Source organism: Typopeltis vanoorti, chromosome 14 (assembly GCF_054136105.1).
Source record: "Typopeltis vanoorti isolate ZY-2024b chromosome 14, IOZ_Tvanoo_1.0, whole genome shotgun sequence".
Taxonomy (NCBI): Eukaryota; Metazoa; Arthropoda; class Arachnida; order Uropygi; family Thelyphonidae; genus Typopeltis; species Typopeltis vanoorti.
In genome coordinates this window covers 34123976-34378103 of record NC_143562.1, presented here as the reverse complement: position 1 = coordinate 34378103, position 254128 = coordinate 34123976, and the positions used below count along the sequence as shown (strand labels likewise).

Below are 254128 nucleotides of genomic sequence, written 5' to 3'. Positions count from 1 at the left end.
ATGCTTCTATGTTCATATTGAGTGGAAGCAGTTGCTAACTATCAGTCAGAACTATAATAACAAGTCCTTTCCCAAACAGATTTCTCATCTCCTCTACCTCCTTTAAAGTTTCCCCACCAAGTGTATACTTTGCATCCCATTGTTGCTTACCAACAATGGGATGCAAAGTGCAAAACCTTACACTTTGCAACATTGAACTGACAGTTCCACTTACCTGCCCATTCATGCAATCTATTTAAGTCCTCCTGTAATGCTTAAATATGTTTCTTGCATGGAGAAGCATATTGGTCTTCCTGTGTTGAATTTTTTTTTTTTTTTTTGAGAATTGAGGAGAGCCAGTATCTATCATTTGTTCTTCATCAGGAAAGATATCCAAGACATTTTTAAGAATTATTTTATTTTACTGAATTATTTTATCTTCTTCAGGAGGAATGGGGTAAGCATGCTATCTGATGACGGTCCATCTATTACATGGTCTCAAGGTATGTCACTGACCCTGCACATGTTCACTTATCTTTTTTTTTATTAGTGGATTGTCATGTAGTACGACCATCTTTGTCATCCTCAGGAGTGAGTCCATATCAATTTGTCTCCTTGATTTGCTCTAAGGAGATGGTGAGCAAGCCATATCTTTCAGAGATGTTGTAATTGTGAAAAGGCAATATTGACATGGGCTTGGATTGCTGTTAACACTTTCTTTACAACTGCCTTTATGGATCAAAGAGGGTTTACCAGATTACTTTGCCTCCTGATAAGTGATTGCTCTGTTTTTATTTTTTGGATCTCCTTATCCTTCCAACCTTTGCCATGCTTGGGAGTATACTGAATGGTCTCTCTCACAATCTCGTCATTTTGTTCTTGCAATTTTTGCTCTTTACTACCACATTGGGCACAGATGTTACAGTTATGATAGGCAGTTTGGAGTGACCATACTGCTAACATTTAAAGCAGAGGAAAGGGTTCAGGATGTAGAGCCTTACTAGGCAATTGAGATAGCCTGCTTTGAAAGATGTTGGTGGTTTGGGTGTTGAAGGTAAGGACAGTATCTACAGTATCTATTCTGTAGAATATTTCCTAATATCTATAGATATTAGGAAATATTTCTCACAGAAATCTTCCACTCAGTCCTTGATTGACACCTGGCTTTCAGCTTTGTAGTAAAGCACCTGTCCAATTTTTTATATTGTCTATCCAGTTTATTCTAGGTCTACCTCTTTTACAAGTTACTGGAATAAGTCCTTCAAGAACTTGATACTCTTTGGTAGAACATTAGTAGACCATTTGATCTTGCTGATGTGACCAAGCTACATAAGTTATTTCTTTCAAATCTTAGTTATGATGTTATCTCTTGGACCAACGAAAGACCCGATTGTTTGTCTTATTTCAAACTTTATGATATAATCAGTGTACGGTTTCTTTAGGAGTCATCTACACCTGGCTTTCAGCTTTGTAAGTAAAGCACCTGTCCAATTTTTTATATTGTCTATCCAGTTTCTAGGTCTACCTCTTTTGCAAGTTACTGGAATAAGTCCTTCAAGAACTTGATACTCTTTGGTAGAACATTACTAGACCATTTGATCTTGCTGATATGACCAAGCTACATAAGTTATTTCTTTCAAATCTTAGTTATGATGTTATCTTTTGGACCAACGAAAGACCCGATTCTTTGTCTTATTTCAAACTTTATGATATAATCAGTGTACGGTTTCTTTAGGAGTCATCTACAGTACCTCATTTCAAATGCCAGCAACCTCTTTACATTTTCTTTTAGAAAGGTGCAAGTATTAAATTAACTAGAGTGTCAACAAGGCATAATCTATTTGTAATTTAAGATTATTATCTGATCATAGTGGTACTAGTTTTTGGAGTGCTGTTGTTGCTTGTGCAATTTCTGTTCTAATATCCCGTCTTGACCTTCCATCTTTATTAAAGATATTGCCTAGGTATTTAAACTGATCAACTTCTTCTATGGGGGATTCTCCTCATAGCTATCACTCCTGATCCTTCATTTTGGAGCAGATCCTTTCATCTGATACATCAAGTAAATCCCACACTGATATTATGCCGCTGGAAAAGTTTCGAGTTTTGCCTGGGGGGGGGCATAATTGGTATTCTCCCGATGGATTTTTCATGAAGTAACTTTACTGATTGTGTCTTAGTTGACGCTTTAATAAGTATATCTCATTTAACAAGTATATTCATTCTCATGAGGAGTTTAGTTTGCCATTAGAGTTCCCACCTACCATGAAGTCACAAGTGGATGTCCACTCTTCGGCAAGCAATGACTGTACTGGGGAGTGGAAGACCAGGGCTACCATGAGATGCTATACGGGCACCACAGCAAACCTTTGTTTCTATCCCTGCCATGTTGTAGGAGATTATTGAAACACTTCTGATCCTTGCAAGCAAATCCACTAGCTGACTGATCCTGGCCAAATCATCCACAACCACCCATCCCACTGAAGCTGAGGCAAAAGAAACTCTCCCCCTACTAGAGTTAGTTTTTCAAAATCTTCCATGAAAAATTTTACTGTCTATCTGTTTGTAAACTTTCTTCTTCCAAGAGAAATATCTGGAATGGGTCGAAAAAAGAAGAGAGAGAGATCTGATATCATTGGGGGGGGGGGGGGGTGGGGGGGGGGGGGGGTGGGGGGGGGGGGGGGTGGGGGGGGGGGGGGGTGGGGGGGGGGGGGGGTGGGGGGGGGGGGGGGTGGGGGGGGGGGGGGGTGGGGGGGGGGGGGGGTGGGGGGGGGGGGGGGTGGGGGGGGGGGGGGGTGGGGGGGGGGGGGGGTGGGGGGGGGGGGGGGTGGGGGGGGGGGGGGGTGGGGGGGGGGGGGGGTGGGGGGGGGGGGGGGTGGGGGGGGGGGGGGGTGGGGGGGGGGGGGGGTGGGGGGGGGGGGGGGTGGGGGGGGGGGGGGGTGGGGGGGGGGGGGGGTGGGGGGGGGGGGGGGTGGGGGGGGGGGGGGGTGGGGGGGGGGGGGGGTGGGGGGGGGGGGGGGTGGGGGGGGGGGGGGGTGGGGGGGGGGGGGGGTGGGGGGGGGGGGGGGTGGGGGGGGGGGGGGGTGGGGGGGGGGGGGGGTGGGGGGGGGGGGGGGTGGGGGGGGGGGGGGGTGGGAATGAGGATGAAACACCCTTAGAAATTAATCACTGAATACCTGAACAATATCTTCTGCAGCAGTTACCATTCTACTATTTTCATCCATTAACATGATCTTACCATAATAATTCTTCCATCTACTTGCCACATATCTAAAAAACTATCTAGGGTTTTTCTTTGCCTGTTTTGCCAATTTCTGGTCATACCACACTTTTGTTTTCCTTACTGAGTCACTCTCCTGGCTTGTACCTTATCCTCTTCATGTAACTGATAATTGCCATTATTCATCTTGAACTGCCCTCAAAGTACCTTCTTCTTCTTCCAGATTTCATGCTTAAGCCCTTCATTCATCCATTTTACACCTACCTTATTCAGCCTTTTGGCCTTCGGAATACATTCACACATTGATGCTGTGAATGTATTTCTTTTTTTATTTCCTTACTGCTCAACTTCTCATTCCATGCTATAGCTCCAAGCTGTCCCCTAAGCATGTCATAATCACCAGCCTTATAATTCCACATATATCCTTTCCTCACAGAAGTCTGCATATTGCTAGCTAAAACCCATGTGACCACTTCATGATCACTCTCACCAACTGGAGGAAAGTGTGAAATCCCACTTGCAATTACATCCTCTGATGAAATGATCAGATCTAGAACTCTCAATCCTTGTGTGTCCTCCTTCACATGCTGCCTAAGATATGTCTTCCTATCAATCTCCACTTCACACCATGCTGCCTCATACCCATTGCCAATATTTCCCTCTTTCATGTCTATCTTATGTTGACATAATTTCCCTACTATCATCAGCAGCACTCAACCTCCTTCTTGTCTTCTCTATGCTTGTAAAAAATACTGTATCATTCCATTTCTATTCCGATTAGGATATCATCTTCGTTTAACCATGTTTCACTTATTCCAACAATTTTGGGACAAATAAACTCAATCAGTGAAACCATTTCATCTCCCTTATTTCTGATACTTCTGGCATTTGTAAATAAACACAGCAGTTTGCTTTTAGGTCTATAACCAGTCCTACCTGAGCCACTTGTTGGTTGTGATTTCCCCACTACACGCCCTTGCATAATCACCTTTATCACCAAATACCACATATATCTGCTCAGTCTCAACTTCCTCACTCACATTGCAATCTATTCCATTTCCATGCTGATCATCCCCATACAAACATTCACTGCTACTTCCAACATCGATTCTCCCTATGCCATGTCTCTCTGTTCACCTGGGCTCCCTCCTGTTTCCTGTTCCTCATTCCCTTTCTCTCTCTCTCTCTTCATCTCTCACACTGCTACTGTTTCCATTGCCAAGCACTTCTGTCTCTTCAATACCACTCTCCTGATCTTTCACTTCATCTCTTACTTCTGATCTCTTGCTTGCATCATACATTACCCTTCCATAGCAACACTTTCTCCAGTGCACTCACTCTAAAGACATTCAAATGCAATCCATCACATCTGTGTAATTCCATTCTTCTCTCAAACACATGCCATACATCCACAAACAGTGCTCCCTTCTCCTCACACAGCTCTGCTAGCATGCATTCATGATTTTGGCTCTCTGTCACAACTCATCATTGTCATACCTCGGCAACACACAGACAAGCTTTCTCACTCTTCTCTTTAACCTCCTGATATTTGCCCTTACATTCTCCTTATGTCCATTTAAATCATTTGTCCCCACAACCACCACTAATTTTCTTGCTCGTTTCCTACTCATGTCCAAAGCATGAATTATCTTGCTCATTCTCCCTCCTGGATAGCAGACCTTATGCTATCCAGGAGGGATAGCATAAGGTTTGCTAAAGTCTTATGGACTCTCTCAATAACTAATCCTCTAACAATGGAATCTACATACACTGCTATTCTCAAATCACTTGTCACCTCTTTTACCCTTTTTTCATTCATTCCATTCTTTTGCACACTCATTTGTTTTCACTAAATATCTAATATCAGTCTGCATATTCCTCATTTTATTTTTCATTCAAATAACTGTTTTATGAAATGTTGCATTCCGACAATTTTAGTCTCTGTCACTCCCATAGTCTTGCTACCTCTCGTTCTGCCACACCTCACTTCTGTTTCCTCATGTACACTTCTTTTTGATCCCTTATCACTTCTACATTCTTGCATTTTTCACTCCCTCAGTCTCACTTGCTTTTGTTACATTTCCATTTCTTTCATTTCTTCAATCTATTTTACATTTGTTTACTTGTAATCTAATAAGATATTGCAATTCCTACAAATCCATACTTTCTCCTGTTCGGTCTCTCCACAAGCACATCGCTCACATTTTGCCATGAATACATATTACACTCACAACATTGAATCATTTTTGAAATATCTATGTTGTTAATGGCACTTCAGTTTCACAGTGCTCGCCTAGTCACATCGGTCAATGCGTGTGACCTTGTGTGTACCGCTATTGTGTTCTGTTTAAAGAAGGCAAGATTCAAAATTTCAATTAATAAAATCAATAATAATTCCTGAAAGCCAAAAATCACATAGATATACTAAGTTATCAAAAATAAACAATACTATACTAAAATTCAAGCAATATCACCAATAATTACTGAAATAATTCTGGAGCTCTTTTCTATCACTACACACACTTCAGTCCTCTAGTAGTAATGTTTATTTTTTAGACAAAGAGATATGCTGGCAATTTGTAGTTTTCCAGATCAAAAGATGAAAGAGGAGATCCAATCAGCTGGCTTTCCAATTCTCCAAATATATAAATTATACACCAATGATAATGAATTAAAACTGCTGTGAGAATTATTTCCTCAAGGGCTCTCTGGTGAGTACAGGAGTACAAACTTGAGGTACCTGATGATGGACTTTGCCTTACTTCATGAAATATACATCTGTAATATTATCTATAGAGTGGTCCCTACACCCTCTTTCTTTCTTTTCTTCTTGTTCCTTCCCCCCCCCCCCCCTAACCCAATGCAATTAGAGTATTCAAGGGCTAGGGTTGAATCTTTCCTATTTCATTTTAAAAATTTTATGGAATTTACAACCGTGTTAAAAAACTTTTTTTATTATATCCTTGAGCATACATAATAAAATTTTTTTGTATGCTCAAGATCATCATCTGGAGCATACATAAGTATACAGAACAAGCTGAGTTACATCATTAACTGTAAGCTAGAGAAACAATGATTTGATCACATGTTATTCTACTGGCGTGACCTCTGGTGAAAAAAAAAATAAAAAAATAAAAATAAAAATAAATAAATAAAAATAAAAATAAAAAAATAAAAAAAAAATTTGTATGGCAAAACGCCTTCTACTTACAAAAAGAAGGCACAGCCATGGGCTCGCCATTATCCTCCCCCCCCATTGCTAACTTTTACATGGAACATTTTGAGCAACTTGCCCTAGATTCCTCCCCTCTAAAACCCAAAGTATGGCTTAGATACTTTGACGATGTTTTCACGATCTGGTCCCATGGCCGCCAGACATTAGACACATTCCTTAGCCATCTAAACAAACAACACAAATGCATACAGTTCACAACTGAAATTGAAAAACACAACACACCTCCGTTTCTAGATACACTTGTCACACGTCTTCCCTCGGGCAATCTTTCCTTCACTGTTTACCGAAAACCGACACATACGGGACAATATATACACATAAACTCCTACCACCACCACCCAACACAAAAACTAGGTGTCATCAACATGCTAAAAAACAGAGCTCAGACGATTTGTTACAGTGAACAGGCACTGAAAGACGAGTTTAAAATTATCAGTAATAACCTACAAAAAAACGGATACAGCCAAAATACTATAAACAAAATTCTCTACAAAACCACAATAAAAAACAAAGACAAACCAGACTACAGTAAAACTATAACCATTCCCTACATTAAAGGAATATCAGACAAAATAAACAGAGTACTACAAAAGTACAACCTCAAAGCCACCTTTAAACCTCCTGCAAAATTAAAAAACTTATTCAACTCATCCAAAGACCCACTCTCTCCACTAGCTCACCCTGGAGTATACCGGATTTATTGTACTTGCAACATACCATATATAGGAGAAACAGGATGCACTATTCCTATTAGACAAAAAGAACATAAACGACACATTAAATATAATAATTATGGTGAAGCTGGCCTTTCTGATCATGCCCTGAATACCTTACGCAGAATTGACTGGAAAACCACCAGCTGTCTACATCACACTAGAACATGGTATGAACGGAAATTCAAGGAAGCCTGTGAGATTATCAGCAACCACCCCAATCTGAACAACGATGGTTTAAAAATCCCAAACATATGGAAGGTATATATTCGACCTTCCTCACCAAAAACAACTATAAACAGGACTGTAGAAAATCCAGTATTGTAAATCAAAAATAAGAATTGTAATATTAAAAATAGGACACCAATTGTTTCTGAAAGAAAACCATCTAAAAGAATATTTATTCCTGTCATAAAAATAGAATTTAGCTTGATGTAAAAATTTATTTTTTATTTTATTTTATTTTTATTTTTATTTTTTTATTTTTTTTTTCACCAGAGGTCACACCAGTAGAATAACATGTGATCAAATCATTGTTTCTCTAGCTTACAGTTAATGATGTAACTCAGCTTATTCTGTATACTTATGTATGCTCCAGATGATGATCTTGATGTGAAGATCGAAACGTCGGGATAATAAAAAAAGTTTTTTAACACGGTTGTAAATTCCATAAAATTTTTAAAATGAATGCTGATCACCGTGTAACCCTAAAAGAAAAGAATCTTTCCTATTTCTTTTTGTCATATATATCACAAGTCTGCCTGCTCTCCCAGGTATTTGCTTCACCTAGTAGGTCAAAGTCCTAACCCACTTGGCTCCAATGTGAGATGAACCGAGATCAAATTCCCCCAGATATGTGGAAAAGGCCTCTGTAACCCTACCACTTTTTTTTTCTTGCAGGGACTTTACTCCAAAATCCTAATATGGTTGTGCTTTATAATACAGCTTATGTATTATATCATGAGAAGCAGTTTGTTCCCCAGTTTGTTTAGAATGTACTGTGTAGTACTAAATAGTGTGTTAGAGTTGTGTAAACACAGAATGTGATTATTTTAATTGTGTAATGAAATTGCAAGAGTTAGCAGTGCTGGGAGAAACAGTTATTCCCCACTATTTGTCTAGTTTATAACATCAAGTTTTTAGTTAAAATAAAATGCTTTGTTTCAACAACAATTTGATCTGATCATTGCCAATGTAAAAAAATTTTGGACCTGTGTGTGTTGATCAGATATCGCCATGACTTGCTATATGGTTAATTTCTTTTTTTTTAATTTCTTTCTTTAATTTCTTAGTCTTTAATAATCTGCCTGCCAGGCAGATTATTAAAGTTGTAAATCAAATAAATTTCTCAGGCAGAAGAGCATGAGAAAATGAATATACCGCAATCATATAGCTGGTGATAGCCAGAATCAGTCTGCTTTAGTGCAGTAGGAACAAAGTGCAAGGGCAGAAAAAAGAGGGGGAACAAAATTTAAGATAGAGAAGCTTAGAGAACAAAACAAAAGAGAATTTATAAATGGCTCAATTCAATGAGTGACTTATAATTTTACTAATGGCGTAGTCAATAGGATTTTAATAATTTAATAATAAAAGACACAAAATTTTACAGATAAATGGATGGGTGCTAGAAAGGATCGATACAATTTTAAGGATACTGACAGAAGAAAGTTTAAATACTTTGGACACATTAAAGGATAGAATTGAGGACTTCTCTAAACAGTTTTTTATTTTTTTATTTCATATGATGATAAATGGCCCCGAGCCCCTTTAACGCGGAGGTATGGTACCCTCTGAATCCCCCTAATTTTATCTGGGATCGGGACTGGGATCGCTTATGAATCAGGCCTATGGCTGGGTCTTAAGTATTCCTGACTGTAATCTATGTGTGTGTTTAATAGGCTGGTTTGCCTGTTCTGAGGGACAAAAAACCCGAGTTTCTGGGTGAAAAAAACCCTACCTCAGTATAAGACTGGCTAACTCACCTTTTGCAGAAAGAGATCAGATAAAGGTTCTTCACTTAACGAATGGGAATTGAACCAAGGTCTTTCTGACCAAATGGCTTCGTCTATACCAACTGAGCTACAGAGGCTTTCTTTCTAAACAGTAATAGAAGGCGAAGTTCCTGGAAAAAGAGAAAGTAGTAGATTCTCAATGAGATGGATGGTGGGTCTTGAGTAAGATCAGGGAGCTGAAGACTCCAGGAAAGCATACAACAGGACTACCTGATAAGGATTAGTGTGGCACATCACGAAGGAATGGAGTGACCATACAGAATGTGATGATGCCTGATGAATCAATGGATGGATGAGATTTATAACAAAAAACATTTAAAGTATACCAGTATATAAAGTATATATATTCAACCCTACACAAAAAAAAAGAGATAAAAGTAAGCCAGCAAACAATCATCCTACTAAAATCTAGTTGTTCAAAGTGAACAACTAGTTTCCTCTCTTCAAATATCCAGACCAATGCTAGGATACCCTAAAGCTCTATACTTTTGGGCATGCTATTCCTCCTCTACAAAAATGACCTTCTTTTACTAATCTCAGACATATCCATAGCCTATTCTTGAGCATACAAATCTCGATGCCTTATGCACAAATTTCCTTGCCATTCTTCAATGGAAAATAGCTTTGCAAACCTCAAGGTACACTAAGCAAGCTTCCAAAACACATCACCTTATTTCTCAGAAGAATGATCATATTTCACTTCCCATTACCTCTGATAATACTAATATCTGCATAAAGATGATTTCTCTCTTTTTCTTACACCAACTTATATCTCTTCTCTGACAAGCACATGACTTCACAACTCTTCAAGTCTAAGCTGGTTTAGTGAGTGAGTTGGCCTTACAAGAAATCATCGTCATCATCAAATTCCTGACATGTACCCTCAAGGGGTGTACAGGATATGATAGTACTACATTACATCATTACTAACTTCCTATCTACAATTTTCCTCCAAATCAGTCCGTTATCTGTCAAGACTCCAACATTATCAGATCTTATATTTCTATCTTCTAAGACACTTTTTACAGTATCAATCCACCTATATCTTGGTCTTCCTTGGAGTTTTTTTCCTGCCAACCTGGCAATAAACATTTGTTTTGCTAATCTTTTCTCTCTCTCATTCTGTTTAAGTGACCATACCACTTGAGATTAGCTCTGGTAACGCATTTCTGGATGCTAACAATGTCAAGTTCTTACCTAATATCCTCATTTTTAATATGATATTGCCATTGATGCCATCTATTCATGTGCCTACTCTTTCTCAGGACTCTCATATCTGCAATCTATAGTCTTTGGTCAAGTGTTTTACTTCTGACCCAACTCTCAGATCCATAAGTAAAAATTGGCTTGAACACTGTCTTCCATACAGCTAATTTACTTTTGACTAATTTCTCTCTTATTCCATATAAACTTATTGAGTAGACTTCCTACCATAACAGCTTTGTTGATTCTGTTGTCTATTTCCATATTTAATTTACCATCTTCACTAAAAATCGTGCCTAGTAGCTGAAATGTTTTACTTGTTCTATAGCTTCTTCATTCACAATGCAGTTGATATTTTCAATGTTTCTGGTTATTTTCATTGTCTTTGTCTTGTTATTGCTGATCTTCATATCATACCTATTACAGGTTATTCAATTTAGTCAGGGAATCTTGCAAACTTGTAGCAGATTTATTTAGAAGTATAACATCATGGCATAAAGCAAAGAGCTGAGATTAACATCTCCAATTTTGATATCAGGTTTAATTCCACTTTCCTTCATAATGTGATCCATATAGATAATGAATAACAGACGGAATAATGTACATTCTTGTCCAACATCAGATTTAACATTAAATCATCTTCCTGTACTTCCTTCTATTCTAACTGCTGACATGTAACCCAAATAAAGACAAAATATTGCTTGATATAATGCCCGATTGACAGAGGGGATAATGTACATTATCCCACCATACAACTGTAGCGTTTTGAATAGCTTCTCTCTTGGCACCTTGTCATATGCCTTTTCCAGATCTACAAAACTTAAATACAGATCCTTGTTATATTCCCATGATTTCTCCACTAGTGCCGGCAAAGGTTGGTCGATTGGTAGCGCCTCTGCTACTAATGGCTCAGTTAAGTAAGTTTGAGCGCGGTTAGTAGTTGGAAGGGGACAATCGTTCAATGCTGTTGGCACACTCTCCCTCGATGAGTCTTTGGACTCCCTGGAGGTGTCAAATAATAATAATAATAATAATAATTTGTCATAATGCAAAAATCTGATCCTCACAGTCTCTATTTGGCCTGAATCCAGCTTGTTCTTCACCAAGCAGCTTTTCTTCCACAATCCTTCTCAACTGTTTCTCAAGTACACTTGCGTAAATCTTACAAGGAACACTCAGTAGAGAAATACCTCTGTAATTATCACATTCAGTTTTATTTCCCTTTTTATCTATGGGTACTATGGGAGCTCTATTCCAATCATCTGGAATTTGTCCTTCTGTCCAGGCCTTCTGAACTATGCAGTGCAGCCACTGTAAGACTTTTATACCTTCATATTTGAGCATTTCTGGTCGAATATCATCTACTCCAGCTGTCCTTCCACATTTCAGGTTTTTGATGGCTTTTCAACTTCAAGTATGGATATGTATTCCTGAATGCATCCCTTTTAAGTGTTTTTTTCATAAAATAATCTCATTTCATCAATTTTTCAAAGTAATTACTCCATACTAGAAGAATATCTTTTTCTCCAGTTTTCATGCCACCTTTATCATCTCTAATTCCTTTTACAGCACTCTTTCCTCTATTTCTGAGAGTTTCTTTTACCACGTCAAGAATATCTTGCCATCTTCTTGATATTTTACTTCTTGATATGTTATTACCAAAATATTTCCATGATTTTTGTAAAGCTAGTTTTACACAGTGCTTAGCTTTCTTACATTTGTCTCTGTCATTTGTCAACCTCACCACATGCCTCTCTGGTTGAATCAATCAATGTTTTCTTCAGGACTTGCCGCTGAATCTCCAAGGTTTGATTCCTGTTCTCAAACCCTTTCATTTTTTCTTGAATAATGTTTGTGTATTTTAGTCTACAGTTCACATCTGAGAGCTGCTCAACTTTTATTCACTTCAAAACTTTCTTATATGTTCTTCTTTTCAATATGAAATTCAATTTTATTCTGCTCAAGAATAAATGGTGATCACTTCCAATTTCAAATCCTCTGTACACTCCAGTGTCCTGCACCAGGGAGAAAACATCACTATCAACAATAACATAGTCAATGAGATTTTAGTAAAGATAAAAAACCAAAAGGTTAGTTTTCTGGCACCTTAATATAGAAAATAAGGGGATATAACATCCTTTGTTGTTTTATAGCCAGTAAACGAAACTAAAGATCGATAACTACGATCTATATAAGTTTCATGCCGAAAAACTATCGGCGAAGGCAATTTGGAGTAAAGGTGGAGCAAGCTCCCTCACTATTCTTGATATTTTCTCATAATGTAAAACACAGCTCCTAGGAGATGTATTACTGTTTTACATTATGAGGAGAGGTCACTACTTTATAGCCAGTAAACGAAACTATCTTTAGTTTCGTTTACTGGCTATAAAACAACAAAGGATGTTATATCCCCTTATTTTCTATAGTCAATGAGACTTTTCTTATTTTTCTTATTCCTACCTCTTCTTTCCATGTGAATTTGTGCACAATTTTATGTTGGAACGTGGCGTTAGTAATAACCAGTCCATGTTCTGAGCAGAAATCCAACAGGTATTTGCCTTTGCTCTTTTCTCCAAATTTTCCCAAAATATTTTTGTATGTCTGACAATCATTTCCTACTTGTTTCATTTAGAAATTTTTCAAAGCAATTACTCCATACTCCAAGGATATCTTTTTCTCCAGTTTTCATGCCACCTTTGTCATCTCTAATTCCTTTTACAGCACTCTTTCCTCCATTTCTGAGCTTCCACAAGCTCAGAAATGGAGCTTGATCAAAATAATGATACCAATAAACTTGGTATCGTTATCTACTCTATTATGCTTCTTAGATGCACAAATGCTAACACTACCTAAATCTCAAATTCACCTACTACTGTTCTCACATCTGGATGGTGCACCAAAAACTCCAAAGATGCTTCATGCTGCCCAGAAGTCTGATTAATGGATGCCCTCTCTCTCTCTCTCTCTCTCTCTCTCTCTCACAAGCTCATTCTGATCACTTTCTCATGGAAATTATGTTTCTGTCCTGTGCTTTGTCTGCATGTTTTTTTTTTTTTTTTATGAGTACTGTTCTGCTGAACTGGGTACTATCATTCCTCCACTTTCTTTTGTGGCTGTAAACACAAGCAGCTGTTGGCTGATAACCATACAGGTACATCTTGAAGCTTACCAAACAAAATTCTTGTCCTTCTCTTTCATTTCCATCTAACTCTATTCTGTGGAACACCTTCCTCATCTTCTTTCCTTCAAGGAGTATGATCTCCAGCTATTATTAAAACATATCAACAGTTTCCTTTTTCTACTTATTTGCCAATACACTCTGTATTAATATAGGTTTTTGCAATGTTTCATATGCAGGGTTAATAAAAAAAAATTATGGGATTGAAGGAAATATGTGATAAAGGTATAGTCTATGGAGTATGTGGGCAACATTTGGCAGCTAAATGCCTATTATCCATAATTTTTTTTTTTTGCAACAAGTCTCTCATTTCATCAAAATTATGAAGTTAGAACCTATCATAAAACTATTCCTGAAAGAAGATGACGGAATCTGTAACTATTGATGAGTTTGTTTGATCAAGCACTTGTTTAACCATTTGATACCAAGATAAACTTAGCGTGTCGCATTCCCTGAAGTAATAAGATTTGAGGATCACGGGGAGTGAGTGCAATGAACCAAGGTTTTAACAAAACCATATTGTTGACATAGTTTATGGTGAAACTGTGCATTGATGTGCTGTGTATGTTTCTTTCTTTCTTTCTTCTACAAGACTTAATGCCTCTAACTGGCTGACAATGAATCAGGAGATCTAACAAAAAAAAAAAAGGCAAACAGAGGTTTTCTCCATTTCTTAAGTGAAGTGCAACCTTCAACGGACAGTATTAATCTTTGTAATTAACATATGGAGTTGTGATGTAGAAATGGTCCCGAGAGGAAAGATATTAAATGCTTGATCAAAAACCACTGGTCTAGGAAGAATATCATGGAGGAGACAATGCTAAAAATGCTCCATAAAATAATTAGCAAGCATTGGGGAAAAAGAACTTTCCACAGCCTTATTTGCTAATAAAACTTACCTTTCAAGTAAAACAGTTAGAATGAATGAATGATAAAATCAACGAGATGGATGATGATGGCTCTTGTTACATATGCAACAAGATAAATCTGCACAATTTTTCATTGTTACTTATTTCTTCCAAGTGACCAATGTGTAGCAAAATATATTTTGTATCATGTTATGTAGGAATAAGGAATAATGTTATATAGTAATGAGCTTACACTGGTAATTCAATTACATATGTGATAATTAGAGTAAAAATGTTTTTCATAATGTTTTAAAGTGAGGTACAATGTGTCTGCTATAGTGAGAATCAACTGTATTAAAAAATAGACATTTTTTAAAACTTTCTGTTATTATGCAAACACATGCAATGTTCTTTTATTATGTGTATAATAAATGAGAATTGTGTAATTATGTTTCATTACACAATTCAAACAAAGACAGATATCATTATTTAGTCTAGGTTCAAACAACTAAGGAGCAAATAGCATTTGTGATTATGCTATAAAAAATCAGTGCTCGTTAATTTCATAAACAAAGAAAATTTGTTTATGAAATTTGTTCTCTTGGGTTGACCAAGAAAAAAAAACTTACTTTTTTTTTATTTTTAAATGTTACAAGGCTAATTTCTTGGTAATGTTACTGTGGGAGATTCTGTTCCCTGAGGACATAGCTAGCAGGGATGAATGAAGAAAGTTAGCACGATCCAACTGAAGATGAATTAAAAATCAATGCTGACTAATTAATTAATGAGCAGTATGACATATCCATAGAATAAACAACATAAAAAAAAAAGAAAAATTGGTTCATATTACAAATCTAAACAGCAGAATAGAAAAAGGAACTCGAATCATTTCATATTCTGGATATGTTTTGGGATTGGAGAAAAAGACAAATAATAGGTTGTAATAAAAACCACATTGTACAATAGTGATGTGCACATAAACTCACTTGAAACACAAGAAAAGGTAAAGTCAATTTTAGACATGATATAATCATCTAGTTTTGAGTAGCATTAAAATGAATAACAAACCATAATTAAATGAAAGAAGTTTTTAAAAAAAATAAAAATAAAATATCTTTCAGGTAAGAAAGAAATCAAAATGTTAGAAGCTGAAATGAGGATGTTGGCGCTAGTGTCCTTGGTAAATGTGGCGGTCGAGTTTAGCTAGTCTAGAAAACGTGTTTTTAAAGTTAAATATAGTGTGGCTTTTTGTCACAAATTGTGCTGCAATTGTGTATCGGTTAGAAACAAGTGTCCTTCAGTGGTATTATTGTTTAGAACTGTGTTGTATATATTGTGTTTTCACTGCCGTTTGTTTCACTATATCAACGTGTAAAGATGGCGTCCAACAAGAAACGTACGTCAGCGGCGCGCAGGACTTCTACTACTACAAGAAAGGCCGGCTCAGCGTTGGATTTTTCGCAATGGATGCGTTGCGGAAACTGCTATATGTATGCACCGAAAAATGTGAAGGATCTGTGGTCGGTCTGGCAAAATGAAAAGAACGAAAATGTCGACGTATGTGAGAAGTGTCGGGATAGGCTGGAGCGTTTAGGAATGGAAGCTGACATCGGGACCGTAGCGGAAGAACTTCGGCGGGAGTTTATGAAAATGAAAAATGACCTTCATCTTCTTCATGAGGAAGTGGAAGTGATCGGTAAGGAGATACTGGAAGTTAAAGCGGAGTTTAATGTGTTAAACAGAGAAATTAGGACTATAGAGATTACTTTAGCTGAAGTAACTAGAACAGGATTACATATGGGTGAGTCTTTGGTGAATGATTCAGTAATAAATAGTATGGGAGTGATTGTGAGTCAATATAATAAAACCACAAGTGGCCTAGAAGAAATGAGATGTAGTGAGAGTGGGGGGGTAAGTAATAGAGAGTTGAGTAATGAAGCTGGGAGAGTCATGCTGAATAGTGTAGAGAATGAGTCCATGAGTGTGGACTTGAATAAAGTTAAGAGTAGTAAAATATATGGTGATTCTATGATTAAGGGTATGGAGAGTGGTATGCATGAGGAGTGCTTGGCTGATGGGACAATAGAAAGAGTGGCTTTAGCAATAAAGAGAGGGCATGAAGCAGACAAGATGATAGTTATGGTGGGTACGAATGACCTGAGAGGTAGTATAAATCGGGTAGGAAAAGATTTAAGAACATTATTAGATATTGTGAAGAGGAAAAGTGTCAATGGGAGAATAGTGTGTGTGCTGCCTCGTTTTGACAATTACGAGTTAAGTAGACGAGCAATGATAATGAATGATATGATTGCAAGAATGTGCAGAAAAAGAGGTCTGGAGTTTGTTGATGTTTGGAGTGTGTTTGAAGGAAAAAGGCAGTTGTATGCTAGAGATGGACTGCATCTTAACATGGAAGGACATAAGCGATTGAAGAAGTTATTGTTTTCTGAACAGGTTAAAGTTATTGGGCAGGGAAACTAATATTGAAAAGGTTGAGTGTAAGAGAGAGAAACTTTAGCACTGATTGTGTATTTATTGATCCTTATAGGCTGAATAAATTGCAGAAGAGAGGGGATAAAAATCGGCATAGGACTACGGTAGTTAATGACTTATATATCAGTTCTAAAGCCGGTACAAGATCTAGAGGGAATCTGCAATTTTTGTATACCAATGCTAGAAGCATTCGAAATAAGAGAGAAGAATTTTTGGCATTAGTCAGTGAAATCTCACCAAAAGTTGTAGGCATTAGTGAAACTTGGCTGTCAGCAGAAGATGTGGTCACTGGAATTGAATGTGATGGGTACACTATTTTCAGGGAGGATAGAGAAGATAGAACAGGGGGAGGAGTACTGTTGATGATAGCTGATGTGTTGCAGCCAAAGAAAGTAGTATATCATGATGATAGACATGTGAATAAGAGTTCATTTGAGGCAGTCTGGTGCGAAATAGCGACCAACGCAACCAAATATACAGTTGGATGCTGCTATAGGCCAGGGAGTACGGGGGGAGATATTGAATTCATGCATCAGCAACTTAGTGCAATGAGTGAAGGCTTGGTGATTATTATGGGGAATTTTAATTACGGTGATATCAATTGGAAGGAGGAAATATCACGTAGCAAAAAGGAAATGGAATTCATACATCTTCTACGAGATAATTACTTGAAACAGCACGTAACTGAAGGGACACGTGGTGTGAGAGTGTTGGACCTGGTTATTGGTTCAGAGGTTATATGCATAAGTAAGGTGTCCTCGTTACCTCCAGTTGGTGAAAGCGATCATGTGGTATTGACTTGGGAGGTTGCAAAATCTGTGGATTTTTCTATTAAGAAGGGGTATGTACGGAACTACAGGTTAGGCAATTATAACAAGCTTCGGAGTGAGCTTGCAGCCATCCCATGGCAGAACATATTGCAAGGGAAAGATGTTAGCAGTGCTTGGGATAAAATCAGCGGGTATCTGAGGAAAGCAATATCAGATTGTGTCCCCATGGTTAGGAGGTCAAACAAGGCAGGCATTAGATGGATGAGCAGTAGTATCAAGCTTGAACTGCAAAAAAAGAAAATGTTATGGAGAATTTACAAGGAGAAAGGCGATCAGGACACCCATGAGCAGTACAAGGCTCAAGCTAGGAAAGTTACCAGCATAGTAAGAAAAGCTAAATCAGATTATGAGAAGACCTTAGCCAAAGAGATCAAGGGTAATCCCAAAGAGTTCTTCCGCTATGTGGCAAGTAAGAGGAAGAATGACTTCGGAAGGATAACCTTAGTGGGTGCTGATGGTATTGAGGTGACAAAATCAGATGTAATAGTCGAGTTACTGAGTGATCACTTTTCAAAAGTCTATCACCCAAGTGAGGATATCTCTATACCTACAGCAATACCTAATGTGAGAATTGAAGCTAAAGAATCAGAGGTATTAAATATATTGCAAAACTTAAATGCAAACACTGCGGTAGGCTTAGATGGAATATCAGCTCGGGTGTTGCGTGAATGTGCAAATGAATTGTCAACCCCTCTCACCTGGATATTTAACTTAAGTTTGAACTCTGGTATGGTCCCTAGGGAGTGGAAGTTAGGCAAAGTGGTTCCTTTGCATAAGGGTGGCTCTAAAACTGCGGTATTGAATTGCAGACCAATCACCATCTCAGGAGTAGTGGTAAAAGTATTGGAAAAGTTGGTTAAAGACAAAATTCAAGAATGGGTGGATCAGGATATGATACTCTATAGAGGCCAACATGGTTTTGTTAAAGGTAGATCCTGCCTTAGCAATCTATTAACTATTCATAATAGAATAACATCTGAGTTGGACAAAGGAACTGGCTACACAGTGGTACTTCTGGATTTTGCTAAGGCTTTTGACAGGATACCCCATAGAACACTGTTACGCAAATTGGAGCAGATGGGAATGGATATTAAATGGGTGATATGGATAGGAGAATGGCTCAGGGAGAGATACCATAAGGTGGTGTATGGAGGAGCCGAGTCCAGAATGAGGCAGGTGACCAGTGGTGTGCCTCAAGGCTCTGTGCTTGGGCCAATGTTGTTTAATTTGTATATAAATGATATAGGAAACGGCTTAAAGGGAGATATTCAGTTGTTTGCTGATGATGCAAAGTTGTGTAGTGCAATAAAAAATCAAGCTGATGTTGAAAGTTTGCAGGAGGATTTAAATAAGCTGGTAAAATGGGCAAAAGAAAATGGATGTCAGTTCAATGTGGAAAAGTGTAAAGTCATGCATTTTGGGATTAAAAGATTAGCAGCTGTGTACTACATCGATGGAAAGGTACTCCAAGAGATTGATGAGGCTAGGGACTTAGGGGTATTGGTAGATAGGGAGATGAAGTTCAGAGGACACATTGCTAAGGTGTCCAAGATTGCACATAGGATTACTTGGTTGTTGAGGAACACACTGACATCCAGAGATAAAGAGGTTATTATTCCCCTTTATAAAGCATTGATACTTCCACATTTGGATTACTGTGCTCAGGTCTGGTCACCTGGATTCCTTGGAGATGAGGAGGCTGTGGAGAGGGTTCAGAGAAGAGTGACCAAGTTGGTGAGTGATATAAAAAATGTTCCCTACATTGATAGATTGAGAGCTTGTGGATTGCAGAGATTGGTTGATAGGCGAAGAAGAGGGGATATGATAGAAACATTCAAATTACTAAAAGGTTTTTATAGGATTGATGCAGGGGAAATGTTTCAGCTGTGTGAAAGTGATGGAAGAACAAGAGGTCATCTCTGGAAATTAAAGAAGAGTGTGGTTAACAAAGGTGTCAGAACAAGGTTTTTTGCCTGGAGGGTGGTGAATGAGTGGAATTCATTGCCTGACTTAGTTGTGAGCTCTTCATCTGTAAATGAATTCAAGAAGAGATATGACAGATATTGTTTTGCTAGTATGGGTCTCCCGCGATGAGTCTACAGACTCCATGGAGATACCCGTAATAATAATAAATAATAATAATAAATAATAAAAACATGGTTCTTAAGCCAATCCCATAGATTTTGTGAAGTATGGTGGAGCTACCTGCAAAGCAAATAAAAAAAGGTGCAAGGAATTTGGTATAAACATAAAAACTATGAAAAATATCCAGTAAATCTCTAGAAGAAGTAACATATTTTTGATACTCAGATGGAAAGAGACAAAATTAGACACCTCCATAAGGTGATAGTGATAACTTCCTTTAGTTAGAAAGACTGCATTTAAATCCCGTCATCATAAGTGCTTTATGGAAATTTTTAATAATGCAATCTGGAATGCAATATAATAAAACAAAAATGATACAACTGATATATTACTTACTTTTACTTCATTTCTTTCTATAAGAAGCTTCTGCTGCAAATTCTTACTAGTTTCTTGTAAAACAATTACTTCTTGTTGTAGTTCCTTTATGAAAGACTATAAAAAAAAGAAATTTAAAAACTAACATACCATTTTAATCTCAAAGTAAACATATTATTTACTGGTTATAACTAGTTGTAATATTTAATTTTACATGTCATTTGCTGTTCTTCATTCTAAACCAGCAGTCCTGAGAGAAAAAATAAAAAATACAGATACATGAACAAATAAAATATTAACAATGTTAATATTCATTTTGTTTCTAATTAACATTAAGAAATATGACAGAAAATGGAACTTATTACTTGCTTTGATAAAAAAGTTTTACATATTTTACCTGCACTTAATATGGTCTTAAAATTATGCAGTTAGTTATTCTTTTTTCATTCCTTTCCAGCATAGCTGATTAGCAGAAAATTAACTAACTCACTCACTCACTCCCCCCACACACACACTGCATATGTCCACTATGTACAAATGCAGTGTTTGCAGCATATAAAACAAGATAAGTTACTTAAACCAAGTACCTTACTTAAAAAGAATTGGATGTGAAACCTTTTTTTTTCTTTCTTTCTGACTAATGCTTATTTATAAGCTAATGCAATGCACCTCACCAGGGCATCATGGTGAACTTATTTTTGTGTATTATTTTTGCAAACAGGTACTAAGTTTTTAGGATCCCAATATTTATTAAGTAGTTTGGACCTATCTTCTTAATAAAAAAAACTGTTAGGTATTTCTTTTTCCTAGGGACACTGTGAATTGAGAAAGTCTGGGAACCACTAAGCTAATGCATTTGTTCACTAACAGTATGACATCAACATAGCTACAGTAACAGAAACATACAAAAGTAGCCCTTTATGCAAAACATAGTTGGTTCATCAGTATATCCGAAAACAATCAATTCCTGTTATGTAAAAAACAATATTATTATTATTAATTATTATTATAATATTAGTCCCCACAGAGTCAAAAGAGTCATCACAGAAGGTCTCTATCCCTACTGTTGCACAAAATCTAATTAAACATATTCACTGTTCCTACACTTGCCACACTATCACGCAATGCATTTCACTCACAACAACTCCCCATGCAAAGAACTTTCTCCTCACTCCTCATTCACAACCTCTATACAGCTTCCAGGAATGCCTCTTTCTACCCTTGTCACATTAACCTGATAACAGCCCCTTCACTAACATGCCTCAGTCATATACCCTCCCTCTTTTTCGCAAAGCTTTGCAAATGGTACTTCCTCAATCTGCCTTGATGTTCCAAAAACAAGAAACTGCTTCAGTGAACCATCTCTGGAATTATTCTAATATATCCTTATCTCCTTGAAAACCAGATGGCCAAATCTATACTCAATAATCCATATGCAGTCTGATCAAGACCTTATGCAAGAATCATAACCTCTTTACTTCTACATATCAAAATCCTTCTCATCATTACCATAATCCAATGTGATGTCTTCACAATTTTAGCATTCTGATCTCTAAACTCAAGTCTCTGTACCACCACTCACAGATCTCTTATCTCGTCTACCTCCTTCAAAATTTCTTCATTAACTGTATACTTTGTATTCCATCTTTACATACCAAATTTCAACCTCACACTCTGCAGCAGTGGACTAGCAGTCTTCGCTTGCTCACTTAAACAGTCTATTCAAATCTTCCTATAAGGATCATAACATCTGCTCTACTCTTCACGGTTCTTCCCAGATTTGCAATATCTTCCAAGAATTGCATAATTGCAGTTAAACCAGTCCTGATATCATTAATGTATAAGTTAAACAATAATGGCTCTAAAAGATCCCTGCAGAATATAAATAGCAACTTTTATTTTGAAGAAAAATGTAATATACATGAGAACACAGTGGAAAAATATTTAATTAACTGCAATTAATTATACCAATATTTCAGTAGATACATGGAGAATGGTATCTTTTTCTTGGGCAATTACAAGAGAGCCAAGTTAATATAATACTATTAGAATCTGAAATAGGTGTGCTAGTATGTGCAACTATATTTAAAAAAAAAAAAAAAAAAAAAAAAAAAATATATATATATATATATATATATATATATACACACACATTTACTGATAACAATTTCCTGAATTTTGGGCATAAAAAAATCTGTCACTGAGTGAAGAACGATCTCAGCACTTTCTTTAAAAGATGTTTGAATATGTGGTAGCAACTGTGCAATAATTTAGCATCATCTCAAAGGATCCTCTGGCTAGTATTAATAATTGCATGATTAGCAAGACTAAATTTGGGATATGTTTTTGGATACAATATAGGATTGGCATTCGGAAATGCATTTAGTAATGGATTGGTCTGTTTAACCAAAGTAAATTAACTTGCAATTACATGGAAATGAATAGACTCTAGGTACTGTAGCTGGCAAAACAAAGAATTGATTTGATTAATTAACAGGTTCAAATGTAGTTGAAACATGAAATTTCCTAAGGATATGAGAAATTTCAGAAGCAAAGAAGCTTTCATCACAGAATCAAAAGACATTATCCTCTTCTCTGTGTTTACCTTAGAAACAGAATCAAATGGAACTGTCTCCTTTCTCAATGTCTTTTTAAAAAGATTAATGGATGGTTCTGTATCCACTTCAGTCTATTGCAAAGAGTTCTTTGGCTGATATATTCATCACCCACTGGCCATCACTCCTCACAGAAATTTGGTATTATTAAATGGCTACTACTAAGAGCCCATGTTGTCTGTTCTTCATCCTATTCTTATATTTTGATCTGGAGTCCTGACAGATAAAAGACTAATTTGGAAGAAAACTGTCTATAAGAAGTTAGTAATAATGTAAACTTTTCATGCAGTATATTATACTATCCTTCACATCTGTCGAGGAAATATTTCAAGAATTTGATAATGATGACACACTGGACTTAAATTCTTTTTTTATTTTTATTTTAAAATCACACAAGGAATCAATTCCTGAAGTTTGGTAGATTCCTTCTGTGAAACCCTATATGTATGTGTACACACATACATATGCTAAGATAGAGAGATATTAAAAGCCTTATGATGAGTTATGTTAAAGTTGGACAAAAGTTTTTGTTAATTTACTAAAATAAGGAGCCAAAATGGCTTCATTTCGGTGATGCAAAATTATATAAATTAAGTGGATATTAAATCCAATATCATTTCAACGCCGAATACAGAAACTATAAAAGTTTCATGTGAAAATTGCTCCGAGAGCTTAGGGGAATACACCACCGCCATACTACGAGTTTCCCTAGCTGAACCTTATAGGAAGTGACGAACACTCAAAGCACCCGTATATTCGGCTCCTATTGGTTCATTTTGATAAGGTTTCACTAGTCTGACAGCTGTTTCAAACACACTGGTTTTTGTCAGCGACTAGGTAGAAACCTAAGAGAGCAAGAACTCTCAGTACTAAGGAAAGTCCTTATAAGGACTGGCTTAAAGGGGCGAAGCAAGAATGCTTTTCATCTTCCCCATTATCTGTAAAGGACAGTGTAGGGATAAGGTGTTATTGAGCTATTAAAGCTCTGATCATGGCAGGAGGGTAACAGCAATAGCCGAGCCTCAGTTAGAACTTCATTGCTACAGCATTGCCATCCATTACCCTCCAAGGGTATTAATCACCGCATCTCACGGTCGATTCCTACCAGTACTAAGGAACTTGAAGCGTCAGAGAGGTGTATTTTCTGTAAAGCGAACTCTCGGCCGGTGCATAAAGTATTTACTAAAATAAAGGGCCAAAAAGGCTTCATTTCGGCGATGCAAAATTATATAAATTAAGTGGGTATTAAATCCACTTAATTTATATAATTTTGCATCGCTGAAACGAAGTTTCCTTTTTTTCCTTAGTAAACCCATGCTAGAGAAGATACCACTCCAGTGGTATCTTCTCAGCACAGAGAAGATACCACTGGAGTGGAAAGAATGTATAATAATACCAGTACAAAGATGATTATCAACCTATCACTATCCCTAGAGTGGAGGTGAAGATCTTGAAAAAGTTGGTAACAGATTGTTGACAGAGAATCTATACTTTGTCAACAATCTGTTACCAACTTTTTCAAGATCTTCACCTCCACTCTAGGGATAGTGATAGGTTGATAATCATCTTTGTACTGGTATTATTATACATTCTTTCCACTCCAGTGGTATCTTCTCTGTGCTGAGACTCAAATTATACAGCCAGGTAAAAGGAATAGCCAGTTCAGTTGAACACTCTTTTAACATCCATGCTAATATTTCATCAGTCTTTACTTCCAAATTCATATTCAGTTCATGCATCAGATCTTCTCCTTATACACCTGCTGAATTTCTTCTCCATTTGGAGGTAGCAATGAGCTCTACACTGCATGTGCCAGGTTGATGGCATTTAGCAAAATTGGCACTTATTAGTTGAACAATCTCTTCTATGTCTGCTACCTGCATACCATCCATAATGACAAGAGTCATTCTTTCACATTCATCCTTTCTTTTACTCGCAAGATAATAACAATATTCTTTTGGATTATCTTTAGTTTGCATAGCCAATCCCCCCCCTTCCCCACACCAATACCCACACTTTGCTTTCCATAAGTTTCCATAAGTAACTCTTCTAGCCTGTGCCTTATAATTTTCATAACTGACATTATCCTTATACATATCATATTCCATCTACATAATTTTTTCCTTAATAATCTCTTGTTTAATAAAACTGCACATCCATTTCACTCCAACTCTACTTACTTTTGAACTCTAGGAACACATTTCAGTATTGCACAATGATGCATTTTTTAAAATTCTTCCAGTGCACTGCTGATATCCCTCCCATCTGCAACTGATACCATGGAATCAAACTTATTATTCTCCTCATTTGGTCATAATTTATTGTTTTGTAACTCAGTATGTAACCTTTACTGAATGGAATATCCATATACTTAGTAGCAAACAAATTAATCCAAACAAACCAAATTTTCTTAAAGTTTTTGGTTTAGTTTTTGTTTCAGATTACAATAATTTTGGTTTTGGTTTACTATTTGTGGTTTTGGTTTTAGTTCACTATTTTGGTTGAGTGTTGCATGTTTAAGTGTCTCTATGATGTTTATTAATAGTGTTGTGTGTTTTTAATAGTGTAAACAAGTTGACATTTGTAGTATTTTATTCATTTTGTGTAGCTATAAAATGGATAAATCTCCAAGAAAACATTCAAAAATATGTACTCTTTCTCAACACACACACACACACACACACACATCCATGACTCAAAGACAAATTGCCAATCAGTGTGGTGTTGGTTTGGGTACTGTTAATGCAATTTTAAAGAAGTTTAGAGAGACAGGTACCTTTTCTCCTGACAGAAAAAGAAAATATTGGCAAAAAAGGAAAACTACACTTACTCAAGATCATACACTAGTTAGGGAAAGTAAAATCAATCCAAGATTGTCTGCTGTAGACTTAGACTTGGCAGCTAATGGGATTAATGTTTCTGACATGACAGTCCATCGAAGATTGCTGAAAGCAGGGAGAATTGCAAACAGACCAAAAAAAAAGAAACAACTTGATGAAGGTTATGTAGAAAAAGAGGCTCCAGTGGGCAAAAGTGTACAAAGATTGGACCGTTGAGAAATTGAAGGTCATATTCTCAGATGAGAGCCATTCCTTTGTCCAAGGAGAGCGAGTACCCTATGTTTGCAAATCAGCAGCTGAGAAGACTTCTCCTGCCTATCTTCAACAAGCTCCTAAACACCCAAATAAAAAGATGTTTTGGAGTTGTTTTACACATGATGGTCCAGCATCACTTGCCTGTTGATGGTATGATGAAAAGTGACCAATACATAAGAATATTGGAGAAAGGAGTGGTCCTACAGATCTAGAAAGACAAAGGACTCATCTTCCAACAGGATCTTGCTCCATGTCACACTTCAAAAAAAGTGAAGGAGTTCCTCAAAAATCACCGCATCAATTGATTCAGTGGCCAAGTAAATCTCATGACAACTCAATGGAAAATTTGTGGGCCACAGTGAAAAAGAGACTTGGAAAATTAAATTGTGATACAAAGGATAATTTAATACAATCCATTCTAAAAGTATAGTTTCGAGATAAAGAAATAAGAAAAATGTGTTCTATGTTGGTAGAGAATTAATGAACTTATTAGGAACAGAGGAGCATACATAAATTATTAGGTAAATTTGGAGTTTAATTTTTATACTTATTTTTTTGTGAAATTAAAATTTTTCTTTAAAATGTGAGTGAATGGATTAATTTTTTCACTAACTGTAGCTACTTCCAAATCAATACAGTATGATCACTATATCACTAATCAAAGGCAGAATAGTCATGTTGTTAACTGAACTCCCCCCACCCCCAAACAATATAGTCAGGTCTAATACTATTTGACCTCAAGTTCCTTCTCTCACAAGCTGCTTGAAGTCGTCTTGCAACATCTCAATAAATTTGCTTCATTCTTCTCATGAGATTGAAGCTTCTTTAGCATCACCTCCTCATCTTCTCCTCTTCTATCTTGTCTATCCTTCTTAAAAATACTGTACCTTTTACACCTGATACTAGTTAGTACATCTGCCTGTGGAAGCCAGGTCTCACTAAGCTACCAATAATCTGGGGCCACAATGTATCCAAGGCAACAAAACTCAACCCTTTTGTTCCTGATACTCCTGGCATTTGTTATAGACATAACAAGGTATCTCCATGGAAAAACTTTTATTGGGATTATATTGATCAAGTGTATATAATAAACAACTAAGTTATACCAACTAGTTTCACCAACTAAGTCTGTTGGCATCTTCAGGGTACATAACTGATATAAGGCACTAAAAAGTAAAAAACTGTTACAAACTAAAATCAACTAAAATTTTTTTAACAAGGTATCTCCATGCCTTTTTTTTGTATACTCACCTCTGCAGGATGATCCATTTGGATGCCCTGCAGACTTCATTTTGCATCTAACTCCTCACTTATACAGATATCCTTGCACAAACTTAATAAGGCACTGGACTGCACACAATCATCCTTTCATCATACCTCTGTGATTATGCACATTTGTATCATGAACAGTTTGCATAACTTACAGAAATACATTTTTATTGAGTCCTGAAAGCTAACTGTTGAACACAGGTTTTTCCTTTCTCACAAGAGAACAGCAGAGTTTCTTCCCTTTAGAGATGTAACCAGTCTCCAAAAATTTGCAAGATTCAAAATTATATTAGAATATAATTTTAATTATATTAAAAATATAATTTATTGGAAAATTTAATTGAACTTGCATAACTCAGTTGTTTTTGTGTATAGATGCTTCAGAGATGCTTAGGGGTCAAGGCTGGATAACTGGGAGGAGACCTCCTTATGGCCTTTTCAGGAATACAGAGAACCGACCAGGGCTTCTGAACCTGATGTCCAATCCTCACCTCCTCATGGTGCACCCTGTTGTGTATCCACATGGATACCGAATGAATAAGGATAGGCTGGCAATTTGGGATTTAGCCGACCAAACTGTATTCTTATTTGCTTAAACCATAACTCAAAATGATGGGATGTCATGCTGGCTGGGGCATCACTGGGTTAAACAAGGATACCCCCCCCCCTGTTTTCACCAAAAACCAGGACGAACAGCAAAAAGTCAGCTACTCTAACAAACTCCAACTCAACACCAGCAGAGATGGTGACAGTCTTGAACTAAAGATTGGCACCATCAACATAAGAAGCATCAACAGAAAAGAAATGAAACTAGCAGAAGAATTGGATAAGTACCAGATCGACATAATAGGTATTACCAAAACAAAGAAGACAAAAACAGGTCAGATCTTTTTAAGCACCAGATACAAGATGTTATATTCAAGAAATAACAATCAGAGAAAAGAAGTAATAGCTATAATATTAAACACAAAATATGAGGATAATCTTCTTGAATGGCAGGTAATATCAAGTAGAGTGATGTGGGCTAATACCAGAATGGAAAGCTGGACAATGAAACTTATTTATGCTTATGGCACCACAGAAGGTTCTAATAAGGAGGTTATATGCAGGTGGGGGGTTCTAACAAACACCTTGAACAATAATGATATTAAAGCAACTGATACAACCACAAGAAAGAACAAAGTAGTAGCATAGTTATGAAAGTAACTTATGTTCTTATATCCTCATATGTTCTTCCTTGTGGTTATATTAGTTATTTTAATATAACTTTTGTTCTAGGTGTTTAGAACTTTCCATTCCCCCCCTTGTACTCCTAAAAAAATCCAGGCTTGTCCTGCAGGATTCTTTGACCAAATTGAATAAATACTGTAACAAATTTGATGTGAAAATCAGCATTAAAAAGACAAAGACAATGAAAACAGACAGAAACACTGAAAACATCAACTGCATTCTGAATGGAGAACCTGTAGAACAAGTACAACATTTCTGCTTAATTTTAGGCACAATTTTTATTGAAGATGACAAATTAAGTTTGGAAATAGACAGCAGAATTAGCAAAGCTGGTATGGTAGGAAGTCAAATGAACAAATTTATATGGAATAATAGAGAGATTAGTCATCATCATCATCAAATTCCTGATATGTACCTTGAAGGGGTGCACAGGATATTACAGTACTTCATGAAAAATGTACATCATTACTAGCTTCCTATCTACAATTTTCCTCCAATTCAATCTGTTACCTGTCAAGATTAACATTATCAGATCTTATATTTCTATCTTTTAAGGTACTTTTTAGCATATCAATCCACTATATCTTGGTCTTCCTCTGGATCTTTTCTCTTCCAACCTGGCAGAGAACACTTGTTTTCCTAATCTTTCCTCTCCCATTCTGTTTAATTGACCATACCACTTGAGATTAGCTCTGCTAAAACATACCTGGATGCTAATAATGCCAAATTCTTTCCTAATATCCTCATTTTTAATATGATATTGCCATTGATGCCATCTGTTCAAGCCCCCTACTCTTTCTCAGGACTTTCATATCTGCAGTCTCTAGTCTTTGGTCAAGTGTTTTACTTCTAACCCAGCTCTCAGATCGATAAGTTAAAATTGGTTTGAACACTGTCTTCCATACAACTAATTTACTGTTTTGACAAATTTCTCAAATTTGTCAAAACAGTTTTGGTGGTTCAAATATGGAAATAGACAACTGAATCAACAGCTTTGTTGATTCAGTTGTCTATTTCCATATTTAATTTACCATCTTCACTAAAAATCGTGCCTAAGTAGCTGAAATGTTTTACTTGCTCTATAGGTTATCATTCATGATGCAGTTAATATTTTCAATGCTTCTGCCTATTTTATATTCCATTGTCTTTCTCTTATTATTTCTAGCCTTCATACAAAATCTATTACAAGTTATTCAATTTAGTCAGAGAATCTTGCAGATGTGTAACAGATTTCTTTAGAAGTATAACATCATCGGCATAAAGCAAAGAGGTGAGATTAACATCTCTAATTTTAATATCAGGTTTAATTCCACTTTCCTTCATAATGTGATCCATATTAATAATGAATAACAGAGGGGATAATGTACATCCTTGTATGACACCAAATTTAATATTAAACCATCTTCCTGTATTTCCTTCAATTCCAATTCAAATAAAGACTAAGTATTGCTTGATATAATGCCCCATCGACACCATACAGCTGTAGTGGTTTGAATAGCTTCTCTCTCTTGGCACACCTTGTCATATGCCTTTTCTAGATCTATAAAACTTAAATACAGATCTTTGTAATATTCCCATGATTTCTCAACTATTTGTTGTAAAGTGAAAATCTGATCCTGACAGCTTGTATTTTGGCCTGAATTCAGCTTGTTCTTCACCAAGCTTCTCTTCCACAATCCTTCTCAACCGTTTTGCAAGTATACTTGCAAGAGGTGTATGGAGTTGAGTAAACTAGGTGTTAATAAGGCTGTGGGACTTGATAATATATCACCACATATTCTGAAGGAATGTGCCAGGGAGTTGACGCCAGCTTTGACATATTTTTTTAATACGAGTCTTGCACTCGGTCAAGTCCCCCCTAAAGAGTGGAAGGAGGGCAAGATTGTGCCACTTCATAAAGGAGGTGATCGAACTCAAGCATCGAACTATAGGCCTATCTGTGTGTCAGGTGTTTTGGTTAAGTTGTTGGAGAAGCTTGTGAGAACTAGGAAATCAGAGTTGGGTTGACAATAATGGTATTATCTTTGATGGACAGCATGGATTTGTTAAAGGGAGGTCATGTTTTAGTAATCTACTTACTTATTACAATAAAGTGACTGCTTCCTTGGACAGAGGAGAAGGATACACAGTAATATACTTAGATTTCGTAAAGGCTTTTGATAGAGTACCTCATGATAAATTGATAGTCAAACTAGAGCAGATGGGGTTGGATATTAGATTAGTGCATTGGATTGCAGATTGGCTATCTGATAGGTATCAACAATGTGTATGGGAGAGCGATATCCAGGAAAACGAAAGCCACTAGTGGAGTGCTTCAGGGGTCTATTTTGAGGACATTACTGTTTAACTTGTATATTAACGATATAGGTGAAGATTTGGATGGAGATATTCAGTTGTTTGCAGATGATGCAAAGTTGGGACGAACCATAAAGAGTAGTGAAGATGTTGTGGCCTTACAAGAAGATTTGAATAAATTGAGTGATTGGGCAAGCAAATGGGGATGTGAATTCAATGTTGCAAAATGTAAGGTTTTAAAATTTGGAAAACAAAGATGGGATGCAGAATTTATGCTTGGTGAGAATATATTGTTGGAGGTGGAAGAAATAAATGATCTGGGGGTGATAGTGGATAAAGATCTGAAATTTAGGGGACACATAGCCAAAATTGTGAAGACAACACAAAGGCTTCTGGGAATGATGCGGAGGACACTGACTTGTAGAAGTAGGGAGATTCTTGTTCTGTTGTATAAGGCTTTGATTAGGCCACACATGGACTATTGTGCTCAGATTTGTCACCTGGTTTTCAGAAGGATGAAGAGATATTGGAAAGGGTCTAAAGGTGATTGACTAATATAGTTTCAGACCTCTGGAATGTCGAGTATGAGGAAAGATTGAGAAGATGTAATTTGCAGAGTCTGGTGGACAGGAGGAAGAGGGGAGATATGATAGAGACCTACAAGTTGGTAAGGGGTTGTTACAGGATCAATGCTGGAGAAGTTCTACAGAAAATAGTGGGAGATCGGGAGAGAACGAGGTCATTCCTGGAAACTTTATAAAGAAGGTGTGAGTAGAGGAGTGAGAGGCAGGCTTTTTTCGTGCAGAGTTGTAAATGATTGGAATGCCTTGCCCTAGAGTGTGGTGTCTGCAGTAGTTGGAATGTGTTCAAGGCACGGTATGATGAGCTGTGTGTGTGTGTGTGTGTGTGTGTGTGTGTGTGTGTGTGTGAGATAAAAAGACCTCCAAGATGAGTCTTTGACTGCATGAGGTCTTGGGGTAATAATAATAATAATAATACTTGCATAAATCTTACCAGAAACACCAGTAGAGAAATACCTCTGTAATTCTCACATGCTGTAATTCGTCCCTCTGTCAAGGCCTTCTGAATTATGCAGTGCAGCCACTGAAAGACTTTTATACCTCCATACTTGAACATTTCTGGTCGAATATCATCTACTCCAGCTGTCTTTCCACATTTCAGGCTTTTGATGGCTTTTTCTACTTCAAGTATGGTTATTATTCCTGATTGCATGCCTGGAGTGTTTTTTTACCACTGTCCTGTCACTGATTGTTTCATTTAACAATTATTCAAAGTAATTACTCCATACATTAAGGATATCTTTTTCTCCAGTTTTCACCCACTCTGACATACCTTGCCAGAGAGCACCCAACCCAGACTCACCCAACTTTGACCTTCTTTGGTTGAAAATATCCCTTCCCCACTCAGTCAAATTCATTTGCTGTCTCTATCATTCCTGCAACACAACCAACCACTCTGAGCTCTTTAATTTCCTCTCCTTAAAAATTGACTTTCTCCAATCCCACTTTCCCAACAGCGAAATTATCCTCCTAGGAGATTTTTAATGCCCACAACACTAGTTTGCTCCTCCAGCTGTACAGATCTCACAGGCAGAGATGCTAAAACATTTGCCATCACCAACGACCTTACACAACTTGTTCAGATGCCAACCAGAATACCAGATAACCCAAACCACTCCCAAACACCCTAGATCTCTTCCTCACTAATGATTCCTCCAAATACACAGTGAAGGTAGTGAGCACCTGGGCAATTCTGACCACAATCTAGTGCTCATCTCCTTAGTTGGACCATTGCTTCCGGCCTTCCAACCCAAACATATGCACCGAACTTATTACCAAAGTAATCCTTACCGGCATGGAAACATACATTCCAAACAGTACTCTGAAATGCCATTCCCTAATGAAACCCTGGTTCTCCAAAAGATGTGCCAAGGCTGTACAGATGAAACACCAGACATACCATAACTGGCTGAAATCAAGAACTTCATCCTCCTTTAGAGCTTATACAGAAACCCAAAATAGATGCAAAAAAAAAAAAAAAAAAAACAATCAATGCTTCCAAAACAGAGTTTGAAAGAGCAAAAAGCAGAAAACTAGCACCTGTCCAAACGGCAGTGGAGCCTTTTGGTCTCTCGCCAAAGCAACTGGCCGTAACTTCTGCCCAACATTATTCCTGTCATTATCATATCCATATGGCTCTATTGCATCATCACCCACAGAAAAAGCCAATCTTCTGACTTCACACTTTGCTTCCAATGCATGCATAACTGATGATGGTAAATGTCCCCCCAACCATTCTAGACACCCAACATACAATGCCCCTATATCCTTTTGCCAGGATGAGATCAGAAAAATACTGTCCAAATTAGACACAAAAAAGTCTCCTGGCCCTGATGGCATTCTCTCAGTTGCCCTGAAAGTTTGCATACCAGAACTGACTCCTATCCCATTTCACCTATATATACTCTCTTACTCCACTGGAATCTATCCCACAAACTGGAAATTGGCCTGTATTCAGCCCATTCCCAAGAAGGGTGACAAGTCACTGCCATCCAATTACTGCCCTATCTCGCTTACCTCAGTAATTGGATGGCAGTAATGGAAAAAATCATCAATTTCCAACTATACTAACCTTGAAGACACCCACCTAATAAACGACTGCCAGTATGGATTCCATTGCTGCCAATCAACAGGAGATCTGCTCACATATGTCACCCATCTCTGGACAAATAACATGGAAAAGTTAGGCAAATCTCAAGTGGTTGCACTTGATATCTCCAAAGCCTTTGACCAGATCTGGCACAAAGGCTTATTAAGCAAACTACCATCATTCGGTCTGACCCAGGGCTTCTGTAGTTGAATTGCCAGCTTTCTGTCTAGATGCATACTGTGTGATGGTGGATGGCTCCCTATCCTCTCACCATTCAATTAATGCTGGGGTTCCACAAGGTTCTGTCCTCTCACCAACCCTCTTCCTGCTTTATATCAATGACCTACTTCAGTTGACCTCCAACCCGATACACAGTTTTGCAGACAACAGCACACTATGCTCCTTGCTTGCATTTGACCACCCTTACCCTACAAAACTCACCTCAACCTACAGAACATCAACCACCACCACCCTCAATTCCGATCTCCAAGTCATTCTATAATGGGGTTCGGATAACCTCATCAATTTCAATGCTAATAAAACCCAGTTCTGTACTATTTCCTATAAAAAAGAACCATTTTTTCCCAGTATCCTTTTTAATGATACCCAAATTTCCAGACAGTTTGAGATCTCTCTTCTTGGAATTACCCTCACATCAAACCTCTCCTGGCATAAATACACCACAACCATTGCATTCTCAGCTTCAAAAAAAACTAGGATTTCTCTTTTGCTTAAGAGGTTACTTCACCCCTAAACAGCTGTTAACATTATACAAATCACAAATCCACCCAGCTATTGAATACTGCTCCCACATATGGGGGTGGGCCCCTAAAAGCTCTCTCTCAAATTGCTTGACTCAATATAAAGAAGAGCAATTAGACTTATTAATGACCCATCTCTTACCAACTCTCTCCCCCCACTTTCGCACAGACGTATGGTTTCTGCAGTATGTATATTCTACAAATATTTCCATGGGAAATGCTCATCTGAAATAACATCAATAATTCCTCCACTTAATACTAAGCTGCTTGTTGGAACACATGTGGCTGCTGCTCAACATCCCTTCACAGTACACCTAGAAACAAACAGAACAAGTTTCTTTTCCTCCTCCTTCATCCCTGCAACTGCTGCACTGTGGTACAGTCTCCCACCTGTTGTGTTTCCCAAGGAATACAATTTATAATCATTTAAATCAAACGTAAACAAGTTCCTCCTTTCCCAACTCACTACTCATACATGGTACTAATGTACTATAGGTTGATCAACTAACCTCTTGTGTATGGGCACAAGATAAAAAAAAAAAAAGATATAACAGGTTAATTTGGAGGAAAATTGTTGATTGGAAGTTAGTAATGATGTAACTTTTCATGTAGTACTATCATAAGATCTTGTACACCCCCTCCTCCGATGGTATATTTCAGGAATTTGATAATGATGATGATATTTCATCACACTCCTGATATCAGAAGCACTGTGCAGGCCTCTTAATATAAATCCATTCTTCTTTCAAACTTGCTCCACACATTCAAAAGCTCTATTTCATCCATTTTACACGGTCTTATTATGGTTATATTTCTGCATTCCCTTTTAATATCATGGAATTAGCCTAAAAATGTAGGAACCCAACTTGAACATAATATTGACTTCTTACTCTGGTGCATATAATATAAATTATATATAAGTATTTAACCAAGAGGTGATGCTACAAACCATTAACTCAAACTATAATAAATTTAGTTTAATCCTTTATCCAAGTGTGTGCAAACAAAGTTTGCACCTGAGAGTATCTTCAGGACTGAGGCAACTTGTAGTAAAGGTGGGCCAAGCTCTCATCACTCCTTGTCTCAGTATCTCCCATAATGCAAAGCACATTTCCTTGCAGATATGTATAATACTATGCATTAAGGGAAGAGCCACTACCGAGACCGGTTTCGACCTTTATTGAGGTCTCGTCAATCATGAGATGACCTTGCTAATGCTTCTGTCTAGTATCTCCACTTGGACCTGGCTCCCACTGAAGAGACCTCAATAAAGGTTGAAACTAATCAGGGTAGTGGCCCTTCCCTTAATGCATAACATTATACATATCAGCAAGGAGATGTGTTTTGCATTGTGGGAGATACTGAGATAGGAGAGTTGGTAGCTTGCTCCACCTTTGCAAGGAGTTGCCTGGTGTTGTACCACTTTACCCCAGTTCTGAAGGTACTTTCAGGCACAAACTTGTTTGCACACACTTGGATAAAGGATTAAACTAAATTTATTAGTCTGGCCAAGTGAAAAATAAACTTTCAACATCAAAAAAATTAACTCAAACATAATTTCAAATTACATACAGGGTAGCTTAGAATGATGTGAGCAATTAGAAACATTTATTGAGAAAAAATATATAATGCACAAAAATACAAAACTTGCACTATTCAAAACAGCATTCAAATAACTTAATTATCATGCTTATGAAAGTTGAATGTGTATACCATGTGTTACCCTAAATCTGTCAAAATGATAATACATTTCCTACCAAATAGATAATAATATTTGAGACTTAACTGTTGCAACATCCTTGTGTGTGTGCAATTTTTTCAGTCATCCACATTTTGTGGTAGTTGCAGTACATACACAATGTCCTTTATGTAACCACAGAAGGGAAAAGTCAAGAAGAGCTAGATCCAGTGACTGTGTGTGCCAGACTATAAGCCCATCTCATTAGCTAGGCAACTACTTCTAGAGGGCTATCACAGCATGATAGATATGACAGAGATGCTCCATCTTATTAGAAGACAGCATTGGGCATGTCTTCAAGGAGCTGCAGCAGTAACCATACATCTAGCATAATGCAGTACACACTCCCATTACCTACTTCAAAAAAAAAGAATGGTATGCAATCTTTATCAAAGCACAAAAAAAATAAAAAAAAGTAAACTTTTGGATTGTTCCTTGTTGCCTTTTGCAAGTTGAGTGTCAAACACAATTGTTTCCTCTCTCACAAGAGGTCAAATGTGATTCTTCCCTTTAGAGATGTAATCAATCTCCCAAAATTCATTTAAACAGAGTCAACAGAATTTGTGGAATGAAATTCCAAGACACAAAACATGGTCCCGTTCACTTCCCATTCTTCTCTGCACTAAACCATAAAACCATAAAAATTCCAAGACACAAAACATGGTCCCGTTCACTTCCCATTCTTCTCTGCACTAAACCATAAAACTGAAGTACTTTGTGCACCCTAGCAGTAATTGCCAGAAACTGATTCTTATGCCTACATAGACAAAGACTAAGAATTCCTATTTCAAATTATGCATGCATAATTTGAAATAGGAATTTCTTGCCACTAATTATTTCTTCGTAAAACATTTCAGAAATCACTCACATCATTTTGACTCATCTTGTAGAAATTTAAAAGATATAAGTTCTTCAAACCAATTAAACAACAATAAAAAAAAAAATTACCTCTTTATCCACATAACTACCAGAAGGGTCCATATGTTCACTGTCTTCATTTAATAAACCACTACCCACACCAACATTCAGTTTAAATGAACTTGCTCGTTCTTTCAAGTGCAACTGTTCCCTAAAGATTCAAATTGAAAATATATAGTAAAGAATAAGAAAAGTTCTTCCAAATAAAACAATCCCATTAGTTTAATTTTTCTTCTATTATTAAATTTTTATAATATATTAATGGAAATACTACAAGTAATCTCGTATGTGTAATATTTTCAATGTAGGAAAAAGTGCAAGTAATCTTGTAAACTCTGCATTTCTTAAGTGGTGGGTACTCATGTCTGTCTCTCTCTCTGTCTTTCTCTCTCATGAATGTATAGTGATCTAAATTTCTGATGAATTTTCATCAGAAAATCATAAATTTTGTTGAGGACTGTGCAAGGATGTGTTGCCTGATCATATTCCTCGTAATTCTGAAAATGCAAATATTTCATGATGAAGCTGAATTGTTTTTTAGTCATAACATCATGAAACATTGGCATGTTCAGAAGACCAATACATTTTAAGAGTGGGATTTATTTATTTTTCTCACAATACTTTGGGCAATCAAAAACACTATAAATGTAAGTAGCATTTTAATATCAATTGGGCTCCAAAGTGTACTGGAATGCGAACTGTACTCAACTTGCTGATGTTGAGTTGTTGATGATGTTGCTTTATGCAAACATAAAAGTAAGTTTGTTCCAATTTGAAAGAAAGAATATCATCATCTAGAAACAGATGGAAGAAGCCTAAAATGTTGGTGTGTCAAAGTTTTCAGTAATTCCTGGCTTACCTATGAATGGAAACTGTAGACAAACTGGTGTGCATTTAGTGACAATCACCCATCTTCTGCATGAAGACATGTCTAAAATACAGGCAAAATCGCTATCTTCAGAGCTAGTAAAATTTCTCTCATCATCATCATCAGTAGCATAAGAGTTTCTTGAAAGGCGAAGGCTTCAACTTTTTTTTTTGCATCTCATGAACTTCTCTTTTTTTATCCCATACTTTGCTTTTCTTATGGGAATATACTGCTTATATTTCAATCTACCTCTGAATGGCATAAGGTGCAGCATGCACTTATACATGCTTTGAATGATGAACGATAGGGCAAGTGTCACCACTTCAAAACTGACACTACTGCTGCTGCTGCTACTTGACATCTTACAAATGAATTGTGTCTCTTAGATATACTTGCTAACATTCCTTTCTGCTCAAGGAACAGGCTGTAAGCTAACAAAGATTACTGAGAAAGAAAGAAAAGAACACCTCCAGTAGACACATATAAAGCCTCAAGCAATAGCTGAATATATACAGAAATTTGTTATTTTGTTTTTCAGCAATCATTGATTAGAAGATATTCAAACATTTTATTCTGATATTGCTTTTGTAGGATGACATTGTTTTTTAAACATCAAAATTTCCTCAAAATCACATAATTTAATGATTTATAATAATCAGGAAGTAATATAAATGAGAAAATATACAAAATTTGCTAATTTATAGTAATCACAATTTAATTTTGGTATTGTATTATTAAAAGTCATCCGGTACAATTACTTTGAAAAAAAATAACAAATTCAAACAAAAAGAAAGTGCACATATGTTATCTAGTAATATTTTTTTTGTGTGTGTGTGTGTGTGTGTGTAATAATTTGGGGCAGGAGGTTAGCCATCAAAGGCAAAATACAATATTAATTCTATTATGAAAATTTTGGAAATGAAACTTCACTTTTGGTGCATGCACCTTATAGATGTTTTGAATGATAAACTTCGGGAAAGTATCGCTACCACAAAACTGCCACATAATATCTAAACTAGCAGAAAATGTGTACATAACTGTTTACTTCATAACAGTGATTTTTTTCAATTTGTAATGAGCGATTGGGGAAACCAAGAAAGTTGAAGTGCAAAGAACCACTGATTACATTATAAAGATTATACGTTATGCGATATGATTCAAGATTTATGTATAGTTCTCTATAAAGCAAAATTGTAAAATTGCAAACCTTCACATAATCTGTGAACTAATCTTCGAACTAAGATTATGAATAAAAAATAAACCTCAATTTGGAAGAGATAGGAGTTTTATTTTTTTAAGATTTGGATTTTCATTAATATATAAAACAACTGTTTGATAAAAATAATTATCTTAATCAAGTTCACAATATTAAGTGAAGAAAGTATGAAAGGATCTCTTATTTTGCACTGGCATTAAAAAACTATAATTATAAGATAAAACAACTAGAAAAAATAAATACCACTTGTAGGTATTTACCCTAATATAACTAAGATACTAGTTTCCAAGCAAATGACAAGTGACTGCATTTCTTCCTATAGGTAACTGAAAGTAGCTACGTATGCGAGGCAATCTATTTAATTGTTCTCTTCAGTGTGAAGGATTATTGCACCTTGTAATGGACATCATAGCCAAATTGCACTTCTTATCCATGTTCTTTCAACAGGGAGATATGAATTGTATCCAGGTTTTGCTGGACATATATATATATGTCCTGGCTGGTAGGGAGATTAAAAATGTTGTAATTGAGTTAGACAAAAGAGAATAGATACACCATGATGATTTTTAACTTTGCTAAAGCTTTTGACAGTACAGGACAGAATGTTCAGATATAAATTGGGGGATATAGAATAGGAGTATAAACTATTAATTTAGATAAAAAAGATGGCTGACTAACAAATATCAGAAAGTAGAGTATGGGGACCATCAGTCTGCAAAATTTAAGCTGCCCAGCACTACAAGGATCAGTTCCTTGGTCCATTGTTACTCAATCGTTACGTTAATGACATTGGGAAGATTTAACAAGAGACATACAGCTTGGCTATAATTATGCAAAGATAGGGAGGGTAATCAGAAATACAACTGACATGCAGCACTTGAAGAATGATTTGAATAAGATGGAATTGTAAGTGAAAATGGTTATTAGTTCAGCATTAATAAAATAATGAATGGAAACTGTAGACAAACTGGTGTGCATTTAGTGACAATCACCCATCTTCTGCATGAAGACATGTCTAAAATACAGGCAAAATCGCTATCTTCAGAGCTAGTAAAATTTCTCTCATCATCATCATCAGTAGCATAAGAGTTTCTTGAAAGGCGAAGGCTCCAACTTTTTTTTTCTTTGGTGTAATGAAATATCCAATGTTATGTTATCCAATGTTATGTTATATTGTGATTAGAAGAAAAGACAAGGTTAGGGATCTTGTAATTTAGGGATCTCGTAATGAGTAGATAGGAAATTGAAGTTCGAGGACCATACAGCAATGATTGCAAATACAACTGAGAGGATAACTTCAATACTGAAATGAACACTGACATGTAAGAATAAGGAAGTTTTGCCTCTTTACAAGGCTTTGATATGACCTGATTTGTACTACTGTATGCAAAGGAGTATTAATTATTAAAGAGTATATCAGGATTGTGGAATCATAATTATGAAAGTATGAGTATTCACTACAGATGATAGCAAACATGAGAAGGGGGGGTGATATTATTGACCTATAATATTAGATGGAATTCTTCATTTTATAGAGGGCGAGGAGAGGACTTCCATGGATGCTGAGAATGAACATAGTCACAAAATAGGTAGCAGCTAGATTTTTCTTACAGAGAGAGTGGTGAGTGATTGAAAAGACCTGCCTTTAGAGGTCAGGAGTACAGATAGCAGGAATGAATTCAAGAAAAGGTATGGCATGGGGTGAGTGATATGTGGCCTCCCTTGATGAGTCCCTGATATGTCATCAATAAATAGCAAGTCTCGTTTATTTGATCTTGTCAGAAAATTTTTTAAATGTTATTTCACATCAAACAATGACTTGAAAAAAGATGCAATTACAATGGTATTGAGAACAGTCAATGCAGTTCTACTAAAAAAATTATCCATCAATTTGCAGATAGATTAACTACTGAATACTAATGGAGTCTATATAATATAAACAGCTGAAGATTTAAAAAAGCACATATGCTTAAGTGAAGAATTAAGAAATTGATTTGTTATCATCATAATTAAGTCACAACCAACCTTAATCTTGCAACTTCTCCAGTAAGATGTTCATTCTGAGCCTTTATTTTGCTCTCATTTTTCTTTGCTTGTTGCTGAACATGTTTCATTTCAGAATAAAGTTTCTCATTTTCATGCTGATAGCTCTGAAGAAGACGTTCTTGTTCCTGGATTTCCTTTTCAAAATGGCTAACTTGTTCTCTCAGGCTTATCACTTCTAATGAAATGGCTGTGTATTTCTGTGCAGATGCCTGTTCTGTTCCCAGTTCTTCTATCTGTATTAATTCAATAAAAATACATTAATAATGATGATCAAAATTAATAACTTTTAATATTTCTTTACCAATTTCCTTTCTTTCCTCAAAGAAAGGAAAAAAATAAAAGAAATTTGCTGAAAACAAAATAAAAGTGTTCTAAAGGAAAGTTCCACTTTTACCATTTCCAGAATTTTCAACGAAACCATTCAAACATTTTATATGAACAAGTTAACTTTCTCGGATTTAAAATAAATACTTTTTTTTGATAAGACAACAATGTGCTATTATCAAAATGTGACATATGATAATTGCAATCAACTTTTATATGTTGTATCCAATTGGAACTAATTTCCCTTATGAAGAAATCTATTTATTTGTGTTTTCTATTTATGTGTGAGGGTGGAGGTTGACAGGAAGAGATATTTAGTTGGATGTTGCTACTCATCGATCCATTTCTCATCTGTTCAAGATGAGTTGAGCCACCTGAATAGAGACTTTAGGTAATTTAATGCAGTTAGCTTGCCATTCCTCTGTTGAATCCCTCTAGGGGCAAGTATTTTATGTCAACAGAACTGTATGTTCATGGGACTGGTTTGTCTGTTCTGAGGGATGAGAAACTTGAGTTTCTGGGAGAAAACCCCCCTTCTAACTCTGTATGAGGTCAGCTAAACTCACTATTTGATTGAAAACACCTAATAAAGTTTCCTTATACCACAGAAGGAATTCAAACTTGGGTCTTTTCAACCAAAGGGCTTGTCTACACCAAATGAGCTATGGAGGCTTCTCCATGATATTGCTATAGACAAGGGAATGTGGAGGGTGATGATAAAGAAATGTATAAGCAACTGGATTAGTGAACAAGGGAAGAGTGATCATAATGGGTGATTTTAATCATGTAATATAGTCTGGAATAAAGAGGTGATCACCTGAGGAGAGAATATATCTGAAATTACAAGGCCAGTGATTAGGAAAAACTTAGAAGACAGCTTCCAGAGGAGTTAAGCAGTAAGGATATAAATACTACCTGGGCACTGACAGAGATATTTAACAACATTAATGTGTGAATGTATTCTGAAGATCAAAAGGCTGAATAAGATAGACATCGAATGGATGAATGAAGGGATTAAGCATCAAATATGGAAGAAGAAAAAGAAGATGGCACTGTGATGACAGCACAAGATAAATAATGGTACTAATCAATTGCACAAAGACTATAAAGAGCAGGCCATCCTTACCAACAACCTCAATTGGTAAAGATGGCAAAGTTAGTATGAGCAGAAACGAGCAAATCAGGCCAAGAAAAATCTAAGTTTTTTTGTTTTTGATATGTGGCAACTAGAAAGACGAATATGAAAGATTATGACCAGATGATGTTAATGGATGAAAATGGTAACTGCTGCAAAGGACATAGTTGAGTTAGTCAGTGAGAAATCAATTAGGGTATTTCATCCTCATCAGCGTGAAATCATGAGAAGCTCAAGTGTAGAAAAAATAGGAAAAGAGGAGTTAAGTAAGCTTGATGTCAATAGGGTAACACGACTTGATGGCATATCATCCTGTGTCAGCCATGAATAACAACAGAAGTATTCTCTGTGACTGTCAGCATGGGTTTGTTTAAGAGATGTCATGTTTTATCAACTTGCAAAATACTTTTAATACTTGCCAAAACCACATAAAAAAGTAAATCAAAAACCAACATATCACCTCTATAAATATCTATCCAATCTACTAGCACCACATGTAGCAAAAATGTCATCTTATATAAAAACCTAAGGATTTCATAAACAAAATAAAAAACATTAAACTTAATCTCAAAAACATACTGGCTACTTTGGATGTAAAAAGCTCATTTACCAACATTCCAAAAGAGACAATCTCAATTTTAGAGATTGAGACAATCTCAATTTTAGAGATTGAGACAACTTGAGACAATCTCAATTTTAGAGATTGAGACAACTTGAGACAATCTCGAGACCTTTTCCCACCTCACACTGTTAAACTTTTCAACATGCCTAGAAAACACTTTTCTTCAAATTCCAAAACTGCTATTTTGAACAATCCAAAGGCTTAGCAATGGATGCAGCAATTTCTCCACACCTAGTGAACGTATACATGGAAAAGTTTGAACAATCATCATCAAATTCCTAATATGTACTCTCAAGGAGGGGAGTGTGCAGGATAATTATGATCGTACTACATGAAAAAGTTACACCATTACTAACTTCCCATCAACAATTTTCTTCCAAATTAATCTGTTATCTGTCAAGACTCCAACATTATCAGATTTTATATTTCTGTCTTCTAAGGTGCTTTTTATTATATCAATCCATCTACATCTTGGTCTTCCTTTGCATCTTTTTCCTGCCAATCTGGCAAAGAACACTTGTTTGCTAATCTTCCTCTTTCATTCTGTTTAAGTGAACATGCCAACTTTACAGATGAGATATGTTGATGATATTAGGGTTTTTTTTTTTTTTTAAATCCCACACACAAAAGACAGAAGAGCCTAGAGCAAACAGATGCCATAGTCCTTTGGAAATGCAAATGTTTCATGAGAAGGAGACTGTTCCACAGAATTGAGGTAAAAGGAATGAAAGATGACTGGGAGTAGCAGGTTGGTGAGCATGCAGTTCAAATGCAAAAGGATGCTGAGCAGTTTTTTCCACCAGTTTATCTTGGCATGAATTCCTGATAGATCTGGCAGAAATAAGAGGCATAATGGATGCTAGTTCTGCTGAACAATGGCCATGGAAACATCTGTAGAAGAGACCAATGCAGAAACTGATCTTCTATGGGAAAGTGGCTGAAGAGAGAGAGTGCAGGAGAAGTGTCTTTTATCAACTGGAACTGCCCTTTTTAGAATGGAATCAAGAATTTTTAGGGGGAGTTTTAGGTGCACTATCCCATACATGAGAGCAGTATCCATCCCAATGTTGGTTGGATTTAGGATTTGTACAAAGTAAGTAACTGTTTGGCAGAGAAGTACCATCTTGATTGGAAAAGGATGTCAAGTTCTTTGGAAGCTGTTGATGCTATAGAAGTGATATGATTATGCCAGGAAAGATTTGGAGTGTAAGTCAGTCCGAGATGAGAGATTTGGTCTTGAATGTTGAGCTCAGCATTATCAAACGTAAGCAGAGAAGATCTGAGGTCTTCTTTATGGGAAAACAAACAAAACTGTGTTTTGGAAGCATAGAAGTTGACTAGGTTGCTTTCACCCCAATCATGGATACTGTGATCAGTGGTCAGGGAGAAGTATTCATTGGGATGAATACTGTTCACTTATTATAGATGATCTTGAAGCATGAGATGTTTGAGTGCTGCAAGGCCTTTCATATGAATAGGTTGAGTGGAATGTGCTATCATCAGCAAAACTATGAATAGTGTTTGCTGTGAATGAGAGCAGGTCATTCACATAAATCAGGAACAGGGCAGGCAAAATGACAGAGTCCTGAGGGACACCATCATTGATCGGAAAGTCCAAGGAAAGAACACCATCCACCATTACATGCGGGGATTGCTCTGAGAGAAAACTGGTAATCTATTTACACAAGGACGAAGGCAGTCCAAATGATGGTAATCATTTGGACTGCCTTCGAATCATTATTGTCATGAATATCGCCCTTACAGGATGCAGCAGAGGAGTGGCGAACTGGCTGCATTAATACGTAACCCATCCTAAGGAACAGATGAGAAGGATAGGATAGGATAGGAGGGTTGTATATGAGCTTTCTTTCATGCTGAAGGGTAAATGCCAGCTGAGTACAAATTAGTGTAGAGATCAAGTGTTAGTTCAGGAGCACATATCTTGAGCACAATGGTGGAATTTAGGACAGGCTGATTTTGCAGTATCCAAATTATTCAAGATTTTTTTATGTTTTTCTGGCAGAAAATAACAGGAGGTAATTTGCCATGGTCATCTATGTAGGAGTTGGAAGAGAAGAATAAAGCTAAGACATCTGCCTTGTCTTTAGGTGATACTTTAATGATACCATTAGGGTGAGTTAGAGGAGGAAGAACAGATCAACAAAATTTTCACCTGATGGCTTTGGCTAGAGATAAGAAGGCATGACTGTTGGTGGCACAAGCACTGAGTTATCTACATTTATCTTTGTTGAATTTAGACTTTGCCCTTTTGCTGGTGGTTTTACAAGTGTTGCAGGCAACTGTGTGGCCTGTGAATGAAGCTGGTGTTTTGGTCTCAAGCTACTTTTGTGAAGGCTGTTTGCTTTTCTTGGACAGCCCTAGCATACTTTTTTGGCAAATTATGAGTTAGATATGGGTTGGGGAATATGAACAGAGTGAGAAATGAAAGTTTCCATTCCAGTACGAACTATTTCTGTAACAAGATCACAAGGTATCTGGATCTGAAGAATGAAAACAGCAGTCTGATCATGGAAAAGAAGAGTAAAAGAAACTTGGCATTGTTGTGCCAGAATTGAATGGCTGAAAGAAGGATGTTCCACCAGAGACAAAACTTGGATAAAATTATGATTGGTTTGAATTGCCAAGAGGAGCAGTCACTTGAACAGAAAACAGAGTACTAGTTCTCCTGGAAGGAGAACTTAAGAAAAGATCTAGAGAGGTGAATTAGTGAAGAGGATTGTCAGGAATTCATGTGGGAGATAAATGTTCTGTTTTAAGTCATTGCTTATGGCAAAAATCTCTGCTTCTCTTCCAGCTTGTTCAGTGAAATTTGAAAAAGGGAACCAATTAAAATTATGAACATTGAAATCACAAAGAAGGATAACTTCACTGTTTGGAAATTTTGACTGTATGAAATCGAGTGTTAAAGATAGGAGTCTTTAAAGATCAGAATGATTTTCATAATTGGAAGAACGTTAGAAGCAGCAGATGAATAAAAATGTGGTAAAGAAATTTTAAGCTACAGGAGGTCAAAATGGTGAGATTCTAGGTTATGCATCCTTTGGCAAGGAATATCAAAACCAGTGGTGGCCGGCGAAAATTTTAAGTGGGGGATGCTGCATATACAAAATAAAAAAATAATAATTTTTTTTTTCTAATCAGTAACCAATTTATTAATAAATAAATTTACATATGAAAAAATTGCTTTATTAAAAATATTTCACCCTCACCACGAACACGCACCAATAATAAAAGTTTTGTATCTCACAGAAATAACACGTGCAAGCATATAATTTATCTGTAGCGACACTGCACGTAACAGTGTTAGATTCACTTGTTACGTGCAGCGACAAGTGCAAACGAATATCGGTGAGTCTAGCTGCAATTGGCCGAATGTGATAATTCTGACACTGCGTTAGATCGCAGTGCATTTGTTTCGTAATCTAAAGCGTTAATCAAACAATTCCAATTATTCACTATTCAATCAATGTTGAAACATAAGCTGTAACCTTCAGCATGTTGTATTGCATTTATATAATGTTGTAAGCATTGTTATTATTTATAAACACAAACAAAACTTAATTTTTTCATTTTTTCCTTCAGGGTGCTGCAGTGTCGCAGTGCTTATGTACAAGCGGCCACTGATCAGAACATACAAAAGCATAAGTATCTCCCTTATGGTGGAAGGAGCCATAAAAGGTGTAATTTGGACAGTTAAGATTGAGCTGTGGTTGATTCAGTAGAAATCTGAGGTTCAGTCAGAAACAGAACATCAAGTTTGGATGACTGAAGATGATGATGCATGTCATTTAAATTACAGTTGATGGCATGGATGTTAGTAATGGGAATATAAAGGATTTTTTTGTATGATATTTAAGTAAAAAAGTTTGGGGAGGAATTTTAGAGGAAACTGGTAATTAGTTTACGGAATTAACAACGCAAATGAAGTATATTAATTAAAGGTAACTTTAATGAATCACTTCTATATTTCGACAACGTCACATTGCCATCTTCAGGAACATAAAGATATGGTATGTGCACGCAGGCACTAACACAAAGCAAATGAGGAAGAAAGCAAGAAAAAATGAAAAAATGAAAAAAAATTGTCCTACTTCGGCCAAACAGGCAGAACAACTAATATCAGGATTTCAGAACACAAAGACTACATCCAGTTTCACCAGTACAGCTGCTCTGGGCTGGCAGACCATGCCTTAGATACCCACCATAAAATTCGTTGGAAGAAAACAAAAAATAATTCATCGCAGCAAGTTTAAATACGAAAGATTATTCAAAGAATCTTCAGCAGCTCTAAAAAACATTCCTAACCTCAACAAATTTGGATGCATGAAACTATCCCAAATTTGGGAGACTTACATTATGAGAATTTCAGCCCAACAGCCAAGACGACCAAATTAGCCCGCAAGAGGGCACCATTAGAACTTTAGGAACAATATTAGTTTCTTGCTTTCTTCCTCACTTGCTTTGTGTTAGTGCCTGCATGCACATACCATATCTTTATGTTCCTGAAGATGGCAATGTGACGTTGCCGAAATATAGAAGTGATTCATTAAAGTTACCTTTAATTAATATACTTCATTTGCGTTGTTAATTCCGTAAACTAATTACCAGTTATGTCTAACCAACATATAAGCCTTGCTACTAGAATTTTAGAGGAAGGGCTTTTTTTATTGAACCATAGAGACTCCATACCTATTTAGATTTAGTTTCATGTTTAAATATACTAAAATTGAAGAGAAAAAGGGAAGGTAAACGTGTAGTGGAAGAAAGTAGACCCTTGAATACATTGTCCATACAGAGAGTATCCAGTTTCCAACCACAATATGGCCTTAACAGTTCCCTTCTGCATATCATTACATGATTTCCTGCAGGCACAACCTGGTAGTGTAGATGGCAGCAAAAGTGTGTGCCATTTGATCAGGAAGCCCCCTAAAAGACATGTTACTATACGGTCCCATATTCTAACTGGTGACCAGCCTGATGTCAGAACTGCTTTACCCTTTAAAATGGAGGAGGTACTGGATCTCTGCAGTATGTTTGACATGTCCTTGAAGGGGTATCACTCATGCTCCATGTCAAAGTTTGGGAAGATGGGAGTAGAAGTAATAGATGGGAAGGAACTAAACACATTCATATTTGAAGATCATAGTAATCTTTTAATCTTTCAAGTACACAGAAAAATAGTTCAACATAGGTGGCTATCTGCATAATAATTCCCACCACCACCTGGTACAAAAATAAACTATCATTAAAACATTAAGAGAGAGAGAGAAAGATTATGTTATCAAGTGATGATAATAAAAGAAACCAAGGAAATACCTTCCATTAGAGACATTCTTCAAAAAAATAGACATCAAAACAATCAATAACATATTGAATAAACCATCAAAGCCCAAGAAAACAACCAAAAAGGCTACAAAGGCACGGTTATCAAGAATGTTACAGACAAAATAGCAAACGTCCTACAAGAAAAACATAGCTTAAAAGTTGCCTTTAGGCATCTATAAAAAATCTACATGATGATCTCCATCAAAAAAGAACACATCAGAGATGCAGAGAAAAAATGAGCATATAAGTGTGAATTGACTTTTCATACACCATCAACAAAAACTATCAAGTCAATTGGAAAATCACCACAATATCATACATAGAATTTAATACTTACGTATGCAAATTTAAAGAGGCTAGTGAGATGATACGATGTCTGATCCAGTGTAATGAAAACCAAGGCCAGATATTAAATCAACTCTGGGCAGCATACATAAGATATCTATATAATGATGAATTAAGCTAAGAGACAAAATATATTATATCCTGTAACAACGATCCACACTCATGATATGTTGTTCCTGCATTTAATGTCTGTTGCATGATGAATGAATTTAAAAAATGAAGTAATAACATGTTAGAAATCTCCATGTTATTACCTCTTTATATTTCTGTTTATTGTATGAATTTGAAGTACACAATAGTGATTGAAACTAGTCACTGATTTATTAAACTGTTTTACTTTTTTAAGTGTTTTTTTGCAAATATTACTTTAATAATTAAGGGAGGAAGCATATACGGTGGTATACTTAGATTCTGCAAAGGCTTTTGACAAACTGCCACACAAGTTGGTAACAAAATTGGAGCAGATGATATTAAATACTAGTTTAGTGAGCTGTTGCAAACACCAAGTTGTGTATGGGAATGTGGTATCCTAAAAGAGAAAATCCCTAGCAACATACTGCAGGAGTCTGTTTTGGGGTAATTGTGGTTTAACTTGTATATTAATGATATTAGGATGGGTATAACGGAGATATACAACTCTCTCTGCAGATGATGCAAACTTGGAAGAACAATGATGAATCGAGTAGATGTTGTGGCCTTACAGGAGGACTTGGAAAGACTGTGGTGAGCAAGTGAGTGGAACTATAAGCTCAATGTGGTTAAGTGTAAGGTTCTGAAATGTGGCAGACAACAATGGGATGCAAAGTATACACTTGGTGGGGAAATTTTGAAGAAGTAGAGAAGAATCTGGAAGTGGTGATGGTGGACAACTCCCTGAAGTTCAGGGGGTCACATTGCACAAGTTCTAAAGTCATCACATGGGATTATGGTAATGATGTGGAGGACCTTAACATAGAGAAATAAAGTGGTTCAAGTCCCATATAGATTATTGTACACAGATTTGATCACTCGGTTTTTGCATGGATGAGGATACATCAGAAAGGGTCCAGAAAAGACTGAATAAGGTGGTAACTGGTCTTTAGTATGCAAGATATCAAGAAAGATTGAGGAAATGCAATTTGCAAAGCCTCATGAATTTGAGGAGGAGAGAGGTGTGATTGAGATGTTTAAGATGGTAAGGGGTTGCTGCTGGGTTTAATGCGGAAGAAATTTTTCATAGAATGGGAGGGGTGGGTAGAACAAGGGGGTCATGCCTGAAAACTGTATAAAGGACACGGGAGTAAAGTGAAGGTTCTTTGCATGGAAGGTGGTTGGTGAGTGGATGCATTTTCCTGACAGTGTGGTAAATGCAGACACACACTAAATGAGTTTAACATAAGATTTGATTAGCTTTGCACAGTGTGTACCTCCCATGATGAATCTTTTGACTACATGAAGGTCTATTGTTAATAATAATAATTTCTGATATCTTCCATTACACTTTACCTGATTCTTTTGGAATTGTTCATAGTCTGTATCTCAGAAAACATTCATGTAGAATTTAATTTTTTCTCAATAAAGTTCACTTTCTTTAAATATTCAGTATTTCAAGCAGCATGACAGTTATTATTTTATTTACCATGTCTCACAGAACAATTTTAAAAGTGGAGAAGCTTCTTTGAATTCTGCAGATCATTTAAAATTATGGTTTTCCCCTTTCAAACTTTGCTTACTGGGTATATAAAATATATTACTCCAAGAGATTGACTGACTACCAGTTTAAGTTACTTTCCTAGTTCTGGGCATACTTAACAGCAACTCTGATGTTTCTACCCTTTTGTGTGTAAAACAATAAACAAACCTGGTTGTTATTCTTAAAAGTTCAAATAATGAGTGCTAAAAGATCTATCAACCTGGTGTATCATCAGAGCTGCAGTTAAGCATATCCAGCACCTCTTCATCCAGTAGTTTACCACTATACTGGATGAAGAAGTCCATAAGAAGGCAGTTCTAGAGCTGTTGCATAATCTGAATAAGAATTTTGCAATAGGGGAAGATGGAATATCAGCATGTATGCTAAAGGAATGTTCAGTGAAACTGGCTAGGTCACCGACATGGTTGTATAATTCGATTCTCAGCTCAGGAAAAGTCCCACAGGAATAGAAAGAATGCATGACAATCCCACTGCACAAGGATAGTGCAAAGACTGATGTGTCTAACTATCAACTTAACAGTATCTCTAAAGTGTTTGTCAAGATTTTAGAGAAAATGGTAAGAACTTGCATACAGAAATGAACTGACAGCCAAGCTATACTTTGCAAGGAGCAATATGGGTTTACTAAAGGAGCTGCAGTTAGGCATGTCCAGCACCTCTTCATCCAGTACAGTGTTACTACTATACTGGATGAAGAAGTCCATGAGCAGGCAGTTCTAAAGCTGTTGCATAATCTGAATAAGAATTTTGCAATAGGGGAAGGTGGAATATCAGCATGTATGCTAAAGAAATGTTCATGTATGAGCAATTGATTCATATTTTTTAATGATATAGAGGAGTTAGAAAAAAGGAATGGATATACTATGATACTGTTGGACTTTGCTAAGGCATTTGAGAGGATACCACAAAAAAAAAGAAAAGAAAAAAAAAAGGTGTTGCACAAATTGGAGGATATGAGATTGAAACATATACTATTGATTTGGTCAAGTGTGTGGCTAAAGAATAGGTATCAGAATGTGATATACAAGGAGCAAACCTGTTAGATTTAAGGTAATCACAGGTAGGACAAGTGGTGAGTGAATGTTCAGCCTGGTTCTACATGCATTGAAAACATATTATTTTCTTCGTATAATTTACACTTTTTTTTTTTCATTTTAAAACATCATCTCATTCGCAGGCAAGTTATTTGATCAGGGGAAGATGCCAACAAATTTATTACAGAAGTTCTACAATACTTTTAACCAGAAGAGATAGCATCTTATGTAATTATAGCAGAATTAATTTAGGCAGCACTAAATGTGACATCAGTTATTTCTAAGCATTAGTTAAGGAAATTGAAGACTCCAGTAGAATGAGGTTTCTTCTTCATTATGAGATATGCAGATAAAAAAAAATCAGAAACTTGTAAGAGGCATTAATTAATGTAATTATTCTGAAAAACGCAACAGCTGCAGGGTAATTTGATAGGATAATTTGATGATGCATCAGGAATGAAATGAACAAGTTATTCTTGTCAAGGAAGAACTTGTAATTGGTAAGTAGGCATTGGAATAGATAGAGCAGGTAACATGCTGATAAAAACATAATTGACTAGTGGTAAAATTAAAGAGAGGATATGCCAGATCAACAACACATTGTATTGCACATAATTTTAATCTGGTTGTTTTGAATTCTATTAAAGATGTTCCTTTTGTTGCTGAAATTGATACAGTAATAAAAAATAATATAGCTATTATCAGTCTTCCCCAAATAGACTGAAAGAATTTTGGAAAGGTAGCAGCCATTTTGCAAACAAAAATTATTTTAAATTCAAGCATCTGCATTCAGATAATACTTGACTCTTCAAAAAGTTTGGTAAAGACATATAATGGTATTCATATAATGCATGCAGAGAGCTATTTGAATGTTGAATGAAAAAAACCAAATATATGATATATGAATCAAATATATATTTTATCAAATATAATGTATTTGATAAAAAAAGGTTTTGTGAAAATAAATAATAAATTGCTAAAGTTGTCTCAGATTTACTTGGCTGAAGATATGCAAAATTTAGGGAAAGAAGAAATTAAGATTTTCAGTAGATATTTCAGCATTATTTTGATGACAAAGAAGAAACAGTTTCATTAACTTTGGTGAACAAGTAGTAATGAGTTCAGCGTTGTGAGGAAACATTTAAGCATACAAGACATTTAAGACTTTTTTGAAAGAATGAGTAATAAGAATAGATTTCAATTCTCTCAAAATTGTTTGAAATTGTAGCCAGCATGTACATCATCAGGTGAAAGAGGTTTTGGTCAAATTAATCTAATAAAAGGAAAATTGAGGTCATCAATGAATCCCTCTACCGTGAAAGATTTATGGTCCCTCTCTGGAGGACTTTATTCAAGAAAAGACACACTGGAGGACATATGAAGTTCTCATGTAAATAAACAGTAAGTGTAAGTGGTGTAATTTTAAACCCATATTGAAAGGAACATATATTTCTGTATAATTAAGTGTAATGTGTGGTAAGAATTAAATAAGGTATTACTTTATTTTGTCATAACAGTTACTAATAAATTTAGTTTAATCCTTTATCCAAGTGTGAGCAAACAAAGTTTGTGCCTGAAAGTATCTTCAGGACTGGGTTAAGGTGGTACAACACCAGGAAAACTCGTTGCAAAGGTGGAGCAAGCTACCAACACTCCTATCTCAGTATCTCCTATAATGCAAAACACATCTCCTTGCGGATATGTCTAATGTTATGCATTAAACCCAGACTAGTTTCAACCTTTATTGAGGTCTCTTCAGTGGGAGCCAGGCAGAAGCATTAGCAGGTCATCTCTACCTATGGAGTTGCCAATTGGTGTGCCACCCTTTTTTAATAAATTACTCTGGATTTAGAGAAAGATGTTGAAAGTTTATTTTTCACTTGGTCAGAGTATAATAAATTTAGTTTAATCCTTTATCCAAGTGTGAGCAAGTTTTTGTGAGCACCTTTTACATTACAAAGTTTTTGTAATGTAAAAGGTGAGCAGAAGACAAGGCAGCATCCATGGAAGTTAAGTTTGTGTGCAGTTAAGAAAGAAGTGAGAGCTAGATTTTTCTCTCACTGGTGAAGTGAGGAATGCCTCTAGTGTGAATGAGTTTAAGAAAAAAAATGCAGCTGGTCTATGTGATTCATAAAATAAATGTATAAAATAATAAAATAATTACAAATCGCAATGATAAAAAAAAATTAACATTTTTATTTCATTTTATATCACTAAATTAAATGAGAAAATGTAATGTCTAACACAGTAAAATGGAATTTAAAAAAAGCTTCGACATCCACGCTCCATGTGCCTCTGTTGTACTTAATGGTTCCTACACATTCGATATTTTTTTAGTGATGTATTGATTCATAATAAATACTTGTTGTGTTGTGTATTCATATTTGTATGTCCATCAAAACCCAGATAAAGCCACACTATTATATGGCGTAACTAGTAGTATTAAATCTTTATGACCAATAACCTAGTGTTTAGTTATTTTAATTACATTAGTTTTGTGGTTGAAAATAACATATTTAATAATAGAGGGCGCTAGTGGGTCAAGCGCTACAGACGTGTTTTGAAGAGCTCCTGATTCAGATAAGTTTTACTAGGAATAATTAAGTATATATGCATAATTGTTTAAGTAAGAGTGGCTGTAAACGTTGTACGCTAACGATATTATTAGTGTGGTTTTTTTTTTCTTGCTTAAACTAAATACGAAATCGTTAATATTAGACCTAGTAACCTGCAGAGAAAAAAAAAAAAAAAAAATGGCGGCGGCATTGTCATTCCATGATTTTAATTTGGATTTCAGTCGTTTCGTTAAGTGTGAGGTCTGTTATATGTATTCCTTCGATTACATAAATGATTTGTGGATGTTTAGTGCGGATGGAAGAAGGGTGTGTGCGAAATGTGACTTGAACGAGGAATTGATGAATGCCAATATGAAGTTGATGACAGAAAGTGCTAGTATCGATTGTGTCGTGAGTGCACGTTTGAAAGAGAAGGATGGTGTGAAAGACAGGCGAAAAAATGTTAAAAAATCAGGAAAAAAGAAAAAGAGCGATTTGACAACCGTAGCGGATGTTAAAAGGGACGAAAGTGAGGCGGAAAGAAACGAAATTGAGAGAACGAATGAAAGTAGAAATGGCGTGATGCAGAAATCGCAAGTAAAAAAAATCGAAAGAATGAATGATAGCGAAAAAAGAATGACTGATGGCGAAAGTTGGACGCATGTTAGTCCGAAAGTACGGAAACAAAGAAAGATATGTGAGAGTGAAAGTGAGAATAATGATAGTGAAAGTTGGACGTATGTTGGACCGAAAGTACGGAAACAAAGAAGGATGATGAGAGGGAAAGTGAGAAGAGGGGGTCGAGAGTTAGAAAGATTTAATGATAGAGAGAATGTGTCGTGAGGTTCGGAAGGTGAATTGGATTGGATGAAGCAAGAAATGAAATGGATGCGGAATGAAATTAAGAGAATTCAGGTCAAAACTATTAAAATAAATCATGATGGCATAAAAGAGTTAACAAAAGATGAGCGAGTGGCGTTGTATGGCGACTCCATTATTAAAGGTGTGCTAAAGGATAAAATGCACAAGGTATGTTTTCCAGGCAGTAAAATTAGTAGAGTGATTGAGGCATTGAATATGAGGCGGGAACGAGCAAAAGAGTTAATTGTATTAATTGGTACAAATGATTTGAGAGAGAACAAAGAGCATGTCAAAATGAATGTCAGGAGACTGCTTGGAAAGATAAAGGAGAATAGTGTGACAGGAAGGGTAGTCAGTGTGTTGCCTAGGTATGATTGTGGTGAAATGAGGCGGAGAGCAAGGATTATGAATGATATTCTGGCTGAAATGTGTGAGGAGATGGGAGTACAGTTTGTTAATGTGTGGAATGAGTTTGAGGGACGAAGTGAGCTGTATGGGAGCGATGGACTGCATTTGAGTGGTTATGGTGTGAGTCGCTTGGAGAGACTGCTGCTGGAAAGTGGAGAAGTGAATAGAGAGAATGAATCAGATCGAGAGGGGAGTGATGTGGAAGAGCAGGAGAGTAAGACAGGAGAGATTGAAGAAGTGGAAATGAATGGGGAAGTGAGTGGTATGAGTATAGAAAATGAGAGAATGGGTGTGCAAGAGGAGCAGGGAAATGGGGAGGCTCAGGGTGGACAGGGATACACAGCGTGAGAAAGGTGGATGCTCCAAGAGGAGGTGAGAGCATGTGTAGGCAGGAAAGTAATGGGATGATCAGGGATCAAAAGGAAACAGATAATATTGCAAAGGGTTCTAAAATGAAGAAGCAGAAAGGGAAATGGCCCCAGTCCAGCATGGAGAGATCACATCGAGTGAGTGGTATCAGTGGAACTAGCTGTAGATCCAGAAATGAGTTGTTGTGTTTGTATACCAATGCTAGAAGTATAAGAAACAAGGCAGATGAAATGGTTGCACTAATTGCGTCTGTGCACCCAGAGATTGTCGGAATAAGTGAGACATGGTTAGATGAGGATGACATCCTGACAGGAATAGGGATGGAAAGGTATGATGTGTTTCGTGAGGATAGAAGGGGTAAAAAGGGAGGGGGAGTGCTATTGATGATAGAGAAAGAGTTATGTCCATACAAGGTAGAGATGCAAGAGGGAAATGGGGCCAGTGGTTTTGAGGCAGTATGGTGTGAGATAGAGGTGAATAGAATCAAATACTTGGTGGGATGTTGTTATAGACCTCGTAATGTGGATGGTGGTGATAGTGAAATGTATAGTCAAATAAGCCAAGCAAATAAGAAAAGGGTGATCATTACGGGTGATTTTAATTATGGCAATATAGACTAGAATGAAGAGATAGCAACTGGAAGTAAAGAAAATGAGTTTCTTGAGTTTTTGAGGGATAACTACCTCAGACAGTATGTAACAGAGGGCAGAAGAGGATTAAGGGTCTTGGATTTGGTCATCTCATCGGAGGATGAGGTATCAAATCATTCACCAATTGGTGAAAGTGACCATGAGGTGATTACTTGGGTGGTTGCCAGCAGTGCAAGGACCCCTGTAAAAAAGGGTATATGTGGAACTACAAGGGGGGTGATTATGAAGAGCTCAGGAGACAGCTTGCTGGTGTAGCATGGAATGAGGAGTTAGCTGGAAAAGAGATCAATGCAGCTTGGGGATTTTCAAAAAATATTTAGTAGATGCAATGTCTAAATGTATACCATGGGTGAGAAGGTTAAATAAGGTAGGTGTGAGATGGATGAATAAAGAGATTAAGCATGCAATACAGAGAAAAGGGGCATTGTGGAGGCAGCATAAGAGAAGTGGAAGTAACCAATTTCATGAGTTCTACAAAGACCAGGCAAGGAGGGTGACTTGGTTGGTGAGAGTAGCTAAAGAGAGGTATGAACAGCAATTAGCTAATGAAGCTAAAAAGAATCCTAGGGAGTTCTTTCGATATGTAGCCAGCAAAAGAAAGAATGATTATGGGAGGATGACATTGATTGGAGGAAATGGTATAAAGACAGCTGTTGCAGAATGTGTGGTGGAGATACTTAATGAGCAGTTCATAAAGATCTTTCAATCTTGTGAATGTGACTTGATGGAGAGATTAAGAGCAGTTGATGATGGGGAGGAGAGACTGACTGTAAGTGAGCAAGAGGTGTTTGGGGAGTTGAGTAAACTAGATGTAAATAAGGCTGTGGGACTTGATAATATATCACCGCGTATCCTGAAGGAATGTGCCAGAGAGTTGACACCTGCCTTGACATATTTTTTTAATACGAGTCTTGCACTCGGTCAAGTCCCAAGAGAGTTGAAGGAGGGCAAGATTGTGCCACTTCATAAAGGAGGTGATCGAACTCAAGCATCAAACTATAGGCCTATCTGTGTGTCAGGTGTTGTGGTTAAGTTACTATTATACTATTATTACTATTATTACGGGCAACTCCAGGGAGTCATTAGACTCATCGAGGGAGGCCCCAAATCATATTCATCACAACTATTCGACATTCATACAGTATCTACAATACCTCGCCTTAAACTCATTCACTGTCACAGCATCCACTACAGACTCAGGGAGCGCATTCCACTCATTCACTACTCTAAAAGTAAAGAACCCAGCTCTAACACCTTTACTAACCACACTTTTGCCCAGTTTCCATGGATGTCCCCTAGTCCTTCCACAACCAGCCCTGTTCTCAAAAATATCTTCTGAATTAATTTTAATAGAAACCCTTCAGTAATTTAAATGTCTCAATCATATCTCCCCTCCTCCGCCTATCAACCAATTTTTGCAACCCACAAATCCTCAACCTGTTCTCATACGGTTCATTCCACAGACCTGCTATCATCTTGGTCACTCGCCTCTGGATCCTCTCCACCTCCTCCCCATCAAGAAGAAACCTAGGTGACCAAATCTGAGCACAGTAGTCGAGATGGGGTCTTATCAAGGCTCGATACAGAGGAACAATAACCTGCATGTCTCTGCTTGTCAACGTATTCTTCAGCAACCAAGTGATTTGATGAGCTGATTTGGCCACTTTTGCAATGTGTCCCCTAAATTTCAATTCCTTATCCACCAACACTCCTAAATCTCATGCCTCATCAATTTCCTGGAGCACGGTTCCACCAATGCAGAAAAACTGCCGCCAATCTTTTCACCCCAAAATGCATAACCTTACATTTTGCCACATTAAATTGACATCCATTCTCCTTAGCCCAGACCTCCAATCTATCCAAATCATCCTGCAAAATTTTGACGTCATCTGCATTCACTATTGCCCTACCCAACTTCGCATCATCCGCAAACAAATGAACTGTTCCTCTCAGATCCTTTCCTATATCATTTATGAACAAATTAAACAGCAGTGGTCCAAGAACAGATCCTTGTGGCACACCACTAGTCACAGGCCGTCTTGTGGACTCTACTCCTGAGTAAACCACTCTCTGATATCTCTCCGTCAACCACCCTCCTATCCATCTCACCAACCCTATGTCCATTCCCATATGCTGCAATTTACTGATTAGAATTCCATGTGGTATCCTGTCAAAGGCCTTAGCAAGGTCCAGTAGAATCACTGTAAACCCATTACCCTTATCCAGTTCAGCCGTCACTGTGTTATAATACGTGAGCAAGTTACTGAGGCATGACCTACCCTTCACAAAACCATGCTGTCCCCGATACAGTATCCCATTTTCTTCTATCCAATCTTGTATTTTCCTCTTGACTATTTTCTCTAAGACCTTGATAATGATTCCTGTTATGCTGATTGGGCAGAAATTTTCAACAGCAGCCTTGGAACTATTTTCCCCTCTTTCCACCCCCTTGGGACTGACCCAGTCCTGAGGCTCAAATTAAACAAAATGGTCAAGGGCACTGACAATTCTTTGGCCGCTTCACGTACGACACGAGCTGGTATACCATCCAATCCCACAGATGCATTGACATTGAGGTTCTGTAATAGACTAGTTACCTCTACTTCATTCATCACAATTCCAGTATAAGCTGTTGGTTCTTCCATTCCTGCAAAGTCACCACCTGGATGATATACTCTTGCAAAGTGCTCGCTCAGAAATTCCACAATATCGACTGATTCGGTTACCTCCCTACCCTCAGAATTTTTTAAGATCATTCTACCATGAGCATTTTTCCTTTTACTTGCAACATATTGAAAAAACTGTTTGGGATTCTCTTTAGCCTGCGTGGCCAATTTCCTTTCGTAATCTGCTTTTGCTTTTCTTACCACTCTTGTTACCATCCTGGCCTGAGCTTTATACTGTTCCTGCGCCTGATGGTCACCCCTTCTCCTTAAATTCCCTCCACAATTGTTTCTTTTTTTGCAGCTCAAGCTTAATAGTGTTATTCATCCATTTAACCCCTACTTGATTTATTATTCGGACTCTTGGTATACAGTCAACCATTGCCTCCTGCAAACAGTTCTTAACCACCTCCCATGCACTATCAACATCCAGCCCTTGCAGTTTTACATGCCATGGCATTGAGCCAAGCACACACCTAAGCTTGTCATACTTACCAGCCCGGTAATTCCACATGTACCCTGTCTTAATTGTAAAATGACTCCTTTAGCCACCTCCCAAGTCATGACCTTATGGTCATTCTCACCAATTGGTTTCAACATGGTCATGTTCGTTACAGCCACATTCTCAGTTGCAATTACTAGGTCCAGCACTCTCTGCCCCCTGGTATTTTCCAATACATGTTGCCGTAGATAGTTGTCCCTTAATAACCGCATAAAATCCAATTCCTTCCTCCCATGTGCCCTCTCCTCTTTCCAGTCAATGTTACCATAATTGAAATCACCCATAATAATTACCCTCCTTCCACTCATTTCTTCTATTTGCTTATGCATACCATCCCCACCATCCACTCCACATCCACTCCATCTATAGCAGCACCCAATTGTATATTTTGTTCTGCTAGATTCTATCTCACACCAAACAGCCTCAAATGTGCTTTTTTTCCCCATCCTGCAGTTCAACTTCTATACTCCTTGGCTGAAGCTCATCAGCTATCATCAATAACACTCCTCCCCCCTTTTTATTCACCCTGTCACTCCTGAACACGCTATACCCGTCGCATTCAATCCCACTAGCTTTATCATCTTCTGTCAGCCATGTTTCACTAATACCGACAACCTGTGGCATGGAAGTGCCAACCATGGCCAAAAACTCTTCCTTCTTGTTCCTAATACTCCTGGCATTAGTGTACATGAATCGCAGAAGCCCATTTGTCCCATCCCTACTTTGATGCCTTATACTAACTATCCCATTCTGATTTGTTGTCCGTCGTACTCGCTCGGGCATAATATACTCATTCATACACTTAACTACCCCCCTTAAAGTCTGCATATCTACTCCCCCCCCTCTTAATAAATCTAGTTTCCCTGAGTCTGTACATCCACTTCCACATCATTCATCAACACTCTTTCAAGTCTCCGTACACCAACTCCATTCAAATGTAACCCATCCATCTTATATAAGTCCTTTCGCCCATCGAACTCATTCCACACATCCACAAATTCCACACCACTCTCCATGCATAACCCACGCATAAAGTCATTGGCAATTATGGCCCTCCTTCTAAACACTTTGCTGTCATACCGCGGTAAGATACTCACCATCCTAACTCTCTCACTCTTCTCTGTTGCTACCTCAAACAACTCCCTCACATCCTCTATCATTTCCATTTTGTCCTCTTTCAAATCATTCGTTCCTGCCACGATTATCATCTCTTTCACCCTCTGTTTTTGCAGTCAAATAGATTCACTGACGTCCTTTATGTTCGCACCTGGCTGGTACGACTTCGTTAAACTCTCAATTATTACCGTTGTTGGAGAAGCTTGTGAGAACTAGGATCCAGAGTTGGGTTGACAACAATGGTATAATCTTTGATGGACAGCATGGATTTGCTAAAGGTAGGTCGTGTTTTAGTAATCTACTTATTTATTACAATAAAGTGACTGCTTCCTTGGACAGAGGAGAAGGATACACAGTAATATACTTGGATTTCGCAAAAGCTTTTGATAGAGTACCTCATGATAAGTTGACAGTCAAACTAGAGCAGATGGGGTTGGATATTAGATTAGTGCATTGGATTGGAGACTGGCCATCTGATAGGTATCAACAAGTTGTGTATGGGGGTGCAATATCCAGGAAAAGGAAAGTCACTAGTGGAGTGCCTCAGGGATCTGTTTTAGGGCCATTACTATTTAACTTGTATATTAATGATATTGGCGAAGATTTGGATGGAGATATTCAGTTGTTTGCAGATGATGCAAAGTTGGGACGAACCATAAAGAGTAGTGAAGATGTTGTGGTCTTGCAAGAAGACTTGAATAAATTGAGTGATTGGGCAAGCAAATGGGGATGTGAGTTCAATGTTGCAAAATGTAAGGTTTTAAAATTTGGAAAACAAAGATGGGATGCAGAATTTATGCTTGGTGAGAATATATTGTTGGAAGTAGAGGAAATAAGAGATCTGCGGGTGATAGTGGATAAGGATCTAAAATTTAGAGGGCACATAGTCAAAATTGTGAAGACAACACAAAGACTTCTGGGAATGATGCGGAGGACACTGACGTGTAGAAGTAGGGAGATTCTTGTTCCATTGTATAAGGCTTTGATTAGGCCACACATGGACTACTGTGCCCAGATTTGGTCACATGGTTTTCAGAAGGATGAAGAGATGTTGGAAAGGGTCCAAAGGCGACTGACTAAGGTAGTTTCTGACCTCTGGAATGTCGAGTATGTGGAAAGATTGAAAAGATGTAATTTGCAGAGTCTAGTGGAGAGAAGGAAGAGGGGAGATATGATAGAGACCTACAAGTTGGTAAGGGGTTGTTATAGGATCAATGGTGGAGAAGTTCTACAGATAGTGGGAGATCAGGGGAGAACCAGAGGTCATTCCTGGAAACTGTATAAAGAGGGTGTGAGTAGGGGAGTGAGAGGCAGGTTTTTTTCGTGCAGAGTTGTGAGTAATTGGAATGCCTTGCCTGAGAGTGTGGTGTCTGCAAGGAGTTTGAATGTGTTTAAGTCGCGGTATGATGAGATGTGTGTGAGATAAAAGGACCTCCTAGATGAGTCTTTGACTCCATGAGGTCTTGTTTAATAATAATAATAATAATAATAATAATAATAATAATAATAAATATCCCTTAATGCTTTATAGCAAGTATGTAGCCATTTATAGCCTGTTTCCAGGTTATAAATGTTTTGAAAGTGATTAAGAGACAGAGACACAAAAACAAACAACGTTTGCACGTGTGAAGTATTTTCACAACTGAGCTACTTGTATATAGAGGCTGATGACTTCCATAATTATACACATCCAAAAGGGGATGTGTGTGCTTTGCATTAGTATCCCATAATGTGAAGTTATCAGCCTCTATATATGAGTAGCTCAGTCATGAAGATACTTCACCCACAAAACTTTGTTTGCTAACATTTGGATCTCCATAATCTCCATATGAGAATTAGAAAACTTACCTTGTAAAGAAAAGTTTACAAAAACCTATCTAGAGTCACTTACACTTTAGATAAAATCTTGACTCATTTTTTCAAACAAAGCACATTGTAGGTGCGCTGGAAAACATTTAAAAAACATGCACTTGAAGCAAAATCTGGACAAGATCCAGAGAGGGGTGATGCATGAAGGGAATAATCATATATAAGACCTAACAAATAACAGAATAATTTGAAAGAAAACTGTTGATAAAAAGCTATCAATGAAGTGTTAATTGTACTTGATCATTGTTGACTTCCTGTATCCATTATCCATTGAGGATATTTGCAGGAAATGGTGACAAACAAGGTGGCAATTTCCTAAATTTAAGGTGGAAAAACTCCATCTGATGATAATTATTTTACAAAGTACTTTAACTCACCCGAGCTGCAAGAATTATTTTGTCTTGATTAAGCTTTAAGATCTGCTTTTTATGTTGTAAACACTGTTCTTCTAACTTCTGTGTCATTTCTTTCTCAATGGTTGTAAATTCCGCTACAATAAAAAGGTAATAATACAATCATCATAAAACAACCATCAAAGCTCAAGGCAAGCAGAAACAGAAAGCCATGGGAATGAACACTTTGAAAGTATGCATTGAACTAAACAATATCCTGATCATTAGATAAATGTTATTTTATTATGATAATCCTGTCCATGAAAATAAATTACACTTGACAAGATAGTATATTCTTATTTTATCAAAGTGCATGCAAAAAACGGTTTGCAGATGAAATATCCTCATAACTAGGTTACTTGTATATAGAGGGAGTTGATTTTTTAAAGAAGCTACTCTAGTATCTCATAATGCATACTCTCTTCATGGATGTGCATAATATGCATTATGGGAAGGGTCAATATCCAGAATAGTTTTTACCATTACTGAAGTTCATTAGCAGTAGCTAGATCCATGGAGATAGTGAGAACTACATAATGGAAGAAGTTATAATACAGGGGGTTCTCAACCTGGTTGTGATCACATTCGACATTGGGAAGAGAGTGCCAGGTGCCAATATTTTTTTCTATGAAAATTTATACTTGCTTATCATATCAAATGATAACAATTAATAAAATAATTAACTATAAAAGTAGGATAAATATACATGTAACATTTATTTTACAACTAAATTAAATCATTGCACAATAAGCAAAAACATTTCTCTTTACTCTGGATAAAACATAGTCTTCTTCCCAATCGCTGAATTTATAGGTTCATTGTTTTTTATTTGGATTACTAATTTTGGGAGAAAATTTTTAATGTGCATGCAAAATAGATCTGCGGGAGCATTTGCACCTGTGGCACAGCGTTGAGAACAGCTGTTATAATATATCCACATATAAGTAGCAAAATGGTGTGCCACCATAATATTAAGATTCTGCAGAATAATTGCAGCAAGTTTTTTGGTGAGAAGGAAAATAAATTATAACTGACCAGAAACTGGCCATGAATTTCCTCAAAATATTTCAAATGCAAACAAAATTTGCATGTGAAATATCTTCAGGAAATGCATTAGCCTTTCCATAATGCATAGCCTTATGCCTGAGAAGAGATTATAATGCATGTAGGATAACTAAGATAGCTTTATGTGAAGTCATTTGCCACCACAGATGGCCTAGTCATGAAAATATTTCATGACTAGGCCATCTCTGGTGCCTAGTCATGAAATATTATATTATGCTTAGACAAGACAATTTTCATGCTTAGACAAGAAAAGAATATATTTTCAAGTATAATTTACTTTCCTTCCCACATTATCAACTATGAAATGCTGAAAACCTATTTAGCAGATTAATACTGTGCAATGGCATCTGGATTAGGTGATCTAAAATCCCACTCAACAAATCGTGGAATTCCAGGCACTTCAGGCCTCAACAAAAGTTTGTGTGCAAAATAGTTTCAGGACAATGCATGGAAATGCTCTTCCCATAATGCATGACATTATATATGCATGTAACCTAGTCAGAAGATATTTCAAATGCAAACTTTTGTGTGCTCTTGCTTAGGTAAAATAAGGATGAAAACAAGAATATAATTTCTTGCCAAGTAAAATTTACTTTTCTTTTCAGCAAAAAAATGTTACTACTTGTGAAAGGTATCACAAGTAGTAACATTTTTACTACTTGTGACCCTTGTTTACTACTTGTGACACATTTTTACCACTATTAACCCATGATATTAATATACTATTGAGGTTGAAAACCTCAATAGTATATTAATATCATGGGTGAATAGGTATCAGAGTTAGATTAAATTAGATGATCTAAGAATCCTGCTCTGGAAATAAAATATTGTAATTCCAGCCACTTCAGGATTCTGATAAGAAGTAGAAAACTAGGTTATGAAAAATTTCTATCACTTAAAGATATTTCAAAACATCTATGTCAAACTGGAATTGGAACTTCACAAAATTGACTATTATCTCTACTTGTCTAACAAGATATCACTGATGCTAAAGACTTATTCCATCACCTGAAAATTAAACTTTTAAGTATTAAATTTTCAGCTTATACACTGATGTTAACATAATTTAAATGGGATAAGTTTCTAATTTTCTACTTTAATCACAGATAACTTGATCCTGAGAAGAAATGCAATATATATGGTGGCACTCAAAGGTTTATAACAAGTGAGTGAAGGAACTAACTATGAAACACAATTTGTCTGATTAATGGACAAATATGAGCTCACTAGTAATGGCTATATGAAAAACAGAAAAGGACATGAAGAGAATAACTAAGTTGCACAGAATTAACCCGAAACCATTTTTTATGCTGGTTCTCTTACAGCAATATTAAGTACATCAACTGCAATCTTAGCTGCAGTTTTAGTTCAAACAATGGAAAGGCTATTGTTTGAACTGTTCTGTGTGGAATTCTAGTCTTTTTTTTTCCCACTTGGATATATTTATGATGATTCTATTGCCAAAGATAAGTATATCAAGTAGAAAAAAAAGACTAGAATTTTGTACAGGGTCGCGGCAGTTTTTGTTAGAGAACCAAGGAGAAGAGTAAAAGGTCACTTATTAAGAATAATCTCAACATAAGTGAAGTTAGATTCGATTAAAGTTGGTAACAGGTATTGATGGAAAAGAAGTGAACTGCAAGGCATGGCAGAAATGCCATATCAACGTAATTCATGCCAATGGACTAAGAAAGGCTAAACAGTTGAAATTTGTCTAAATCGTATTAGACAATTCATCAACGATCAAGCATAGGAAAGAGTGACTATAGTATTCAACACAAACATGAAGAAAAATCTTCTTGAATTTTTTTAAAAATTTATGTTGCTCTCCCCCCCCCCCCCCCACTTATCTAAAAACCTACACTACATTTTTTGTACCGTGGGTTGGCTACGGATTTTGTTCTCTATTTTCATCAATTATACACATGTACAGGGCAATTGTACATAATAAAACTGATTAAGAATATGAAAGTGTAACTCAAAAATTTTTATTACCAATAGAATCAAGAATGCTAAATAACTTCAACATGCATGCCTCTCATGGCAAGTAAGATGCCCAAGCAATAACTAATTTCCCTCCAATTGTTCTCCATCATTTGTGGTGTAAGTGTTTCTATTGAAGCAATTTTATTCTGGTTCTTTCACAGGGGTCTGGTAAACAATGTCTATGTATCCCCACAGGAAGAAATCAAGTAGCATAATATCGGGAAAACATGGAGGTCATTTCATGGAATCAGTCCACCATGCCCAACCCAGTACCTAGGAAAATGCATGTCAAGAAATTCTTGACATGCATTTTCACCACATCTGGCTGATGATCTTCCAACTGGGGTAACAGATACAACTGTAGCATGTCCAGATAATTCACTGCTGTTAGTTTTTTCCGCAAAGGAAAAGGGCCCAAAACTTCCGAATATGACAAAGCACACCAGACATTTACTTTGAACTATATCTTTTGAATATTTGAATGGTGTGAGGGTTTTCTGATCCCCATAATCAGCAGTTATGATGATTTATCCTTCCTGATATACAAAATGTTGCTTTATAACTAAATATCCATCTCTGAAAGTAATTTTCATCAGCTTTGACTTTTGACAAAATGTATTGGGCAAATTAGAATTGGCAAGGTTTATCATCTGGCTGAAAAGCCCGCACAAGCTGCAGTTTGCAGGCATTGAGTTGAAGGCGGTTATGAACAACTCTCTCCAAACAGTTACTTGTGGTGTACCTAACTGCAAAAGAAGCTCATTTAGTTGCCTTTTGTGGGCTTTGATAAAATGCTTCATGGATTTGATCAACATCTTCCTGCAAAGTTCTCGGTCTTCCCACTCCTTTTTGGTGTGCTGAACACTACCAGTCTCCTGAAATTGCTTTAACCAATGTCATATAGCATTATCTGAAGGTGGATGTTTTCCGTACTCAGTTCTGTAATGATGTTGCATTGTGATAATAGACTTTATTTCAAAAAAACCAAAGTGCATGCATTTTCTCAAATATTTGCCATTCTGAAGTTTGACATCATATTATCTCCCAGATATCAATGCAGCAGGTACAGCATTGCCAAATATAACTTTTTGAACTACACTTTCATATTCTGTAACCAGTTTTAGTTGTTTCCGGTTTGAAAATTACAGGTCAGGGAAACCCCAATAATAATTTAGAATTACCCTGTGTGTGTGTGTGTGTGTGTGTGTGTGTGTGTGTGTGTGTGTGTGTGTGTGTGTGTGTGTGTATTTTTTTTTTCATCATTGTATTTTTCATTTATTTTTACATAATCTGGAAATCCTGATCTAGAGACAAAACATGGAACTTTTTCAAGCCATTTCAGCCTCCAGTAAGTAGGAAGTGGTCTCACACCAGATGATGACCTTCATTTCCTACCTAAAGACAATCACAAACATTCATATCCACTGGGCCAAGCAGGCCGGCATGAATGGAAGTAATTTCAATTTCAAATCGAGTGAAGTCGCTAATTATCAAAATGGAAATTAGATAATATAACATTTGTGACTATGGAACACAGAAGAATCTAGTTGGAAAGAAGAGGAAAATTTTTCGAAACAAAAAAAAAAAAAAGGTTCTTGCCAAAGATATACAGAGGAAAACAAGAAATTAATTGAGGACATATATAAATGTTTTAGAAATATTCATATATGTTAAAAAAGGAATAATAATGTTAACTGCAGGATTTCTGCTCAGAACACAGGCTTGTCACTAACATGTGTCCTAAGCAGAAATCTATCAGTGAATAGCATGGTTTAGTCATAAACCATGTTACAGCATAATAATGTACATAAATCCAAAATAAATGAACACACACAACACAAGAACATTTTTGCTGATTATGTTTTGATAGTAATGTCTTCAAAATTGGTCAAAGATATAAGAATTTACAGGTGATTTCAAACACAGTTGACTCTCACTATAGTGAATTAGCAGTAATCATAGGAACAGTTTGTTAGTCGAACGTTTGCCATAGCAAATTTCTCTTAGCATTGCCAAAAAAAGAAAAGAAAAAAAAAAACACAAATGCAAAAAAATAAATAAATAAAAAATAAATAAAAAACACATCATCATCATCAATATTGTCATATCTAATATTTCTTCTAAGATACTTCTGACTGCATCAATCTACCTAGACCTTGGTCTCCTCTGGGCCTTTTTCCTGCCATCTTGGCACCAAACAACTGCCTTGCTCACCTTTCTTCTTCCATTCTGCTTAAGTGACTATACCACATTGGATTGGTCCTGCTTGCACATTCTTGAATGCAAACAATGTCATGTTTTCTAACGTCTTCATTGTTAACATGATTCTGCCACTGATGCCATCTGTTCAAGCCCCTAATTTTTCCAAGAACTCTGATATCTGTGGTCTCCAATCTTTGATCAAGTGTTTTATTTCTAACCCAACTCTCCGATCCATTACTTAAAAGTGGTTTGAACACTGTTATGCATACTGCAAGTTTAGTATTTTGGCTAATTTCTCACTTACTCCATATAAATATATTCAACTGGCTCTCCAGCATACAGCTTTGTTGATTCAGTTGTCTATTTCCAAATTTAATTTGCCATCCTCACTAAAAAATATGTGCCTAAATAGCTGAAATATTTTACTTGTTCTATAGGTTCTGCATTGAGAATGCAGCTGAAGTGTTCTATGTTCCTGCCTATTTTCAGAGTTTTGATCTTATTGTATGGGGTGCTTAAGGGTGAAAGGTGTATAACTAGGAGGAGATTTCCATGTAGCCTTTTAAGGAATGTGGAGAAGTGACCATGCCTTCTGACCTAATGTAAAATCCTTACCTTCTTGTGGTGCACCCTGTTAAGTATCTACCTGGATACTGAACAAACGAGGATAAGCTCACAACTTGGGATTTAGCCAACCAAATTGTATTCTTATTGACTTAAACCACAATGTAAAATGATTGTACAACATGACAGAATTTCATGCCACCCAGTTAAACAAGGCCCCCCATTATTTTTGTCAGGGAACCAGGGCGAACAGCAAAAAGACAACTACTGGAACAAATACCAGAACACATCTCAACTCAACATTGGAAGAGTTCAAGATTAGTACTATCAACATAAGAAGCATTAATAGAAAAGAAATAGAACTAGCAGAAGAACCGGATAAGTACCAGATTGACATAATAGGCATAACTAAAACAAAGCCAAAAAAACAGATGAGATCTTTCTAAACAACAAATAAAAAATGTTATGTTCAGGCAATAATAATCAAGAAAAAGAGGGAGTAGCTATAGTATTCAACACTAAATATGAAGATTATATTCATCAATACCATGTAATATCAAGGGAATATTATTATATTATTATTATTACCCAAGACCCCATGGAGTCAATGACTCATCTAGGAGGTCCTTTTATCATACAAACAGCTCATCACATCATGCTTTAAACATACTCAAATTCTCTGCAGACACTACACTCTCAGGCAAGGCATTCCAATCATTCACAACTCTGCATGAAAAAATCCTGCTTCTCACTCCCCTACTCACACGCTCTTTATACAGTTTCCAGGGATGACCTCTGGTTCTCCCCCGATCTCCCACTATTTTCTGTAGAACCTCTCTAGCACTGATCCTATAACAACCCCTTACTAACTTATAGGTCTCTATCATATCTCCCCCTCTTCCTCTTGTCCACCAGACTTTGCAAGTTGCATCTTCTCGATCTTTCCTCATACTCGACATTCCAGAGGTTAGAAACTACCTTAGTCAGTCGCCTCTGGACCTTTTAAAACATCTATAATAAATTTAGTTTAATCCTTTATCCCAGTGAGAGCAAACAAAGTTTGGGCCTGAAAATATCTTCAGGACTGAATATAGTGTTGTACTATCTTACCTGGGTAAGTAGTACAACTCGTAGCAAAGGTGGAGCAAGCTACCAACAATCCTATCCCATTATCTCCCATAATGCAAAACACATCTCCTTGTGGATATGTATACTGTTATGTATTAAGAGATTGGTCACTACCCAGACTAGGTTCGACCTTTATTGAGGTCTCTTCAGTGGGAGCCAGGCCCAGAGTTGGAGATTGGAGATACCAGGCAGAAGAAGTAGCAAGGTCATCTTTACCTATAGGAGTTGCCAAAAGGTTTGCCACCTTTTTTTATTAAATTACTCTGGATTTAGAGAAAGATGTTGAAAGTTTATTTTTCACTAGGTTAGACTATAATAAATTTAGTTTAATCCTTTATCCCAGTGAGAGCAATTTGGCAACTCCTATAGGTAAAGATGACCTTGCTACTGCTTCTGCCTGGTATCTCCAACTCTGGGCCTGGCTCCCACTGAAGATATCTCAATAAAGGTCGAAACTAGTCTGGGTAGTGGCCAATCCCTTAATGCATAACAGTATACATATCCACAAGGAGATGTGTTTTGCATTATGGGAGATACTGGGATAGGAGTGTTGGTAGCTTGCTCCACCTTTGCTATGAGTTGTCTGGTGTTGTACTACTTACCCAGGTAAGATAATACAACACTATATATTCAATCCTGAAGATATTTTGCAGGTGCAAACTTTGTTTGCTCTCACTGGGATAAAGGATTAAACTAAATTTATTATAGTCTAACCAAGTGAAAAATAAACTTTTGAAACATCTCTTCATCCTTCTGAAAACCAAGTAATCAAATCTGGGCACAATAGTCGATGTGTGGCCTAATCAAAGCCTTATACAATGGAACAAGAATCTCCCTACTTCTACAAGTCAGTATCCTCTGCATCATTCCCAGAAGCCTTTGTGTTGTCTTCACAATTTTGGCTGTGTGTCCTCTAAATTTCAGATCCTTATCCACTATCACCCCCCAAATCTCTTATTTCCACCACCTCCGACAATATATACTCACCATGCATAAATTCTGCATCCCATTTTTGTTTTCCAAATTTTAAAACCTTACATTTTGCAACATTGAACTCACATCCCCATTCCCAATCATTCAATTTATTCAAGTCTTCTTGTAAGGCCACAACATCTTCACTACTCTTCATGGTTCGTTGCAACTTTGCATCATCTGCAAACAACTGAATATCTCCATCCAAATCTTCACCTATATCGTTAATATACAAGTTAAACAGTAATGGCCCCAAAATAGACCCCTGAGGCACTCCACTAGTGGCTTTCCTTTTCCTGGATATCGCTCCCCCATACACATTGTTGATACCTATCAGATAGCCAATCTGCAATCCAATGCACTAATCTAATATCCAACCCCATCTGCTCTAGTTTGACTATCAATTTATCATGAGGTACTCTATCAAAAGCCTTTACGAAAATCTAAGTATATTACTGTGTATCCTTCTCCTCTGTCCAAGGAAGCAATCACTTTATTGTAATAAGTAAATAGATTACTAAAACATGACCTCCCTTTTACAAATCAATGCTATCCATCAAAGATAATACCATTGTTGTCAACCCAATTCTGGATCCTAATTCTCACAACTTAACTGCAACACCTGACACACATATAGGCCTATAGTCTGATGCTTGAGTTCGATCACCTCCTTTATGAAGTGGCACAATCTTGTCCTCCTTCTACTCCTTAGGAACTTGACCGAGTGCAAGACTCGTATAAAAAAAATATGTCAAGGCCAGTGTCAACTATCTGGTACATTCCTTCAGAATACGTGGTGATATATTATCAAGTCCCACAGCTTTATTTACATCTAGTTTGCTCAACTCCCCATACACCTCTTGCTCACGTACAGTCAGTCTCTCTTCCCCATCATCAATTGCTCTCAATCTCTCCATGAAGTCACATTCACAAGATTGAAAGACCTTTATGAACTGCTCATTAAGTATCTCCACCACACCTTCTGCAACAGCTGTCTTTATACCATTTTCTTCAATCAATGTCATCCTTACATAATCATTCTTTCTATTGCTGACTACATGTCAAAAGAACTCCTTAGGATTCTTTTTGGCTTCATTAGCTAACTGCTGTTCATACCTCTCTTTAGCTACCCTTACTAACCAAGTCACCCACCTTGCCTGGTCTTTGTAGTACTCATGGAATTGGCTATTTCTACTTCTTTTATGCTGCCTCCATAATGCTCTTTTTCTCTGTATCACATGCTTAATCTCTTTATTCATCCATTTCACACTACCTTATTTAACCTTCTCACTCTTGGAATACATTTAGACATTGCATCTACTAGACAGTTTTTGAAAAAAACCCCAAGCTGCATTGATCTTTTTTCCAGCTAACTCCTCATTCCATGCTACACCCACAAGCTGTCTCCTGAGCTCTTCATAATCACCCCCCTTGTAGTTCCACATATACCCTTTTCTCACAGGGGTCCATGCACTGCTGGCAACCACCCAAATAATCACCTCATGGTCACTTTCACCAATTGGTGAATGATTTGATACCTCATTGATAGTTACATCCTCTGATGAGATGACCAAATCCAAGACCCTTAATCCTCTTGTGCCCTCTGTTACATACTGTCTGAGGTAGTTATCCCTGATACCACTTACTCGATGTGATCTCTCCATGCTCGACTGTGGCCATTTCCCTTTCTGCTTGTTCATTTTAGAACCCTTTTCAATTCCAACTGTTTCCTCTTGATCCCAGGTCATCCCATTCCTTTCCTATCTACACATGCTCTCACATCCTCTTGGAGCATCCACCTTTCTCACGCTGTGTATCTCTGTTCCACCCTGAGCCTTCCCATTTCCCTGTTCATCTTGCACACCTGCAATGTGGGAAAACGTCAAAATGGGGAACTGAACTATGAGACTTATTTGTGTTTATGGTCCCAAAGAAAATTCTACCAAGGAAGAAATGGAGAAATTTTTTGAGGCATTAGAAAAGGCAGCTGGCACAATGAAAAAGGAAAAGTTGGTCCTAGTTAGAGATCTAAACAGCAGAGTAAGAAATGATTAGTAGGAAATTCTCTGTCTGCAGAGAATTTGAGTGTGGTTAAGCTGGAGGTATGATGAGCTGAGTGTATGGTAAAAGTACCTCCTAGATGAGTCTTTGACTCCATGGGATCTTGGAGTAATAATAATAATAATAATTACTAGACATACAGAAATGTTTTTGGAAAAATTTGGAAAAAAGCTTTGCGCTTTTTTCCAAATAATGGTAAATGCCTGCTGGATTTATGTTCAAGCATGGATTAGTTTTTACTAACACCATGTTCCAACATAAAAATGTGCACAAATTCATATGGAGAGAAAATGCAAGAAATAAGAAAGTCTCGATGACTATGTTATAGTTAATAGCAATGTTTTCCCCTGATTCAGGACACAAGAGTATACAGAGGATTTGAAATAGGAAGTGATCTCAATTTAGTTTTGAGCAGCATAAAACTGAATTTTATTGCAAGAAAGTTTTAAAATGAATCAAAGTTGAGCAGTTTTCAGAGGTGAACTGTACACTACACTCAAATAAACAAACATCACTGAAGAAAAAATGAGAGTTAAAAACAAGAACCAAGCAATGGAGATTCAATGCAAACTCTGAAAAAAAAACTGATCAATGAAGCCAGAGAGGCATATGGTGAGGTTGTCTATAAGGATAGAAACATCAGAACTCCATTGTGGACTCAGGAAGAAAAAGAGGAAGTCAAGGAAGAGAAGAAAGCATATTGAAAGTTCCTCGCAAGTCAGCTTGTGTTCTTAGAGAATACAGAGAAACATGTAAGAATGTGAAGCAGTGTGTAAAACTAGCTAAACAATGATCATGGGAAAACTTTGGTAGAATGCAGAAAACAAATATCAAGAAGTTGGCAAAATATTGCAGAGGCTATTGTAAAAAGCTTATAAATGGAGGAAAAAGTATACCATAAAAGGAATCAGAGATGATAAAGGTGACATGAAAATTGAAGATAAAGATATTCTAGATATCTTGAGTAATTACTTTGAAAGATTGCTATATGACATAAGTAGTGTCAGCACCATGGTAGAAAACTCCCAAGAGGAATGCAATCAGGAATACATATCCATATTTGAAGTAGAAAAGTCATCAATGTGGAAAGTGTAGCTACATGGAGGAAATTTGACCAGAAATACTCAAATACGAGAGGTATAAAAGTGTTAGAGTGGCTGCATTACATAATTCAGAAGGCCTGGTCAAAAGGTCAAATTCTGGATGATTGGAGCAGAGCTCTCATAGTACCCATCCATAAAAAGGGAAATAAAACTGAATGTGAGAATTACAGAAGTATTTCACTGCTCAGTGTTCTTGGTAAGATTTATGCAAGCATACTTGAAAAATGGAGGAACAATGTTGGAAGGGAAGCTTGGTGAAGAACAAGCTGGATTCAGGCCAAATAGAGGTTGTCATGATCAGATTTTCAAATAAAAACAAACAGTTGAGAAATCTTGGACATAACAAGGATTGCATTTAAGTTTTGTTGATCTGGAAAAGGCATATGACAAGGTGCTAAGCTCTTCAAAATGCTACAGTTACCTGAGTGGCTCCATAAGTTTCCAGTTGGCTAACTTTTAGAGGTGATAGAAAGAAAACAACATAATTTCCCTTTACTTCAACACACTTTTCATATCTTTGAATTAATGTTTCTATGCCCTTGAAAAATTAGTCTGTACTTTTGTCTGCAAAATGGCTTAAAACTGCATCTTTTACCTCATTGTCATCTGCAAATTTTCTTCCTCGAAGGTCTTTCTTCAGTTTCGAGAAGAGGTAGCAGTCACTAGGTGCTAGATCTGGGCTGTAGGGTGGGGGTTCAATCTCCTGGAAGCCATAGTCCTTCACTTCCATAGTGAAGTTCACCTACTTCACGATAATGCACCAGTAGGCGAACACTATGACTCAGCATTCCTCATATTTTTCTCCTGTATGGCTTCATGCTGTCTGCGCAGGAGTGAAGCATAATATTCTGCATTCATGGTGGTATTCGTTTCCTTGAAGTCAATCAAGAGAATTCCCAGGCAAACCCAAAAGATTGTTAATCTTCTTGGTAGACTGAGTGACCTTAGCTTTTCTTGTTGGTGCTTTGCCTGGTTTGCATCACTCCATGGATTCCCTTTTGGAAAGAGGATCATAATAAAGGACCATGGTTTCATCCCCAGTGACAATGGATTCCAACACTTGTCTCTGATTCCCTTGGCAAAACTCTAAAAACATGTGAGAATAGGTCACATGATGCTCCTTCTGAATTAAAAAGAGAAGTCAGACCCACCCAACCTTGCTGAGATTTCTTTGAACTTCAGTCATCTGACATTGAGCAGTTCCTCCTCAACAAAAGACATTTTCCTCAGTCATCACTTCCGCTGATCATCACAAGGATCATTTTTGATGCTCTCTCTTCCTAAGTGAAACTGTTTAGCCCATTCTGTCATAGCAGAATATGAAGGAGAAGCATTCCCAAAACACCATCCACTCATTGCTTGATAGCACTTGGAGAAAGCCCTTCCTTGGTGAAAAACTTTATCACAGTGCAGTACTCAATTTTTAATATTATAGTCACTTAGCATGCCAAGTTAGTCAAATGAGTGCCTCCAATTGAATGATGCAAGTAGTGAGTTGAAACTGGTACACTAAGCTTCCCATAGATGGTGCTATCTGTCACACACGGAGTTTTAAAATCAGCATGAATTTTGTATGTCAGGCCGGAAACATTTGAAACCCACCTTATATATGGTGTAAATGGGACATTATATCAAGCAATACATAGTCTCTATTTAAGTATACGTCAGCAGTTAGAATTGAATTAGGTACAGGAAGATGATTTGATGTTAAATCAGGTGTGCAACAAGGGTGCACATTATCTCCACTGTTATTCATTATTTATATGGATCACATTAGGAACGAAAGTAGTATTAAAGCTGACATCAAAATTGGATATATTAATCTTAAGCTCCTTACTTTATGGAGATGTTACACTCCTAAATAAATCCAGTATAAGTCTGCAGTATACCCTAGCTAAACTAAATAACTGTTGTAATAATGTGGTATGAAAATCAGCAATAAAAAGACACAGACATTGAAAATAGGCAGAAACATTGAAGCATCAACTGCATCCTGAATGGTGAACCTATAGAACAAGTAAACATTTCAGCTATTTAGGAACAATTTTTAGTGAAGATGACAAATTAAATATGTAAATAGGCAGAATTAGTCAAATTGGTATCGTAGTAAATGAGCTGAATAAATTTATATGAAATAAGAAAGAAATTACTCAAAACACTAAATTAGCTTTATACAAGACAGTGTTCAAACGAAATTTAATTTATGGTTCTAAGAGCTGGGTTAAAATAAAACACTTGATCACAGACTGAAGACCTCTGATATGAGAGTTCTGAGAAAGATTAGTGGAGTGAACAGATGCCATCAGTGGCAGTATTTCATTAAACATGAAATAGCATTCAAGAATGCGTTAGTAGAGCTAATCTCAGGTAATAGAATAGAGAAAAGATTAGCAATGACCCCAGAGGAAGACCAAGATGTATATACAGTAATAATGAGACCATTATCTCTCATTATCAGATCTCATTATATGAGATCTGATAATGTTGGTAGTCTTGATAGATAACAGATTAATGGTGAAGGAAAATTGTTGATGGGAAGTTAGTAACAGTGCAACTTTTCATGTGGTGCTCTCATCATTATCTGTACATTACTGAGGGTACATATCCAGAATTTGATGATGATCTTATTGTTCATATCCATGCCAAATTTGTTACAGCTGTAATTCAATTTAGAAACTCTTGGAGATCTGTACTGGAAGTTTTACGAGGGTGGGTGGGTGCTGAAAAGTTGTGATAATCATCATGAAGAAATTCAGATAGAACCTGTAACTTACACATTATTCTCCAAATTCTCCACAGTGTTACACACTTGTTACAATGTTGCTGCATCATTTGCAATCCTCTGAGAAAAAGTATTTCCCTTGTTACACAAACCAGTCCTCAGCTGCAGATATTACTTCATTATCTGTGGTAAATTTTGTTCATTTCAAGTGTTTCTTTAAATATGGGAATAGAAAATAGCCAGATGGGGCCAGATGATGAGAAAATAGGGTGGGTGAGGCAGATATTGAAAGCCCAAGTTGTGTATTGTCTGTTGTGTTTCACAAGCAGTGTGAGCAGGTGCATTATACTGCAAAAGCAACACACCTCTGCTCAGTTTCCTGCAGCATTTTACCTTCAGTAACCTTCTTCAATTCCTTCAGAGCTGTTGAATAAACTGCTGTTTATTCAACAACTGCTGTAATAGCTTCACCTTTTTTTTTTTAGGTACTTCGTAAGGAATTACACCATCCATATCCCAAAAGACAATGATAAGAACCTTCCCTGCTGACTTTTGGGTTTGAAACTTCTTTGGCCATGGAGAACCTTTGTGTTGCCACTCCATTGACTGTTGTTTGGTCTCTAGGTCATGGTGATGAAGCCATGTTTCATCAATAGTCACAATACGAGCCAAAAATTTGCACTTGACTTCTCAAAATGACCCAAAATCCCTTGAGATGACAGCACATGTTCTCTCTTTTGGTCAGCATTCAAACATTTGGGAAGCCACTTTGCTGATAGCTTCTGCATGTCCAGATGTTGATGGATAATCACCCCAACTCATTCCCTTGATATCCCCATAGTCTTTGCAATGTTTTTGGCTGGTATTCATCTATCATCATTGTTCATATGAGACAGTCAATAAGGCTTTTGTTATTTCTTATGTCTTCTTTCCACTTGAACTTGTGAACATCTTTATTTTGAAACATGGTGTTAGTAATGACTAGTCCATATACTGAGCAGAAATCCAGCAGATATATTATTAGCCTTCCTCCTTTTTTTTCAAAATTTTCCAAACATTTCAGTGGCATCAAACCTGATATCAAAATTAGAAATATTCAACTTGACTTTTAACTTGATGATGTTGTACTACTACATAAATCCAATACAAGTCTTCAGAATTCTTAAACTAAATTGAATATTTGCTGTAGCAAATTTGGAGAATATATATGGATGATGTAAAAGATAAGCTAACCACTTGGCCAACCATGAAAAATGGATAATGTATCTAACCACCACAATATGAGTTTGAATCCCACTGTGTGCATGGTTGTTTCTGAACATCTTTAGATGGCAGATGAATTTCACCACCCAGTATGGGATCACGACCCTGCTTACTGAAGTCCTGAAGTGACTTAAAAGTGTTGTGTGATTGGTCCTTGGATGGACTAAGGATTTAATAATACTGATATTTATGGATAATTAAATATTTACTGATAGATATGGCTATCCAAGGGGTCGATAAATGTCTAGGGGTCAAAAGGGGAGGTCAATAAACACCTAAAACGATTTTGAGTAACACCTAATAAACATGCAACGCCAACTGGCTGATCGGCTGAGCCAACAAACACATCCTTCTCATTAGCCATTCCAAGTAAATCAATAAAATGTAAGCAAATTTTTAATGTTCTTTATAAATTTCATTAAATATTACTTATTGAGAAGCAGTAATGAAGTAAAAGGGTGAAGGAATTATTATTTTTAAATTGAGAAATTTATTATTGATAACATTTATTCATTTATTTAACATGATGGGGGTCGATGAGGGATCAAGGATTCCATGAAGGGATCAATAGTCTAAAACGTTTGCCGACTCCTGCTCTAGACTAACAACCTTTTATTTTCCACTTGGTAAGATTATAATAAATTTAGTTTAATCCTTTATCCAAGTGTCTGCAAACAAAGTTGCGCCTGAAATATCTTCAGGACTGAGGCAACTTGTAGTAAAGATGGACCAAGCTCTCATTACTCCTTGTCTCAGTATCTCCCATAATGCAAAGCACATTTCCTTGCAGGCATTTATAATGTCATAAATTAAGGAAAGGGCTACTACCCAGACTAGTTTTTCAAAATTTATTGAGGTCTCGTCAGTGGGAGGCAGACCCAGAAGTGGTGATACTAAGGCAATCCATCGCTTCTGCCTTAGTATCACCACTTCTGGGTCTGCCTCCGACTGACAAGACTTCAATAAAGGTTGAAACTGGTCTGGGTAGTGGCCCTTCCTTCCTGAAGATACGTCAGGAGCAAACTTTGTTTGCATACACTTGGATAAAGGATTAAACTAAATTTATTATAGGCTAACCAAATGGAAAATAACCTTCCAACATCTTTCTCTAAATCCAGAGTAATTTAATAATAAGGTGGTATACCTTTTGGCAACTCGTATAAGTAAATATGACCTCTCCATTGCTTCTGCCCTTAGTATCACCACTTCTGGGTCTGCCTCCGATTGACGAGACCTCAATAAAGGTCGAAACCGGTCTCGGTAGTGGCTCTTCCCTTAATGCATAGTATTATACATATCTGCAAGGAAATGTGCTTTGCATTATGGGAGATACTGAGACAAGGAGTGATGAGAGCTTAGCCCACCTTTACTACAAGTTGCCTCAGTCCTGAAGATACTTCAGGTGCAAACTTTGTTTGCATACACTTGGATAAAGGATTAAACTAAATTTATTACACTAACAACCTTTCATGGATGGAATTCACATTAAAAAAAGTGTCATCAAGCACCACAGGTAAATTATTTACAGAATGTTGAAAATTCTTATTAGGATTTGAGTGAAGCATATCAATATGATTTCAACTTCAAAATAGTACTTTTCTTTTCATTAATAGTTAAAAAATTAGAATAAGAAACACATACTTTTCAGCTTTCTGTTTCGTTGTTGCTCTTCCTTCCAATTCTTTTGACACTCATTAAGAGTTTGTAACAAGTCTTTATCCAGATCAACTTCTCCTAAATACAGAATATATTTTTTTTAATTTTAATTTATGGTTATAAAACATATTCATACTTCCAAGAGGAATCTAAATACTGGAATAAAGGTATTATGTTTAAATCCAGTCAGTAATTTTCTAGAAGCAGTAGCTTAACTGTATTAATCTAGAATCAAGTGGGGGAAAAAAAAAAAAAAAATCTCTAAAAATAATCATATCTGGAGTTGTGGTGAAGGTACAGGAGAGATTGGTGAGAAGTAGAATACAGAAATGGGTTGATAACAGCACTATTCTGTGTGGATAATATCAGCATGGTTTGTTAAGGGAGATCCTATTTTACTAACTTACTTATGTACTATAGTAATGTCTGCGTGGTTAGCCTAGTGGCTTTGCACTTCGCAACTATATGCCTGGGGAAGGAGTGTCCCGGGTTTGATTCCCGTCGCTGACGTGAGGAGCTTAAGGATCTTCCTCAGCCATAGCCAAGTTAGCTGGTCTTGGGCGTGGACAGCAGGGTTTTCTCCCCCAGTGTATCTGGGGTTTTTCATCTCGCAAGCAGGCAAACTGGCCCTGTGAATACACACGGATCTACAGCCATAAATACTTAACCCCCCCATGAGGGGGGCTCAACTCACCCCAATAGGGACGGGGGGAGAAAAGGGAGTAAACTCCATATGAATAAATAAATAACTAAACTATAATAATGTGACAAAGACCTTGGAAAGGGGAGATGCACATACAGTGGTGTACTTGGATTTTGGAAAAGCTTTTGATAGACTACCACACGACAAGCTGTTAAATAAATTGAAACATATGGGATTTGATAACAGATTTCTGATTTGGATCAGTGACTGGCTGTCAGATAGGTATCAGAAAATTATATATGGAGGAGTAGTATCCCAAAAGAGCAAGGTCACTAGTGATTTACTGCAGGGGATCAATGTTGTTCAATTTATATGTTAATGATATTAGGATGGGTTTAACTAGTGATATGCAGCTGTTTTCAGATGATGCAAAATTGGTGAGAGCAATGCAGAGTCAAGCAGATGGCCTTACAGGAAGACTTGAGTAGATTGCATGAATGGGCACGTAAGTGGAACTACCAGTTCAATGTTGCAAAGTGTAATGTTTGAGATTTGGTAAGCAATAATGAGATGCAAAATATACCCTTGGTAGAGAAACTTTAAAGGAAGTAGAGGAGATGAGAGATCTGGAAGTGATGATGGACAAGGATCTGAAATTCAGGGGCCACATTGCACAAGTTGTGAAGACGTCACATTGAATAATGGCAATGATGTGATGGACCCTGACATGCAGAAATAGAGAGGTTATGATGCCATTGTATAAGGCCATGATCAGCCTCATGTGAATTACTGTGCACAGATTTGATCACTAGGTTTTCATGGTGATGAGGATATCTTGGAAAGGGTCCAGAGAAGATTCACAAAGGTGGTGAGTGGTCTGGAATGTAGAGTACGAGAACAGATTGAAAGAATGTAAGTTGCAAAGCCTAATGAACAGGAGAGGGGGGGGGATATGATTGAGATATATAAGTTAGTCAGAGGTTATTATCAGGTTGATATGGAAGAGATTTTTTATAGAATGGGAGAAATGGGTAAAATAGGAGGCCATCACTTGAAACTGTATAAGGAGGATGTGAGCAGAGGAGTGAGGAGCAGGTTCTTTGCATGGAAAGTGGCTGGCGAGTGGAATGCAATGCCTGAGTGTGTTGTGAATGAAGACACATTGAATCAGTTTAAGACAGGGTTGGATGAGCACTGTGTGCAATAGTGTGTACCTCCTACGATGAGTCTCTGACTCCATGGAGGTCAGATGTTAATAATAATAATAATAAACATTCATTGCTCTTTCATAGCCTGGTAGATGAGGTTAACTTTCTGAAATTTTAAAAGTTTTGAAAATGAAGAAGAGTTGATATGAATATAAACCTTATAAAGTATATGAATTCTGCTCAAGGAGCCTATATATTTGTTTTTCAAAAATGAACCCAAAATACAGCAGTTAGAAGGGTCAATAATTTGGACTCTTTCTAAACAATATAAACACACATGCACATGCATTTATTTCAAGAAGTGTGGTACACTGAATTGCTAATCTAACCTATGTCGATCTTAGTAGAGGAACTGTTCTATCAGATAAAGGAAGTGGTTATTCAATTAATAGATGGTACAGACTGATAGATTAATTGACTTGAGCCTTCACTCCCTGTGTGGAAGTTATGTCCACAATCTTTAATTTCCACTGCATGCCCAGTTCCTTATTGAACCTCAATCGACATCCTCTCAACTATAATTCACCTCAACTATCCAAGAGAAGTACAATTGTTTGTTACCAATACTGATCTAATATAAATTGTTCCCAAACCTACCAGAATACCAGTTAATCTTCACCATTCTTCCAAACACTGAACCTTTTTTTTTTAAATTAGCTTAGTCTCTCTCCCTCCCAATAAACCGTAAATATAAGTTATTTTCTTTGTAACTCTGACAGTAACCTTGTCAATGATTCCTTTTTTTTTCCATAGATAAACATTTTTTTTTTTGAATCAATCAATCTCCACTTTCTGTCCTATGGCACTACAAGTGGGATGACCTCTGTGATTTCTACATCTCTTTCCAAAAGCCTGCTCACTGTTTCCACTCTTCCAATCCAAATACCTAGTGCAGCTAAATATCTGAAATGATTCTTGCTAGAATAAAGATCTTCATTCCAAACTCTACACAAAATGTGAGACTCCCCCATCCCAATCCTCCAATAAGTACGTGTGGATAGGCTTATGTGTTCGTCAGACATTTTGTAATAGATTTCACGGTTTGATATGAACACAGATGGATAAGAAAATAACTATTTATTAAATTAAAAGCTAATATTTCGCTGGTATTATATCCAGCATCTTCAGAGCACACAACACAAAGTTGGTTACAAATGCCAAACAACCACAATCCAGTGTAACAGTAGGGCTAGTAAAAGTAATTGCAGCGTGCAACACAAGACTAAAGTCCTAATATGGCGCCATCTAGGTTAAAAAAAAAAAGTGTATCAAATAAGTGTATCAAAGCAGTCCAAAATAGAAATTCAGCATACTGAAAAAAAAAAAAAAAAAAAAAACCATCAACAAATCCATAGCAGATTTTGTACGGACAAAATGCAAAAAAAAAGCTAACATTCTGTTCGAATGGTAGTGTCAAGCTTTCTGCTCTCTTACTGAGACTATGGACATACCTTATTTTCATCTTATGGCATATAGAAGGTACCATATCAAACCATGATAGCATCACTTAAAGATATGACAGACATCCTTTCTTCAGTCTATTCCTCCCACTATAAAAAATAGCCTACAGCATTTCTTCTCTCTCTCTCTCGGGGGGGGAGGATGAAACCCCTAGAGTGCGCATCCCTTGGGTGGCGGATAGGGGGAGCCCACCATGTGTGTGTGTGTGTGTGTGTGTGTGTGTGCATGCGTGCGTGGAGGGGTGGGGTGGTCCGAATACACTGAATAAGGACTCGTGGAACAACAGGGCCATAAGGGGCAATCATCTTGATTGTAAGGAAAGCGGTACTCCCATGGGCCCCTAGCTGGATCTATCCTCTTCTACTCTGAGAAAGATCCAATTACTTTAATCTTTCCTATAAGGCCTTATCAGCTAACTCATCTTATTTTATGACCCTTATGCTATTAGAGTACTCAAGGGCCATGGGGGTCTTTTCATTTCTGGCCTAACAACTATGCCCTCTCTATAAACCTTACTATAATTCTTCTATAATCTACTCTTTCCCCCTTCAATATACCCTATTCCTCCTATGGGTTTAAATTCAGAAGAAGACTAGTTCAGAAGCCTTAAGGTAGCAGACCTACCATTGAATTATTCCATCATCAGGCTAGTCCCCTGACATGGAGAACATTTTACTTGTAAGCTGACAGAAAAAGTTAATCAAATTAAATCTATGGGAAATGACCCTGGAATGGAAAAGGTAAAACAAAAATGGAAACGACAAAATATAATACACACAGCAAACTGGAATGTAAGAGGAATAGCATATAAAGAAATAGAATTAGACTAACTATTAAATGAAAGAAATTTTAAAATAGCAGTAATCACTGAAACAAAAAAAAAATTAAAAGGAACTATGAGAACCGAAAATTTTAATGTGATATACAGTAGAGTTGACAAAGACCAAAGAGCACAAGCAGGAGTCATATTTGGATTCATAACTCCCTTTCAAAACAGTTACAATATTATAAATTATGGAATGAAAGAATAATAGAAGCTAGAATAAAAATAGATAGAGGCTATTTAACAATAATTGGTTTATATGCCCCAGAAGAAGGAAGAGAACAGGATAATATTGATTTTTATAATCAGCCAAAAAACATATATAATAAAATAAATAAAAATGATTACGTAATTTTAGGAGGAGACTTAAATGCAAGAATTGGAAACATGAAAATTAATAATAATATAGGAATACATGGAGAACATACTCTAAACAGGAATGGTAAAAAATTGATTGACTTTGTAGTTTATAATAACCTAAAAATAATGAATTTCTTCTATAAACATAAAGACATACATAAATATACTTGGGCAGCAAGAGGATGGAAATCAATATTAGATTATTTTATATTAAATGAAAAGACATCAACATTTTCACTAGATGTTAGAGTTCACAGAGAATATGAAATAAGCAGTGACCACTTCCTTGTTAAAATAAAATTAAGATTACTACCTAAATGGCTACAAGTAACAAGAACAGAAAGAAAATTTTGAAACATTTTGAAATAAACATTTGAAACATTTGAAATAAAACTAGACTATTGAATGGGGGTGCTTAAGGGTCAAAGCTGTATAACTGAGAGGAGAACTCTACATAGCCTTTAAAGGAATGCGGAGAACCAACCAGGGCTTCTGACCGAATGTCCAATCCTCACCGTCTCGTGGTGCACCCTGCTGGGTATCTACTTGGATACTGAATGATCGAGGATGGGCTGGCAATTTGGGATTTAGCCGACCAAATTGTATTCTTATTGGTTAAACCAAAATAAAATATGATGGTACAACATGACAAAATTTCATGTCCGGTTAAACAAGGCCTCCGTTGTTTTCGCCAGGGAACCAGGGCGAACAGCGAAAAGTCAGCTACTGGAACAAAATCTGAAAACACATCCCAACTAAACATCACCAAAGTTAAAGATCGGTACTATCAACATAAGAAGCCTGAATGGCAAAGAAATGGAGCTAGCTTAGGAATTAGATAAGTACTAGATCGACATAATAGGGGTGACTGAAACAAAAAAGATCAAAACTGGTGAGATCTTTCTGAGCAATAAATATAAAATGTTATATTCAGGCAATGACAATCAAGGAAAAGAAGGAGTAGCCATAGTATTCAACACAAAATACGAGGCTAATCTTCTTGAATGGCAGTCAGTCTCAAGCAGAGTAAAGTGGGAATGGGGAACTGGACAATGAGACTTATTTGTGCCTATGGTCCCACAAAAGGTTCTACTAAGGTAGAAGTGGAGGAATTTTTTGAGGCTTTAGAAAAAGCAATTGACACAATGAAAAAGGAAAAGTTGGTCCTTGTTGGGGATCTAAATAGCAGAGTAAGAAATGATTGTGAGACATACAAAATATTTTGGGAATGGCAAATATCTGTTGGATTTCTGCTCAGGACATGGACTGGTTATTACTAACACCATGTTCCAACATAAAAATGTGCACAAATTCACATGAGGAGAAGAGGCAAGGAATAAGAAAAGTCTCATTGACTATGTCATTGTTGATAGTGATGTTTTCTCCATGGTGCAGGACACCAGAGTGTACAGAGTATTTGAAATTGGAAGTGATCACTATTAAGTCTTGAGCAGGATAAAATTGAATTTCATATCGAAAAGAGAAACATGTAAGAAAGTTTTAAAGCGAATAAAAGTTGAGCAGCTCTCAGATGTGAACTGTAGACTAAAATACACAAAGATTATTGAAGAAAAAATGAAAGAGTTTGAGAACAGGAATCAAACCTTGGAGATTCAGTGGCAAACTGAAGGAAACATTGATTGATTCTGCCAGAGAGGCATGTGGTGAGGTTGTCTGCAAGGATAAAAAAATCCAAAATCCCTGTTGGACACAGGAAGTTAAAGAGGCAGTGAAGGAAAAGAAAAAAGCATATCAAAAGTTCCTGTCAAATAAGTCAGCTTGTGCTCTTAGAGAATATAGAGACAAATGCAAGAATGCTAAACACTGTGTAAAACTAGCTAAACAAAAGTCATGGGAGGACTTTGGCAAGAATATAGAAAATAAATATCAAGAAGGTGGCAAAATATTTTGGAGGTTGTTGAAGAAGCTTAGGAATGGAGGAAAGATTGCTGTAAAAGGAGTTAGAGATGATAAAGGTGACATGAAAACGGGAGAAAAAGATATCCTTGAAGTATGGAGTAATTATGTGAAAAACTGCTAAATGAAACAAGCAGTGATGATAGCACAGTGGTAAAAAACACTGACCAGGCATGCAGTCAGGAATACATATCCATACTTGAAGTAGAAAAAGCCATCAAAGGATTGAAATGTGGAAAGGCAGCAGGAGTAGATGATATTCGACCAGAAATGCTGAAGTATGGTGGTATAAAAGTCTTACAGTGGCTGAACTGCATAGTTCAGAAAGCCTGGACAGAGGGATGAATTCCCGATGATTGGAGTAGAGCTCTAATAGTACACATATATAAAAAGGGAAATAAAACTGAATGTGAGAATTACAGAGATATTTCTCTACTGAGTGTTTCTGGCAAGATCTATGCATGTATACTTGAGAAACAGTTGAGAAGAATTGTGGAAGAAAAGCTCGGTGAAGAACAAGCTGGATTCAGGCCAAATAGAGGCTCTCAGGATCAGATCTTCACTTTACAACAAATAGTTAAGAAAGCATGGGAATATAACAAAGATCTGTATTTAAGTTTTGTCGATCTGGAAAAGGCATATGATAAGGTACCAAGAGAGAGAAGATATTCAATATGCTACAGTTATATGATGTCAATGGGGCATTATATCAAGCAATACTTAGTCTTCATTTGAGTTGTGAGTCAGCAGTAAGAATTGAAGGAGGTGCAGGAAGATGGTTTAATGTTAAATTTGGTGTGAGACAGGGATGTACATTGTCCCCTCTGTTATTCATTATCTATATGGATCACATTATGAAGGAAAGTGGTATTAAACATAATATCAGAATTGGAGATGTTAATGTCAGCTCTTTGCTTTATGCAGACGATGTTATACTTCTAAATAAATCTGCTACTAGTTTGCAAGATTCCCTGACTAAATTGAATAACTGTTGTAATAGATATGGTATGAAGGTCAGCAATGAAAAGACAAAGGCAATGAAAATAGGTAGAATTGTTGAAAATGTCAACTGTGTTGTGAACAGGGAACCTGTGGAACACGTAAAACATTTCAGCTACTTAGGCATGATTTTTACTGAAGATGGTAAATTAAATATGGAAATAGACAACAGAATCAACAAAGCTGGTATGGTATGCAGTCAATTGAATAAATTCATATGGAATAAGAGAGAAATTAGTCGGAACACTAAATTAGCTGTACACAAGACAGTGTTCAAACCAGTTTTAACTTATGGATCTGAGAGCTGGGTCAGAAGTAAAACACTTGACCAAAGACTAGAGATATGAGATGCAGATATGAGATTCATGAGAAAGATTAGAGGTGTGAACAGATGAAATCAATGGCAATATCATATTAAAAATGAGGATATTAGGAAAGAACTTGACATTGTCAGCATCCAGAAATGTGTTAGCAGAGCAAATCTCAGGTGGTATCACTTAAACAGAATAGGTGAGGAAAGATTAGCAAAACATGTGTTCTCTGCCAGGTTGGTAGGAAAACGACCCAGAGGAAGACCAAGATATAGGTGGATCGATAAGGTACAAAGTGGCTTAGACGACAGAAATATAAGATCTGGTAATGTTGGAGTCTTGACAAGTAACAGACTGATTTGGAGGAAGTAGATAGGAAGTTAGTAATGATGTAAATTTTTCATGTAGTACTATCATATCCTGTACACCCCTTGAGGGTACATGTCAGGAATTTGATGATGATGATGAGAATCTTATTTGTGTGCTTAGATTTCATTACAGAAGTCTGATAACACTTGCAAACTATTTTTACAATAGGCACACTAGACAAGATTTAATAGTTTAAAACTTATGTTGAATTTTTTCTTGACAATTATTCATAAGACTATTACACTTTTTTTATATAATCTTTGTCAAGTAGCTTTATTTTATCCTCCTACATGTTTCGCCAATCTTTTTCTATTGGCATCCTCAGGGAATACAAACTAGTAAGCTAAAATGAAGGTTATAGACTAGGTTATAACTGATGGTTCTAATTCATACAAAAAATTGGTATTGTGCGTGACAATGTGTGTGTCTCGTTAACGTGATTTATTCGTTATGGCTCATTACGTAATTGTTATGAAAGTTCATTTCTTTGATGTTTAATGATCTGATAAAAGTTTTCCAAATTTCTGGTAAAATTAGACCTTGATTCTTGTTTAGGTTTTCATTTTTACGGGCGACTGTAGCTGCTTCTTTAAAGGTTCTTGAATGGTAGTTATCTTCTATGTATGGCATAAGGCTCTTATCCCACTCAATGTGATGGTTAGTAGAGGCAAAGTGGCATGAAAGGCCTGAAATGTCTTGTCTGTTATTTCTGACATATCCTATATGTTCTTTCTTTCTCGTTTCAAAGCTTCTAGAGGTCTGACCTACGTAACTAATACCACATGAGCAAGGTATATTATATACTCCAGAGTACTTGTAGAATGGGTGAGGATCTTTCGGTGATCTTAAAAATTTCCGAATAGTGTTGATTGGTTTGAATGCCACTCTGATCTTATGTGGTTTTAAAAGGTTAGCTAATTTTTTGGAAAGGTTGCTGACAAAAGGAATCGTAATTGTACTGATGTATTGGACGTCATCACGTTGTCGATGTGGTATATCAGTAAATAGAATCTTGTTATAGAGTCTTTTTGGGTAACCATTTAAAGAAAGTTCTCTGGATATTGTGGTTAATTCCGTTAGTAGGTCATCCTTGTCTGTCGTATACTGTATAGCTCTTTTCTTGAGACTATGGATAATGCTAAGTTTCTGAGCTATGTGATGAGCTGAGTTGAAATGGAGGTAACATATTTGTAGGTTTTCTGTATACAGATAGGTTGATACTATTATTGGATTGTTTCTTTATTAAAATGTCAAGGAATGGCAGTTTTTTATCTTTTTCCATTTCTAATGTGAATTTGATGGTATTGTGGAAACTATTGATTTGGTTGAGGTAATTCATTAGTTCTTCTTTCGTATGATCCCAAATGATAAAGATGTCATCTACATATCTGTACCAAATTTTCGGTTTTGGAATGATCTGGGTTAAGATTTTTTTCTCTAGATCTTCCATGAATAAGTCAGCACAAGGAGGTGAGAGGGGGCAACCCATAGCTAATCCAGTGAGTTGTTTGTAGATCGTTTTTTGCCAAATAAAATAGAAGTTAAACAGTGATTGAACAAAGTAGTGATATTTCTTGGGAACAAGTTGTCTAAGATGTTGATGACTTCAACCACTGGAATGTTAGTAAACAGAGATGTAATGTCAAGGCTTGCTAGTATATCCTCTTCAAAAATAGGGATGTTTTTTATTTTATCCATAAAATGTTTTGAGTTTTTAATATAAGTATCCGAGACGTGAATGTGTTGTTGTAAAATCTTCGCAAGATACTTGGACAGTTGGTAAGTGGGAGAATAGATTCCATCAACTATTGGACGTAATGGTATACCTTCTTTATGAATTTTTGGAAGGCCATATAATCTAGGAGTAAGTGAGTGCATAGATTTTAGTTTTTTTATAATTTCTATAGGCCAGTTATTCATTCCACGTAATAATTCATTGGTGTCATTATTGGTGTCCATTCAGTTTAAGTGATCTTACCACCTTACTGTAAACATAGAGTACAGTACATCACATATAAGTCTCACATCTGTCTGACCACAGATGCACTATCCCTCGACACTTCTGCACATGGCAGAAGAAGGCAAATTCATTCCAATAATAGGTAATCAATGATCAGTGCTTATTATTATACATCAGAAAATTAGCTTTTCTTTTATGAAAATTCTAGTTTTTAAAGTGGTAATTATTTTGCTTGTACAACAATTGGAAAATTTTATGTAGAAAGTATGCGATTCCGTGTGTTGGTGACAAATTCATACACCACCTTATTCCTTTCTCCCCTTCAACATGAATTGACTCTTCTTGGCACTGTGCTAGCCAGGGTTCCCACATGTGTGGTCGGACAGTAGTGACATATTGGATCGGCTCATGGTTATATAATCTGGATACTGTTCTAAAGAACAAATACACAAAATTTTCAAGCCACTTGAGGGTTCCAATAGGCAGGGTGGTGGCTTCACAGTGGGCAATGAAATTCATCTATCTTTAGACATTCATAGACATCTAAGTCCACAAAAGTGGGATTTGAGCCACAGTCTCTGGTTAGAGAGAGCATATACACTATTACTTGGCCAACCAAGTCACCGAATTAATGACAAGAATGCTAATAAGGTTATCGTTCTTTCTGACAGTTTCATTTTTAATATGATTCTGCCATTGATACCCATGATTTTCCTCAAAACTCTCATATCTGATAAGCCATTAGTTTTCCAATAAACTGTTTTATTTTTAACTTTTCCATTCATAAGTCAAAATTGATTTTAACACTGTTTAGTACTGCTAGTTCAATGTTATGGCAAAACTTTCTCTTATTCCATATAAATTGATTCAATTTGTTTCCCACCATACCAGCTTTTCTTATTATATTATCTATTTCTATATTTAATTGCCATCTCTAGAATTCTGAAGCTTTAGGAGCATAACATCATCCACAAAAAAAAAAAGAGGTGATTTTAATATTTCTCATTTTCATATCAGGTTTAAAACCAAGTCTTTCCTTCATAATGTGCTCTGTAAATATGATGAATAACAGTGGGATTAGGATTCATTCTTATCTTACTTGATTTTACATCAAACAATCACATACATCCTTCAATTCTAATTGCTGAGTCACCTTATATACTGCTACATATAATATATCATTTAGACTATATGTATATCTGTAACATTTTAAAGATATTTAAAGCTTTTTTCACACCATATATGTGTAGGATTTTCAAGTTTTTCTCTTGGTAAAGTAAAGAGCTGATTTTTAATGCCTCATTTTGATATCAGGCTTAAAGCCACTTTCCTTTATGAGGGTGGTCTAAAAAGTTCTCGGCCTCAACCATAGATGCAACATTATCGGCAAGATTTTTTTTTTTCTAAGTTGGTACATCTGTCATAAGCATCCATGTGAAATTGCAAGTCATTCTATCAAGTAGTTTGTTTTATACAGCTGTCTGAAGCAAGAGTGTTGTCTGTATCCCTTGAAATGGATAAAATTGAGTATTGTGTGGTTATAAAATTCTTTATAAAAGAAGGTTTAATGGTAAAAGAAATTCATTCGAAGTTCATAAAAGTTTATGGGCACTCTCCTCCTTCATTTCCGACAATTAAGAAATGAGCTGCTGAGTTTAAACATGGCCTTACCAGCCTTGAAGATGATCTAGGTGAAGGACATCCAAAAAGTGTAATAACACCAGAAATCATTGATCAAGTGCACAATATGGTATTGGATGACCGGCGAGTCAAAGTGTGAAAATGCTGAGATTATAGGCATTTCAAAAACACATGTAGGATATATTTTGTATGAAGAATTGCATATGAAAAAACTTTGTGTAAGATGGGTGCTACGCTTGCTCACAGCAGATCAAAAATGCACTCCCATGAAAATCTCTGAACAGTGCTTGGAGCGTTTTCACAAGAGTAAAACTGATTATGTGCAACGATTTATTACTATGGAGGAGACTTGGATTCACTGTTACACACCAGAATCCAAACAGCAGTCAAAACAGTGGGCAGAAGCTGGTTGTTCAGTGCCAAAGAAGACAAAGTCAGATCTATCAGCAGGAAAGGTCATGGCATCTATGTTTTGGGATGCTAAAGTCATTTTGTTTATTAATTATCTTGAAAAGGGTAAAACAATAACCAGGGAATATTATTCCGATCTTTTAGCCAGACTAGATGAAAAAATTCGTGAGAAAAGAACCAGTTTGCAGAAGAAAAAAAATCATCTTTCATCAGGACAATGCACCCCCACAAAGGTGTTTTGGCAATGGGAAAATTAAGGGATCTGCAGTATGAATTGTTGGAACATCCACCCTATTCCCCAGATTTGGCTCCCTCTGACTTCTATCTCTTCCCAAAACTAAAACTCTTCCTCGCTGGTCAGCATTTTTCTTCGAATCAAGAGGTGATTGCAGCTATAGAGAGGAATTTTGCAGATCTTACTGAGAACCACTACAGGGATGGGATAATGGCACTGGAGCATCGCTGGAATAAATGTATTAGTCTTAAGGGAGATTACGTTGTAAAATAAAAATAATTTTGAAATTATAAATTCGTTTTTTCATTGTTAGGCAGAGAACTTTTCAGACCACCCCCATAATGTGTGCCACCCTTGTTGGAACTCTTAATTGGTGGTGAGTAATGCATGGTCATACCGCATGGACTCCGAAAGAATTACAATACAGATGCCCCAGAAGAAGGAAGAGAACAGGATAATATTGATTTTTATAATCAGCTACAAAACATATATAATAAAATAAATAAAAATGATTACATAATTTTAGCAGGAGACTTAAATGCAAGAATTGGAAACACGAAAATTAATAATAATATAGGAATACATGGAGAACACACTCTAAACAGAAATGGTAAAAAATTGATTGACTTTGTAGTTTATAATAATCTAAAAATAATGAATTCCTTCTATAAACATAAAGACATACATAAATATACTTGGGCAGCAAGAGGATGGAAATCAATATTAGATTACTCCATATTAAATGAAAAGACATCAAAATTTTCACTAGATGTTAGAGTTCACAGAGGATATGAAATAAGCAGTGACCACTTCCTTGTTAAAATAAAATTAAGATTACCACCTAAATGTCTACAAGTAACAAGAACAGAAAGAAAAATTGAAACATTTGTTTATAAAACTAGACTATTGAATGACACAAATGTTCAATGGCTATATGAACAAAGAATTAACCAGTATCTAGATAAAATAAAACAAAATGAAGAAATAGAAATAGAATGGTTTAATATAAAAACGATACTAAATGCAGCAGCAAATGAAAGCTTAGGAAAGACCAAAAAATTCAATAAAAGAAAAAAACTGAAGATCTGGGTTGATACAATCAAAGAAATAATCAAAAAGAAAAAAGAAGCCTATCAAAAATGGTTAAGCAGTAAAAGATTAGAAGATGAAATAGAATATAAAAGGATAAGAGCCATAGATAAAAGAGAAGTCAGAAAAAGACAGAGAATCATGGAATAAATTTGTTTCTAATTTAGAATGTGATTTATATAAAATAAGACCCAATGTATATAAGATTTTGAAACACCTAAATGCAGATACCAAAGAAAACATAAAATTCAACACTGAATTGAAATTAGAAGAATTTCTAAATTACTACACAGAACTGTGGACAGACAAATATTTCAAAAAAGACAACTGGCAAACAATTAACGAAAATGAAAAGGAAATAGGAAATAACTGAAGAAGAATTAGAAATCAGCCTGAAAGAAACAAGAAACGGAAAATCACCTGGAGAAGATAAGCTAGGTTCAGAACTATATAAATATGCAGGAACAAGATTCAAAGGAAGACTCTTATTATTTTTAAATAAAATTTACTCAACTGGTATCCCCCCAATAGAATGGAAAAAAGCAATTGTGATTCCTATCTTTAAGAAAGGTAATAGAGATGACCCTAAAAACTATAGAGGTATCAGTATACTAAATTCATGTTACAAAATATACAGCAGAATCTTAAATAACAAACTAATGAAATATTCCGAAAACTTTATTCTAGAGGTACAAAATGGATTTAGAAAAGGACAATCATGTATAGACCCAGCCTTCTGCCTAAAATTAATAATAGAGAAAAGAAGAGAATATAATTTAGAAACACATATTGCATTTATTGACTTTGAAAAAGCATTTGACAAAGTTAAAAGAAACATATTATTTAACATATTAAAAGAAAGACAAATACCAAATAATATCCTAAAAGCTGTCACAAGTATATATGAAAATAATCAAATACAAATAAGATTAAATCACGAGCTATCATATACAAGAGAGATAAACCAAGGGGTCCGACAGGGATGTCCCCTCTCAGCAACTCTTTTTAATATCTACTTAAATGAAATAATAATAAAATGGAGTAAAAATTTACATCAAGGAATTAAACTTTCACCTACAGTTAACTGAAACACTCTCCTCTTTGCAGACGACCAAATAATAATTACAAATTCTGAAGATAACTTACAGAAAGCTATTTTAAATCTAAATGAGATATCCAAAGATTATGGTATGATAATATCAACGGAAAAATCAAAAACTATGGCCTTTAAAGGACAAGATCCAGCAAGAACTAAAATAGTATTAGATAACAAGATCTTAGAACAGGTGAATTCATTTAACTACCTAGGATGTATGATCACTTATGAAAATGAAAAAGATATAAACATAAAAATTGCAAAATATTTAAAAATAACAGGAGTAATTAACTCTATATTTAAACCAAACCTAGTTCAAAAACAAACCAGGCTAAAAGTATACAATACATTAGCCCTACCGGTCTTAATGTATGGAAGCGAAATCTGGACAATAAAACAAAAAGACAAACAAAGATTAACAACAGCAGAAATGAAGTTTATGAGAAAAACTGCAAAGTATACCCTATTTGATCACAAAAGAAACGAAGATATTATGAAAAAATTAAACCAAGAACCAGTAATTGAAAAAATTAAAAAATATAAACACAGATGGATGGAACACGTTCAAAGAATGAAAACAGAAAGATTACCAAAACAAGCCTTAAAGTACAAGCCATTAGGAAAAAGAAAACCAGGACATCCTCTTAAACGATTCAACGATGACTTCTAAGGCCGGAACAGGCCATACTAGGCCTAAATCCTTGATACGTATGATGATGATGACCCTTGTTGGAACTCTTAATTGGTGGTGAGTAATGCATGGTCATACCGCATGGACTCAGAAAGAATTACAATACAGACATACCTACATACAGGCTATATTTACTTCACTTCTCATTGGTCATGATATACTGAGATAGAGAAATAGAGTACAGAGTTTTTGATTCGCTCGCACGCACGCACGCACGCTCGCACGTTCCTTATATATCTATATATAAGAAATAACACAAAATTAGCTTGTATCATTTAATATGGTATCTGTTTTGTATAAAGTTTTCTAAATGCTTTATTAAAACACTTAAGGAATAGAACAACGTAGTTAAGGATATAAATTAAATTAAACTTTAATAAATATTTTCTGATATTTTGGCAACGTCACATTGCCATTTTCTAAAGGAACTTACACAAAAAAGTTACGTGCACGTAGGCATTACAACACAGAAACTGGGAATGAAGAGATGAAGCTACTGTTCTCCTAACAGTCCTGATGGTGCCCTCTGATGATGTGTTCGCTATTTGGCCACATGGCTCTGAAACACTTCTCTCCTTCTTAACACACTTAAACAACCAACACCCCAGAATCAAATTCACTCTGGAAAAAGAGGAAAACAACAGCCTCCCTTTCCTAGACACACTAGTCACCCGCCAGCCTAATGGATCCTTGGTTTTCTCAGTTTACAGATAACCCACCCATACAGGCAGATACATTCACCAACAATCCCCCCCCCTCACAACAATATGGAGTAGTGAAAACACTATACAACAGGGCTAAACTAATCTGTTCAAACGACTTGGCCCTAAACACTGAATTAAATCACATCCTCAACACTTTCTCAGCCAATGGCTACCCCCCAAAAAAAATCCAAAAAATATTAGAACCTACAAACCACAGATCCCCCCCCCCCACCAACAAGGATTACTCTAAATCCATCACCATTCCCTACATCCGAGGCACCTCGGAAAAGATTACCAAAATCTTAAAAAAGCATGACCTGACCTCCTGTTACAAACCTTACAGAAAATTGGCATCCCTTATCCGCTCCACTAAAGAGCGACCACTTCCCCTAGACCTACCTGGTGTTTACCAGGTCCCTTGCAGTTGTAAACTGTCTTACTTTGGCCAAACAGGCAGGACAGCGAATATCAGAATTTCAGAACACAAGGACTACATCCGTTTTCACAAATACAGTCATTCTGGGTTTGCGGACCATGCTCTGGATACACGCCACAGAATACGGTGGAAGAAAGCTACAGTGATACACCGTAGCAAATACAAATTTGAAAGACTCTTTATGGAATCAGCCTCAGCCCTAAGAAATTCTCCAAACCTCAACAAATTTGGTTGTATGCGACTGCCCCAAATTTGGGAGGCCTACATCTGCAGACCTTCAGCCCAACGGCCAAGAACACCTACTTAGCCCGCTAGAGGGCACCATCAGGACTGTTAGGAGAACAATAGCTTCATCTCTTCATTCCCAGTTTCTGTGTTGCAATGCCTACGTGCACGTAACTTTTTTGTGTAAGTTCCTTTAGAAAATGGCAATGTGACGTTGCCAAAATATCGGAAAATATTTATTAAAGTTTAATTTAATTTATATCCTTAACTACGTTGTTCTATTCCTTAAGTGTTTTAATAATGCATAACCAACGTATAAGCCTTTCTAAATGCTATGGTACCATATATAATTCAGCACAAGATATTTTCTACTTCATTAAAATTAATTACCTTTAGTCAGAGAGGAAGAAGATGATAATAAATTTACACATTCTTTCACTGGAAGATGTTCAATCTTTTTTTCTAAAACTTGTGATGTTGGCTCATATTCCTTATGCTCTTTTTCCGGTAAACCTTGGGTTTCTTTGTGTTCTTCATTTTTATCATTTGCACCCTGTGTATCCAATTTATTCTCAAACTGCATCTGATGTTGATTTTGATCTACAGAATCAAGTACAAGAAATAAGCACATTTAGGGCACATAAAAATATTGGAGGGAGGTGGGGGGTAAAAGAAAAGTGAGACATATAGGACATAATTTCCAATAAAGTGATGCCTTCCTTAATCTACATGTTCCAGTAAACAGCATTAAAAAAAAAAAAATCAAAAAAAAAAAAAAATCAGATATTTTGAAATCCATTGAGAATCTATATTTTGGGCTCTACTATCTCTAGAGCCTCAAATTACAGAAAAGTAGAGCAATGCCATATTTCAGGTTATAAATATTGATTAGTGTTTTATTATTTCAAGTGCAATCAATATATACAGAGTGAGAAACAATACTCATATGTATAAAAAAGAGAGTCAAATATTTGTATTCAAGAATTTATTATTATTATTGTTTTTTTACAGGGGTGCTTAAGGGTCAAAGCTATATAACTGAGAGGAGACCTTAACATAGCCTTTAAAGGAATGCGGAGAACCGACCAGGGCTTCTGACTTAATGTCCAATCCTCACCTTCTCATGGTGCACCCTGTTGGGTATATACCTAGATACTGAACGAACGAGGATGGGCTGCCAATTTAATATTTAGCCGACCAAATTGTATTCCTATTGGTTAAACCAAAATACAAAATGATGGTACAACATGACAAAATTTCATGCGGGCTGGGGTGTCGCCCGGTTAAACAAGGCCCCCGTTGTTTTCGCCAGGGAACCAGGGCGAACAGCGAAAAGTCAGCTACTGGAACAAATCTGAAAACACATCCCAACTAAACATCACCAAAGTTAAAGATCGGTACTATCAACATAAGAAGCCAGAATGGCAAAGAAAAGGAGCTAGCTGAGGAATTAGATAAGTACCAGATCGACATAATAGGGGTGACTGAAACAAAAAAGACAAAAACTGGTGAGATCTTTCGGAGCAATAAATACAAAATGTTATATTCAGGCAATGACAATCAAGGAAAAAAAGGAGTAGCCATAGTATTCAACACAAAATACGAGGCTAATCTTCTTGAATGGCAGGCAGTCTCAAGTAGAGTAATGTGGGAAGATATGAGAATGGGGAACTGGACAATGAGACTTATTGCTTATGGTCCCACAAAAGGTTCTACTAAGGTAGAAGTGGAGGAATTTTTTGAGGCTTTAGAAAAAGCAATTGACACAATAAAAAGGGAAAAGTTGGTCCTTGTTGGGGATCTAAATAGCAGAGTAGGAAATGACTGTCAGATTAACAAAAATATTTTGGGAAAATTTGGAGAAAAGAGCAAAGCTAATAGTAATGGCAAATATCTGTTGGATTTCTGCTCAGGACATGGATTGGTTATTACTAACTCCATGTTCCAACATAAAAATGTGCACAAATTCACATGGAGAGAAGAGGCAAGGAATAAGAAAAGTCTCATTGACTATGTTATTGTTGATAGTGATGTTTTCTCCCTGGTGCAGGACACTAGAGTGTACAGAAGATTTGAAATTGGAAGTGATCACTATTTAGTCTTGAGCAGGATAAAATTGAATTTCATATTGAAAAGAATAACATGTAAGAAAGTTTTAAAGCAAATAAAAGTCGAGCAGCTCTCGAATGTTAAATGTAGACTAAAATACACAAAGATTATTGAAGAAAAACTGAAAGAGTTAGAGAACAGGAACCAAACCTTGGAGATTCAGTGCCAAACCTTGAAGAAAACCCTAATTGAGAGAGGCATGTGGTGAGGTTGTGTGCAAGGATAGAAAAATTAGAACTCATTGGTGGACACAGGAAGTTAAAGAGGCAATGAAGGAAAAGAAGAAAGCATATCAAAAGTTCCTGCCAAATAAGTCAGCTTGTGCTCTTAGAGAATACAGAGACAAATGTAAGAAAGCCAAACAGTGTGTAAAACTAGCTAAACAAAAGTCATGGAGGACTTTGGCAAGAACATAGAAAATAAATATCAAGAAGGTGGCAAAATATTCTAGAGGTTGTTGAAGAAGCTCAGGAATGGAGGAAAGAGTGCTGTAAATAGAGTGGCCTTCTTCCAGTGTATCCTGTGGTAAGTGTCCAACCCCCCCCCCTCCTCCCATCTGCTCAGTAGAGGTTGCTCCATAACACAGCTTTCCAAACTTCCATGTTCCACTGTACATACTCTTTGCACCACTGAAGATGATGCTGCATGTTGGTTCGGGTAATATGGGGACTTGCATATCGTAGTCCTACCATGTTGTGAGCCTCAGTTCTAAATATAGCATATTATCCTTCATGGCACCCTACAGATACGTCCATGCAGGTAGTACTTGCAGTTGACACTCTTTGCTTCCATCTCAGTATGGTATCACTGATTGTTGACCTGGGATGGCCCAATTTGTTAACAATTTGCTGAGTAGATAGGCTTGCAACATGGCATCCTATCACAATGCCTCTTTCAAACCCCATCAATTCCCTTCACAGAGCCATTTCGCCCAGACAGAGTTGCACTGACTTGGGAGCATGATATTCCTGCAATTTATTATTATTATTATTAACAGACTGCCATGGAGTGAAAGAGACGCATCATGGGAGGCCCTACTCTTGCATGTATAGCTCATCATAACTCAACTTAAATGTACTCACCACACTCTCAAGCATTACATTCCAATCACCCAGCACTCAACAAAAATGCAAAATGCAAAAATCAAATCAAAAACAAAAATCAATGCAAAAAATATACTCTTCACCTCCCTTGCTCATGCCCACCTTATACAGCTTCCAGGAATGGCCTCTCCTTCTCCCACTGTCTCCAGATATTCTATGAAAAATCTCATCCATGCTAATCTGGAAATTTCATCTTACCAATTTATAGATCTCAATGATGTCTCCCCCTCTTCCTTCTATCCACTAGGCTCTGTAATTTATATTATCTCAATCTGTGCTCATACTCTACATTTCAAAGATCAGAAACCAACTAAGTCAATCATCTCTCGACCCTCTCCAACATCTCATCCTTTTGAAAACCTGGTGACCAAATCTGTGCACAGTAATCCATATGTGGTCTGATTACTAGCTACAAATATATGACTTGTTACATGGCACAATGCACCTTGCCCATGGGGGATGTTGTTGACTTATTTTCAAGCAGTGTATAAGAGATTTGTATAACAGCATTATAACTTCTTTTCTCCTATAAGTGAATCTTCTTTTAATTAGGCATGCAACTCCTTAATTTTACTAGATGTCTTACTAATTTGATTCCTGAACTTAAATTTCCTATCCAACCAAAAGACCAAAGTAATTACATTTCATTTTCATGAATTTTTAATTAAAAATTCATTAAATTTTTCTAAAGCCTGTCCATTGCCTGTCCTTATTTACATCTAATTCTATATTCTTTTAAACCCCACTTTTCTCTTTGTTATAATATATTTAAAATCATATTAAAAGAACTTAGATCATCTGAATAACTGACTATTCTGTGTCTGCCCAGCTTTATGTCCAGAGGGAAATTTTATTTCTTGAATTTTACTCTTAATATATGGATCAATATATAATTTGCTACCTCTGTCTTGGAGCAATTTTTATGAAATGAAACTATCTTGTCCTCATTTCACTCATTGAAGACTCTGTTAGCACCAAGACTTAAATTAAGGTTGGTTAAATAGTAGCACTATTTAACTTTCTTGTAATATACAAGCTGACATTCAATCCAATCCAATGGCTGTTTTTAAAATGAGATTTCATAATATTCCAAGCATCACCAGTTCATATATCTCTATTGTCATCTAAGTTACTGCATTTTCTCTATGTGATTATACTCTCTTGCAAAGTGATCACTCAGTAATTCAACTATTTCTTCTGCTTTTATCATTTCCTTACTATGTTTATTCTTCTTTTTATTCAGTGCACAGAGTAACACAAAACTTTGGGATTTCTTTTGCTTTACTAATTTCTTCTTATAATCTGATTTTTCCTTCCTTACTATGCATATTGCACTATTTGCCTATGCAAAGCACAGGTAAGAAGGTTGTTACGATAACTGTCTTTAAATTCTTGATAAAACATTAGCTTTTTATTGTACCAACTGCTTGGTAATGCAACTCAACTTTTTTTAAATATAAATTATTAAAAAAAAGTTATATACTGACCCGAAGAGATTACCAAAAAAGCTTAAACTTGACATGAGTTTACCCTTACCCCTCCCCCCTTCCTCCAGCCTTAGCCAACCTGTTTATGGAAAATTTTGAAACTAATGCATTAAAAAAAAACTATCAGAAGAAACCAAAAATTTGGTCATGTTACATTGATGATATTTTTGTCATTTGGTTGGGACCAGTGGATGAGCTGAGACTGCTTTCAAAGATTATCTGAACAACTTGCATCCTAATATAAAATTCACTCTTGAACTAGAACAGCACAAAAAATTACCATTCCTTGATATCCTTGGTGAAGTAAATGAAGAGGAAAAAGGTTATCCTTTTCTGCATACAGAAAACCTACCAAAACGAGAAGATTTTTAAATGCTGCTTCACACCACAATCCATTGCCAAAGATAGGCATAATTAAAACTTTACAAGACAGGGCATACAATATATCAAACACATCAATGAAAAGGAATGAAGAACTGCACTACATGAAACAGAATCTCGCACTTAACGGTTTTTAACCCAAGATGATCAAAAAATTCTTAATACATCTCTTGCAACTCCCTTACTTAAACAAGATTTCAAGAATGCAATCACGCTGCCTTACATCAATACGTGTGAAGAGGCTTAAGTGCTGTGAGGACATCATGTTGGAGGCTTAATGGATTTTTTAACAACACTCAAAAAGAATTAAAATAGACTTTAATACTTCCTATATTTCGTCCTAGTCACTAGGACATCTACGGGGATTACAAAAAAATTAATGTAACATATGCACAAATAACAAACAATACTAAGCCCAACCACGTGGGTGACACTAAAGTCCTATCTAGGTAGAGCGCCCTCTAAGGGCAGTCGTAGGTGGCCTGGAATGTAAGGTGGGAACTCTGGTGAATGAGTGTTTCCCAAATCTTCAGAAGCTTAATGCACCCATATTTATTGAGATTTGGTTGGTTTTTGAGAGCTGCTGCTGCTTCTAAGAAAAGTCTCTCTTTCTTGAATTTGCTGTGGTGGAGCATGGTGGTTTTCTTCCATGATAATCTGTGGGTGGTGTCCAAATCTATGAAAATGAAGATCAATTTCCATTCTAAAAAAGCACTTCGTATATATAACCATGCAAGCCAGGCATTACTCCGTGAGCAAATCGCCTCTACACGTGCTACCCTCGCAGTGACGAACGCCGCCATTGGCTCCTTACACTCAGAGCTCTCCACCGTTCTTAACCCTGAACTTTGGTCGATTCTTTCTGGCATTTCGGAAACTTCCGCACAGAGAGAATTCCAAAAAATAAAAAATAAACACATCAAGAAATTTAGCAACCTTGTGAAAAACAAACCACAACCACAAATTCAACCTCTCCAGACAGTAATAAACCTCTCTTGCAAAAGGCTCAACGACGATGCCGTCAGCGCCCTTTGCCTCGGCCATAATTTTGCCGTCGCTCCGAAGGAAGTGCCGGTGCTTGACGTAATGGTGAACATCGAACGTGGAATCGGTCGCTTACCGTCGGAGATAGCTAACAACATCAGACTTGACGTAGCCAACATCCTCGCGCATTCTTCTCCGCCAAAAAGTAATTTATCATATGCCCAACGCACCGCTCTCCTGAAACTACGTAAAGAAAAAAGTATCGTCATCACCAGAGCGGATAAGGGTAATGCCACAGTCGTTCTTAATACCAGTGAATATAAGCGTAAAATGAACATTATCCTCCGCGATCGCGCTACCTACATCCCGCTAGAACACGACCCCACAAAAACACAAGTTAAGAAACTTAAAATTTTACTCAAAAAAGTATCTTCCTGGCCCCCAGATGTCACGAAAAAACTTAAACCTTTCCGTTCCCGTCCCCCCCGAATATACGGTTTACCAAAAATCCACAAACCCAATTCCCCACTCAGGCCTATAGTAGATGCTACCAATGCACCTTGCTATAGACTATCTAAACAGCTGGCCAACTCTCTGATCCCCCTCACCGGAAGGTCCCCTTCCTATATAAAAAACTCGACCCACTTTAAAGCCCTCACAGAAAATTTAACCTTGAAGAAGACAGACATATTGGTAAGCTTTGATATCTCATCTTTGTTTACCAATATTCCCTTAATCGACACCTTATCTCTCTTAGAAAAGGTTTTTCCCTCTGACATCTTAGATCTCTTTTCCTTTGCCATTAACTCTGGATATTTCTCGTGGAACAACAAAATCTACAAGCAGATAGAGGGAACTGCCATGGGTTCCCCCCCCTTGCCAATTTCTATATGGAAGATTTCAAAAAACGAGCCATAGACTCAGCCCCACTCAAACCTTCTATCTGGCTAAGATATGTAGATGATGTGTTCTCTATTTGGCCTCATGGCCCAGACACGTTAGACTCCTTCCTCAGTCATCTCAATAGTCTACATCCAAGAATCCAGTTCACTATGGAAAAGGAAAAGAATAATTGTTTGCCCTTCCTAGACACCTTAGTCACACGCCTGCCTAATGATACACTTACCTTCACCGTATACAGAAAACCCACACACACAGGCAGATACATTCACAAACTCTCCCACCACCACCCCTCTCAACAATATGGCATTATTAAAACTCTTACCAAGAGAGCCCACAATCTTTGTTCCAGTGGAACCGCCCTCACTAATGAGCTTAACCACATACACAGCACTTTCCTTTCCAATGGCTACAGCGATCACAGTATCAAAAAAATAATCAACTCCTCCCCCATTCCCCTTCCTTCTCGTCAACAAGATTTTAAAAATGCCATCACCATACCCTACATCCGTGGCACATCTGAAAAAATAGCCAAGATACTAAAACAATACAATCTACACACAGCATATAAGCCCCACCGCAAACTGGCTACCCTTATCCGTTCTACGAAAGATCAGCTCCCTCCTCTCTCTCTGCCTGGAGTTTACAAAGTACCCTGTTCCTGTAAGCTGGCGTACTTTGGACAGACAGGCAGATCAGCATCCATCCGTCTAGAGGAACACAAGTCTTACATCTTCAAACACAACTATGGCCATTCAGGCTTGGCTGACCATGTTTTGGACACCACCCAAAGAGTATCATGGAAGAAAACCACCATGCTTCACCACAGCAAATTCAAGAAAGAGAGACTTTTCTTAGAAGCAGCAGCAGCTCTCAAAAACCAACCAAATCTCAATAAATATGGGTGCATTAAGCTTCCGAAGATTTGGGAAACACTCATCACCAGAGTTCCCACCTTACATTCCAGGCCACCTACGACTGCCCTTAGAGGGCACTCTACCTAGATAGGACTTTAGTGTCACCCACGTGGTTGGGCTTAGTATTGTTTGTTATTTGTGCATATGTTACATTAATTTTTTTGTAATCCCCGTAGATGTCCTAGTGACTAGGACGAAATATAGGAAGTATTAAAGTCTATTTTAATTCTTTTTGAGTGTTGTTAAAAAATCCATTAAGCCTCCAACATGATGCCTTACATCAAGAATGTCACAGACAAAGTGGCAGCATTTTTCCGCAAGTACAACATAAAAAGTGGCTTTTTTACCTTTACAAAAATATCAAGATTCCCACATCCACCAAAACCTCCACATCATCCCATGAAAAAACCAGGCATCTATGAGATTCATTGCTTTTGTGGTATTTGTTATGTAGGTCAGACAGGAAGGCTGGGAGAGATCCGCATGTCTGAACATGTAAAAGACTATGATAAAAAGAAGAGAGCATAAATCAGGCCTGGTATTCCACACACAACCACTACTGGCCATCAAGTACTCTGGAAACAAACAAACAAAAATGTCATATATTGATTGTAACTGTTTTACGAGAAAATTTAAAGAAGCCTCGTAAATGCTTAGGATCCCTACACAATGCAATAAAAATCAAGACTTAATTTTACATTTTGTTTGTCTCCATATGATCCTGTGTGAAGGGTTATCCAAGATATAGTCTGCTGGTCCTGACTTACTATAACTATGGTGCTGAATGCATGTCATGTTCTAAGGACAAACATTCTCCTTTATCACATCCAGGAGTATATGAAGTACCCTGTACTTGTGACTTGGCTTACTATGGACAGACAGGAAGAAATGTTGACATCACCTTGGAGAACAAAAAATGCATCCGGTACCAAATAAACATTTCCCAAACGTCAACAAGTACGGTTGTATCAATTTACCAAAAATCTGGGAGACAATCATTTAAAGATCAAATTAATACCTGTTAACTCTTTTTATCCAACAATTGTTGTCTGTTACAATTTGAAACTGTTCCCCTATCAACTAACTGTTGCTATTCATGACAAACTGTTTTGTGCTCTGAATATGATGGGTATAACACCAGTGAAATATCAGCAAATAAATAAATATTATTTTCATATTATTCTGGTGTCGTGAATTAAAATCATTAAATAAACTAATCTTGAACTGCCAACACATGTCTTTTTACCCATTTGAGGAACTACTCTCCAATTGCTCTCACTTCTCGTTCTCTCTAAAATTATGGAGAAAGTCATCAATAATAAACTCCTGCACTACCTAGAGACCTACAAACTTGATCCACAGCCAATCTTCTAGCCTTTGCACCCACCTTTACCTCTAGATTCAAGACATGGAAAAATTCAGAAAAACTCACTTTTTTTAATTTTATTTATTATTTTTTTTTTAATGTTGCTTCCACTCATGAAAGATTATTTGCAAACCCATAGACATTTTGTACCATGAGTGAGTTAAGGATTTTGTTTTCTATTTTTATCAATTTTATATATATTTTTTGTATTTTTAATTTATTTTTTAGATAATCCAGAAACCCTGCTCTAGAGACCAAACATGGAACCTTTTCAAGATACTTCAGGCCTCTAATAAGCAGGGTAGTAGTCTCACACCAGGTGATGATATTCATCTTCCACCTAAAGACAATCACAAACATCCATGCCCATGATAGGATTTGAAGCTGTAGCCTGCTGGTTGGAGAGTGGATATGCTAATCACTAGGTCAACCAGGCAAGCTACATGGTTACTCTCAACATTTCAAAAGTGTTTGATCGGGTTTGGCACAGAAGCCTACTTAGCATAGTGCCATTCTGTGGTCTGCCTTTCATCATGTAATTGGACTGTCAATTTTCTCGCTGGTTGCTCATTATATGTCATGATAATTTCCTCTCCTCAGATTTCCTTACCAATGCAGGAGTACCCCAGGATTCTGCACTTTCAACCACTCTCTTTCTCTTGTATATAAATAACCTACTCTCACAGACTTCAAATCCTATCAATAACTTCACAAATGAAGCACACTTCATTCTTCCTTTTTATTTGACAAACCTTGTAGTGCTGAACTGTTAGAACTCCCAAGATCCAACATGACTGAAGTCCTGAACTCTGATCTCCTAGCTATATTTCAATGGGGCAAGGATAACCTTGTAAACTTCAATGCTGCCAAAACTTAATCCTGTCTGATCTCTTGCAAGAAAGAGCTCATAGTACTTCCACTAACTTCCAAGAATACTAAATATCCAAAACATGATCAGATTTCTCTTCTTGGATTGCAGTCACCAAAAAACAGTACTTTTATTTTTTTTTTTTGCTCAAGACACTATTTCACGCCATTATAGCTGCTAACTCTATACAAATACCCAAATCTACCTAACCATGGAATATTGTTTACATATTTGAGGTGGCACACCAAAATCCTCTCTAAGATTGCTCGATGCTATCTAGAAGAGGGCAGTCCAGTTAATCAATGATCCATATCTCACAGATCTGCTTCAATCCCTCTCCCTTAGATGTTCAGTTTCTGTCTTATGCCTGTTCTACAGTTTATTTAATGGACAGTGCTTTGCTGAACTGCCCACTATCATTCCTCAAAAATTATAAGAACAAGAGATGCCGCTAACCAAAACCCATTTACAGTCAGCATGAAACTCACTGAACCAACTTCTCTGCCTTCTCTTTCATTGTCTACTTTTGTTCTTTCAAACAGCCTCCCTCCACCCTGCCTTCAAACAACCTTCAGCTGTTAAAAAGTGAACAGATTCCACCTTTCTTCTTGTCCTCTTGCCCACAGATGGCATTCATATGCTATAGCTCTTGTGACCATTCATGTGTGGGTCAGATATATATAGAAGCCAGTGTTGGGCTTGGTAGTAGGTTTTGCCTGTCAGTGGGGTGGAGCCAAGGCATTCACTTAAGTGCTGTGAGGACATCATGTTGGAGGCTTAATGGATTGTATACAGCACTCAGAAAGGATCATTAAATTCTGTTTAATCCTTTCTGAGTGCTGTATACAATCCATTAAGCCTCCAACATGATGAGGCATTCGCACATGTTGTTTGGCAAAACCACTGCTGAGTATCCTGAAGTAATCCAGATCAAGAGTAATAAGTCAGAATTATCCTTTTAGGTTAATCATTGAGGTTAGAGTGATCTGAAGGACCACCTAGTTTTCGGAAACCTTTCATATACTTATACAATGAATCAAATCAGTCTGGGTAGAGACTCTTCCCATTATGTATAGCAATATACACATCCTCAAGGAAGTGCTTTAGCATTAGGGGATCCTGAAGCAATTGACATGGCAGATGAGTTATGAAGACTTCTAATTTGTATGCTTCATGTGCAAACTTCATTTATTAATGCTTAGGTAAAGGATTAATGCAAAAATATATTTTTTGTCAAGTATAATAGAGTTAAGTCAAGTGTCTCCACTACGTTATAATCACTAAATTCACATCATTCAGTTTAAAAAAAAAGCCAGTACTTAGAAAATAATTTTATGTTTGCAGAATAACATTTGGGCTAGACCAGCTGTGCAGGAGAAATCTGAAAGAACAAACATATTAAAGATATCCAAAGACAGACAGTAAACTGGGTTTAGTTTTCCATACTTGAAGGATAAAACTTGCCAGCAAACCAAGATCCCTTATATCTCATATAACAGTTACATCTGGAAGTTTAAAGAATTAGAAATAATATGTTCATCCACTCACAACAAGGAACCAAGGTAAAATACTCATTCTATATGCCTGTTCCTCAGTGGCAGCTCGTAGCTTGAAATCGTGGGGGTGCTGCAACTTTCGAAATATACATACACAATGTAAGTACAGTGTATATGTGTTTGGATAAAATATCAAAATTATGGCAAAAATTTAAAAAAAAATTAAACATGAAAAAATATTGTTTATTATCAATAAAAGTATATGGTTTGATATAATTCAAAATGACTTAAAAATAAAATATATTCTTCTTGTTTTGTTTCATGAAAAAATATTGTTTATTATTGATAAAATTATACAATTTAGTATAATTCAAAATTACTTAAAAATAAAATCTATTCCTTTAATTGTAATTAAAGGAATGGATTTACAATTTTTGGACATTACAATTAAATGTAATGTCCATATATTTAAAGAGATGGAGTAAACATAATAAGCACTATGAACACTCTACTACTGGTGCAAACTGCATATACACAACAGTGGAACTGTGTGATGGACAGTGCCGCATTATGCTAATAGCTCGCATCTCACTATGATGTGCATATGCTTGTGCACGTAGCAATATGACACTGTGGTGCTGCTAGCGTCATTCGCCCTCCTAAGTGCTACAAGATGGATTTTTAAATCTTTTTTATACAAAATAAGAGAATTGTATAGGATTGTTGATGATAAAATTAAATATTACAAACAAATATAAATAAATTAATAAATATATTTATATATCGAGAAAAATTGGGGGTGCTGCAGCTCTGCAGTGCCTATGCAAGAGCTGCTCCTGCTGTTCCTATTAAATAGTTTGCTTTAGTATACATGGGATATGAAATGCAAAATTTCTACTAGATCAATAAGGACACTTGAATTGATACATCATTAACATAAAGATTAATTCCTGTTATACTGAGAGTAATTTTTAATACGTTTTACTGTTAAATGTAAATTTAATATATTATTTTTTATGTATTTTTTAAACTTAATATTGAAGCAGCAGAACAAATAGTCCATGGAACTAGTCAATTTAATAACTTTATATAATTTATGTGTATCTAGTTTTTTTGAAGCATGGAAAATTACCACAAATGCTTACAGACAATATATATATATGTTTATACAAATCAGAACATAACAAAACAAACATGAAAACGATTTTATGGAAATCAATTAAAACAATTCCAACTAGTTTTTAAAAAAAAGTCCTAAGTTTTTTAAATAACATTCTCAAGAAAGCTATAATAACTTATATCTATGAACATAACAAAGTGGAGAAGAAGCATATATTTAACTAAAATAATGTGATATGCTTTAAATTCTTAGTAGGATATACAAAGACAATTTTAAGTTTTTAAAATAAGAAAATCATACGTCCATATCACTTAATCGAAATCCTAACTGCAACCCTAATATACTTTACCTTTTACTTCTCTTGCTTCTTGAAATGTAATATTTTGTGGCAATTCATCTTCTTTATTTTTCTCATAGTGAATGCTTTCTGGCACAGTCATATCTACATATGGAATAGCTTCTTCAGGAAGCTGGTTGCTTTGTAATGGAAATGTACTTGATAAAGATGGCTTATTATTCTCATTACTAAACAAGTGTGCCTCATTAGTGATACCATCAATTTCATCAGGAGTATCTAATAAAAGTTGGGAAGCAAACTGAATATTCAAAGCAGAGCTTTCTTCTTGAACTCCTTGTGGACTTGGTTCTAATTCTTTAAGTGAAGAAGGACTGCTACCTTCTGGATGAAAGAAAAATAAAATAATATATATATATATATATATATATACACACACACACACACATAATACAATATGTAGCCATAATAGCATGTATAAACATACAAAATAATGTGCATGATTAGTGTCCACACATATATAACACAGGTCTGGTAAACCAAGTGGAAATTATCTTTGCTCTCAATCCAAAAGCGCATGGGTTGGAATCCATGGTAAAGTGGTGGTGGTCTCACACTGGGTAACGGAAACTCCCTTACCACTTAAAGACTTTTACTATCCATGCCATAAAGTTTTCAGGTGACAGCCAATTTTCATATTCTATTATGAGACCACCATCACTCAGCTTATAGGAGGAAATACCATTTTGGTATCTAGAGCAGGGTTTCTTGGATTATTTAGTGCTTAGTCCATCCATAGTATAATGGATGTAATCCATAGTAGGAGTCTCCATAGCTCAGTCAGTTTTGATGATGCCCTCTGGTTGGGAGGACATGAGTTGGAACTCTGTCTAGGAAGTGAAGAACCTTGGGACTTTTCATGAAGATGAGTTAGCCAGTCTTATATAGAGGTGAAAGTGTTTCTTCTCTCAGAAACATAGAGTTTTCATCCCACAGAACAGGTGAACTAGTCCTGAAGAATGTACATAATTGTCATCTATAATACAGACAGGTTTAACTACCCTATCAGAGCATTAATTAGGTTTCAAACAGGGCAATTTACTTGGCCATGACAGGCTACTGGACAAGAGAAAAAATCCATCTATGGTGTTGCAAAACAGGTAGAATATGTTTTTTCAATCATTCATTGGAGAGGATTCACATAAGAAGCAAAATCTTTAAAAAAAGTTTGTAAAAAATGTTGACTTTTTTTTTTTATCTCTTGCAAACAGTATTTATACACTAATTCAAGCATTTCTATTTAAACTTGCTTCAAATAAGCTAAAATTAACACAGTCTCATCAGGATTATACTAGAAAATGTCTCAAAATGTGTTATGTTTATTTGTTTCATCTTGTTTTGTTGTATTCTGTATGGGAAAAAAATACAGAATTATTCAGCATTACAAACACTTACACATTAACCAATTAGAAATTCAGAAAATAAAACAAACTTATTCACTAAAATAAAGTACCAAAAACTCCTGACTAGTCATGGGCATACTGCTATTGTAAAGGAAATTCTCTAATGGAAACTATCTATAATAACAAATCATTCATATGGTCAAGTATGAGTTTGTTATTGTGAGTTGACTGCATCAAGGAGGTGTTTTTTTTTCCCTTTTTTAGCAAATAATAATGCTAAATACCAGTGGATATAATGTGTATCGTTGTCTTACTCCTGATTTTACAAGAAATCTTCTAGTGCAGCCAACTCTCACTATAGTAAACTCACAGGGATCACAGGAGTGCATTGTTATAGCAGATGGTTTACTAGAATAAATTTCTTTAACATAGCATTATACCTGTACGGCTTTAGTTGGGAACTTTAATTAATTTGTTGCAGTAAGTGAGTTTCTTATATAGTGTTTTCTATATGTTGAAAGATTTTTCACTTGGTTATACTATAAATTAAAGATGCCAAAAAAATTATATTTTTGGTTTCATCCTTTATCCAAGTATAATGTCCTGTATAAATAAATATAAACAAAATTGGTTAGAACATTTAAAAGAGACCAGTTGAAAGAGACCAGATAAAGGTTTCTCATGTCATGGACGGGAATCAAATCCAAGTCTTTTTGACCAAAGGGCTTTGTCTATAACGACAGGGCATGATTGCTTCACCCAGGCACGACTGTGGATCACCCGTTGGGCTGAAGGTCTGCTGATGTAAGCCTCCCAAATTTGGGGCAATCGCATACAACCAAATTTGTTGAGGTATGGAGAGTTTCTTAGGGCTGAGGCTGATTCCATAAATAGTCTTTTGAATTTGTATTTGCTACGATGTATTACTGTAGCTTTCTTCCACCGTATTCTGTGGTGAGTATCCAGAGCATGGTCCGCAAGCCCAGAATGGCTGTACTTGTGAAAATGGATGTAGTCCTTCTGTTCAGAAATTCTGATATTTGCTGTCCTGCTTGTTTGGCCAAAGTAAGACAGTTTACAACTGCAAGGGACCTGGTATACACCAGGTAGGTCTAGGGGAAGTGGTCGCTCTTTAGTGGAGCGGATAAGGGATGCCAATTTTCTGTAAGGTTTGTAACAGGAGGTCAGGTCATGCTTTTTTAAGATTTTGGTAATCTTTTCCGAGGTGCCTTGGATGTAGGGAATGGTGATGGATTTAGAGTAATTCTTGTTGGTGGGGGGGGGGATCTGTGGTTTGTAGGTTCTAATATTTTTTGGATTTTGGGGGAGGGGTAGCCATTGGCTGAGAAAGTGTTGAGGATGTGATTTAGTTCAGTGTTTAGAGCCATGTTGTTAGAACAGATTAGTTTAGCCCAGTTGTATAGTGTTTTCACCACTCCATATTGTTGTGAGGGGGGGGGGGATTGTTGGTGAATGTATCTGCCTGTATGGGTGGGTTTTCTATAAACAGGCTGGAGGGTGACTAGTGTGTCTAGGAAAGGGAGGCTGTTGTTTTCCTCTTTTTCCAGGGTGAACTTGATTCTGGGGTGTTGGTTGTTTATGTGTGTTAAGAAGGAGAGGAGTGTTTCAGAGCCATGTGGCCAAATAGCGAACACATCATCAACGTAGAGAAGCCATATGGTTGGTTTTTGTGGGGCAGAGGCTAAGGCTTTTTCTTCAAAGGTCTCCATAAAGAAATTGGCCAAGGGTGGGGAGAGTGGTGAATCCATGGCTGTCTCCACTATTTGTTTGTAGAATTTTTCCTGCCAAACGAAATAGCCTGAGTTCATTGTGAACTGAAATAGGGCTGAGATATCGGGAGAAAATTTAGCTTGGATTAGCTCTAAAGTTTCCTTGAGTGAGACATTTGTGAATAAGGAGGAGATGTCAAAGCTGACCACTATGTCAGTATGTTGGAGTGTAAGGTTTTCTATGCTGGCTTTGAAGTGGGCTGAGTTTTTTATGTGTGATGGTGTGTTGCCAGTATAGTGTGTGAGCTCTTTGGCCAAATGTTTAGCTAATTTGTATGCGGGAGAATCAATGCCATCTACTATGGGACGTAATGGCACATTTTCTTTATGTATTTTTGGGAGTCTGTAAATACGGGGGGGGGGGGGTATATAGAGTTAAATGGCTTTAATCTGTTGGTAACTTCTACAGGCCAAGAAGTGACTTCCTTAAGGAACCTGTGAAGTTTTCTAATTTGTGAGTTGGTGGGATTGTATTTGATAGGGACATAAGTAGCCCTATCTAATAGAAGAGCATTAAGCTTACCTGTAACAAGACCTCTTGTTACAGGTCTTACAGAAAACTGGCATCCTTTATCCACTCCACCAAAGACCAACCACTTCCCCTAGATCTACCTGGTGTATAACAGGTCCCTTGCAGTTGTAAACTGTCTTACTTTGGCCAAACAGGCAGGACAACGAATATCAGAATTTCTGAACACAAGGACTACATCCGTTTTCACAAGTACAGCCATTCTGGTCTTGCAAACCATGCTCTGGATACACACCACAGAATACAGTGGAAGAAAGCTACAGTAATACATCGTAGCAAATACAAATTCAAAAGACTATTTATGGAATCAGCCTCAGCCCTAAGAAACTCTCCAAACCTCAACAAATTTGGTTGTATGCGATTGCCCCAAATTTGGGAGGCTTACATCAGCAGACCTTCAGCCCAACATCCAAGAACAACTACTTAGCCCGCTAGAGGGCACCATCAAGACATTTAGGAGAACAATAGCTTCATCTCTTCATTCTCAGTTACTGTGTTGTATTGCCTACGTGCACGTGCCTTTTTTTGTAAGTTCCTTTTGAAAATGGCAACATGACGTTGCCAAAATATTGGAAATATTTATTAAAATGTAATTTAATTTATTTGTAATTTAATTTATATTTGTATCTACGTTGTTCAATTCCTTAAGTGATTTAGTAATTAAGTAATAGGTACACTATTATTTGCAGATAATCAAATTGTATTAGCTATATCAGAAGATGTAGCTAATCTACAGAGATTAGTAAAATCATTACAAGAAATTTCAGAATAATATAATATGAGAATATCAAAAGTTCATACTGGACTGGGACTGAACATAAAACAACAGAACAAGTAAAGCAGGATCTCAACTACCAGGACAACCTCACAGACAATATTCTTCAACAATAGCTCTGATGGTTCAGCCATGTCCAGAGAATGCCTCCTCACAGACTTCCAAACATTGTGCTAAATGGAAGAACAGGAAAACAGCAACCACTTGGAAGAGCGATGAAAAGTTGGCTCAGATCCTTAAAAGAAAGAGGTAAATTCCCCAACTTCATTACTATGTTCAAGAAGACTAGAAATAGAACCATTTGGAGACAGATTGTACAAAGGGACCCAACCAGTCACTAGATGGATGAGATGAAGAAGAGTATCAAAAGTAAAGGCAAAGATAATGGCTTTCAAAGGAGAAACCCTTAAAATAATGACAAATGAGAAAATATTAGAGCAAGTAAATACTTTCAAATACCAGGATGTGACTTATCATATGACAAACATCCATGCCCATGGCAGGATTCGAACCTGCAGCCTTTTGGCTGGAGAGCAGATATGTTAACCACTTGGCCAACCAGGCCATGGACCATAAAAAGAAGAATGAAAAATGGATTCAAACTGCAGAAATGAAATTTCCCAGAAAACCGGCTTGGTATATCAAGTGGGATCATAAAACAAATGAAATTTTACAATCCCTGAACATAAAACCAAATAACTACTATATAAATAAATATAAACAAAAATTATTAGAACATCTAAATTGAATGGATAATAGCGACTGCCAAAAATACTATATGGATATATAATAACTGGAAAAAGAAGAATTAGAAGTTTAAGAAAGTGACAGAATGAGACCAAAACAGGCACTTGGCCTTAAAAATCCATGATATACAAAGAAGATATACACTCCTGATTGAATTCCTCTTGAATATTTTGCCACTATTCTGTCAATTCTTGCATCATTAAGAATATTTCAAAGTAATTACTCCACACATCTAGAATATATACAGGGTGTTCGGGATAAATTTGACAGTTTCGTAAGGAAAAAGAAAATCTTCTTTGTATCTATTAAATTTAATGAATTGACAAAAAAACATTACAGGCAGAGTTAATTACAATACTATCAACAAGATTTACTCAAAATAACCACCATTGGCATCGATCACAGCTTCAATTCTGCTTCGGAACCTCGAACAAGCTGATGCTACAGTCTCCCTGGGAAGGGCCGCAAAAACTGTTTTAATTTTATCCATTAACTGGGCTTTTGTATTACTGGAAGTGCGATTGGTGTCTTTTTCAACTGCGCCCCATACAAAATAATCCATGGGGTTAAGGTCTGGGGAGTTTGGAGGCCAAACATTTGGACTGGTGAAGTCGTAGAAATTTTCAGACAACCATTTTTTACTTTTCCCAGAGGTGTGGCAAGGGGCCGAATCCTGCTGCCATACATATGGCCTACCATTGGCTACCCTTGTTATCCAGGGCTTGACTACAGTTAGCAACTCCACGAACAAAGCCCGAATTCCAATGCCAGGGTTCTTCAACACCTGTTCCTGCAGATTTGCGAGGAATTCTGCTGTACGAACGCAATCAGATCGTCTGCTAGGGATCTTTCTTCTTGCTACATCCTCGTAGTCACCATTGCAAGTCTCTAGTTCATGCCTGATTGTTTTTACTGTATTCAGGGAGCATTGGGCAGCAGTCGTAATATCCTTATTTTGATGGCGGGCACGATTCATCATGATACAAGTTATTCTCTTCCATGATTCAGGTGGGTTCCAGCCATCCATCCTTTCTGACATCTTGTATATGAATGAAGAAGGGTCCAAACTTTTAAATGAAGAGAAGTGTGTGTTAATACATGTAACTTACGGAAAAATATAATTAATTATAAATATGTCAAATTTATCCCGAACACCCTGTATATATATGTGTGTGTGTGTGAGTGAGTATGTGTGTGTATTATTATTATTATTATTACGGGCAACTCCAGGAGTCATTAGACTCATCGAGGGAGGCCCAAATCATATTCATCACAACTATTTGACATTCATACAGTATCTATCATACCTCGCCTTAAACTCATTCACTGTCACAGCATCCACTACAGACTCAGGGAGCGCATTCCACTCATTCACTACTCTAAAAGTAAAGAACCCAGCTCTAACACCTTTACTAACCACACTTTTGCCCAGTTTCCATGGATGTCCCCTAGTCCTCCCACAACCAGCCCTGTTCTCAAAAATATCTTCTGAATTAATTTTATAGAAACCCTTCAGTAATTTGAATGTCTCAATCATATCTCCCCTCCTCCGCCTATCAACCAATTTTTGCAACCCACAAATCCTCAACCTGTTCTCATACGGTTCATTCCACAGACCTGCTATCATCTTGGTCACTCGCCTCTGGATCCTCTCCACCTCCTCCCCATCAAGAAGAAACCTAGGTGACCAAATCTGAGCACAGTAGTCTAGATGGGGTCTTATCAAGGCTCGATAGAGAGGAACAATAACCTGCTTGTCTCTGCTTGTCAACGTATTCTTCAGCAACCAAGTGATTTGATGAGCTGTTTTGGTCACTTTTGCAATGTGTCCCCTAAATTTCAATTCCTTATCCACCAACACTCCTAAATCTCGTGCCTCATCAATTTCCTGGAGCAGGGTTCCACCAATGCAGTAAACTGCCGCCAATCTTTTCACCCCAAAATGCATAACCTTACATTTTGCCACATTAAACTGACATCCATTCTCCTTAGCCCAGACCTCCAATCTATCCAAATCATCCTGCAAAATTTTGACGTCATCTGCATTCACTATTGCCCTACCCAACTTCGCATCATCCGCAAACAAATGAACTGTTCCTCTCAGATCATTTCCTATATCATTTATGAACAAATTAAACAGCAGTGGTCCAAGAACAGATCCTTGTGGCACACCACTAGTCACAGGCCGTCTTGTGGACTCTACTCCCGAGTAAACCACTCTCTGATATCTCTCCGTCAACCACCCTCCTAATGTATCTATGTATGTATGTATACATACATACATACACACACTCTTGATTGAATTCCTCTTGAATATTTTGCTGCTATTCTGCCACCTCTTGCATCATTTAGCAATCTTTCAAAGTAATTACTTCGAACATCTAGAATATCTTTATCTCCAGTTTTTATAACATCTTTATCATCTGATTCCTTTTTCAGTACTCTTTCCTCCATTTCTCAGTTTTTTCAATAGCCTCCTGAACATTTTGCAACTCTCGTCATATTTATCTTCTATATTCTTATTAAATGTTCCCATGACTTTTGTTCATATATTGTACTTTTACACATAGCTTAGTTTTCTTATATGTTTCTTTGTATTCTCTCTCAGAGCATTTGCTGATTTACTCACTGGAAGTTTCAATATGCCTTGTTTTCTATGACTTCCTCTTTAACTTCTTGAGTTTACCACAATGTTCAGATTTTTCTATCCTTGCAAACCTCACCGTATGTTTCTCTGGCTACATCGATCAACATTTTATTCAGAGTATATGGCAGTTAATATGCCAAGGTTTGGTTCTTGTTTTCAAACTTTCATTTTTTTTTTTTTTCAAATAATATTTATATATCTAAGTTCACCCCTGAAAGACATTAGACGTGGATTCTTTTAAAACTTTTTGTGGATTTTTTTTCCCCTCAATATGATATTCATTTTTATCCTGCTCAAAACTAAATGATCTTCACAGCCCATTTGAAACCTCTGTATACTACTCTTGTGTCATGAACCTGCATAAAGACATCACTATCCACAACAACATGTAAACAAGAACTTACCTTGAGTCTTCTCACCATATGAATTTGTACACATCTTTATACTGGAATGTGGTAATAATTACATTATGAATAATGGGGTGCTTAAGGGTCAAAGCTGTATAACTGAGAGGAGACCTCCACATAGCCTTTAAAGGAATGCGGAGAACTGACCAGGGCTTCTGACCTAATGTCCAATCCTCACCTTCTCGTGGTGCACCCTGTTGGGTATCTACCTGGATACTGAACGAACGAGGATGGGCTACCAATTTGGGATTTAGCCGACCAAATTGTATTCTTATTGGTTAAACCAAAATAAAAAATGATAGTACGACATGACAAAATTTCATGCCAGCTGGGGCGTCGCCCGGTTAAACAAGGCCCCCGTTGTTTTCGCCAGGGAACCAGGGCGAACAGCGAAAAGTCAGCTACTGGAACAAATCTGAAAACAAACTCCAACTCAACATCACCAGAGTTAAAGATCGGTACTATCAACATAAGAAGCTTGAATGGCAAAGAAAAGGAGCTAGCTGAGGAATTAGATAAGTACCAGATCGACATAATAGGGGTGACTGAAACAAAAAAGACAAAAACTGGTGAGATCTTTTTGAGCAATAAATACAAAATGTTATATTCAGGCAATGACAATCAAGGAAAAGAAGGAGTAGCCATAGTATTCAACACAAAATACGAGGCTAATCTTCTTGAATGGCAGTCAGTCTCAAGTAGAGTAATGTGGGCAAATATGATAATGGGGAACTGGACAATGAGACTTATTTGTGCCTATGGTCCCACAGAAGGCTCTACTAAGGTAGAAGTGGAGGAATTTTTTGAGGCTTTAGAAAAAGCAACTGACAGAATGAAAAAGGAAAAGTTGGTCCATGTTGGGGATCTAAATAGCAGAGTAGGAAATGATTGTGAGACACAAAAATATTTTGGAAAAATTTGGAGAAAAGAGCAAAGCTAATAATAATGGCAAATATCTGTTGGATTTCTGCTCAGGACATGGACTAGTTATTACTAACACAATGTTCCAACATAAAAATGTGCACAAATTCACATGGAGATAAGAGGCAAGGAATAAGAAAAGTCTCATTGACTATGTTATTGTTGATAGTGATATTTTCTCCCTGGTGCAGGACACTAGAGTGTACAGAGGATTTGAAATTGGAAGTGATCACTATTTAGTCTTGAGCAGGATAAAATTGAATTTCATATTGAAAAGAATAACATGCAAGAAAGTTTTAAAGCGAATAAAAGTTCAGCAGCTCTCATATGTGAATTGTAGACTAAAATACACAAAGATTATTGAAGAAAAAATGAAGGAGTTTGAGAACAGGAATCAAACCTTGGAGATTCAGTGGCAAACTGAAGGAAACATTGATTGATTCTGCTTGAGAGGCATGTGGTTAGGTTGTCTGCGAGGATAAAAAAATCAGAACTCCCGGGTGGACACAGGAAGTTAAAGAGGCAGTGAAGGAAAAGAAGAAAGCATATCAAAAGTTCCTGTCAAATAAGTCAGCTTGTGCTCTTAGAGAATATAGAGACAAATGCAAGAATGCTAAACACTGCGTAAAACTAGCTAAACAAAAGTCATGGGAGGACTTTGGCAAGAATATAGAAAATAAATATCAAGAAGGTGGCAAAATATTCTGGAGGTTGTTGAAGAAGCTTAGCAATGGAGGAAAGATTGCTGTAAAAGGAGTTAGAGATGATAAAGGTGACATGAAAACATGAAAAAAGATATCCATGATTTATGGAGTAATTACTTTGAAAAACTGCTAAATGAAACAAGCAGTGATGACAGCGCAGTGGTAAAAAACACTGACCAGGCATGCAGTCAGGAATACATATCCATACTTGAAGTAGAAAAATGGATATGTATTTTTATACTTGGATTACATTGAATTATATTACTTTTACTTGGATTACAATTACAAGTATAATCCAAGTAATTAATTACAATTACTTGGATTATACTTGGATTGAAGTATAAAAATGGATTTTTATACTTCAAGTATGGATATGTATTCCTGTATCACCACCATACTTCAGCAGGAGTAGATGATATTCGACAAGAAATGCTGAAGTATGGTGGTATAAGAGTCTTACAGTGGCTGCACTGCATAGTTCAGAAAGCCTGGACAGAGGGACGAATTCCCGATGATTGGAGTAGAGTTCTCATAGTACCCATATATAAAAAGGGAAATAAAACTGAATGTGAGAATTACAGAGGTATTTCCCTACTGAGTGTTCCTGGCAAGATCTATGCAAGTATACTTGAGAAACGGTTGAGAAGAATTGTGGAAGAAAAGCTTGGTGAAGAACAAGCTGGATTCAGGCCATATAGAGGCTGTCAGGATCAGATTTTCACTTTACGAGAAATAGTCGAGAAAGTATGGGAATATAAAAGATCTGTATTTAAGTTTTGTCGATTTGGAAAAGGCATATGACAAGGTGCCAAGAGAGAAGCTATTCAATACGCTACAGTTATATTGTGTCAATGGGGCATTATATCAAGCAATACATAGTCTTTATTTGAGTTGTAAGTCAGCAGTTAGAATTGAAGGAAGTACAGGAAGATGGTTTAATGTTAAATCTGGTGTGAGACAAGGATGTACATTATCCCCTCTGTTATTCATTATCTATATGGATCACATTATGAAGGAAAGTGGTATTAAACATGATATCAAAATTGGAGATGCTAATGTCAGCTCTTTGCTTTATGCGGATGATGTTATACTTCTAAATAAATCCGCTACAAGTCTGCAAGATTCTCTGACTAAATTGTATAGCTGTTGTAATAGATATGGCATGAAGGTCAGCAATAAAAAGACAAAGACAATGAAAATAGGCAGAATCATTGAAAATGTCAACTGTATTGTGAATGGAGAACCCGTGGAACAAGTGAAACATTTCAGCTACTTAGGCACGATTTTTACTGAAGATAGTAAATTAAATATAGAAATAGACAACAGAATCAGCAAAGCTGGTATGGTAGGAAGTCAATTGAATAAATTCATATGGAATAAGAGAGAAATTAGTCGGAACACTAAATTAGGTATAAACAAGACAGTGTTCAAACCAGCAGTTTTAACTTATGGATGTGAGAGCTGGGTCAGAAGTAAAACACTTGACCAAAGACTAGAAACCGCAGATATGAGAGTCCTGAGAAAGATTATAGGCGTGAACAGATGGCATCAATGGCAATATCATATTAAAAACGAGGATATTAGGAAAGAACTTGACATTGTCAACATCCAAGAATACGTTAGCAGAGCTGATCTCAGGTGGTATGGTCACTTAAACAGAATGGGCGAAGAAAGATTAGCAAAACAAGTGTTGGCAGGAAAACGACCCAGAGGAAGACCAAGATATAGGTGGATTGATATGGTACAAAGTGCCTTAGATGATAGAAATATAAGATCTGATAATGTTGAAGCCTTAACAAGTAACAGACTGATTTGGAGGAAAATTGTAAATAGGAAGTTAGTAATGATGTAATTTTTTTCATGTAGTACTATCATATCCTGTACACCCCTTGAGGGTACATGGCAGGAATTTGATGATGATGATGATAATTAATAATTGAAACAAGTTAATTTAAGTATTTTTATTTGTAAAATTTTTTAATGTTTCATAGCCATTTATCGATACAATTATAGGTAAAAAATCACAAAAAAAAAGAGCATCAATTCAATTGGAAGTGCGTGATATTATATGTACTATCAGCTGATGGAGAATAGCTCCATCTTATTAATACATATCCAAAAATAAATCAGTTAATAAAATATTTTGCATTAATAATGGCAATGAAACACAGCTGAAAATTCTACAAACATAAAGAATTAAATTAACCTAAGTGTTTCAGTTATAAATTAGTTATAATGAATTCTTCCACTTATGTCTTCATTTTTAGATCAATGGTCATAACTAGTCTGGGTCTTGAACAGAATCCAATAAGTATTTAGCATTATTATGAGTTCTGCTTTTCTCCAAATATTTCCAAAACATATTTATATATCTGGTTTACATTTCCAATAATGGTGTTTAAATCACAAACAAGAACTAGCTTTTTGTTATTCTTTATGACCACTGCCTTCTCTAATGACTTTGGAAATTGCTGAACTTCTTTCTTAGCAGAAATGAGGCAGTATTTCTCTACTCTTGAAATTGTTCGTCAACTATTTTGATTTAGGCCTCCATGGAGTCACAAGACTCATCATTGAGAGGCCGATTCAAAAACACAAAGCCTATCATATCGCTCCTTGCACTCACTAACCATTCCTGCTATCACCACTCTATCAGGCAATACATTCCATGGTTCAACCATGCTCCATGCAAAGAAACCACTTCTCACCCTCCTCATAACTTACAGAGATGGTTCCTTGTCCTCTCTCCTTTTGCCTGTTCCACCAAATGAAAGAACTCCTCGGTGTCAACCCTGCAACTGTCAATCGTATCACCTCCCCTTCTATCTACCAAACTCTGAGTCCACATTCCCTCAGCCTATTTTCATAACTAACATTATAAACTCCTGATTTTTGTTATCCGCCTCTACACTCTTTCGATGATTAATTTATCCCCTTCAAATCCAAATTTGAGAACAATAGTCCAGGTTGTGGTCTAATCAGGGCTTTATATAATGGAATGACAACTCTTTTATCTCTGCAGGGCAATGTCCTTCTCAGTATTGCAGCAATCCTCTGTGTTCTTTGCAATATGTTCCCTGAATTTCAGGTTTCTATCAATCATCATCACCACAAGATCCCTTGCCTCCACCACTTCTTCCAGTACAGTTCCTTCAACAGAGTATGCAGCCTCCCATTGATGTATCCCAAACCTCAAGATTTTACGTTTAGTTTTAAACTGATATCCCCTTTCACTTGCCCATCTGTCCAGTTTATTCAAATCCTCTTGCGGGGCTACCACATCTGCACTATTACTAACAACCATTCCCAGCATCACATCATTGGAAGACAACTGAAAATCTCCCTGCAATCCACTGACAATGTCATTGATATAAAAGTTCAACAAAAGAGTCCTACAGGACTGTTTTGTTGAACTTTTATATCAATGACATTTGTAACCTTCTGCTAACCACTTGTAACCTTCTGCCTCCCTCCTTGATATTGCTCTCCCATTACAGCTCTCTGATATTTATCATATTGCCAATCCCAAATCCAGTTAATTAATCTGACATCTAAACCCATGTGCTGCAACTTAAATATCAGCAAATCATGTAGCACACCGTCAAATGCCTTGTAAAATAAATGTCCAGAAAAGGCAGAATATGCCTTTCCAACCTCATCAACTGCTGTTTATTATAAAATGCAATCATATTACCAAAGCAAGAGTGTCCCTTAAAAAATCCATATTGACTCTCACAGATAACATTAACTTCATCTGCCTAATACTGTAAATGATCCCTCACTAATTTCTCTAACACTTACTCATGAAACACAAACTGGTCTATAGTTTGACACTTCCAATCTACTACAACCATCCTGATGAAATGGCACTATTTTTCCTCCTTCCACTCCTTGGGCACCTTTCACAAGTTCAGACTCACCGAAAAGTTAGGTCAAGAGAGCTGTCAGTTCTTTAGCACATTCTCTCAAAATCCATGGCAAAATCCCATCCAGTCCCATTGCTTTATTATAATCCAGATTATTTAGTATTTGAAATAGACTCTCCTCTTGCACTTGTAAACCTCGAACTCACACTATCCTTCTAGTACTAAAACTACTTCTCGAGAATGAAATACCCAAATAAAGTGTTCATTGAACAACTCGACTATGTCCTATTCCCATTTTTATCTAACAATGTCATTCTTCCACAATCATTTCTACTCCTACTAGCTACATACCTAAGAAATTCCTTAAGATTTTCTTTGGATCTCAGAGCCAATCTTTTCTCATATTCCAGTTTTGCCTTCCTTAGTATACTACTCACTTTTCTGGCCTGAGTCTTATATTCTTCATGCATCTGCTCTACACCCTTCTTCTTAGCAGCATCTTCTTATATCTCTTTTTTACCTGCAGTTCATGTTTGATATTGTTTGTCATCCACTTTACGTCAAATTGTGTTCTATTCTTCACTTGCAGTATACAGCTTGCTATTGCTGCTAATAAATATTCCTTCACAAGTTCCCAAGCACCAATAATATCTCGTCCTTTCAATTCCTCCCTCCATGGAATTGCCCCAATAATCACCTGCCTTATATTCCACATACATTCCTTTCTCTTTGATACTCTTGCATGTCTATTCATCTTCCAAGTCAAAACCACACAGTTACTCTGTTTAACTGCGTGCAGAAATGCTATCTCAGTTGTAATCAGTTCTTCTGATGCTATGACCAAATCCAAAATTTTTTAACCTTGTGTTCCTTCTATTACATGTTGCATAAGACATTTGTCCCTCAAGAATTCTAGAAATTCCATTCCCATATTATTACATACAGTTTCCTCTTCCCAATTTATACTGCTGTAATTAAAACCTTCCATAACAATCACTCTTCTTGCACTTGCCAAGCTCAACTTCCTAAACATCTCCTGCTCCTAACTCCCTATGTCTTGCCCACCTCTACCTTACACCATATGCTTTCAAAACCATTAGTGCCACTACCCTCCAAATCTTCCATTCTGAGAGGACATAAGTCATCTCTTATCATAAGCAGTGACCCACCACCGCATTTTCCATTCCTATCCTGTCGTAAAATGCTGTAGTCTGCTACTTCTATTCCTGTTAGTATATTATCGTCCATCAACCACATCTCAGAGATCCCAATAATCTTTTATTGGGATCTCCTTTATTTTAGATACAACAGCATTAATATAAAGCATCAAGACATTGTCTCACCATTTGTATTCCTATCATTATCCCCTCTAGACTTCACTGGATTCAGCATTACCCGATGTATTTCTCCTTCTCCCATGCACCTATTCCCACAAGAAGCCATGCCTGCTACCATCCATTCTGATATTTTAGTTTCCATGCATTGGCACACTGACTTGTTCAGAGAACAGCATTCTATCCAGATACCTACATCCTTCCTCATTCAAATGCAAGCCATCTCTTGCATCCACATATTCGAAGCCTCTCTTTTGACACATTCCGGCTATTATATTATTCATTATTATTATTATTATCATTAACATCTGGCTTCCATGGAGTCAGAGACTCATTGTGGGAGGTACACAATTATTGTTGCTCTTCTCTGCAGCTCAGCATTATCATACCTAGGCAACACACACACACACACACACGCATACACAGTCTTCCCTCTCTCAGTCCTTCCATACAACCTCAAGAATGAACTTCAGATCTCTTGCCACTCGGGAAAAGTTTCTCAAAACATTACAGTTATATGGGGTAAATGGAACATTATTCAAGGCAATATATAGTTTATATTTAAAATGTAAATCAGTAGCTAGAATTGAGTAAATAAAGAAAGACGATTTGATGTAAAATCAGATGTAAGACAAGGATGCACATCACCTTCACTCTTATTCATTATCTATATGGATCATATTATGAAAGAAAGAAAGTAGCATTAAATCAGATATTTGAATCAGACATATCAAACTTACCTCTTTGTAGTAAGCAGATGATGTACTCATAACACATCTCTTGTAAGTCTTCTGGATTCTCTAGCTAAACTGAATAGCAACTGTAATAACAAAGTTGGCATGAAAATCAGCAATAAAAAGACAAACTGTGAAAATAGCTAAGAACACAGAAAACTTCAACTGAATTCTCAATGGAGAGCCTATAGAACAAGTAAAATATTTCAGCTATTTAGGCATAGTTTTTAATGAAAATGGCAAGTGAAATCTGGAAATAAACAACAGAGCCAGTTGAAAATTTATATGGAATAAGAGAGAAATTAGCCAAAATTCTAAACTAGCAGTGTACAGGACAGTACTCAAACACAAAACTTTCAAGCCATTTGAAGCCTCCAAATAAGCAGAATGGTGGTATGACATTGAGAATATACATTCATCTACTACCTAAAGACATTCACAAACAACCATACGGAGAGAGGAATTTGAACTCACAGCTTGCTGGTTGGAGACTGAATATGTTATCCACTGTCAACCTTGTTGGAGATGATAACTGATGCCATCATCATATAAAGCTTTAAAAATTTGACACTGCCTGATATGTAATTCTGAAGGCCTGGACAGAAAAATTAATTCCAGAAGAATGGAGTAAAGCTTTTCCACTTCAGATTTTTCTAGAATATTTGAGATAAGAGTGCTGCCAGCACACCTGAGAAGAAGCTAAGAAAAAAACTGACCATGGGAAGAACAGACTGGAATTGAAAACATTCATCAAAGACGTGAAATCACAGATTTTTACTTTAAATAGTTGGAAAATCATGGGAATATAACAACTTATTTATCAGTTTGATAGATTTGAGAAAAGGCACAAAGTTTCAGGAGAAAAGCTGTTCAAAACCATATTTATGTATATATAATGGGACATTATCATCATCATCAAATTCCTGACAAGCACCCTCAGGGGAAGCACAGAATACTATGATAGTACCTACATGAAAAAGTTACCTCATTACTAATTTCCTGTATCAACAATTTTCCTCCAAATTAATCTGTTTTCTGTCAAGATGCCAACATTATCAGATCTTATATTTCTGTCTTTTAAGGCACTTTTTATTGTATCAATCCATCTGCATCTTGGTTTTCCTCTGGGTCTTTTTCCTGCCAACCTGGCAAAGAACACTTGTTTTGCTAATCTTTCCTCTCCCACTCTATTTAAATGACCATATCACCTGAGATTAGCTCTACTAACACATTCCTGGATGCTAATTATGTTAAGTTCTTTTCTAATATCCTCATTTTTTATTATGATATTGCCATTGATGCCATCTGTTCATGCCCCTAATCTTTCTCAGGACTCTCATATCTGCGGTCTCTAGTCTTTGGTCAAGTGTTTTATTTCTAATCCAGCTCTCAGATCCATATGTTAAAATTGGTTTGAACACTGTCTTGTACACAGCTAATTTAGTGTTTTGACTAATTTCTCTCTTATTACATATTAATTTATTCAGTTGACTTCCTATCATAACAGTTGCTGATTCTGTTGTATATTTCCATATTTCATTTGCCATCTTCATTAAAAATTGCACCTAAATAGCTGAAATGTTTTACTTGTTCTATAGGTTCTCCATTCATTGTCTTTGTCTTGTTATTTCTGACCTTCATACCATATCTATTACAAGTTATTCCATTTAGTCAGGGAATCTTGCAGACTTGTAGCAGATTTATTTAGAAGTATAACATCATTGGCATAAAGCAAAGAGGTGAGATTAACAACTCTAATTTTGATATCAGGTTTAATTCCACTTTCCTTCAGAATGTGACCCATATAGATGATGAATAACAGAGGGGATAATGTACATCCTTGTATGACAGCAGATTTAACATTAAATCATCTTCCTATACTTCTTTCAATTCCAACTGCTAGCTTACAACTCAAATAAAGACAAAGTATTGCTTGATATAATGCCCCATTGACAGAGGGGATAATGTACATTATCCCACTAAACAACTGTAGTGTTTTGAATAGCTTCTCTCTTGGCACGTTGTCATCTGCCTTTTTCCAGATCTACAAAACTTAAATATAGATCCCTTGATTTCTCAACTATTTGTCGCAAACTGAAAATCTGATTCTGAATCCAGCTTGTTTAATCCTTCTCAATTGTTTCTCAAGTAGACTTGCATACATCTTAGAACACTCAGTAGGAAAATTCTCACATTCAGTTTTATTTCCCTTTTTGTATATGGGTACTATGAGAGCTCTATTCTAATCATCTGGAATTTGTCCCTCTCTCCAGGTCTTCTGAACTATGCAGTGCAGCCACTGTAAGACTTTTACACCTCCATACTTGAGCATTTCTGGTCAAATATCATCTACCCCTGCTGCCTTTCCACATTTCAGGCTTTTGATGGCTTTTTCTACTTCAAGTATGGATACGTATTCCTGATTGCGTGCCTGGTCAGTATTTTTTAACCACTGTGCTGTCACTGATTGTTTCATTTAGCAATTTTTCAAAGTAATTATTCCATACATCAAGGATATCTTTTTCTCCAGTTTTCATGTCACCTTTATCGTGTGTAATTCCTTTTACAGCACTCTTTCCTCCATTTCTGAGCTTTTTCAACAACCTCCAGAATATGCCACCTTTTTTTTCCCTATATTCTTGCCAAAGTCTTCCTATGACTTTTGTTTAGCTAGTTTTTACACAGTGTTTAGCTTTCTTACATTTGTCTCTGTATTCTCTAAGAGCACAAACTGGGAAATTATATGTACAGTGCAAAATTCATCATCAATATGGATCACAGTGAATGAAAGTAACAATAAACCTGAAATTAAAATTAGAAATGTTCAACTAGCTCTTTACTATATGCAGGTGATGTTATACTCCTAAATAAATGCAGTAGGAGTCTTCATGACAAATTTAAATAAACTGAATAATATTTCAGTTATTTAGGTGCACCTTTTAGTGAAGATGGAAATCAAAATTTTCGAAATAAGCAATAAAATAAATAAAGTTGAATAGCGGGGAGCAAGTTAAATAAATGTATACAGGATATGAGAGAAATTAGCCAAACACTAAACCATCAGTAAATAAAACATGTGTAAGACAATGTGCAAACAACTTTTAAATTATGGATATCGGATTGGGTGAAAGAAAAACAACAACAAAAAAAAACCATTCATCAAAGACTTGAAATCACAGATATGATATTTCTTATACTTATATCGTTTCTCATATTTCTTACATAGTGAACAGATGGCACTGATGACAGGATTATATTAAAAATGACAATATTAGAAAAGAACTTCCTGAATTGTAAGCATTCAGTAATCTGTGAGCAAAGCTAATATAAGGTAGTATGGTCTTAAACAGAATTAGAGAGGAAAGGTTAGCAAAACAGGTGTTTGATTCCAGGATAATAGTAAAAAGGCATGGAGGACAATGAAGAGCTTGGTGGTATGATGCTATTAGCAATGTGTTACCAAAATATAAGATTTCATAATACCAGCGATTAATCTGGAAGAAAACTGCCAACAGGAAGCGAAGCCAGTTAGTTATACTAAACAAGAAATTATATTCTTGTTTAATTCCTTTACCTAAATGTAAGCACATAAACTTTGCTTGTTAAGTATCTTCACAACTAGGCTACTTGTGTACAGAGGCTGTTGACTTTACAGTATCCCATAATGCACAGTATGTGCCTTTCGGATGTGTATGTGGCTATAAATTATGGGACTACTCAAACTGGTTTCAACAATTATTGAGGTCTAATCAGTGGAAGCAAGACCCAGGAAGATACTGTAGCTGAATTAATGAAGAATTCATATACTTTTCATATACAAGTATGAAAATAGTTTATCACCATATTATTAAAATACTTTGGATCAGAATCAGTTGAAGAAAGTTTTCCCCCTTGGTTACCTTGTAACCAAGGGTAAGAAATTCTAATTCTTTGCCTAAGCACAAGACAACAAAATTTGCATGTGAAATATTTTCACAGCTAGGTTACTTATCACAGTGTTAACTTCATATTGATTGTCTCAGCATTCTGTGAAGCACAGCCCAGCCCACCACACCACCTTTCAGATATCTCTACATACAAGTAGTCTAGTTGTGATGATACTTCACAACTAGGCTATTTGCTTACAGACAAGCAGTTGGGCAATGAATTAAGCAGGAATATGATTTCTGGTAAAGTATAATTTATCTGTAACTACAGAAAATACTTTCTACAACTATTGCAGATCCAGCATATCTTAATATGGTGATATTCTATTTTACTACTTGTCTATGGAAAATAAGTTGACTTCTGCATTGATTCAGTCTCAGCATATTCTTGGGTCTAGCTTCCACTGAGACTTCAATAAAGGTTGAAAGAGATATGAGTAGTAATCCTTCCAATAATGCATATCAATATACACTACATATCCAAAATTGACAAGTGCTGTGCATTATGAGATATTGAAGCAATTGTGAATCAACAACTATTACATACAAGTAGCCAGCCATAAAGATACTTCATGTGCAAACTTTGTTTGCTTACACTTGGGTAAAGAATTACACAAGAATACAATTTACTTTGTAATGAAGTACAAAAACACTTTCTCTAGTAAGCCAGTACTATTCCTGTTTTCAATCCTATAGAATATGATTTGGATGTCATCCCATTAGAGGTCATTATTTTGTACTGACACCATCTTTTTGAAATATTATATTCATTTTCAATATTGGGTAACAACATGATCAACATTTTCTTTGAAAGGTAACAAAATTTAATTCTTGTAATCAAAAACAAAATAAAGTATCAAAGTTAGAAAAAAAAAAACAAATCCTAAATCGATGGGAAAACAAAAAATCCCTCTACCGTAAGCAACAACTATAAGGGTAACTCCAAATGACATCCCATGCGTTGTCAGTCACTAATAGACTTCATTTGGAGCGCTTTGTATAATGTCTCTTTTTTTTCTTCTTCAACACATCTGCCCTTAGGACAACTCGAGTCCCCTGATTTGGGGGGGGGGGGTCATGTCACTCCTCTGAGCATCTCCTAAAGGCAAGTATTTCGGGCTGTAGTTTTATAGGGCTGGTTTGCCTGTTCCAAGGGAAGAAGAACCTGAGCTTTCAGGATAAAAAAACCCTCTACCTCCATATGAGACCAGCTAACTCACCATCTGATTGAAAAGGCCTGATAAAGCTTCCTCATATCACAGACAGGATTCAAACCCAGGTCTTTCCAACCAAAGGGCTTATCTATACCAACTGAGCTACAGAGTTCTGTATAATGTCTCTGCAGGCTGCTAATCCAACTCTGTGATATGTTTACTGCTATGTAAATCTGTTTACTGCATATCAGTTTTTCAATATTCTAATCACTTACAGCAAACTTATTTCTTATTAAAGTGCTTCATAAAGCAACATAAGCTACTTCAATATTATCGTAATTATCTAAGAACTTACAACCTCCAACCTTTCAAAAAAAAAAAAAAAAATTAACATTCTCTCCCACATCCTTGACTACACACATGAAAATATGCCTGCAACTTCTTTTGAATGAAACTGTTATTAAAAAACAAGAAGGTAATGTGTTTTATTTCTTTATAAACTTTACGAACTTTGAACTTTATAACTTTGAAAAATTGAAATGATTTTTTACTGTATAACATGATTTCAAGATTATTTTCAACCAGTTTTCAAATTGCTGCTCATGAGAGCTTGGGCTTTATTGAACTAGTGATCATTAATGGAATTTACTTACATCTGGGATTACTTGTGTCAAGTTTCAGGAGAAAAAAACCCTCTACCTCCATATGAGACCAGCTAACTCACCATCTGATTGAAAAGACCTCATAAAGCTTCCTCATATCACAGACAGGATATCAAACCCAGGTCTTTCCAACCAAAGGGCTTATCTATACCAACAAAGGTCTTTCCAACCAAAGGTTGGTCAATTGGTAGAGCCTCTGCTACTAATGGTTCATAAAAAGTTAAGCAAGTTTGAGCACGGTTAGTAGTTGCAAGGGGACCAATCATTTGATGCTGTTGCCACATTCTCCCTCAATGAGTCTTTGGACTCCCTGGAGGTGTCACATAATAATAAGATACACTTGGTCGTCAACTTACGACCGACTTACGTTCTGGCTGACAAGTCGTAAGTCGATCTGGTCGTATGTCAGCCATATATTTATTAACAGTATTCTTTAACCTTTCTAATCCTTTTTTTATCATCTTTATAATTTATTTTTATAATCTTTTAAATTTATAATTATGTATATTGCACATAATGTGAAAAATAATACTGTACATACTGTATTGTAAACACAAAAATACAATCTAAAATTAATATAAAAATGAATACAAATGAAATTTACAAAATCAATTTTTAATCTTTGCTTGTGCTGGGTTGTGAATCGTCAGGGGCATGTTCTTGGGTTGAGGTAAGAGATGTTCTCTTGATGAGGAACATGCTGAGCTTTGTTTGAACAGTTTGTTTCTCTTTTTCTTCATATATCTCATGATAACAACGCACAGCATCTTGAATGATACGTTAAACCTTTGTGAATCGTTCAACATTAGGGTCCATTGCTTTGAAACTGGCGAGAGCTTTATTCAGTTGTGAAAAAGAATCTGATAAACTCTTTGCAGTGAATTTCTTTTCTGGCTCCTCTTCTTCTTTCTCTTCTGACACACTCTGTGCTTCCAATTCAATCAACTCTTCATCCAAAAGTTCTTTTATTTCATAATCTAGCAACTCCTCTATGTCTTCTATTTCACATTCTAATTTAAGATTTTTTGCAAGTTTAACTATTTTTTTCTGTAATCACTTCCAGTTCCTCTCCTTTTTCAAATCCTTCAAATGTATTCACATAACATTTTAGACACTTTTTCCAAATTCCCAACATACAATTCTTTGTTACACATTCCCATGCAGTCGAAATATTCTTGATACACTGAATGTTGTACTGCTTCCAAAAGGCTCGCAAAGATAAATCAGTATCAGAATCTATCACTTCGATAGCTTGTGCAAATGTCGTTCTGAGGTAGTGAGCCTTGAATGCTGAAATAGCACCCTAATCTATGGGTTGAATGAGAGCGGTTGTGTTAGGTGGCATAAAAACCACTCTAACATCATGTTGAAGGTCGTCCAGATGAGGAGAGTGGCCAGGGGCATTGTCCATAATCAATAAAATCTTGAAAGGGATACCTCTCTCCGCACAATATTCACGAGCCTGGGGAATAAAGCAGTTCATGAACCATTCTTCGAACAGTGCTTGAGTCATCCAAGCTTTAGGGTTTGAATGGTAGTAAACGGGCAGTGTGAGCTTGTTGATGTGCTTAAATGCACGAGGGTTTTCTGAACGATAAATGAGAAAAGGCTTCAGCTTAAAACCTGCGGCATTCCCACCAAGTAACAAAGTCAACCGATCCTTAAAAGCTTTGAATCCTGGCATCCTTTTTGCTCCTTTGTGTATGTATGTATGATTAGGCATGCATTTCCATTGCAAGCCTGTTTCATCTATGTTAAATATTTGTTCTGGTAGATAACCTTCTTCTTTGATTAACCGAGCCAAAACTATCAACGAATTTTTGGGCTTCATCTGCACTTACTGCTTCTCCTGTGACACGTACATTATGCAAAGCAAATCTTTTTTTTTAAAATGCTTAAACCATCCAGTACTAGCCTGAAAAATCTGCGTAATCGTCTCCGGCGCATGATTTTAAACTCTGAAACAGACTTCTAACCTTCGCTTGCACTATGCAAAGGCTCATGGGTGAATTTTTCTGTATTAAATCTTCCATCCACATAAACAACAATTTCTTCATTTTATGGATGGGTCCCTATCGTTGTTTGGTTAAAATTGTAGACTTCATAGGTGCAGAACCTTTCACAGCTTCCCAAATTCTTTCTTTGTCCTCCTTAAGTATCATCGATACCATGGAATGTGATAACTTCAAGTCACGTGCTATCATATTCACTTTCTTTCCTCCTTCATACTTTGGGATAACTTTCATTTTACACTCTAAATCAATAGTTTTCCTTGAATTCTTGGCTGGCGTATCTGTAGATGAAGGCATTTTCCTTTTACTAGACATTTTATGGGTAGTATTCAGTAGAATTTTAATTAATACACCACATGCAACAGATGCTTGAAAGCGACTGAGTGTATGTGAGAGATAGTTATTGTACGCGAGTTATTGTATGATAACTATCGCATCCCACAGTTATCGTAACATGCAGCTGCTTGATTTATTATTAATTTATTATTATTTTTTTTTTTTGGACATAAGTCGACGACCAGGTGTATATATATAGTGGATAGAGAAAGGGGGGGGGTGCTAAAGGCAGCTCCAACCCCCATCCCCAACACACCAGCTTATTTTGAGTAGTTTATAGAGAGGCAGTCTTTAATGCTAGAACAACAAACACATTCACACACTTTTAATTTATACAACTTGAAAGTGTTTCTTACAAATGCAATGATTCGTTTCCATTAGATGAAAAAAGGTTTACACCGGTCTGGTTTGGCTAAGTGATTAGTGTATCTTCTCTCCAACCAGCAGGCTGCAGATTTGAATTCCACCATGGGCATGGATGTTTGTGATTGCCTTTAGGTGGGAGATGAATTTCATTATCTGGTGTGAGACCAGTGCCTAACTTATTAGAGGCTGAAGTGGCTTGAAAGTCAATTAACATGGAGTTTAACTTTCAAAAAAAAAAGTACTTGAAATGACATAAATGAAATGAAATGAAATGTCACAAATATTAAAATACACAATCCAATATAAAATACTGACAATGTAAAAGTGTCCGAGAGATAGAGAGAGAGAGAGAGAGAGAGAGAGAGAGAGAGAGAGTGTGTGTGTGTGTGTGTGTGTGTGTGTGTGTGTGCTTTATCACTATTATTGAGAGTCAACATGGATTTGTGAAGGGGCGCTCTTGTTTCAGCAATATGCTAGTCTTTTATGATAAGCTTACAAGAGCATTAGATAAAGGAAAGGCATATACTGCCATTTTCTTAGACTTAGTGAAGGCATTTGACAGGGTGCCACACGATAAGCTGATATTTAAGTTGCAGCACATGGGTCTGGATGTCAGATTGGTCAACTGGATGTCAGATTGGTCAACTGGATTCAGGATCGGCTGTCCGTTAGGTATCAGAGAGTTGTGTATGGTGGGGCAGTTTCAAGGAAGCAGAGAGTTACAAGTGGGGTCCCACAGGGCTCAGTACTGGGACCTATATTGTTTAACCTTTATATCAATGACATTGTCAGTGGATTGCAAGGGGATATTCAGTTGTTAGCGTATGATGCGAAACTGGAAAGGATTATTAGTAATAGTGCAGATGCAGCAGCCCTGCAAGAGGATTTGAAAAAGCTAGATAGACAGGCAAATGAATGGGGGTATCGGTTTAATGCAGCAAAATGTAAGGTCTTGAGGTTTGGGAAACATCGATGGGACACTGCATACTCTATTGAAGGAGTTATACTGGAGGAAGTAGGGGAGACAAGAGATCTGGGGTTGATTATTGATAAAAACCTGAAATTTAGGGAACATATTGCAAAGGTGGTGAAGGTAACACAGAGGATTGCTGCAATAATGAGAAGGACGCTGACCTGCAGAGATAAAACAGTTATCATTCCGCTGTATAAGACCCTGATCAGACCACACTTGGACTATTGTTCTCAGATTTGGTCCCCAGGATTTGAAGGGGATAAATTAACTGTGGAAAGGGTACAAAGGCAGATAACAAAGATGGTTTCAGGACTGTACAATGATAGTTATGAGGATCGACTGAGGGAAGGTGAACTGCAGAGTTTGGTTGATAGAAGGAGAGGTGATATAATTGAGACTTTTAAACTCTTGAGAGGTGGTTACAGGGTTGACACTGGGGAGTTTTTTCGCTTGGATGAACAGCAGGAAGGAGTGGTGACAAGAGGCCATTCCTGGAAGTTATGAAAGGAATCTGTGAGCAAGAGGGTGAGGAGTGGTTTCTTTGCATAGAGGGTGGGTGAATCGTGGAATGCATTGCCTGATGGAGTGGTGAGAGCGAGAATGGTCAATGAGTTTAAGGAGTGATATGATAGACTTTGTGCTTCATAGGAAGGACCTCCCACGATGAGTGTTTTGACTCCATGGAGGCCTGAATATTGATAATAATGATAATGATAATTAATATCAGAGCAGGGCACTTCCAAAACCAAAACTAATTTTCTTCAGTGTGCATAGAGGTATTTTAGACGTATAAAGCAGGAGATACTGAAGTAAACCATGGAATAATAATATTTCAGTGAAGTTTCTGGAAGTTTCTCTCACGGTCAGGATGGAATGGATGGTTGCTAATACCTCTAATACCTTGAAGTCTGAATGCAGAACAGGCAACTGATACAACGTATCAGCTTTGTTCAGTTCAGTCAGAACTGCTGACAGTTTACTACTAGTTGTTTAAAGCATTGTTTCATGGATTAGTGTGATGATAATTATCATTATGAGTTTGTTAACCTTTTTTAGTTAAACTCATTAGACATTTATCTCTAACTGTCGAAATTAAATGAGAGAAAGTGTATGAACGTGATGACAGTATTTTAATTCTTGATATAATGAATTGTTCAGTCATGTATATAATAACTGTAAAGAATATTTGATTTATTAAATGATTTTTTTAAAAATATACTTGGAGTAATCATTGACTTCAGCTATACTAGACAATCATTAAGTTTTCCTTGAACTGAGTTAATACTAAAGTATTAATTCATATACTGAGTTATGCAACCTGCACTACAAAATTCATGTCAATCTTATAGTTTGATTGCATTTTTATTGATGTATGAAAGTTTTAAGAGTGCATAGAGCATCAGGGCTCATCTTAATTGGTTCAATGCAATAATTGTAGGATAACTTTAAATATTTATTATTTTTATGGCTATTTTGCCTGCTTTTATTTAGGAGTGCCCCTGTTTTAATGTCATTGGCTTTTTACTCAAGAATTCTTAGGGCATTACAGATGTATTTTAGAAACAAATATATCTAGCATAATAGAAGAAAATTCGCACATACCTTTTCGTGGATGTTGTTGCCTGTCTTCTTTCTGCGGTGCACATGCTTCTGTGCTGTTATGGTGTTGAAAGGGGAGTGGGGGGGGGGCTTGGCCAATGTGGGAGAATGAATTTGAAAAAACCAGGGTTTTTTGTGTAATATATACATATATTATTTTTAAGGGTAGGAAGAGCGATTTTTTTGTAGGTGGGAAAAAATATGAAAAAGGGGGCTGAAAATAACAAACTGTTTTTTAGAGGAAGGGGAAGAGTTTAAGGGTTTATCTTCCCGGCCCCCTTTTCCCATAAACCTTTAATCTAAAAAACAGTTTCTATTTTCAGCCTCCTTTTTCATCTTTTTTCCCACCCTACAAAAAAAGCACTCTGACCACCCTTAAAAATAATATATGTATATATTACACAAAAAACCCAGGTTTTTCATATTCATTCTTTCACATTGCCTAAGCCCCCCCCCCCCCACTCCTCTTTCAACACCATAACAGCAGAAGCATGTGCACTGCAGAAAGAAGACAGGCAACGACATCCAAGAAAAGGTATGTACCAATTTTCTTCTATTATGCTACATATATTTGTCTCTAAAGTACATCTGCAATGCCTCAAGAATTCTTGAGTAAAAAGCCAATGACATTAAAACAGGGACACTCCTAAACAAAAGCAGGCAAAATAGCCATAAAAATAATAGTTGTTAAGAGGAGTAACATGGGAGTTTTCCCAGAAATAATACCTATAAATATTTAAATTTATCAATTAATATAATTTTAAATATGAAGCATATATTATTATTATTATTATTATTGCGACCCCCTCCAGGGAGTCCAAAGACTCATCGAGGGAGAGTGTGCCAACATCATTGAATGTTTGAACTCCTTCCAACTACTAAACGTGCTCAAACTTGCTTAACTTTTTGCTGAGCCATTAGTAGCAGAGGCTCTACCAATCGACCAACCTTTGCTGGAAATAAAGGCCAAATGAACAATAGCTATGCTTCATGTGCACCATTTATGCAAGAAGCACAAAGGGTTTATGCTTTGTGGAAAGATTAGATTATCAGTGGCAAATACTAGACTGAGACACAGATAATTCCAATTTTGATACGATATTTAAATACATCCATATAATTCCACAGAAATAAGAAAAAGTAATCACTTGGGAAATTATTCTTTTTCTAGATTGAACCAAAGAAATAACTCATTTTACTTGCTTTTTTATACAAAAATTCCAACCTCCTTCGACTATAATCAATCATGCTGTAAAATTCGATGCAGTAGAAATTTTTTTTTTCTTAACTTTGCATCGACTTTTACAGAGGTCACAAACATTGTATAAAGAAGGATATTGTAATTTAACACTGATTGTAAATTTTTGTTACGAATTTTGTATATAAGGTATATAATAGCTCTGTAGTTGTAATAATTTTGTGATTTATGAAAACCCATGTTGTACCATCATAGGTAGAATTGTTGAAAATGTCAACTGTGTTGTGAACGGGGAACCTGTGGAACACGTAAAACATTTCAGCTACTTAGACACGATTTTTACTGAAGATGGTAAATTAAATATGGAAATAGACAACAGAATTAGCAAACCTGGTATGGTAGGCAGTCAATTGAATAAATTCACATAGAATAAGAGAGAAATTAGTCAGAATACTAAATTAGCTGTATACAAGACAGTGTTCAAACCAGTTTTAACTTATCGATCTGAGAACTGGGTCAGAAGTAAAACACTTGACCAAAGACTAGAGACCGCAGATATGAGAGTCCTGAGAAAGATGAGAGGTGTGAACAGATGGCATCAATGGCAATATCATATTAAAAACAAGAATATTAGGAAAGAACTTGACATTGTCAGCATCCAGGAATGCGTTAGCAGAGCTAATCTCAGATGGTATGGTCACTTAAACAGAATGGATGAGGAAAGATTAGCAAAACAAGTGTTCGCTGCCAGGTTGGCAGGAAAATGACCCAGAGGAAAACCAAGATATAGGTGTATTGATATGATACAAAGTTCCTTAGACAAGAGAAATATAAGGTCTGATAATGTTGGAGTCTTGACAAGTAATAGACTGATTTGGAGGAAAATTGTAGATAGGAAGTTAGTAATGATGTAAATTTTTCATGTAGTACTATCATATCCTGTACACCCTTTGAGGGTAGATGTCAGGAATTTGATGATGATGATGGAAAACCATGCAAGTATATGTTGAAACTGTATGAATGCTAAACTGTATATTTGAAAGGCAATGCCTTAGAAAGTGGCCTGGCATTTGACGTGGTTCTGATTTAAAAGAAATAGCTTAGAAGCTTTGTTTATACAATGTAAAGTGCTTTCAATTGTGTTTGAGCTTAACCAAATGCAAGTCTCAATGACAGTGCAACAAAAGGCAGCGAACATCTAAAGATGTCCCGCATTTGGTAAATAAGATTGTTTTTGTGTGTTCTGTGGGAAACAGAAGTAATCGACCACTATGAAGGTCACATCTCCTTTTGCATGGGAATATTAGGGACCTGAGGAGAAGTATAAGTAAGGATCAAGAAAAACTTCAGGGGATGCAAGTATGCAGAAACGCAGTCTCCTCTCGTAATGTCTTGATCCAGAATTGAGGACGCGGATCTGTTAGAAGTCCGGAGAGAAGTCGGACCAGCATGCATTGCCAGTAAAATAATCTGCCACGTGCATTGGACACCGAAAGCCGTTGGCTGACCTTGAAAGCATCGGTGTAATAACATGCCTAAAGCCCCGGGAGTTCTCCACGATGCGACGCCGCTAAAGGAAAGAAGCCTGCACGAATGCTGAGACCCAAGACGGGAAAAACAGTCAGTGGAACCAGTAAAGAGGTAAAAGAGCAGTTAAGATATATGTGTCAGAGAAGAACTGTGAGTAAAATTTTATGTTTGTAATGTTTGTAAACGTAATGTTTGTTTAACATTACGGAATAAAAATTTTATGTGTTTGTTAAACATTACGGAAGATAGACTGATAGTCCATGGGACACTTACAAAGTTTAATTGTGAATGTTTGTTCCAGAATAAGAAGCTGAAGATTAATTTGTATAATTTAGATAAGAGAAACTTGTAAATTGAAGTATATATTGCATGAACAAATTAGTATTGGGATGAGAACATAGATTCTTGTATGATAGTATTGCTGCATGTTTTAATGTATGTACAATTATTGAGATATTATAAATCTTAGCTTTTAATTTTTTTGAAAGAGCCAGTTCATTTAAGATACTGTATAATTGCATTGTAGTTTAATAAATATGTTTGTTAGGTTAAAGAATGTGTATTCACTGATCCTTAATCCAATGCACTGTTTCTAAATAAATATGAACCTGTGAGCGAAGGTAAATAAGAGTAGCCACGACTGTCCATAAAGCTTAAGATAGATCTAGAGAGATTCTGCAGGTAATCTTAATATATTTAATACATATAAAAAGGAATCTTGGTGGCGCAGTTGTAACATTAAATAAATTTTCCAAGGTTCCCATGGTATTAGAAATTAGATAAGCTGTAGTAATCTAAGGTAAAGAGAAAAAGAGCAATAACAGTGTAAAAGGAACATAAAGTAAATAATAGCATAATATCACAAAGGCACAACAGACAATACATTTACAATACAATTCGCAAAAGCTCTGGCAGAAAACAGGACATTCAGTAGATTGTCAACATTGTTTCCCATTGTAAATATGGACAAAAAAGTTATATATTACAGATGAAACTCAGAAAACAAAAACAGCAACTTATGACATTTGATTTGATTGGTTGACACAATAATCAATCAAAACCACTGATTTCTAGGTGCTATTGTCTCAGCACACACTGCATCACCTTCTGGGTGATTTGAAACCACTGAAATGCTAAGAATTTAACCTGCTGCACCATCTGTTCAAAGGGCTCAAAGGTGTCCATATTTGTGACTGCACATTTGGGCTACTAACATGAACGTCATGTGATTATTATACATCAAACAGTGTCCTCTTTATGAAGGATTAGTATATTCGGTTTAAATTTAGGAATCGGGCAAAGTCAGGAAACAATTAAGAGAGTCTTTAACAGGAATAAATGCAAAAATATAATATGTTATATTGCAATTCTGAGGGTGTGCAATGCACACCTAGCACACCCTGAATATACATGCCTGGTTTATATTCTGATTTAACATGAATATCATGACCATAGAAAAGATATTGCAATTTTCTCAAAGGAAATATAATTGTTAATGTTTCCTTTTCAACAGCCAAGTCACTCAGTCGTCTACTCAAGAAAACAATTCATTTTAATTGTTCTGCAATGTAAGCATGATCTGCACTGATAATAAAAGGCTCATTCAATCTTGGATGAATTAAAACTGGTGGGTTCATGAGAGATGTTTTTAAAAACTCAAATATAAAATTAAATAAATTAAAGATGCCAAGAAATTATATTCTTGGTTGAATTCTTTAACCAAGTGTAAGCAAGCAAAGTCTGCATGTGAAGTAACTTCACGACTTGGCAACTCATTTATAGAGGCTAATAACTTCACATTAATTTTAGGAATCAGGCAAAGCCAGGAAACAGGAACATCACTTACCTTAGTATCCCATAATGCAAAGCACATAAATTTTCATGACGTCATTAGCCTCTATATAAGAGTTGTCGAGTCATGAAGTTACTTCACATGCAAACTTTGTTTACACTTGGATAAAGGATTAAAACAAGAATATAATTCCTTGGCGTCTTTAATTTCTAGTATAACTAAGTGGAAAAACTTACAACATCTCTATTTATGATCCAGAGTATTTTAGTAATAAGGTGGGACACCTTTTGCCTACTTGCATATGGAAATATAACTTCTGTATTACTTCAGCCTTTATATCACTTCTGGGTCTGGATCACTGATGAGATCTCAATGAATGTTGAAACCAGTCTGTGTAGTGACCCCTTCCCATAATGCATACATTATACATCATAAGGATATGTTAGCCAGCCTGGTTGGCCGAGTGGTTAGCATATCCGCTCTCCAGCCAAAAGGCTGCAGGTTTGAATCCCACTGTGAGCATGGATGTTTGTGATTGTCTGTAGAAATACTAGTGGTGGTGGTAGATGGTAGATAGCATTGGTGTGGTTTCAGTTAGTTGTAGCTGGTGAAGAGTTGTAGAGTAGGTGCCCTCTCTCGATGAGTCTTTGGACTTCCTGGAGGTGTTAGGTAATAATAATAATAATAATAATAATATGTGCTATGTTTTATGGGATATTAAGACAAGAGACATGACGTCATTAGTCTCTAGTTGCCCAGTTGAAGTTACTTTTAGTGATAATTTTGTTTGCTTACACTTGGATAAAGGATTAAACCAAGAATATAATTTCTCATCTTTAATTTATAGTATAACCAAGTGGAAAAACCTTCAAGAAAAACTGAAATGATCTTTGTTCTTTAGTTCTCCAGGTGAATTTTACTCCTTTCCTTGTAATATTCATTAGAAAATTTAATTTGATGAACAGTTTGGAATAAATCATAACTTTATCATGACAACAAATCATCTAACTTGTTTTACTGTTTTGTAAAACAGTAAGCTAGAAAGCTAACATTTGATCAATCTAGTTTTATCATATGGCCAAGTTTACAATTTCTTCCAAAAACAAATTACATTTTGATGTTTTCAATTTTAAGTAAACATCATGTAATCTGTGTATAACTTGTAAAATCTTGCAGTAAGAATCAAATCTACAGAATATATTAACAAATCATCTTGAAAGGCCAGAACACCATTTCCCAACATAGCTGATAGAACAACGTACATGAAAGCCTGAAAAACAGTGTATAATTATGCACACCCTGTGGCATATGAGTTAACTGGAACTGTTGCCACTAGTGCAAAATGCAAAGTAATGTCTCTGTTGTTTTTTCAGAGGTATCTAGTAGGTAACCCAAATTGATATCAAAATTTGAGAACAACTTTGCACCATTTAAAGTAGCTAGCAATTCCTCCATACTACTCAAAGAAAAATAAATAGTCTGCAACCTTATTAACTGCCCTCAAATTGAGCACAAAATGCACATCTCCATTTGGTTTTTCCAATAGGAAGAAAGGACTGTTCCACTTTGTGAAGGTTCAATTATACCTGCTTTTAGATACTGCTGCAAAAATCGCAATATGGTATTTGGTATTGCTTAATAAAAACTAGGTTATCTGTATTTATATTCAGGGAATGTTCAACTATACTTGTAGGAGAGAGACTAAGTAAAGCATGTATTGATCTTCTTAAACAACCTTTTCATAAATTTAGTTACCTTATGCTTTTACAAATTTTCAATTAAATTATCTAAAACTCTATTTAGCAAAGTTTCACAAGGATATTCAGTTTTGTCAACATCACTAGAGGCAGTAAGTTCTAATGAGCATATTCCTGAAGAGCTGAGTCAGAAGAAGAAGAAGGAATTACAGGTTTTATGAGAGAAGATTTGTAATTAGACTTGCAGTATTCATTTCCTAACATATTCTATGCTGTAGGATAAGGTACCTACAGCATAATCACAACTGTCTATATTTCAAGAGAAAAGGAATCTCTTTTGCGATTTTTGATTTAAAGTTAAAACTTTCACAAATTTCTCATTGCTGAGGGAATTTCAAGCTGTGTTTGAAATTCCCAGAACAATGAGAAATTTGTGAAAGTTTTAACTTTAAATCAGAAAAATCAACTTCAGCCCTTAAAACTTGTGTTACCACTAATTACATCGTGCTTTTAAATAATCCTTAATCAACAGAAACAAGTCTTCCATGTTATTACTGAAACATGTGTTCCTGTATCAAATAAAGCCTTGCATGGAATCCCTGATATTAAAACATTTATCAAATTTAATGGTTCTGTTTCCAAGAAAACTAAAAGCTATCAAGAATTCAAACTGAGGACCAGCTAGATCATCTCTCAATTTGATATCCCTATAATGTCTAGCTAACTCTCTTTTTTTGTTTGCAAGACATTAATGGACAAATCCTTATGATCAGATGTCTGCTTAGAAAGCTTCCTATGATTAGGAAGACTTCTTAATTGAGCAGTACAAAATTTAGAAATGTGTCCCAATTTATTACACCTATAACACTTGACTTGTTTCTTACTAAAAACAGACCTATATCTATTCCTTATATTATCAGAAGTACTACTTTGTACTTCCTACTCTTGAATGGATTCATAAGCCTTTCTTTATCTGTCAATATAATTATAAATTGTTCTTGAACTTCTGATAAAGATTCAATTTTAGTGTCAATTTTCTTATTAAGTTATAATCTTATTTTCCCACATGCTTATCAACTGAGAGGTAGATAATTGAATTTTCTGACTTTTTTCTTCCTTTCTAACATCTCTTGTTCAGCACTATGTACTGTATGTACATAGTGCTGAATGAGTAGGAGGTATTACACAAGTGTTTACATAATTTCTTTAAATAATTTTTCCTTTTAAATTACTTTATAAGGCTAATCATAAATTGAAGCACTTTGAAAATTATTTAAATTAAAAAAAAATAAATAAATAAAACATCATTATCTAAGATTTAGAGGAAGGGATGGGAAGGGTGGGTAAGATCACAATTAACATAATCCCTAAAATTTCAAGAATGAAAGAGTGTCATACACAAATAAATATGTACTTATAATCTATATTTTAGTATTAAATTATTAAAGAAAATATGTTCTGTTTCCTTAAATATCATTTTAAAAAACATTTCAGGAAAAAAAAAAAAAACTTTCACAGATATCTAGGTTTTGCTTGCAAAAGCAAATGTAAATAATCCATTCTCACCCTACCCCAAAAAATAAAAGTTCAATAATTAGAAATCAATAATTAAATTGTATTTTTCTGAGAAATGAAAGCAAACGCATTTTACCTGTATCTAAAGCTTTCAATGATGATACTGAACTATCAAAGGACTCAGAATAATGATATTCTTCAGCATGTTCTGTTACTGATGACTCGGTGATCTGCAATGTCTCAATATGTTAAACATAGTTATGTAACATTTATTGTTTATAAATATTTCATTTGAAAAGAAAATGTTTACTTATAAATAATAAATTTTCTTAGTTAATACAACTATTTAATTATTATTAGTATTATTATATGGGAACCGCCACTTAGGTACTGTATGTAGGACATGCAATAACTGTCTATCATATCTCTTCTTGAAAACATTTACCAAAGATATACTCACAACAGCCACAGGCAACTAATTCCATTCAATCACCACACACCATGAGAAAAACCTGAACCTCACATGCATACTGATTGCACTATTATGCAACTTCCAGAGATCCCACTTTACAAAGCCTTGTAAAGTGGGAGAACAAATTCCTTACTCCTAAAAGTTAGTGTTCTCTTCAAATTATCCAATGTGATGACTTAACCACCTTAGCAATCTGGCCTGCCTTTAACTCTCTGTCTGTCATTATACAAAATTTTCTGGCTTCACTGATCATTTGCAATAAATTATCATTAATACTCAGTCTGCAATCTTCAATCCAAAATGCATAGCCTTGCACTTAGCAATATTAAACTGGCAGTTACTACATCTGCCCATTAGAATCAGTCTGCTAGAGTCAGCCTACCACGAGGATTCTGTATTATCAGATATCTCTTATCTCCTGACCCAACTTTGCATCATCAATACATAATTGGATGTTCTTTTCCAGACCATTCCCAATGTTGTTGATATACAAGCTAATATAGCACTGATGCAAGTAAGGAATGAAGTAGTACCTCACTCTTACCCTCATTTTCTTACTCATTTCTCCATACATCACTGTCTGATACCTGTCCATCAGTCAATTCTCCTATCAATGTCACAATCCTATTTCACATACCCATCCCTTCACTTTGTTTAACAACAACCAATGTGGAATCCTGTCAAATGCTTTGGCAAAAATCAGGAATTATCAATGTATTCATTCTCATTAAAACAGCCTTGCTGTTCCTTTATAATGGATCAAAGTGATATCTGCCCAACTCTTTTATAAAAAGGGTAGAGCTAGAACTGATGCAGCCAGTTTCTGGCCAGCTTCTCTAATATCATAAACCTATTCAAGAGATACAGACTAGTCTATAACTGGCTGCATCAGTTCTAGCTCTACCCTATTATAATAAAATTATCTTACCCTCCCTCCACTCACTGGAATCATGTTTGTTCTTGAGATCAAAGTTAAACAACCAGGTGAGGGAAGTTGTTAATTCTCTTGCAAACTCCTTGAGTACCTATGCTGATATTCGACACAATCTCACTGTTTCTCCATATGAAGCATTTGGAATATCCTTATAGCATCTACTAGCAGTTCTCAACTTTTTTTAATACTTATACCACCAAAACTATAAAATACTGTATTAACATGGTGATTTAACTTTAATCAATAACAAAAATCAAAAAAAAAAAAAAATCAGCTAACGCCTTTTTATTCCCGTATATACGGGAGTAGGCGAGGCCATTTAGCCCTATCTAACTTTTTGGAGACTGAGTGGGCAGTTCAATCTCCACTGGTACCCAATCAGAGACAGATGGCCCAAGGCTATCACTAATTAAGCGGTACGCAGTGAAGAGAGGCGGCTCAAATGTGCCGCCATCTCGTGGTCTCTAACCCTAACACAATATATTTAATGTCTGAAATAATGTGGGTTCTACGGTCGATTTTCTTGAATTTACAGGACGAAAAACCCGAGTTTCCGGGAGGAAAAACCTGCTTGCCCGTGCCAGAGATCGACTAACTTGGGAACCGGTCGAAAAAAGGCTTAGAAAAATTTCCTCTAGTCGCCGACTAGACTCGAAACCAAGACTTCCTTCGTGCGGCCTAGCACGGTGGTGTGCAAACGCCACATCCACTGAGCTACACAGGCTCTTTCAATAACAATTAAATGCAATAATTGGGAGAACTTGAAGAAATATTTAACAAAAATAACTGACTTAATGTAACACCCGAGCTTGTTTGACAGCAAGTTTCTTTATATCTGATTTTATTTTACTTAATTTATGAAGTAGCTAAATGAGCTAAATGAAAGAAAAGGTTGATATGATATTAAATTATATGAGCAGGTGCACAAGATATAGAGTATGTTAATTGATGCAGATATTTACTAAATCCTCAACACTACACAGTAACTTACTAAAGCAACAAAGTGTACTGAAAGTAGCACTACTATGTAAGAAAGTTTCAGAAAGGAATAGGAAACAATGCAAGATAAAACTCGCTTGAGATTCTAAGCTTTCTAAGAAATATAGAGCTAACGACATGGGGATTGAACAAATGCCATATCTGAAAATCAACACAGGATTTGTCAACCTAGAATGAAACAAGATGACAAAACATCATCATCAAATTCCTGATATGTATCCTCAGGGGGAGGAAGTGTACAGGATAACTTCGGATCAACCATTTTCCTCCAAATTAATCTATTATTTGTCACAACTCCAACATTATCAGATCTTTATATATTTATATATAAATAATTACATAGTAAAACAATTATTTATCTTTAGAGGAGAGGGGAATTTTTAATATTTTATTTTTAATAATTTCATAAATGTAAAAAATTCAACCATTTGTTATTCATGTACAACCAGTTGAGAAATGCTGCCCTATACCTTCTGCCTAAGAGAACTAACAACTTCTGTCTGGAATGTAATCTTACCAAAGTGCTTATTCAATTTGACATTTTCCTACCATTTCTGTTAAATAAGTTTCTTTTTCCTTTGTTACCTTTCCTTTTCTATCCAGGTGGGAGAATGAGTAGGATAATTAAGGTGCTTCATATGAGGAAGAAACGAGCAAGAGTAGTCGTGATTGTGGGAACAAATGATCTAAGTGGACATAAGGAGGATCTGAGGATGAATATCAGGAGGCTATTGAGAAGAGTGAAAGATAACAGTGTAGGAGGAAAGGTTGTCAGTGTGTTGCCTAGGTGTGATGATGATGAGCTGAAATGGAGAGCCAAAATCATGAATAAGTTTTAAAAGAGGTAAACCGCGAGTAGACATATCGGTACACAATAAATAACGGAAAAAACTCACGTAGAAAGATTATTTATTAGTATAATTTTCGCCTGTGTGTCACAGGCATCTTCAGTACATTAAGCTCAAAATTAAACACTAACTGACAATTCCAAAAAGCGCCACCTAAGTAGCTGGTGTAAGATAACTAAAAAGGTCAATAACTTTCCTAAAAAAAAAATAAAAAAAAAAAAATACAATAAAAAGTTAGGAAAGATTAGCTGATTTGTAAAGTACTATCTCCCATAAAGGGGATAGACGTAAGCCGTTGGATCTGTTTAAGTTAGGAGAATGAAGTAGAGTTTCACATGTTTCTTTATAAAGGCGTTCCATGAGAAACTGACTTTTGTGAAGAACTCTTGTCTTTCTCCAATGAACTCTGTGTCTAGTGAAGATGGCATGTTCAGAAAGTCCAGACTTTTCAGGTTTAAAGTATTCAATATAAGATTGGTGTTCTTCTAGCCATATAGAGGCAGATCTTCCCATTTGTCCGAAATAAGATAATCCACAAGAGCACGGAATCTGGTAGACACCTGGATGATTAAGATGTGGAAGCTTGTCCTTAGGAGAAGTGAGAAAGGTGGAGATTTTTCTAAACGGTCGAAAGGCAACAAAAATATTCAGTGGTTTTAAAACTTTTGCTATACGTTCACTGATGCCTTGTACATAAGGGATAGTAATGCGCGTTATTTCCTCTGTGTTTGAAGAGGAAGACATATTAAAACTACTCAAAGTTCTTTCAATGAAGCAATTCTTATAACCATTAGATAGAAAGGAAGAAGTTATGTATTGTAGTTCTTTCTGTAAAAGATCGTCTGTAGAACAAAAGGAGTGGGCCCGATGAACCAATGTTTTAATAGTTCCTGCCTTTTGACTGGGATGGTGATGAGATTCCGCATGGATATAATGGCCTGTATGAGTCTTCTTTCTATAAACTGAGAAATGTAGGTTACCATCTGGTTGGTGAAGAATTAGAAGATCTAAAAAGGCTATGTTATGAGATCTAAAAAGATCTCATAACATAGACAGGGGTATTCGATCCTTATCCCAAAAAACAGCCAACAGATTACGTTTTGAATGTGCACAAATTCTTTTTCATGCCAAGCCTCCTCGTCCTAATCTTTCTTACTCTGAGTTTAAAGCATTGAAATCACTGAAGAATAACAATAATTTAATAATTACGAAAGCTGATAAGGGGAAGGCTATAGTGATTCAAGATAGGAAGGAATATGAGAGAAAAATGTCTCTTTTACTTCGCGACTATTCAACTTATAGGCCTCTTACATCGGATCCTACCCGGAGTCAATTGAAGAGACTTAATTCTCTTATAGATAATGTATCTACATGGAATGAAGATCAAAAGAAAAAACTTAAAACCTTCTTCGGTTGTCCACCTAGATTGTATGGTCTTCCGAAAGTTCATAAACCAGGCATTCCGTTGAGACCAGTCGTAGATTGTATAGGTTGCCCCACTTACAAAATCTCAAAATTTTTATCCAATTTACTCTCCTCTTCAACTAGAAGAACTGATACTTATATAAAAAATACTTTGGATTTCAAAAATAAAATTTCAGATCTTCATTTGGACGTTTCTGATATCATGATCAGTTTAGATGTTGTTTCTTTATTTACAAATGTGCCTCTTTCGGAAAGTATCGAATTACTACAACAGGAATTTCCTTCGGACATTGTAAACATATTTGATTTTGTAATAAATTCTGGTTATTTTTCCTTTAAAAATAAGTTGTATCAACAAATTGAAGGAACAGCAATGGATAATCCTCTTTCTCCTGCTATCTCCAATTTCTTTATGGAACATTTTGAACAACATATCTTTGACAATATTTCTCCCAGACCTACGCATTGGTTCAGATATGTCGATGACATTTTTGCTGTATGGAATGGCTCTTCTGATGAACTTCAACAATTTCTCACTAAGTTAAACGCATTTCATCCTAGGATCCAGTTTACCCTAGAAATAGAATCAAATAAGCAGTTAGCCTTTTTAGATCTTCTAATTCTTCGCCAACCAGATGGTAACCTACATTTCTCAGTTTATAGAAAGAAGACTCATACAGGCCATTATATCCATGCGGAATCTCATCACCATCCCAGTCAAAAGGCAGGAACTATTAAAACACTGGTTCATCGGGCCCACTCCTTTTGTTCTACAGACGATCTTTTACAGAAAGAACTACAATACATAACTTCTTCCTTTCTATCTAATGGTTATAAGAATTGCTTCATTGAAAGAACTTTGAGTAGTTTTAATATGTCTTCCTCTTCAAACACAGAGGAAATAACGCGCATTACTATCCCTTATGTACAAGGCATCAGTGAACGTATAGCAAAAGTTTTAAAACCACTGAATATTTTTGTTGCCTTTCGACCGTTTAGAAAAAATCTCCACCTTTCTCACTTCTCCTAAGGACAAGCTTCCACATCTTAATCATCCAGGTGTCTACCAGATTCCGTGCTCTTGTGGATTATCTTATTTCGGACAAATGGGAAGATCTGCCTCTATTCGGCTAGAAGAACACCAATCTTATATTGAATACTTTAAACCTGAAAAGTCTGGACTTTCTGAACATGCCATCTTCACTAGACACAGAGTTCATTGGAGAAAGACAAGAGTTCTTCACAAAAGTCAGTTTCTCATGGAACGCCTTTATAAAGAAACATGTGAAACTCTACTTCATTCTCTTAACTTAAACAGATCCGATGGCTTACGTCTATCCCCTTTATGGGAGATAGTACTTTACAAATCAGCTAATCTTTCCTAACTTTTTATTGTATTAATTTTTTTTTTTTTTTTTTTTTTTTTTTTTTTTTTTTTTTAAAGGAAAGTTATTGACCTTTTTAGTTATCTTACACCAGCTACTTAGGTGGCGCTTTTTGGAATTGTCAGTTAGTGTTTAATTTTGAGCTTAATGTACTGAAGATGCCTATGACACACAGGCGAAAATTATATTAATAAATAATCTTTCTACGTGAGTTTTTTCCGTTATTTATTGTGTACCGAAAATCATGAATGGTATGCTAGTGGGCTGTGTGAGGAGCAGGGAGTGAAGTTTGTGGTGTATGGCATGTGTTTGAGGGACGAATGAAATTATACAGGAGTGATGGGTTGCATTTAAATGGCTTTGGAGTGAGTGTACTGGAGAAAGCATTGCTGGATGAAAGTACAGTGTGTGATGCGTGCAAGAGATCAGAAGAAAGAGATGAGGGGAAAAAATCAGGAGAGTGGTACTGAAGAGACAGAAGTGCTTGGCAGTGGAAACAGTAGTAGTGTGAGAGATGAAGAGAGAATGAGAATGCAAGAGGAACAGGGAAAGTGGGGGGGAGCTCAGGTGAACAGAGAAACATGGCATAGGGATAGAGGATGTTGAAAGTGGCAGTGAATCTGTGTATGAAAATGGAGTATGTTGCAATGTAGGTGGGGAAGTTGAGACTCAGCAGATATATGCAGCAAGTGTTGATTGGGCCATGTGTTTGTTGTGGGGAAATCACAACAAACACATGGCTTGGATAGGAATAGCTATAGACCTAAAAATTAATTGTTGTGTTTGTTTATAAATGCCAGAAGTATCAGAAATAAGGGGGATGAAATGTTTTCAATGATTGAGTTTATTCGGCCCAAAATCATTGGAATAAGTGAAACATGGTTGAATGAAGATGATATGGCAACGGGAATAGAAATGGAAGAATACAGTATTTTTTGCGAGGATAGAAAGGCAAGAAGGGAGGGGAGTGCTACTGATGATAGCAGGGGAATTAAGTCCACATAACATAGACATGAAAGGGGGAAATAGTGCCGATGGTTACAAGGCAGTGTGGTGTAACGTGGAGGTTGAGAGGAAGACATTTAGTTGCATATTGTTATAGGCCTGGGAATGTGGAGGGTGGTGATGAAGAAATGTATAAACAACTTGGATTAGTGAACAAAGGAAGGGTGTAATAATAATCTCATCTCATCTTCCTTTTCCCTCATTTACCTTGTGGTGTCGAGAGTTTATTAATCATCGGACTTCAAACCGTTCACAGGATAAGGTGGTCAGCCCTATGCCCCAGTGTATCCTATGTCTGTAGTGTTGAGTTCTCAAGGCCGGTTTGCCTTCTTTTGGGATGAAAAAACCCAGGATAAACTGGGAGAAAAACCCTACTATCCATGCCCAAGACTGGTTAACTTGGCTATGGCTGAGGAAGATCCTTCAGCTCCTGACGTCACTGACGGGAATAGAACCTAGGACACTCCTTCCCCAGGCATATGGTTGCGAAGCGCACAGCCACTAGGCTAACCGTGCGGACTCTAATAATAATCTATATTGCATAATAATAATAATAATGCAATATAAATCGGAATGAAGAGAGAGCATTTGGGATTAAGGAAAATGAATTTCTCAGGTTCTTAAGAGATATCTATCTCACGCAGCATGTAAAGAAGGGCACACAAGGATTAAGAGTTCTAGATCTGATCATTTCATCAGAGGATGTAATTGTGAGAGGGGTTTCACACTTTCATGCAGTTAGTGAAAGTGATCATAAAATGATCACCTGGATTGTGGCTAGTTACATGGCTGAGGAAGGAAAGGATATATGTGGAATTATAAAGCTAGTGATTACGACAAGCTTAGGAGACAGCTTGTAGCTATAACATGAAACAAGGAGTTGAGCAGTAAGGAAATAAATGCTGCATGGAAACTGACAAAGAAATACATAGCAGCATCAATGTGTAAATGTATTCCAAAGGCCAAAAGGCTGAATAAGGTAGGTGTAAAATGGATGAATGTAGAGCTTAAGCATGAAATCTGGAAAAAGAAAGTATTTTTGATGAAGTACAAGATGAATAATGGTAATAATCAGTTACATGAAGAGTATAAAGAAAAAAACCAGGAGAATGACTCAATTAGCAAGGTAAACAAAAGTGTAGTATGAGCAGAAACTGGCAGACCAAGTGAAGAAAAACCTAGAGAGTTTTTTTAGATATGTGGCAAGTAGAAGGAAGAATGATCATGGTAAGATGATGTTAATGGATGAAAGTGAGAGAATGGTAACTGCTACAGAAGACATTGTTGAGGTATTCAGTGATCAATTTATAAGGGTGTTTCATCCTGATCAGTAAGGAATTATGAGGAACTTTAGTGCAGAGAACATAGGAGAGGATAGCTTAATTGTGAGTGAGCAGGAGGTATTTGAAGAAATCAATAAACTTGATGTCAATAAGGCAATAGCATTTGATGATATATCAGCATGCATCTTAAGGGAATGTCCCAAGGAACTGGCAGTAGCATTTGCATGCCTGTTTAATAAAAGTCTTGCAACAGCACAGTTTCCAAGGGAGTAAAAGGAAAGTAAAATTCCACTGCATAAAGATGGTGATAAGGCTGTAGCTTCAAATTATAGACCAATTTGTATATCTGGAATTGTGTTGAAGGTACTAGAGAGAGTGGTGAGAAGTAGGATACAGAAATGGGTTGATAACAGCAGTATTCTCTGTGTTATTATTATTATTATTACGTGCCACACCCAAGGAGTCAAAAGACTCATCAAGGGAGGACATCTACTTTACAACTCTCCGTCCCCACCACTCAAATCCAACAACTATATGAACCGCATCATCTAAACCAATGCCATCTACTGCCCACAACGACCACTAGTATTTTTATAGACAATCACAAACATCCATGCCCACGCCAGGATTCGAACCCGCAGCCTTTTGGCTGGAAAGCAGATACGCTAACCACTTGGCAAAACAGGCTGGCTTGAGTCAGCATGGGTTTGTTAAAGGGAGATCATGTTTCACTAATTACTTATGTACTATAACAAGGAGACAAATACCTTGGACAAGGGAGATGCATATACAATGGTGTACTTGGATTTTGGAAAAACGTTTTTGATTGACTTCCACACAACAGGATTTGATACTGATAAATAAATTGAAATAGATGGGATTTGGTAACAGATTTCTGAGTTGGATTAGTGACTGACTGTCAGATAGGTATCAGAAAGTTGTATATGTGGGTGCAGTATCCCAAAACAGGAAGGTCACTAGTGGTGTACTACAGAGGTCAGTTTTGGGACCATTGATGTTCAATTTGTGTTAATGATATGGATGAGTTTAACTAGTGATATGCAGCTATTTGCAGATGATGTAAAACCGTGGAGAGCAATGCTGAGTCAAGTGGATGTTATGGCCTTGCTAGAGAACTTGAATAGATTGCATGAATGGGCAGGGTAAGTGGAACTACCAGTTCAATGTTGAAAGTGTAAGGTTTTGAGATTTGGTAAGCATGGGTTGTAAAGTATACACTTGGTGGAAAAGCTTTAACTACCTTACCGGCCATTATGGATCAAATACGCATCCTCATAGGCTTCGTATCCATCATATATTTCAATGTATTATCAATGGTATTACAATTTTAATATGCACTTCGCATCCATGATAACTTGGATGTATATATACATCTTGGCCAGTAGCATGGTTAAAGGAAGTAGAGGAGATGAGAGATCTAGAAGTGATAGTAGACTTGGACCTGAAATTCAGGGGGTCACATTGCTCAAGTTGTGAAGATGTCACATCGGATAATGGCAATGATGCAGAGGATCCTGACATGCAGAAATAAAGAGGTTATGATTCCATTGTATAAGGCATTGATCAGGCCTCATATGGATTATTGTACACAGATTTGGTCGCCGGGTTTTCGTGGTGATGAGGATATGTAGGAAAGGGTCTAGAGAAGATTCACAAAGGTGGTCAGTGATCTTTGGCATGTGGAGTATGAGGATAGATTGAAAGAATATAAGTTGAAAGAGTCTCTTGAAGAGGAGGAAGGGGGGGGGATATTATTATTATTACGGGTATCTCCATGGAGCAAGTAGACTTATCGCGGGAGACCCAAACTAGCAAAACAATATCTGTCATATCTGTTCTTGAATTCATTTATCGACGAAGAACTCACAACTGAGTCAGGCAATGCATTCCACTCATTCACCACCCTCCAGGCAAAAAACCTCATTCTCACGCCCTTGTTAACCACACTTTTCCTTAATTTCCAGGAATGACCTCTTGTTCTTCCATCACTATCACACAGCTGAAACATTACCCCTGCATCAATCTTATAAAAAACCTTTTAGTAATTTAAATGTTTTTATCATATCCCCTCTTCTCTGCCTATCAACCAACCTCTGCAATCCACAAGCTCTCAATCTATCAATGTAGCGAGCATTTTTTACATCACTCACCAACTTAGTCACTCTCCTTTGAACCCCTTCCACAGCCTCCTCATCTCCAAGGAATCCAGGTGACCAGACCTGAGCACGGAAATCCAAATGTGGAAGTATCAACACTTTATAAAGGGGAATAATAACCTCTTTATCTCTGGATGTTGGTGTGTTCCTCAATAACCAAGTAATCCTATGTGCAATCTTGGACACCTTAGCAATATGTCCCCTGAACTTCATCTCCCCCATCTACCAACACCCCTAAGTCCCTAGCCTCATCAATCTCTTGGAGTACACAGCTGGTAATCTTTTAATCCCAAAATGCATAACTTTCCACTTTTCTACATTAAAGTGACATCTATTTCCTTTTGCCCATTTTACCAGCTTATTTAAATCATCCTGCAAACTCTCAACATCAGCTTGATTTTTTATTCTGCTACCCAACTTTGCATTAACAGCAAACAACTGAATATCTCCCTTTAAGCCATTTCCTATATCATTTATGTACAAATTAAACAACAATGGCCAAAGCACAGAGCCCTGAGGCACACCACTGGTCACCTGTCTCATCCTGGACTCTGCTAATCCATACACCACCTTCTGGTATCTCTCCCTGAGCCATTCTCCTATCCATATCACCAGTTTAGTATCCATCCCCATCTGCCCCAATTTGCGCAACAATATTCCATGGGGTATCCTGTCAAAAGTCTTAGCAAAATTCAGAAGTACCACTGTGTAGCCATTTCCTTTGTCCAACTCAGATATCATTCTATTATAAAAAGCTAATAAATTGCTAAGGCTAGATCGACCTTTAACAAAACCATGTTGGCCCCTATAGAGTATCATATCCTGATCCACCCATTCTTGAATTTTGTCTTTAACCAACTTTTCCAATACTTTTACCACCACTCCCGAGATGGTGATTGGTCTGTAATTAACTACCACAGTTTTAGAGCCACCTTTATGCAAAGGAACTACTTTGCCTTCCTTCCACTCCCTAGGGACCATACCAGAGTTCAAACTTAAGTTAAATAACCAAGTAAGAGGCATTGACAATTCCTTTGCACATTCAGGCAACACCCGAGCTGATATTCCATCTAAACCTACAACAGTGTTCGCATTTAAATTTTGCAATATACAAAGTACCTCTGATTTCTTAGCTTCAATTCTCACATTAGTTATTGCTACAGGTACAGAGATATTCTCACTTGGGTGATAGACTTTTGAAAAGTGATCACTCAGTAACTCTACTATTACATCTGAATTGGTCACCTCGATACCATCAGCACCCACTAAGGTTATCCTTCCGAAATCATTCTTCCTTTTACTTGCCACACAGCGGAAGAACTCTTTGGGATTACCCTTGATCTTCTTGGCTAAGGTCTTCTCATAATCTGATTTAGCTTTTCTTACTATGCTGGTAACCTTCCTAGCTTGAGCCTTGTACTGATCGCCTTTCTCCTTGTAAATTCTCCGTAACATTTTCTTTTTTTGCAGATCAAGCTTGATACTACTACTACTCATCCATCTAACAACTACCTTGTTTGTCTTCCTGACCATGGGGACACAATCTGATATTGCCTTCCTCAGATACCCACTGATTTTATCCCACGCACTGCTAACATCCCCTGAAATATGTTCTGCTATGGGACAGCTGAAAGCTCACTACAAAGCTTGTTATAATTGCCTAACCTGTAGTTCCGTATATACCCCTTCTTAAGAGAGAAATCCACAAATTTTGCAACCTCCCAAGTCAATATGATTATATTATTGAGACATATAAGCTAGTCAGGGGTTGTTATCAGGTTGACATGGAAGAGACTTTTCATAGAATGGGAGAGGTGGATAGAACAAGAGGCTATCACTGGACAATGTATAAGTATGGCATGAAAAGCAGGTTCTTTGCATGGTGAGTGGAATGTATTGCCTGAGTGGGTTGTGAATGTAGAAACATTGAATTAGTTTAAAGCACAGTTGGATGAGCACTGTATGCAATAGTGTACCTCTCACGATGAGTCTCTGACTCTATGGAGATCAGATGTTAATAATAATAATAATATTGAAAGAATTCCCTCAGCTTTCCTTTGGATTTTTCAGCCAACATTCTTTTTTTTTTTTAGCCTTTGTGTTTCTCAGACCACAGTCTGATTTTGCTTTCCACAAAGAACATATTCCTTCATGTGTCTGGTAATTACATTTTTACCAATATCAGTTCCATAACATTTTCTTATTGTGTAGATTTGCCTTCATTTTTTCATTCATTTAACTCTCCCTGCAATTTATTCTCATAATTCTGGAGATGCAGACAGTTATAGCTTCATTCAGACATTCCTTGATCATTTCTCATGCACTGCAATTCCTTTACTTGTGCACAAGCAGACAGCTTGAAGCTGTGTTTTATAATTCCACATATTCCAAGTTTTAAACAAAACTTCCACATGACTTAATACCACCCAAGTTACAAATGAATGATCACCTTCACCAACTGGAGGCATAACAGTTCCTCATTTCTGAATGCTGTTATCAGAGTTAACATGAATGTGATACGAGCCCTTTCCAAAATATTCTGGTTAAGGATGTTTTTCTTCAATAACTCTACATTCTCCCTCTTCCAGTCTATATCCATTATTGAAATCACCCATAATGATAGCCCATCCTGTAAACCTGTATTTTGCATCAAATCAAACAGCCTTTGTCTATGTTACTCATACTCTCACTGTCATTCTAAATCTCTACTTTAGTTGCATTCAATTCATCTGCAATCATTAGCAATATTTCCTTTTTATTTTACGTGTCTTTCATGGATGCACTGTGCCAACTGGATTCTATTCTTATAAGGACATCTTCTGTTAGCCATATCTCACTAATGCCATTAAGCTTTGGATTCAATTCAATTCATCTACAAGCATTAGCCAGGTGTTACTAATGCCAATAAGTTTGAAACAATTCATCTACGCATTGGATTCTATTCCTATAAGTATATCATCTTCTTTGGTTAGCAAGTAATTTTTGGTACTATCTTTTACTAATGCTGAAATATGCCTGTGCGTCTCCATAGCGCAACTGGAAGAACAAAGGGACATTGCATACTTCAAATTGAACAGATCTGGGTTCGATTCTCAATGTGACAAGAGTAATCTTTATATGGGCTTTTTCAATTAAAGGTGAGTTAGCTGATCTCCTACAGAGGTAGCATGGTTTTTTTTCTCACAGAAACTCAGGTTTTTCATTCCATATTAAGGCAAATTGATGCACACTTTGAAGACCACATTACTGTTTGTCGTGGGTGGCATATGGTATTGTGTGTTGTTGTTGGTGGCATATTAAGTTGGGAGAATGCCGGGTTCTGTGCAGTGGGGTGGTGTACCCTCCCATGATGAGTCCTTGGAGGTATCATGCAATAATAATAATAATACATATACATAATAGAAATTTATTATCTTTATTCCTGATGCTTCTGACATGACTGAACATGCTGATGACCAACCACCAATCTGATGGATATTCAAGGAACTCTTAAAACCTAAACCATTCAGATAAGTAGCCTGAATTGATCACTCAACTAAATTTCCTTACCCATAGCTGCTCCTGTCACCACTTTTCCTGTCTGACAAAACTAGCCACACGGTTTTTGAAGACTCATTCTGGTGATGATGGACATTGTGACATCACTCTAATACACAGTTTCTTAACCAGAGGTACAAGAAAGCATTCCAGCTCGCATTTGCGAGAAAGCAAATGCAAGCTGGAAAATATTCCAGCATATATTGACTAATTATTTAAATCACATTTGCTTTTTCTACAAGTGGAAAAAAGTTATGCAAACTAAATTATATTTAAGATATATAATCTTTCAACCTATACAGAATTATTCTGTTTCACCAAGAACCATTAAATATAAGTTGTACATATTTTTTATTTGTCACATTTTAAGAAATTATAAACCACTATATTCAAAAAATATTCCCGAATTCATACTGCCACTCATGCATGCGCCCAAGCCGAATTCACAGATACTTGCTGCACATACACTCACCATTGTCATGAGAAACATGTCATGACATTTGTACACATCATTTCGTTGTGTACAAACGTCAACAAAGTGGATCAAGTGACAAACGAAAGCTATTTTTTTTTTTACCGGCAGTAATCAGTAAGTAAAGAACAACTGATTAAATTTTTTCTCCCGAATTTTGAAAAGTTTAGTAAGAACTAAAATTAATTTTTGTTTACACGTTATTTTATAATTTTCTTAAGGAACCATGGCCAAATGCGTAGTTAAATAATATGTAAATATTAATTTATTATTTGTAGTAATCCATGTCAAAAAGATGCCAATGGAAAGACGTTTATGTTGCTTACGGATTTACTTGTACAACAGAGAAAGATGGTACTCAAAGACCACAATGCATTTTATGTTGCAAAATATTTTCAAATTCCAATCTCTAACCGTCAAAGTCGTTAGAAAATTTCAACAATCAGCATGGTGATAAAGCTGCATGGCAAACGAAGGCACGATTCAATAGCAGCACAATTACAAAATTTGACTCTGCAGTAGTAGTTCAGAAGCTTTTGCTAGAAGCTTCTTATCAGATGGCATATCTGTGCATAAAGAAAAAAACCCTCATACAATAGCTGAAAAATTGGTGAAACCATGTGCATTGGAAATTGCGAAAATCATATTAGGTTCTGAAGCACATAAGAAAATTCAGCAGATTCCATTATCAAATGATGTGATTCGATCATGCATTCGAGACATCAGTCAGGATATTTTACTGCAAGATATTAAAACCAGTCCTCTGAAAGTGTGTATTCAATTAGGCGATTCATCTGACATTGATAATTGAAGTGAGTTATTAGTATTTGTGCAATACATAAAGGAAAAGGAAATTTGGAAGAATTTTTATTTTATGATCAACTGGAACTGACAGCAAAAGGAACTGATGTTTTTAATCACATTAGAAACTTTTTCTTGAAACATCAAATACCAATGGATGTGATTATCTCAATATGTACTGATGGTGCACCTGCGATGTTAGGCAAAAATTCAGTTTTTTTTGCTTATATCAAAAAAGAAGTACTGCAAGTTACAATAACACATTGCATGTTGCACTGCTATGCACTTGCATCAAAAACTTTGCCAGAGAACTTTAAAAAAATATTTAGCTACAGCAGTAAACATAGTAAATTATATTCAAGGACGGATGCTTAATCATCGTATTTTTCATGCTTTTTGCAAAGAAATCGGTGCTAACCATAGTGTGCTTCTTTATCACACTGACATAAGATGGCTCTCCAAGGTACATATGCTTAGCAGGGTTTTGAAATGTGCGAGGAGATTATTCAGTTTCTTACTAACCAGAATTGTAATTTAGTTCAAGACTTTGAAAGAAGAGATGCAGTAATTCAATTGGCCTACTTAGCAGATATTTTTGCTCGCCTAAATGAATTAAATATATCAATGCAAGGGTATGGTAAGAACATAATAACAACTAGTGAAAAATTATTTGCTTTTATTGAAAAACTAAAAATTTAACCGCGCGGTTAGCCTAGTGGCTTTGCGCTTCGCAACCATATGCCTGGGGAAGGAGTGTCCCAGGTTCGATTCCCGTTGTAGACGTGAGGAATTTGAGGATCTTCCTCAGGCATAGCCAAGTTAGCCAGTCTTGGGCGCGGTCAGTAGGGTTTTTTCCGCCAGTTTATCTGGCGTTTTTCATCCCGCAAACAGGCAAACCAGCCCCGTGAACATACGCCTCTAAAGTCAAAAATATATCCCCCCAGCGGCAGACCAGGCGACGGGTCGGTTGGGAGTAGTATTAACAAGAAGTCGCATCTAAATAACATGCGGACCCTGCATAGGAAGCGGGAATAACGCGTAGAAGAAGAGAAGAGAGAATTGAAAAACTAAAAATTTGGATACGTCGAGTTGAAAATGGTAATTTTGCAAACTTTCCCTTGCTTGATGAAATTGTTCTGGAAAACGAAAATAATCACAATTTTACCTGAATTGTAATACATTTGCAATAATTGATTATTGATTCTTTTCATGGATATTTTTCAAACGGAGATATTGGCAAAGAGCAGAGATGGATACTGGATCCATTTTTTTTTAATCTTAATTCTATAAACGACGGTAATTTAATAAAAGATGATCTTATTGAAATGCGAGCCAGTGCACATATTCAAATGGAATTTGAAAAATTGGATTTATAATGGTGCACAGCCCTTTCAAAAAAGGAACCTCGCTTTCAAAATATTATTACGAAAAAGCAACAACAAATTAGTCACTAAAAATTGTTATGTTATTTTGATTTTATGTTGATACATATATGTATATGTATTTTTCAATAAATTGTTTTGCAATAAATTTTCTTTTCTAACAAATAAAAAACACTATAATAAATTTAGATTAATCCTTTATCCAAGTGTAAGCAAACAAAGTTTGTGCCTGAAGTATCTTCAGGACTGAGGCAACTCGTGGAAAAGGTGGACCAAGCGCTCATCACTTCACTCCTTGTCTTAGGATCTCTCATAATGAAAAGCACATTTCCTTGCAGACATGTATAATGCTATGCATTAAGACAACTCGTATAGGTAAATATGACTTCTCCATTGCTTCTGCCTTAGTATCACCATCTCTGGGTCTGGCTCCCACTGATGACACCTCAATAAAGGTCGAAACCGGTCTGGGTAGTGACCCTTCTCTTGATGCATAGCATTATACATGTCTGCAAGGAGATGTGCTTTGCATTATGGGAGATACTAAGACATGGAGTGATGACAGCTTGGTCCACCTTTACCACGAGTTGCCTCAGTCCTGAAGGTACTTCAGGTGCAAACTTTGTTTGCTTACACTTGGATAAAGAATTAAACTACATTTATTATAGTCTAACCAAGTGGGAAAAAACTCAAATTAAAAAACACATTTTTCAAGGGGGGTGTGAGAATGTAAACTGAAGTTCACTGGGGTGCGAGCCAGTAAAAAGGTTAAGAACCATAGTTTTTAAATGATACAGTCACTTAAAAATATCAAATTCTTTTGTAAAAATTTAAAATTTATGATACCTGAATACATTAGATTTCACACAACTACCACTGCATTAAAGAGAGAAACTAACACATAGTCACTGAACAATCTTCAAAGACTAGCAAAATTATATATAACTATATAGACTATACACACATATTATACAGATTATATGTGACTAATATAACCATATACAGTTGACTCTCACTACAGCAAATAGCACATTTACTCAAATCTCCATAGGCACAATGCTATATTAAAAGAACTTCAGTATAGCTAATTATCACATACAACAAATTGTTACTGTGTTAATCTATACGGTTGATTCTCAACTTATAGATTACAGTTGAGAGTCAACTGTAATCTATATACTCATATAGATTATACACTGGTGTTCAAAAGCTAAGGACGAACTGCATTTTCACCTCTATATGAAAAAATTTCATAACTACAGCCAAATGTGGACTTAAATTTATTGAAAGCATACCAATAAATTGTATTATACAAAATTACACAAAAAAAATGTTATAAATTTCATACAAATTAGACTGCAATATGTTTTTGGCAAAAGTTACAAATTTCCTAATTTCCACATATTCCATACTGAAATGTCTCGCTGCATAGTGAGACATTTCAGTATGGAATATGTCCACCATGAACTGCAGCAACTCTCACAGTGTTGTGCCATGCTTAGTACCAAGTAATTTGGGAGTTCTTGAGGCAAACTGGTCCACTCTTCTTTCAGAGTAAGGATAAGTTTCAAGGGAAGTTTCAAGCAGCTATGCTTCTCTTAATTGCATCCCAAATATGTTCTATGGGATCGAGATCTGGGAAGCATGGAACATGCTGGCCACTCAAGTCAGTTAATATCCTTGGTCTCAAGAAAAATCTCCATTGCTCGTGTACGATGTGATATGGCACTGTCATCCATAAAAATGAATTCTTCATCTATAGCACCACAAAACATGACATTGAAGAACTTTGTTGCAGTATCGTTAACCAGTCACAGTCCCTTTTTTCTAGCACTTGTAGCTCAGTGCACCCATTAAGCATAATGCTTCCCCACACCATGATCCCAGCACTGTCACGTCTATCCGTTTCAAGAATATTCTCGTGATGGTAAGCAGTACTGCTTTTACACCAGATCAAGTGTCATCTAGAATCAGAGGAAAGACTAAAATGACTTTCATCTGTAAAGAGTACATTAGCCCATTGGCATCTTTCCAATTTTTATGGATACAACACTACTAAAAACATGCTCTACGATGAGCTGTGGATAAAGGAATGCAGACTACAAACCTTCAGCTATATAGGCTACTTGTCAGATGCCTTGCCACAGTTTGCTGAGATATCTTCATGCCTGTGCTTGAATGGAGCTGACTTACAAGCTGACCTGCTATAGTGTGTCAATTACGTTTTGCTGTTATAACCAAAAATCTGTCTTTATGCTCTGTAGTAGAGCGAGGGTGATCTCTTAGCAAACATCTCAAACACATTACACTGGTTTGAAATGCTGCCTAGAGCCTGGATACAACACTATGTGAGATTCCACTCTCTGACAATATCAGTAATTCTGCAGTCTTTTTCAAGCTTTCCAATAATTCTTCCCCATGTGAAATCATCTCCTACTTCAATGTCCTGTAATGTCTTTGAGACATTACAGGACACTGAAGTTTGCAACTTTCTTCCTTCAAACATAATTTGATTAGCACAGCTTTTTGCCCATTATCCTGTTGAGTGCTACCATGTGACTCCTTTGCATGCAATTCGAAAATTTGAATGTGGACCTGCTTTCTACTTGAAATCAACAGTTATACAAATTGCCACAAGCTGATTCATCTGAATTTGTGGTTGCAAACTTCATAAACAGAGTTCGTCATTAGGTTTTAGACACCAGTATGACTAATTGAATTATTAAAGAACATTAATTCATTTCAAAATAAATAAATATTCTTTAATAATTCGAAACCATTAGGCAACTGAAAATATTTGAATATTATATTCAAATATTTTAATATAAAATATTTCAATAAGATAATATATGATTCAAATATAAAATATTTGAATCATATAAAAAAAGCGATTTTGCATTTTTTTTTTTTATATGATTTAACAACATATTTGGCACAATACAATTGCAATTTCACTGGTATACATTCGTTTCACTTTCAAAAACAGAAAAAATAAATAAAAAATACATTAAATACAGTTATGAGGAGATGCGATCTTAAATACAGACAAAATAAAAAATAGAACCCTATGAAACAAAGCAGTTTTTATTGAAATGCTGATGACTATGTGCTTGGAATCAAATTCAAATACTTGCTTGAGTGAAAGTTTTGGATATCCAGCTTGATATCATGTCACTTACTGTATCTACAGGATGGCTCATAGTATCAAATGGGTTTAAAATATGAATTCTAAGGAACATTTGGGAAATTAATCATGGAAAGTTTACAACCCAAAAAGAACCAAAATCATGCAATTTTATTTTGAAAATCAGCATTCCATTATTCTAATGCAAAGAGCATATCGGCAATGTTTTAATAGCAGAAATGCTCTCCCAGAAACAATGATTCATCGCTCGATCGAAGCTCGTTTTCAGCAAGAGGGTCCTGTAAGTGACTTGTCATGATCTGGGAGACTGTTATGTCGTTGTTTTTTCTCATTACTTTAATGATTTTACTACTCACTTATACAGTTATTTCTCTTCTGGTTTCTGTAATATGTTGACAATCAAAACCAGTAATTCAGCTATCACTTTCTTTTCCTTGATCAAGCTATGATTTCGGGCCATTCCTGAGTTTAGTCACGTGTGTTTCTTTCATTCATTAGAGGCTTTGTCTAAATTTGGGACAAAGCCCTTAATTTTACCTTCTGAGACAGTCTCCCTGTTCAATATTGACGAATTTATATTATGATGTGCCAGCTAATACAGAGGATAAATGAGACTCTTATCCAAGGTGGCTCTCTCAGAATAATACACAGTAATGGATGTTCTAACACTCTTACTTAACTCTTTCTACTCACTAATATTCAATTTACCTATTTCACTTTGCTTTTGCATGCAGTCATGGCCCATAAATTCCAATTATACTCCTGTGTCCCTCCTGCTAAGTTCTGTAATTTTTTATGAGTGGCAATTCAAAATCATATGACAGGCTGATTTCAGGTAAATGAAATAAAACATATTTATTAAAAAAAAAAATATATATATATATATAAGATATATAAAATATATATATAAGAATTACACATGAGAAATATATCAAACACGAGGTTAACTTAATCACTTTCCTAGTAAAATTTAGATATCATTACTATCACAATAGGACATGAATAATAACTTGCTCCACAGAGTTATCCATTAAATGTACAAATTACTAGCTTAAGTTATTAGATTTTAATCACTCTCAAGTCATTGATCATATCTCACAATATATCACAGTTAATTCACATACAGATCCCTTCTTGGGAGACTTTCTTCAAATGGGGGACAGGTCACTGCCTAATGTGGTAATCTCTAAAGTTCTTTATCAATTGTCCACACACAAATTAACTTATAGAACCCATTCATATCTCTAACTGGAAATAAGATTTAAACATTCTACATTACCATCCCATGGAATGACCTTCTGTTCTATCAGCAGCCTTGTCTAGACATCAAGGCAATTTTGTAGGCTATCGTCCACGAGGTCACTTACGATGACTGCATGGCCCAGTCTCCCCGAGTCGATAAGATGATGTGCCGCTCTGGTCTCTCTCTCTGGTACCACTGGCATTCATCTCTATTGTCGGTTACTCGATATTGCTTAGCTATTCTGCTATGAAGAGTTAGCTAGCCTTGACTCGCAAGCTACGGTGGACGACTCATGACTTCCACAGCCGATCCAGGATCACCCTGTTGGCGGCAGGAGAGCCAACATCCAAGAGCACAGGAAACAGAAACCAAAAGACCTCGAGAGGGGGGGGGGGGCAAAACCCATTTATACACCTCCTTTGGTGCCCTCTCTTCACTACGTTTTTACCGCACGGCACTCATCTATCGTGCGTAGCGTTTTTCCGAGAATGCATTTGAGCTTCGCTTTCCATATAAATTCTCCTTTCCTTAGGCCATAAGTTATACCGGATGGCTAAAGCGTGACCTTTGGACCTTAGCCTACATTCGACTTACTCTCATACATTACATAGGATAGGATATTCTAATTTAACTATAATTATATATATATATATATACCCCTTTTTGATTCTGTACAAAATAGGTTAAGTTTCACATTTCTTCAGTTCTGCTTTAAAGTTATAATATACATATTTATTTCCTTGCCAAAGTACAAGTTTCTCTGCGTACAATTAGATTTGTTAGATCCTGAATGAATTAATCTTTTATTCAAATTTTGATCATTCAGGACACAACAGAGACCCCATTCAGCTAGGACAGAGGAAAACATTCAATGTGTGTATGGGACAGTACCGAGGAAGAACCAGGAACTTCAACCTGAAGATGTCTGGATCTGTCTTCGATGTCACTGCAGTGCATTTTAAACTGTATATGCCTCTACAGGAATTAAAACTCATAGAATTTTAGCAACATGTAAATTTTGCAGTAAGCTTTCAACAACTGGCTAGAGAAGAAAACAACTTTATCCACCATCTGATTATGTAAGATGAGGCTCACTTTCACCTCTATGGTTTCATAAAAAAGCAGAAATGCAGGATTTGGGGTTCAGAGAATTCAAGGATTGTTCATCAGTGCTAAGTGCACCCCTTAAGTGCATGGTCTGGTACTGTGTAACATAACAGGGAATCATGCCTTACTTCTTTCTGGATATGACAACGATAATGCAGTGACGTTCATGGGGGTGCGATACTGGGCCATGATTAAAAATTTTTTACATACACCGTGCAGTACAGAACAGACATGTGGTTTCAGCAAGATAAAGCCACTGCCCACACTGCTAGAATCACAATGGAGCAGCTCCTAAGGAACATTTTTGGTAAGCAAAAATTTGCAATTAATTGGCCATCACATTCTCCAGATATGACAGCTCCCGATTTAGGTAAAAGTTCAGGTAAAAGTTCACAAAAACTTTTACCTGAAGGAAAAAGTTTATGTGAACAGCCCCAGACAATTCAACGGCTGAAGGAGAGCATTCGTGCAGATACTATGGCGCTGTAGCCAGAAACATTAACAGCTGTCATGGAATATGCCAAAGAAAGGGCCTGTCTTTGGGAAGACAAAAATGGAAGGCATTTACATGATATGGTTTTTCATAACTAATAAAAAATCTCCAGGTTTTGTATATCTCTCTCATCATTGATTTATAGTCATCATCATCATTAAAAATGATGATGACTATAAATCAAACCTTTTAGTGTGTACATAATGGTAAAAAACATAAAAATAAAAAATAAATAAAAATCCAGAGCATCATTCTAAACATTAATCTTGTTTATTACTACATCACTATTAATCCATGATAATGGACCAACATGCTATAACCAATCAAATTTTGATTTTTTTTTCCCTTCTGTTTTTAATAGCTCACTTAGCAACTACCCAATAATGCATGTTTACTTTGATTTCTGATAAAAAACAGAAATTTTCATATTCAAAGGATATGAATATTTGAATTTGAACATGAACATTTCAATTAGAATATTTTAATATATACATATATTCATTAATGATAAAAGAAAATTTTTATTTAACAAAAAGGTTTATTCTTACTTTTTCTATATAGATGAGGTTTCCTTTCATAAAATGTTCTGTTTTCTTTGTTTCAATTAATAAAATAAAGCCTTTTATTAATTAAAACATAGTAAAGTTGCTCTTTATTTTTGTCCCATTTACAAAAGTAAGTTGTTAGTTGTTGTTATGATTTCTGTATTAGCATAAATAACAACAAATGTCAAAGCAAAAATTAAATTAATCTTGTAAAATAAATTAAATTTACTAATATTTAAACATCTACAGGTAATTAAATTTCATCCTAGTTGAAAACAAGCTTTATTCTTTTTCAAAAAAAACAGCATATGGTTTATATGTAGCTCAAATTTACTTATCAATATGATTGATTTTTATTCTCCAAAATTTACCTAAAGTAGCTAAAATTTACCTGAATTGTGTTTTCTTCAGGTGAGTCACTTGTTTCTTCAGACACGACTGCAGCAATATTACTTTCTTCTGGTAATTTATCAACTGTGAAGTAATAATTATTATATTACAGATTTTGAAGATGAAATGCACAAAATATTTCTTATACATATCATATACAACACAGGGTGGCCCACGAGTTGTAGAATATGCCATAGAAAGGATCTTTTGAGAAGCAACTGCATAATTATTATTATTATTACGGGTATCTCCATGGAGTCAGTAGACTCATCGCGGGAGACCCAAGCTAGCAAAACAATATCTGTCATATCTCTTCTTGAATTCATTTACAGATGAAGAGCTCACAACAAAGTCAGGCAATGAATTCCCCTCATTCACCACCCTCCAGGCATAAAACCTTGTTCTGACACCTTTGTTAACCACACTCTTCTTTAATTTCCAGAGATGACCTCTTGTTCTTCCATCACTATCACACAGCTGAAACATTTCCCCTGCATCAATCCTATAAAAACCTTTTAGTAATTTGAATGTTTCTATCATATCCCCTCTTCTTCGCCTATCAACCAATCTCTGCAATCCACAAGCTCTCAATCTATCAATGTAGGGAACATTTTTTATATCACTCACCAACTTGGTCACTCTTCTCTGAACCCTCTCCACAGCCTCCTCATCTCCAAGGAATCCAGGTGACCAGACCTGAGCACAGTAATCCAAATGTGGAAGTATCAATGCTTTATAAAGGGGAATAATAACCTCTTTATCTCTGGATGTCAGTGTGTTCCTCAACAACCAAGTAATCCTATGTGCAATCTTGGACACCTTAACAATGTGTCCTCTGAACTTCATCTCCTTATCTACCAATACCCCTAAGTCCCTAGCCTCATCAATCTCTTGGAGTACCTTTCCATCGATGTAGTACACAGCTGGTAATCTTTTAATCCCAAAATGCAAGACTTTACACTTTTCCACATTGAACTGACATCCATTTTCTTTTGCCCATTTTACCAGCTTATTTAAATCCTCCTGCAAACTTTCAACATCAGCTTGATTTTTTATTGCACTACACAACTTTGCATCATCAGCAAACAACTGAATATCTCCCTTTAAGCCGTTTCCTATATCATTTATATACAAATTAAACAACATTGGCCCAAGCACAGAGCCCTGAGGCACACCACTGGTCACCTGCCTCATTCTGGACTCGGCTCCTCCATACACCACCTTATGGTATCTCTCCCTGAGCCATTCTCCTATCCATATCACCAATTTAATATCCATTCCCATCTGCTCCAATTTGCGTAACAGTGTTCTATGGGGTATCCTGTCAAAAGCCTTAGCAAAATCCAGAAGTACCACTGTGTAGCCAGTTCCTTTGTCCAACTCTGATGTTATTCTATTATGGATAGTTAATAGATTGCTAAGGCAGGATCTACCTTTAACAAAACCATGTTGGCCTCTATAGAGTATCATATCCTGATCCACCCATTCTTGAATTTTGTCTTTAACCAACTTTTCCAATACTTTTACCACTACTCCTGAGATGGTGATTGGTCTGTAATTCAATACTGCAGTTTTAGAGCCACCCTTATGCAAAGGAACCACTTTGCCTAACTTCCACTCCCTAGGGACCATACCAGAGTTCAAACTTAAATTAAATATCCAGGTAAGAGGGGTTGACAATTCATTTGCACATTCACGCAACACCTGAGCTGATATTCCATCTAAGCCTACCGCAGTGTTTGCATTTAAGTTTCGCAATATATTTAATACCTCTGATTCTTTAGCTTCAATTCTCACATTAGGTATTGCTATAGGTATAGAGATATCCTCACTTGGGTGATAGACTTTTGAGAAGTGATCACTCAGTAACTCGACTATTACATCTGATTTTGTCACCTCAATACCATCAGCACCCACTAAGGTTATCCTTCCGAAGTCATTCTTCCTCTTACTTGCCACATAGCGGAAGAACTCTTTGGGATTACCCTTGATCTCTTTGGCTAAGGTCTTCTCATAATCTGATTTAGCTTTTCTTACTATGCTGGTAACCTTCCTAGCTTGAGCCTTGTACTGCTCATGGGTGTCCTGATCGCCCTTCTCCTTGTAAATTCTCCATAACATTTTCTTTTTTTGTAGTTCAAGTTTGATACTACTGAATACGCTTGATACTACATAAGTTTTTAACATCACCAGATTTTTTTTATTAGTTATGAAAAACCACATCATGTGCATGCTTTCCATTTTCATTTTCACAAAGATGGGCCCTACTGATGTTTCATAACTTGTGGCCTACCCAGTATGTGTGTGTGTGTTGGGGGTTTCGCAATTTTCCTCCCAACTATAACTCTATATCAGGAGGTAATTTATTTCCTACATACTCCATTGCATAGAATGCATATATTACATATAGCTTCCAAGTAACTGAACAAACAACTGATTTTTATATCTATATATATTATACAATATAATTCCCACATTATCAGTACTTTATGTAACATCACAATGACTGGAAGTTGATCTTTATTGGCAAAATTAAATAATTCTGAGTAATACTTTTGGATACATCACTGTTCTGAGACTAGCCGCTAGTATTAAGAAGGGATGATGGGTTGTACTAGGGGCATCAGGATGGAGTACAGTAGCTGACAGTCATAAAGTAAGTGATTGACATTTGCTTATGATACATGGCAAGAATTCTTTTGTTGTCAATTCGCTTTTAGATGCTTTCCATTATTCTTCTTACCACAAGTTGGGGCTTATTTCTTCTGCAAGCATTTTTACAGCAGTTTGACTTTTGGTAACTTGTTTCTAACCATTCGTTTATAGCTGCTTCTTTAGCCAGCTGATTTGCTCTCATTTCCTGCTACTCCAGTATGCACCCTCACCCAGCAGCTTGATTTCCCATCTCTCTAGAGTGAGATTCCACACCAGATTTCTTGTTTGTTCTATTAACACTGGATGGTTGCTCTGGTTTTGTATGCCATCTACAGTGCTTCTACTGTTGCAGCAAATTGTTGCTGTCTTTTGATGATAGGTGTTGAGTTCTAATTCTTGGATATATGTAAGTGAATGAACTACAGCAAGCTGTTCTGCTTGGTTGTTAGAACGGGGGGGGGGAATGCAGTTTAGAGCAGCATTCTTGTATTATGGACGGTCTGTAATATACAATGAAAGAACAACCGATGTTTCCTTCGGTTTTGCTCCCATTAGTGTATATATGTATATATGGAATTCATCACTTTCAGAGCTTTCCTTTACCTTAATATATGTTTCTTTGCTAGGTGAGTTAATTTGTAGCAATTTCAATCAATGTTGACATTTCCGTTATATCTTCTGGAAGTGACTTCATATATAAGAGAGAATTCTTACATTTTTAGGCAGATCACTGTTAGGCCAGCAATAACACAAGCTGCCTCGAAAGATGTCCTGTATCCTTTAATTATTTGTATGGCTATAGGACAATGAACTTTGTTTAACTTTTGTTGGTGTTTTTTTTTGGATTTTAATGCATCTTTCCAAGCAGGTTCAGCATAAGATATCAATGGTAGTAGCTCTAGTGTATATTGTTTTCAGCACTATTTGTAAGCTTTTTTTCGGCAACATATGAAATGTGCTTGTTGAAGATAAATTTTTCATCTATTATTACTCCAAGGTATTTTAGCTTGCTGGCTACTTCAAGAACTTGCCTATTTAGGAAGATTGTTATAGGTTGTTTTGATTTTTTATGAGAGATATGGAGCACTTTAGGCTTGGTGCTATTGAGGGTAACTTCCTTTTTACTTTCCCACTCTGCAATTTTAAAGAGTTCTTTGTTGGCCATTACTTCTAACTGTAAGCCATTGCATCCCCAAATCATTATCATTTGTTATAGTGATATATGTAGTGAAAGGAAGTCTTAATAATGAGTCATACTGGATGCTCCAGAAACCTGGTCCACAACAGGAACCTTGCAGATAGTCTTGTTTGATTTCTTTCATTATAGTTGTGGTTTTCAAAGTCATGGTTGCTCTTCATCTGCAAAATAATTTTTTATAAGGTAGAGTAGATTTTTTGGACATTTGAAATCTCTTAAATGATCAATTATGGCTGGCCACCATGCAGCATTAAAGGAACTCTTTAACCTCCATAACTGCATCTACTGTGCTTGATTGAGGTCTAAATGCATACTGATTGCTGCTTAATAGGTCTCTTAAATAGACAAAATGCATTATTTGGTTTATCAGACGATTTTATAATATCCTACCAGCAACATTTATGAGATTAATTGGCCTATATTTGCTAATTTTGTCGGATGTTTCTTTTCCTGGTTTAATTATGGGTATAATTTTAGAGTATTTCCATAATAAAAGAAATCACCCTCTCTTTAGGCATTCGTTGTAAACTCTTGTTTACAATGAATGTCTTGTTGTCATCTACTCATGAATTCAGGGAATTCGACAAATGCTCTTAGGAGTATGTTGCTGGTTATTCCATCCTCCCTAGAAGTTTTTCTTGGATCTACTGATTTTAATATTGATTCGATTTCATTAGACACAATTTCATTGTCATTAGGAGTGTCTATGTCTGTTTCCATTCTTTGTCTGTAAGTTTTGTGAATTTCTTCATCTGTTGATTCGTCATCATCAAGAATAACTTGATTATCATTTTTGCTGTAGTTTCTGCAAAATTTTTTGTGTTTTCTTAATAATTGATATTATAGGTGTTGCTTTATTCTTACTTGCTTGCTACTAATTTATATATATATATATACAGTTCCAAGGATTCGATACGGTCGAAACAATACAGAATTTTTTCCATGATTCTGGGTTTTTTTTTTTTTGCATGTGTAATTTTGGCTTTATAGTAGTTTTGTCATCTACTCTGTCTTAAATCTTGATTGTTGTAGGTTATTTGATTTAGTGCATCTGAATGCTTTCTTAGAATTGTTAATTCATTACTCCACCAAGATACTGATTTTCTGCCATCAATGTTTAGCTTCTTGGTTGTTTTGAGTGTTTGGTCACAGGATTTTTTCAGACCTCATGAAAGTAGAGCAAGGAAGTCTATATCGACTTGTACAGATGCCCAGATGCTAATTCTTGTCTAAGCTAAGCTAAGCTGTGTGTGTGAAGAGAGAGAGAAAATTCAACCTGCCAAAGGCTGTATGCACTAAATATTTGTTGGTAGACTAAGCTGCAGGATAAATAACCCAAAAATCTTGCTCTAGAGACCAAATACAAAATTTTCAAGCTGTTTCAGGCCTTCAATATACCCAGGTGGTCTCACACTACACAGCTAATGACTTATAACTATATTATGAAAAAAAAAAAAAAAACATTTTGAAATTTAACATATTTTCATGTTAGATTCTTCTGGAATACAAAACACCAGTGTCAAACTACATGACCAACAAGAAAAGTCAAGGGGAATGCATGCCAAATGAACACAGAATGGAGGGACACTGTTTAGCCTATAATACCACTTTCAATGAGAATGTTACCATAGGCTGGCTGCAATTTTAGTCAGCAACCGATTTGTGCATGTTTGACACACTTATAGCATAAGCATTTCTTTAAAAGATGGAAATTTAATGGTAAAAATAAACCCAAGAAATAGACAGTCTGACTACACAAGCAAATGGATTTGGAGCACTATTCCCTCTAATATTTGCTGGCTCATGTGCACATGAAAAACATTTTGTGCATAAATTTCTAGTCTTGGACTCATCTTTCTTAAAAAATTTTAGATGCTGCATGCTAAATATTTCTATAAGAGCAACCTAAATGCTTATTCCAACAACTTAAAAACTGCAAGTGCATGCATTTCATAAACAAATTATGTAACATTTGTCCAACCACTTAAATTTAAATAAATTGGCTTTTTTTTTTTCTTTTTACACTGACAATTTGACAGTTTAACACACTAAAACCACTACTGCAATCTTCCTCATATTAATGCTGCTCTATTTTTTGTCTGGCTGTAATATAATATAACATAATCTGTAAAATTGTGAGCTCTAAATTAATTGACTTAAATCCATGTAGTTACAAAAATCCACCAATGTTTGCATGAGTTCAAGTGACTGTACTGTCTAGTCAATCAGCACTAAACAAATGTGCTTCTGCAACTTGTTTACATCAGTGTCAGTTTACCCACATAGAGGGGGCTAAAAGTAACTAATCAGAATGCAATAAGTTGAAATGAGTTAGAGTAATATTGGAGTGGAGATTGAAGAATTTACTAAATAAAATAAGTGACAAGTATGATTTATCATATAATTGATTTTATAGTGCATACAAAAATTAAACTAGCCAAGAAATTATGTTTAATCCTTTATTCAATTTTTTACTACTTGTTGTAAAGATATGACCTTACATTAATTCCCTTAATATCCCATAATGCAAAGTGCAAATCCTTTTGGGCATATATAATGTAATACATCATGGAAATAGGCCACTACTCAGACCAGTTTCAACCTATATTTAAATTTCAAGGGTGGGAGGTGCACTAAGAAGAGACATCAAGGTTGAAGTTATGCAGAAATTATATATGTTTCCAATACACAAGTAATGAAAAGCAGTATCACCTTATTATTAAAATACTGTGGATTAGAGATAGTTACCAAAAGTTTTTTCACTAGGTTATAATATAAAATAAACTTGTCAAAAAATGATATTTTTGTTTAATCCTTTATCCAAGTGTAAGTAAATAAAGTTTGCAGGTGAAGTATCTTCACTACTTTTATATGGGGCAATATATACGACTTCTGCATACTGAAACTGGTGTGGGGAGTGGCCCTTCCCATAATGTATGACATTATATATGTCTGAAAATATATGTGTTTTGCATTATGAGATAATAAGGCAATTAATGTGAAGTTATTAGCCTCTATATACTAGTAGCCCAATTGTGAAGATGCTTCACCTGCAAACTTTATTTGCTTACACTTGGATAAAGGATTAAACAAGAATATAATTTAATTAAATTGAAATATATATTGATCTTAATTGACCATGATTTATAAACATCTAATACCAACAAGTTTCGCCGACAGGACTATCCGGCTTCTTCAGGGTTTATAATGGTAAGAGAAAAAACTCGAAGTGGCTAGTACAGAGAAAATGGAGTAACACTATCATATAAATTAAACATTAAAACAGAAGGCATAACATTACACGCATGGAGCGTGTTGTGTTAGTCACTGTTATGAGAGCACGTTCTGTAGTTTTGAGCGAAATTAAATTCTGGAAGACTGAGTGATCTTATTAAAGTTTTCCATATGACAGCTATTATCATTCCCTGGTTTCTGTTAAGATTTTCTCCAGAACGGAGGACTACAATGGCTTCTTTGAAATTTCTACAACGGAAATTTTCTTCTAGGTAAGGCATGGAGCTGCTATCCCAATCAATGGTATGGTTAATAATAATGAAATGATGGGCTAGACCTGAGTTGTCTATTCTGTTGTTATTAACATCTCCTATGTGTTATTTTTTTCAGATTTTGAGGCTTCTTGATGCCTGTCCTATATAGTTTAGACCACAAGCACATGTGATGTTGTACACTCCAGCATGTTTGAAAAAAGGATTAATGTCTTTCGGTGATCTTAAAATGTGATGGACACTCTTGACCAGTTTGAACGCAACTCTGATGTTGAAAGGCTTAAAAAGTTTTGCGATCTTCTCAGAAACTGTATCTGCATAAGGAATAACTAAGGATGAACTGTATTGAGTGATGGTAGGTTGTTGGTGTTGTTGTGGGGGGGGGGGGGTTCTATGAAGAATCTTGTTGATTAGATTCTTTGGATAGCCATTTTTTATTAATATCTCTGATATATGAGTAATTTCATCATAGAGTTCTTTTTCTTCTGAGATGATGTTCATAGCTCTATTTTTGAGCATATGTATTATGCTGAGCTTCTGGGAAATATGGTGAGTTGACTTGAAATGAAGGTAGCATCCAGTGTGTGTGTTGGTTTGCAGTAGACTATTGGTTTGATATGTCCATCTGCTAGTTTCTTCATTAGGGTATCCAAAAATGGTAGTTGATTATCTTTTTCCAGTTCCAAAGTGAATTGTATTTTTTGATGAAAAGAATTAATTTTGGTTAAGAAGCCCAAAAGAGCTGTTTTTGTGTCCTCCCTGCAAATTACGAAGACATCGTGTACATACCTCCACCACACTAAAGATTTTGGGAGGATGTCTGTTTCTAGCTTTTCCATGAACAGATATGCACAGGGTGGTGAAAGGAGACTGCCCATAGTTAAGCCATTTAGTTGCTCACATATTGTTTCATTCCATTTGAAATAATTAGATTTAAGTAACGAAAAAGTTGAGCCGTATCTTCAGGGAAGAGATTGTATAGGATACTGATAACTTCTTCTACTGGGATGTAAGTAAATAAAGATACCACGTCCAAACTAGCGAGAATGTCTGTTTTTAAGATCGAGATGTTTTTCAATTTTTTAATAAAGTGCTTTGAATTCTTAATGTAAGTGTCCGATTTTCTAATATGTCCTTTTAGGAGGCTGAGGTGTTTGGACAATAAATATGTGGGAGCATTTCTTCTGTCAACAATCGGGCATAGTGGAACTCCACTTCTGTGAAGGGCTCCATACAATCATGGCATCAATGGGTATAGTGACCAGATTCCGTTGCAAGTTTATGGACCAACTAGTCATGTTCCGTAATAAGTTGTTAGTGTCCTTGTGGTTTTTCCATGTCGTGTCCGACTCTAGTATGTGATACATTGATGGGTCTGATAGTAATTCTGCAATCTTGGCTATGTAGTCCTTAGTGTTTAAAATGACTGTGGCATTACCTTTATCTGCTTTTAAGATAGTTATTTGTTTATCCTTTTTCAAGTTTGAGAGATCTTTTTTTTTTTTTTCTTGGAGTGTTATGTTTAGATTAGGTGGCATTAAATTTGCAAGGATAATAGCACTTTTTAATCTCAGATCATTTGCCATTGTTTCTGAAAAGGATGAGAGTGCTTTCTCCATGTTATTGATGATGTCGACCTTAGGAATATGATTTGGGGTGATGGCGTGAATCCTTTCTTAAGTGTTTCTGTTTGTGTTAATATATTCTGAAAGGTTAAAAATCACTTTTTCATCAGTGAGGCTCGCCGCACTGCGCAGATCTGTTCATGGAAAAGCTAGAAACAGACATCATCTCAAAATTAGACCCAAAACCTTTAGTGTGGTGGAGGTATGTAGACGATGCCTTCATAATTTGGAGGGACACAAAGACAGCTCTTTTGGACTTCTTAACCAAAATTAATTCTTTTCATCAAAAAATACAATTCACTTTAGAACTGGAAAAAGATAATCAACTACCATTTTTGGATCCCCTAATCAAGAAACTAGCAGATGGACATATCAAACTAACAGTCTACTGCAAACCAACACACACTGGATGCCACCTTCATTTCAAGTCAATTCACCATATTTCCCAGAAGCTCAGCATAATACATATGCTCAAAAATAGAGCTATGAACATCAATCTCAGAAGAAAAAGAGCTCTATGATGAGTCCTTAGTTATTCTTTATGCAGGTACAGTGCCCGAGAAGATCGCAAAACGTTTTAAACCTTTCAACAGCAGAGTTGCGTTCAAACCGGTCAAGACTGTCCGTCACATTTTAAGATCGCCAAAAGACATTAATCCTTTTTTCAAACATGTTGGAGTGTACACCATCCCATGTGCTTGTGGTCCAAACTATATAGGACAGACGTCAAGAAGCCCTGAAATCTGAAAAAAATAATATATAGGAGATGTTAATAACAACAGAACAGACAACTCAGGTCATCCCATCATTTCGCGATTATTTACCATACCATTGATTGGGATAGCAGCTCCATGCCTTACTTAGAAGTTTTCTGTTGTAGAAATTTCAAAGAAGCCGTTGTAGTCCTCCGTTCTGGAGAAAATCTTTAACAGAAGCCAGGGAATGATAATAGCTGACATATGGAAAACCTTAACAAGATCACTCAGTCTGCCAGAATTTAATTTCACTCAAAACTACAGAACGTGCTCTTGGTCATTGTTATAGTGACTAACAGAACACACACCATGCATGTAATGTTATGCCTTCTGTTTTAATGTTTAATTTATATGATAGTGTTATTCCATTTTCTCTGTACTAGCCACTTGGAGTTTTTTCTTTTACCGTTATAAGCCCTGAAGAAGCCAGACAGTCTGTCGGTGAAACTTGTTGGTATTAGATGTTTATAAATCATGGTCAATTAAGATCGATATATATTTCAATTTAATTATATGTTTGAATGACCAAATATAATCTAAACAAAGAATATAATTTCTTGGCAAATTTGATTTAATGTATAACAAGTGTAAAAATTTTCTATAAGTACGTGCAAAAATTACTGATTGTAAATTAGAAATTCTGAAAGCAAAAATTTTGTGCAAGCAGTTACTGGGCATGAACATTTCTTTTTTTTACCAGTGTGCCCACACACACACACACACACACACACACACCTTAGATGAAATATTCATTGAGAGTGCTGGCAAAGGTTGGTCGATTGGTAGAGCCTCTGCTACTAATGGCTCAGTTAAGTAAGTTTGAGCACGGTTAGTAGTTGGAAGGGGCCCAATCGTTCGATGCTGTTGGCACACTCTCCCTCAATGAGTCTTTGGATTCCCTGGAGGTGTCAAATAATAATAATAAGTGCTATTTGTTGTGCACCACTATGTAAACACTGTCAACCAAAAGTTTGGGGGTCCCCATAACCATAGAGCTAGTGTGCCAGAATATCATATATTCAATTCCATATTCTGTTTCCACAAAAGAGATAATGTGTATAAATCAAATTTCACCCTAAATAATGCTTGGGTGGTTTAATCTGAATGGTGCAGAACTTGTTGTAATTGGACAATATAGTGTTTGATACTGAAAAGATGTTTAAACATCTTTACATAATATGTCTATGAACAAATTTTGTTATTTGACTTATTCACTTAAAATAAAAAAACATGTATATAGTTTTCGTTATGTTGATGATATTTAAGCTATCTTGTCAAAACAATATTCCATTATAAGGAGAATAAGGTGATGCTTATGGATTCACTACTGGTACTAAACTATAGTACCATCCTCACAACAAAAATCACCAATGAAAAACAACTCTCATTTAGCAACAAAAGAATCAGCAATTGTACTTGCTTTTCTGGAACTGTTGGAACTAAAATACCTGCAGATGTTTTGTGTAGATTATATGAAATAGATATCAAGTAAAAGAGAAGCATCTTTTTGATTGCACCACTGATAAACACACCGTGTTAGTCATTATTGAATTGCTCTTCAATGTTTGTAATACCAAGCTGTCATAAAGTCAATATTCACGGAATTGCAACGATGGAAAAACAGAGTATGCAGAATTATAATATAAGAAGAACAGATCATGTTAAAAAAAAGAAACTAATGGAGCCATGTAAAAATAGATGGGAGAGTCATCAAGAATTCCCTGAATACATACAAGAAAAAAGTACCGGTTTTCCGCATTTGCTATTTTGAAAGTTCCTGTGGATAAATTAATTTATCTTTAATAGTAAATGTGATATGAACTTTTGTGATTGATAGTTGAAAAGGAAACCATATGAGTGTTATTTATGGACCTGACACCTGTCAATTAAAAATACAGGAAGATATTTTTAATTCAAAGTTAATTCTGTTTATCTTTAGATAGTTAAAGAATGTGCATACAGCCATTAATGTATTTACTGTAGTTCCTGTTGAAATTGGGATGAAATACAGTAAGGTACAGGTATAAATTGTAATCGTTCTTCGTGTGACTGTGTGCAAAAAAGGGCTTACCCATTTAAAGTATGAACGTGTGTGTGTGTGGTGGACGTGCATACACATGAGTAAAAGGGTCGTCATTAATTTACAGGGTGTTCGGGATAAATTTGACAGTTTCGAAAGGAAAAAGAAAATCTTCTTTGTATCTATTAAATTTAATGAATTGACAAAAAAACATTACAGGCAGAGTTAATTACAATACTATCAACAAGATTTACTCAAAATAACCACCATTAGCATCGATCACAGCTTCAATTCTGCTTCGGAACCTCGAACAAGCTGATGCTACAGTCTCCCTGGGAAGGGCCGCAAAAACTGTTTTAATTTTATCCATTAACTGGGCTTTTGTATTACTGGAAGTGCGATTGGTGTCTTTTTCAACTGCGCCCCATACAAAATAATCCATGGGGTTAAGGTCTGGGGAGTTTGGAGGCCAAACATTTGGACTGGTGAAGTCGTAGAAATTTTCAGACAACCATTTTTGACTTTTCCCAGAGGTGTGGCAAGGGGCCGAATCCTGCTGCCATACATACGGCCTACCATTGGCTACCCTTGTTATCCAGGGCTTGACTACAGTTAGCAACTCCACGAACAAAGCCCGAATTCCAATGCCAGGGTTCTTCAACACCTGTTCCTGCAGATTTGCGAGGAATTCTGCTGTACGAACGCAATCAGATCGTCTGCTAGGGATCTTTCTTCTTGCTACATCCTCGTAGTCACCATTGCAAGTCTCTAGTTCATGCCTGATTGTTTTTACTGTATTCAGGGAGCATTGGGCAGCAGTCGTAATATCCTTATTTTGATGGCGGGCACGAATCATCATGATACAAGTTATTCTCTTCCATGATTCAGGTGGGTTCCAGCTATCCATCCTTTCTGACATCTTGTATATGAATTAAGAAGGGTCCAAACTTTTAAATGAAGAGAAGTGTGTGTTAATACATGTAACTTACAGAAAAATATAATTAATTATAAATATGTCAAATTTATCCCGAACACCCTGTATATAGTTACTCATTTTTTTTTGTTTATACTGAATTCTCATATATATATATATATATATATATTACATATATAATATACAAAAAAATACTAAACTTTTGCTATAAAGACTTAATTGCTCATTTTACAACATGGAATGCTTCCTGGAACCCACTTTCTGTGATGTGCGCAGTTCTCTTATCACATTTTCCTGAATCTTCTCCATGGTTTGGAAATGTCTCATCTCCTATTATGATGTTCTTAAGAAAGTTTTCATTATCATTTGTAATGGCAAGCAGTTCCTGACTGATTTCAACACAGTTCTCTTTCTGATCATCAGTCCACAAACGCAGCACGAATTTTACACGGACGCAATGCATCTGAAGTTTTTCAGTCAAAATTTGATGGCAAGATTCTATGCTGATGTCCACTTCATCAGCAACTTCTCGAACAGTTAAACAACGATTTCTGAATCACAGCATGAACTCTCTTGACAAGGTTGTCATCTGTTGATGTTTAAGGTCATCCAGGCTTGGGATCTTCACCAACCAATGTTCTGCCCTTTTTAAAATGTGTAAACCACTCATAGCACTGCATTCGGCTCATGCAGTCCTTCCTGCATGATTGGTTAAGCAACTGAAATATCTCTGTAAAATTTTTACCAGGTATGCAGCAAAATTTCACACACACGCTGCTCTTCAAGCTCTTTCACTATCACTTTGTCACTAATCCGACAAACAGCTTGTGCATGTGCTCACTTCAGTGGATGTAACTCAACGACTAATGCCCATAGCAGAATGGGGCAAATGGCAGTTTGTTTCAAAACCTGCCGCTAGATGCACTCACTGTGCCAGTTGGTGCACTATTTAAAAAGTTTAGACTTCTTTTGTACACCCCTCATATATTATATATATATATATATAGTCTGCCCACAGATGAGAGAACTGTAGCTGGCACAGTGCCAAGAAGAGTCAATTCATGTAGAAGGGAATAAAGGAATAAGGTGATGTATGCATTCATCACCTACATGCAAAATCACGTGCTTTATATGTAAAAATTTCCAATGTTATACAAGCAAAATAGTTACCACTTTAAAAACTAGAATGTTCATAAAAGAAAAGCTAATTTTCTGATGTGTAATAATAAACAAACTCATCCCACAAGATGGATTGATTACCCTATTATCAGAATGGATTCTTTTGCCATGTGCAGAAGTGTCAAGGAGTCTCCTATATGTGGTCGACCTATATATATAAATATGTATAGTAAATCCGTTGCATCAAATGTAATATATATATATATATATATATTATATTTGATGCAACTCTGCTATATGACATAATTAAAAAAATTTGATGACTAGAAGCAAAGAGGTTGACCGAGTGGTTACCCTATCTGCTCTCCAGCCAAAAGGCTGTGGGGTTCGAATCCCTCCGTGGGCATGGATGTTTGTGATCATCTGTGAAAATACTAGTGGTGGTAGTGGGAAGGTGGAGTTGGTGTGGATGATGATGGTAGTTATGGTTCGATGTAGTTGGTGGAGACAGAGAGTTGTATGTAGATAGCTCCCTCAATGAGCCTTGGGACTCCTTGGAGATGTCAAATAATAATAATAATTATTATTATTATGATTCAGACCTCCATGGAGTACAAAACTCACTGTGGGAGGCTGATCCTAGAAAACAAAAAGTCTATCAAAACCACTCCTTGAACCCATTGATCGTTCATGCTCTCCCCTCGATCAGGCATTGTGTTCCACAGTTCAACCATCCCCCTAAGCAAAGAAACCACCCCTTACCCTCTTGCTCACAACTTCCTTTCATAACTTCCACAAATGGCTCTTTGTCCTTGCAATTTCTGCCTTTTATACCAAATGAAAGAACTCCCCCACTGTCAACAGTTTAAAAGTCTCAATCATATTACCTTTCCTTCTGTAGTTCACATTCCCTCATCCTGTCTTCATAACTAACATTGTATAGTCCTGAAATCATCTTTGTTATCTGCCAATGCGCTTTTTCTATGATTAATTCATACACTTCAAATTATTCTGGGAATCAAATTTCAGCACAATAGTCCTGGTGTGATCTGATCAGGGCTTTATACAATAGAAAGACAATTACTTCATCGCTGCAGGTCAGTGTCCTTCTCAGTATTGTAGCAATCCTTTGGATTACCTGCACCACCTTTGCAATATGTTCCATGAATTTCAGATTTCTATTAATCATTGCCCCCAGATCCTTTGCTGCCTCCACTTTCTTCAACAGAGCATGCAGCCTCCCATCGATGTATCCAAAACTTCAACGCTTTATGTTTAGCTGCATTAAACTGATACTCCCAATTCATTTACCCATCTGTCCAGTTTATTCAAATGTGTGCAGTTTATTCATCTGCACTATTACTAATAACCTTTCCAGCTTCGCATCATCTGCAAACAACTGAATATCTCCCTGCAATCCATTGACAATGTCATTGATATAAAGGTGAAGCAATATGGGTCAAAGCACTGAGCCCAGTGGGACCCCACTTGGAACATTCTGTTTCACTCTTCCATACATAACTTTCTGATACCTATCAGATTGCTAATTCCAAATCCAGTTCATTTAAACCCATGTAATACAACTTAAAGATCAGCTTATCATGTGGTACCCTGTCAAATGCCTTTGTAAAATCCAAAAGAAATAGCAGAATATGCCTTTCCCTCATCAACTGCTCTTGTCACTTTATTATAAAAGGCAATCATATTACTAAAACAAGAGCGATCCTTAAAAAATCCATTCTGTAAATGATCCCCCACTAATTTTTCCAAAATCTTAACAACCACATGATATACAAAGCGGTCTATAGTTTGACACTTCCAGTTGGCTACCATCCTGATGCAATGGCATAAGGGTAGTATAACAGACTATCTTCCCTTCCTTGGGAACTTTTCCATAGCCAGACTTTCGTTGAAAAGCCAGGTCAATGGAGCTGTAAATTTTTAGCACATGCTCTCAAAACCTGTGGCAAAATTCCATTTGTCCCATCGATTTTTTTGACATCCAGAGTACTCAGTATTTGAAACACACTCTTTTCTTGCACTTCTAAAACTGAAACCTGCTCTATCCCTCTAGTATTAAAACCTACTTCTTCAGGATGAAATATTCCAATAAAGTGTTCATTGAAAAACTCCACTATGTCCTTTACATCAGTCACTCTATTTCCATTTTTATCCCATATGTCACACAATCATTCTTACACAATCATTTCTTTTCCTACTGGCCACATAATGAAAGAATTCCTTAGGATTTTCTATGGATCTCAGAGCCAATCATTTCTAATATTACAGTTTTGCCTTCCTTACTATACTAGTCATATTCCTGGTGTGAGTCTTATATTCTTCGTGCATCTGCTCTCCACCATTCTCTTTATATCTCTTCAATAACCTCGTTTTTTACCTGCAGTTCCTGTTTAATATATTGTGGGATAAAAATGGGAAATGGTACAGGAGGAGAGTGTGTTTCAAATACTGAGTACTCTGGATGTCAGTAAGCTGTCAGTAAAGCTGTGGGACTGGATGGTATTTCACCACGAGTTTTGAGAGAATGTACTAGGGAACTGACAGTGCCTTTGACCTGGCTTTTCAATGAAAGTCTGGCTGCGGGAAAGGTGCCCATGAAATGGAAGGAAGGTAAGATAGTGCCATTGCATAAGGGCGGTAGCAGACTGGAAGTGTCTAATTATAGGCCAGTTTGTGTGTCATCAGTAGTTAGTAAGATCTTGGAGAAAGTAGTAAAGGACCGTATATAACATTGGGCAGATGAGGGTGATGTTATCTGTGAGAGTCAACATGGATTTGTGAAGGGGCTCTTGTTTTAGCAATATGCTCTTGTAACTTTATGATAAAAGACTAGCATATTGCTAAAAGAAGAGCCCCTTCACAAATCCATGTTGACTCTCACAGATAACATTATCAGCATATACTGCCATTTTTTTAGACTTAGCGAAGGCATTTGACAGGGCGCCACATGATAAGCTGATATTTAAGTTGCAGCACATGGGTCTGGATGTCAGATTGGTCAACTGGATTTAGGATTGGCTGTCCGATAGGTATCAGAGAGTTGTGTATGGTAGGGGCAGTTTCAAGGAAGCAGATGGTTACAAGTGGGGTCCCACAGGGCTCAGTACTGGCACCTATATTGTTTAACCTTTATATCAATGACATTGTCAGTGGATTGCAAGGGGATATTCAGTTGTTTGCAGATGATGCGAAGCTGGGAAGGATTATTAGTAATAGTGCAGATGCGGCAGCCCTGCAGGAGGATTTCAATAAGCTAGATATATGGGGGTATCGGTTTAATGCAGCAAAATGTAAGGTCTTGAGGTTTGGGAAACATCGATGGGACACTGCATACTCTATTGAAGGAGTTATATTGGAGGAAGTAGGGGAGACAAGAGATCTGGGGTTGATTATTGATAAAAACCTGAAATTTAGGGAACATATTGCAAAGGTGGTGAAGGTAACACAGAGGATTGCTGCAATAATGAGAAGGACGCTGACCTGCAGAGATAAAACAGTTATCATTCTGCTGTATAAGACCCTGATCAGACCACATTTGGACTATTGTTCTCAGATTTGGTCCCCAGGATGTGAAAGGGATAAAGTAACTGTGGAAAGGGTACAAAGGCAGATAACAAAGATGGTTTCAGGACTGTACAACGAGGTGGTTACAGAGTTGACACTGGGGAGTTCTTTCGCTTGGTTGAACAGCAGGAAGGCGTGATGACAAGAGGCCATCCCTGGAAGTTACGAAAGGAATCTGTGAGCAAGAGGGTGAGGAGTGGTTTCTTTGCATGGAGGGTGGTTAAACCGTGGAATGCATTGCCTGATGGAGTGGTGAGAGCAAGAACGGTCAATGAGTTTAAGGAGTGGTATGATAGACTTTGTGTTTCTTAGGGGGGTACCTCCCCTCGATGAGTCTTTTGACTCCATGGAGGTCTGAGTAATAATAATAATACTATTGTTTGTCATCCACGTTACACCAGTTTGTGTTCACTTCTTTACTTGCAGTATACAACTTGCTATTGCTGCTAATAAATATTCCTTCATGAGTTCCCAAGCACTGAAGATATCTTGCCTTTCCAATTCCTCTATCCACGGAACTGGGCCAAGTTGATATATAAGATTATTATAATCACCTGCCTTATAATCCCATATATATTCCTTTCTCTTTGATACTAATGCATATCAATTCATCTTCCAAGTCAAACCACATGGTAACACTATTGGCAAGATTTTTTTTTTTTAAGTTGGTACATTTGCATCCATGTGAAATTGCAAGCCATTCTATCAAGTACTTTGTTTTATACAGCTGTCTGAAGCAAAAGTGTTGTCTGTATCCCTTGAAATGAATAAAATTGAATATTGTGCCATTAAAATTCTTTGTAAAAGAATTTTTAATGACAAAACAAATTCATTCGAAGTTCAAAAAAGTTTATAGGCACTTTTCTCCTTCGTTTTCGACAATTAAGAAATGAGCTGCCGAGTTTAAACGTGGCCATACCAGCCTTGAAGATGATCCACATGAAGGATGTCCAAAAAGTGTAACGACACCAGAAATCATTGATCAAGTGCACAATATGGTTGGATGACCGGCCAGTCAAAGTGCATGAAATTGCTGAGACTATAGGCATTTCAAAAGAACGTGTAGGATATATTTGCATAAAGAATTGCATATGCACAAGATGGGTGCCATACTTACTCAGAGTAGATCAAAAACGCACTTGCATGAAAATCTCTGAACAGTGCTTGGAGCGTTTTAACAAAAATAAAACTGATTTTGTGCATCAATTTATTACTATGGAGGAGATTTGGATTCACCAATACACACCAGAATCCAAACAGCAGTCAAAACAGTGGACAGAAGCCAGTTATTCAGCACCAAAAAAGACAAAGTCGGTTCCATCAGCAGGAAAGGTCATGTCATCGGTGTTTTGGGATGCTAAAGCCATTTTGTTTACTAATCATCTTGCAAAGGGTAAAACAATAACCAGGGAATATCATTCCGATCTTTTAACCAGACTAGCCAAAAAAATTCATGAGAAAAGACCCGGTTTACAGAAGAAAAACATCATCTTTCATCAGGACAATGCACCTGCCCACAAAGGTGTTTTGGCAATGGAAAAATTAAGGGATCTGCGCTATGAATTGTTGGAACATCCACGTTATTCCCCAGATTTAACTCCCTCTGACTTCTATCTCTTCTCCAAACTAAAACTCTTCCTTGCTGGTCAATGCTTTTCTTTGAATCAAGAAGTGACTGCAGCTGTAGAGAGGTATTTTGCAGATCTTACTGAGAACCACTACAGGGATGGAATAATGGAGCTTATAACCGTGCCAGCCAAGCCTTACTCAGAGAACAAATTGCCACTACTCGCCGTTTCCTGAGTGAAGCTAACTCAGCAATACAGGCACTCGAAGATGACCTTTCAAGCACCTTAAGCCACGAAATTTGGTCGATTTTATACAACATCTCGTGCACCGCAGTGGAGAAAGAATTTAAAAAAAGTACGAGATCGACACATCAAAAAATTTGAAAATTTAAAAAAGAACTCGATCTCGAAACCATAACCTCCTACCGAAATGGTAGTCAACCTATCGTCATTTAGTGTTAAACCTGAAGCACTCGACGCCCTCGCATGTGGCCACAACTTCGCCATCGCGCCCAGAAGAATACCTGATGAAGATATTATGATAAGAATTGAACGTGGGATACGACACCTTCCAAACCACGTCGCCAACGATATCAGACTGGATGTAGCTTGTGTTCTGACCAAAGCTAAACCACCAAAATCCAACATGCCCAATAAGGAAATTAAAGCTCTACTGGAATTAAAGAAGAACAAGAAAATAATAATCACCAAAGCTGATAAAGGGAATGCCACAGTATTGCTTAACCAAAAGGATTACACAGGTAAGCTGAAAGCTTTATTGTTAGATCCCTATCGAATACAATCCCACCAACTCACAAATTAGAAAACTACACAAGCTCCTTAAGAAGGTCACTTTTTGGCCTGTGGAAATCACTAACAAATTAAAACCATTTAACTCCCCCCCCCTGTATTTATGGACTCCCAAAAATACATAAAGAAAATGTGCCTTTACGTCCCATAGTGGATGGCATTGATTCCCCCCCCCACAAACTAGCTAAACATTTGGCCAAAGCTCTCTCACACTATGCTGACAACACATCTTCACACATAAAAAACTCAGCCCATTTCAAAGCCAGCATAGAAAACCTTACACTCAAACACACTGACATAATGGTCAGTTTTGATGTCTCCTCCTTATTCATAAATGTCCCACTCAAAGAATCCTTAGAGCTAATCCAAGCTAAATTTCCTCCCAATATCACAACCCTTTTTCAGTTCACAATAAACTCAGGCTATTTTGTTTGGCAAGGAAAATTCTACAAAGAAATAGAGGGGACAGCCATGGGTTCTCCACTCTCCCCACCCTTTGCCAACTTTTATATGGAGACTTTTGAAGAGAAAACCTTAAACTCTGCCCCACAAATACCAACCATTTGGCTTCGATATGTAGATGATGTGTTCGCTATTTGGCCACATGGCTCCGATGCACTCCTCTCCTTCCTAACACACTTAAACAACCAACACCCCAGAATCAAATTCACCCTGGAAGAAGAAAGAAACAACTGCCTTCCTTTCTTAGACACACTAGTCACCTGCCAGCCTGATGGAACCTTGGTTTTCTCAGTCTATAGAAAACCCACCCATACAGGCAGATACATTCACCAACAATCCCACCATCCCTCCTCACAACAATATGGGGTCATTAAGACACTACACAACAGGGTTAAACTTATCTGTTCAAATGACAATGCCCTAACCACAGAACTAAACCACATTCTCAACACTTTCTCAGCCAATGGCTAACCCCCCCCCTCAAAAAAAATCCAAAAAATATTGAAACCAGTAACCCCCCCCCTCCCTCACAACAAGGATTACTCTAAATATCCATCACCATACTCTATATCCGAGGCACCTTGGAAAAAATTACAAAAATCCTAAATAAACATGACCTAACTTCTTGTTACAGACCATATAAAAAATTGGCATCCCTTATCCGCTCTACTAAAGACCAACCTGGTGTATACCAGGTCCCTTGAAGCTGTAAGCTGTTCTACTTTGGCCAAACAGGCAGGACAGCCAATATCAGAATTTCAGAACACAAGGCCTACATCCGGTTTCACCAGTACAACCACTCTGGTCTTGCTGACCATGCACTGGATACCTGCCATAGAATATGGTGGAAGAAAGCCACGATAATAGTACACCGTAGTAAATACAAGCATGAAAGGCTTTTCATGGAATCAGCTTCAGCAATAAGAAACAATCCGAACCTCAACAAATCTGGCTGCGTGAGACTTTTCCTCAAATTTGGGAAACCTACATCAGAAGACCTTCAGCCCAATCGCCCAAGAATACCAACATTGCCCGCTAGAGGGCACCATCAGGACTTTAGGAGAAATAATAGCTTCCTGCTTCTTCCTCATTTACTGTTTGTTGTGCCTGCGTGCAAGTGCCTTGTACTTAAGTTTCTTGAAAATGGCAACGTGACGTTGCCGAAATATTGAAGTATATTAAAATTTATTTTATTATTTTCATTATTGTTATTATTGTTCCGGGCAACTCCAAGGAGTCGACAGACTCATCGAGGGAGGCCCTAACATCATGTCAAGAACAACTATTCTACATTGACACAGTATCTATCATACCTTGCCTTGAACTCATTCACGGTCGTAGCACCCACAACAGACTCTGGAAGCTTATTCCACTCATTCACCACTCTCCAAGTAAAAAACCTAGCTCTAACTCCCTTGTCAACCACGCTCTTGCCCAGCTTCCATGCATGGCCCCTAGTCCTCCCACCATCAGTCATATTTTCAAAAATATCTTCTGGATCAATCTTATAGAAACCCTTCAGTAATTTGAATGTCTCAATCATATCACCCCTCATTCGCCTATTGTCCAATCTCTGCAACCCACAAATCTTCAACCTATTCTCATAAGGTTCATTCCACAGACCTTCTATCATCTTGGTCACTCGTCTCTGGATCCTCTCCACTTCCTCCCCATCACGAAGAAACCCTGGTACCCATAACTGGGCACAGTAGTCCAGATGGGGTCTTATCAAGGCTCGATACAGAGGAACAACAACTTGTTTGTCTCTGCATGTTAAAGTATTTTTCAGAAGCCAAGTGATTTGATGAGCTGATTTAGTCACTTTTGCAATGTGCCCCCTAAACTTCAATTCCCTATCCACCAACACTCCCAAATCCCTGGCCTCATCAATCTTAATCTTAAATTAATTTTAATGTATATCTTAATGACGTTGTAATTTCCTTAAAATACTTAGTTAAAAATGCATAACCAACGTCTAAGCCTTTCCACGAGAAAAACATAAGTAAGCAACAATTATTTTGTGATTATTATTATTTCTTGGGCATCTCCATTTTAGCACTATCTAACTTTTGAAGACTGAGGGTGAATCGATTCCACTTTCACCCTCAGCTGATTGATGATTTTAAACAGCACCTAGTAAAGAGAGTATGGCTAACAACTGTCACCATCTAATACAATAAATTACAAAGAATTTTAATAATAAGGTGTGACACCTTTTGGCAACTTGTATAGGTAAATATGACTTCTCTATTACTTCTGCCGTAGTATCACCAACTCTGGTGATACTAAGGCGGACAAAATGGAGAAGAATGGTCTGGCTCCCACTGATGAGACCTCAGTAAAGGTCGAAACCAGTCTGGGTAGTGGACCTTTCCTTAATGCATAGCATTATACGTGTCCGCAAGGAGATGTGCTTTGCATTATGGGAGGTACTGAGACAAGCAGTGATGAGAGCATGGTCCACCTTTACTACGAGTTGCCTGTCCTGAAGATACTTCAGGCGCAAACTTTGTTTGCTTACACTTGGATAAAGGATTAAACCAAATATATAACAATAAATTATCATCTGAAATAGCATGGGTTCTGTGGCTGATATTCTTGAGTTGCAAGATTAAAAACTCAAGTTCATGTGAAGAAAAACCCTAACAACTCATCCCAGAGATTGACTAATTTAACTGGTTGAAGAAAGCCTTAGTTCCTTAGTTCCAACAAGATTCAAATTTAGAAAACACTCTTTCTTCAGGTGGCTTAATGCAAATGTCACACTAAATAAGAAATAAATAGATGACAAAAGATTTTATCCCTTATATATATATTCAAAGTTTAAATACCGGTATTTGGTGGCGGTGCATAAGACGCACTTTTTTTCTTTGAAATTAGGTCTGAAAAACAGGGTGCGTCTTATAGGCCGATACTCAGTTTTTTCTTTCATTTCTGGAAATTTTCTCTGTTCTGAGTTATGCAATTTCTTTCTTGCTTCCTTGCAGTGTGTGAGAGCATTCCAGTTACGTTAGTTATGTATTCCAGTTACTGATATACATTCTAGTATTCCAGTTATGGATAGATAACATTAGTCTAGGCCAGTGATGGCGAACCTATGACACACGTGTCAGCACTGACACACTTGAGGGTTTCAGGTGACACACCTTGGATGTTGAAAAATATTGGTATTCTGATGAAAAAACTGCGATAAATCGTGTAAGATCGCTCTCAGTTAAGGTGAAGGTAGGTTTCGGTTCATTGAAAGAATTATATTTTATAGTTAGCCTATTTCTATTTTATTTTGTAGTTAGAGCTAAAGTTCTTCCAACAATTTTCTCTTCTACAAACTCTTGTGAAACTCTATTTTCTGCCTTAAATAATATCAAATCGAAAGGGAGAAATAGATTGAGCAATGATATGAGCGCTGCCTGTATAGCATTAAAATGTACACACTATAGCCTTTCTATAAACCAACTTTCTTCCAGTACTCAGCAACAGAACCGTCATTAAATGTAATGTAAGTTTGTAATTTCACTTTATTAAATTAATTGTATAATATGAATTCATAGATTTTATATCAATTCCTATTAAATAAATAGCCTAATATGATATATATAAGTCACCATCTATGATTATGTAGTTAAATTTATAATGCATGTATGCAAGTAGCACATCAACAACGTCAATATTTAAAAAAAAAAAAAAGATGTTTGACACACCTGGGTAAAAAGGTTCGCCATCACTGGTCTAGGCACTCTGGCAAACTGTCGAAAAAGCCTGCCTTGCTAGTACAGAATCAGTTTCGTTTTCAGAGAACAGAAGATGTTAAAAATAAACCCAAGGAATTGAAAACTCAGTTAGCTGTAATTCCAGAAGGTCTAACTAGTCAGCTTCAACCTTTAGATGTCTCTATTAATAAACCATTTAAGGGATTTATGAAGGAGAAGTGGAACACTGCATCCAGAAGACTGCTGGATGCAGTCTTCAGATTTTGAGGCTATGCCATCAGGAAGAAGGAAGAGGCCTAGCATTTTGCAAGTTTGTGAGTGAGTCAAAGCTTCATGGGATGCTGTGAAAACTGAGACAGTGGTTAAATCATTTAAGAAGTGTGGCATTAGTAATTAGCACTGGATGATACAGAGGACAGTTTGTTGTATGAGGACTCAGATTCTGATTTAGAAGAGGTTTCAAGTGTCTCTTCATTTAGCTCTGGAGTTTTTTGGGCTTTGACGAAGAAGATTAAAAGGTGGGTACTCTTTCCTAGTTAGATTAGGTATTTGCTGAAAGTAGACCTACTTATTACTTTATATTTGAAATACTGTAAATTCATTATAATATTCAGTGATAAAGTTTTTTTTCCTAAAAAATGTGTACAAAACAAAGGGGTGCATCTTATAGGCCAGTGCATCTTATACGCTGGCAAATACGGTAATTACTAGTACAAATGGCAATATATGTACCCAATTAAAGTTCCAGGGATGTGGAATAGACAACTGTTTTTAAAAGAATGATTTAAAAGCCTGTTGCCTGCTGAGGTGGACAGAGTCAAAAATTTATAGTCATTTCTACTCAATGCCATATTTGTTGAAAATATGTATGTTCAAAAACCAATCCTGGGTATATATATGTGCCCCCCCCCCCCAAAAAAAATCATTATGTTGAATATGCTATACCAAATCATATTTCATTTTATTATTTTTTAATTTTTAATTTTTTTTTTTTTAGTTTCTATAGATTCAATATCTATATAACACATTACTATTTATTATAAGTTAAATCAATACATACTCTCTGGAGGAGGTTTAGAACTAGATAGCTCAGATGTGCTTTCTGGGATAACAGTTTTTTTTTTCTTTAACCATGTCTGTCCCTCAGATGCTGATATTCCTGAAAAGAAAAAGTGTACACTTTGACATTATTATTATTATTTTTTTATTTTTATTTTTTTATTATTATTACGGGTATCTCCATGGAGTCAGTAGACTCATCGCGGGAGACCCAAACTAGCAAAACAATATCTGTCATATCTCTTCTTGAATTCATTTACAGACGAAGAGCTCACAACTAAGTCCGGCAATGAATTCCACTCATTCACCACCTTCCAGGCAAAAAACCTTGTTCTGACACCTTTGTTAACCACACTCTTCTTTAATTTCCAGAGATGACCTCTTGTTCTTCCATCACTATCACACAGCTGAAACATTTCCCCTGCATCAATCCTATAAAAACCTTTTAGTAATTTGAATGTTTCTATCATATCCCCTCTTCTTCGCCTATCAACCAATCTCTGCAATCCACAAGCTCTCAATCTATCAATGTAGGGAGCATTTTTTATATCACTCACCAACTTGGTCACTCTTCTCTGAACCCTCTCCACAGCCTCCTCATCTCCAAGGAATCCAGGTGACCAGACCTGAGCACAGTAATCCAAATGTGGAAGTATCAATGCTTTATAAAGGGGAATAATAACCTCTTTATCTCTGGATGTCAGTGTGTTCCTCAACAACCAAGTAATCCTATGTGCAATCTTGGACACCTTAGCAATGTGTCCTCTGAACTTCATCTCCCTATCTACCAATACCCCTAAGTCCCTAGCCTCATCAATCTCTTGGAGTACCTTTCCATCGATGTAGTACACAGCTGGTAATCTTTTAATCCCAAAATGCATGACTTTACACTTTTCCACATTGAACTGACATCCATTTTCTTTTGCCCATTTTACCAGCTTATTTAAATCCTCCTGCAAACTTTCAACATCAGCTTGATTTTTTATTGCACTACACAACTTTGCATCATCAGCAAACAACTGAATATCTCCCTTTAAGCCGTTTCCTATATCATTTATATACAAATTAAACAACATTGGCCCAAGCACAGAGCCCTGAGGCACACCACTGGTCACCTGCCTCATTCTGGACTCGGCTCCTCCATACACCACCTTATGGTATCTCTCCCTGAGCCATTCTCCTATCCATATCACCAATTTAATATCCATTCCCATCTGCTCCAATTTGCGTAACAGTGTTCTATGGGGTATCCTGTCAAAAGCCTTAGCAAAATCCAGAAGTACCACTGTGTAGCCAGTTCCTTTGTCCAACTCAGATGTTATTCTATTATGAATAGTTAACAGATTGCTAAGGCAGGATCTACCTTTAACAAAACCATGTTGGCCTCTATAGAGTATCATGAGTCATCATTAGTTTCATGAATTTAAATTTAGTAAATTTTACTTAAAAGCTGTAAAAGACAAAGGAAGTTTTGTATTAGGTGTGTGTGTGTGCCTGAACATGTGTATTACAGATATGATTACTAAAGATTTCAGTCATGGATGGAAATGTTTTCTTTAACTAAAAGCAAAGCAAATTTGATATATTATCACATGTGATCAGAAACTTGGGTATCTTATCTTATCATGCTAACATTTTTTTGCACTTTCAAACAGTAATGACAACCAAAATTATTTAGACACTAACACTATAGTTCCCTGATAAGCATGCATGTTGATTTTCTTAATAACGGAATGTGTTGCAGTAATTAAAATCAAACTTCCCTTGATGCTAATTAGTCTTAACATTTCAATGTGCACTCATTTTTAATATCCCAATCAAATATTATTATTATGATTATACAGTATCTCCATGGCATCCAGAGACTCAACATGTGAGACCTAACTATTATACACACAAAACCTATCTTACAGGCTCTCTGTAAAACCAAGATAGGTGATTAATACCGATATGTACATTGACATACTTAGAAAAATTAAACAGAAATTAAAACTTATGTGAAATAAATTTAATTATAAAATTTTTGCCTATGTACTAAGGATGAATATGATATATTCATCCTTAGTATAATAGATGAAAACTTTACAACTATTAAATTTATTTCACATAAGTTTTAGTTTAATGTTTAATTTTTCTAAAAAAAAAAGCCTATTATACCTCTATTTAAACTCATTCACAGTCAGGAAATTCACAACTAATTCTGGCCATTCTGCTTATTCACCACTCTCCACGTAAAAAAATCTAGTCTGCACATTACACAACTTCCACAGATAACCCCTGGTTCTCTGACTATTTGTCATATACTAAAAAATTTCCTTTGCATCAATTTTATAAAACTCCTTAAATATCTTAAAAGTTTCTATCATATTCCCTCTTTTCCTCCTATCAACTAAACTTTGTAACCCATATATATACATTCAATCTATCCTCTTACAAGGAGCATTCCACAAACCTATCACCAGCTTGGTCACTCATCTCTAAATTCTCTCTACCACCTCCTGAACCCCAAGAAACCCAGGTGACTACTATGCAGTAGTCAAGACATGGATGAACCATAGCCTTATAAAGAGGAATAATAACTTCCCTTTCTTTACTTGTTAGCATTTTTCAACATTCAAGTAATCCTTTGAGACATTTTACCAACTTTTGCAATATGCCCTCTGAACTTTAACTCTCTGACCACCATTATCCCCAAGTCCTTAGCTTTATCAATGTCCTGCAATTCAGTACCATCAATATGATACACCATATGTAAAATGATACATCAATATGATACACCTTTCCCACCCGAAGTGCAAAATTTGCAAAATTAAATTGACAATTATTATCCTTTGCCCACAATATCAATTTATTTAAATCATCCTTCCTGCAGGATATCTACATCACCTTTATCAACCGCTGCTCTCCCCAGTTTTGCATCATCAGCAAACAACTGAATATCCCCCCTTTTAAGGTTTTCCTATGTCAGTGATATACAAATTAAAGAATAGTGGCCCTAGTACAGAACCCTGGGGTACTCCACTAGTCACCTCATTCTCCTAGATTCCACTCTACCATATACTACTCTCTGGTATCTGTCTGTCAGCCAGCTTCTCCCAATCCATTCTACTAGGTTCATATCCATTCATTGCTATTTGCTCCAACTTTTGTAATAGTTTTCCATGTAGTATTCTTTGATTTTTCATTCTGCATATTTGATTTTTTCATTCTGCATGTTTGATTCTCAGCATGATTCTCATCATGCTGAGAATCAAACTTAGGCCTTTTCCAATCAAAAGGTGCAATGTACCATCATTCTTCCAAATGCATCACAGAGGTAGTATTCTGTCAAATGCCTTTTGCAAACAGTCCAGCAATATCATGGTGTAGCCATTTCCTTTATCCAATTCTGCTGTCACTTTATAATAAAATGTGAATAAATTACTAAGACAGGACCTACCCTTTATAAAGCAGTGCTCTCCACTATAGCCTAACATAATGCAAAGCAAATTTGATACATTATCACATGTGATCCCCACTCACTGTTGGAGTTTACCTTCAACTAACTTTTTAAATACTTTAGCAACCACTCCTGATATATTAATTGGTCTGTAGTTTGCTACCTCTGTCTTGGAGCCACATTCATGCAATGGAACAATCTTACCCTCTTTCCACTCCCCTGGAATCCTGAGAATTAGATTTCTTGCAACTCTCTTGCACATTCATGCAATACATGGGCTGACATGCCATCCAATCCCATTGATGTATTCTTATTAAGAGATGCCTCCAAGGACTCATCAAGGGAGGGCATTCTACAACTCTGTCTCCACCACTTAATCCACCAACTATATGGAATGCCACTACCACAATTATCATCAATACACAATGGAATCTACTGCCACCACTACCACTAGTATTTTTTTTGTCTATAAACTCAATGTGTTCTCAAAGCTGATTTGTCTGTATGCAGAATGAAAAATCCGAGTTTCTGGGAGAAAAACTTCCCACAACCTTCATATGAGATCAGCTAACTCACCATCAGTCGAAAAAAAACAAACAAACATATAAAGACTGTTCTCATCATGCTGAGAATCAAACTTAGGCCTTTTCCAATCAAAAGGTGCAATGTACCATCATTCTTCCAAATGCATCACAGAGGTGCTTATTGATATTTTTCAATATGCTGAGCACCTCCTATTCATCTATGTCAATTTTGATATGCATCTCTGTTACATCAGCAACTGCAAAATATCCACCAGGATGATACACCTTTGCAAAATTATAAACTGCAACTCAACTATTTCTTTTGCTTTTGTCACCTTCCTACCATCAGCATTGTTTAAAGTCATCCAACCATAATCATTTTCCCTCTTACCTGCTATGTAACAAAAAAATTCTTTTGTATTTACTTTAGCCTGCTTAACTAATTTTCTCTCATAATTTGATTTGGCCTTCATACCAAAATAGTCACCCTTCGCTTTTTTACTTTGTACTTCTCATGAGTGTGCTGATTACCTTTTTCTTTATATTCTCTCCACAGTATTTTCTTTTTTTGCAGCTCTTGCTTTATATATCTCTACTCATCCACTCAATTCCCACTTGGTTTATTCTCCTGACCTTGGGTATGCAGTCTGATCTGCTTCTCTCAAACAATGCATGACTATTTCTCATACATTAGTGACAATCTTTCCTTGTAGCTTCTCAAAGCATGGCGCTACTCCAAGATGCCTCTTAAGACTGTCATAATTACCAGCTTTATGGTTCAACATAAACTCTTTCTTCATGAAGAATTCCACATGTTTAGCAATTTCCCAGAATAAGACTGCATGGTCACTCTCCCGAATTGGAGACAGAGCATCTACCTTGGTTATGGATATATCTTTTGTCTGATGCTATTACCAGATTCAACACTTTCAAACTCCTGATCTACTGTATAACACATGTTATTTCAGGTATTTAACCCTTAGCAACTGTAAAAATTCCACTTCCATCTTCTGGGGGGGGGGGGCAGAAAAGAGAGAGTCATTATTTAACTAGACTGCTCTCTTCTAGATAGCATCAAACATTTTTAAGAAACATTTTAGTGAATTACCCCACTATGAGAAGAGAATTCTAAGGCTGGGTGACTTGGGATTTGTACACTGTACATCTTCCAGATGGAGAAAGCAAGTTAAAGATACTATTTTTTAGAGTCAGCATTGGCTATGAAACACTCCTAACACTCCTAAATTAAGCCAATTAATAAATATCTTTATATGATTTATTGTTTTTGGTGTTGAAATGCCATGAAAATGATGAATAATGTTCAACACCCAAGCCTGTCTATAAGGTAGGGCATCAGATGGCATCACGACAGAATCATATTAAAACTGAACATGTCAGAAAAGAATTTGCCATTGTTAATATCCAAGAATGTGTAAGCAGATAGCATCAATGATGGTATATCCAGCCATGGGCATGGATGTTTGTAATTGTCTGTGAAAATACTAGTGGTGGTGGTTGGCAGTAGATGGTGTAGATGATGAAAGTAGTTGCAGTTCATTGTAGTTGGTAGAGATGGAGAGTTGTGGAGTAGGCACCCTCCCTCGATGAGTCTTTGGACTCTCTGGAGTTGTCATGTAATAATAATAATATATGCTCACTTAAACAGAATGACAGACAATCAGCAAAACACGCGAGTGAAACAAAAATGCCTGTGAAGAAAGACAAGGATATAAACAGACTGACACAGGAGTAGTTTAGAAGATTAAAAACTAAGGTTCATCTGTTGGAAGTTTTTCCACATGGTTATACTAAAAATTAAAGATGCCAAGAAATTATATTCTTGGTTTAATCCTTTATCCAAGTGTAAGCAAAGTTTGTGCCTGAATTATTTTAAGGACTGGGCAACTCATATAAAGAAGCTAGTGACGTCACATCACTTGCCTTAGTATCCCATAATGCAAAGCACATATCCATACGGACATTTAGAATGCTATGCATTATGGGAAGGATCACTACTACCCAGACTGGTTTCGACCTTTATTGAGGTCTCATCAGTGGGAGCCAGACCACTGGGATCTTAACTCTAATATAACAACACTCATGTTAAATTATGTATTAGGCCAGCACTTTTGCTGCATTAAAACTATCTATATGAATTTGTTCTTTGAGGATGTTATAAATAGAATATAGCTTCGATGTAGTATTTTTTTTCACTAGAGGTCAGGCCAGTAGAATAACAGTTGAGCAAATCATTGTCACTTTAGCATACTGTTTGAAATGTAATAGAGCATGTCTTTGTGTGTGTGTATATATATATATACAGGGTGTTCGGGATAAATTTGACATATTTATAATTAATTATATTTTTCCGTAAGTTACATGTATTAACACACACTTCTCTTCATTTAAAAGTTTGGACCCTTCTTCATTCATATACAAGATGTCAGAAAGGATGGATAGCTGGAACCCACCTGAATCATGGAAGAGAATAACTTGTATCATGATGATTCGTGCCCGCCATCAAAATAAGGATATTACGACTGCTGCCCAATGCTCCCTGAATACAGTAAAAACAATCAGGCATGAACTAGAGACTTGCAATGGTGACTACGAGGATGTAGCAAGAAGAAAGATCCCTAGCAGACGATCTGATTGCGTTCGTACAGCAGAATTCCTCGCAAATCTGCAGGAACAGGTGTTGAAGAACCCTGGCATTGGAATTCGGGCTTTGTTCGTGGAGTTGCTAACTGTAGTCAAGCCCTGGATAACAAGGGTAGCCAATGGTAGGCCGTATGTATGGCAGCAGGATTCGGCCCCTTGCCACACCTCTGGGAAAAGTCAAAAATGGTTGTCTGAAAATTTCTACGACTTCACCAGTCCAAATGTTTGGCCTCCAAACTCCCCAGACCTTAACCCCATGGATTATTTTGTATGGGGCGCAGTTGAAAAAGACACCAATCGCACTTCCAGTAATACAAAAGCCCAGTTAATGGATAAAATTAAAACAGTTTTTGCGGCCCTTCCCAGGGAGACTGTAGCATCAGCTTGTTCGAGGTTCCGAAGCAGAATTGAAGCTGTGATCGATGCTAATGGTGGTTATTTTGAGTAAATCTTGTTGATAGTATTGTAATTAACTCTGCCTGTAATGTTTTTTTGTCAATTCATTAAATTTAATAGATACAAAGAAGATTTTCTTTTTCCTTACGTAACTGTCAAATTTATCCCGAACACCCTGTATATATATATATATATATATATATATATATATATATATGGCAGAATGATCATTGACTCGGTTAACATACATAGTTTTATGAAAAAAAAAAAAAAAAAAAAAATTGAATGACTAGAACCGAGATTTAATTAAAAAGGTTTTAATATAAACACACTACTAGTTTCGGCCTGTAACAGCCTTCTTCAGGTGACATTATAAAAGAAAAAACACTAAACATTGAGGGTTAAAAGACTATGAACAACATAGACAGTCTTTATACATAATTAGCAAGAAAACGTTGTAGTTGTATTTGAAGCTGTTCTTTCATTTGTTGCATTGTTGGCAGAGTGCGTGCTTGCTGCATCACGTGAACGCCAGTACATGATTACAGCTGAATGACTATCTGGGAGGTTGTAGCTTAAGTTGTTATTTAGATGAACAGGATTGAAGATGATTTCTCTCGATTCCATAATTTTTCTCTCTATTTCGTCACTGCAACGGAAGATGTTTGTAGATTTTTCCCAGCAGACTTTGTGACTTTGGTTATCATCATTAGGATTAGCCGAGAAAAGGATATGACTTAATAATGCACTTGCTCGCTGTCTCTTGTAAGTAATGTCTCTCATGTGTTCTTCCATATGCATTTCGAAATGCGTATGGAAACTAGTAGTGTGTTTATATTAAAACCTTTTTAATTAAATCTCAGTTCTAGTCATTCGATTTTTTTTTTTTTCTTTTTCATAAAACTATGTATGTTAACCGAGTCAATGATCATTCTGCCATCTATAACCTTCATGACGAGGCTTCTATTATCAATAATAAAAGAAACTTCAACAAGACACTAAAGAGGATTGGACTAAACATTAACAGGTTGGTCTTCTTAAAACGTTGCAAATTCCATGCTATCTTTCCTAAATTTATATGCTTTAAAGAAAACATAACAACTGAACGTGCGAAGAGAATCTATCATAAAGCTAAATTTGACCTACTGTCTGAAAGAATATCGGATACTAAACGCACTCTCGCTTTTCTTTTCAATAAAAAAAGAACCATAGCTGAAATACTGGAAGAATCTCTAGATAATGAAAGTTGGCATACCTTTAATACATACTGTGAATCTCAAGCAGCAAGAATACAATATAATAACAAAGAAAATCTTATAAGAAAATTTGAAACGTTAAAGAGATTACAAAATAATAGGAACTCAAAACCACACATCAATATTGACAAAGTCGTTATCAACAAATTCTCCTATATACTTTCAGATGTAGAACAAAGCATCCTTAGTAAAGGTCTAAACTTCATTCCTTCCCCAAAATTAATACCAAAGGAGACACTACTTACAAAAATAGAAAAAGCTGCTTCTTCTCTCCCTCCACAAGATGCAAACCTTCTACGTATTGAATCAATCTTTATTATCAATAACGCAAAACCACCTGCAGACAACATTACTTCAACTGAACGCAAAGCTATTAAAAGTTTAAAAAACAACAGAGATATAATCATCCTCCCTGCAGATAAAGGAAATGCAACAGTCATCCTGAACTCCGAAGATTACAATAATATATACAAACAAAATCATGGACTGGCTATGGGTAATCCTTTATCTCCGGTTCTTGCAAATATTTACTTAGAAGATTTTGAAACCAAGGCTATCTCTTCCTTTATTTTAACACCTAAAGTTTGGAAACGTTATGTGGATGATGTCTTCATTGTTTGGAGCCATGGACATGAATCCCTTATGGTTTTCCTCGAACATCTCAATAGCCGACATCAAAGTATTAAGTTTACTGCTGAGCTTGAAACGGATAATTCCTTGCCTTTTCTTGATATCAAACTGACTCGCTCTTCTGGTAAACTAAAAATCGATATATAGAAAACCCACACATACCAACAGATATCTGCACAGTCAGTCCCATCATTTCCCTCCTCATAAGCTTGGAATAATTTCCACCTTGGGACATAGAGCCCGTTCTCTTCCTGATGATCCAAATGAACTGCTTACAGAAATAAACCATCTGAAAACTTCTTTCGAAGTTAATGGATATTCCAAGAAAATCATTAACAAATTCCTTCTTAATCCTCCTAGACATCACTCAGAAGAAACAAATAGATTCAAAAGCAATATATCTATTCCTTACATAAGTACTGTTTCACATAAATTAGCAAAAGTTCTAAAAAAATACAATATCAGAACCTTGTTCACTCCACTTCCAAAGATCCATTCCTTAATTAGCCACCCAAAACCTTGTCATCATCAACTCAAATACCCTGGCGTATATAAAATATTATGTGACTGCGATATTCCTTATTTCGGGCAGACAGACAAATCTGTCGAAATGCGTATGGAAGAACACGTGAGAGACATTACTTACAAGAGACAGCGAGCAAGTGCATTATCAAGTCATATCCTTTTCTCGGCTAATCCTAATGATGATAACCAAAGTCACAAAGTCTGCTGGGAAAAATCTACAAACATCTTCCGTTGCAGTGACGAAATAGAGAGAAAAATTGTGGAATCGGGAGAAATCATCTTCAATCCTGTTCATCTAAATAACAACTTAAGCTACAACTTCCCAGATAGTCATTCAGCTGTAATCATGTACTGGCATTCACGTGATGCAGCAAGCACGCACTCTGCCAACAATGCAACAAATGAAAGAACAGCTTCAAATACAACTACAACGTTTTCATGCTAATTATGTATAAAGACTGTCTATGTTGTTCATAGTCTTTTAACCCTCAATGTTTAGAGTTTTTTCTTTTATAATGTCACCTGAAGAAGGCTGTTACAGGCCGAAACTAGTAGTGTGTTTATATTAAAACCTTTTTAATTAAATCTCGGTTCTAGTCATTCAATTTTTTTTTTTTTTTTCATAAAAATATATATATATATACATACTCCAGATGATGACCTTATATGAAGGTTGAAACATCAGGAAATTAAAGTAATTATTCCTAACATGGTTGTAGTCTCCATAATTTTACTGAAATGAATTTTGAACATACATATATACTTTATTAAAAATAATATATGTTCTTCAAATAATATACTATGTTCTTTTATATTAGAGCAGGGGTCCCCAAACCTCAGCTCGCATGCATCCCTCAGAGCAATTCAATGTGATCTGGTCTCCCAGAAAGTCTACCACTTTCAAATTTTTATGTTTGATAGCGTTAACTTTTAGTAACTTATGCAAATGATCACTAAAAGCATCTATATTAAATTTCTCTCAAATCCCTCCAAGCTACAGGCATAAACTGTTGGTCACTGATGTTATTTAAAGGAAACGGATGGTGGCATTTCGGTATCAGTTTTCACCAAACTATTATGGAGATTGGAGAAGGTAAAGACTGAATTAAACTGAGCATAAGTGCAATTTCATCCAAATTAGTAGTACTTATTCCTGCCATTTTCAGTCAGTACCCATCAAGGCATATGCTGGATAAGTTTTGCAAAGTTACTGAGTTCTTCCCTAGTGTCTTGTGTCTAGGTGTAAGTGATCTTTTTTTTTTTGTTGTTGTTGTTTTCGTTACTTTCATCAGTTAATTCTATAATCACATTATAGACTGTGGTAATCAGAGTTCAATATTTTAAGAGTCCAACCCAAAGTCAATATTATTCTGCATGAAAATGACATAGTTTGTTAAATAATAGATGTCTATGATATATCAGGCTCTATAAAATTCTTAGTCAGTATATTTGGCACCAGTTGATATGTTTGTGAACCTAAAGAGATTTGCAGCAGCCATGTCCTCCATTTTTGGTAGCATATATATTTATGAATCAACATTTTCAAAAATGAAAACAGTCAAATCAAAATGTAGAACAAGACTTTCAAACAATTATTTGCATAATATTTTAAGATTGTGTGTCATGAACCTTGAAGTAACTATTAATAAACTTTCTTGATAATATGCAGCCTCAAATATCGCATTGAATGTACATATATCTTCTGATAAATAAATATATTAATTTCATAAGTTTAATTTTATCTTTTGATTAGGACAGATATATTGTTATTTTTTATTTTGTATATATTGACCATCATATCATATTTACATTGTTTACATTTCAATGGATGCAATATAGTTTAAATTTACATTTCAATGGATGCAATATATCCATTTTCACTAAGTTTTACTGTTTACTAGTATATTTTCAAGTATTTTGTCCAACCTTCATCTCCGATGCAGAGAGTGTAATTTGACTAACTCAATCTAAAAACAAAAAAGTCAACAGATTGTGCTGCAGCCAACCAAGTCTTTCCAGTAATGAATTCAGTCCCCAGGAGATGAAAGGTTGCAGATCACTGCATTAGAGCATTTCCTTACTTATGCTTATGTATTTTCTAACATGGAAATGCAATTTTAGGAACAACTCCACTGTAAAAATATTACTGGCACTTGAAGAAAAGACCAAACTGAACTAACCACAAAATATTGTAGACCTACTATATGATGCGGCAAAGAAATTTAACCTGCTAATTTTATCACCGTAATTCATCATCATCATCATCATCAAATTCCTGACATGTACGCTCAAGGGGGTATACAGGATATGATTGTACTATATGAAAAATTTACATCATTACTAACTTCCTATTTACAATTTTCCTCCAAATCAGTCTATTACCTGTCAAGAACTCCAACATTATCAGATCTTATATTTCTATCTTCTAAGGCACTTTTTACTGTATCAATCAACCTATATCTTGGTCTTCCTCTGGGTCTTTTTCCTGCAAACCTGGCAGAGAACACTTGTTTTGCTAATCTTTCCTCTCCCATTCTGTTTAAGTGACCATACCACTAGAGATTAGCTCTGTTAACATTCCTGGATGCTGACAATGTAAGTTCTTTCCTAATATACTCATTTTTAATATGATATTGCCATTGATGCCATCTGTTCATGCTCCTAATCTATCTCAGGACTGTCACATATCTATGGTCTCTAGTCTTTGGTCAAGTGTTTTATTTCTAACCCAGCTCTCAGATCCATAAGTTAAAATTGGTTTGAACACTGTCTTGTATACAGCTAATTTAGTGTTTTGACTAATTTCTCTCTTATTCCATATAAATTTATTCACTTGACTTCCTACCATACCAACTTCATCGATTCTGTTGTCTATTTCCATATTTAATTTATCATCTTCATTAAAAATCGTGCCTAAATATAGGTTCTTCATTCACAATACTTCTGCCTGTTTCCATTATCATTGCCTTGTTATTACTGACCTTCATACCATATCCATTACAACAGTTATTCAATTCAGTCAGGGAATCTTGCACAGTTGTAGCAGATTTATTTAGAACTATAACATTATCAGCATAAAGTAAAGAGCTGAGATTAACATCTCCAATTTTGATATCAGGTTTAAAACCACTTTCCTTCATAATGTGATCCATATAAATAATGAATAACAGAGGAGATAATGAATATCCTTGTCTAACACCAGATTTAACATAAAACCATCCTATTGTACTTCCTTCAATTCTAACTCCTGACTTACAACTCAAATAAAGACTAAGTACTGCTTGATATAATGCCCCATTGACACCATACAACTGTAGCGTTTCGAATAGCTTCTCTCTTGGCACCTTTTCCATATCTACAAAACTTAAATATAGATCTTCGTTATATTCCCCTGATTTCTCAACTATCTGTCGTAAAGTGAAAATCTGATCCTGACAGCCTCTATTTGGCCTGAATGCAGCTTGTTCTTCACCAAGCTTCTCTTCCACAATCCTTCTCAACCGTTTCTCAAGTATACTTGCATATATCTTACCTGAAACACTCAATAATGAAATATCTCTGTAGTTCTTACATTCAGTTTTATTTCCCTTTTTATATATAGGTACTATGAGAGCTCTACTCCAATCATCTGGGATTCGTCCCTCTGTCCAGGCCTTTTGAACTATGCAGTGCAGCCACTGTAAGACTTTTACACCTTCACACTTGAGCATTCTGTCGAATATCACCTACTACTGCTGTCTTTCCACATTTCACACTTCTCATGGGTTTTTTTTACTTCAAGCAGTGAAGATATGTATGTCCAGGCCTTCTGAACTATGCAGTGCAGCCAATGTAAGACTTTTATACCTCTATACTTGAGCATTTCTGGTTGAATATCATCTACTCCTGCTGCCTTTCCACATTTCAGGCCTTCTATGATTTTTTCTACTGCAAATATGGATATGTATTCCTGACTGCATGCCCTGTTGAGTGTTTTTTACTACTGTGCTATCACTGCTTGTTTCATTTAGCAATTTTTCACAGTAATTACTCCATACTCCAAGGATATCTTTTTCTCTAGTTTTCATGCCACCTTTATCATCTCTAATTATTTTTACAGCACTCTTTCCTCCATTTCTGAGTTTCTTTAATAACCTCCAGAATATCTTGCCATCTTCTTGATATTTTCTGTGTTCTTACCAGAGTCTTTCCATGACTTTTGTTTAGCTAATTTTACACAGTGTTTAGCTTTCTTACATTTGTCTCTGTATTCTCTAAGAGCACAAGCTGACTTATTTGCCAGGAGCTTTTGATATTATTATTATTATTATTATTATTATTACGGGTATCTCCATGGAGTCAGTAGACTCATCGCGGGAGACCCAAACTAGCAAAACAATATCTGTCATATCTCTTCTTGAATTCATTTACAGACGAAGAGCTCACAACTAAGTCAAGCAATGAATTCCACTCATTCAGCACCCTCCAGGCAAAAAACCTTGTTCTGACACCTTTGTTAACCACACTCTTCTTTAATTTCCAGAGATGACCTCTTGTTCTTCCATCACTTTCACACAGCTGAAACATTTCCCCTGCATCAATCCTATAAAAACCTTTTAGTAATTTGAATGTTTCTGTCATATCCCCTCTTCTTTGCCTATCAACCAATCTCTGCAATCCACAAGCTCTCAATCTATCAATGTAGGGAGCATTTTTTATATCACTCACCAACTTGGTCACTCTTCTCTGAACCCTCTCCACAGCCTCCTCATCTCCAAGGAATCCAGGTGACCAGACCTGAGCACAGTAATCCAAATGTGGAAGTATCAATGCTTTATAAAGGGGAATAATAACCTCTTTATCTCTGGATGTCAGTATGTTCCTCAACAACCAAGTAATCCTATGTGCAATCTTGGACACCTTAGCAATGTGTCCTCTGAACTTCATCTCCCTATCTACCAATACCCCTAAGTCCCTAGCCTCATCAATCTCTTGGAGTACCTTTCCATCGATGTAGTACACAGCTGGTAATCTTTTAATCCCAAAATGCATGACTTTACACTTTTCCACATTGAACTGACATCCATTTTCTTTTGCCCATTTTACCAGCTTATTTAAATCCTCCTGCAAACTTTCAACATCAGCTTGATTTTTTATTGCACTACACAACTTTGCATCATCAGCAAACAACTGAATATCTCCCTTTAAGCCGTTTCCTATATCATTTATATACAAATTAAACAACATTGGCCCAAGCACAGAGCCCTGAGGCACACCACTGGTCACCTGCCTCATTCTGGACTCGGCTCCTCCATACACCACCTTATGGTATCTCTCCCTGAGCCATTCTCCTATCCATATCACCAATTTAATATCCATTCCCATCTGCTGCAATTTGCATAACAGTGTTCTATGGGGTATCCTGTCAAAAGCCTTAGCAAAATCCAGAAGTACCACTGTGTAGCCAGTTCCTTTGTCCAACTCAGATGTTATGCTATTATGAATAGTTAATAGATTGCTAAGGCAGGATCTACCTTTAACAAAACCATGTTGGCCTCTATAGAGTATCATATCCTGATCCACCCATTCTTGAATTTTGTCTTTAACCAACTTTTCCAATACTTTTACCACTACTCCTGAGATGGTGATTGGTCTGTAATTCAATACCGCAGTTTTAGAGCCACCCTTATGCAAAGGAACCACTTTGCCTAACTTCCACTCCCTAGGGACCATACCAGAGTTCAAACTTAAGTTAAATATCCAGGTGAGAGGGGTTGACAATTCATTTGCACATTCACGCAACACCCGAGCTGATATTCCATCTAAGCCTACCGCAGTGTTTGCATTTAAGTTTTGCAATATATTTAATACCTCTGATTCTTTAGCTTCAATTCTCACATTAGGTATTGCTGTAGGTATAGAGATATCCTCACTTGGGTGATAGACTTTTGAAAAGTGATCACTCAGTAACTCAACTATTACATCTGATTTTGTCACCTCAATACCATCAGCACCCACTAAGGTTATCCTTCCGAAGTCATTCTTCCTCTTACTTGCCACATAGCGGAAGAACTCTTTGGGATTACCCTTGATCTCTTTGGCTAAGGTCTTCTCATAATCTGATTTAGCTTTTCTTACTATGCTGGTAACCTTCCTAGCTTGAGCCTTGTATTGCTCATGGGTGTCCTGATCGCCTTTCTCCTTGTAAATTCTCCATAACATTTTCTTTTTTTGCAGTTCAAGCTTGATACTACTGCTCATCCATCTAATGCCTGCCTTGTTTGACCTCCTAACCATGGGGACACAATCTGATATTGCTTTCCTCAGATACCTGCTGATTTTATCCCAAGCACTGCTAACATCTTTCCCTTGCAATATGTTCTGCCATGGGATGGCTGCAAGCTCACTCCGAAGCTTGTTATAATTGCCTAACCTGTAGTTCCGTACATACCCCTTCTTAATAGAAAAATCCACAGATTTTGCAACCTCCCAAGTCAATACCACATGATCGCTTTCACCAACTGGAGGTAACGAGGACACCTTACTTATGCATATAACCTCTGAACCAATAACCAGGTCCAACACTCTCACACCACGTGTCCCTTCAGTTACGTGCTGTTTCAAGTAATTATCTCGTAGAAGATGTATAAATTCCATTTCCTTTTTGCTACGTGATATTTCCTCCTTCCAATTGATATCACCGTAATTAAAATCCCCTATAATAATCACCAAGCCTTCACTCATTGCACTAATTTGCTGATGCATGAATTCAATATCTCTCCCCGTACTCCCTGGCCTATAGCAGCATCCAACTGTATATTTGGTTGCGTTGGTCACTATTTCGCACCAGACTGCCTCAAATGAACTCTCATTCACATGTCTATCATCATGATATACTACTTTCTTTGGCTGCAACACATCAGCTATCATCAACAGTACTCCTCCTCCTGTTCTATCTTCTCTATCCTCCCTGAAAATACTGTACCCATCACATTCAATTCCAGTGACCACATCTTCTGCTGACAGCCAAGTTTCACTAATGCCTACAACTTTTGGTGAGATTTCACTGACTAATGCCAAATATTCTTCTCTCTTATTTCGAATGCTTCTAGCATTGGTATACAAAAATTGCAGATTCCCTCTAGATCTTGTACCGGCTTTAGAACTGATATATAAGTCATTAACTACCGTAGTCCTATGCCGATTTTTATCCCCTCTCTTCTGCAATTTATTCAGCCTATAAGGATCAATAAATACACAATCAGTGCTAATGTTTCTCTCTCTTACACTCAACCTTTTCAATATTAGTTTCCCTGCCCAATAACTTCAACCTGTTCAGAAAACAATAACTTCTTCAATCGCTTATGTCCTTCCATGTTAAGATGCAGTCCATCTCTAGCATACAACTGCCTTTTTCCTTCAAACACACTCCAAACATCAACAAACTCCAGACCTCTTTTTCTGCACATTCTTGCAATCATATCATTCATTATCATTGCTCGTCTACTTAACTCGTAATTGTCAAAACGAGGCAGCACACACACACTATTCTCCCATTGACACTTTTCCTCTTCACAATATCTAATAATGTTCTTAAATCTTTTCCTACCCGATTTATACTACCTCTCAGGTCATTCGTACCTACCATAACTATCATCTTGTCTGCTTCATGCCCTCTCTTTATTGCTAAAGCCACTCTTTCTATTGTCCCATCAGCCAAGCACTCCTCATGCATACCACTCTCCATACCCTTAATCATAGAATCACCATATATTTTACCACTCTTAACTTCATTCAAGTCCACACTCATGGACTCATTCTCTACACTATTCAGCATGACTCTCCCAGCTTCATTACTCAACTCTCTATTACTTACCCCCCCACTCTCACTACAACTCCTTTCTTCTAGGCCACTTGTGGTTTTATTATATTGACTCCCAATCACTCCCATACTATTTATTACTGAATCATTCACCAAAGACTCACCCATATGTAATCCTGTTCTAGTTACTTCAGCTAAAGTAATCTCTATAGTCCTAATTTCTCTGTTTAACACATTAAACTCCGCTTTAACTTCCAGTATCTCCTTACCGATCACTTCCACTTCCTTATGAAGAAGATGAAGGTCATTTTTCATTTTCATAAACTCCCGCCGAAGTTCTTCCGCTACGGTCCCGATGTCAGCTTCCATTCCTAAACGCTCCAGCCTATCCCGACACTTCTCACATACGTCGACATTTTCGTTCTTCTCATTTTGCCAGACCGACCACAGATCCTTCACATTTTTCGGTGCATACATATAGCAGTTTCCACAACGCATCCATTGCGAAAAATCTAATGCTGAGCCGGCCTTTCTTGTAGTAGTAGAAGTCCTGCGCGCCGCTGACGTACGTTTCTTGTTGGACGCCATCTTTACACGTTGATATAGTGAAACAAACGGCAGTGAAAACACAATATATACAACACAGTTCTAAACAATAATACCACTGAAGAACACTTGTTTCTAACCGATGCACAATTGCAGCACAATTTGTGACAAAAAGCCACACTATATTTAACTTTAAAAACACGTTTTCTAGACTAGCTAAACTCGACCGCCACATTTACCAAGGACACTAGCGCCACCTAATTTATTATATGCTTTCTTCTTTTTCTTCACTGCCTCTTTAACTTCCTGTGTCCACCATGGAGTTCTGATTTTTCTATCCTTGCAGACAACTTCACCACATGCTTCTCTGGCTGAATTGTTCAATTTTTTCTTCAAGGCTTGTCACTAATTCTCCAAGGTTTGGTTCCTGTTCTCAAATTCTTTCATTTTTTCTGGAATAATGTTTGTGTATTTTAGTCTACAGTTCACATCGCAGTAATTGCTAACCTTTAATTTATTACAGTACCAATAATATGTCAAGTATTATTTTTCATGAATATACAACATAATATAAGTATTTATATTACATTGTTCCAAGGCAAATTTTCCAAAGAAAATGAAATATGATGCTAAATACAATTCTCACTATCTAATTTTACATAAATGAAAATTAATTGATTTTCAGTAGCATATTACAGAGTTCAATGATGGAGATCACTGCATAAAAAAATTCACACATGCATACCTTTCACATCTTTGGCATCATCTTTATCCTCCATCCACCAAAATTTCTGACTGTCTTTTGACTTCAGTTTTGGAAGTTCACTGCTGCTGCTACTAGTAACATCAGAAGAAAGAGACTAAAAAAAAATAATAAATATATAATTCCATAACATATGCTACAAACTATACTTCAGAGAATATGAACATGTCCTATTTATTAGAAAACCCTATCACTAAAATACCACAAGAATCATGTAATGGAAATCAGACTCCAATGTAATTACATGAGCAACAAACTAAAATATCTGTTTTGCCTTGAAGAAAAAAAGTAGGCAAGTGTGATTAACTCCAGTGTGCTGAATTGAATATGAGCTTAAAATTGTCCTCTCAGTCTCCAGTTTTTTTAGGAACCAAAATTACAAGTTGTTAAAATAAATGACTACATTTCATATGAACCTTATAGTGTACAAATATGTAAATTTACTTATATGTAATTATGTAAATATCCTCCTTGAAATCTTTCACTTACAGTTGGCATTGGTGGTTTCTGATTAATAACCAGCAAAAACTAGCAAGTATTAATGGAGTTCCACTTGCCTGAGTATAGCCATTACACATAAGAAACCCTCTGATTGCATCACTTAGCTATTTACAACACCCAATTATTTAGAGAAAAGAAATGCAAATGTGAATCTCTAATGACAGATGGTATCTTTGCATGTTTGTAGCATGTTTTCCATAAGATCTCTTCTTCTTCTTCTTCTTCATCTATGATCTCTTATGCTTTTAAGCGTCGAGATTTTGCCAAAGAGATTTCCATGCCGTCCTGTCCAAGGTTTGTTGTTTTGCTTCTTTCCAATTAATTCCCTTCTTTTCCAATTTTTCTTTAATTTCCTTTTGCCAACCTTTCCTGGGTCTGCCTATGTTTCTTTTTCCTATTGTCTGGCTTTCGTATACAGTTTTTGCTATTCTTCCTTCTTCCATTCAATTGAGATGTCCAAACCATCTCATTTGGGCTTGTGTTATGAATTGATTCAGAGGTGCAACTTGAAAGCTGTCTCTTATGGTTTGATTTCTTATTCGGTCTAGTCTTGTTTTTTGTGCCACTTTCCTGAGATATTTCATTTCAATTGTTTGTAGTTTATTTGTGTTTCCTGTTGTTAAACACCAAGACTCACAACTGTATGTTAATGTTGGTAGAAACACTGAACGGTACACTACCATTTTGGTATTTTGGGTGACTTCTTTCTTATCTAGGAGTGGGCCTTTCATTGCATAGAATAGCTTTGTTCCCCCTCTTATCCTGTTGTTAATTTCTGTGTCTAGTCTACCATCTTCTTGTATATATGATCCCAAGTATTTAAAGGAGTGGACTTGTTCCAGTTGGTGATTCTCTATTTTTATTGTGTGTTTTTGTTGATTTCTAGATATGATCATTGTTTTAGTTTTATTTATATTTATGGTCATATTCCTTTTCTTTGTTTCTTCATGCCAAATGTTGATATTGTACTGCAGATCTTCAGCTGTATTTGCTAGAATCACTACATCATCTGCAAAAGCCATATGTGAAATCCTAGTTTCTTTCAGTTTCCTGTATCTTAAGTGGAACTTTTTTGTTTTTGTTTGGCATGCCTTTAAAATTTCATCCATTACTACGATGAAGAGAAGAGGGCTGAGGATACAGCCTTGCCTCACTCCTACATTTGTTTCAAATTCTTTTTCCATAAGATCTCTGTAACTGAAACGTTTAAGAGAACGTAAAAAATTGGGCTACTTTTTTTCTATATGTTTTAAGATGTCATCAAAAGAATTCTTTTACATTGATAGAAATTTATGGACCTAATAAAAATACTTTCTTTAATTCTGGTATCATTTATTCTTGTTATTTTTTTTATATCAATATACAGATAGATTGTAAACCTATAGCACATTGGTATATTAATACCAATACAACAGGCAGACAAAAAGTTACATAATCTGGGAGACCTTGCTGTAGAGATCAAACATAAAAACGTTTTGTAAGTCACTTCAGGCTTTCAATAAGTAGGGTGGTGTCTTGCAATAATTTCCTTTCTAGTTTTCAATGTATGTATAAAACCAAAAAAGCTGAGATTAAACCAAAACTAAGTGATAATGATTATTAGCTTTGTGACAAGCTTAAATCAGTAGTAAAATTAACAATACACAAGAAGTCAACAGTCACTGCAGGCTGATCATATATGTGAATTCAATCATACTACACTGTAGTTTTGCCTTCAAAATTATTTTTCTTATTCCTATATGCAAAAAAAAAAAAAACAATTACTAAATTGTTCTTTTTGTTGATAAACATGACCTGGTGGTTTTCAGATCTGCATACAAGTATAATTTACAAGAAACAAGAATTAACCTTTAGCTGAGTAACATTAGATCAGACAATGTATTTTTCTAAAATTGGATGTATAGGTTGATGCTGGTGAGAATGAGCAAAATATAAATGAAAAAATAAGAGTGGGGAGTGTGGAAAGTTTGAATAATTGTGAAGTTTTTGGAGATGGTCTTAATTGGGAGGATGAATGGCGAAAGAGGGTAGCTTGCAGAGAGAGAGAGAGAGAGAGAGAGAGAGAGAGAGAGATAGATGAGCTGAAAGAGGAGGTGCAATGTCTCGGAATGAGTTGAGAACTGTGAAAGATGAGATTAAGCGAATGGAAGAGAAGAATGCAAGGCAAATCAGAGTAGGAGTGAGAGAGAGTTATAGGAATGATAGAAGAGAGAGAATAGAACAGTAGGAGAGAGAAGGAATGAGAAGAATGCGAGGGAGTGCTGGAACCAGGGATAGAGAAATGGCAGGACAGCACATAAGTAGGGGAACACAGACAGAAAGAGAGAAAAAGAGTAGTAAGAGGTGTGATGTATGGAGACCTTGATGATCCATGGTATGCAATATAGAATTCCAGAGGAGTGTTTGCCTGGAGGAACAATAGAAAGTGTGGATATGGCAATTAAGCAGGGTAAAAAGGTAGATGAGATGATTGTGATGCTGGGCACGAATGACTTGAGAGGCAGTGTAAATCAAGTGGTGAGAGATCTGAGATTCATGCTTGAGGTTGTACAGAAGAAAACTCAGAGAAGTAAGATAGTGTATGTGTGTGTTGACGAGCTGAGTCATATAATGAATAGCATGATAGCCAAAATGTGTCAGAAGAGAGGCTTGGAATATGTGGATGCTTGGAGGGCATTTGAGGACAGAAAGGAACTATATGAAAGAGACTGCTTGCATATGAATAAGGAAGGATGTAGGCATCTAGAGTGATTGCAGTTCTCTGAATGAGTTGATGTGTCAATGCAGGGAAACTAGAATTAACAGGGTGGATGGTAGTAGGGGTGTCCTCTTGTGGGAATAGGATGCTTAGGAAAAGGGGACATCATGTAATGCTGAGTCTAGTGGAGTCTGGAGGAGATAATGATATGTATAGAAACAGTCACATTTTTATGCTTTATACTAATGCCAGGAGTATCTGGAATAAAGGAGATGAATTGGTGGTGTTAATAGCATCAGCCTGTCTGAAGATTATTGGGATCTCTGAGACATGGTTGATGAAAGATGATACAATAACAGGAATAGAAATAGCAGAGTACAGATTTTTTGATAAGATAGGAAGGGAAAAATGCAGTGGTGGAGTACTGCTTATGATAAGTGATGATTTATGTCCTCTTGTATTGGAGGCTTTGGTGGAAAGTAACACTAATGGTTTTGAAAACATATGGTGTGAGGTAGAGGTGGGCAAGCCAGGATATTTTGCTACAAGCCAAGGAGCACAGAGGGTGAAGAGCAGGAGATATTTAAGCATTTGAGCTTGGCAAGTGCAAGAATGTTTGTTATGGGAGATCTTAACTATGGCCGTATAAATTGGGAAGAGGAAAATGCATGTAGTAATAAGGGAATGGAATTTCTAGAGTTCTTGAGGGACAAACGTCTCAGGCAACATGTAATAGAAGGAACACAAGGTTCAAGAGTTTTGAATTTGGTCATTGAATCAGAACTGAGACGGCATCTCTTTCTCCATTTGGAGAGAGAGTGACCATGTGGTTTTGACTTGGAAGATGAATAGATGTGCAGGAGTATCAAAGAGAAGGGAATGTATGTGGAGTTATAAGGCAGGTGATTATAATAGTCTTAGATATCAACTTGGGACAGTTCCATGGAGGGAGGAATTGGAAGGGCAAGATATCATTAGTGTTTTGGGAAATTGTGAAGGAATATTTATTAGCAGCAATAGTAAGCTGTATTCCAAGAGTGAAGAAGAGGACACAATTTGGTATGAAGTGGATGACAAACAATATCAAACAGGAACTGCAGGTGAAAAAGAGGTTATGAAGGAGATATAAGGAGAGGGGTGGAGAGCAGATGCATGAAGAACATAAGACTCAGGCCAGTACGACTAGTATGGTAAGGAGGTTAAACTGGAATATCAGAAGAGATTGGCCCTAAGATCTAAAGAAAATCCTAGGAAATTTTTTAGCTATGTGGCCAGTAAGAGGAGAATTGATTGTGGAGAAATGACATTGTGAGATATAAATGGGAATAGAGTGACTAATGCAGAGGACATAGTGGAGTTTTTCAATGAACACTTCATTGGGATATTTCATCTTGGAGAAGTTGGTTTTAATACTAGAGGGATAGGGCAGGTTCAAGGCTTAGAGGAGAGTATGGTTCAAATACTGAGTACTCTGGATGTCAAAAAATCGATGGGACTAATGGAATTTTGCCACGGGTTTTGAGAGAATGTGCTGAAGAACTGACAGCTCTGCTGACGTGGCTTTTCAATGAAAGTCTTGCTATGTGAAAGGAACCCAAGGAATGGAAGGAAGGTAAGATAGTGCAATTGCATAAGGGCAGTAGCAGACTGGAAGTGTCAAATTATAGACCGTTTGTATTTCATTAATAGTTGTTAAGATCTTGAAGAAATTAGTGAAAGACCATATACAGCATTAGGCAGATGAGGGTAATGTTATCTGTGAGAGTCAACATGAATTTGTTAAGGGACACTCTTGCTTTAGTAATATGATTGCCTTTTATAATACATGACAAGAGCAGATGATGAGGGAAAAGCATATTCTGCCATTTTTTTGGATTTTGCAAAGGCATTTGACAGGATGTCACATGATAAGCTGCTATTTAAGTTGCAGCACGTAGGTTTAGATGTCAGGTTAGTCAACTGGATTCAGGATTGGCTATCTGAAATGTATCAGAGAGTTGTTATGGTGGGGCAATATCAAGGAGGCAGAAGGTTACAAGTGGGGTCCCAAAGGGCTCAGTACTGGGACCTGTATTGTTTAACGTTTATATCAATGACATTGTCAGTGGATTGCAAGGGGATATTCAGTTGTTTGAAGATGATGTGAAGCTAGGAAGGATTATTAGTAATAGTGCAGATGTGACAGCCCTGAAGAGGATTTGAATAAACTGGACAGATGAACAAATGAATAGGGCTTTCAGTTTAATGCAGCTAAATGTCTTGAAGTTTGGGATACATTGATGTGAGGCTGCATACTCTGTTCGAGGAGTTGTACTGAAGAGAGTAGGGGAAACGAGATCTGGGGATGATGATTTATAGAAACCTGAAATTCAGGGAACATGTTGCAAAGGTGATGAAGGAGACCCAGAGAATTGCTGCAATACTGAGAAGGACGTTGACTTGCAGAGATAAAAGAGTTGTCATTCCATTGTATAAAGCCTTGATCAGACCACACTTGGACTATTGTTCTCAAATTTGGTTCCCAGGATTTGAAGGGGATAAATTAACTGTGGAAAGGGTGCAGAGGCAGATAACAAAGATGGTTTCAGGAGCTGTACAATGTTAGTTATGAGGATCAGCTGAGGGAATGTGCATTTGAGAGGTAGTTACAGTGTGGACATTGGGGAGTTCTTTCACTTGGTGGAACAGCAGGAAAGAGTGAGAACAAGGGACCATCCCTGAACGTTACGAAAGGAAGCTGTGAGCAAGAGGGTGAGGAGTGGTTTCTTTGCATGGAGGATGGTTGAACCATGGAATGCATTGCCTGAGAGAGAGAGAGAGAGAGAGAGAGGTTAGAGCAAGAACGGTCAATGAGTTCAAGGAATGGTATGACTGACTTTGTGTTTTCTAGTAAGGACCTCCCACAACGAGTCTTTTGACTCTGTGGAGGTCTGAATCATAATAATAATATTTGTTTAGAGCATCTACTTGTGAAAAAAAAGTGATGAATTTTTGTATCTCGTTGATTTAAGTGAATTAATTTAATACTCGCAATTTTATAAGTTATAGCTATACAAAAAAAGAGCAACATTAATATTATGTTAAACTCTCAAAATGCACTGCCAAAATTAAAGCGGAAAAGAAATACAAGTTCAGTTAAATTTGAGTGGCTGGAAAAATGTGTTGAAAAGGCAATGCCAACATCAAAGAACAACATGAGAGTTGCACTTAGTGAAATATGACCTAAATATTTCACTAAGCTCGTGGCTTTCACTAATGTGAACATATGTTGAGTCTGAGACTGGAAACTTGCACACAAAACGTTTTTCAATGTTCACATGAGCCAGCAAAAATTAGAGGGAATATTACTTAGTGCTGTAATTTAGCAATATAATTTCTTGTCATACGTAATTTTTAAAAGTGTGTACACCCCAGTACACACTTTTAAAATGTCTTGAAAGCAAGAAAAATTACATGATCAAATAATGTGTGCAAATATACAGTAAGAGCCACTATAGTTAGTTAAGTTTATGTTTCAGTAAGGAAATACCATGAGTAGACATATTAATTAAAATTATAATAATGGAATTAATTCACGTAAAATATTATTTATTAGTAGAAGTTTCGCCTGAGTATCACAAGGATCTTCAGTAATTTACTGAAGATGCCTGTGATACTCAGGCAATGAGAGATTTTAAATGGGACACATATACACAGCCATTTGTAGATGATGCAAAGTTGGAAAGAACTATAAGAAGTGATGATAAGAAATGATAAGAAGAACTATAAGATGTTTGGCTCCCAAGGAGGATTTGAACAGACTATGTGGGCAGATGCAAGAGTCACAATTCAGTGTTGCTTTAAAGTGTATTTTGAAATTTGGAAGGCAAAGATGACATGCTGTATATTCAATACATGGGAATATATTGAGAAAGGTGAAAATAAAGGACTGGGGATAATAGTGGAGAAGACTTGAAATTTAATGTTGCTCCTTGTAGGAACTGCAGTTTGAAACCATGCACAGTTGAATTTTTGATTATCAATATTTACATTGGTTTTCATGGGTAGTATCATGACATCTACAAATCTGTGTTATTCATTGTGGAATTCCCATTCCTGATCGTTTAAGCAAACAATAATAGCATAAACATAGCCAATGAAATATCTATACATGGTACACAATATAAACATATTCTGAAAATCAAACAAACTACCATTATTGATTTCCAAAAAACCGAAATTAGACTAGGTGTTCAGAACTTTGCATTACAAGTTTATACAATGTGAATATTACAAGTTTAGGCACTATGATCTGTCCTGAGGACTGATCACAGCATAAACTTGTCAGTTGAGTCTGCCTGGAAACTGTATAAAATTAAATACTGCTCAACCATTCAGAATATCTTAAAAAATATGTTACTTATACAGGCCTGCAACATGCTCGGTTACTTTTCTTTTATCCTCTGGCAAAGATAAGTCTACTGAACCAGTCATCATGATAAATAGAACTCTAAATTATTGGATTTTTATTTATTTTTATTCTTAATGATCTAACAATCTTCCACATTATTCTTAATGTTTACTTATATTCTCGATCTTTTATTTTTCTGGCTTTAATATTAAAATTTTGTATATTTATCTACAGTTATTTCCTTTTTCATTTTTTTAAAAATTTCATACATGGTTACTATCAATATTACCTACTAAAGTTTCAAAAAGAAAAAAGTCATTTTTAACCTTTTAATTAGCTTGATGAGAAAGGAGATGGAAGGAATGAAGATCTTGAGAGGATAGAGAGATTGACTAGTGTGAGAGAAATGAGAGTAGGTGTAAGAAAACAGCATCAGAGAGCAAGGAAGAGAGGAAGGCAAGAGAATGGGAGAGACAGTGAAACACAGGAAACTGCAGAAAAACAAAAGTGTGTCTGGAAGTAAGGGAAGAGAGGTGAGAGGGAGGAGGGAAAGGGGGGGGGAGAGAGAGAGAGAGAGGAGAGATTCTAAGCTGTAAGAGTCAGGGATACCAGTGAGAGAAGGATGAATGAATCTATTCGGAGTGTCATGTATGGAGATTCGATGATTCATGGTATGCTTTCTATCATTCCACCATGGAGTGCTTGCCTGGTGGAATGATAGAGAGAGTGGCAATGGCAGTGAAGAGGGGTGGAAGTGTGGAGGAAATGATAGTAATGGTTGGGATGAATGACCTGAGAGGTAGCGTGAATTGTATAGCATGAGATTTAAGGTTGATGTTAGACATAGTGCAGCAGAAATGTGTCCAAGGAAAGATAGTGAGTGTGTTGCCCATTATGATAATGTAGAGTGAAGGAGGAGAGCAGTGATAACGAATGAGATGATAGTGAGAATGTGCAGGAAAACGGGTCTGGAAGATGTGGATGCATGGAGTATATTTGAGAATAGAAGGGAGCTGTATGCAAGAGACGGACTGCATTTGAATGCAGAAGGACACAGGCATTTGGAGAGACTGTTGTTTTCTGGGCAAATGAGTATGTCAGGACAAGGAAACTAGAATTGCACAGGTGGAATGTTCCAAGGATGGCCTCATGTGGGGATAGTGGCTTGAGAAATAAGGGGAGGTACACCATATCACAGAGCCAGAGGGAGTACGAGGGGGAGTAATAATGGATATAAGAAGGTTGGAAATACACTAGTTTTTCTATATACAAATGCTAAGAGCATTAGGAATATAGGAAATGAGTTTGAGGCATCAAATGACAGTCAATTGATGCCAAAGGTTGTTGTATCAGTGAAACTTGGTTAAATGAGGAGAATGTTCTAATGGGGTATAGAAATTGAAGGATATAGTACATTTCAGCAGGATAGGGAAGGTAAACATGGTGGTGGAGTGTTACTCATGATAAGAGATGAACCGTGTGCTCTCAGGGTGAAGAATCTCACCAGAAATAACACGAATGGCTTTGAGAGTACGTGATGTGAGATGGATGTTTATAGGATAAGATATTTATTGAGATGTTGCTACAGACTAGGGAATATAGATGGTGATGAGTAGGGAATGCTTAGGAAATTAGTTTGGCAAATGCAAAGTGGACAATCATTTTGGGTGACTTCAACTTTAGTGATATAAACTGGGAAGAGGAGACAGCATGCAATAATAAGGGAACTGAATTTTTGGATTTCTTGAGGGTCAACTGTCTTAGGCAGCATGTAGCGGAGAGAACATGAGGATCAAGAGTTCTCGATTTGCTCATAGCATCAGAGGATCTGACTGTGACTGAGATGGCATACTTGCTCCCTGTTGTGAGAGTGACCATGTAATCCTAACTTGGAGGATAAATAGGCATGGGGAGGTATCAAAACAAAAGGAATTTATGTGGAATTATAAGGCAGGGTGACTATCATAGACTTTGAAACCAGCTTGCAGCAGTGCAATGGATGAACAAATTTAAAGGAAGAGAGGTCGGTAGTGCATGGGAGATACTCAGGAAAAAAATGTTGACAGCAATGACAGACTTTATACCTCGAGTGAAGAAGATAAAGTAAGTTGGAGTCAAATTGATGACAAAAGGAATAAAAGGGGAATTGCAAAAGAAAAAGAGATTACAGAAGGCATATAAAGAGAGAGAGGTGGAGAACAGTTGCATGAGGAATATAAGGCTGAGGCTAGGAAACTGACTAGTATTATAAGGAGAGAAAAATTTGAATATGAGGAAACTGGCACTGCATTCCAAGGAGTTTTTTTGCTATATGGTGAATAGGAGGAAAAACTCTCATCTCCATCTTGCACGGATTATCTTGCAAGATGGAGATGAGAATCAGGTGACCAAAGCAGATGACATAGTCGAGCTATTTAATGATCACTTTATTAGAGTGTTCATTCCTGGTATTACAGGCTTTATTCCTATAAGGATAATGAGCGGTGAATCCACCACAGACTCTGGGAGCGCATTCCACTCATTCACCACTCTAAAAGTAAAGAACCCAGCTGGAACACCTTTACTAACCACACTTTTGCCCAGTTTACATGGATGTCCCCTAGTCCTCCCACAACCAGCCCTGTTCTCAAAAATATCTTCTGAATTAATTTTATAGAAACCCTTCAATAATTTGAATGTCTCAATCATATCTCCCCTCCTCTGCCTATCAACCAATTTTTGCAACCCACAAATCCCCAACCTGTTCTCATAAGGTTCATTCCACACCCGCCTCTGGATCCTCTCCACCTCCTCCCCATCAAGAAGAAACCTAGGTGACCAAATCTGGGCACAGTAGTCGAGATGGGGTCTTATCAAGGCTCAATACAGAGGAACAATAACTTGCTTGTCTCTGCTTGTCAACGTATTCTTCAGTAACCAAGTGATTTGATGAGCTGATTTAGCCACTTTTGCAATGTGCCCCCTAAACTTCAACTCCTTATCCACCAACACTCCTAAATCTCGTGCCTCATCAATTTCCTGGAGTACAGTTCCACCAATGTAGTAAACTGCTGCTAATCTTTTCACCCCAAAATGTATAACCTTACATTTTGCCACATTAAATTGACATCCATTCTCCTTAGCCCAGACCTCCAATCTCTCCAAATCATCTTGCAAAATTTTAATGTCATCTGCATTCACTATTGCCCTACCCAACTTTGCATCATCCGCAAACAAATGAACTGTTCCTCTCAGATCCTTTCCTATATCATTAATGAACAAATTAAACAACAGTGGTCCAAGAACAGATCCTTGTGGCACACCACTAGTTACAGGCCGTCTTGTGGACTCTACTCCTGAATAAACCACTCTCTGATATCTCTCCGTCAACCACCCTCCTATCCATCTCACCAACCCTATATCCATCCCCAAATGCTGCAATTTACTGATTAGAATTCCATGTGGTATCCTGTCAAAGGCCTTAGCAAGGTCCAGTAGAATCACTGTAAACGCATTACCCTTATCCAGTTCAGCCGTCACTGTGTTATAATACGTGAGCAAGTTACTGAGGCATGACCTACCCTTCACAAAATCATGCTGTCCCCGATACAGTATCCCATTTTCTTCTATCCAATCTTGTATTTTCCTCTTGACTATTTTCTCCAAGACCTTGATAATGATTCCTGTTATGCTGATTGGCCGGTAATTTTCAACAGCAGCCTTGGAACCACCTTTATGCAGCGGAACTATTTTCCCCTCTTTCCACTCCCTTGGGACTGACCCAGACCCGAGGCTAAATTAAACAAAATGGTCAAGGGCACTAACGATTCTTTAGCCGCTTCACGTACAACACGAGCTGGTATACCATCCAATCCCACAGATGTATTGACATTGAAGTTCTGTAATAGACTAGTTACCTCTACTTCATTCATCACAATTCCAGTATAAGCTGTTGGTTCTTCCATTCCTACAATGTCACCACCTGGATGATATACTCTTGCAAAGTGCTCGCTCAGTAATTCCACTATATCGACTGATTCGGTTACCTCCCTACCCTCAGCATTTTTTAAGATCATTCTACCATGAGCATTTTTCCTTTTACTTGCAACATATTGAAAAAAAAACTGTTTGGGATTCTCTTTAGCCTGCATGGCCAATTTTCTTTCGTAATCCGCTTTTGCTTTTCTTACCACCCTTGTTACCATCCTGGCCTGAGCTTTATACTGTTCCTGCGCCTGCTGGTCACCTTTCTCCTTAAATTCCCTCCACAATTGTTTCTTTTTTTGCGGCTCAAGCTAAATAGTGTTATTCATCCATTTAACCCCTACTTGATTTATTATTCGGACTCTTGGTATACAGTCAACCATTGCCTCCTGCAAACACTTCTTAACCACCTCCCATGCACTATCAACATTCAGCCCTTGCAGTTTTACATGCCATGGCACTGAGCCAAGCACACACCTAAGCTTGTCATACTTACCAGCCCGGTAATTCCACATGTACCCTGTCTTAATTGTAAATTCCACTCCTTTAGCCACCTCCCAAGTCATGACCTTATGGTCACTCTCACCAATTGGTGGCAACATGGTCATGTTCGTTACAGTCACATTCTCAGTTGCAATTACTAGGTCAAGCACTCTCTGCCCCCTGGTATTTTCCACTACATGCTGCCGCAGATAGTTGTCCCTTAATAACCGCATGAAATCCAATTCCTTCCTCCCATGTGCCCTCCTCTTTCCAGTCAATGTTACCATAATTGAAATCACCGATAATAATTACCCTCCTTCCAATCATTTCTTCTATTTGCCTATGCATACTATCCCCACCATCTATTCCATCACCTGGTCTATAGCAGCACTCAATTGTATATTTTGTTCTGCTAGATTCTATCTCACACCAAACAGCCTCAAATGTGCTCTTTTCTCTATCCTGCAGTTCAACTTCTATACTCCTTGGCTGCAACTCATCAGCTATCATCAATAACACTCCTCCCCCCTTTTTATTCACCCTGTCACTCCTGGACACGCTATACCCGTTGCATTCAATCCCACTAGCTTTATCATCTTCTGTCAGCCATGTTTCACTAATACCAACAACCTGTGGCCTGGAAGTGTCAACCAAGGCCAAAAACTCTTCCTTCTTGTTCCTAATACTCCTGGCATTAGTGTACATGAATTGCAGAAGCCCATTTGTCCCATCCCTACTTTGATGCCTTATACTAACTATCCCATTCTGATTTGTTGTCCTTCGTACTCGCTCAGGCATAATATACTCATTCATACACTCAACTGCCTCCCTAAAGTCTGCATATCTACCCCCCCCCCTTAATAAATCTAGTTTCCCTGAGTCTGTACATCCACTTCCACATCATTCATCAACACTTTTTCAAGCCTCCGTACACCAACTCCATTCAAATGTAACCCATCCATCTTATATAAGTCCTTTCACCAATTGAACTCATTCCACACATCCACAAATTCCACACCACTCTCCATGCATAACCCACGCATAAAGTCATTGGCAATTATGGCCCTCCTTCTAAACACTTCAATGTCATATCGCAGTGAGATACTCACCATCCTAACTCTCTCACTCTTCTCTTTTGCTACCTCAAGTATTTCCCTCACATCCTCTATCATTTCCATTTTGTCCTCTTTCAAATCATTTGTTCCTGCCACGATTATCATCTCTTTCACCCTCTGTTTTTGCACTCGAATAGATTCGCTGACGTCCTTTATGTTCGCACCCGGCTGGTACAACTTCGTTAAACTCTCAACTATCACACCTCTTAATAGCAAATCCCCATACAGCACTCGCTCCTTCATTTTATTGACGTTTACGAACATTCTATTATTTGTCATCACAGACTTTCGCGTTATTAGTCGGTACGTTCAGCACACATTTTTCCATACGCTCCAGTTGCCTTTTTGCTCTGTGTATTGCTCTGTTCAAAGCGCAATTTCACTACTCGCATTTATCTCACCATTTTCATTATCAATCAAATCATCCATTCGTTCTGTATTTCTACCTTCATTTACACTTTCAACGACGCTCTCACACCTATCTGGCACTACCACGCAATTCTCTATCACACCGCCATTTTCTACATTCTGACTATCGTTAACGATATCACTCTCGCCACCCAAAACATGATTGAGATTCTCATTCTCCTTAGACTTTCTGCACATATTAACTCCACTATCACCTTCTAACCAGACTCCCACCGCTCTTCGCAAAGCATACATCTCACAGACAGCACATTGCACAAATTCGTTTACATCAAAACTCTTAAACAAAGATGACGACCTGGCCGCCATTTTTTTCTTTATTGGTGCAATATGTACGCTATCTTATCTTAAAAATAATACTTAAAATAACAGAAAACACACAAAAATTGCACAGACACACCAAGAAACAAAAAGCAAACAACACTACTTAAAATTCTAGTAAAATTGCCAATGTTAACACAAAATACTACTAATCTTTTCAGGAGCTCTCGACAAGCCGACGATCAAATCAGTGCGACACCAAGCGGAATTGAGCAGATGAGGGTAATATTATTTATGCAGGCCAGCATGGATTTGTTAAAAGGTGCTCTTGTTTTTATAATCTGATTATAATCTATCGATTTTAATCAATAGAGTAAAAGGAGAAGTGGATGAAGGTAAGGCATACACTGTAATATTTTGGATTTAATCAAGGCATCTGACAGTGTGCCACATGACAAGTTGATTTTTAAGTTGTGTCATATAGGTTTAGATATCAGATTGGATTGGTGATTGGCTCTCTGATAGACATCACAGAGTTGTATATGGGGGGGGGGGGGGTATCAGAGTGTAGGAAGATTGCAAGTGGAGTCCTGGAACTATTTGCTGTTTAATCTTCATGTCAATGATATTGTCACAGGACTATAGAGAGATGTTCAGTTGTTTGCAGATGATGTGAAGCTCTGAGGGTTATTAGTACTAGTGCAAGGATCTTAGTATGATTGTGGATAGAGATTTAAAGTTCCAGGGACATATTGCAAGACATCTCAGAGAACTGCAGCATTGTTAAAGAGAACACTGACCATAAGAGATAAGTGTGTTGGTCACACCACATCTGGATTACTGTGTTCAAATCTGGTCACAGGGATTTAAAGAGGATGAAGTAACCTTGGAGAGGGTGAAGAGATGGATGACAAAAATGATATCAGGACTGTACAACATTGATTATGAGAATAAACTGGGGGCATGCAAACTATAGAGAGTTTGGTGGATAGAAGGCAAGGGGAGGGGTGTAATATGAGAGATTTAAGTTGTTGAAGAGTTATCATCATATTAACATTGAGATTTTTCATATGGTAGAACAAGGACAAGAGGCTATCCCTGGAAGTTGCAAAAGGAGGCGGTGAGTAAAAAGGTAAGTAAGTTTTTTGCATGGAGCATGGAATGCATTGCCTGAGAGAGTGGTAAATGTGCAGACTATAGATGCTTTTAAAGAGTCGTATGCTGGATTTTGTGTTCACTAGTGTTGACCTCTGTAATGAGTCTTGTGACTCCAAATGGGTCAAGAAAATCATAATAATAGATGTCGGGTATTTGTTCTTTTTACTTTAAACTTACTTTACTTTAAATTTTCTAAATTTAGCTTCCAAGGGTTTATTAATACACAACAGATGCTCCAACTGACACCACAAGCCATTTAGTATTAGTAATAATAAGAACAGGGTGCTTAAGGGTCAAAGCTGTATAATTGAGAAGTGACCTCCACATAGCCTTCAAAGGAATGCGGAGAACTGACCAGGGCTTCTGACCTAATATCCAATCCTACCGGAGAGGATGGGATGGCAATTTGGGATTTAGCCAACAAAATTGTATTCTTACTGGCTTAAACCAAAATATAAAATGATGGAACAACATGACAGAATTTCATGATGGCTGGGACTTCGCCTGGTTAAACAAGGCCACCGTTGTTCTCGTCAGGGAACCAATGTGAACAGCAAAAAGTCAGCTACTGGAACAAATCCTAAAACACACCCAACTCCACATCACCAGAGTTCAAGATTGGTAATAACAACATAAGAAGACTGAATGGTAAAGAAATGGAGCTAGCTGAGGAATTAGATAAGTACCAGATCGACACAATAGGGGTGAAGAAACAAAAAAGACAAAAACTGGTGAGAACTTTCTGAGCAATAAATACAAAATGTTATATTCAGACAGGAAAAGATGGAGTAGCCATTGTATTCAACAATAAATATTAGGCTAATCTTGAATGGCAGGCAGTCTCAAGTAGAGTGATGTGGGCAAATATCAGAATTGGGAACTGGACAATGAGACTTATTTGTGCCTATGGTCCAAAAGAAGGTTCTTCTAAGGCAGAAGTGGAGAAATTTTTTGAAGCTTTAGAGAAAGCAACTGACACAATGAAAAAGGAAAAGTTGATTCTTGTTGGGGATCTAAATAGCAGAGTAGGAAATGATTGTCAGACATATAAAAACATTTTGGGAAAGGAGAAAAGAGCAAAGATAATAATAATAATGGCAAATACCTGTTGGGTTTCTGTACAGGACATGGACTGGTTATTACTAACACCATATTCCAACATAAAAATGTGGACGAATTCACATGAAGAGAAGAGGCAGGGAATAAGAAAAGTCTAATTTCCTATGTTAATGTCAATTGTGATGTTTTCTCCCTGGTGCAGGATGCCAGAGTGTACACAGGATTTGAAATTGGAAGTGATCACAATTTCGTCTTAAGCAGAATAAAATTGAATTTCATATTGAAAAAAAAAGAACATGTAAGAAAGCTTTCAAGTGAATAAAAGTTCAGCAGCTCTCAGATGTGAACTATAAATTAAAATACACAAACGTTATTATTCAAGTAAAAATGAAAGAGTTTGAAAACAGGAACCAAACCTTGGAGATTCAGTGGCAAGCCCTGAAGAAAACATTGATCGATTCAGTCAGAGAACCATGTAGTGAGGTTGTCTGCAAGGATAGAAAAATCAGAACTACATGGTGGACACAGGAAGTTAAAGAGGCAGTGAAGAAAAAGAAGAAAGCATATCAAAAGCTCCTGGCAAATAAGTCAGCTTGTGCTCTTAGAGAATACAGAGACAAATGTAAGAAAGCTAAACACTGTGTAAAATTAGCTAAACAAAAGTCATGGAAAGACTCTGTTAAGAACACAGAAAATATCAAGAAGATGGCAAGATATTCTGGAGGTTATTAAAGAAACTCAAAAATGGAGGAAAGAGTGCTGTAAAAGTAATTAGAGATGATAAAGGTGGCATGAAAACTAGAGAAAAAGATATCCTTGGAGTATGGAGTAATTACTTTGAAAAATTGCTAAATGAAACAAGCAGTGATAGTACAGTAGTAAAAAACACTCAACAGGCATGCAGTCAGGAATACATATCCATATTTGCAGTAGAGAAAAAGTCATAAAAGGCCTGAAATGTGGAAAGACAGCAAGAGTAGATGATATTCAACCAGAAATGCTCAAGTATAGAGGTATAAAAGTCTTACAGTGGCTGCACTGCATAGTTCAGAAGGCAAGAGGGACAAATTCCGGATGATTGAAGTAGAGCTCTCATTGTACCCATATATAAAAAGGGAAATAAACTGAATGTGAGAATTACAGAGGCATTTCTCTACTGATTGTTCCTGGTACGATTTATGCAAGTATAATTGAGAAACAGTTGAGAAGGATTGTGGAAGAAAAGCTTGGTGGAGAACAAGCTGGATTCAGGTGAAATAGAGGCTGTCAGGATCAGAATTTCACTTTACAACAAATAGTTGAGAAATCATGAGAATATAACAAAGATCTGTATTTAAGTTTTGTAGATCTGAAAAACGGACATGACAAGGTGCCAAGAGAGAAGCCTGAATACAGACAATGAAAATAGGCATATGATCCATATAGATAATGAATAATAGAGGGGATAATGTACATCCTTCTTATCTGACATGATTTTACATTAAACCATCTTCTCGTACTTCCTTCAATTCTAACTGCTGATTTACAACTCAAATAAAGACAAAGTATTGCTTGATATGAGTTGTAAATCAGCAGTCAGAATTCAAGGAAGTACCGGAAGATGGTTTAATGTAAAATCATGTCAGATAAGAAGGATGTACATTATCCCCTCTATTATTCATTATCTATATGGATCACATTATGAAGGAAAGTGATATTAAACCTGATATCGGAATTGGAGATGTTAATCTCAGCTCTTTGCTTTATGCAGACGATGTTACAGATGTTATAGTTCTAAATAAATCCGCTACAAGTCTGCAAGATTCCCTGACTAAATTGAATAGCTGTTATAATAGATATGGTATGAAGGTCAGCAATAAAAAGACCAAGACAATGAAAATAGGCAGAAGCACATTGAAAATATCAACTGCATTGTGAATGGAGAACCTATAGAACAAGTAAAATATTTCAGCTATTTAGGCACGATTTTTAATGAAGATGGTAAATTAAATATGGAAATGGACAACAGAATCGATGAAGTTGGTATGGTAGGAAGTCAAGTGAATAAATTTATATGGAATAAGAGAGAAATTAGTCAAAATACTAAATTAGCTGTATACAAGACACTGTTCAAACCAATTTTAACTTATGAATCTGAGAGTTGGATCAGAAGTAAAATACTTGACCAAAGACTAGAGACTGCAGATATGAGAGTCCTGAGAAAGATTATAGGCATGAACAGATGGCATCAATGGCAATATCATATTAAAAATGAGTATATTAGGAAAGCACTTGACATTGTCAGCATCCAAGAATGCATTAGCAGTGCTAATCTCAGGTGGTATGGTCACTTGAACAGAATGGGAGAGGAAAGATTAGCAAAACAAGTGTTCTCTACCAGTTTGGCAGGAAAAAGTCCCAGAGGAAGATCAAGATCTAGGTGGATTGATATGGTAAAATGTGCCTTAGAAGATAGAAATATATGATTTGATAATGTAGGAGTCTTGACAGGTAACAGATTGATTTGGAGGATAATTGTAGATAGGAAGTTAGTAATGATGTAAATTTTTCATGTTGTACTATCATGTCATGTACTTGAGGGTACATGGCAGGAATTTGATGATGATGAATAATAAGAAACATCGTGAACAAGAGTATTCAGTAATTCTCAAAATAATTTCTAATTTTTTAAAGTATGTCATAAAACATATTCATATTAAAAAATCAACAAACTTACTTCTTGGAGGAACTTCTGAAATTCTCCATCAACAGAAGTAGATGAGAGGTCATCTTCAGTTGACATTTTTATTCTTTTAATGTTAATTTCTATAAAGAAATCACATTAGCATAAATAAAAAAAAACATGATAGCAATGAGAGAAATTTATAAAATGCATCATTCTTGGTATGTTTTTTAATTTAATTTCCAAATACCGCTTACTGTTAATATAAATAAGAACCTTTACTGTTGAAAGTTTATTTTTCACTTGGTCACTATAATAAATTTAGTTTAATCCTTTATCCAAGTGTGTGCAAACAAAGTTTGTGCCTGAAAGTATCTTCAGGACTGGGGTAAAGTGGTACAACACCAGGCGACTCCTTGCAAAGGTGGAGCAAGCTACCAACACTCCTATCTCAGTATCTCCCATAATGCAAAACACATCTCCTTGCAGATATGTATAATGTTATGCATTAAAGGAAGGGCCACTACCCAGACTAGTTTTGACCTTCAGTGAGGTCTCTTCAGTGGGAGCCAGGCCCAAGTCGAGATACCAAGGCAGAAGCATTAGCAAGGTCATCTCCTCCTATAGGAGCTGCCAAACGGTGTGCCACCTTTTAAATTACTCTGGATTTAGAGAAAGATGTTGAAAGTTTATTTTTCACTTGGTCAGACTATAATAAATTTAGTTTAATCCTTTATCCAAGTGTGTGCAAACAAAGTTTGTGCCTGAAAGTATCTTCAGGACTCCATAGAGGTGCTCATATAATAATAATAATTACCAGGCAACACAAGGCAAAGGTGGATCAAGCTCCAATTACTTTGATTCCTTCCAATACTCACTTTAATACCTTGTGGCTCATATCAGATTTAAGTGACAAGAACGGATTTACTTATCAGTTTTTCATATCAGATATGGCCCCGTTATGGCACAAGATATTAAAATGTTTTTTGGAAGGTGGCAAAGTATCTGGAGCTTACTCCACCTGTACTATAAGTTCCCCTGGTATTGTATGCAGCCTTGCCATAAATACTGTTGCAACTTCCGCACGTTTCGTGCTACCCAGAGAATTGTGCAAGTCTGGTTATGTTAGTGGTGCTGTGCACATCCAACATCTGCATGTTTATCAGTAGAGAGTTGTCTAGCTATTGGGCTTAACATGCAATGGGGAGATTATGAGGACCGTGTAGCTGCAATAGCACTTCACAAGGTTGGAATGCATCCACCTGTTATTTTTAACATGCTAAAAACTCTAGAGATCAGTAGGATGTTTGTGTATTGGAATATCAACTGTTAAGAAAACATATCTGACCACCAAAGAACACATCGACCATGCTGCATCAGGATGCAACAGCTTGTGAGGGCTGTAAAGGTGTGCCTCCACTGTAATTCTGTGAGAATGCAGAAAGTGATGTCGTGAAAGATGAACATTTCCCAGAGAATGATGTCATGTGTACTAACTGATGATCTGGGTTCATGAGCCTATTGTTGTTCTACTGGACACTTCCTAACACCACTACTTATGTGGCAGTAAGTGATAAAATCAAAGGCACTTCGCCGCTAGTATGCACACAGACACAGAGATATCCTCTTCACAAATTAGAAGATTTTTACCATTGAAGAGTTGTTTAACTACCAGAGCTCATACTCTGCATCAATGATGATTTGGTGATGGGGGGGGAGCATACCCCACTGTGAGAAAGGAGTCATTCACAGTGGGGTTGGCCATCTGATTTTATGTGCACAGCTGTAAATGATTTACTGATAGAACACATCAGGTTGATGTGCTGCTCAAGTTGTAACAGTATTTATGGCTAGACTAGATAGCACCGCACTAGTCTCAAGATCTTGCTTCTCAGTCTTTTGGCTGAAGATTAAAGTGTGGTGTGTGTGTGTGTGCACATGGGTGTACAGTGTTTTGGTCAGAAAAGATTGAAAAACACTAATCTACAGTATTCGAAATGCATCTGCAATATGAAATAAACAATAGAACATGTAGATGGATAAGAGAATGGTTGATGGAGAGATAGCAGAGAATAGTTTATTCAGGAGTAGAGTCCAGTAGAAGACCTATGACTAGTGTCATGCCACATGTCTCTGTTCTTGGTCTGCTACTGTTTAATTTGTACATTAATGATATAGGAAGGGATCTGAGAGGAACTGTTCAGCTGTTTGCAAATGATGCAAAATTAGGTAGGGCTATAGTTAATACAGATGATGTTGAAATTTTGCAGAATCTTAAAATCCTTAACATTCCTTGCATTAACACATTCTGGTAATGTGTTCAATTCACTGACAAGGATGATTTTGCAGGATGATTTGGATAGACTGGCAGTCTGGGAAAAGTAGAACGGATATCAATTTATTGTGGCAAAAAGATTATGCATTTTTGGGTGAAAAGATTACTAGCTGTATACCACAATTGATGGAACTGTACTGCAGGAAATTGACAAAGACAGAGATTTGGGAGTGTTGGTGGATAGGGAGTTAAGGTTTAAAGGACACATAGCAAAAGTGGCTAAAGCAGTTCATTGGATTACTTGGTTATTGAAGAATACTTTGCTGAACAGACAAGGAAGTTTATATGCATGGATAGGCTTATGTGTTCGTCAGACATGTTGTAATAGATTTCACAGTATGATATGAACGCAGATGGATAAGAAAATAACTATTTATTAACTTAAAAGCTAATATTTCACTGGTATTATATCCAGCATCTTCAGAGCACACAACACAAACTTTGTTACAAATGCAAGACAACCACAATCCGGTGTAACAGTGGGGCTAGTATAAGTAATTGCAGCGTGCAACACAAGACTAAAGTCCTAATATGGTGCCATCTAGGTTAAAAAAAAAAAAAAAAAAAGTTCAAAGTTTTGAAATAGTAGTCCAAATGATAGTCTTAGACAGTCTGAAAAATTAAAATAAAATAAAATAAAAGTAATAAATATTAATTTGGTCTTAGGATGACTGTTTCCCAAATCTTTGGTAGATTTATACAGCCATACTTGTTAAGGTTTGGAGTATGTTTTAAGGCTTCTGTTGATTCCAGGAACAACCTCTCTGACTTGTAGAAGCTTCTGTGCATTACTTTTGTTTCTTTCCAATTGATCCTGTGTGCAGGGGTATCCAAAGCATGGTCTGCCAAACCCGACTTGCCATAGCGAAAGTGTTGGATATATTTTTTGTGTTCACTGAGACGGATGTCCACAGTTCTTCCTGTCTGTCCATAGTAGGCTTGATGGCAAGAACAGGGCACTTCATAGACTCCTGGATGTGATAAAGGAGTGCATTTGTCCTTAGGCAAATGCACTCCTTTGAACGGATGAGAGTTGCTAATTTTACATAAGGTTTAAATACTGTGCGTAGTTGGTGTTTGTTAAGCACCCTAGATATCTTTTCAGATGTGCCTTTAATGTATGGTGTATCCATACATTTAATGTATCCATATATTAAAGGCACATCTGAAAAGATATCTAGGGTGCTTAACAAACACCAACTATGCACAGTATTTAAATCTTATGTAAAATTAGCAACTCTCATCCGTTCACCTAAGGACAAATGCACTCCTTTATCACACAGAGTCTATGAAGTGCCCTGTTTTTTCCATCAAGCCTATTATGGACAGACAGGAAGAACTGTGGACATCCGCCTCTGTGAGCACAAAAAATATATCCGACACTTTCGCTATGGCAAGTCGGGTCTGGCAGACCATGCTTTGGATACCCCTGCACACAGGATCAATTGGAAAGGAACAAAAGTAATGCACAGAAGCTTCTACAAGTCAGAGAGGTTGTTCTTGGAATCAACAGAAGCCTTAAAACATACTCCAAACCTTAACAACTATGACTGTATAAATCTACCAAAGATTTGGGAGACAGTCATCCTAAGACCAAATGAATATTTATTACTTTTATTTTATTTATTTTTTATTTTATTTTTTCAAACTTTCTAAGACTATCATTTGGACTACTATTTCAAAACTTTGAACTTTTTTTTAACCTAGATGGCACCATATTAGCACTTTAGTCTTGTGTTGCATGCTGCAATTACTTATACTAGCCCCACTGTTACACCGGATTGTGGTTGTCTTGCATTTGTAACAAACTTTGTGTTGTGTGCTCTGAAGATGCTGGATACAATACCAGCGAAATATTAGCTTTTAAGTTAATAAATAGTTATTTTCTTATCCATCTGTGTTCATATCATACCATGAAATCTATTACAACAAGACAAGGAAGTTATATTTTTCCTCTTTATCGAGCCTTGATAAGACCCATCATGATTACTTTGTGGGCATATTTGGCCACCTAGGTTTCTTGGCAATAAGGAAGAGGTGGAGAGGATCCAGAGGCAAGTGACCATGATTGGTCACTCGCCTCTGGGATGAATGAACCTTACAAGAACAGGTTGAAGATTTGTGGGTTACAGAAAATGGTTGATAGACAGAAAAGTGGTGATATGATTGAGATATATAAATTATTATTATTATTATTACACCCTCCATGGAGTCAACAGACTCATTGTGGGAAGTTCATTCAACTGACAACATATTTATCATACAGAATCTTAAAATCCTTAACATTACTTGCATTAACACATTCTGGTAATGCGTTCAATTCACTGACAATTCTCCACGTAAAAAAATCTACTCCTCAAGCCCCCCCCCCCTCTTCACCACACTTTTATATGACTTCCAGGGATGACCTCTGGTTTTTCTCCTCTTTTTATAATCCCCTCTAGATTAATCTGATAAAATCCTCCAACTAACTTAAATCTCTCTATCATATCACCTCTCTTCCTCCTATCTACCAAACTCTGCAATCCACATTTCTTCAGCCCCTCTCTATAGCCAGCATTCCAAAGTCCCAATATTGTCTGTCACTCACCTCTGGACCCTCGCCACTGTTTTCACATCACAATGAAAACCAGGTGACCAGATCTGAGCACAATAGTCCAGGTGTGGTCTGACCAGTGCTTTATACAGTGGCACAACCACTTCCTTATCCCTACATGTTAGAGTACTTCATATCATAGCAGCACTACGATGTGCAGCCTTTGCAACACTAGTTGCAATGTTTTCACATCACATTGAAAACCAGGTGACCAGATCTGAGCACAATAGTCCAGGTGTGGTCTGACCAGTGCTTTATACAGCGGCACAACCACTTCTTATCCCTACATGTTAGAGTACTTCTTATCATAGCAGCACTACGATGTGCAGCCTTTGCAACACTAGCAATATGCCCTCTAAACTACAGTCTACTGTCAACCATCACTCCAAAATCTCATCCACTTCCTGCTGTACAGCACTATCGATATATTTCTGCACTCCAAAATGCAATACCTTGCACTTATTGATATTACAACTACAACTCCACTCTTTTGTTGAAGTAAAAGGTCTATTCAAATCTTCCTGAAGGGAATTAACTAATTTTTTGCTTGGAGAGTATTAAATGAGTGGAATAGGTTGTCAGAGTCTGTTCTGGGTGCCATGACTATGAATAAGTTCAAAGCAAAGTATGATAGATACTGCACAAATGTTGGATAGTGCTTAGCATAATGTTTAGGGCCTCCCTCAATGAGTCTAAGGACTCCATGAAGTAACTCATAATAATAATAATTTCTTCATATGCTTCTAATCCTTAAATCGTCTTCATTCCTCTAGAATTAAAACCTGCTTTACCAGAATGAAATATCCTAACAAAGTGACCATTAAACAGCTCTACTCTGCAAACTTGCATTGGTCATCAATTCAATGTCTCTGGTTAGGCAAGACCATTCATCCACAATCATATCTCCTACAGATCACTACATAATGAAAAGACTCCTCAGGAGTTTCCTTGACTCATAATGCAATCTCCTACACATATTCTAATTGTTACTTATTTATTATACTAGTCACATGATACAGTATCAAAAAGCATGAGGATGTAAACATACAAAGGCAATATTGTTATTAACACAAGACCTCCATGGAGTCAAAAGACTCACTGCAGAAGGCAAACACTGTTACACACAAAGTCCATCAAACCATGCCTTAAATTCCTTCAACATATCTGCATTCACCAAAATATCAGGCAATGCATTCCCTCTCCATGCAATGAACCTGTCCTTATGTCCCTGCTCATACCCTCCTTATACAGCTTCCGAGGATGGCCCCCCCCTCCTCCTATTCTATGAAAAATTTCTTCCACATTGACACTGGGGAATTCTTTTGCTTGGTGGAATGGCAGGAAGGCGCAATGACAAAGGGCCATCCCTAGAAATTGCAGGAAGCTGTGAGCAAGAGGGCGAGGAGTGGTTTCTTTGCATGGAGGGTAGTTGAACCGTAGAATGCATTGTCTGATAGAGTGGTGAGAACTTTGTGTTTCCTAGGATCTCCCACATAGAGTCTTTTGACTCCATGGAGGCCTGAGTAATAATAATAATAATGAAATAACATTAACCTGGTAACCAACTTAAATGTCTCAATCATATCCCCTCTTATATATAAACTATAAAAACACAATAATCCACACAAGGCCTGATCAGGCCTTATACAATGCAACCAGAACCTTTTTTATTTCTACAAGTTAAGGTCCTCCTCATCATTGCCATAATCTGATGTGATGTCTTCAAAACTTGTGCAATGTGACCTCTGAACTTCAGATCCTTGTCCACACCCACTCCAAATTCCTTCAAAATTTTCCCACTAAATGTATACTTTGCATCCCATTGTTGCCTACCAAATTTCAGAACCTTACAAAAGATAAAGCAGGAAATACAATATTCAGTTTCCTCCTATAATAAAGAGAAACAGAAAACAAATAGAATTAGATAAAAAAAGATTATTAGTCATTGTGCAGAGAAATTTTCAATTCACAAACAACAGGAAGAAAAAGAAATGGTGTTCAATAATGCATGTAAAGGCTATAAAGAATGTAATGAGATGAGATTAAAATTGCTAAAGGATCCCTCAAACCAGGAAATACTGAGAACTTTGACAGGGCTGCAGAAATTTAACTAGTGAAACACTTGTTAATAGAAAAGATTGGTTGGCAGAGAAAAGATTAATTCAAGAAACAGATGCAGTGGGAAACTTCAGAGGATATAAACCACAAATCTGAATACTGACTAACACCAAGGAGATTTAATTACCCAAGAAAAATAAACTATTGAAGAATTCAGACAGTATCTTGAGAAATTACAGAATAAATCATCACCACCAGATTAAAAAACTTACACCTGAGGTACAACATTTAGAATAAAATGTTGAAGAATCTACAATTGAGTGCCATCTATGACTGAAGATGAGAATGTTAAAGCACTAAAAAATAAGAGAGCAACTGATAAAAATGACATTGCAGTGGACATGTCTAAAAACTGGAGGAACATCCTTAACAACTGATGTTTATGAACAGCCAATATAGCTAAAAAAGGAGCAAATCACTGTGGAGTGGAATACAGTCATATTATGTCATATTTCTCTCTTGGACACTTGCTACAAAATACTATCTATACTGATCTGGAAAAGAATTAATGTGCATGCTTCAAACATTGTCGGAGACTATCAGTGTGGCTTCTACCAGAGAAAGTCATCAATTGATTGTACTTTCACACTTGGATAATTGTTAAGAAAACATTATGAATTTATTATTTTATTATAAAGATCTTTTGGTGAGCTGATGAGCAAATGTGAACTCAATCACATTTGCTCATCAGCTCACCAAAAGATCTTTACCATCATCTTGACCATCCTAAGATACATCCCTTGCTCCTGCAAATGTTTGTATTTCAGACAAATAGGAAGAACTGCCAATATTTGTCTGAAACTAGGTCCATGACCTATGCACAGCTATTCTAGAGTAGCAGACCATGCCATGGATACAAATCATTGGATCCAATGAGAGGAAGAATCCCTTTATACGGGAACAGATATAAATTGGAGAGATTATTTCTAGAATCTGCCAACATTTCACCAAATCTGAGCAAATTCGACTGCCTCACTTTGCTAAAAATTTGGAAAACCTTCAGCAAGATTCCATCAACACATTCATAGAAGGAACAAGTGAGGACTGGAGGATTCTGCTTTTCATATTATCTTCCTGCTAGAGCACCAATGTGCATGTACTTAGTTATATTTCTGTATGCTCATGAAGATGATCAAGATTGGCATAATAATTTATTAGCTACTTATATTTGGTTAGTAAAACATCAAAACATCAGTATTAGCTTTGATATTACTTCATTATTTATCAATATACCACTGATGAAAAACCTTGATCTTATTAAGCAACATTCCTTTACTCCTGATATAGTTGAATTATTCAAATTCACCATATGCTTGTTGTTTTTCATGAAAGGAAAAATATACAGCCAATTAGATGTATTTCAGTGAGCTTCCATCTCCCACCCCATCCTTTCTTCCTTTATAGCTAATTTCTATTTCAAATTTCTGGAAACCCCAGCACTTAACACCATTACAACAGTCTGGCTAAGCTATGTAAGTTGATGTGTTTGCTATTTAGTCTCATAGCTTAGACAAGTTAAAATAATGTTGGCTGTTTTAAACAGCCAACACCCAAAAATAAAAATTTCACCACAGAAAAAGAAACAGCTGTCTTCCCTTCCTAGATAAACTAGTTAAATGGCTATGAAAGGATAATGGTTCATTATCCTGTTTTCTTCTTTATAGAAAACCTACACACACACACACACATACACACAGGTGCACATGCTGGAAGGTACTTCGATAACAGTCCTTGTTTTGTTGTAGTTAGTTTCTTTTTGATTACAAAAATTATTTCTGTGACAATCTAATGAAGTACTATGTGTTTTACAATAACTGTAATTTGGTTCTAAAGATCCTAGCTTGAAATAGTCATATACAGGGTGGCTCATAAGTCATGAAGAGTATAAACATTTAATATAACTTTTTTTATTTATTAATTATTTTTATTATTTTTTTTTTGTTGTTGTTATAATGAAATACAGAACTTGGAGTTTTTTTATTAGTTATGAAAAATCACATCACATAAATGCCTTCCATTTTCAGCTTCGAAAAGATGGGCCCTCGTTTCTACGTGAATGTTCTTCTTCAGCTGTTGGATTGTTCATATATACCTTTTCCTTCAGGCAATCCCATAAGAAGAATCCAGGAGCTATCAAATCTGGAGAATGTGATGGCCAATTAATTGCAGATCTTCACAAAATTCTCTGCTTGCCAAAAATGTGCTGATTTTCAAAATAAAATTGCATGATTTTGGTTCCTTGTTGGGTTGTGAACTTTTCCATGATTAATTTCCCAAATGTTCCTTAAAATACCTGTAAAAAATAAAATGAAAAAATGAATAATCAAAAAGTTATTCACATTTCAAATCCCTACATGACTTATGGGCCACCCTGTATTATCCACACACAAATAGCAAAAAGGTGCATCACATTATTACAATACACTGAATTAGGGATAGTTGTAGAAAGTTTTTTCACTTGGTTTCAAAGTAAATTATATTCTTGTTTAATCCTTTACCCAAGTGTATATGCAACTAAAGTTTGCATGTGAAGTATATCTTCACAACTATAGTGTATTCAATGTGAAGTATTTTCAACATATGATGTCTGCATTAAAGGGTATCTTTTTGGGACTGGTTCTCACTGATGCAATCTAAATAAATTATTATTATTATTAGACATCTCCAGGGAGTCTAAAGACTCATCGAGGGAGGGCACCTGCTCAACAACTCTGTCTCCGCCACTCAATCCACCAACTGAGTGCAACTACACCAACGCCATCTACCGTTGACCACCACCATTAGTATTTCCAAAGACAATCACAACATCCATGCCCACAGTGAGATTTGAACCCGCAGCTTTTTGGCTGGAGAGCAGATACGCTAACCACTCGGCCAGCCAGGCTGGTATAAAGGTTGAAATTGCTATAATGCATAGCAATATACAAATCTGAAAGGAAATGGGTTTTGCATTATGGGATACTATGACAATTGATATAAGGTCAACAGCCTCTCTATACAAGATGACTAGTTGTGACAATACTTTACATGCAAACTTTGCTTGCATATACTTGGATAAAGAATTAAACATGAATATAATTTCTTGGAAAGTATAATTTACTTCATAAGCAAGAAATAGAAATTAGCTATAAAGGAAGAAGGGATGGGGGGGATGGAAGCCCACTGAAATACATCTAATTGGTTGTATATTTTTCCTTTCATGAAAAACAACAAACACTTTCTATGAATACAAAATATTGAAGGAGGTTAAGGAGACAAGGACCTGAAGTTCAGGGATCACATCACACAAGTTGTAAAGTTATCACATCAGATTATGACAATGATGTAGAAGAAATAAAGAGATTATAGTTCCACTGCAGGCCTTGATCAGTCCTCATGTGGATTATTGTACACAGATTTTGTCACCTGGTTTTCATGGTGATAACAATATATCAGAAAGTCCAGAGAAGACTGATTATGGTAGTAACTGGTCTTTGGAATATGCAAGAAGACAGATTGAGATAATGTAATCTGCAAAGCCTTGTGAATAGCCTTATCTTAATGTGGAAGAAATGTTTCATGGAAAGAGGGGGGGGGGGCATCCTTGGAAACTCTATGAGGAGTAAGGAGCAGGTTCTTTGCATGGAGAGTGAGTGGAATACATTGCCTGATAGTGTAGTGAATGTGGACATGTTGAATGAGCTTAAACCACAGTTTTCTGTGCTTTTCACAGATTCCATGGATGCCTGATGTCAATATTATTATCACTGTCATTTTCAAGAGTCTTTCTTGAATCTGATTTCATCAGATCATCAGATTTCCTGTTTGATCAGATCAGATCAAACAGGAAGAACCTTTGGAAAGGTTCTTCCTGTTTCAGGAAGAACATTTCATTACTGAGATTTTTGGAGATTTAATAATTATACTAGCTACAGAAAATAATCTTTATTACCCAGTATACTGAAATGCCAATCATTATTACAATAATTCAATTTACACATGTGGATGCATGCATACACACACACATAATTAAAGTGAGTATAAAGCATTAGTTTCCTCATTAATTAGGAACAAACAAGTTCCTAATTAATGAGGAAACTAATGCTACAAATTAGTCTGGAATGGGGGGGGGGAATGCAGAAAATACAATTCTGATTCTAAAAGGAAATTATAATGTAAAACAGGAAAGATTTCTTCAATAGATATGAAAAAAAAAAAAAAAAAAACCTAAGAAATAGTTCTGAAATATGTCATCCATGCTCCTATCAACATATCTGACATTGAGAACTTAGGCAATCTTAACCCGAAACAAAATAATGTGAAGCTTTTCGACAGGTTTTTCTATATTACCATACAGTCTTTTGATAAAGAAATTGAATTTCTAATCGAAAATCTATTGCATAACAAACATTCTACAATACCCTACACTTGGTGGGCACAAATATTATTATTATTATTATTATTTCGGTCTACTCCAGGGAGTCCTTAGACTCATCGAGGGAGGCCCTAAACATCATGTCCACACAACTATTCGACATTCTCACAGTATCTATCATACCTTGCCTTGAACTCGCTCACTGTCATAGCACCCACAACAGACTCCGGCAGCTTATTCCACTCATTTACCACTCTAAAAGTAAAGAACCCAGCTCTAACACCCCTGCTAACCACACTCTTGCCCAGCTTCCATAGGTGTCCCCCCCCTGGTTCTCCCACCACCAGTCCTGATCTCAAAAATATCCTCTGAATTAATCCTATAGAATCCTTTTAGCAATTTGAATGTCTCAATCATATCTCCCCTTTTCCGCCTATCAACTAGTTTCTGCAACCCACAAATCTTCAACCTGTTCTCATATGGTTCATTCCATAGACCTGCTATCATCTTAGTCACTCGCCTCTGGATCCTCCCCATCAAGAAGGAACCGAGGTGACCAATAAGCTCGGGAAAACCTACGAAAACTTACGGAAGCACCTCAAGGTATTCAATTCAAAGCTCGTTGAAGGTCAATTGCAAATTACTGTCAAAAATTGTTTTTAACTTTCAGTTTCAAATTTTGCTGTCACAACCTATAGACAGATAGAATAGCTTGATCTTATGCCACAGGTGGAAATTCAAAACGAGCAAGGAATTTATTTGCCAAGATTGGCAACGACCACATGAGCAAATACATTACTGAGTAGTCATATGAGGTTGAAAGTATATTAATTGCGTACAGTTTTACATTACAAAATTACTCAAAAGTTTTGAATAATTCTATTTATTAAAATTTGCTTAAATTATCGTCATGTGACATGCAGCGCATTTCTTCAGATAACAATCATTTTATAATAAAAAGATATTTTTGTTTGCAAATTATGTAACCTGACATTAGTGTTTTCATGAAAATTGTGAACATTTAAAATATATATATATCAGCACTACATTTTCTTGAAATACCCGCCTCCGTTCATCGGTTTTAATCACGAGATGGAGTATGGGAAGGTCTAATAAAATACCTATTTATCGTTAATATTCATACCAAAAAAAGAAATCGGAATCTGGTAAATATAGGCCTCAACAATGAATCTTCTATTACTGTAGAAAAATCAAAGTTCACAGAAAAGATTGCTTAACTGCTGTAAGAAGAATGGCTAAAACATTTTCAATATTAAGAAACTCCGTTTCATACTATCCCATCCCCACAACTGTATCTAATATTAATCCCATACAAAGGGATAAAAATCCTATAATACAGTTAGTGCTGTGAGTATGGAAAAGAGAAGTAACCTATTCAGTTATTTATTTATTATTATTATTAATATTATTATTATTGTTGTTATTTATTTATTTATTTATTTTACAACGCGAGCAAAAATTTCTCCAGCTGGCAAAACACAGGTAAATGGTTAGTTTGGATTTCATTGGCCTGATCAATTAATTACGCCCATATCACACCATTGTCAAAAGTCACAGCATTCACAAGATAGAAATAAATACTAATAAATTTAAAAAATAAATAAATCAGTAATCAAAATGTTTTCTACAGGAAAATATGGTATAAACAAAATATCAAAGCATACTGTATACAGATATAAAAATACGTTGATGAACAGATGAAGTTTAGAATTTTGTTTTATTTTCCCATGGTAGGAGAGATATCAGAGAGTGGTTTATTCAGGAGTAGAGTTCACAAGACGGCCTGTGACTAGTGGTGTGCCACAAGGATCTGTTCTTGGACCACTGTTGTTTAATTTGTTCATTAATGATATAGGAAAGGATCTGAGAGGAACAGTTCATTTGTTTGCGGATGATGAAAAGTTGGGTAGGGCAACAGTGAATGCAGATGATGTCAAAATTTTGCAAGAAGATTTGGATAGATTGGAGGTCTGGACTAAGGAGAATGGATGTCAATTTAATGTGGCAAAATGTAAGGTTATACATTTTGGGGTGAAAAGATTAATAGCAGTTTATTACATTGGTGGAACTGTACTCCAGGAAATTGATGAGGCACGAGATTTAGGAGTGTTGGTGGATAAGGAGTTGAAGTTTAGGGGGCACATTGCAAAAGTGGCTAAATCAGCTCATCAAATCACTTGGTTACTGAAGAATACGTTGACAAGCAGAGACAAGCAAGTTATTGTTCCTCTGTATTGAGCCTTGATAAGACCCCATCTCGACTACTGTGCCCAGATTTGGTCACCTAGGTTTCTTCTTGACGGGGAGGAGGTGGAGAGGATCCAGAGGCGGGTGTGGAATGAACCTTATGAGAACAGGTTGAGGATTTGTGGGTTGCAAAAATTGGTTGATAGGCAGAGGAGGGGAGATATGATTAAGACATTCAAATTACTGAAGGGTTTCTATAAAATTAATTCAGAAGATATTTTTGAGAACAGGGCTGGTTGTAGGAGGACTATGGGACATCCATGGAAACTGGGCAAAAGTGTGGTTAGTAAAGGTGTTAGAGCTGGATTCTTTACTTTTAGAGTGGTGAATGAGTGGAATAGACTGCCAGAATCTATGGTGGATGCTGTGACAGTGAATGAGTTTAAGGCGAGGTGTGATAGATACTGTATGAATGTTAAATAGATGAATATGACTTCGGACCTCCCTCAATGAGTCTAATGACTCCCTGGAGTTGCCCGTAATAATAATAATTATTATTATTATTACACCAGTTCATGGAGGTGAAATTCATGTATTTTGTACAGCACCTTTTCTGGGTTGTTATAAAGTTCACATTTAGAAATGTTCATTGAAGTTAGTATATGCAGTGGTGATGTGATGCTTCCTCGATGTTACAGGTTTTGCAGATAAACTTGATTGGTCTTGTGTGGCCAGTCTTGAGGCGAGCGATCATGATAGTAGCACAGCTATTAAACTTGGAGTTTATGGTAGCTCCTGGTTTTTCTGCTGAATACTAGTGGTGAGTCATTTCCTAAAGAATCGTTATTTTTACGTTTTCATTTTGAGTAGTTTTAAAAAGATCAAAATCGGTGATATCACTTGATGTTTCAGCTATTTTTGCTACTTCTGCAGTTTCATTTCCCTTTAATCCCACATGGGATGGAATCCACTTGAAAATTATTTCGGAATCCTTATGTGGTTTGTTTATGTTTTTTGCTATATCTCTAAGTATTTCTTGATGACTAGTGTTTCAGTTCTTAATAGATTGAAGGGCTGCTAAGGAATCTGCGAAAATTCTAATTTATCCTATTGTTGCAGTGCTATGTTCTTCTTCTTCTTCTTCCTCTGTGCGTTATTCCCGCTTCCATTGCAGGGTCCACGTGTTACGTAGCTACGACGTTTGTTAGTACAACCCCCAGCCAGCCTGCCGCTGACGGGGAACTGTATTTTTTGACTCTAGCAGTGTGTGTTCACGGGTCCGGTTTGCTTGTTTAATGGATGAAAAACCCCAGATAAACTGGGGGAAAACCCTGCTGTCCACGCCCAAGACCGGCTAACTTGGCAATGGCTGAGGAAAATCCTTAAGCTCCTCACGTCGTCAACGGGAATCGAGCCTAGGACACTCCTTCCCAAGGCATATGGTTGCGAAGCGCATAGCCACTAGGCTAATCGCGCGGGAGTTGCAGTGCTGTGCTAATGGCTATTATTTCTGCATGGTATGAGTTGCTTCCTATACTGTTCATTCTTTTAGCTCTATATTTTGAGAGCCATAGATGAGTACACCACTTCCAGTATTGCCATTTAGATTTTTGAAGCCATCTGTGTAGATCTTTATTGTGCCAGGTATATATTTCATTATTTTTGAAAGAGCTAATGATCTCAAGATTTCAGAGTTTTCGAGGTTTTTTTGCTCGTATTTCCATATTTCAAAATTAATAACTATTTTTCCTGTCTTAATTTCGAGGAAATGCTGGGTAGCTGGCTATTTTATTTTGATAATCCAAGGGAATTTTATTTTCCATGCTTGTTTGTTGCCTCTTTTTGAAAAGTTCAATTGTTCTATGATGTGCGAGGTTGGCTCTTTGTGACACAAATTTAGTAATATTTTCTTGACACCTAATTTTTAAAGGGAAAAGGTTGGATTCGAATTCTGCTATTTTTCCAGGAGTTGATTCCTTAGTCCACATACGATTGTAGCTACATCTTCCAGAATTTTTACAAGGTTGTCTAAACTGGTTTGTGATGTTTGCATCCAGGTGGGTGAAGCATATTCCATTATGAGTCGGATAATAGGGGTGCATGTGACTTTGAAGATTTCAACTTCGGCTTCCCACTCTCTACCAGAGATACTTTTCATGATATCCCGTCTTCTTTTTGCTCTGACTGCAACAATGCCGATATGTTTATTGAAGCTTAGTGATGGATCCAGAGTAACTACAAGGAATTAGAGGTTTTCATTAAATGCATTTAGTTCATTGTTTAGCTTAATCTTTGGTCTTCACTTTCTGAGGTGGGTATTAATGGTAATACCATTAATAACCAGAAATTTCTGATTTAGTAAGGTTGATTTTGATTTTCTGGTTTTCGCAGTATGTAGATAAAATTACAATGGCTTTATTTAAGTGACTTTCTCTGTTTCTGAATTGTTGTGAGCTGAGAATAGAACGAAATCATAAGCAAACATAGCTATCTTTGTTTCTTTATTTATATTTTTGTGTAAGTCGTTTAAATAGATGCAAAAAAGGAGTGGGCTGAAAATCTGCCTTAAGGGAGTCCCTGTCTTATTTTCACTTTCTTGAAAAAGGCATTAACTATTCCAACACGAACTGTTCTTTTTCTTAGAAAGTCATAAATCCAATTTAGAACTTTCCTTTCTATTCCAATATGACAAAATTTGGAAAAGAGTTTCTTCCTCCACACCTTTTCAAGGGCATTGGTAAAATCTATAAAAGCTGCTATGCTGGATTTGATAGGTTTCTTCCCTTACAGGGAGTAGGCGAGGCCTTTTAACCCTATCTAGAGGATACGGTTTTGGAGACCGAATTGGGCAGTTCAATCTCCACTAGTAGCCAATCAGAGATAGCTGGCCAGTGACTATCACTAAATATTAGCTGCCACCGATGAAGAGACCGCTACTCAAGTGCTCCAATCGCTTGGTACCTAACTCTAATAGGATAGGATACGTTACTGCCTGAATTAGTTTGGTATTTTCGGTCGATTTTTTTGATTTTATGGAACGAAAATTCCGAGTTTTCGGGGAAAAAAATTGCTTGCTCGTGCTAGAGATCGACTAACACAGGATCTCGTCTAAAAAAGGCTTAGTATAAGTTCCTCTAGAATCCAACTTGCGACACACTCACACAGACTCTCTCTTTCATTCTTCGGGAAATTTAGCGCCATGGAGGACACATGCGACTTCCATTGAGAATATTTTATTAAAAAAAATAACAAATAAATACGAGGATAGTCAGAAACGTTCTCGGGTTCGACCATAGATGGCAACACTACGGGCCAGTGTTTTTCTTCCAAGTTGGTAGATCTGTCATAATGTCAAATTGCAAGCCATTCTATCAAGAGAGTTTGTTTCATACAGCTGTCTGAGGGGAAAGTGTTATCTGTGTCCCTTGAAATGGATAAAATTGAGTATCGTGTGATTATAAAGTTCTTTACAAATGAAATTCATTCAAAGTTCATAAAAGTTTATGGGCACTCTTATCCTCCTTATTCAGCAATTACGAAATGGGCTACCGAGTTTAAACATGGCCATACTAGCCTTGAAAATGATCCACGTGAACGACGTCCAAAAAGTGTAATAACACCAGAAGTGCAATGCCATATCGTGCAGTGGATGCACGATATGGTATTGGATGACTGGGGAATCAAAGTGCGTGAAATTGCCGAGACTATAGGCATTTCAAAAGAGCATGTAGGATATATTTTGTATAAAGAATTGCAAATGAAAAAGCTTTGTGCAAGATGCATGCCGCGCTTGCTCACAGCATCAAAAAACGCATTCGCATGAAAATCTCTGAAGAGTGTTTGGAGCGAAACAAGAAGAAAAGCGATTTTATGCGTCTAATGGATGAGACATGGATTTATCATTATACACCAGCATTCAAACAGCAGCCAAAACAGTGGACAGAAGCGGTTTTTCAGTGACAAAGAAGACAAACTCGGTTCAATCAGCAGGAAAGGTCATGGCATCGGTGTTTTGGATGCTAAAGCCATTTTGTTTATTAATTATCTTGAAAAGGATAAATCAATAAGCGGAGAATATTATTCCTGTCTTTTAACCATACTACACCATCGGCTTCCAACCGGTGATACACGTATCCCGGGAGGTATTTGCTGGCCCGTTCAGGGGTAACACGAAAAATAATTAGTAATGGCCGAAAAACAAGTAAAAAAAAAAATCAGCTAACGCCTTTTTATTCCCGTATATACGGGAGTAGGCGAGGCCATTTAGCCCTATCTAACTTTTGGAGACTGAGTGGGCAGTTCAATCTCCACTGGTACCCAATCAGAGACAGATGGCCCAAGGCTATCACTAATTAAGCGGTACGCAGTGAAGAGAGACGGCTCAAATGTGCCGCCATCTCGTGGTCTCTAACCCTAACACAATATATTTAATGTCTGAAATAATGTGGGTTCTACGGTCGATTTTCTTGAGTTTACAGGACGAAAAACCCGAGTTTCCGGGAGGAAAAACCTGCTTGCCCGTGCCAGAGATCGACTAACTTGGGAACCGGTCGAAAAAAGGCTTAGAAAAATTTCCTCTAGTCTCCGACTAGACTCGAAACCAAGACTTCCTTCGTGCGGCCTAGTGCGGTGGTGTGCAAACGCCACATCCACTGAGCTACACAGGCTCTGAAAAAAAAAAAAAAAAACAAGTAAAGTAAACTATTTTGCATTAAGATAGGCACTGAATAAATGTGTCAGTATTTAAAAACAGTTATTTTTAAAGCAAGGTGTACAATTTATAGAAATGGGTTTAAAAGGGGTACTCAAGTGGAAAAGATAGGGAACCACTGGACCAGACGAAAAAATTCGTGAGAAAAGACCCCATTTGCAGAAGAAAAAAATCATCTTTCATCAGGACAATGCACATGCCTACAAAGATGTTTTGGCAATGGGAAAATTAAGGAATCTGCACTATGAATTGTTGGAACATCCACCCTATTCCCCAGATCTGGCTCCCTCTGACTTCTATCTCTTCCAAAAATTAAAACTCTTCCTCGCTGCCCAGCGTCTTCCTTCGAATCAAGAGGTGATTACAGATGTAGAAAAGTATTTTGCAGATCTTTCTGAGAACCACTACACGGACGGTATCATGGCGCTGGAGCATCGCTGAAATAAATGTATTAGTCTTAAGGGAGATTATGTTGAAAAATAAAAATAATTTTAAAATGATAAATTTGTTTTTTCCTTGTTAGGCCGAGAACCTTTCAGACCACCCTCGTAGTTTAAATGAAAATCTGTCAGTGAGTTTATACTTGATATTTATCCACTAATGTCTTTTATACCACAAAAGGAGAAAGCGAGGTGCCATTAACACATTTTGATTATAACACATTATAAGAAAAATATGTTAAAAATAGTTATTAACTTAAAAAAATAATTATAATACATAAGTAAGCAACAAATAATTTGTGTTTATTATTATAATTTCTTGGGCATATCCATTTTGGCACTCAAGACGTTTTTTCATTGTTAAGCCAAGAACTTTTCATACCACCCTCGTATATAGTAGTAAGATTAAATACATCATAAAAGATATATATACAAGACCTGTGTAGCTCAGTGGAAGTGACGCTTTGGTCCTCTGCGCTTGTTCGCTCGAAGTCAGATTTAAGTTCAAATCTAGTTTGCCCAGAAACTCGGTTTTTTTATCCGGTAAACTCAAGAAAATCGACCGTGGTACCCACATTATTATAGACAGTAACATATCTTGTTAGGATTAGGTACCAAGAGATGGCAGCACTTGTCTGCGACCTCTTCATCGGTGGCTACTATAATTACTGATAGATACGGGCCAGCTATCTCTGATTGACTACCGGTGGAGATTGAACTGCCCACTCAGTCTCCAAAAGCTAGATAGGGTATAAAGGCCTCGCCTACTCCCTATAAGAGAATAAAAGGCGTTAAATGATTTATTTATTTATTTATTTATAGATGTATACATCACATAATTACATATGCTTCAACCTCCTTAAGGAGATTACTATTACAGGTAATTCATTTTGTTAATTTACTTATCATAGTCATTAACAGCGAATAGTCACATGCCATTAATTATGTTATTTGCCGGCGTATAAGACGCACTTATTTTCTTTGAAAATAGGTCTGAAAAACAGGGTGCGACTTATACGCTGATACTCAGTTCTTTGTTACTTTCATTTCTGGAAATTTTCACTGTTCCAAGTTAACCGATTTCTTTCTTGCTTCCTTGCAGTGTGTGAGAGCATTCCAGTTACGTAGAGTTTAGTGGAAGTGCATGAACTGTCATCGACGATAACAGCTGTGTTCCTGTTCGTTTAAACTTTCCAACTGTTGTCGCGGTTGTTGTGAACGGTGATAAATTTCTGTCGTTAAATTTTCTAAAATTTCTTGGCAAATTATGGCTGAAAAACGTCGGCCTTGCTACAATATGGCATACAAGCTACGCGTGATTGCGTATGCTAAAGATCATGGAAACAGGGCTGCAGAGAGGCATTTCGAGCAAACCCCAACTGAGAAAATCTTAAGAACTAGGCGGAATCAGGAAGAGGATCTAAAAAAAAAGCAACTCACAGTAAAACATAACCTACGAAGTGGAACTGCAAAATGGACAGAACTTGAGGCAGAACTGAATTCTAGGATGTTAGACTACAAAAACAAGCGGGACTTTCATTGTCTACAAAGATGATTATTCATCTAGCGAAAGCGATAGCCACTGACAGAGGGATCGCCAACTTTACTGTATCAACATCATGGTGTTCAAGATTCATGAAGATAAACCAGCTATGTATGCGGACTAAAACAAAAATATCACAAAAGTTTCCAGTTGAATATGAAGAAAAAATTATTGATTTTCATCGATTCGTCATTAGCGCAAGGAAACGAGAAAATTTTGAACTTGCGCAAATAGAAAACATGGATGAGGTTCCCCTGACTTTTGATGTGTCCTCAAACAAAACTGCAGATTCCAAGGCACAAGAGGTTTCAAGTGTCTCTTCATTTAGCTCTGGAGAAGACTGTCTATTCTATATACTTAAAAGGTGGGTACTCTTTCCTAGTTAGATTAGGTATTTGTTGAACATTGACCTACTTATTACTTTATATTTGAAATACTGTAAATTCATTATAACATTCAGTGATAAAGTTTTTTACCTCAAAAATGCGTACAAAAAAAGGGGTTGCGTCTTATAGGTCGGTTCGTCTTATATGCTAGCAAATACGGTACACCATTAGTTAGATTTAGGTTTTAACTCTTCTAAGCCTTTCTTCAGCCGATTCCCGAGTTAGTCGATCTCTGGCACGGGCAAGCGGGTTTTTCTTCCCGGAAACTCCGGTTTTTTATCCTGTAAACTCAAGAAAATCGACCGTAGTACCCACATTGTTTCAGACAGTAACATATCTTTTAGGGTTAGGTACCAAGAGATAGCATCACTTGTTTGCCAGCCTCTTCATCGGTGGCTGCTATAATTAGTGATAGATGTGGGTCAGCTATCTCTGATTGGCTTTCCGGTGGAGATTGAACTGCCCACTCAGTCTGCAAAAGCTAGATAGGGTATAAAGGCCTCGCCTAGTCCCTATAAGGGAATAAAAGGCACCAGCTGATTTTTTTTTACCTTTGATTTACTGGAGCCTTTACTGGATTTACAAAAGCTAGATAGGGTATAATGGCCTCGCATACTCCCTATTAGGGAATAAAAGGCGTTAGTTAATTTTTTTTTCAACATTCCAGCCAGAAATTTAGGTTCCTTTTTCCAGTCGCTGACCACCAAACAGCAAAACTTTGCCATGTTCATTCTAAGAGCTGAGGCCTTTGCAAAGGAGTATAATATTCTTATTGCTTCCTCCATGGATTTTTCATTTCCTAGAGTGAGTGTTATGACAACAGCATAAGCTGGCAATTTTTCTTCATGAATATTGGTTCCTTGAATTTTTTTTATACGTTTTTATTGCTTTAATTAGTTGTTCAAGTATTAATACAGAGAGGGCCATAAAGAGAGGGTCACCTTATCGTACGGAACAATTGATTTGGACATATGCGGAGAGTTTGTTATTTATGATTATACGACTTTCTGCATTTTCATAAAATATTATAACCATTTCTTGAAGTTTGCTCCAAATCCAATTTTTTTATTACTTCAAAGATGTATTCATGGCTCACTGTGTCAAAACCTCTTTCTAGACTTAGTATTATGCGTGATATGTTGGTCAATTGATAGTATTCGTGTATACATCTAAGATGTGTTATGGAATCTGCTATATGTCTTTCTTTATCTGCGCATGCATGATTAGACGATACAAGTTTCTGTAGAAATCTTTGTATTCTGTTTGTGAGAACTTTTGAAATTATTTTATGATCTGTATTTAACAATGTTATACCTCTTCATTTTTTTATATCCTTCAGTATTTCTGGATCGGAAACTTTTGGTATTAAGGCGATGTATCCACTGTTAAAGTTTTTTGGTTTTACCTCTATTTCTAGCATTTGTTTAATCATCCTAATAAACAAGTTTTCAAACTTTTGAAAATATCTTTTGTAGAATTCAACAGTTTAACCATGCTCTGTAAGAATTTCCTTTTGGTAGATGCTTTATTGTATTCTGTATTCTGATATTGTAATGCGTGGCATCAATCTCTTCAGCCTCCATTCGAGACAAAAATTTATATCGTTCAATGGTATTACACTCTTTTTCTGTGAATAGAGCTGTAAAGGGTTTGTGAGACACTTTCAGTAAGTCTGCATCTTCTTGCAATGTTTCCCATTCATAATGCAGATAATTTATCCTTCTTCTTTCTTTGCTGTCTCCTTTGAACAGCCAGGTAGTGGATGTTTAGTCTTTGTCATTTTCAACGCGTCCGTAGCAATGCACCTTCTATTTCGTTGTATTGTAGAACTTTTATTTTTTAATCGATATATTTCCACTTTTACTTGTCTGTTTGTTCTTTCTGAGTAGTATAGGCTAGATAACGTGTTAAGATCTTCCTGTTCTCTCTTTTATCGGTTCTTTATTCTACTTCCGATTTGAATAGCTGCCCTTTTGATATTTTATTTAAATGTTTCCCACGCACTGGTTCGATTTTCATGTTTTTCGGCTTCTGCTATTATATTTTCTATTTCTATATTAAATTCACATTCTTCTATTAGCTTTTTATTGAATTTTCATAATGGAAAGTTCCGATTAATAAATGTTTTCAGTTTTTTTGTGGGGATCACTGAAGGTTAGCCTCTACTGTGTGGTGATCACTGAATACCACTGGAGTATGCTTAACGCTCTTTACAGTTCCCTCGATGGTAAATTCTGCCTATTCCAGATGCATTGCTTGGAGTAATGTGTGCCACGTCCATTGAGCCACAAAGGCTCTAAGTGAAATAAAATGCAAAATAAAGTAACTTACTTCATAAATTATTTTAAATAAAAAATTTTAAAACAATAATTTATTAATTAAATTATTTTTAAATATAATTATCAGGCCTGTAGCTCAGTGGAAGTGGTGCTTGCATCTTTTGCGCTATGCCGTCCGAAGATAAACTTCAGTTCAATTCTAGTCGCCGAGTGGAGGAACGTTTTCTAATCCGTTGCTTTTTCATCCCATAAACTGAAGAAAATCGACCGTAGAACCCACATTATTTCAGACAGTAACTTATCCTGCTGGGTTAGGTACCAAGGGATGGCAGCACTTTCCATCTTCATGAAAGAAGAGCCTGTAGCTCATTGGAAGTGGTGTTTGCACTCCCAAATGCCAAACCGCCCAAAAAAGAGCAACGTGAGTTCGATTCTAATCGCCGACTAGAGAACCTTTTTCCAAGCCTCTTTGCGAACGAGTCCGGAATTAGTCAATATCTCGGAGGGCAAACGGGTTTTATCTCCCAGAAAAACTCGTGTTTTTCGTCCCGTAATCTCAAAAAAATCGACTGCAGAACTCACACCTAACCCTAACATAATATTTTTAATGTCCGAAATCTCAAACATTAAAAATATTATGTTATGATTAGGGACACTTGTTAGTCGTCTCTCTTCACTGCAGACGCTTAAATATGTATGTAATTTGTATTTGTATGCCTTGGGTTAGTTATTTCTGACTGACTACTAGTCAGAAATAGCTAGTGAGCTCAGTTAGTCTCCAAAAGTTAGTTAGGGCTAAAACAGCCTCGCCTACTACCGATAAGGGAATAAAAGGCATTAGCTGATTTTTATTTATTTATTATTTTGATGAATACTGAATATTAGTAAAACTTCCCAAAATTGAGTAAGTTTTGGCAGTCGTTTTGGTTCGGGTGTGGATTGTGAATGTGTGCCTCACAACTTTCCTTGTATAATCTTTTCAGAAGAAAATAACTTTTGTGTAACACTTTTGTTTTGGTCCACTGAATCCTGTGTTTATAATATTTATAACCGCATGTTTTGTAGATAATGAGTGTCTTGCTATATCGGATTTATTGGGTTCTTTAAGTAAAATATATTCCTGATGTTGTTCAAGACGAATTCGTGCAAAACGACCAGTTTGTCTATAATAATATTAGCTACAACAGATGGGGATACTGTAAAGTCCAAGATAAGAAAGAAGAGGATATTTGTCTTCAGGCTAGATAAGGAAAGTAAGTTTGCGAACTGGAGGAAGACTTATAAACTAATCTGTTTAAAAAAAAGACATCCTTCACACTGAAGGCCTGTAGTGAATTGAAAATAATTTCATGTTTGATTTGTAGTTCAAGGTTCTAGAATGTCTGAATTTTGTCCCATTTATGGTACAAATACTAATGTGCAATAGACTAACAACACATTTCATAGGTAGAATTACATTACAAAACAGGTGGATTATCTGTCCTCAGTACAAGAAAAGTGTAAGTTCTTGTGACTTATGAGAAGCCTAGCAA

The 254128-nt window shown here is 36.6% G+C and overlaps 1 protein-coding gene across 1 annotated transcript; it reads right to left on the bottom strand.

Moving 5' to 3' along the window:
- Positions 1-19874: 19874 nt before the first annotated feature.
- On the bottom strand, positions 19875-242852 carry LOC150099358 (uncharacterized). Its single transcript, XM_090404325.1, has 14 exons — positions 242715-242852; positions 229681-229769; positions 210893-211007; positions 192371-192469; positions 167365-167447; positions 143857-143950; positions 109158-109487; positions 96468-96677; positions 79484-79576; positions 62762-62874; positions 40872-41125; positions 36793-36913; positions 20193-20288; positions 19875-19916 (listed from the first exon to the last, which is right to left on the bottom strand). Exons 2-14 carry the CDS (start codon positions 229744-229746, stop codon positions 19875-19877), a joined length of 1716 nt encoding a protein of 571 aa, XP_090260451.1. The 5' UTR covers positions 229747-229769; positions 242715-242852.
- Between the last annotated feature and the right edge of the window lie 11276 nt (positions 242853-254128).

What these genes read in the sequence shown, in the direction of transcription:
- LOC150099358 (XM_090404325.1), bottom strand. Translation starts at nt 229,746, where the DNA reads ATGTCAACTGAAGATGACCTCTCATCTACTTCTGTTGATGGAGAATTT. An exon ending in ATTGAAAGCTTTAGATACAG is followed by an intron (nt 109,488 to 143,856) that starts GTAAAATGCGTT and finishes TCTTTCATCCAG; the next exon opens with AAGGTAGCAGTCCTTCTTCA. An exon ending in GGAGAAGTTGCAAGATTAAG is followed by an intron (nt 36,914 to 40,871) that starts GTTGGTTGTGAC and finishes TTGAATCTTTAG; the next exon opens with GGAACAGTTGCACTTGAAAG.